General features: G+C 41.0%; 7 protein-coding genes and 2 long non-coding RNA genes across 14 annotated transcripts in view; 4 read left to right on the top strand and 5 right to left on the bottom strand.

Annotated features, from left to right (window-relative positions):
* Window positions 1-28,493: 28,493 nt before the first annotated feature.
* On the bottom strand, window positions 28,494-76,006 carry LOC306977861 (MLX-interacting protein-like). The gene is given in 19 exon segments (XM_079576300.1): window positions 28,494-28,633; window positions 30,108-30,237; window positions 33,800-33,923; window positions 33,991-34,118; window positions 34,206-34,313; window positions 35,242-35,333; window positions 37,397-37,484; window positions 38,912-38,980; window positions 38,982-39,019; window positions 39,123-39,147; window positions 39,149-39,544; window positions 49,793-49,887; window positions 50,013-50,102; window positions 53,681-53,924; window positions 55,207-55,248; window positions 55,314-55,400; window positions 55,468-55,553; window positions 57,828-57,934; window positions 75,449-76,006. Coding segments are annotated over 19 exon segments (2,364 nt in total). The 5' UTR covers window positions 75,757-76,006; the 3' UTR covers window positions 28,494-28,526.
* An 8,560-nt stretch (window positions 76,007-84,566) lies between these two features.
* On the top strand, window positions 84,567-102,135 carry LOC306977964 (rab5 GDP/GTP exchange factor-like; the record flags this gene model as incomplete). Its single annotated transcript, XM_079576408.1, has 9 exons — window positions 84,567-84,613; window positions 88,187-88,361; window positions 88,436-88,560; window positions 95,017-95,168; window positions 95,239-95,308; window positions 97,455-97,590; window positions 97,708-97,802; window positions 99,455-99,711; window positions 101,785-102,135. The coding sequence occupies exons 2-9, from the start codon at window positions 88,204-88,206 to the stop codon at window positions 102,133-102,135; spliced, it is 1,344 nt and encodes a 447-aa protein (XP_079432534.1). The 5' UTR covers window positions 84,567-84,613; window positions 88,187-88,203.
* A 5,225-nt stretch (window positions 102,136-107,360) lies between these two features.
* psmd9 (proteasome 26S subunit, non-ATPase 9) lies at window positions 107,361-111,892 on the top strand. The gene is made up of 6 exons (XM_079553054.1): window positions 107,361-107,545; window positions 107,648-107,747; window positions 108,733-108,920; window positions 111,366-111,467; window positions 111,544-111,632; window positions 111,717-111,892. Exons 1-6 carry the CDS (start codon window positions 107,420-107,422, stop codon window positions 111,742-111,744), a joined length of 633 nt encoding a protein of 210 aa, XP_079409180.1. The 5' UTR covers window positions 107,361-107,419; the 3' UTR covers window positions 111,745-111,892.
* Window positions 111,893-112,793: 901 nt separating this feature from the next.
* On the bottom strand, window positions 112,794-125,479 carry gtf2h3 (general transcription factor IIH, polypeptide 3). Its single transcript, XM_079552931.1, has 12 exons — window positions 125,350-125,479; window positions 125,190-125,269; window positions 123,474-123,580; window positions 122,415-122,557; window positions 120,641-120,703; window positions 120,505-120,563; window positions 120,369-120,443; window positions 120,254-120,307; window positions 116,321-116,389; window positions 114,946-115,081; window positions 113,018-113,054; window positions 112,794-112,937 (listed from the first exon to the last, which is right to left on the bottom strand). Exons 1-12 carry the CDS (start codon window positions 125,357-125,359, stop codon window positions 112,871-112,873), a joined length of 900 nt encoding a protein of 299 aa, XP_079409057.1. The 5' UTR covers window positions 125,360-125,479; the 3' UTR covers window positions 112,794-112,870.
* Window positions 125,480-127,908: 2,429 nt separating this feature from the next.
* LOC306978065 (Rieske domain-containing protein-like) lies at window positions 127,909-129,846 on the bottom strand (the record flags this gene model as incomplete). Its single annotated transcript, XM_079576523.1, has 3 exons — window positions 127,909-128,175; window positions 128,260-128,294; window positions 129,642-129,846. The coding sequence occupies 3 exons, from the start codon at window positions 129,844-129,846 to the stop codon at window positions 127,909-127,911; spliced, it is 507 nt and encodes a 168-aa protein (XP_079432649.1).
* A 17,321-nt stretch (window positions 129,847-147,167) lies between these two features.
* On the bottom strand, window positions 147,168-148,570 carry LOC306960752. Its single transcript, XR_013792704.1, has 3 exons — window positions 148,310-148,570; window positions 148,142-148,225; window positions 147,168-147,197 (listed from the first exon to the last, which is right to left on the bottom strand). It is a non-coding gene; the product is annotated as an uncharacterized lncRNA (long non-coding RNA).
* A 5,607-nt stretch (window positions 148,571-154,177) lies between these two features.
* On the bottom strand, window positions 154,178-155,505 carry LOC306960741. 2 transcript variants are annotated; one of them, XR_013792698.1, is made up of 3 exons: window positions 155,359-155,505; window positions 154,645-155,077; window positions 154,178-154,381 (listed from the first exon to the last, which is right to left on the bottom strand). It is a non-coding gene; the product is annotated as an uncharacterized lncRNA (long non-coding RNA). The 2 variants fall into 2 exon arrangements; XR_013792699.1 differs by lacking the exon at window positions 155,359-155,505 and having other exon boundaries at window positions 154,645-155,119.
* Window positions 155,506-176,715: 21,210 nt separating this feature from the next.
* On the top strand, window positions 176,716-210,707 carry LOC306959693 (ubiquitin-associated protein 2-like). 4 transcript variants are annotated; one of them, XM_079551869.1, is made up of 30 exons: window positions 176,716-176,790; window positions 178,087-178,222; window positions 178,298-178,375; window positions 178,451-178,561; window positions 178,859-179,009; window positions 179,089-179,169; window positions 180,722-180,791; window positions 180,867-180,946; window positions 181,025-181,074; window positions 183,315-183,376; window positions 183,473-183,692; window positions 185,784-186,003; window positions 186,506-186,646; window positions 186,721-186,851; window positions 186,977-187,143; window positions 187,180-187,296; window positions 187,369-187,612; window positions 189,672-189,711; window positions 189,799-189,919; window positions 190,103-190,157; window positions 193,770-193,989; window positions 194,069-194,160; window positions 195,016-195,066; window positions 195,139-195,220; window positions 196,511-196,711; window positions 200,423-200,593; window positions 203,904-204,008; window positions 206,041-206,114; window positions 207,958-208,149; window positions 210,579-210,707. In XM_079551869.1, the coding sequence occupies exons 2-30, from the start codon at window positions 178,127-178,129 to the stop codon at window positions 210,672-210,674; spliced, it is 3,519 nt and encodes a 1,172-aa protein (XP_079407995.1). In that variant the 5' UTR covers window positions 176,716-176,790; window positions 178,087-178,126; the 3' UTR covers window positions 210,675-210,707. The 4 variants fall into 4 exon arrangements, with proteins under 4 accessions (XP_079407995.1, XP_079407993.1, XP_079407994.1 ...); XM_079551867.1 differs by having other exon boundaries at window positions 186,977-187,296; XM_079551868.1 differs by having other exon boundaries at window positions 178,862-179,009; window positions 186,977-187,296.
* A 24,025-nt stretch (window positions 210,708-234,732) lies between these two features.
* pcsk5b (proprotein convertase subtilisin/kexin type 5b) overlaps window positions 234,733-288,358 on the top strand; it is a 104,940-nt gene continuing 51,314 nt past the window's right edge. For both annotated transcript variants that reach the window (XM_079552085.1, XM_079552086.1), the window contains exons 1-5: window positions 234,733-234,924; window positions 255,823-255,927; window positions 269,587-269,724; window positions 280,619-280,762; window positions 284,790-284,866. In XM_079552085.1, coding sequence (XP_079408211.1) covers window positions 234,757-234,924; window positions 255,823-255,927; window positions 269,587-269,724; window positions 280,619-280,762; window positions 284,790-284,866 — 632 coding nt within the window. In that variant the 5' untranslated portion in view covers window positions 234,733-234,756. The remainder of the gene's footprint in view (window positions 234,925-255,822; window positions 255,928-269,586; window positions 269,725-280,618; window positions 280,763-284,789; window positions 284,867-288,358) is intronic.

Below are 288,358 nucleotides of genomic sequence, written 5' to 3' on the forward strand. Positions count from 1 at the left end.
AAGTTTCCAAAGTGCCCCTGTGCCATTGGCCTCCGGTGGTGGCTTGATGAAAATGTCTCTGGACAGCTCCATGCCTTGTAAAAAGGCAGATTTTATATCCATTGAGTGAAGTTCCCATTGTCTTTGACACAACACTGCCACTAGGAGTCTCAGTGACTCTGAGGCACCAGTTGGTGAGTCCTTTTGCAGCTCTGAAACTTGTAGCTCCTCAAATCCTCGCGCAACAAGTCTTGCTTTAGGTATCAATCCATTTTCAGTCTCTTTCAGAGTGCACACCCAACGAGTGGAGACACACTTTTGTCCTTTGTCCTCAACTTCTTCAAACACCTCGTTCTGTCTCCAATTTTGTATTTCCTTTTCCTTTGCTTCCTCAAATGACACGTCCTTGGTCACAAAAACATCCTCGTTTGTATCCATATTGAGAACCTCTTCCTGGACACGAAGATCCTCCAACTGCGACAGATCTGCTGATTCATTGTTACCTGCTACCTCCGCAGGCTCAAGTAGCTCCAAGTTATACCAGTTCTTATATTTTCCAGTGGCTTTTCCAGCACGTCCTAACACCTTTGCTGTTTGTGAAACACCACTTTCTTGGTTTCTGAATGTCACAATTTGTCCAGTCTTCATGTTCATGTTTCCAGTGTCCAGTCTCTCTGCTTCTGCATTTTCAAGAGCAGGTAAAGGATCATTCTCTGCATTTTCCACATTTGTCTCTTCCTCTTCACTGGTGTCCACTGGACGTTGTCCTTGATCATTTTCCCCACAGGCAATCTGAGGCTCTCCATGTTCATGAGCAACTTTTCTTAACCTTAGTTGGTGCACTCTGACACAGGTGCCTCCGTGTCTGACAAAAACAACTGCACCATCCTGTCCAATGACCACTCCAGGGCCTTTCCATTCTGGACAGTCCACTCGTTTGTAATAGACCTTATCTCCAGGTTCATATCGCTCATCAGTTGGCCGTAGCTGTTTCTTTAGTGCTCTGCGTATCCTCTCTGAACACTCGGCTTCAGTAAAAGCCTTTCTTGCAGCATGCAGGGCTGAAATGTGCTTAGCAACCCATTCACTCTTAGTAGTCCCCTCTAGAGCCGGTGCTTTGTCAACTAACACAGAGGGCAGATTAGGATTCTGCCCGAACACCAGCTGATGTGGGCTATATCCATGGACACTTTGCATACAGTTCTTTGACATCAGGGCCCAGTCCATTGCAGTGCTCCAGCCACATCCAGTACTAGCTTTCACTTTCATTATGATCTCAGTTAGGGTTTGATTATGGCGCTCCAACAGTCCATTGCTCCAGGGGCTGTAGGCAGGTGTCGTCTTGACTTCAATATTAAAGTTCTCGACAAAATTTACCCCCAATATACTTTTTTTTGTGCATAAATCCTATTTATTAACCTCTTAACTCCCGCCTGAACCGAGAGCATTTTCTCCAGTTCAGCTTTACCCAAATCCTGTAGGCCAGTGTAACGCCTCATTTGAAAGACCTACAAAACTAAATTGATCTTTTTCCTCACATCAGATTTTTTTTCATCACTTTTTTTGTTGGGCAGTCGTCTCATTTTTGTCAAATTTCCGTGACTTTTTGGTCACTTTTTCGTCAAATTATTCAAATTTTTTGTCAAATTCTTCTCACTTTTTCATCCATTTTTTCTAAATTTTTTGTCTAAATTAGTCTTAATTTTAGGCGACAAAATTGACGTGCAATTTTAGTCGACTAAAACTAGACTAAAATTGAAACGTTTTTTTGGACTAAATCTTGACTAAAATTAAATTAAATTTTAGTCAAAAGACTAAAACTAAAATAAAATATGTTGTCAAAATTAACACTGGCTCAGTTAGTATTATAAGTAAATATTTTGGCTACTCCACCCCTTTCCCAGAAGCTGCTAAACACAGCCCGCTCACCTGCACCAGGGCGGGGCATGAGGCCGCCCGGGGGAGGAGTCGCTGGAGGACGGGCTCTCGGACAGGGACGAGATGGAGCCGCACTGAGGGCCGCTCTTCCTGGGGCGCGGAGGGGGGGGGCGTGCCCGGGTACCTCTCACACAGGTACACGGGGCGCCGCGAGTGGAACAGCGACTCCTTCCGCCTGGTGTTGGGACGCTCGTAAAGCCCGCCCACACCGGACGCTCTGCCCTCCCTCTGACACGGGTCCGGGCGGTCGGGGCGGAGGAGGAGGAACGTCGGGATGGTTTTATCGCAGAGTCGCGGAGGCAAGCAGAACTCGGGGATTTTCTCTGGAGTGAGGACGTTGTGATGGAGACGCTGAGCAGGATGGACGTCGGAGAAGTCCAAAGACACGGTGTCCCTCAGCTTCTCCAGGATCCACATGTTGAGGTTGTAAAGACGGCAGGAAGCTCTGGAAAAAACAGGACAGAGTGAGATAAGCACAGCATGGTCTTTTGGGCGGGGCACCGTAACATCGTTTTTCAATACTAGTACTTTAACGATACTTTTTCCGATGCCTATAGTAAATCAGCAAATTTACAATATTGGGTTAATCTCCAATGTCAAAATAGGGAATAATTTGGGAGAAATGAGAGGAAAGATACTTTCGGTCTGTCGTGGTGAAGAGGGAGCTGAGTCGGGGCAAAGCTCTCGATTCACTGATCGATCTACGTTCCCGCTCTCACCTGTGGTCATGAGATTTGGGTCATGACCGAAAGGACAAGATCGTGAATACAAGCGGCTGAAATGAGTTTCCTTCGCAGGGTGGCTGGGCGCACCCTTCGAGATCGGGTGAGGAGCTCAGTTACCCGGGAGGAGCTCGGAGTAGAGTCGCTGCTCCTTCACGTCGAAAGGAGCAGCTGAGGTGGCTCGGGCATCTGTTCCGGATGCCTCCTGGTCGCCTCCCGCGGGAGGTGTTCCAGGCATGTCCTAGTGGGACAAGGCCTCGTGGAAGACCCAGGACACGGTGGTGGGACTATGTCTCCGAGCTGGCCTGGTGTCGCCTCGGGGTCAGAACAGCTGGAGGAGGTGTGTGTGGATCGGGAAGTTTGGGCATCTCTGCTGAGACTGCTGCCCTCGCGACCCGGCCCCGGATAAAGCGGAAGAAAATGGATGGATGGGAGGAAAGATAACGATAATTTTTTTAAAAAAAGAACGGGGAATAAATGGTGGGAAATAGGGGAATACTACAATAAAAAATATCAACATAGAAAAACGGAAGAAAAAAAATGAGACAAACATGAAAAAATAGGGGGAACTAAGTTACTTCCTAGATGCAAGTTGGTCATTTTATACTCACTACTGCCACCTCAGGTCTTATGCGTAACTGCAGCTTCTATATATTTGATTCTATATTGTGCATGACGGCACTTCAGACCCGAATCAACACCTTTCTGAGTGACAGTGCAGGATTTTAGAGGCAGTTGTGGTGAACAGGTCTGAGCTCATTCTACACATGAGGACATTGTTGGAACACGTAAGGGAGGAAAATTTAAACTCAGTATAGTCCCTTTAATACTGTCCCAGGACCAACAGCGCCATAACTTGGATCTAAAGGTTTACGAATGTATTTCAAATTCAACCAACATAAGTACAGCTGGTGTTGTATATGGTCCAAACGTGGCAGAGAGGTCCATAGAATAGAATAGAAAAACTTTATTGTCGACCATGCACAATGACGGCAGAGATGTGCGTTTGGCTCACACATTCGATACATTTGATTGTAATAAAAATACATAATACATAAAAGTCCATCCCCTCCTGCCGTGATGGAAGCAGCTCGAGGTGATGGGACAGTGGCTCGTCGTCTGTGATCTTATGACAGACACAATGCACTGCTTTACTGTGAGGCTGAGATAAAGTGGTTTGTTGCAGAATGATCAATCCAAGAGACTATGTTAAACGTCAGAACACTCTCAATTATTGAAAAAAGAAACAATAACTGAACAAAGACTGAGCTTCTACAGGTATAAAGACAGTATTCCATCATTCAAACGTCAGCATAATCAATGGGCTGCTGGTCTTACCTGCAGAGGCCGCGTCCTGTCTGTCTCCTCTGGGATCTGAGAGGGTCTGGGGGGGTTTGTGGGTTTTTTATAGAGCGCCTGGTCCACCGCCCACGCCTGTGCACCTCCAAACATCATCCGCTCCAGCTGCGCTTCAGTCCATGCGACGAGAGCGGAAGCACCCACGGCTCAGTGATGTAAGGATGAGACACAGTTGTGCAAATCAAGTTCGTGAGCTCAGCGTGAAAGTCAGTGAATGTTTAAGTGAATTAACCCCTTAACTCCCACCTGAACCGAGCACATTTTCTCCAGTTTGTTTTTACCCTAGTTCAAAAGCTTCTGGAAAAAAGCTGTGAAAATAGCAACAAAACTGAGACGAAAACAATGATGGAAATGTGACAAAAAAGTGAGAAAACATTGACAAAAAAGTGACGGAAAATTGATGAAAAAGTGGCAAAAATGTGACAAAAAAATGACAAAAATGTGACAAAAAATGAAAAAAATAAAGACAAAAATGTGGAGGAAAAAAATGACAAAAAAAAATTGACAAAAATGTGACAAAAAATTACAAAAAAATTACAAAAATGAGTTGAATACCCAACAAAAAAATGATGGAAAAAAAAATCTGATGACGTGAGGAAAAAGATCCTCTCGGTTCAGGCGGGAGTTAAGAGGTTAAGGTCACCACCAAAACCAAACCAGGACTAAATGTATTTGTTTATCACATAATAATAGCCAAACAAGAATAAAATCACACATAAAATTCGCACATGAAAATAGAGGGCAGTTGCTCGATATTAAAAGCCTTTCTGTCATTACATACATTTTGTTTTATGTTTCGTAACCGAATAAACCTTCATTCATTCATTCATTGATCAGAAAGGTCAAAGACAAAGCTTTTTCGTCCAAATCTGATGAGAAAGGGAAAATATAAAGGTTAGTAGAACTCATTTGCATCCTTTGTTCAGCATTCGCACTCCCAAGCGCTCTCATTCATCCTGGCCTATTGTACATGTTTTTATTGGAAGTCAAAAACAGAACATCTATACAGGGGTCTGAGCTAACATCACACTGTGAAACCGTAACGCTGACCGCTCCAGAGTCCAAACTACTGTTGGTCTTTATCTCCACATGAGGCTGTGGTGACGTCCATCCGCTCCCTGTTATCAGACCGTGACCTCTGCAGTTCAAAGTCTGACCACAGGGGGGCCTCACTTCTCAGGGGCCTCACCTTTACAGTCCCAGGGCCCCACACGGAAACAGGACTTCTCTCTGATCGTCAAACTGGGTCAAACTCTCCGATGATAATATAATGGTCACACCGTCACGTCGCCGCTCCGCCACTAGAGGGTTTTTTTCTCAATGTTTCGGCACATTTGTCCAAACCAAACAATAACAAAGCTGCATAAATTCCTGAACTGCTTTGGCACATTTCAGAACTGACATGTTAAAACTATATCAATCAATCAATCAAACTTTATTTATATCGCTTTTCATACGTTCACCATGCAGTGCAAAGTGCTTCAGAACAAAACAATAAGAAACAAAAGAACAATCCCCCCGTTGTCCAAAAAAGTGAGAAAACATTGACAAAAAAGTGATGGTATTACGTTCGAACGAGAAAGCGCAGTCAAAAAAGTTTCACTCACATTGGCAGCAATGAGTTTCCGTACCTTTTTTATTTGTCTATGATTTTTTCGCATTTGGCCTCTCGACATCAGTTTTTGACCATTGAAAATATGGCACAGTGAAGTTTTAAGTTGTAAACAAACAGGAAATAGACGCAGCTTTCCGGAGGCGAAGGTGACGCTCTGCAGGTGCCACTCCTCAGGTGACGCTCTGCAGGTGCCACTCGATCCGCAGGTGAGTCCGACAGACACATTAAGCCTCTAATCTGGCGTCTTCATTCATGTCATTTTCCAATTTAAAGATATTTCAAGGGGAAAATTCACTTGCGAGTGAAACTAATTCTAATTTAGACAGACAAACGAAAGTGAAAGTACTCTCTCGCAGTGACGCAGTTTTTAATTCATTCGTTTTTTGTTTTTTTTAATAGTATAGAGTATCCACATATTTACTCAAGTAACACTAAGATAACTTTACTCTAAGTAGTAAGTAGTAGAAGTAAACAAATAAGTAAACAAACCCAAATATTTACTCGAATACGTGTAGACATTTTTACTTGAGTACTGCTGCGTTTGGTTTGATTCATGTTTCAGTCGTGACAAAAAAACAAAAACATGAAATAATGTGAAAATATTTTCAAAGATAGAGGAGAACGGGGTAATGTGAGACACCCCCTATATCTAGTCAACGGAACACAAATGTGGTCATGTGACCATGGCCGTATCTACCATTGAGGTCACCGAGGTCCGGACCTCGGTAAAATTGTAGCTTTTTTTTTTTTACACATTGAATCCTGCGCAAATGAATGTTGTAAACACGCGCTTCTACAGGCGGAAGAGCCTCTAGTTCAGACGTGGATGAGCTTGTTCTGAACCTAAACGTGTCCATTCTGAAACCGGACCTCATGAGCCGCTTTGGACCCGAGTGCGTAAAACTCCGCGGAGGCGCGGCTGTGCGTCAGCCTCACTACAACAGCAGCGCATGAACCGCGCCAAAGTTTGATTGAGATGCAATTTCTATGCTCTCTGTCATAAAGAGAGAGGAGCCAGGGCGCGCGCCGTCACGGTGACCTCGATTTACAACAGAAGTTTTCCTCATTCTGATCTGAGGAGCGAGAGGAGAAGCGTCTGTGCCTCATCATTGCTCCTCCTCTGCTGCTCACTTTGTTTCTGTCTCATGCAAAGAATGTCCTGCGTATAAATGATCTTTGCTTTAATGAGAGCTTAAACCAGCGCATTCACCTTTGTAGCTCCAGTGGTTTGACAGTGAGGGCGACGCAGAGGGGGCGGGGCCAGAGCGCAGAGGGGGCGGGGCCAGAGCGCAGTGTCCAAACCAGAGTCTGATGTTCAGAATGAGCCAAAGCAAAACACTCAGCTTTACCCATTCACACCCACAGCCTCGTTTTCAAAACAATTTTCATTTAATATTTCAGTATTTATTTAGGACAAGACCTTCTTATTGCCTCTCACTCAGGCGAGTAAAACTGTTTGGAAAACCTGCTTCACAGTAATAATGGATGAAATAGATGTTAAATAGATATTTTGTTTTGTGATATTCATCATGTCAAAGTATGGGGTACGTGACTCGTCACCTAACACTTCAGGGGGTTCACGGCTGCACCCACAGCCCATGGGTCGACTGATGGAAGCGAGGCCAGTCTGCTCCATGTCCGACCACCGTCCACTCACTCACACATTCACTCAGGCCTCCTGGTCCCAAACGGTGCAACAAAAAGACATTTTTGAAAATGGCTCAAGGATGAGACAAAGGTGTTTTGGATCACTTAAAATACAGGAAATTATATCTGAATCTTTAAAAAATTCCTGGGGGAGGAGCCCCAGACCCCCGGTTTAAAGAATTATCCGGACCTCACTGTTTTTTAAATCCTGGCTACGGCCCTGCATGTGACCATTATATTTTCAAGCCCCTCCCATTCCACACTTGCCAGGTAGGAGAGGTTGGTGCTGATGCTGTGGTAAGTATGTTTTTTTCCCCACAAAAATGTAAATGTATCACATGTAAATGATGAGAACGTTATCAAGTGTTGTGTCAAAACAAATTGCTTCAGGTAGAAAAACTTATATCACACATGTTGATGAACTTTCAACATGTAAACCCATGTGCTTGATGCTGGTTAAAGATTAGCCTGAATTGCTAGAGATGTTAGGTGTGTTCGAGATGAGCCAGACGGACGCAGTTTTACAGCCGACTGCAGACTCTCGGTGCCGGTTAGATTTCTGTCCGACGGAAAGATCGTGAGACCCCAACGAGAGCAGCCGACTTGATCAGCCGCTGCATCTCTCCAGAGGCAACAGCAGGGGCACCACGGCCCCGTGCATGATGGGAAAACGCCCACCTGTCCTCACGCTCAGGTGATTGGATACGAGTCTGCTGTGATCACAAACGTGCTCCTCGACCCCTCTCCTCTCCTCTTTAGATCTAAACAAATAAACTATGACTGAAACTATTAAAGTTATGCATCGCCCCTAAAATAGAGCTCATGTTTGATGCTTTTCAGAACAAACTAATGATTTAAAAGGACGTGTTTTATCTCACAAACTTGAACAACAAACAAATGGGAAAGTTTCCTCTGATGAAGAATGATGTCTCTGGAGTAAAGGAAACAGAGCAGGAGGTGAATGACTTTTATTTAGGATAAACTTTAAATGAACGCGATATCTGAACGAGACGCTGCGTGATCTGAGGCCGCTCTCGCTGTTCTCTGCATGTGGAGCGGTCGGATTGGCTTCAGACTTTTTTCTCCGCCCCCGTTTCGTCGGCTACTCTCGCCGATCATCCAGGCGAGCCGCAACGGCATCTTAAACACACCTGTTGTTCTCTCTAAAATGGTGGCTGTGGGGTAAAGTGAGACAAATGCTAGGGGGTAAAGTGAGACAATAATCCAGGTGGGTCCAGCCTGTGTCCTGAGTCCAGGCTCTGCTAACTGGTTTTGATGGTCCTGTGTTCTGGGCCCCAGACTGTGGACTGGCTAGTTCTGATGATGGGTCCATGTTCTGATCCCGAGGCTGTGTCTGTCGGCTACTCGCTGGTTTGGATCACCCTTCGTGCTGACCCCCAGACTCCAGCTGTTCTGACACTCACACTGTGAATGTTCATTAATACAATTTGAGTCATATTATGTTGTACTTCATTTACTTTTAAAGGGGCCTACTTTGGATCACTTTTAAGTGTTTAAAAAATTGCTTATTTGACCCAGAGACTGTGTACGAGCTTCAATAGCTACTCCTTTTGTCCTGTCCTGACCCCCAGACACTAACTGTTCTGACCCCCACACTGTAACTTTCAAACATTTAAAAAACATGCTTATTTGACCAATCCCCATGATTCTGTTACTCGTCCAACATTAGTTTGTGAATGTGTGGTTGTCAGTGTAGTTTTTATTGTTATAACATGTGTCATTATGGTGTTTCTAATTCGGTTCACTTTACCCCGGTGATTTCTCTGGTCCGTCTCAGTTTACCCCGTGGGTAAAGTGAGACACATGACCACTTTATTAAGAAGAATCATATTTTCATCCTTTGTCCTGAAGACATGCTGATCATTTCCAAAGCTGGGAAACATCCTGAATTAATGGGAAATGTGTTTATGCAAATGTAAAAACTGCACCACATCACCCCGCTCTCCTCTACCACAAAAAGACATGTTTATTATTAATTAACAAAACACAAAATACATTTTCCACTTAAAGATTTACTCACACTTACTATTTATTATTTCAAACAGATACTTCATTTTAATTTATAACTCAAGTAAAAGCAAAAAGTAGACCTACTGAAAAACTACCTGCAAAATTAATTACAATACTTCAAAAAGTTACTTGAGTAGGCCTACATGTACTTGAGTAAATGCAATGAGTACTACCCACCTCTGACATGAATCTGATTTTAGTCAGCAAAAAGATGACTTTGACAAAAAGTAAATATTTTAGTTAGGGATGCACCGATACCAGTATCGGGCCGATACCACATGCTTGTACTCATACTCGTACTCATTCATGAGGTCCCGATACCAGAAACCGATACCATTTGACGTGCGGCCAGCGCAGCTACGAGGCGCAGCTACGAGGCGCAGCTACGAGGCGCAGCTCTCAGCTGAGGAGAGAAGAAGCAACAAACTGGAGAATTCTTTAGTGTAAATCCAATAATCCACATAGAGCTGACTTTATTACAGACTGCACTCTCTAAATCAGAGTCTGAGCTGGATTTAACCAGAGCTTAATGTTGTTAGCGCTGCAGCGTCTGCAGTGTTTACAACATACAGGCTAACGTTGCTAACTCGCGGCTAACAGTTTTGGCCATTCTGACGCCGTTTTATGCCCGGGGTTTATTCATCTGAAAAACTAACCCAGTGACTAAAATGTCCTCAGAAAATCCAAATTAAAGACATACAGCATGTTTATATTGAGGAAAATGAGCTGCAGCAGAACATTGAAAACGCTGTAGCTTCTCGCTAAGTTACTACAAACACACGAGAAAATCTACAGGAGCTGAAGTAAAGACGAAAAGAGACCATTTAAGTAACATCTCAATACTATTGTTAAATAAAAACACATAAATGAATAAAGCTCAGGCATTGGGAGCTTTTGGACATGGACTTTTCTGTCTATGATTGACAGAGCAATAAAAATAAATTATATTGAATGAAAATAAAAACAAATAAATAAATGGCTTCAGCACAATTCTAATATAACTGCTCTTAAATGTGTCGCCGACTTTACTTAAAGGAATAGGCCACCGTTTTTACATACTAAAATATGTTCTTACCTCACTTTAGACGTGTTAATATATCCCCGTCTGGTCTTTGTCCGTGCGCTCTGTCACGCAAACGGAGCACATACGCAGCCTCTCCCACATGTCACATAGCTCCGAAAAAGCTCACGATAGAAGCTACCAAGCTCTTCCACGTGTTCCCTATTTAAATAAAGTTACGTGAAGTGTTTTCATGCAAAGTATATTTACACAGAAATGTAACATGTCGATTTTATAAGCAAATAAAAAGGGGGACTATATTGTGAGGCGTAATGATACAAGGAGCAAAACGTCCGCGCAGTAACTCCTAAAGGTTATTGACGGAAGTGAGCGGGGGAAGTCTTTAGGAGTTACTGCGCGGACATTTTACTCCTCGTATCATTACGCCTCACAATATAGTCCCCCTTTTTATTTGCTTATAAAATCGACATTACATTTACATTACGTTACATTTCTGTGTAAATATACTTCGCATGAAAACACTTCACGTAACTTTATTTAAATAGGGAACACGTGGAAGACCTTGGTAGCTTCTATCGTGAGCTTTTTCGGAGCTATATGACATGTGGGAGAGGCTGCGTATGTGCTCCGTTTGCGTGACAGAGCGCACGGACAAAGACCAGACGGGGATATATTAACACGTCTAAAGTGAGGTAAGAACATATTTTAGTATGTAAAAACGGTGGCCTATTCCTTTAAGGAAATGTACATGAGTAAATTTACTAATTACAAACCAATCTGCTGTGAAAAAAGTAAGAATGTTGAAGAAAATGCCTTGTACTCGTATCGGTATTCGGTATCAGCGAGTACTTAAATCAAAGTACTCGTATCGGTTTTAGACAAAGTGGTATCGGTGCATCCCTAATTTTAGTCTACAAAAGTGACACTGACGCTCCACAGCAGCAGAGGACTGAGGTGTCCAGATCATTCTAGTTTAGCTTCTGTTTGTCATTAGAGTATTCATTTTAATCTTTGTTTATGTATTTAATTTCACATTTCCATTGAAGATGGACAACTCCTGTACGACTGAGAGCTTACACAGACATTTCCATTGTTTGGTTAACCAGTTAAAGTGCCATTATTTTAATTTGCATATTAATAATATAAATTAACCCAGTTTCAGAAATGTATATTGATTGAGATGCATTCACCCATATGAAATGACCAGTATCAGTATCGATGACAAAAATGAACCAAAAGTATCGGTATTGTATCAATTCCAAAAAATGTGGTATCGCCCATCACTCGCAGGATTCATTATAACAATCCTGGAGATTCACTGGTTTAAAAACATCACATAATCTCCAAATGTTTCCCTGATCATTATTTGTGAGGATTAAGTTCCAACCTCCATCCTTGAGCTGAAAGTCCCTCCACGCACCCACACACGTGTATAAATAAAGACTTCTCATATGATTTGTTATATATAATATATGTCATATCATGTCCCAGGTTTAGTTTGACGCTGTGAGGATGGAGCAGGACACAGAGGAAGAGGAGGTCAGCGGGACGAAGGACGACCGAGCGCCGCCCTCAGACCAGGTGAAACTGCAAGTGTTATTCTTTACTTTGGACTGATGCATTATGGAACTTTAATGCAAACAAATAACTTTATATGAATGTGTGTTTGACCTTTGAGTGACCCCTGCGGCTGCATGTGCGGTTATGGCGCCTTTACCTCCATCATCTCTATAACACTCCAGCATTGATGGTCTTTTTAGGTTTCTTGCAAGATCTTTAATAAAACTCCAGATCAGACATGACGCTCGTTGATGTAGCAAACGGGGCGGCCATCTTTGATCGTCTACTGAAGCTAATGCTAATAAAGTCATATAAAAATGGGAACATTGTTTTTGATTTGTTGTATCTCAGGTCAGACATATTTACTATGTTGTGTATCTGTTAAGAAGCGATTGGGACCCTGCGAGGGAGAAAAATTTGGGGCTTGATCACTATAGCCTATATTTTTATTCTTCTATTGTAGCATGTGTGTGCTGTTTTACCAGAGTATGCTTGTTTGTTCTTCCTTTGACTTATTTTATGAAGCTATTTGTTTTTTCCCTTTATTTTTAATAATTATTAAACTGTAAGGACCCTGTCATGACCTCCATCTCCGTCTGTCTCAGGCCTCAGGTCTGAGCTGTGTGTCTCCTAAGAGTGACCGCTCTAAAAGACAACCTCTACACTTCAGTCCTGAACAAGGACCAGATTCACAGTAAGACCTGCACAGGTTCATATGTTTATGATAAAAACTATTCAGTCACTATAAACATAATCATAATCAGATAATCTGTGTTTTAGGAATGAAAATGAACTTTGTCTGATTTCATATACACCTGCGATATAATACAAAGGATATACGGGGATCTGAAAACCCCAATTATTCTATATGCGCTGATATAACGAGCTGCCGGATCTAACCAGAATTTGTAGTGGACATTCGGTTATACCTGCGCATCATGGAGACGACAGCACTGCTGAAAACATGCTGAACCCACTACATTACACAATAAACATGAGAAAATACAGATCAAAACACTACAGCTTTCTGCTGCAGGAGCATTGTGACTGAACAAAGTGAGCAGGATTTCACTGTGATTAAAGCAAAGTAATGATCCAGATCTGTTTTATACAAGGGCATGTTCGTCAATACGAGCGCGATGTCGTCACATCCTTTGGCCGTGGTCGACATTTTACGTTTTCATATTTGATAAACATTTTATTAAAATCCTTTGATTGGCAAAAACAATGTCCATAAACAGGGCGTTGCTTCTCTTGCTCTGTAACAGATCGATCATTTTATAAAACCGAGTTAGAGGCCTGGATGCATCAGCTGAGCCGACCATTCACCAAAACATCCGGCGAAAATTGCGGAAGTAACAATAACAGCGATCGCTCGTGTTAAAAGCTCTTATAAGGACACGTCACTTTTCAAAAGACAAGGGAACAGACCTGAGTCCAGGTTATAAAGGCCTCTCTGTTCCTCAGGTCTCAGTCTGGAGTCAGCCATGTGTCTCTGAAGAGTGACCAATCCAAAGGAAACCCTCCAGTCTTCAGTCCTGAACCAGGACCAGCCTCACAGTAAGAGTGCACTTTCATTGTGATTTTCAGTTTGCTCCTGTTAGTTCTTCGTCTAATTCAGAAGTGCTGGTTCAGAGTCAGGTGTGACGTTCAGGAGCTGCACAAACACAACAGACAGTCCTTTCAACCAGGGATGAGCCATTAATCGCATTTGCAACTTTATCACATTTACCGAATCACAGAGGCACGTGATGATGGCTCCTGCTTTCGTTTACTTCTCAGTGTCATTAAGGTGCACATCAGATCATTGATGTACAGGGAAAATATCCTCGTTTATAATACGGCCACCACAAAGGACTATTTCTTATCTCTGTTAGCGTAGCACTGCCCTCGGCGCTGGCCCCTCGCTGCGACACGCTCTGATGATCACAGGAACTCCCTCACCTCTCACTGGATTCACATGTTTCTGCCTTCACAGAGATGAAGGAGAACCGAGAGTAAAGAGACCTTTAGAACCTGAAGGAGTTTGGGAATGTTTTGGATAAATATAAGAAGCACTGACTAAAACACAATTAGGATGAAAATAGCAAGAATTCATTTAGGCTCTTTCCAAAAAAATAACTCAGTATGAGCGGCCATGTGGACTTAAAAGTAATAGTTTCATAAATCAGTTGTAAATATTTCATGAGTAATAACTTTGTCTCAGTTTAGGCTATATTTTAGTTATTTACAAAAAAATGTTTGAACGGTAAAAGGGGAAAAAACATCTAAATAAAATAGAAATCGCAAAATTGATCAAAAAAAATCACAAGTAAGACAGTAAGACCTGCACAGGTTTATAATAAACACAATTCTGTCACTGTAACAAACTATTAGATTATAAACTTGATTGAAGGAATGAAAAGGTTTTAGGAATGAACATTTACATTGCCCGATTTCACCTACACCTGCACCATAATACGGGGATCTGAAAACCCCAATCATCCCACTGGTAAAATGATCAAACGAGCTGCCGGATCTAACCAGAATTTGTAGTGGACATTCTGTTATGTTTTGGCCATGGATGCATGTTTTTGTCTCCCTCTTGTGGCTCTTTTGTTTTTGTTTTTAGGCTTGGTCCTGGTGGGGCGTGGACTCTGAGCAGGCACACCTGACTCCATTTGCTCATCAGTGCAATACAAAGACCTCAGACTCGCCTCCACTCATCGTGGGATTGTTCCGTCTATGTTGCGTTCTCGAGCCTGCTCCGGAGCCACCCCCAGGATCAAGCCACTGGGATAATTTTTGTTCATAAATTTAGTTCGAACCACGCTTGGGGTTGTTGTGTCTGTTTATGGGTCCAATTTAGCAAACCCTAACACATTCGGTTATACCTGCGCATCATGGAGACGACAGCACTGCTGAAAACATGCTGAACCCACTACCTTACACAATAAACATGAGAAAATACAGATCAGGTGGTTTCCCCTCTTCAGGTCGGTGGGGAGTCCTTACCTCAAGTGGAGGAGTTCAAGTATCTCGGGGTCTTGTTCTCAGTGAGGGACGGATGGAGCTTGAGATCGACAGACGGATCGGTGCGGCGTCAGCAGTGATGCGGTCGCTGTATCGGTCTGTCGTGGTGAAGAGGGAGCTGAGTCGGGGCAAAGCTCTCGATTTACCGATCGATCTACGTTCCCGCCCTCACCTATGGTCATGAGATTTGGGTAATGACCGAAAGGACAAGATCACGAATACAAGCGGCCGAAATGAGTTTCCTTCGCAGGGTGGCTGGGCGCACCCTTCGAGATCGGGTGAGGAGCTCAGTTACCCGGGAGGAGCTCGGAGTAGAGTCGCTGCTCCTTCACGTCGAAAGGCGCAGCTGAGGTGGCTCGGGCATCTGTTCCGGATGCCTCCTGGTCGCCTCCCTCAGGAGGTGTTCCAGGCATGTCCTAGTGGGACAAGGCCTCGTGGAAGACCCAGGACACGGTGGTGGGACTATGTCTCCGAGCTGGCCTGGTGTCGCCTCGGGGTCAGAACAGCTGGGGGAGGTGTGTGTGGATCGGGAAGTTTGGGCATCTCTGCTGAGACTGCTGCCCCCGCGACCCGGCCCCGGATAAAGCGGAAGAAAATGGATGGATGGATGGAAATACAGATCAAAACACTACAGCTTTCTGCTGCAGGAGCATTGTGACTGAACAAAGTGAGCAGGATTTTACTGTGATTAAAGTAAAGTAATGATCCAGATCTGTTTTATACAAGGGCATGTTCGTCAATACGAGCGATCGCGATGTCGTCACATCCGGTGGTCATGGTAGGCTTTTTACATTTTCATATTTGACAAACATTTTATTAAAATCCTTTGATCGGCAAAAACAATGTCCATAAACAGGGCGTTGCTTCTCTTGCTCTGTAACAGATCGATCATTTTATAAAACCGAGTTAGAGGCCAGGATGCATCAGCTGAACCGACCATTCACCAAAACATCCGGCGAAAATTGCGGAAGTAACAATAACAGCGATCGCTCGTGTTAAAAGCTCTTATAAGGACACGTCACTTTTCAAAAGACAAGGGAACAGACCTGAGTCCAGGTTATAAAGGCCTCTCTGTTCCTCAGGTCTCAGTCTGGAGTCAGCCATGTGTCTCTGAAGAGTGACCAATCCAAAGGAAACCCTCCAGTCTTCAGTCCTGAACCAGGACCAGCCTCACAGTAAGAGTGCACTTTCATTGTGATTTTCAGTTTGCTCCTGTTAGTTCTTCGTCTAATTCAGAAGTGCTGGTTCAGAGTCAGGTGTGACTTTCAGGAGCTGCACAAACACAACAGACAGTCCTTTCAACCAGGGATGAGCCATTAATCGCATTTGCAACTTTATCACATTTACCGAATCACAGAGGCACGTGATGATGGCTCCTGCAGCTGATGGCCACGACTATTTATTATCTCTGTTAGGGTCGAAATAAAATCAAAATCGCAATAACATTTTAGCAAAATTGTTCCGCCCTATTTTCGTGGCAGGAGTGTGAACACGGCAGACTCTAAACATGTATCTATGTAGAACATTAAAGGAATAGGCCACCGTTTCTACATACTGAGATATGTTCTTACCTGAGCTTTGACGAGTTCTTTAGGACCTGTCTGATCTTCACCCGTGCCTTCAGTCACGTAAACACAGCGCAGACGGCGTTAGCATTTAGCCTCTCCCTCTCTCCACTATAGCTCCAAAACAGGTCAAGATAGAAGCTACCAAGCTCTTCCACGTTTTCCCTATTTAAATATGGTTACGTGAAGTGTTCCACTACAAAGTATAATTACACAAAATTAAACAATGTGGATTTTCTAAGCGGATAAAAGGGGGGACTATATTGTAAGGCGTAATAATACCAGGAGTAGTTCGAAACCCGTGCAGAAATCTTACTTTACTGCGCAGTAATCTTCACTTTACTGTGCGGATGCCAAACTACTCCTGGTATTATTTCGCCTTACAATATAGTCCCCCCTTTTATCCGCTTAGAAAATCCACATTGTTTAATTTTGTGTAATTATACTTTGTAGTGGAACACTTCACGTAACCATATTTAAATAGGAAAAACGTGGAAGAGCTTGGTAGCTTCTATCTTGACCTGTTTTGGAGCTATAGAGGAGAGAGGGAGAGGCTAAATGCTAACACCGTCTGTGCTGTGTTTACGGGATTGAAGGCACGGGGAAGATCAGACAGGTCCTAAAGAACTCGTCAAAGCTAAGGTAAGAACATATCTCAGTATGTAAACACGGTGGCCTATTCCTTTAATGTTCTGAATGTATTTTGCAGATACACATTAAACTGTTTTTACAGAGTCCAGGACCCAAAGGATCTCAGCGCTCAGACTCTCGATGCCACTTTCACGGTTTGTCTCCTCCACTCAGACCAACTCCTCCGTTTGTCTGTCCCTCTGTTCTTCTTCTTGAGGGTTGACTCTGTGTCTGTCTCTGTGTTTCCAGCGTCTGGAGGAGGACATCCTGACGTTTGTCAAAGAGCAGCTGAGGAGCTTCCACAGCCTGCTGTCATCAGAGCACCCAGCTCAGAGCTCAGAGAGAGGCTCAGAGCGAGAGGAGCGCAGCAAAGAGGCTGTGCTGAACGTCACGCTGGACTTCCTGAGCAGGATGGACCAGGACCCTCTGGCCGAGCGTCTGAGGAACCGTAAGAACTTTCTCCAGTCGCTCTGGGTCCAACTCGCTCTGACTCTCGTTTGCTTTTATAGAGTTTTGCAGCCATGAACTGAAGACTCACCTGCAGCAGAGGTTCAGCAAGGTGTTTGAGGGCGTGGCTAAAGCAGGAAGCCCCACCCCCCTGCGGCAGATCTACACAGAGCTCTACATCACACAGGGCGGGGCCTCAGAGGTCAACCAGGAACATGAAGTCAGATACATCGAGAACGCGTCCAGGAAACAAACAGAGCGAACTATAACCTGCGAGGAGATGTTTAAACAGCAGCCAATCAGAGCGAAGGGCGTGAAGTTTGAACAGCCAATCAGGACAGTGCTGACGAAGGGCGTGGCCGGCGTTGGGAAGACGTGGCTGACTCAGAAGTTTAGTCTGGACTGGGCTGAAGACGAAGCCCACCAGGGCGTCCACCTGCTGCTCCCCTTCACCTTCAGAGAGCTCAATGTGCTGAAGGACAAAAGGTTCAGCCTGGTGCAGCTGGTTCATCACTTCTTCAGTCAAGCCAAAGGTCTCCACAGCATTAAAGAGCTGCAGCTGCTCTTCATCTTTGACGGTCTGGACGAGTGCAGACTTCCTCTGGACTTCAGCCGGACCCGGGTCCTGACGGAGCCCACAGAGAGCGCCTCGGTGGAAGAGCTGCTGGTGAACCTCATCAGGGGGAGCCTGCTTCCCTCCGCTCGCCTCTGGATAACCACACGCCCCGCGGCGGCCAATCAGATCCCGGCTGAGTGCGTCTCCATGGTGACAGAGGTGCGAGGGTTCACTGACCCACAGAAGGAGCAGTACTTCATGAACAGGTTCACAGACGAGCAGCAGGCCACAGACATCATCTCCCACATCAAGAGCGTCCGCAGCCTGTTTATAATGAGCTACATCCCCATCTTCTGCTGGATCCTCTCTGTCGTTTTACAGAAGCTTCTGGAGCAACCAGAGAAACCAGAGCTGCCCAAGACTCTGACTCAGATGTACGCCCAATTCCTGGTGGTGCAGGCCAAAGTAAAGAACATCAAGTATCATGAGGGAACAGGAGCAGACCGTCACTGGTCTCCAGAGACCAGGGAGATAGTGCGGTCTCTGGGAAAACTGGCCTTTGAGCAGCTGCAGAAAGGAAACCTGATCTTCTACGAGAGTGACCTGAGCGAGTGTGGGCTGGACGCTGCAGAGATCGCTCGTTACTCCGGAGTCTTCACACAGGTCTTTAGAGAGGAGCCAGGCCTGTACCAGGACAAGGTCTACTGCTTCATCCATCTGACTGTGCAGGAGTTTCTGGCTGCGCTTCACGTCCATCAGACCTTCTTCAGCTCTGGGGAGAACCTGCTGTCACAGGCAGGCTCCTCTGAGAGTTCTGGATCAACTACCACAACCGCAACTGTGCAGTCTCCTAAGAAGTCCACATTCAAAAGGAGAAAACATCAGTCGGCCTTCACCCGCTCTGCTGGAGGCCGTCAGGCCCTCGACCGCTCTGCTGGAGGCCGTCAGGCCCTCGACCGCTCTGCTAGAGGCCGTCAGGCCCACGACTGCTCTGCTAGAGGCCGTCAGGCCCACGACCGCTCTGCTGGAGGCCGTCAGGCCCATGACTGCTCTGCTGGAGGCCGTGAGGCCTTCTACCGCTCTGCTGTGGACCAGGCCTTGCAGAGTCCAAACGGACACCTGGACCTGTTCCTGCGCTTCCTGCTGGGGCTGTCTTTGGCGAACAACCAGAGGCTGCTGAAGGGTCTGCTGACTCCTACAGAAAGTGACTTGACCGATCAGGAGACGGTAAACTACATCAAACAGAAGCTGAATAATGTGGGTCAGTCTGCAGAGAGGAGGCTGAACCTTCTCTTTTGTCTGAACGAACTGAACGACCGCAGCCTGGTGGAGCAGGTCCAGAACCTCATGAGAGAAGGAGGTCTTTCTGGTAGAGAAATGTCTTCTGCTCAGTGGTCTGCTATGTCCTACATCCTTCTGTCCTCAAACTCGGACCTGGAGCACTTTGACCTCAGAAAATACTGTCCCACAGAGAAAGGCCTTCTGGGGTTGCTGCCTGTCGTCAAAGCCTCCACCAAAGCCACGTGAGTCCATTCGTCAGAGCTATGCACTAGCCCAGTGATCACTAAGACTCCCCCTGAACTATTGCCGTATTTATGTTGAGCTGCTGGTCCTTAATGTGTCATTTTCTCCTCAGTCTGAGCGCCTGTGGCCTGTCCACTCTCAGCTGTGCTTCTCTGGCCTCAGTCCTCAGCTCCTCCAGTCTGACTCACCTGGATCTCAGTAACAATGACCTCCAGGACTCAGGAGTGGAGCTGCTGTGTAAAGGACTGCAGAGCGCCGCCTGCACATTACAGACACTCAGGTGAGACACTCCGCTCACTCTGGGTCCACATCAGAGATTAATACGGTGTGTCTTTAGGCTGTCTGGATGTCTGATCTCAGAGAGGAGCGGAGCTTCTCTGGCCTCAGTCCTCATCTCCTCCAGTCTGACTCACCTGGATCTCAGTCACAATGACCTCCAGGACTCAGGAGTGGAGCAGCTGTGTGAGGGACTGCAGAGCGCCGCCTGCACATTACAGACACTCAGGTGAGACACTCCCTTCACTCTGGGTCCACATCAGAGGCTAATGCTGTGTGTCTTTAGGTTGTCTGGATGTATGGTTTCAGAGAGGGGTGGAGCTTCTCTGGCCTCTGTTCTAAGCCCCTTTACGCACCTGAGAGAGTTTGACCTGAGCTGCAATCACCCAGGCCCCTCTGCTGAGCTCCTGACGGCTCGGTGGGAACAGCTCGGCTGTCCGTTGGACTCTCTCAGGTCAGGCACAATAAACCTTTATCAAATCAAAATTGAGGTTTGAGCTACTGTGGTAACGTAAGGGGCTGAGGGTTTTTTGTCCCGCCCCTGCACTTCACTCTGTTCATTTAAAAAAAAGACACAGAGTACGGGAGGAATGAGAGCTTGTATCTGTTGCTCTTGAAACTGTGTGCTCTGGAACATCTGCCGGATGGGGGAATTTCATATTCCCCGAAAATGTGATGTATTCTCACTGATTTTCTGACTGTTTCAGACTGAAGCCTGCTGGAGTCCGGTGGATGGCCCCTGGTCTGCAGAAGTGTAAGTGACAGATTTGTAACTTTAAATGAACTGTTGACTTCCACAGTCAGTGCCATATGTCATGTCTGTCCTCAGTTTACTCTGCACTGACCCTGGACGAGAACACGGTGAATGAGTGTCTGCAGCTGTCAGACAATGGAAGGACCGTGATCTCAGTAGGAGAGAAGCATCCAGATCTGCTTGAGTGGCCTCAGGTCCTGAGCTCCTCTGCTCTCACCAGCCCCTGTTACTATGAGGTGCAGTGGAGCGGAGGGTTTGTGGATATAGCCGTGAGTTACAGAGGAATCCGCCGCACAGGAGATAGGAGTGAGTGCGAGTTCGGGACAGATCTTCAGTCTTGGTGCCTCCGGGCCTCTGTGGACGGTTTCTCTGTTCGCCACAACAGCGAAGAAACATCAGTGTTTTCTAACGCCTTCTCTAGTCCCTCTCAGTCTTTACCCACCCAACGATCTCAGCCTTCTCCTCAAATGTTCTCCTCGGGACGGGTCGGGGTGTACTTGGACGCTGACTCGCTCTCCTTCTTTGATGTCTCCTCTGGCAGCAGAGTTCGCCTCTACACTTTCAACACAGTTTTTATGGAGACTGTGTTTGCCGGCTTCTGGCTCTGGAACTCCGGCTCCTCTGTGACTTTGGTGGATATGACATAAGACCTCCCGGCACAGTCAACCGGCACTGTTGGGGCTAACGCATCACAAAAGTAACAAGTTACAGAAATATAACACTTTTTTTTTTCACATATTGCTATATAAGGTGACGGTCATATATTAGTTTTTACATTTTAAGTAACTTGTTACAAGTGCATTTAAAGGAATAGGCCACCGTTTTTACATACTAATATATGTTCTTACCTAACCTTAGTCGAGTTAATATATCCCCGTCTGGTCTTTGTCCGTGCGCTCTGTAAGGCAAACGGAGCACATACGCAGCCTCTCCCACATGTCACATAGCTCCAAAAAAGCTCACGATAGAAGCTACCAAGCTCTTCCACGTGTTCCCTATTTAAATAAAGTTACGTGAAGTGTTTTCATGCGAAGTATATTTACACAGAAATGTAACATGTCGATTTTATAAGCAAATAAAAAGGGGGACTATATCGTGAGGCGTAATGATACGAGGAGTAAAGCGTCCGCGCAGTAACTCCTAAAGACTTCCCCCGCTCACTTCCGTCAATAGAAGCTGCGTGACTTGTAGAGAGCTAGCAGAGAACAGTTGAAGAAGCGTCGATAACTTGTGAACGATGCCTTTTACGTGCATCGTGCCGGGCTGTGATAACAAGCAGAAAGTATATAGTGTAGTAATGTTTCACAGATTTCCAACTCACCCCGGACGACGACACAGGACTCAGGACCTCGACCATGAGGTAGGAATGCGCGAGCACTTTCCCAAAATATATTTTCTGCTTGTTGTAAAAGGCTCTGTACAAGTCACGCAGCTTCTATTGACGGAAGTGAGCGGGGAAGTCTTTAGGAGTTACTGCGCGGACGTTGTGCTCCTGTATCATTACGCCTCACAATATAGTCCCCCTTTTTATCTGCTTATAAAATCGACATGCTACATTTCTGTGTAAATATACTTCGCATGAAAACACTTCATGTAACTTTATTTAAATAGGGAACACGTGGAAGAGCTTGGTAGCTTCTATCGTGAGCTTTTTTGGAGCTACATGACATGTGGGAGAGGCTGCGTATGTGCTCCGTTTGCGTGACAGAGCGCACGGACAAAGACCAGACTGGGATATATTAACTCGGCTAAGGTTAGGTAAGAACATATCTTAGTATGTAAAAACGGTGGCCTATTCCTTTAAATGTAGGAACAAAAAAATGCCAAACTCTTCTAAATAAAATGCAGCACCAGATTGTGGAAATATGTGTCTTGTCTTCAGTTTTCTAAATATAATATGTTCTTAGCTTAAAGAGAAATAACAGTTGTTTCTTTGCCATCTCCTGTGACCTCCTGTTGACCTAAGTGACCATGAAATAAAGCTAGATTGTAGTTGTTCACTTGTTGTATTTATGGCATCTGTTTAAAGACATCTATTTTAGTGTCCTGGTAAAGAATGCTTTGTTGTAAACCAGTCTCTGTGGTATAAAAGCTGGCTGCTTTGTTAAACCTGCAGACTCTCTGCGACTGTCATCACGCTGTCCTCTTGTGCTAATAAAGGCTCTAAGAACTACTTTGCTTTCAGCATTTTTGTTAGCCACAACATCCACAAGATAAAGCTGGACACTGGTGAAAAAAGATCTGCATTTGAGTGTAGTTAACGTCGCCAAAACAAAACATGAGAGAATTAAAGGAATAGGCCACTGTTTTTACATACTGAGATATGTTCTTACCTTAGCTTTGACGAGTTCCTTAGGACCTGTCTGGTCTTCACCCGTGCCTTCAGTCACATAAACACAGTGCAGAAATCCGCGCAGTAAAGTGAAGATTACTGCGCAGATGCCAAATTACTCCTGGTATAATTACGCCTTACAATATAGTTCCCCCTTTTATCCGCTTAGAAAATCCAAATTTTTTACTTTTGTGTAATTATACTTTGTAGTGGAACACTTCTCGTAACCATATTTAAATAGGGAAAACGTGGAAGAGCTTGGTAGCTTCTATCTCGACCTGTTTTGGAGCTATAGAGGAGAGAGGGAGAGGCTAAATGCTAACACCGTCTGTGCTGTGTTTACGTGACTGAAGGCACGGGTGAAGATCAGACAGGTCTTAAAGAACTCGTCAAAGCTAAGGTAAGAACATATCTCAGTATGTAAAAACGGTGGCCTATTCCTTTAAGCTGCGTACAGACGCTTTTCGGGCGTCAAAAACGCGGCTAAAGGTGCGTTCACACCAAACGCGGCAAAGCGTCAGGTTTACATTGAAAACACATGGAGGACGCGGCTCAGGGAGCGTCAAAATATCGCGCCTCCTGTGCGGCGCGTTTTGAAGCTTTTGATGCTCCTCCAGGGCGTCCAGAGCGGCCCACGCTAGAGTTGGGAAATGTTGAACTTTTTGGAGACATTTGTGAGCGTCGACCAATCAGGAGCTTTCTCCAACAGTGACGTTGTAGCTGAGCCACCGGGGCAGATTCTATACAGGTGTACAATCGAAACAGACGGCTTGTCGAGTTGCACTACTTCTCGTTGCTGCGCATGTGCAGAACTATCGAGTCATTTTACATTCAGCCATCGAGTTCCGCTTTTTCAGCAAATAACATGATTTCATAAATTTTACTGTCGAATTAGGCAGTTTATTCTACATGTAATTAGTAAATGACGTAGCTGCTAAAACAATTTGCCTTTAAATATCTGTCGGTTGAAAATATAGGCTTTAAAAACAAAACAAAAAAGTAGGAAATCATAAAGCATGACCGTCTAAATGTAATAAAAGTTGCTGAGGAAAGAGTTGACTGCACATGCGCCTTGATACTGTCAGTGCAGCTTGACAAAGAAGTGCATCTCGACGTTACACCGGCCAAGAAAGAAAAAAAGAAATGAAAACAAGTCACGGAGGATTAGCTTCATTGTGAACCGGAGCTACAGCAGCTCTGGGACTTTTACAAAGACACACTTCAGTGTTTCTTTACCTAAACACCCAGGTTTAAAGGCGACAAGAAAACTTATTTCAGTGGCTGAATCTGCGCTGGGAATGTTTTTTGGGCCTCGAGGATGAATGTTGTCGCTACGAACACACGCTGACGTGCGGCCAGAGCGTCGGTGTGACAAGCGTCTGACTTCAGTAAGCACAAGTGTCTAACTACGGGCTTTAGGCGCGTTTTTGACACCCGAAAAGCATTTGGTGTGTACGCACCTTAAAGAGGGGGTATTCTGCTTTTTTCAACCACATAGCACCAGTCTATATCACACTACAATGATGACCAAACCTTCTGTTGGTCTGTAAATGCAGTAAATTAGAATAACTGCCTTGTATAAAATGGCTGTAGTGAATGTCTTGAAATAGGCCTCTGTCTCTTTAAGAACCTCTGAGCCTTTCCGACACGCCCCCTCCACACGCTGTCTGTGGCATCAGTGGGGAGGGGGTTCTGCTGAGGAGCAGTGGTTGGTTACTCGGCTGGTGACGAAAGCTCGGAGGCGTCTCCAGGAGGTGGGGGCGTTCCTAGGAGGACTCAGGCAAACCTATCCCTAAAATGGCCGCCATCAGAGTTTTTACAGATGACTCAAAAATACGTGAATGTGCCAAGGCAACACTTCAGGCATGTTTTTTAATGAGGGAATGACATAACATGATGTAAAGCTTGAAAAAGTCCATTTTGGATAATACCCCCCCTTTAAGGTTGCAAAAGTGGGCGGGGCAGAATAAGGTGAATAAAGTAAAACACCTTGAGCCACATTAGAACGATTGTTTTTTTATTTTTTTTCATGAACATTCCCAGTTAAAACATTTATATTATAACTTTAGCCCCAAAATGTAGCAGGTCACAAATATTCCGACACATGAATGGAGCTTAAGAAAATATTCTTTAATTCTCATGACAGGCATCAATCTGCTCTGACGAACTGAACATTTTTTTTTTTTTTTTTTTTTTACACAATCAAATACGCACAAACAGAAAACACAGAATGACAGAGAAAGAAGCTGCATTTATAGAATCCCCTGATTTACAGATTCCATTCTAGTGTAGTTTTACCATCGATGGATCAGAAAACTGTACATTGAACCAAACATTCGTGGGAAGTCGGATGTAAACATACAACAGTGAAGTGCTACTCGACAACAGAACACTCCAAAGAGAGGAAGGACACGGACGAGGCCGGGCTCCAGGGCTCTGACACGGCTGAGGGTTTACCAAAACGTCCTGTCCCAACACAACAGAGCTCAATGCTTCTGCCGACTTTCAATCTTTGGTTTTGGAGCAGGGCTGGACTGGCCATCGGGAGTTTAGACCAGACCAGATGAGTGACCGCGAAAATATTTATCCTCGGACAGTTTGTAGATCAACCAGTGACAAGTCATGAGAGTGAAGCGTCAAACATAAATCAACCCTTCAGCTTAAAGGGATGTTTGACATAGGGCCTCATTTCCTAGTTATCCAGAGTGTTGCTGATTTCTGGAGCTATTTTTTTTTGTAACTCGTGGCGCTAGGCTAGTGCAAGGCTAGTGCATGTCTATGGTATCAGCTAGCCTGCATTAAAAACAGTGGGACCCGCTCCACAGAGCACCTGAGGCAAATCACTTATAACACCAGACTAACCATATAAATGTCTGTGTTTATATAGAATCATGTTTGGAACATAACTGACCTGCATCACATGAATGATCGCAGTTTGAGGGACTATTTTCTAGCAGATCACTCCGCCGCCGCGTAGCTTATACCCGTGGTTCTCAACCTTTTGGAGCCGCGACCCCCATTATAACAGGTAAAGGGGTTCGTGACCCCCCGCCAAAGGAAAAAAAAAACAAATGGCTGAAATAAATTCAATAAATCAATCAAATTATGAACAAATAATGTCTCTCTGGTAAAATAGTAAACACGTGCTACAATAAAATATTACATTATATGCTAATAAAAATATGCATATTTTATCTAAATGATCTGGCGACCCCCCAAATTTGTCTCGCGACCCCCCCAAGCTTACACAACCACGAAGCTGATGCTGCTCAAATATAAGGTATTTTAAATGATTCTATGGACACAGACATTTATATGGTTAGTCTGGTGTTATAAGTGATTTGCCCCAGGTGCTCTGTGGGGCGGGTCACACTGTTTTTAACGCAGGCTAGCTGATACCATAGACTTGCACTAGCCTAGCACTAGCCTAGCACCACGAAACTCTTCAAATATAAGAACTGCATGAATTACAAAAAAGAAATATCTCCAGAAATCAGCAACACTCTGGATAACTAGGAAATGAGGCCCTATGTCAAAAATCCTGAAACATCCCTTTAACCCTGCCCTAGCCACTAACCTTAAAGGGATATTTCAGGATTTTTGACATAGAGCCTCATTTCCTCCAGTGTTGCGGATTCCTGGAGACATTTTTTTTTTGTAATTCATACAGTTCTTTTATTTGAAGAGTTTCGTGGCGCTTTAGAGGCCGGTCTTGACCCAAAGGTCCCGGCCATTTTTTTTTCTGCCAGTCCAGCCCTGTTAGGGAGATAAAAGTCCCATTAGTTGTTTCCAAATAGTAAGTAATTAATAAATAAAAAAAACTCTGAAAGAATGCTGGACGCCATGTGATATCTCATAACCATAAAACACTTCAATCATGACACAAAACGTACAACATTTGGGTTTGTTGATTAGCTAATAACTATTGGCTAATAATGGCTAAATCAGCAGAAACCCCTCTTCACAAACTGTCCGGGTTTTACTGATAGTATTGCTGTCTGACGCGGGACAGTCGAGCTCCATAAGACTGAATACGCAGCTTCTTACATCAACATGAAAACATCTCAGCTGTGACCTTAAAGGGCAATTTTGCAGCATTTCCTTGGACACAAACAGTAACTATTTCTTTTCAAAGTGATAAAAGGGAAGGAACATCAGCGCCTGGACTTCACACAGCACTCGTTAAATGTGTCAGACTTTCTTTGACAGTTGTTAATGGACGGATCGAGTCTCTCCTTTATCAGGCTCTTGCTCTCTGTATTGCTGTGGAAAAGCTCATGTACCGTTAGAGAAGTCCTGACTTGTTCTTTCGTCGCCGCGAGAAGGTCAAGCTTTAGCCCTGAGTGATCGTGGCGTGTGACTCTGTGCGACTGCTATAAGAGGGCTGTACACTGCATTTTAAAACAGAAGAAAATAACAAAACACTACCAGGGCTGAGCACCGGTACTTTTGTTTGACACCCGTTCTTTAACGATACTTGGTTTTTGATGCCTGTGCTAGATTATTTGTCATGTAGAATCAGAAAACAGAACAATAATGTTACAAAAGGGCAGAAGAACACTTTCCACTCATTTTTTCCTCAATTTTTCGATATTTTTTCCCAAATCTTTCAACATTTTTTGTTTAATTTTTTTTAGCAATTTCTCTTCAAATTTCCCATTTTTCCCCCACTTTTTTAACCAAAATTTAACTTTGAAAAATTCCCAAGTTCTTTTCAAATTTCCCCCAATTTTTTTACGCGTCCCCCCCCCCAAAAAAAAACAATCCCAATTTTTCCCCCAATTTTGCCTCAAATTTTCCCACTTTTAAAATTGTTTTCTGTCCAAATCTTTCCACTTATTTTTCCTCATTCTTTTCCTGAATTTTTAAATATTTTTCCCCAAATCTTTCACCATTTTTAAAATGTTTTTTTCTCAATTTCCCCCCAAATTTTCAAATTTTTTTTAACCAAAATTTTATTTTAAAAAATTCCCTTTTTTTTTTTTTTTACCATTTCCCCCCTAAATTTCCTACAGAAAATTCCCAATGTTTTTAAACTTATTTTTCCCCCAATTTTTGATTCCCCCCCCCATTTTTTCCCATTTTATTTTCACATTTTCCCCCCAGTTTTCCCCCCCAAATTTACCCAGTTTTGTTTTCAAGCTTTCATGTTTCTTTTCGGTTCCTGCCTGGTTTAACGGTGCTCAGCCCTAAAGTCTAACATCACAGATTCCCCTGAGCAAATACGGGAGCGATTTCACAATAAAACTCATGTCTTTGCATCAAGTCAAACTTTACAAACAAGTAGAAAACTTTTTGGTTGGAAAATATCTTCTCGTAAACCATAGAAATCCACGCGCGCCGTCACAAAGACACTGTGATAAAAACTTCCCTTTTCAACACGAGGCGTTTATTCTTCTCCAACTCAGCGGAACTTTCCCTCGAAACTCGAAGAGAAGTTAAATAGAAGAAGCATCAGAGCGGAAGAGCCGGCTGACAGGCCGCAGTTCAGCTGAGGATGGAGGAAGACTGGTGTACTTGTACTTGTACTTGTACTTGTACTTGCACTTGCACAGAGTCTAGGGGTCTGTCTGAGAGACGGCCTTGAGGGCTTCGTCGGGCAGCAGGGACGGCTCGTTCAGGATGGAGGTCCTGGTGCAGAGGTGGCGAAGAGTCGTCAAAACCACTGCAACAAAGATCACATGTTTTAGTCTCTCATCGGACTTTACTTTAGCCTCTTAAAGGGGGGGTATTATGCAAAATCGACTTTTTCAAGCTTTACATCATGTTATTGTGTCATTCCCTCATTAAAAACATGCCTGAAGTGTTGCCTTGGCACATTCACGTGTTTTTGAGTCATCTGTAAAAACTCTGATGGCGGCCATTTTAGGGATAGGTTTGCCTGAGTCCTCCTAGGAACGCCCCCACCTCCTGGAGACGCCTCCGAGCTTTCCTCACCAGCCGAGTAACCAACCACTGCTCCTCAGCAGAACCCCCTCCCCACTGATGCCACAGACAGCGTGTGGAGGGGGCGTGTCCGAAAGGGTCAGAGGTTCTTAAAGAGACAGAGGCCTATTTCAAGACATTCACTACAGCCATTTTGAGAGGGACATTTTATACAAGGCAGTTATTCTAATTTACTGCATTTACAGACCAACAGAAGGTTTGGTCATCATTGTAGTGAGATATAGACTGGTGCTATGTGATTGAAAAAAGCAGAATACCCCCTCTTTAAACATTTTCTCTAGTTTGGCATTACCCAAATCTAACAGCGTCTTAAAAAAACGCAAAGAAAAAAATAAAACAAAAGAGTGACAAAAATTTGCCGGAAAAGCAACGATAATATATTAAACAAGCGACAAAACACAACTAAAAAGTAACAAGACAGCTACGAAAAAAAAAAAAAAAATAGCAAAAATGTGACATAGAAGCGTAAAAAAAACAGGGAAAAAAGGGCGGGGGGGACGCAAAAAAGAGGGACAAAAACGTGGTGAAAACATGAAAAAAAAAATCTATGAAGAAAAGCCAGGAAAACGTGACAAAACTATGATAAAAAAACGCCTCAAATATGTGACAAAAAACGCATTTGGGTAAAGCCGAACAGGAGATAATGCAGATAAAGAGGTTTAAACAAATTGCACTCATGACCTGGCGACGCTGTGGGCCTCCCTGTGATCCCATGAACCACCGCCCCAGGACTTTAATCTAGTCTTGTTTTTGTGAAGCACTTTGGGTTTAAATGTGCTTAAACAGATAAACTCATACTGCTGATAAAGGAAACACAGTCATTATTCAAAGGGACTATACAGAGTTTAAAAATGTTAAAACCAAGTATTTTCCCCCTACATGTTCCTCCATGTCCTAATGTGTAGAATGAGCTCAGACCTGTTCACCACAACTGCCTCTAAAATCCTGCACTGTCACTCAGAAAGGTGTTAATATAGAAGCTGCAGTTACGCGTATGACCTGAGGTGGCAGTAGTGAGTATAACATGGCTAACTTGTATCCAGCCCCTTTAAATGATGAACAGCAGGTTTGAGGGGAGTCACAATGTCCTGAGTTCCTGTGTGTTTGTTTGTGTGTTTGTGTGTTTGTGTGTTTGTGTGTTTGTTTGTTTGTTTGTGTGTTTGTGTGTTTGTTTGTGTGTAACGGTCACTCACTGGGCCTCAGAGCGGGGAGGGAACAATGGCGGTCCAGCCACTGCAGGGTGGACTGGCACAGCTCGGCTCGGCTCGTGGTCAGCACCGTGCCGTTGAAGGACTCGAACAGAGGCTTGATGATGATGCTGAACTGCGGGGAACGGGGTCAAGGGTCAAACACGACACTTTCAACACAAACACTGCTCTGCTGCCGGATACCCGGGCTCAGATCAGGGCCGTGAGGGGCGGGGCCTGACCAGGACCAGGGCGGAGGATCATGTGGGATGTAGGGCTGCTCCATTATTGAAAAAATAATAATCACGATCATTTTAGTCATAACTGAAATCACGCTTATTCAAACGACTATTTGTTGCCTTTAGAAAAGTCTATCTTTATTATATTTATTTGTTTATTAACCTCTTAACTCCCGCCTGAACCGAGAGGATCTTTTTCCTCACGTCATCAGATTTTTTTTTCCATCATTTTTTTTGTTTTGTATTTTGTATTGTATTGTATTTTTTTTTTTTTTCCTTCAATTTTTTAGCACATTATTTATCACATTTTTGTCACATTTTTTTTTTTTTTTTTGTCACATTTTGTCGCATTTTTGTCCATTTTTTTGTGATATTTTTGCCACTTTTTCATAAATTTTTCGTCACATTTTTGTCATTTTTTTGGTCATATTTGGTCACATTTTTGTCGATTTTTTCGTCATTTTTTTAAATCAAATTTTTGTCATTTTTTTGTCGCATTTTAGTCAATTTCTTGTGACATTTTTGCCACTTTTTCATAAATTTTCGTCACTTTTTTGCCAATGTTTTCTCACTTTTTTGTCACATTTCCATCATTGTTTTCGTCTCAGTTTTGTCGCTATTTTCACAGCTTTTTTCCAGAAGCTTTTGGATTGGGGTAAAGCCAAACTGGAGAAAATGTGCTTGGTTCAGGTGGGAGTTAACGATGCTGAATATTTTCCGTTTTCTGAACAGTCATAAAAAGTACAAATGATTTCAAGTTTGCCTCGATTAAGGAGAGGTCTCTGTTTCCCACCTGCCCCCTGCTGGCCAGCCCTCACACCTGCGCAAGCAAACTGAGCAGCGCGGCCTGATGATCACACAGCGCCGTTTGTTTTTATCTCAGGCAAAAGCACGAGAAATGCACGAGAAATGCGAAGGGAAAATAATCCCAGCGCCGTGAAGTAATGCAAGAAATAAAAAGGTAACACTTTATTCTATACTACCCCTGATACATTGTACCTAACTATATTTAGTACAATGTAATGAGCTCTGTAACAATGTGTAATAACCTGTACCTATGGGATAGATACAAGATGGAATAATATGTATTTGTATTAATCCTAACGGCCTCGTGTCAAAAAGATAAATAATAATAATATATATATTTTTAGATTATGCAAATGATGTAAAAGCTTAGTGTAATAATCAAATTTGACGTGCAATTCATCGAAATTCAAAGTGCAGCGTCTGAATCCAGATTTGAATAGAAGTCATTCATTGTGTTCTTGGGCCTGAATGTATGAACTAAAGGTTCATTCAGACTTTGTAAGACAAAGTATGAATGAGCCTGAGTGTGAGAGGTTTTCTCCAGGGCAGCTCGGCGACATAGAGGGTTCCAAGAACGCACTGGTTTTTATGAATTACGTGAAGATTTAAACTTTAGGATTCAGAAACACAGCTCAACTTTGAAAAGCTTCAGCCCATCCATCCATCCATCCATCCATTTTCTTCCGCTTTATCCGGGACCGGGTCGCGGGGGCAGCAGTCTCAGCAGAGATGCCCAAACTTCCCGATCCACACACACCTCCTCCAGCTGTTCTGGGGGGACCCCGAGGCGACACCAGGCCAGCTCAGAGACATAGTCCCACCACCGTGTCCTGGGTCTTCCACGAGGCCTTGTCCCACTAGGACATGCCTGGAACTCCTCCCGCGGGAGGCGACCAGGAGGCATCCGGAACAGATGCCCGAGCCATCTCAGATGCTCCTTTTGATGTGAAGGAGCAGCGACTCTACTCCGAGCTCCTCCCGGGTAACTGAGCTCCTCACCCGATCTCGGAGGGTGCGCCCAGCCACCCTGCGAAGGAAACTCGTTTCGGCCGCTTGTATTCGCGATCTTGTCCTTTCGGTCATGACCCAAATCTCATGACCATAGGTGAGGGTGGGAACGTAGATCGATCGGTAAATCGAGAGCTTTGCCCCGACTCAGCTCCCTCTTCACCACGACAGACCGATACAGCGACCGCATCACTGCTGACGCCGCACCGATCCGTCTGTCCATCTCACGCTCCATCCGTCCCTCACTCGTGAACAAGACCCCGAGATACTTGAACTCCTCCACTTGAGGCAAGGACTCCCCACGGACCTGAGGAGGGGAAGCACCTTTTTCCGGTGGAGAACCATGGCCTCGGATTTGGAGGTGCTGATCCTCATCCCGGCCGCTACACACTCGGCCGCAAACCGCCCCAGTGCGTGCTGAAGGTCCTGGTTCGTTGAAGCCATCAGAACAACATCGTCCGCAAACAGCAGAGATGAGACTCTGAGGCTCCCAAACCGGACGCCCTCCGGCCCCTGGCTGCGCCTAGAAATTCTGTCCATAAAAGTAATGAACAGAACCGGTGACAAAGGGCAGCCCTGGCGGAGACCAACACGCACCGGGAAAAGCTTCAGCCCTACAATTAAAGCTGTGCAAATGTTGAATAATTTGGAGATGGAAATGAAACAATGCCCAAACATCAACCTGTTCAAATATAAATACAAACAAAAGACTTTTGAAAAGTACAGAAAAGAAGAAATGAGTTGCCACTAGAGGGAGCAATAGAATCAATTTACATTGATTAATTAAGGCAGAGTGTTTGGAACTGTTTGGAACGGTTGTCATTTCTATTGCTCAAAACAAAATAAAGAATGAGCCCCTCCCAACGGGCTCATGAACCTCATCGTTTAATGCACTTTACAGCAGAGGAACATCATCTACAAAATCAGCTGTTAGGGCGGCTGGTGCAGGTTTGTTGATGTGGAGCCACTGCCCTCTTAACTGGCCCGCTCTACACCCGGCTTTTTAACACCGCTCGATGTAAGGGTTACATCATACACTGTACATAATAAAATATATATACAGTAAATAAGAATAATGCAATAAAATGCACATAGATTAACATTGTGTGTGAGTATAATGCGTGTATTAATGTGCCCTTTTGTCATAAAAACAAGTGAGTATGGCTGATATTTGGCATTGGAAACTGAAAGAAATATATGATTGGTCGCTTTGTTACTTGCTTTGTCGGGATCTTGCAGGAAACAAGACCGTTCTTGTAATAGTGTTTGGTTCTGTTATTATGTGAACAGTTCAAACAGTGGTTGTGAGTTTGGTTAGCGTCAAAAAGCTGTTCTGAAAGGAAACGAGTTCTTCATTTTGTTGCTATTGTTCCTTGTTGTTGTTTTGTTTACATTGATTGTACTATGAGAAATTAAAAGTTTTATCATTTTGAGCTTTTGCTTCAGCCCACTCCTTTTGAGCAAAATGTGTGCTCAAAAAGATAAATAAATCATCACAGATTGTAGAGAGAATAAATCACCTTTTATTCTCTTTGTGACCAAGTCTGTGACAAACACTACACACTGAAATCCCCTTTGCTGTTCCGTGTTTTGATTGAAAATAGTGTAAAACATGGACACACGGGTCAGGCAGGAGAAGGATACGACCCAGAACTTCCAGTTCTGCAGCGTGCGCATCTTGACGTACTCGTTGAACTTCTCCTGCATGTGGTCGTATCGGTTCCGTGTCACTGGGACTCCTGTGGCCGGGAGCTGCTCCTGACACAGGCTGTGAGGAACACAAACATCAGCGCTGTGGCCTGAGGGATCATGTGATGTTAGAGTCAGAGATGAACCTGATGGAGGTGTTGAGCTCCTCGATCTCCTCCTTTAGCCTGCGCACCTCCTCCTGCATCTGCTGCCGCTCCTGCTGCAGCTTCCCGATGTGGTCCACGGTCTTCTGCAGTGTCACCGCGTTACTGATCTGCACCAGGAAATCACCATGAACCACGTGAGAAAAGGATTCTGATTCAGCTGAAACATGAGGGACTAAACCAAGAGCAGGAGTTACGTTGGACTGGGACTTGAGAGTCGGGACCAGACTGCAGAGGGTTTTGAAGCCGTTGTTGATGTTGCAGCGTCTCTTCTGTTCTGCAGAGATGTGTGTGGACCTCCGGCTCTGTCAGCAGGACACACACCACATTAAACCAAGAACACTGAAGAAAACTAAGAAGTTAAAGAGGGGGTGTTCTGCTTTTTTCAATCACATAGCACCAGTCTATATCACACTACAATGATGAGCAAACCTTCTGTTGGTCTGTAAATGCAGTAAATTAGAATAACTGCCTTGTATAAAATGGCTGTAGTGAATGTCTTGAAATAGGCCTCTGTCTCTTTAAGAACCTCTGAGCCTTTCAGACACGCCCCCTCCACACGCTGTCTGTGGCATCAATCAATCAATCAATCAAAGTTTATTTATATAGCACTTTACAGCAACACCAGGAGGACCAAAGTGCTTCACAGAAAGATAAAACACATTTAAAAACACCAAATAATTGCAACCTAGACACAATTCAGTGCTCAAGTATTAAAAGCAAGTTTGAAGAGATGTGTCTTTAATCTTGATTTAAAAAGGGACAGGAACCGGTGGAGTGACGACTGTGGGAGGCCAGAGCATCAGTGGGGAGGGGGTTCTGCTGAGGAGCAGTGGTTGGTTACTCGGCTGGTGACGAAAGCTCGGAGGCGTCTCCAGGAGGTGGGGGCGTTCCTAGGAGGACTCAGGCAAACCTATCCCTAAAATGGCCGCCATCAGAGTTTTGACAGATTACTCAAAAATACGTGAATGTGCCAAGGCAACACTTCAGGCATGTTTTTAATGAGGGAATGACAGAATAACATGATGTAAAGCTTGAAAAAGTCAATTTTGCATAATACCCCCCCTTTAACAAAAGACATCTGCTTGTAACTCCACTCTGAATCAGACTGATTTAGGCAGATAGAACTCCACAATCTGCTTGGTTTGCGATGGCAATAAACAGGTTACAGTAAACCGCTGCTGGATGCTGTAATAAACCATATAATGGCTTATAGCAGATTATTACACCAACCTGGTGCTCGTTCTTCACGAGCGGTGAGCCGCTGCTGGACTGAGGACTGGGCACCTGGTCTAAGGCACAGGGAGAGCTCGACTGACTGTGACCTGCAGGGCGGAGACACCATGTTTAAACATATGTTTAATGTTAAAAACAAATGATTCAGTGTCTCAATGACAAACCATGTAGACATTAAGGCTGTGCAATGTGGCCAAGTCTACATTCTTACACAAATAAATATTACTTTTGCTATAATGATTCCTGAATAGAAAACCTGCCCAGCCCCTCCCGTGTTCTACAGGAGAGTCTGGGCATTTACAGCCAATCCCAAAACAGATGTTCTCCAGTCACAGAGGCCAAAAAATGCAGAAGGCTCAGGTTTCAGAGTGAACTTTAAGAAAACTCTTACCCCCTATGCAAGTGTCGTTGAAAGGACTTGCATTTAGTAGTTTTGTTTTAAGGGTTAATATTTTTTGTTGAAATTTATGATGACTCACGTTGTGAATTTATGTTACATTTTTATAAATAAGATACGTTAATTTGCCAAAGGAGTATTTTTATTTTTGTACCGCAACTATTGCGAGATTTTTGGTTTAGTGTAAGAGGCTGCGAGACTTGCATTCGCCCAGACATGCAAAAGACTTTGACCGAGCCAACCGCAGCAGCGAGGCCAATTGGCTTGTTGCGCGGTGCGGCTATGCTAGTTCCTCTGACCTGAAGGTGTGAGCGCCTGGACTTCCTGTCTGTTTTCTTTTCCTGGAATAATAATCATATTTTCTAAAGATTATGTTGTGGGCGGTGAGTTCCCGGTAGATGATCATTTACTGTGTTCAAATCATGAAGTTCAGATCGGAGACGCCTGTGATCATGAAGGATTGAGAGTTTGTCTTGAAGCTAAAGGCTAACATGCTATAAAAATATATATAAAGGCACTATTTCAAGTTGTGTAATGTATTAACCGCTTAACTCCCACCTGAACCGAGCACATTTTCTCGACGAAAACAATGATGGAAAAGTGGCAAAAATGTCACAAAAAATTGACGAAAAAGGGACAAAAAATTGATGAAAAAGTGGCAAAAATGTCATAAAAATATCACAAGAAATTGACAAAAAAATGGCAAAAATGTGACAAAAAAATGACAAAAAAGTGACAAAAATGAAAAAAATCTGATGACGTGAGGAGAAAAGATCCTCTCGGTTCAGGCGGGAGTTAAGAGGTTAAATTAGCCTTTAGCTTCAAGACAAACTCACTGATCCTCACAAACATAAACGTCTCCTCTATGGAAATATTTCTACCAGGAACTCACTGGTCTGAGCTCATCTTAATGGAAATGAATACGAACAGGAAGTACTAGCGCCCACAGCTTCAGCTCAGAGGAACTAGCGTAGCCACATTGTGCAACAAGCTAATTAGCTGCACAAGGTATTTTTGTTATATTGTGTTCAATTATTTTGTATATTTGTGAAGTACATTGGTCTAATTATTGTATGTGTGTTTGTTTAGTATGCACAAGACTGAAATATTTGCTGCCCAAGAAACTCCGAAGTGGCAGGCGGCCACGAGGCAGCCATTTTGTTTAATATATTATTTTCCCTGTGACTGGACTATGTCTAAAGAATTGTATTTCATGTCCCGTCCTATAGTTTTCACGGCATAAACTCAAGTAAAGCGCCCGTCTTTAAGAAGCCGTGCCTGTGTTGTCATTACGGAGCACACCCTACATTAACTGAGTGCATTTTCTCAGTTCGGCTTTACCCAAATCTAAAAGCTTCTGGACTGGAGTTTTACAGCCTATAGGCCAGTGTAAGGCCTCATTTGAAAGCTCAGACCTGCAAAACTGAGTAGCTTTTTTGTTGCGTTGTCGCCACATTTTTGTCGTTTCTTCATCGCTTTTTGAAACTTTTTGTTGTGTTTTTGTTGCTTTTTTTGTCACATTTTTTGTAGTATTTTCATCCTTGTTTTTGCTGCTATTTTGAGGCTTTGTTCAAGAAGCTTTTAGATTTGGGTAAGCCAAAGATGGGGGGTTGAGGTTAAGCACGTGTTCATTTGGCAGAAGACGGGACAGACCTTTGAATAAAAATAGAAGAATGTGTTTTAACTCCAGATAAAAACCTTCCACCATCTCCTCGTACCTGTTACAGTAAATATTATATTTTGGTTAAATCTTACCGGCCCTGGAGCTTTTGGAACTCTTGCCGTTGTCGTTCGGTAAAACAGAAGATTTCGGGGTTTGTGACACGACGTTAAAGCCCGGAGACTAAAACAGAAAAAGATCAGATGAACCTAAACGTTTACAGAGCAGATCCTGAAACACGTCATAAAGAAAGTATTAAAGCGCAAAGACAGACAGACAAAAAAAAGTATCGAAAGCAGGAAATGAGAGAAACAGTAAATATTTATATTTTTGATGCTGTTGTTCATCAAAAAGTGAAACACAACTTGGAAAAAAAGTACAAAAAAAAGGGGGAAATTTAAGAAAAAATAAATGTAAAAAATGTGAAAAACAAGTGAATAAATTGGAGTAAATTTGGGGAAAAAGTTGGGGAAAACATTTTAATTTTGGGGGAAAAACGTGGAAAAAAATATGGAAAAATTGGGGGGAAAAAATAAAAAAATTGAAGAAATTTAAGGAAAAAAACGGGGAAAACAAGTGAAGAAATTGGAGTAACTTTGGGGAAAAAGTTGGGGAAAACATTTTAATTTGGGGGGAAAAACGTGGAAAAAATTTGGAAAAATTAGGGGAAATTTGGGGGGGAAAAAATTAAAATTGGGAGAAATTTAAGGAAAAAAACTGGGAAAAACAAGTGAATAAATTACGGTAAATTTGATACAAATTTTTGGGGAAAAAAATGATTTTTTGGGGGGAAAACATGGAAAAAATATGGAAAAATTGGGGCGAATTTGGGAAAATAAAAAATGAAAAATGTGGGAAATTTAAGGAAAAAAATGGGAAAAACAAGTGAATAAATTGGAGTAAATTTGGGAAAAATGTTGGGGGAAACATTTTAATTTGGGGAGGAAAAACGTAAAAAAAATATGGAAAAATTGGGGGAAATAAAATTAAAATTGGGAGAAATTTAAGGAAAAAAACGGGGAAAACAAGTGAAATAAATTAGGGTAAATTTGGTAAAAAGTTTGGGGGAAAAATTATTTTTTGGGGGGGAAAAACATGGAAAAAATATGGAAAAATTGGGGCGAATTTGGGATAATAAAAAAATGAAAAATTTGGGAAATTTAAGGAAAAAATGGGAAAAAAAATTTGGGGGGGTAATTTTGAAATGGAATGTGGAAAAAAATGGGAAAATGGGGAAAAAACAAGGAAAATTGGGGGAAATTTAGGGGAAAAAAATCAAGAAAAAAATCCCCCCAAATTGAAAAAAAAAAAAAAAAAAAAAAAAGGTCAACAAATGGGGAGAAAAAATAAGACAAACTTGGAAAGGTGTTTTTTTTCCTGCCCTTTTGTCGAAGTTTCTTGGTTGTTTCACCTCAAATGCAAAAGAAATTAAATGGAATCAAAAGGAATGAATGAACATTATTAATCTGTTTTATGTTTCTATATGACAAATACTTTAGCACAGTATCGAAAAAGTATTATTCAGGTATCGGAATCGAAAACCAAGTATCATTAAAGTACAGATAACAAACAAAAGGGGTTTTTGGAGGTCATGCTCTAGTGGCACTTACCCCAGAGAGAGGAGAGGAGGCGATGACCACCCCAGTGTTCGGGACCACCTCTGCCTTCAGATGTGTGGGGGGTAACGATCACAGCATTACCGTGACTGGAGAACGGCCCTGAAACACAGACCACACAACCTCACCTTAGTGGCACACACGTGGTTCTGGGGGGGGGGGGGGCGCGTAAACAAAGCACCAAAGCCAGAGAGCCGGGCAGTACCTGTGAGGATGAGGTGCTGGGCGGGGGAGAGCGTTAGCCGGGGCGATCCTCTTCACCGGGCGGATCTTGTTGGCACTGACCGGGACGTAAGGCTGGGGGAGGGCAAAAGTCTGCGCCACAGGAGGGGAGGGCATGGGGGCGAGAGCAGGGAGCGGAGAAGACGTCTGCTGTACGGACACAGAACTATAGTCCGACGCCGGGACAGTGGGCGGGGCTTCGTCCAGCGAGGGGGGAGGCGGGGCCAGGGAGGACAGGTCGTGGGTTAAAGGCGGGGCCACCTGCTCAGGATACAGAGGCAGGTAGCTGGGCTGGAAGTCCGCGGTGGCGTCGCCTCTGTTTGGGACACCGGGGGGGGACAGGAGCAGGGCGTTTGCAGACGGCAGGTGGTCGGGGGGGAGCTGGATGGAGGACAGCAGCTCAGCCTGGAGAACGGAAGCCATGAGGAGCAAAAATCATGTTAACGTCGATGAATTATAAAAACAAAACCTTTTCTTACACACCAGATTACAAATATACCAGGGCTGGGACTTCAACGTGTTCATTTTTTCCCAAGCTGGACTAATTTAGTCTTTAATAATCGTGTTCCTCTGCTTCATGGAGCTGCTCCACATGAACAAAGCTCAGAGCTGCTCCTTTGGCAGTGATTGTAAATGATCTGAGGCTCTTTCAGACGCTCAATAGAAGTTTGGATGATTTTAGTCTCTCCTTTTCATTTTTATTTAGTCTTATTTTAGTCGACTAAAATATCTGGACATTTTAGTCACAGTTTTAGTCTCATGAAAAACTTTTAATTTAGTTTTAGTCCAATTTTAGTCGTAAAAAATATCACTTTGACTAAAATTAAAACTAAATATTTTAGTCGATGAATTAAATGTTTTCATTTTTTTCATTTTTTTCATTTATTTCATTCATTTAAAAATGCAGCATTTAGCATGAATGAAAAGGAGCGGAAAGAAGTAAAAACTTATAATGTCCGCCCCTTATCAACACAAAATCATTTACAGTGTCATATTTTTGTAACATTGATAATTTTACATATTTCTTAAACACATCGATGTGTTTCAAACAGTCGATGAATTTAATACTGGCTGGAACTCCCGAGCCGGAACCTTTCTATTTGCATGTTTCTGGTACGCCCGTATATCTGACGCACATCCGCCCACAACAGCGATGGACGGAGCCGCTTCACGCTAATGTTAGCGTTAGCCTCAAACAAAGGCTCCAGCCACGCCCACTCTGAGCCACAATGACCCTCGTCAGGATAAGAGATGACACTTTTTATGGACCTTTAGCTTTATTTATTCTTTACTTGTATATAAATGTGACATTATTATAACTATTATAACAGATTAACAATAATAAATACATTTGTTGTTGAACTCATGTTTCTCTAATTATTCAATCATTTGATTTGATTTGAGCAATTATTTACATTATTTACATTAATATATTTACATTCATGTCACATGAAGCCAAAGAAAAAAGAATAACTCAAAGGGAGTCGGCCGAAGCAAGAAAGCTTAGATGTGCCGACCCCATATTCAAGATACTATTATGCGCTTCAGGATTTTTTGTAAGAGAAAACAAACAGTAGAAATATAAGATAAATATATAACTCATAAAATATAAATAACTCACACTACTCTGCAGTGGTGGGAAAGTTCATTTTCTACATGAACTAGTTCAAAGTTCAGTTCACAAATTTCAAAATGAACTAGTTCGTTCATAGTTCATAATTGTTTATAGTAAATAGTTTGTTCATAGTTCCAAAAATGAACTAGATCATAGTTCTTTATTTTATTTTTCAGGCCATTTTTGCCAACCTTGGGAGAGCTGGAGAAAGTTGACTTCGGCCATGAGTCAAACATATTATGGCCTCCTCACTTTCATGTCAGCCTGTCACTGTTTTCAAAGTGGATTTTGGATATCTTTGCTAATCATATTTTATTTTATTATTATTTTATTTATTATCTTTTTTTTTTTTAAGTTTAATTGGTAAATTATTAGTGGAAAATGAAGCTACAAATATTCAATTGCATTTGTGTTAATTTGGTAAATTAATCATGTGAATAAGATTGTTTTAGGAGCTAATTTGTAGTTTAAAAAACTCCACATTGTGTCTTTATGTAAATGAGCGGCACCGCGGAGGAGTGGCAGACGTTACACAAGGGAAACTCGCTTCGTGATCTCACTCTGTGGCTGCTGCGGGCACCGTGCGGACCCGCTGGTTACCCGTGTGCCAGGGCCTGTGCCAGGGCCTGTGCCAGGGCCATAAACAGCAGAGTTCACCCCCACAGACCTGGACACAGTCGGGCCGTGGGCGCAGGGGCGGAGCGAGCGCGAGCTACACCGTGGACCCGCCAGAGTTTAGACCCGCTGGTAAACTCACACGGCGGTTTTATATTCACTGATATAAGAAATCTGGCACCAAATTGAACGAACGTAAATAGAACGAGAAATGCCGTTCACGGACACCAGAATGAACGCGTTCAGGGTTTCGTTCATCAGGCAGTAACACTGTGCGTTCAGTTCACGTTCGCCCAAAATATGAACGCGTTCAGGTACATCACTGCTACTCTGAGTTTACCCATCAATGATTTACACATATGTTGTTGCAGATTTCAATAGTACAATTGTTGATTAGCAGTAATGATAATTCGAAGCATTTAGACGTCACAGGTTGAAAATCTGATGGGACTTACAAGACAACTTACAAGTGTGGAAATTATTATTATTATTTTTATCATTACCTATATAACAAACAGTCACCATTCGATTGATTTACTTAGTAAGTATTACATTTGTCTTAGTGTTTTTGATATACATATATAAATATATACACACATAAACATACAGATATATGTATACATATATATACACACACATACTGTACATCACTAGCACACATATTTATTATACATATTATCATCATTGCATTATTTAGGTGCAAAAAAGTGTTGTTTTTGGATTCCGATAAATTGTGATTGATTCATTAATTACAGACCTGTAATTAACACTAAAACACACAGTGGGGAAAAAAAGTATTTGGCCAAAATCCAATAGAATATCTATGTGAAACTGACCAAATACTTTTTTCCCCACTGTACATGTGTATTACACGAGTATGAACAGGCTAACCAGTAGGTATTTACCCTTTTGCCTGAACCGAGTGCATTTTCTCCAGTTCAGCTTTACCCAAATCTAAAAGCTCACGCCAATAAGCCAGAGCAACGTCTCATTTGAAAGCTAAGTCCTACAAAACTGATCTAAACGGATCCCTTTCCTCACGTTGTTGTCGTCACCTTGACTTTTTATTTTTATTTTTTAATCAAATCTTTGTCCTTTTTTAACAGAGAGAGCGATAAGTGCTGTCGGGCCCCGGGGGAGACAGTTCTGCAGGAGTCGGACAGCAGGGGGCGCCGTCACGTCACTGGTGTTGATAAATGATGTTTAAATCTGTTTGAATCAGTTTCCCCGACGTGTCACAACAACGTCTCTTCTGTTGCAGCGGTTTCAGGTCTGACGACAGGAATGTGAAACACTTTTCCTTCCTCGTTTTGTATCATTTGTCTCAGGAATAGTGCGACACGTGAGCGGGTTCTGCAGATTTGACTTGTTTACAGACAAAAGTGTGTCCTCGGGCGGGACGAGTCTCTGCCCGTCTGTGGCAAATGATTAGGAACAAACAGTGGTGAAAGTGGAGACTCAGATCTAGGGCTGTTCAATTAATCGAAATTTGATTACGATTTCGATTACAACAGTAAACGATTACAAAATTAGCATAATTGCAAAAAATCGATATTTTTAATTTTGGGATTTTTGCCATTTTTTTGCTGGATTTTTGTCTTTTTTGCTGGATTTTTGTCACTTTTTTGCTGGATTTTTGTCATTTTTTTGATGGATTTTTGTCATTTTTTTTGCTGTTTTTTTGTCACTTTTTTGCTGGATTTTTGTCATTTTTTTTGCTGGATTTTTGTAATTTTTTTGATGGATTTTTGTCACTTTTTTTCTGTTTTTTTGTCACTTTTTTGCTGGATTTTTGTCTTTTTTGCTGGATTTTTGTCACTTTTTTGCTGGATTTTTGTCATTTTTTTGCTGTTTTTTTGTCACTTTTTTGCTGGATTTTTGTAATTTTTTTGATGGATTTTTGTCACTTTTTTTGCTGTTTTTTTGTCACTTTTTTGCTGGATTTTTGTCACTTTTTTGCTGGATTTTTGTCATTTTTTTGCTGTTTTTTTGTCACTTTTTTTGCTGGATTTTTGTCATTTTTTTGCTGGATTTTTGTCACTTTTTTGCTGGATTTTTGTAATTTTTTTGCTGGATTTTTGTCATTTTTTTTGCTGTTTTTTTGTCACTTTTTTGCTGGATTTTTGTCTTTTTTTGCTGGATTTTTGTCACTTTTTTGCTGGATTTTTGTCACTTTTTTGCTGGATTTTTGTAATTTTTTTGATGGATTTTTGTCACTTTTTTGCTGGATTTTTGTCTTTTTTTGCTGGATTTTTGTCTTTTTTTTGATGGATTCTTTTTAAAGGCAACAAATAATCGTTTGAATAATCGTGATTTCAATTATGACAAAAATAATCGTGATTATTATTTTTTCAATAATCGAGCAGCCCTACTCAGATCCACATTAGGCCCATTTATGAAAGGCTGTGCATAGATTACATGTAACGTGTGTGTTATATGACTTAACTGTATGAAGTATAAACTGCTGACGTGTAGTGTTTACCTTTTTAAATATCTTACTGTGTTGTGTTGTGTGAAATGTGTCGCCTCCTGTGGACACGCGTTTTGCAATAACACTAAACAAGGTGTCTGGTTTGTCCATATCAAATAAACAAACAGAGCAATAAGAACAATTTCTAACGCTGGTTACCGAGACCACACCAATCCACTGTTTATTAAAGCCAAGATTCTAAAACTTCAAGACATGATAACTTTTAAAACTGCGCAATTAATGTACAAAGCTAAAAATAAGCAACTACCTCTAAAAATTCAGCGGTTGATTTCTGAAAGAGAAGGAAAATATAATTTAAGGGGCTTGGATCACTTTAAAATTGCCCACGCCCGGACATCCAGAAAAAGTTTCTGTGTGTCCGTTTGTGGTCCTAAAATATGGAATAAATTACACGTAGACCTCAAACCATGTCCAAATATCAGACAGTTTAAATATCAATACAAAGAATGGATATTCTCTAAGTATCGGAAGAAAATCTCTGACTTTTCATGTTCAGCTGTTGCAAACCTGATGTTGATTGGTAGTGTTCACACTGTATATGACAACTTGATTTAGATCACAGTGCTCAAATTACTGTTTTAAGGAAGCCTAAAAAGTATATAGAAAAAGAGACTGACAGTACTTAAAAGGGGTGGGACTAAATAAGTGTTTACTTCCCCCACTCCTTTTCGGACAGCCTAATCTCAAAGGTGCAAAAGGTAAAACAAAATTGTTTGTACTAAGATGTAAATGTATTGAGTTGCACGTCTGAAACTGAGCTCACAACGGCCACAATCATGGCATGTTGTATTTTGAGGTCGTACGAGTTTGTGTTTTTATGTTTTGTTTATGGTCCGAATAAAAGATTATTCATTCATCATTCATTCATTAAACAATATTAATTACTTTCATTACCATTTTACAGAATAACACTGCTCTATGTGTTAGAGCAACAGCCAGTTCTACCCAGGACAGTTTTAATTAAAAAGTTGGTGAATTTTAGGCAAAAATTTGCTGTTTCAAAAACTGTGATAATTACTTTCCACCCCCCCGAAAAAGCAACACATGTTTTTATAGTTGTAATTAGACTACTTTTATTATTTATTCTATTTCTTTATTGTTTTTTTATGTACTGTCAAAATCCTCTAAGTGTTTCCCAGTCAAAAAAGCCCTAAATGTGGGATAACCTCAGATGCTCTGTGGTTAGTGCTAGATCGTCTGCCCCGGAGGGACAGTCTGCTGGGAAAACGTGAGATATCATGACACAAATTAAGGTTAGGGCCAGGGAAATGGTTAACCTCTTAACTCCCGCCTGAACCAAGAGGATGTTTTTCCTCACGTCATCAGATTTTTGTTCCAACATTTTTTGTTGGGTGTTCAACTCATTTTTTTGTCACATTTTTGTAATTTTTTCGTCCATTTTTTTGTCACATTTTTATCACATTTTTGTCATTTTTTCGTCAATTTTGAATCCATTTTTTGTCACATTTTTGTCATTTTTTTGTCGTTTTTTTAAAATCAATTTTTGTCCTTTTTTTGTCACATTTTTGACATTTTTTCATCAATTTTTTGGTCATTTTTTTGTCATTTATTTATCAATTTTTTGTGACATTTTTGCCACTTTTTCATCAATTTTTCGTCACTTTTTTGTCACATTTCCATCATTGTTTTCGTCTCAGTTTTGTTGCTATTTTCACAGCTTTTTTCCAGAAGCTTTTGGATTGGGGTAAAGCCAAACTGGAGAAAATGTGCTCGGTTCAGGTGGGAGTTAAGGGGTTAACCTTAAGGATTAGGATTAGGATTATTTGTATTTTTAGACAAACCAACTCATAGATCTATACAAAATCACAGCAGACCGTCCCTCCGGAGCATACGATCTAGCACTAACCATGCTCTGTCCCCTCAGCAGAGCTTTGGTCTCGCTCTGATCTGGAGTCAGACTGAGCCTCTGTGTTCATGTAGGTGTAACAGAAGGAGAGACTGACCCTGGATCAGCTCCACAGCTCCTTCTATCACATCATCCTCCTGCCGCGGCTGCAGTCAGACGTGGTCATTTGCTTCTTTATTATTAGCTGATTATTTTTCCTAAATCTGATCAAACCGAATCCAGCGGCTCATGTCATACGTGTGCGTGATGTGATAAATGAGACAGAGCGAGAGCCTGTGTTGTAGTTATGGGAGGTGATGAGATGAGCCATATTATAGCTTGGTACGATATGCTGGCTTTGAGAATCTGGCAACCCTGGACACAGACTCCAGACTAAGCTTCAGGCAGGACTCGTGACTTTTCTGTTGCTTTTATACCGGGCAGCAGGGGCGCAGCACCAAACTCTGGGCCCTGGGTACAAACTATCTTGGTGGCCGTCATGTCACTGCGGTGCTGAACGCGGTGTGTGGGCTGAACCATTTGGCACATTTTTAAAAGGGGTGTCAGGTAGGGCTGCTCGATTATTGAAAAAATAATAATCACGATTATTTTTGTCATAATTGAAATCACGATTATTCAAACGATTATTTGTTGCCTTTAAAAAAATCCATCAAAAAAAGTGACAAAAATCCAGCAAAAAAGTGATAAAAATCCAGCAAAAAAGTGACAAAAATCCAGCAAAAAAGTGACAAAAATCCAGCAAAAAAAGACAAAAATCCAGCAGAAAAAAGACAAAAATCCATCAAAAAAATTACAAAAATCCATCAAAAAAAGTGACAAAAATCCATCAAAAAAAAGACAAAAATCCAGCAGAAAAAAGACAAAAATCCATCAAAAAAATTACAAAAATCCATAAAAAAAAGACAAAAATCCAGCAGAAAAAAGACAAAAATCCATCAAAAAAATTACAAAAATCCATCAAAAAAATTACAAAAATCCATCAAAAAAAGTGACAAAAATCCATAAAAAAAAGACAAAAATCCAGCAAAAAAAAGACAAAAATCCAGCAGAAAAAAGACAAAAATCCATCCAAAAAATTACAAAAACCAAAAAATTAAACAAAAAAAAAAAATAGAAAAAAAAAATTATAATAATATCGTAATCGAATTTCGATTAATTGCACAGCCCTAGTGTCAGGGCCCTGAGATATTATCCATCATTATTGTTTGTGCAAAATTCTGTGTAGAACAGGGGCGGACTGGGACTGAAAAACAGCCCTGGACTCTGACCAGCCTGGCCCAAATTAGTGTAACTGTGCACTTCCACAAATACATATTTCAACCTCTTACCCTTAACATTAACGAGTGCATTTTCCCCAGTTCGGCTTTTTATTATTATTTTTTTTATTGGTATCATTAGGGCTGTGCAATTAATCGAAATTCGATTACGATTTCGATTACAACAATAAACGATTACAAAATTAGCATAATCGCAAAAAATCGATTATATATATTTTTTTCCATTTTTTTAAATTATTTTTTTCAAAAAAAAAAAAATAATAATTTATTTTTCACGTTTTTTTTTTCTAATTTTTAATTTTTGTCTTTTTTTGCTGGATTTTTGTCAATTTTTTGCTGGATTTTTGTCTTTTTTGCTGGATTTTTGTCACTTTTTTTTGCTGGATTTTTGTCACTTTTTTTTGCTGGATTTTTGTCTTTTTTTTAATGTTTTTTTGTCATTTTTTTGATGGATTTTTGTCTTTTTTTGCTGGATTTTTGTCACTTTTTTGCTGGATTTTTGTCACTTTTTTTTGCTGGATTTTTGTCTTTTTTTTAATGTTTTTTTGTCATTTTTTTGATGGATTTTTGTCTTTTTTTGCTGGATTTTTGTCACTTTTTTGATGGATTTTTGTCATTTTTTTGATGTTTTTTTTGTCATTTTTTTGATGGATTTTTGTTATTTTTTTAATGTTTTTTTGTTATTTTTTTAATGTTTTTTTGTCATTTTTTTGATGTTTTTTTGTCACTTTTTTGATGGATTTTTTTTAAAGGCAACAAATAATCGTTTGAATAATCGTGATTTCAATTATGACTAAAATAATCGTGATTATTATTTTTTCAATAATCGAGCAGCCCTAGGTATCATCAGCAAAAAGAACGGGAAAGGTGGTCGTAGAAACAGAAGCAAAATCATTAATATAAATAATAAATAATAATGGTCCCAAAATTGACCCTTGTGGTGCACCATACTCCACGGATTTCCTTTTAGATTCATGTTTTTTTTATACTGGGCTTTACCCAAATCTAAAAGCTTCTCGACTGGAGAGCAACAATGTAAACACCTCATTTGAAAGCTAAGACCTACAAAAGTGATGGAAACTTTTCGTCACGTCGCCACATTTTTGTCATATTTTTGTTGTTTTATTAATGATTTTTTTCCGTCATTTTTTGTCCGTGTTTTTCTCATGTTTTTGTTGACTTTTCATCCTCTTTTTCTCGCTATTTTGATGCTTTTCTTTTTAGCCTTTAGATTTGGGTAAAGCTCGGTTGAGGCGGGACTGGTGGCCCTTCTGTGCTCTTCCAGAATGGACATATGGCCAGTCCGCCCCTGGTGTAGAACCATTGTATTTCAGCCCGGTTGTTCAGTTCTTATAGTATCAATTATGAGGAAACTTAGAAAGTACAATACAGAACGCTTTTTGCAGTATTTTTGAGGGCCCCTAACCTGCTCTGGGCCCTGGGTACTCAGCACCCTTTAGTTTATGTCCGTAAACTTTAGGATCTCATGATAAACGCCGTTAGATTGAGGGGGTTTCTGGTGACATCACAGCGTTCTAAAGGCCTATACTGTTATATAGAGGAAACATTATTTTGTCTTTGAGGAAATTTTTGGTCTTGTACAGAGAGATCATGGACCAGTGACTGATATTAACCCCTTAACTCCCACCGGAACCGAGCACATTTTCTCCAGTTTGGCTTTTTACCCCAGTCCAAAAGCTTCTGGAAAAAAGCTGTGAAAATAGCAACAAAACTGAGACGAAAAACAATGATGGAAATGTGCCAAAATAAGTGACGAAAAATTGATGAAAAAGTGGCAAAAATGTCTCAAAAATGTCACAAGAAATTGACAAAAATTGACGAAAAAATGACAAAAAAGTGACAGAAATGTGACAAAAAATGACAAAAAAAATGTCAAAAATGTGATAAAAATGTTATAAAAAAAATGACAAAAATGTGATAAAAAATGACCAAAAAAATGACAGAAATGTGACAAAAAATGACAAAAAAATGTCAAAAATGTGGTAAAAATGTTATAAAAAAATGACAAAAAAATTGACAAAAAAATTGACAAAAATGTGATAAAAAATTGACAAAAAAATGACAAAAAAATGACAAAAAATTGACAAAAAATGACAAAAATGTGACAAAAAATGACAGAAATGTGACAAAAATGTGACAAAAATGTGATAAAAATGTGATCAAAAAATGACAAAAATGTGACCAAAAAAAGACAAAAAAATGACAAAAAAATGACAAAAATGTGACAAAAATGTGACAAAAATGTGACAAAAATGACAAAAATGTGACAAATAAATGACAAAAATGTGACAAAAAATTGACCAAAAAATTGACCAAAAAATGACAAAGAAATTGACAAAAATGTGACAAAAAATGACAATAAAATGAGTTGAATACCCAACAAAAAAATGATGGAAAAAAAATCTGATGACGTGAGGAAAAAGATCCTCTCGGTTCAGGCGGGAGTTAAGAGGTTAATAATTTTTCTAATCCATACATTTTGTTTATAGCTACGACTGTGAAAATCTAATCTGTTAATAGGAAAAACTGACTCCTGCCCCCCCCTGCTGGGTCCAGTGACATCACATTCTAGAACCTGCAACCCAGCAATTCCTCCAGCTTCTCTCTGAAGAGTGGACTCCAGCGCAGCTTCAGTAAATCAATAACCCTCCCCCCCCGTACACTGGGATTCTATTCTACAGTTAAAGATTAATACTTTTAGACGTGATGTTAATGATGTGTCTCTACATTAACCCCCCCTCAGCCTCGTGTGGGACAGAGTGTTTACCTGTGACGGGGAGATGCTGCTGGGCAGAGAGGGGACGGATGAGGCGGTGGGGGGGGCGGAGGGGTAGGCGGGCGGGCGGAGGCTGTGAAATAAGTCTGGAACAAGAGTGTCTATGTTAGCGTCAGGTTAGTGGGACCGCACGACCTCGGGGTTAGCAGAGGCGTGAGCTCCGGTGCGGCACTACAGCGCCCTCTACGGGAGAGAGGGGGGGGACGGTCACCTTGGAGGGGGTCGAAGGTCTCCATGAAGCCCAGGTTCGGCTGCAGGGGGATGAGGCCCGGCTGGATCATGTCGGCGTTGCCCGCGTGAGCTGTGGGAGGAGAAAGATGATTATGAGATGAATGATAAATGATAAACAGTCACATTTAGAGTCGCTTTTCTCCTTCACGGCGCAGATATCTCACGAGGCTGTGCATGAAGTGACTGATATTAACCCCTTAGCACATTTTCTCCAGTTTGGCTTTACCCCAGTCCAAAAGCTTCTGGAAAAAAGCTGTGAAAATAGCAACAAAACTGAGAAGAAAACAATGATGGAAATGTGCCAAAATAAGTGACGAAAAATTGATGAAAAAGTGGCAAAAATGTGATAAAAATGTGACAAAAAATGACAAAAATGTGACAAATAAAAAAAATGACCAAAAATTGACCAAAAAATGACAGAAAAATGACAGAAATGTGACAAAAAATGGACAAAAAAAATGACAAAAATGTGACAAAAATGTGATAAAAAAAAATGGACAAAAAAAATGACAAAAATATGACAAAAATGTGACAAATGAGAAAAATATGACAAAAAATGACAGAAATGTGACAAAAAATGACAAAAAACGACAAAAATGTGACAAAAATGTGATAAAAATTTGACCAAAAAATTACAAAAAATGGACCAAAAAATGACAAAAAATTTGACATAAATGTGATTAAAAAAAAAATGGCTGTGCATGAAGTGACTGATATTAACCCCTTAACTCCCACCGGAACCGAGCACATTTTCTCCAGTTTGGCTTTACCCCAGTCCAAAAGCTTCTGGAAAAAAGCTGTGAAAATAGCAACAAAACTGAGAAGAAAACAATGATGGAAATGTGCCAAAATAAGTGACGAAAAATTGATGAAAAAGTGGCAAAAATGTGATAAAAATGTGACAAAAATGTGACAAATAAATGACAAAAATGTGATAAAAAATTGACCAAAAAATGACCAAAAAATGACAAAAAATGACAAAAAATGACAAAAATGTGACAAAAATGTGACCAAAAAATGACACGAGGCTGTGCATGAAGTGACACATTTTTACAAGGTGGGATTTGGAAAGTCAAATACTGTGTTTTATGAGGTGGGACTTGGTGTGAAATGTGTGAGAACCAGTAATTTGATACCACGTTATGACAGATGTGCGTCTGCTGAATGTACATCGCTCCTGATATACGTGATATTTCCCATTAACCTGTTAACCCCCCCTGCACACGCACAACAGTTATTATCCAGGTGTCCAGGCATTACCCAAATCTTAAATGAGTAAATGAGGATGTAAAGGCAACAAGGTGCTCCGAAAAAAGCATTCAAAAAAGTTACAAAAAGGCAACAAAAACGTGACAAAGGTGACCACTGTACATTTTTTCTTCACTTTTTCATTGTCTTTTGGTCACTTTTTCCATTGCCTTTTTCTGTTTCTCTTTTGTGACTTTTTTGTCATTTTTTGTGACTTTTTCAGCCTCATTCAAGTCTCGTTTTTGTCACTATTTTGGTTAGTGATGCACGATAATGCCAGTTTGACCCGATAATTACCATAAATCAATGTAACAGCTCACAGTTGTGCCCAAAATGTATGAACTCTATCAATAAATACACAAGTGAATAAATATAGATCAAATAATGAGTTTTACTTTTTACACTCAGGAATTGTTAGTGAAATACTGTCTATATTCCAGTATCGTAGCTGAGTCTAGACATCCTCTCTCTCTGACATAAGTGATGCCAAATCCGTGCCTGAGACAGATTCAAGTTTGATTAATAACACGATACGATACGATCGCACCAGAGCAAGACTTCTCTCGTTCACAGCTTCGATCGCTGGGCTGTCGTCTTTATTTTAACAGGAATACGAAGTTAAACATCGGTTTAGGACCCGCTCTCCGCGCTTCGCAAACTCCTCGTCTTTTCCTTTTTTTGTTGCAGTGAAAATGTTGAAGTGACTTCGATGTAAAAAGTAAAAACCTCTTCCCTCACAGAGAGTAATACTGTAATACTCTGTGTGTTTCAGCTCCGGCTGCAGGAGGAGCGGGACGGTGGAGCTGCTGGAGCTGCAGATTCATTTTAATTTGAGCTTATAATTATGGGGCAAATTATCGGCAAAACATTTTATTGGCTTATCAGGGACGGCGTCAAAAAATCAGATAATTGTTGAAAATGATCAGCGGACGATTCTGTCGCGCATCAGCTTTTCGATCTGGGTAAAGGCAAACTGGAGAAAATGTGCTCGGTTAAGGAGGGAGTGAGTCATTGTAAGGACATTTTCTCATCAGTAAAATCAATATTGGATTTGAACATCTGTTTGACAATTGAAGAACTACATTGGTGTTGACAGTGTTGGGAAAGTTCATTTTCTACATGAACGAGTTCAAAGTTCAGTTCACAAATGTCAATATAAACTAGCTCGTTCATAGTTCATTATTGTTTATAGTTAATAGTTCGTTCATAGTTCCAAAAATGAACTAGTTCATAGTTCTTTTTTTTTTTTTTTTTTGCTGCGAGCTGTTATTCAGGCATGAGAACAGATCAGGTGAATCAGTGAAAAGGGTGAGAAGTATATTATATTCCATATCTTAAAGCAACAATCTGATGTATTTTGAGATGCATTTTTGCCAACCTTGGGAGAGCTGGAGAAATGAGTCAAACATATTATGGCCTCCTCACTTAGTGTTTTGCAGCTCTGTCATGTCACTGTGTTAGGAGTGGATTTTGGATATCTTTGCTAATCATATTTCATAATATTATTATTATAATTGTTTTTGAGTTTAATTGGTAAATTCTTAGTGGAAAATGAAGCTACAAATATTCAATTGCATTTGTGTTAATTTGGTAAATTAATCATGTGAATAAGATTGTTTTAGGAGCTAATTTGTAGTTAAAAAACTCCACATTGTGGCTTTATGTAAATGAGTGGCACCGCGGAGGAGTTTGGAGCGACAGACGTTACACAAGGGAAACTCGCTTCGTAACCTCACACTGTGGCTGCTGCGGCACCGTGCGGACCCGCTGGTTACCGGTGTGCCAGGGCCTGTGCCAGGGCCTGTGCCAGGGCCTGTGCCAGGGCCTGTGCCAGGGCCTGTGCCAGGGCCATAAACAGCAGAGACACCGCCACAGGACTGGACACAGTCGGGCCGTGGGCGCGGAGCCGAGCGAGCGCGAGCTCCACCGTGGACCCGCCAGAGTTTAGAACCGCTGGTGAACTCTGACGGCGCGGCGAGGGTTTATAATTACATTCACTGATCCACGGTCTTAAATCACAAAAAAAAGAAATCTGGCACCATGTTGAACGAACGTAAATAGAACGGGAATGCCGTTCACAGAGAACGTGTTCATGGTTTCGTTCATCAGGCAGTAACACTCATGAACTTTTGTTCACAGAGCGTGTTCAGGTTCATCACTGGGTGTTGATTATCTTTGAGGATGGAGAATGTTCTCAAGTTTACATTGGACTTGTTGTATTTTCTTTTTAGAATGTATTTTATATGTATGCTTTTAACAAAGACCTCAGGAAGACGAGCTGGCTGTAAAGCTAATGGGGATCCTAATAATAAACTGAACTAAACATGAATGCACAATCCTTCATAAAACCAGAACATATAAGATGACGCCCCCCCGTCACAGGACAGCCCCTCCTCTCACCGATCTCGCGGGGGTTGGGCCAGGCGATGTGCTGGTGTGAGGCCAGCGTAGAGAAGAGCGTGTCGCTGAACTCGGACATGAGCACGTCCATGTCGAACAGCGGGTCCATCTCCATGGGGGCGGGGGCGCTCTCCAGGCTCCTCCGGGGGACGCGCCGCATGACCATGTCTTCATCCTGGTAAAGGGGCAAACGAAGCATGTCTGGAGACACTTCCCCGAACAGACACAACTGCTCCTCTGGGTCCTTCCATGGTGCAACGACACACACAAACACAGACACACACAGACACACAGACACACACATGCAGGGGTGAGTCCAGGCCAATGGGCAGCACAACATCTCCAGATGCCATGCACACATTAAAGATGGATCAAATAGTATCTAACCATATAAATGTCTGAGTCCATAGAGTCATTTGAACCATTTTGCATTTAAAATAACTTACATTTGAGCAGCATCAGCTTCGTGGTTGTATAAGCTACACAGCGGCGGAGTGATCTGCTAGAAAATAGTCCCTCAAAATGAGATCATTCATGTGATGCAGGTCAGTTATATTCCAAACATGATTCTATGGACACAGACATTTACATGGTTAGTCTGGTGTTATAAGTGATTAGCCTCAGGTGCTCTGTGGAGCGGGTCACACTGTTTTTAATGCAGGCTAGCTGATACCATAGACATGCACTAGCCTTACATTAGCCTAGCACCACGAAACTCTTCAAATATAAGAACTGCATGAAATACAAAAAAAAATAGATCCATAAATCAGCAACACTCTGGATAACTAGGAGATGAGGCCCTATGTCAGGGGTAGGCAACGTCAGGCCCGGGGGCCAAATCCGGCCCTCCAGCACAGCACCTCTGGCCCTCAAGATGATTTTGAGTAACATTATTACACAAATCAGAGAGTACTTTTAACATTATTAGAGTTAAATGGGAGAAAAAAAGGTGGAAACACTGTCTATACACCCAATTAGGTCATATATTATGTAGTTATTCTCTTTTTTATTGTTGTTCCATTACAGAGGCCTATTTCAAGACATTCACTACAGCCATTTTGAGAGACATTTTATACAAGGCAGTTATTCTAATTTACTGCATTTACAGACCAACAGAAGGTTTGGTCATCATTGTAGTGTGATATAGACTGGTGCTGTGTGATTGAAAAAAGCAGAATACCCCCTCTTTAAAAACAGTGTGACCCGCTCCACAGAGCACCTGAGGCAAATCACTTATAACACCATATAACACACCTTATAACTAACACTAACCATATATCCAATATCCCTTAAAATATGACGTATAACAAAGTAAAAGCAGCGAAAAAGTCCACTTTGCCGACCACAGGTCCATTAACCTGTAACTGAATACAACTCCAAGCTCATTTCTTTTGGGATGGAAGCAGCATGAATATTGTTAAAAGCCAATATCTCCCAGTTAGTAAGTCTCCTTTAATATCAGTGTTGTAGGTGGTGAGCTGTGGGTTAGTGAATGACTTTAGTAACTGTGGGACACGTTCATTTACCTTGAGTAAACTTGAGAGGTCGTCATCCTTGTGCTGTTGTAACTAAAATGCAAAATCGAGGTTAGATTCACCAATAAGTAATAAAACACAGTCATATAAATGCTTACCCTTTTCTTAAAATACGTCCTCCATTTGTGATACTCTCGAATGACTATTTCTATTCGTCGCTTCCAGCATCGGCCCTCGGTGATGGCCTGCAGGACACACGGAGCAGACGTGTTCAGCCGAGGAGCCAAACCCGGCTCATTAAACACACCATACCTCTGCGGGGCGATGGACGTCCAGCTCTATGTTCCCGTCCAGGGGAGTCACAAAGTGGCACACGGGGTTCTGCCTCTTCTCCACATCTGTGCAAAGAAAACACTCCTCTTAAACAAAGCTGTGGCCGCGTTCAGGAAGGTCAGAACATTCTAGAGCTTAAACTGTGGAGGAGACGACAGGGCTGAATGCAAACAGAAACATTAACAATTAAAGCCATATATTAACGAAACACATGCAAATATCTGCAAACAGATCATTGGTGGAACATCTCTGAACGTGTTTCGTTGCCAACTGTGTCTCAGACCAAATGGCTTTGGGGCCAGATCTTCCAAGGACAGAGCAAGTCCAAACTCTTATCTTGCATATCACATATCTCACAGCTTTAGCCGCTGGTGAGAGGGCGTCGCTTATCAAAGAAAGAGGTGGACTCAGAGCACTGACAGCGCTGCTCTTTATGGAGGCCTTCACATTACTTTCCTCTTTACATTGCGCTGCCTTGTATTACAGGTCTGTTTACAGCCTTTGGTCGAACTATAAAAAAGGAGCTTTGCAAAGGCTGCAGGCGGCCTATGATGACGCTCTGTGTGAGCTTCTCAGGAGGCCGAGATGGACCAGTGTGAGTGAGACTAGAGATGCACCGATACCAGTATCGGGTATCGGGCCGATACCACATGCTTGTACTCATACTCGTACTCATTCATGAGGTCCCGATACCAGAAACCGATACCATTTGACGTGCGGCCAGCGCACCTACGAGGCGCAGCTACGAGGCGCAGCTACGAGGCGCAGCTCTCAGCTGAGGAGAGAAGAAGCAACAAACTGGAGAATTGTTTAGTGTAAATACAATAATCCACATAGAGCTGACTTTATTACAGACTGCGCTCTCTAAACCAGAGTCTGTGCTTTAACCAGAGCTTAATGTTGTTCGCGCTGCAGCGTCTGCAGTGTTTACAACATACAGGCTAACGTTGCTAACTCGCAGCTAGCAGTTTTGGCCATTCTGCGCCGTTTTAAGCCCAGGGGTTTATTCATCTGAAAAACTAACCCAGCGACTAAAAAGTCCACAGAAAATCCAAATTAAAGACATACAGCATGTTTATATTGAGCGAAAATGAGCTGCAGCAGAACAATGAAAACGCTGTAGCTACTCGCTAAGTTACTACAAACACTCGAGAAAATCCACACAGAGCTGAAGTAAAGACGAAAAGAGACCATTTAAGTAACATCTCAACACTATTGTTAAATAAAAATACATAAATGAATAAAGCACAGGCATTGGGAGCTTTTGGACATGGGCTTTTCTGTCTATGATGGACAGAGACATAAAAATAAAAATTATATTGAATGAAAATAAAAACAAATAAATAAATGGCATCAGCACAATTCTAATATAGCTGCTCTTAAATGTGTCGCCGACTTTACTTAAGGAAATGTAAATGAGTAAATTAACTAACTACAAACCAATCTGCTGTGAGAAAAGTAAGAACGTTGAAGAAAATGCCTTGTACTCGTATCGGTATTCGGTATCGGCGAGTACTTAAATCAAAGTACTCGTACTCGTATCGGTTTTAGAAAAAGTGCCAAAAACCATATAAATGTCTGTGTCCATAGAATCATGATTGGATTATAACTGACCTGCATCACATGAATGATCGCATTTTGAGGGACCATTTTCTAGCAGATCACTCCGCCGCCGCGTAGCTTATACAACCACGGAGCTGATGCTGCTCAAATATAAGGTATTTTAAATGATTCTATGGACACAGACATGTATATGGTTAGTCTGGTGTCATCAGTGATTTGCCTCAGGTGCTCTGTGGAGCGGGCCACACTGTTTTTAATGCAGGCTAGCTGATACCATAGACATGCACTAGCCTAGCACTAGCCTAGCGCCACGAAACTCTTCAAATATAAGAACTGCTTAACACTCTGGATAACTAGGAAATTAGACCCTATGTCAAAAATCCTGAAATCTCCCTTTAAATGCAGGTTTTTATACAGAACACAGAGCTTTACACGTGTCCTATTAGATCATCAACTGTGGAAAACCCACTGAAGACTATGAGGAAAATCAAAACACAAAACGGGAAAATTAAATAATGGTAAAAACCCTTTACTTCCCCGGCAGTGGGAAAACCGACCGTACCAGCCAAACCAGTAAACCACACACGGCAACATGACTTCCCGTTTACGACAGCGCTCACACAGGCTCCAGGTATTTCCCACATCACCATCTCTCCTGTTTGTGTAACACTGAGCCTCCCCCTCCCTGTGTAAAGCCGTCAGCGCCGCCGCCGTCAGCGCCACCGCCTGTGCTGGTTCTGGATACGTTTGTAAACAGAAGGTGGGGGTTTCCTTACACTGCATGTACCAGGCCCTCCATATGGCGTTGTTCAGGCGGATCTTGTCTCTCCACAGCAGCTTCAGCCCCTTGAAGTTCTTCCACTTGGGAGACACCAGCTTCCCACTGACGGAGAGAAGAGAAGAGCGAAAACAGAGGCTTTAGGAAACATTTCAGACTCCTCACGTCTGTCTGGTATTATCTGACACTACAGAGGCTTTGTGTCGCGTATCATGGGAGATGAACAGGATTTAAAGCAGTACTAAACAACTCTTCCCCCTAGAGGCCATTTTTTCACTTATTAATTGTCTTGGAGAGTAAATACTACGCTGACAGGAAAGGCGAAGGGAGAGAGGGTTACTGTGCATCCAATTATATAATGGATTTTTTTTTTTTTCACAAAAACTTTGCCGTAAATACTGTTTAAAGTGACGTTAGCCCGCAGTTAGCTTTGCCCGTTAGCCTGTTAGCTTCTTCTTCATGATTAGGGCTGCAGCTAACGATTATTTTGGTAATCGATTAATCTACCGATTATTTTTTACGATTAATCGATTAATCGCTTGGCTGTGAAAGGTGCATGGAAATTGTATTTTTTCCATTTTTTTTATCACATAGAGCTAAAGTGACGCCGCTTGAGGACATGTTGATGGAGTAAACTTAAAGTAAACGTTTGTACAAGGCTATTTGTGCTAATTCTGCTTTCTGATTGGACGAGACAAAGACAGATATTCATGAAATTTACAATGTACAAAACACTGCAGACCCTAACTTTAAAAACAAAGTAGGTTTTCATCCAAAATACATAATTTTCATGTCTTTTTTGCTCTACTTTAGTCTGTGTTTACTAGAAAACGATTAATCGATTACTGAAATAGTTGACAACTATTTTAGTAATCGATTAATTGTTTCAGCCCTATTCGTGATTTCATTAGTGTGTATTGGTGACTCCGCACCGGTGGCAGTCAAGTTGCAAACATGGTTTTCTGGCCAGAGACACCAGGGGGAGATGAAAGACCCTCCAATCATCCCATAAACACTTGTATTACCCCCACAGGGACTACGGAGAGGATTTATTAAGGTAAACACGTTACTTAGTACTGCTTTAATACACACGACTTTTGTGAATCATAACCTCTTAACCCCCGCCTGAACCGAGCACAAATCCTCCAAAAAGCCTCTTGGAAAGAGCGTCAAAAGAGCCACGAAAATGAGGATGAAAACGCAACAAAACATGACAAAAAACCCTAGAAAAACACGCTAAAAAAAAGAGATTAAAAAAAAAAAAAAAAAAAGACTTCAAAAATGTGATAAACGCAGCAACAACACAACCACAAAGTCAGTTTTGTAGCTCACATTGTCACTTTTCTTTTGCTCATTTTTGGCTTTATTGTTGTGTTTTTGTCACACATTTTTTGGCACTTTTTCATTGCTTTTTTGTCACATTTTTGTTACATTTTCATAATTTCACCGCAGAGAGGATCAAAACTATACATTTTTAAAACTTTATTATAAACAAACAGAAAAAACAATGTTTCCATTTGCTCTGATGTGTAAAAAAAAAAAAAAGGTGTGATAATATAAGAGCTATACTAACATTCATATGGGGAGTAAAAAACTTAGTTTGGCGAATATTTACAAAATTTGGCAGAAAATTCCATTTGGTCGTTCCAATCAAAAAAGTCAATGTGTTTAATTTTATTTGAGCCGTTTACATTTACATTTTGAAATATTCATATATTTAACAGAAATGAACTTTACTTTACATTATTTATACCATAAGGCAAGGGGAGGCAAGCTTTCTTGGCGGAGGCCGATTTTCTTCATTGTAAACAGACCGAGGGCCGAAGCCGCTGATTATTAGCCCAAAGTAAAGCCCAACACTGGAAACATCCATCCATCCATCCACCCATCCATTTTCTTCCGCTTTATCCGGGGCCGGGTCGCGGGGGCAGCAGTCTCAGCAGAGATGCCCAAACTTCCCGATCCACACACACCTCCTCCAGCTGTTCTGACCCTGAGGCGACACCAGGCCAGCTCGGAGACATAGTCCCACCACCGTGTCCTGGGTCCACGAGGCCTTGTCCCACTAGGACATGCCTGGAACACCGACCAGGAGGCATCCGGAACAGATGCCCGAGCCACCTCAGCTGCTCCTTTCGACGTGAAGGAGCAGCGACTCTACTCCGAGCTCCTCCCGGGTAACTGAGCTCCTCACCCGATCTCGGAGGGTGCGCCCAGCCACCCTGCGAAGGAAACTCATTTCGGCCGCTTGTATTCGCGATCTTGTCCTTTCGGTCATGACCCAAATCTCATGACCATAGGTGAGGGTGGGAACGTAGATCGATCGGTGAATCGAGAGCTTTGCCCCCCGACTCAGCTCCCTCTTCACCACGACAGACCGATACAGCGACCGCATCACTGCTGACGCCGCACCGATCCGTCTGTCGATCTCACGCTCCATCCGTCCCTCACTCGTGGACAAGACGCCGAGATACTTGAACTCCTCCACTTGAGGAAAGGACTCCCCACCGACCCGAAGAGGGGAAACCACCTTTTTCCGGTGGAAACTGGAAACATGACCATCTTAAATGAGATCAACGACTTAAAATTGCTTGAATTAAAGTTCTTCTATGTTGAATTTGAGTCGGTTTGAATTAATCCAAAATACAAATGCTATAGCGCCAATGGAACAAGAATCAAACCCACTTGAAATCAGACAAATCCTTGATTTTAACGTGAAATGACACAAAATTATCTGAATTAAAAGAATAAATACTACTAGAGGTTTTATCTCGTCTAAGACCAGACCAAATCTACTCAAACCTTAGATTTAGTCTCTTAATTTAAGTAGATTTATGCCATTTCTTCCTTGAAACGATGATTCTTTTTCCAGTGCTTCTTTTAAATGCCAGTGTTGTACATAATATATGACCTAACTGGGGGCAATGACAGTAGGGCTGCACGATATTGAAGTGACTTGCGATATGCGATACGGTTGTGCAATATCTCGATAACAATATTATTGCAATATTTCACCAAACACACTATGTTCCATTTTTTTCAGCAAATTGTGTCAAAAGAAGACTTAAAAATCAGGACCAAAACAAGAGTAGAATTTAACAAAGCTGGTAAATGTTCAATTAAAACTGAACTTTTACACATGATTTCAATGCATGAGTTTGAGTTTGCAAAAAAAATGGGTGGATCTCAGTCAAATGAAGGCTATGGTGATGTTGCGATATATTGTGGCTTCTCGCGATACGGATATTGCATCAGCTAATATCGCGATACGATATTTTTCGCGATATATTGTGCAGCCCTAATTGACAGTATTTCTACCTTTGTTTCTCCCATTTAACCCTAATAGTGTTAAAAGTACTCTCTGATTTGTGTGATAATGTTTCTCAAAATCATCTTGAGGGCCAGAGGTTCTGTGCTGGAGGGCCGGATTTGGCCCCCGGGCCTGACGTTGCCTACCCCTGCCATAAGGTTTCCAAAAATATATAGTTTAATTACACAACAATGGAAATCTAAACACAGTGAACCGGATCATAAAGGCGAACTGGAGGAAATGTGCTCGGTTCAGGTGGGGGTTAAGAGGTTTGAACTCAAATACATTTTATTCATTTTCTCAAATTCAGCATTACCCAAATCTAAACGCTTAAAGAAAAACCTCAAAAACACCATTCAACAAAAATGTGACAAAATTTCAACAAAAATGCGACAAAAATTCAACAAAAATGTGACAAAAATTCAACAAAAATGTGACAAAAATTCAACAAAAATGTGACAAAAATGTGACAAAAATGTGACAAAAATGTGACAAAAATTCAACAAAAATGTGACAAAAATTCAACAAAAATGTGACAAAAATGTGACAAAAATGTGACAAAAATGTGACAAAAATTCAACAAAATGTGACAAAAATTCAACAAAAATGTGACAAAAATTCAACAAAAATGTGACAAAAATGCGACAAAAATGTGACAAAAATTCAACAAAAATGTGACAAAAATGTGACAAAAATGTGACAAAAATGTGACAAAAATTCAACAAAATGTGACAAAAATTCAACAAAAATGTGACAAAAATTCAACAAAAATGTGACAAAAATGCGACAAAAATGTGACAAAAATTCAACAAAAATGTGACAAAAATTCAACAAAAATGTGACAAAAATGCGACAAAAATGTGACAAAAATTCAACAAAAATGTGACAAAAATTCAACAAAAATGTGACAAAATTTCAACAAAAATGCAACAAAAATGTGACAAAAATGTGACAAAAATGTGACAAAAATGTGACAATGTAACAGAAATTCAGTATATTTGAAAAGCTGTGGTCTGAGGTTTGGCAACTTCTTCAGTCATTACATTCTGACAGTTTCAGTTTGGAGAAGCAGCCACGACTCGAGGGTTTGTTTGTTTTTGTTATGGCTGCGAAGAGCGTCAGCCGCTGAAAAATCTAAACGCTTAAAGAAAAACCTCAAAAACACCAGAAGGAGGAAGTTGAGGCGGGGGGTTAAGAGGTGAAAGGCAGGAAGTGCTCGGCTCTGAGCTTCGTGCCTGAGCAGGACGCCGTACGGTTACGTAAACTGAAATGTGTCGACTTGGCGGAAAAACGGGGACATGTTTTAAAAACTGGGTCATGCAGTAAAATCAACAAACTCTGACGTGGTGTTTTCGATTCTTTTGTAAAATGTCTCTCACCGGCGGATCTCGCCTTTAAGCACCAGGAATGTCTGGTCGATAAACCAAAGGTGAGACGAGCAGTGTTTATGTCGAAGGCGAGAGGTTAATCTGTAACCGAGCACATCCTCACTTCGACATTAACCAAATTGAAAAAAAAGTCTGGAAAAGCAACAAAAGGCGACAAAAAAGTGAAGAAAACGCTAGGAAAAATCTTACATGAGTTTTGTAGGACTTGAACGAAGAGTTAAACTGGCCTATAGGCTGTGAGCTCCAGGCCAGAAGCTTTTAGATTTGGCTAAAGCTGCTCGGTTAAAGTTAAGAGGAGACGTTTTCACAGGGAATTGCTGCATTTGGGGAATCTCAGCCTTGGAAACCGGTGTCGCTCCGGCTGAAATGATTAGCAGGCACTTTCCCTCTTCCTGTTGGCCAGTATTTTACAAAACAATGGCCGCGCAGCTCTTATAGCTAAAGACGAGGCAGCAGGGCGCGCACACACACACACACACACACACACACACACACACACACACACACACAGGTTTATTATTAGTGCTCCGGTCTGTCCAGTTTGGTGTCATTTGCAGGGGAGCCAGGGGGGGGAATCCTCCACAACAACTGGCTCCTTATGCTGCTCCCTTGTAAACAGATGAGCCCTTTAACCTGCTTTTCAGTCATGTGATTTTTTTTTTTTTTTTTGGGTTATGCCGGCCATTTTGAATATTTTGAATACCGAAGACCTACAAAACTCCTCTAAGAAGATTATCAGCACTCTTTTGTTGCAAATGTGCTCGGTTCAGGCGGGGGTTAAGAGGTTAAACAAAATGGTGCAGCTCGAATCTGTGCTAAACCAGCACTGTTTTCAATATTGATCTGACAGTCGTGACCTTTATCAAATCAATAAAACCTACAGTAAAATCGCAGTCACAAGCCTCCTCTTAACCGCTTAACTCCCATCTGAACAAAAATGTGACAAAAAATCAACAAAAATTCAAACAAAAATGTGAAAACATTTCAACAAAAATGTGACAAAAATGCAACAAAAATGTGACAAAAATTCCAACAAAAATGTGACAAAAATGTGACAAAATTTCAACAAAAATGTGACAAAAATGTGACAAAAATGTGACAAAAAATCAAAGATGTGACAAAAATTCAACAAAGATGTGACAAAAATGTGACAAAAACGCAACTAAAATGTGACAAAAACTCAACTAAAAAGTGACAAAAATGCAACAAAAATGCAACAAAAATGCAACAAAAATTCAACAAATATGTGACAAAAATGTGACAAAAATGTGACAAAAATTCAACAAAATTTCAACAAAAATTCAACAAAAATGCAACAAAAATTCAAACAAAAATGTGAAAACATTTCAACAAAAATGTGACAAAAATTCCAACAAAAATGTGACAAAATTTCAACAAAAATGTGACAAAATTTCAACAAAAATGTGACAAAATTTCAACAAAAATGTGACAAAAATGTGACAAAAATGTTACAAAAATGTGACAAAAAATCAACAAAAATTCAAACAAAAATGTGAAAACATTTCAACAAAAATGTGACAAAAATGCAACAAAAATGTGACAAAAATTCCAACAAAAATGTGACAAAAATGTGACAAAATTTCAACAAAAATGTGACAAAATTTCAACAAAAATGTGACAAAAATGTGACAAAAATGTGACAAAAAATCAAAGATGTGACAAAAATTCAACAAAGATGTGACAAAAATGTGACAAAAACGCAACTAAAATGTGACAAAAACTCAACTAAAAAGTGACAAAAATGCAACAAAAATGCAACAAAAATGCAACAAAAATTCAACAAATATGTGACAAAAATGTGACAAAAATGTGACAAAAATTCAACAAAATTTCAACAAAAATTCAACAAAAATGCAACAAAAATTCAAACAAAAATGTGAAAACATTTCAACAAAAATGTGACAAAAATTCCAACAAAAATGTGACAAAATTTCAACAAAAATGTGACAAAATTTCAACAAAAATGTGACAAAATTTCAACAAAAATGTGACAAAAATGTGACAAAAATGTTACAAAAATGTGACAAAAAATCAACAAAAATTCAAACAAAAATGTGAAAAAATTTCAACAAAAATGCAACAAAAATGTGACAAAAATGCGACAAAGATGTGACAAAAATGTGACAAAAACTCAACTAAAAAGTGACAAAAATGCAACAAAAATGCAACAAAAATGCAACAAAAATGCAACAAAAATTCAACAAAAATTCAACAAAGATGTGACAAAAACTTCAACCAACAAGTGACCAAAAAAAAAGAAAGTGACAAAAACTCAACAATAAAATGACAAAAACGCGAGGAAAAAGATCAGTTTTGTGGGTCTTAGCTTTCAAATGAGGTGTTGCTCAGGCCTATAGCCAAAGAGGACAACATGCATTCGGTTTAGGCGGGTGTTAAGAGGTTAATATAACTTCCTTCTTCAAAACCACGCGGTCGGCCCTTTCCTCGCTCTCTGTGGACCCTTTGTTCACCATCAGGACGCACGTTGACTCTGCAAGAATCTCAAACTGCAGATTTTATTATCGTCTCTCCGTCCAGTGCTTTTTCGCAGGGCCTTGTTGTTATCACACACACACACACACACCAGGCGCTTTGTTTTTATTGTGCTGCGACACAACTGGCAACCGTCCCACCCCCGCGTTCCTTTCTAATAAGAGAACACAGCGGATACGAGAGGCCTTTAGAGCTGCATTAGGTCAGCTGTCGGGAGAATCACTGGACGGGGCAACTCCGGCCACTGCCAGGGCATATTTATACTGCGGCCAGGTGGGTGAGAGGACGCGACCCCTGTACACACTCGTGCTTTAAAGGGACAGTCACCTCCGGGAGCGAGATCCACACACTTTTCGGTGTCGAAATGTAACAGGAATTCAGTATATTTGAAAAGCTGTGGTCTGAGGTTTGGCAACTTCTTCAGTCATTACATTGTGACAGTTTCAGTTTGGAGAAGCAGCCACGACTTGAGGGTTTGTTTGTTTTTGTTATGGCTGCAAAGAGTGTCAGCTGCTGCCAAGTTAATGCAACTAAAAAGTGACAAAAAAGTGACAAAAATGTGACAAAAACGCAATTAAAAAAGTGACAAAAACTTGACAAAAATGTGACAAAAATTCAACAAAAAAGTGACAAAAATGCATCAAAAATGTGACAAAAATGTGACAAAAATGCAACAAAAAAGTGACAAAAATGCAACAAAAAAGTGACAAAAATGCATCAAAAATGTGACAAAATTTCAACAAAAAAGTGACAAAAATGCATCAAAAATGTGACATAAATTTAAACAAAAATGTGACAAAAAGTCAACCAAGTGACTAAAAAAAGTGACAAAATTCAACAAAAAAAGTGACAAAAATGCAACAAAAATGTGACAAAATTTCAACAAAAATGTGACAAAAATGCAACAAAAATGTGACAAAATTTCAACAAAAATATAACAAAAATATGACAAAAATGTGACAAAAATGTGACAAAAATTCAACAAAAATCTGACAATAATGCAACAAAAATGTGACAAAAATGTGACAAAAATTCAACAAAAATCTGACAAAAATTCAACAAAAAAGTGACAAAAATTCAACAAAAAAGTGACAAAAATGCAACAAAAATGTGACAAAAATGCAACAAAAATGTGACAAAATTTCAACAAAAATGTGACAAAATTTCAACAAAAATGTGATCTGAGGTTTGGCAACTTCTTCTTCAGTCATTACATTGTGACAGTTTCAGTCACAATGTGTCACAAACCCTCAACTTGAGGGTTTGTTTGTTTTTGTTATGGCTGCAAAGAGTGTCAGCCGCTGCCAAGTTAATGCAACTAAAAAGTGACAAAAACGTGACAAAAATGTGACAAAAATGTGACAAAAATTCAACAAAAAAGTGACAAAAATTCAACAAAAAAGTGACAAAAATTCAGCAAAAAAGTGACAATAATTCAACAAAAAAGTGACAAAAATTCAACAAAAAAGTGACAAAAATTCAACAAAGATGTGACAAAAATGTGACAAAAACGCAATTAAAAAAGTGACAAATATGCAACAAAAATGTGACAAAAATGTGACAAAAATTCAACAAAAAAGTGACAAAAATGCAACAAAAAAGTGACAAAAATTCATCAAAAAAGTGACAAAAATTCAACAAAAAAGTGACAAAAATGCAACAAAAAAGTGACAAAAATTCAACAAAAAAGTGACAAAAATTCAACAAAGATGTGACAAAAATGTGACAAAAACGCAATTAAAAAAGTGACAAATATGCAACAAAAATGTGCCAAAAATGTGACAATGTAACAGAAATTCAGCATATTTGAAAAGCTGTGGTCTGAGGTTTGGCAACTTCTTCAGTCATTACATTGTGACAGCTTCAGTTTGGAGAAGCAGCCACGACTTGAGGGTTGGTTTGTTTTTGTTATGGCTGCGAAGAGCGTCAGCTGCTGCCAAGTTAATGCAACTAAAAAGTGACAAAAATGTGACAAAAATGTGACAATGTAACAGAAATTCAGTATATTTGAAAAGCTGTGGTCTGAGGTTTAGCAACTTATTCTTCAGTCATTACATTGTGACAGCTTCAGTTTGGAGAAGCAGCCACGACTTGAGGGTTTGTTTGTTTTTGTTACGGCTGCGCAGAGTGTCGGCCGCTGCCAAGTTAAACAGGTCAGTTTTACAAAGACAATGACACAAGTTAAATCAGGACCAGGTTAAATTGAAATAAAATGTAGAAAATCACGACTCAAACGGCTCTTTTGTCCGTTTTAGTGACGATGCATTTGAAAGAGTTTGAGTTTTTTTTGTTACATTGTCTCTATAGTCTATATCGAGGTAGGCAACGTCAGGCCCGAGGGCCAAATCCGGCCCTTCTGGTTAGAACCTGTGGCCCCTCAGGATGTTTTTAATGATTTTGAAGATGATATTATGACACAAATGAGAGATCAAATGCCTGTGAATACAATAATAACTATAGTAATAACAATAATTTGGGGGGAAATGTGGCTCAAAATAAGGACAAAATGTGTGAAGAAATGGGGCAAAAATAATAACACAATATTGCAATAAAAAATGTGTTAAAAAATAAATAAATAAAAAATAAATTAAAAAAAAAGGGGGAAAATGGGGCAGACTTGGACAAGAAATTGAAAAAAAAGAAAAAATGGGGAAAACAAATCATTTTATTTGAGCTGAAACAACCAAGTCACTTCCTTTAATGCTGTCCCTTGACCAACAACATAAAAACTGTATTTTTCCTCGAGGTAACTTAACTTCGATACCAGTAGAACCTAAACTTTTTTCCCCCAATACCAGCAGACAGGTGTCATTTAACGGTAGCCCTAATCGTGTACATACAACGCTGGCATTTGTAGAAAATGGTGCTTTACTTTGGGCTAAAATTGGTCTTTTTACAATGAAGAAAATCGGCCCTTCACCAATCCCTGGTCTATATTGTGTTTTAACCCCCGCCTAAACTGAGCGCATTTTCTCTAGTTCGGCTTTACCCAAATCTAAAAGCTTCTCAACAGGAGCTTACAGCCTATACAGACGGCATCTCGTCATAGAAGGGGGCGTGGCTTCTCCGAGGGGGAAAATCTTTAGAGAAACACAATCCACGTTTTTTGCCATTTTCTGGTGGAATATGAACTTATTTATCACATAAATAAAGTCAAGTGTAAATCAGGCCCATATGGATATTTTCTCACAGCAGATCGTTCAGTAGAAGTGACAAAACGGCAGTTGTAGCTAGTCATTCGCTGTTATTTATGTATTTATGGGCTGTTGAACCACTTTGCTCCTCTCCATGTCTTTGTATCTTTACTATATTCATAATTCAGCGTTTGTTGAAGTCGTTTTTGAATAATTAGAGAAAGTTTACATTTTTCTCCAAATTGTTTTCCCCCTTAACTGTTTTTAAAGTTGACTTGTCAGGTGGTTTTGATTCAAAAAGGAAAAAACCACAGACCCCCCCCTACGCTCACATGCGCCGGTGAAAACACTGATCTGTGTCAGTGAAACTTCACTTGTGGTGATGCAGGTGATGTGGTGTCGCTGGTTAACCATCACTGAGACGTTCTGCTGCATAATCCTAACTTCAGTCACTCTTTGCCATAACTTTGCGCGTTTGTTGGGCAAAAGTTAAATAATTAACCTCGTAAACACATTTTCTCCTGTTCAGCTTCATGGGGCTGTCACACACTGATGATCGAGCCAAACGCTGCAAACACTGAACTTTAGTATTCATAACGAGTCTACAACTTATGCCCAACGACAGCCTAACATATGCATAAGTTATGTATAACTATAACTTATGCATAAGTTATGTATAACTATAACTTATGCATAAGTTATGTATAACTATAACTTATGCATAAGTTATGTATAACTATAACTTATGCATAAGTTAAGTTAGGGACGTGCACAGTAGAGATTAGATCGGGCCCAAAAAATCAAGCCCGACCCGACCCGACCCGAGCAATTAACGTGAATTGTCAGCCCGAACCCGAAACAAACCCGACGTAAATAATTATTTATTTAGGCTCAGATCGGTGCATCTGCACAGCAGCACCATGTTTGCGAGGTACGCGGCTACGCGCACGGCATACGTGCACGCAGCAGTAGCGCACATACCTGGGGGGGCAGAGACGTATGCGGCGCGGAGCAGCTCAATGTGTCTTGTCTCCTCTTTTCCGTATCTCTCTCTCCTCCTCCTTCATGTTTCATAAACATCGCGCTCTACAAAAGCTACTTTTTACGCAGTAACAGGAACCAAACTGCTTATTTATCCACTGTTAATGAAACGCTGTCCTGAGAGAAAGAGCTTAGAGTGATGTTCTCTGTGTGGCGCCGGTATCACAGCCTGACCACGCTGCTTAAACGTAACAACACAGCAGCACGTGCGCCCCCCCCGCACCTGCACCACCTCCCTCCCGGACTCCTCTATTTTATATTGCGTATTGCCACATTTTGTATCCAATAGACTCCGCCTATTGCATAGATTTTTATTAGAGATTATAATGACATTAATTTAAAAAAAAAAAAAAAAAAAAAAATTGAGCCCGACCCGACATTCGGGCCGGGCCGGCCCGAGATTTCCCGCATGAGAGTCGGGCTCGGGTCGGGCTCAATTTTTTTTTTTTTTTTTTTTTTAAATTAATGTCATTATAATCTCTAATAAAAATCTATGCAATCTATGCGGGAAATCTCGGGCCGGCCCGGCCCGAATGTCGGGTCGGGCTCGGGCCGGGCTCGGGCCTAAAATCTAACCTCTAGTGCACAGGTAGAGCCCCTTTTCCCTGTGCCCTTTAAGTGCCCTTCTCAAGACCTGTTTTTTTTTCCCTACCCAATATTAAGTATTGTTTATTTTATTGTAAATAAAAAAAATTGTTAATACAGTTTTAATGTTCAGCAACTTCATATCCGCCTCTCGAGCCGCGGCGGCGCTGACGCTCCTGATCAGTAAAGGGCAGCTGTGATGTCCCTGTGTCTCCCCCGTTTGAGGAGATGGTACAGCCCATCTCTGAGAGACGCGGGAGTAAAGTAAACAAAGTAAATTCGAGAACTTTATGAACGAGCCAGCGCGACATGACGGGATTATTAAAGGGAAAGGAAACAAAAGGGCCGTCAGTGCGAGGACGTCAGCGCATGTCGAGATCAGGACAAAGACAGCGGTGAGGAGGAGAGAGAAGGGTGAGGAGGAGAGAGAAGGGAGAGGAGGAGAGAGGAGGGAGAGGAGGAGAGAGGAGGGAGAGGAGGAGAGAGGAGGGAGAGGAGGAGAGAGGAGGGAGAGGAGGAGAGAGGAGGGAGAGGAGGAGAGAGAAGGGAGAGGAGGAGAGAGGAGGGTGAGGAGGAGAGAGGAGGGTGAGGAGGAGAGAGGAGGGAGAGGAGGAGAGAGAAGGGAGAGGAGGAGACAGAAGGGAGAGGAGGAGAGAGAAGGGAGAGGAGGAGAGAGAAGGGAGAGGAGGAGACAGAAGGGAGAGGAGGAGAGAGAAGGGAGAGGAGGAGACAGAAGGGAGAGGAGGAGAGAGAAGGGAGAGGAGGAGACAGAAGGGAGAGGAGGAGAGAGAAGGGAGAGGAGGAAACAGAAGGGAGAGGAGGAGAGAGAAGGGAGAGGAGGAGAGAGAAGGGAGAGGAGGAGAGAGAAGGGAGAGGAGGAGAGAGAAGGGAGAGGAGGAGAGAGAAGGGAGAGGAGGAGACAGAAGGGAGAGGAGGAGAGAGAAGGGAGAGGAGGAGAGAGAAGGGAGAGGAGGAGAGAGGAGGGAGAGGAGGAGAGAGAAGGGAGAGGAGGAGAGAGAAGGGAGAGGAGGAGAGAGAAGGGAGAGGAGGAGAGAGGAGGGAGAGGAGGAGAGAGAAGGGAGAGGAGGAGAGAGAAGGGAGAGGAGGAGAGAGAAGGGAGAGGAGGAGAGAGAAGGGAGAGGAGGAGAGAGAAGGGAGAGGAGGAGACAGAAGGGAGAGGAGGAGAGAGAAGGGAGAGGAGGAGAGAGAAGGGAGAGGAGGAGACAGAAGGGAGAGGAGGAGAGAGAAGGGAGAGGAGGAGAGAGAAGGGAGAGGAGGAGAGAGGAGGGAGAGGAGGAGAGAGAAGGGAGAGGAGGAGACAGAAGGGAGAGGAGGAGAGAGGAGGGTGAGGAGGAGAGAGAAGGGAGAGGAGGAGAGAGGAGGGAGAGGAGGAGAGAGAAGGGAGAGGAGGAGAGAGGAGGGAGAGGAGGAGAGAGAAGGGAGAGGAGGAGACAGAAGGGAGAGGAGGAGACAGAAGGGAGAGGAGGAGAGAGAAGGGAGAGGAGGAGACAGAAGGGAGAGGAGGAGAGAGAAGGGAGAGGAGGAGAGAGGAGGGAGAGGAGGAGAGAGGAGGGTGAGGAGGAGAGAGAAGGGAGAGGAGGAGAGAGGAGGGAGAGGAGGAGAGAGAAGGGAGAGGAGGAGACAGAAGGGAGAGGAGGAGACAGAAGGGAGAGGAGGAGAGAGAAGGGAGAGGAGGAGACAGAAGGGAGAGGAGGAGAGAGAAGGGAGAGGAGGAGACAGAAGGGAGAGGAGGAGAGAGAAGGGAGAGGAGGAGAGAGAAGGGAGAGGAGGAGAGAGAAGGGAGAGGAGGAGACAGAAGGGAGAGGAGGAGACAGAAGGGAGAGGAGGAGAGAGAAGGGAGAGGAGGAGACAGAAGGGAGAGGAGGAGACAGAAGGGAGAGGAGGAGAGAGAAGGGAGAGGAGGAGAGAGGAGGGAGAGGAGGAGACAGAAGGGAGAGGAGGAGACAGAAGGGAGAGGAGGAGACAGAAGGGAGAGGAGGAGACAGAAGGGAGAGGAGGAGAGAGAAGGGAGAGGAGGAGAGAGGAGGGAGAGGAGGAGAGAGAAGGGAGAGGAGGAGAGAGAAGGGAGAGGAGGAGAGAGAAGGGAGAGGAGGAGAGAGAGGAGGAGAGGAGGAGAGAGAAGGGAGAGGAGGAGACAGAAGGGAGAGGAGGAGACAGAAGGGAGAGGAGGAGACAGAAGGGAGAGGAGGAGACAGAAGGGAGAGGAGGAGAGAGAAGGGAGAGGAGGAGAGAGGAGGGAGAGGAGGAGACAGAAGGGAGAGGAGGAGACAGAAGGGAGAGGAGGAGACAGAAGGGAGAGGAGGAGAGAGAAGGGAGAGGAGGAGGAGAGAGAAGGGAGAGGAGGAGACAGAAGGGTGAGGAGGAGAGAGAAGGGAGAGGAGGAGAGAGGAGGGAGAGGAGGAGAGAGAAGGGAGAGGAGGAGACAGAAGGGTGAGGAGGAGAGAGAAGGGAGAGGAGGAGAGAGAAGGGAGAGGAGGGAGAGGTGGTGAGGACGTGCCTGGGTTCTGGACACTGTTGTCTGTGGGAGGAGCACAGGAACATGAACAGCCCAGTGGATTATTGTTATTTAAGATATTTTTGACAGATATTGTAAGTGTCGGCTATAGCACCTTTGCTTACTTATCTGTATTTGTGCTAATCTTGAGCGCAGAGCAATGTGATAGTACGTCGTCCTCTAAAGTCTAGTTTATTATTAGGTCAACATAACAGGACACGTTAATCAATGGCCTGTTAGTGTCAGTAGTTACAGAAAAATCACTTTTTTTTTGCGTGAGCGAGGCAGGTTGTTAAAATAGAACCTGCGGGGCGAGTAGAACCTGCTCCAGATGTGGCTGAAAAAAGAAAACCCTGACCTACTATTAGACATCACGACTGATGAGAAACTTACAGCTAACGTGTGTAAACGTAGGGCTGTGCAATTAATCGAAATTCGATTACGATTTCGATAACAATAAACGATTACAAAATTAGCATAATCGCAAAAAATCGATTATAATTTTATTTTTCAAAATTGTTTTTTTTTTTCAAAATTGTTTTTTTTCAAATAGTTTTTCACGTTTTTTATTTTTTTTAATTTTTGATTTTTGGATTTTTGTCTTTTTTTGCTGGATTTGTGTCAATTTTTTGATGGATTTTTGTCATTTTTTTGTCATTTTTTAATGTTTTTTTGTCATTTTTTGCTGGATTTTCGTCACTTTTTTGCTGGATTTTTGTATTTTTTTGCTGGATTTTTGTCACTTATTTGATGGATTCTTGTCATTTTTTTTGATGGATTCTTGTCATTTTTTTGATGTTTTTTTGTCCTTTTTTTGATGGATTTTTGTCATTTTTTTGATGTTTTTTTGTCATTTTTTTTGATGGATTTTTGTCATTTTTTTTGATGGATTTTTGTCATTTTTTTTTGATGGATTTTTGTCATTTTTTTGATGTTTTTTTGTCTTTTTTTTGATGGATTTTTGTCATTTTTTTGATGTTTTTTTGTCATTTTTTTGATGGATTTTTGTCTTTTTTTTTTGATGGATTTTTGTCATTTTTTTTGATGGATTTTTGTCATTTTTTTTGATGGATTTTTGTCATTTTTTTGATGGATTTTTGTCATTTTTTTGATGGATTTTTGTCATTTTTTTGATGGATTTTTGTCATTTTTTTAATGTTTTTTTGTCATTTTTTTGATGGATTTTTGTCATTTTTTTGATGGATTTTTGTCATTTTTTTTGATGGATTTTTGTCATTTTTTTTGATGGATTCTTGTCATTTTTTTTGATGGATTTTTGTCATTTTTTTGAGGGATTTTTGTCATTTTTTTGATGGATTTTTGTCATTTTTTTGATGGATTTTTGTCATTTTTTTGATGTTTTTTTGTCATTTTTTTGATGGATTTTTGTCATTTTTTGATGGATTTTGTCATTTTTTTTGATGGATTTTTGTCATTTTTTTTGATGGATTTTTGTCATTTTTTTGATGGATTTTTGTCATTTTTTTGATGGATTTTTGTCATTTTTTTGATGGATTTTTGTCATTTTTTTTGATGGATTTTTGTCATTTTTTTGATGGATTTTTGTCATTTTTTTGATGTTTTTTTGTCACTTTTTTGATGGATTTTTTTAAAGGCAACAAATAATCGTTTGAATAATCGTGATTTCAACTATGACAAAAATAATCGTGATTATTATTTTTTCAATAATCGAGCAGCCCTATGTAAACGGTCACATGACTTACTGTGACCTATGACCCACATATGTCATATTTATCACAGCTAAACTTTTCTACAGCCTACAGGCCAGTGTAACGCTTCATTTGAAAGCTAAGACCTACAAAACTCACCTGAACAGATATTTTTCCTCAGGCTGTTCTCACTTTTTAGACTTTTTTCCCCCATTGCTTCTTTGTCACATTTTTCCCATGTGACATCACCACATTCTAAAGATCCTATAGTTTATATAGTCCCCTTAACTCCTGAACCGAGCACTTTTCTCCAGCTTTACCCCAATCTAAAAGCTTCTGGAAAAAAGGTGTGAAAATAGCAACAAAACAGACGAAAACAATGATGGAAATTAGGGATGTCACGGTTACCGGTGTAGCGGTAAACCCCGGTAAAAATGTTGACAATAATAATTACCGTCTTGTTTTTGAAAAAATATGTTACCGCGGTGGATTACGGCGGCCCGCGGTGTCGGCAAAGTGAGCCTCATGAGGCGCCGTCTCATCTGCTGAAGCTGCCGCAGGCGCCTCTGTAGCTACAACCAAAACTAAACTTTCTCTGAGCTGGAATCATGTCCGACACGACAGCGCAGGATCAGCCTCAGAGACCGAGCCTGAAGTCTGGACATGTTTTGTGTATTTTAAGAAGCTGAAGGTAGGGCTGTGCAATTAATCGAAATTCGATTACGATTTCGATTACAACAGTAAACGATACAAAATTAGCATGATCGCAAAAAAACGATTATAATTTATTTTTTAATTTTTAGAAAAAAAAATTAAATGTTTTTTTAAATGTTTTTTTCAAATTTTTAATTTTTGTCACTTTTTTGCTGGATTTTTGTCTTTTTTTATGGATTTTTGTCTTTTTTTAATGGATTTTTGTCACTTTTTTTATGGATTTTTGTCTTTTTTTTATGGATTTTTTTCTTTTTTTATGGATTTTTGTCACTTTTTTATGGATTTTTGTCTTTTTTTATTTATTTTTGTCACTTTTTTGCTGGATTTTTGTCATTTTTTTGATGGATTTTTGTCATTTTTTGATGGATTTTTGTCATTTTTTTTTGATGGATTTTTGTCCCTTTTTTGCTGGATTTTGTCTTTTTTTGATGGATTTTTGTATTTTTTTGATGGATTTTTGTCACTTTTTTGCTGGATTTTTGTCACTTTTTTGATTGATTTTTGTCACTTTTTGATGGATTTTTTAAGAGGCAACAAATAATCGTTTGAATAATCGTGATTTCAATTATGACAAAATAATCGTGATTATTATTTTTTCAATAATCGAGCAGCCCTAACAGGATCAATAGTGATGTTTTTTTATTCTACTACTCTTGAAAAGTGGGTAAAAAGGGCTGAAAGAGGCAGATAAACTGAAAGTAAAAGTGTGCAGGCTCCTGGGGAACCCCTGGAACCCGCCTCCTGTTACCTGTACGCCAGGGTCATGCACTCGAACAGCTTGGTGAGCGAGGCGTCTATGGAGAAGTGGGACATGCTGGCTTTCCCGAAGTGGTACGTCTGGCACGTCTGTTTGTTGACAGTGTCGAAGTCGTAGCCCTTCTTCGGCGGGTGCTCGATGTGGGGCGACGAGACCATGAAGTGTCCGCTGTGGATGATCTGCCTGTCCGCGCTCCGCAGGGCCAGCTGAGGCTCCTCCGAGTCCGAGTCCTCATCCTGCTCCTGCTTGACGGGAGGACGGCGGTACCGGAGCCGCAAAGACGCCTCTCTAGTGTCCATGGTGCGCGCGACTCATCAGACAAATAGCTAACGTTAGCCCGCGAGCTACAACAATAAAACTCTCGCTTTCAGGAGTCGCGACAGCTGCGGCGCGCGAGTTACAGCCGCGCGGTTCTGTCCCGGGCGCGCGCGGGTCCGCGGGGGGGCATTCTGCAGCCGCGCTCGGTGTTTGTGCCCGGGGTAAAGTTGTTGGAAAGTTGAGGCTGCGGGGAGACCATGGGTATAAGTGAGGACCATAGATATGTAAGGGACGGCCATGGGGCGGCCCAGCTGCGAGACGGGACCAGGAAGTGCTCCCGGGAGCGCGGCTGTGATTGGTCAGAGTCAGAGCCCCACCTCCCTGGCCCCGCCCACCCACGGACTCAAAATAAAACTGTCTTTGGAGCGGAGTGCGGAGCCCCGAAAGTACCTTAACCTCTTCACTCCCGCCTGAACCGAGAGGAGCTTTTTCCTCACGTCATTAGATTTTTATTCCATCATTTTTTTGTTGGGTATTCAACTCATTTTTGTAATTTTTTTAATCACATTTTTGTCTTTTTTTTTGTCATTTTTTTGTAATTTTTTTCTAAATTTTTGTCTTTTTTTTGTCACATTTTTGTCATTTTTTGGTCATTTTTTTGTCCAATTTTTGTCATTTTTTTGTCACATTTTTGTCATTTTTTGTCATTTTTTTGTCCAATTTTTGTCTTTTTTGGTCATTTTTTGTCACATTTTTGTCATTTTTTTGTCATTTTTTGTCATTTTTTTGTCACATTTTTGTCATTTTTTGTCATTTTTTTATCATTTTTTGTCACTTTTTTTGACATTCTTTCGTCCATTTTTTATCAAATTTTTGTCATTTTTTTGTCACATTTTTGTCATTTTTTTGTCATTTTTTTGTCACATTTTTGTCATTTTCTTGTCATTTTTTTGTTACATTTTTGTCATTTTTTTATTGGTCATTTTTTGTCATATTTCTGTCATTCTTTCGTCCATTTTTCTATCAATTCTTTGTCATTTTTTTGTCACATTTTTGTTATTTTTTTGTCACATTTCTGTCATTTTTTCGTCAAATTTTTCGTCAATTTTTGGTCATTTTTTGTCACATTTTTGTCATTTTTTTTGTCACATTTTTGTCATTTTTTTGTCATTTTTTTGTCATTTTTTTCGAAATTTTTGTCATTTTTTGTCACATTTTTGTCATTTTTTTGTCATTTTTTTGTCACATTTCTGTCATTTTTTCGTCAAATTTTTCGTCAAATTTTTGTCATTTTTTTGTCACATTTTTGTAATTTTTTTGGTCAAATTTTTATCACATTTTTGTATTTTTTTTTGTCACATTTTGTTACATTTTTGTCATTTTTTTGTCAAATTTTTGTCATTTTTCCGTCAATTTCTTGTGACATTTTTGTGACATTTTTGCCACTTTTTCCATCAATTTTTCGTCACTCTTCTGTCACATTTCCATCATTGTTTTCGTCTCAGTCGCTATTTTCCCACCTTTTTTCCAGAAGCCTTTGGACTGGGGTAAAGCCAAACTGGAGAAAATGTGCTCGGTTCAGGTGGGAGTTAAGGGGTTAAAGAGCGGAGGGAAAATATCAGGCGCTCAAACTGCTTTTGTAAGAAATTTCTAGAACGAAAATGAACAATTGATTTTCCTCATCAGTGTCTGACAGTGAGTGGATTCACGAAACAGATACATTATTTATATCTCCAGGAGGTGGGGGCGTTCCTAGGAGGACTCAGGCAAACCTATCCCTAAAATGGCCGCCATCAGAGTTTTTACAGATTACTCAAAAATACGTGAATGTGCCAAGGCAACACTTCAGGCATGTTTTTAATGAGGGAATGACATAATAACATGATGTAAAGCTTGAAAAGGTCCATTTTGCATAATACCCCCCCTTTGTCAAACCAATAGGTGCATATTTTTACCCAGTGTCAACTCATTAAAAATGGCTCAGACCTTGTTTAGAACTGGTTTAGTCCTGGTTTAGTCCTGGTTTAGTCCTGGTTTAGTCCTGGTTTAGTCTCACGGGGAGGGCACACAGCTGAAGTTCTTTTGTTGTGTCTGAGAATTTCAAGAGATATGACACATGAGCTTCTCAAATTGAAGATCTTCACAAACCCTGGGTCAAATTCTTCAAGCCGTGACCTTTGACCCGTGCTTCGTTTGTAAATGAGTATTTTCAGGAACACTTTTGGGTCTGATGTGATGGATTCGGGTCTCATCGTCGTCACAAGTCTCTAACAGGGTAATCCGAATATTAAAATGCTGTAAAGGAAACAAAAAAAAGATGTGGAAATATATCTTTATGTTTTCTGAAATTGCCAAGTTTTCTATCTTACAGCATCTTATTGTAAGTATATTATAAGTGCTTCAGACCTAATGACCGATCATAAAATCCCGAAACCTCTGCTCTGCTGGCGCGAGGGGAGTGAAGAGTTGAATCAGGCTTAAAAACAGATCCCGAATGCGAGGGGAGTGAATGTTTTCCTCTGAATCCGTCAGGCTCAGGTCGCCGCCTTCAGAAAAGGGCCATTTCTGTCCGACCTGACCTTTGACCCCAACATTCCAAGGCTCTGGTTGGTCTGAAACCTCGTGCATTTGGAGAAGAGGAGGGTAATCATTTACATTTAGCCTGGTCAAGAGCCAGTACTTGGAAAAGAGTTGTTGTTGTTTTTTTACTCTTAATTGATTCTCCCACAGTGGAAATCTGTTTGTCAAAAACTTCATGTTGTTTTCATCAGAGTGAAGAGCGATTTAGTTTATCTCTGTGCATTAATATCACTGATGCTTAGTGTTTGGACTGAACATTGTGAAACTCAACTGCTCAAAATGAAACACTGACTGACAACTTTACCACCATTGAAGCGAAACATGTTTTTGCATTAATAGTTTTGAAGCCTTTAGAGAAATTTAAGACAAGGCAAGATTAACCTCTTGACTCCCGCCTGAACCAAGAGGATCTTTTTCCTCACGTCATCAGATTTTTTTCCCATCATTTTTTTGTTGGGTATTCAACTCATTTTTGTAACCTTTTCGTCATTTTTTGTCACATTTTTGGCACATTTTTGTCACATTTTTTGTAATTTTTTGTCATTTTTTAAATCAAATTCTTGTCATTTTTTGTGACATTTTTGCCATTTTTTCAAACACTTTTCGTCATTTTTTTGTCAATGTTTTCTCACTTTTTTGTCACATTTCCATCATTGTTTTCATCTCAGTTTTGTTGCTATTTTCACAGCTTTTTTCTGGTGGGAGTTAAGGGGTTAAGCACAAATACACACGGCAGTTCAAAGTGCTTCACAGTTTCATAAAATTACAAGAAAACAAGTTTTCAAGAGAACTGTTTTCAGCCTGGATTATGACAGAGTTTAGGCCTGTCTCACATCCTCGTGAAGACTGTTCAGATTTTAGCTGCATGAAACTGAAACCGCAGCCTCACCATGTTTAGTCCTGACCAGAGCTTAATTTGTAAATGTGTATTTTCAGGAACACTTTTGGTCTGATGTGATGGATTTGGGGAACAGGCCAAAACATTTGCTGGAACACTGTCATTAACCCCTTAACTCCCACCTGAACCGAGCACATTTTCTCCAGTTTGGCTTTACCCCAGTCCAAAAGCTTCTGGAAAAAAAGCTGTGAAAATAGCAACAAAACTGAGACGAAAACAATGATGGAAATGTGACAAAGAAGTGAGAAAACATTGACAAAAAAGTGAGAAAACGTTGACAAAAAAGTGACGAAAAATTGATGAAAAAGTGTCAAAAATGTCACAAGAAATTGACCCAAAATTGACCAAAAATGTGACAAAAATGTGACAAAAAAACAACAAAAATGTGACAAAGAAACAACAAAAATGTGACAAAAATGACAAAAAAAATGAAGAAAAAATGACAAAAATGTGACAAAAAATGACAAAAAAGTTACAAAAATGAGTTGAACACCCAACAAAAAAATGATGGAAAAAAAATCTGATGACGTGAGGAAAAAGATCCTCTCGGTTCAGGCGGGAGTTAAGAGGTTAAACACCATTATATCAGATCAAATCTTTACCGGATCTTCCTAAACATTTCCCGGATCTTCTACCCTGAAAAACTGAAAATGGGGGAATGCGCTCCTCCAAACAGGGGATCAAATGAAGCACTGATCCTGACCCTAGAAACCACCAGGAGCCCCCTCCCTGAGATGGTTCATGCGGCTGTCACATGTCAGAGACTTTGAGGCTAAACCATGACTTGTAACAAGCAGAGCTGTTTTAAATTCTACTCTCTGAGTGACAGGAAGAATCTGTTAAACATTTAACAGTTTAATGGTTTAAGGACCTCAGTAAACCAGCAAAAACAGCTACGGAGCCCGACAGGGGACACGGATGAGATAAAAAATAATAATAAAAAGGGGGTCATTATGTCGGGGTCCTGATTTTCTAAGTCAGGGGGGGAACGAGACAGTAACTCATGGCCTGAGATAACCCCACTTTTTAACCTCATCCATGCAGGGGCGGACTGGCCATATGTCCATTCTGTAAGAGCACAGAAGGGCCACCAGTCCCGCCTCAACCGAGCTTTACCCAAATCTAAAAGCTAAAAAGAAAAGCATCAAAATAGCGAGAAAAAGCGGATGAAAAGTCAACAAAAACATGAGAGAAACACGGACAAAAAACCCTACAAAAACGTAAGAAAAACACAACAAAAAATTATAGAAAAAATGATTAAAAAAACAACAAAAATATGACAAAAATGTGGCGACGTGACGAAAAGTTTCCCTCACTTTTGTAGGTCTTAGCTTTCAAATGAGGCGTTGCATTGTTGCTCTCCAGTGGAGGACCTTTTAGATTTGAGTAAAGCCCAGTATAAAAACACATGAATCTAAAAGGAAATCCGTGGAGTATGGTGCACCACAAGGGTCAATTTTGGGACCTTTATTATTTATCATTTATATTAATAATTTTGCTTCTGTTTCTACGACCACCTTTCCCGTTCTTTTTGCTGATGATGCCAATAAAAAAATAATAATAAAAAGCCGAACTGGGGAAAATGCACTCGTTAGTGTTAAGGCGGGGGGTAAGAGGTTAAAATATATATTTGTGGAAGTGCACAATTACGCTAATTTGGGCCAGGCTGGTCAGAATCCAGGGCTGTTTTTCAGTCCCAGTCCGCCCCTGCATCCATGTCCCCTGGCCCGTAGTTCTTATATAAGGAAGTGGTGGAAAATGTCACCTACGGTAAATGTACTTTCTTTTATGAGCAGCTGTGCTGATTCATACTTTACTAATAAGGTGACCAGTTGCCAGGTAAGGGAGTGTCAGTACATTATTGCTTCCTCTTCCCTGTGCTATTTTAATTACAGTCTGACAGGCTGGAACAACAAATACATCTTAAATCATCCAGAAAGATACAACACAAAATAAATAATCTTCAACTGGACATTTATTGTGCAGAGTTGTTGACGTTTCGAGAATCATCCAATTCTCTTCTTAAAGGGCCAAAGACACTCCTTTATGAGCTTCTTATGTCTGATGAACGTCACATGTAGCAAATCTATAGCTTCATGGTGTAAGAAACTATCCTACTACTTATTTTGGATCCAGCACGCAGGTTCCTTTGGATGTTGGTGCCGATTTGTTTTTAGCCAAAGGCGATACTTCCCGTCAGATCTTAAACTGGGAAGTGGTGACAGTCACACCAGGCAAAACCTGCTTGTTTGGCAAGTTTTACAAGTACATTTTTCAAGTACATGTAAGTGGTTAAAACAGGTCGTGCTGCTTTAGAGATAGACAATACACAGATGTGGATATACATTTATAATGCATATGATCAAATACTTGATCAAGTGTAGGATAAAACAACAATAAAACAGTCGTCCATCTGGGCATAGAGTTCCCCACGAGTCGAGTATTGCATCGGTGACCATTCCTATTTGCAACAAAGTTATTAAAAAACAACTGTCCTACTTTGGACTGTTTTAATTAACCTCTTACCACCCGCCAAAACCAAATGCATTCTCTCCTCTTTGCCGTTGTCGTCACTTTTTATTTCCCTTATGTGTTTTTATTTTGTCTCTTTTTTATGGCACTTTTGTGCTGTTTTATCACATTTTTTGCTGCTCTTTTGTCACTTTTTTGCTGAATTTTTGTCACTTTTTTGCTGGATTTTTGTCACTTTTTTGCTGGATTTTTGTCACTTTTTTGCTGGATTTTTGTCGCTTTTTTGATGGATTTTTGTCACTTTTTTGCTGGATTTTTGTCGCTTTTTTGATGGATTTTTGTCACTTTTTTGCTGGATTTTTGTCACTTTTTTGCTGGATTTTTGTCACTTTTTTGCTGGATTTTTGTCGCTTTCTTGCTGGATTTTTGTCGCTTTTTTGATTGATTTTTGTCACTTTTTTGATTGATTTTTGTCACTTTTTTGCTGGATTTTTGTCACTTTTTTGCTGGATTTTTGTCGCTTTTTTGCTGGATTTTTGTCACTTTTTTGCTGGATTTTTGTCACTTTTTTGCTGGATTTTTGTCACTTTTTTGCTGGATTTTTGTCGCTTTTTTGCTGGATTTTTGTCACTTTTTTGCTGGATTTTTGTCACTTTTTTGCTGGATTTTTGTCACTTTTTTGCTGGATTTTTGTCACTTTTTTGCTGGATTTTTGTCACTTTTTTGCTGGATTTTTGTCGCTTTTTTGATGGATTTTTGTCACTTTTTTGCTGGATTTTTGTCACTTTTTTACTAAATTTTTGTCACTTTTTTGCTGGATTTTTGTCGCTTTTTTGCTGGATTTTTGTCTTTTTTTGCTGGATTTTTGTCACTTTTTTGCTGGATTTTTGTCGCTTTTTTGCTGGATTTTTGTCACTTTTTTGCTGGATTTTTGTCACTTTTTTGCTGGATTTTTGTCGCTTTTTTGCTGGATTTTTGTCACTTTTTTGCTGGATTTTTGTTGCTTTTTTGCTGGATTTTTGTCACTTTTTTACAAAATTTTTGTCACTTTTTTGCTGGATTTTTGTTGCTTTTTTGCTGGATTTTTGTCACTTTTTTGCTGGATTTTTGTTGCTTTTTTGCTGGATTTTTGTCATTTTTTTGCTGGATTTTTGTCACTTTTTTGCTGGATTTTTGTCTCTTTTTTGCTGGATTTTTGTCACTTTTTTGCTGGATTTTTGTCACTTTTTTGCTGGATTTTTGTCACTTTTTTACTAATTTTTTGTCACTTTTTTGCTGGATTTTTGTCTCTTTTTTGCTGGATTTTTGTCTCTTTTTTGCTGAATTTTTGTCACTTTTTTACTAAATTTTTGTCACTTTTTTGCTGGATTTTTGTCACTTTTGTACTAAATTTTTGTCACTTTTTTGCTGGATTTTTGTTGCTTTTTTGCTGGATTTTTGTCACTTTTTTGCTGAATTTTTGTCATTTTTTTCAATTTACATCCTCATTGTCTTCTCGTTTTTTGTCGATATTTTGAAGAAGCTTTTAGAATTGGAGAATTTGGAGAACAGGAGAAAACAGGTTCAGGTGGGAGTTAAGAGGTTAAAAACAAATGACGGGACATTGAGCAGAGGCTGATCTTTGATACTATGTTTTAATATTCAAGAAACAGCCGTCCTTTGGGCCATAGATACAATATAATAACTTTGGGCACGACGTTTCTACTTAGAAGTTGTAATAAAAAATAAATAAATAAATAAAAAAAATAAAAAAACTGGCATCTATTTTTTGTCACAACTATAGATATAATAATTAAGCAAATTCCTTCATCTCCCTGGAAATATGATATTAGTTCTTCTTAATTCATCCAGGCCCCTCACGTTCAAATCTAGTATTTCCCTGAATATTATTAGTATTTTTAAACCGTTGTTTAACCTCTTACCACCCGCCTAAACCGAATGCATGCTGTCCTCTTTGGCTATAGGCCTGTGAAACACCTCATTTGAAAGCTAAGTCCCGCAAAACGTATCTTTTTCCTCGCGTTGTTGCTGTGTTGTGTCACCTTTTATGTTTTTTTTTTCTTTCTTTTTTTCACATTTTTGTCAAATTTTTGTTCAGTTTTTGTCAATTTTTTTGTTGATGTTTTCTCACATTTTTTTTCAATTTTTTTTTCACTTGTTGGTTGAACTTTTGTCATCAGATTTTTTAAGTGAGTATTCAACTCATTTTTGTAACTTTTTTGTCATGTTTTGGTCAATTTTTTACCACATTTTTTGTAAAAAATTTTGTCGTTTTTTTTGTCATATTTTTATCACATTTTTGTAATTTTTTTGTCACATTTTTGTCATTTTTTCGTCATTTTTTTCAATTTTTTGTCATTTTTTTGTCCATTTTTTGTTCACTCTTTGGCATTTTTTTGTTGCGTTTACATCCTTGTTTTCTTCTCATTTCTTTGTGGCTGCTTTGGTGCTTTTTTCCCAAGAAGCTTTTTGATTAGGGTAAAGCCAAACTGGAGAAAATGAGCTCGGTTCAGGTGGGAGTTAAGAGGTTAATGAACTCAGAGCACGTTTCCTGCGCGGACCTTCACAATAAAAGCACGTCATGGTTTAAGTTCCTCAGTGTTATGATTAAAGCTAAATCCACCGACACAATAAAACATATCGAGTCTGAATCAAAGTCTCTGATGAATAAACCGTGTCTTTCTCATGTTTGTCGTTAAAAAAAACATGAAGTCCGTCTGAATCCACTTCCGGTTCCCTGAAGCAGCTGCTACACTTTCGGCTAAACCGCCTCCGACTTCCCTCGTCTCCTCCAAACTTTGCCTTTTTATCCGTTTTTACCGTAACTACATCTCTGTCTCTGTGGTCTGGGATCAGGAAAACCGTAACAAACTCGCTTCGAAAAGTTAACTGAAGCTACAAAAGTCTCCTTTTCGAGTGAAGTGCCTCATGTTTTTGTCGGATAGCAGGTGAGTTCCGTGTGTTTGACATTAGCATACATGTGTAACTCGGCGTTTCAGTGGAATAGCGCTTATATAAATGTACTTGTGTGTGCTAACATTAGCCTGTTGCTCTAATCTCATCCCTCAGCTGACTGTCAGGCTGCGAGGCTTTACCCTTAGTCTCAAAAGACCCTTATGCTGTGCTAGCTTTGGTGTTTGTGTCTGTGAACTCCATCCCCAAGTCTCCATAAGTGGCAAATACTTTGATACAGAGCTGCTAGATTAAATATCTCGTCTCCATGTTGTCTTATTATGTGTAAACTCTGCTAACTTTGCAACATAAACCTCTCTCTGCTGCTCTGAAAGGTCATTCTGGTGTGACTGAAGCTGTTCATGTTTCACTGTGGCCTCAATAGATTCCTTTTCCTGGGTGTGTTTTGGAAAATCTGAATGACAATCCCAGGGCTGCACTGGCTAGAACTATTCTGAGTTTAGTTTGTCTTTCAGTGAACATTACAACCTTTTACCCGAGCATATGTTCAGTTTCACCCAAATCTAAAAGCTTCTCGACTGGAGCCCACAGCCTCGGCCGGTGTGACGCCTCATTTGAAAGCTAAGATCCACAGAACTGATCTGGGCCTGATCCCGTCAGATCTCAGTAGAGGAAGGGCCTGGCTGAACTCGGATAAAAAGCTGGAGGCCTGTGCTACTGTAATGCCCTGCTTTCTGGTCTTCTCAGAAAGAGGATCTCAGGTTTTACAACTTTTACAAACTTCAGCAGCTTGTGTCCTGACGAAGACCAGGAGGCGGGACCACGTTACACCGGTTTGAGAATCGCTGCATTGGCCCCGTGTGTCTCAGGATCGATTTTAAAGTTATTTTAATGGCTTTTAAACGTCTTAATGGTCTTGGTCTTTCAGAACTGCTTTTACCTTACGAACCTTCACGACCCCTTCGCTCCTCCGGCAGGGTCTCCTAGTTATTCCTAAAGTCAACAAAAAGACTCAGTATCACGGCCCTCGCCTCTGGAACCACCTGAGGAGGAGCTCAGACCTGAGGAAGAAGAAGAAGATCTTTATTTATATAGCGCCTTTCACAGACATATAGTCACAAATCGCTTCACATGAGACAATGTACATTCATTCCACACTCGGTGGTGGTAAACTACGTTTGTAGCTTCAGTTTCCCCTGGGGGAGACTGTCAGAGGCGGTTTCGCGACTACACACGTCTGCGCCAACGGACCCTCTGACACCACCATACATTCACTCACATACATCATTCATCCTGGCCTATTGTGCATGTTTTTAGTGGTAGGGGAAACCGGAGTACCCGGAGGAAACCTACGCAGACACGGGGAGAACATGCAAACTCCACACAGAAAGGCCCCGTCCCTGGTGGGAATCGAACCCGGACCTTCTAGCTGTGAAGCGAGAGCACTAAACGCTGCGCTACTGTGCCGCCCGGAGGAGGAGCTCAGGGCTGAGGAGGAGCTCAGACCTGAGGAGGAGCTCAGACCTGAGGAGGAGCTCAGACCGGAGGAGGAGCTCAGACCTGAGGAGGAGCTCAGACCTGAGGAGGAGCTCAGACCTGAGGAGGAGCTCAGACCTGAGGAGGAGCTCAGGCCTGAGGAGGAGCTCAGGCCTGAGGAGGAGCTCAGGCCTGAGGAGGAGCTCAGGGCTGAGGAGGAGCACAGGGCTGAGGAGGAGCTCAGGGCTGAGGAGGAGCTCAGGCCTGAGGAGGAGCTCAGACCTGAGGAGGAGCTCAGACCTGAGGAGGAGCTCAGACCTGAGGAGGAGCTCAGACCTGAGGAGGAGCTCAGACCTGAGGAGGAGCTCAGACCTGAGGAGGAGCTCAGACCTGAGGAGGAGCTCAGGGCTGAGGAGGAGCTCAGGGCTGAGGAGGAGCTCAGACCTGAGGAGGAGCTCAGACCTGAGGAGGAGCTCAGACCTGAGGAGGAGCTCAGGGCTGAGGAGGAGCTCAGACCTGAGGAGGAGCTCAGACCTGAGGAGGAGCTCAGGCCTGAGGAGGAGCTCAGACCTGAGGAGGAGCTCAGGGCTGCAGAGAACGTTCAGGTTTTTAAGAGCAGCTCAAGACCCACTTATTTAGCTTAGCTTTTAACTGACATCTATTTATTTAGTCCTAATATATAAAATATATGGGAGGTTGTGCCAGGCGTATTGTTGTAAATGTAATCTGTAACGGAGGGACTGGCAGCCTCACTTCCGTCAGTCTACACTAGGGCAGCTATGGCTACAACAGCAGCTTACCACCACCGAGTATGGCGTGAATGAAAAATGGCAGTGCTTTGAGAAACTTGGTAGCACAGGCTTGTAAAGAGCAATACAAGTGTAAGCCATTATTATTATCATTATGATCTAAACGGAGCTTTTTCCTTAAAATTTCCGATCAAATTTTTGCCACTTTTTCATTTCTTTTTTGTCATTTGTCATTTTTCGTGGAGAAAATGCGCTTGGTTAAATTTGATTAAGATAAATTCGACCGCCCTCATCAAAACACTGATTGTTACTTTTGCTTATCGTTATTGACGGGCATTTGTTCTTTCACAGTCGACTGAATGTTCTTCCTCACAGCTGACTGAATGTTCTTCTTCCTCACAGCTGACTGAATGTTCCTCTTCCTCACAGCTGATTGAATGTTCTTCTTCCTCACAGCTGACTGAATGTTCTTCTTCCTTCACAGCTGACTGAATGTTCTTCTTCCTTCACAGCTGACTGAATGTTCTTCTTCTTCACAGCTGACTGAATGTTCTTCTTCTTCACAGCTGACTGAATGTTCTTCTTCTTCACAGCTGACCAAATGTTCTCCCTTCACAGCTGACTGAATGTTCTTCTTCCTCACAGCTGACTGAATGTTCTTCCTCATCACAGCTGACTGAATGTTCTTCCTTCACAGCTGACTGAATGTTCTTCTTCCTTCACAGCTGACTGAATGTTCTTCTTCCTCACAGCTGACTGAATGTTCTTCCTCCTCACAGCTGACTGAATGTTCTTCTTCCTTCACAGCTGACTTAATGTTCTTCTTCCTTCACAGCTGATTGAATGTTCTTCTTCCTCACAGCTGACTGAATGTTCTTCTTCCTTCACAGCTGACTGAATGTTCTTCTTCCTTCACAGCTGATTGAATGTTCTTCTTCCTTCACAGCTGACTGAATGTTCTTCTTCATCATCACAGCTGACTTAATGTTCTTCTTCCTTCACAGCTGATTGAATGTTCTTCTTCCTTCACAGCTGACTGAATGTTCTTCTTCCTTCACAGCTGACTGAATGTTCTTCCTCACAGCTGACTGAATGTTCTTCTTCCTCACAGCTGACTGAATGTTCTTCTTCCTCACAGCTGACTGAATGTTCTTCTTCATCACAGCTGACTGAATGTTCTTCACAGCTGACTGAATGTTCTTCTTCCTCACAGCTGACTGAATGTTCTTCTTCCTCATCACAGCTGACTGAATGTTCTTCTTCCTTCACAGCTGACTGAATGTTCTTCTTCCTCATCACAGCTGACTGAATGTTCTTCTTCCTTCACAGCTGACTGAATGTTCTTCTCCCTCACAGCTGACTGAATGTTCTTCTTCTTCACAGCTGACTGAAGCCTAACGATGTGGACGGACAAGCAAAGAGGGATCCGAATGTCCCAGCAGGAGCTTCTGTGTAAGAACTCCTGTGGGTTTTACGGGAACCCGGCGTGGCAAGGCTATTGTTCCAAATGCTGGAGAGAGCGCGCCCGCTCGACAGACGCTCACCGGCAGGACCTCAGGTACTGCCCCCCAACCCCCCGAAACACTGTAAAGAGTCACAATAACTAAACGTGTGCGTCTGTTTAACACTCAGACCCAACAATGATCGAGCGCCCGTCGACTTCTCCAAGTTTGAGGAGAAGAAGAACACGGAGAAGGCTCGGCGCATTGACACGGTGCGGAGGCTCTTCTGGGGCGGCTCCACTTCGCCCAAACAAGGTACGGATGATCTCCTCAGCAGTGTTCATTTTGACAACATATTTCAATTTAGTTTTAGTCTTTTGACGAAAATGTAGTTCAATTTTAGTCTAGTTTTAGTCAAAAAAAATCTTAAATTTGAGTTTAGTTTTAGTCGACTAAAATTGCAAGTAAATTTAGTCGACTAAATTTAAGACGAATTTAGTCGACTTTGCATTGATAATATTCATTATAATCATATTTAATCTTGTTCCTCTGCTTCATGGAGCTGCTCCACATGAACAAAGCTCAGAGCTGATCCTTTGGCTGAGAATTTACATGATCTGAGGCTCTTTCAGACGGTCAATAGAAGTTTGGATGATTTTAGTCTCTCCTTTTCATTTTTATTTAGTCTTATTTTAGTCGACTAAAATATCTGGACATTTTAGTCATAGTTTTAGTCTCGTATAAAACTTTTAATATAGTTTTAGTCCAATTTTAGTCGGAAAAAATATCACTTTGACTAAAATTAAGAGGTGTCTCAGCTTAAAGGGGCGAGATGCAAGTTTGTCATTTTATACTCGCTACTGCCACCTCAGGTCATATGTGTAACTGCAGCTTCTATATTAAAGAGGGGGTATTCTGCTTTTTTCAATCACATAGCACCAGTCTATATCACACTACAATGATGACCAAACCTTCTGTTGGTCTGTAAATGCAGTAAATTAGAATAACTGTCTTGTATAAAATTGCTCTCTCAAAATGGCTGTAGTGAATGTCTTGAAATAGGCCTCTGTCTCTTTAAGAACCTCTGAGCCTTTCAGACACGCCCCCTCCACACGCTGTCTGTGGCATCAGTGGGGAGGGGGTTCTGCTGAGGAGCAGTGGTTGGTTACTCGGCTGGTGACGAAAGCTCGGAGGCGTCTCCAGGAGGTGGGGGCGTTCCTAGGAGGACTCGGGCAAACCTATCCCTAAAATGGCCGCCATCAGAGTTTTTACAGATTACTCAAAAATACGTGAATGTGCCAAGGCAACACTTCAGGCATGTTTTTAATGAGGGAATGACATAATAACATGATGGAAAGCTTGAAAAAGTCCATTTTGCATAACACCCCCCCTTTAAGCTCGTGTATGACGGCACTTGGGACCTGATTTAACACCTTTTTGTGTGAAAGTGCAGTTGTGGTGAACTGGTCTGAGCTCATTCTACACATTAGGACACATTAAGGCCTCTTTCTGTTTGGTCTGTTCACTTAACAAACAGCCTCTGGCACTAAGGAGCTCAGCCTCACGTTAGGACAGTAAACAAGGGCAGGGCTGCACAATGTGTCGCCAAACTGTCCTTGTCACAGAATTATGACGATCTGACGACATCTGACTTTTTTTTTGTTGTAAACTCAGCCAAAAACAAACAATGCATTGAACTTATAAATGTTTAAAAGTTCAGTTTCAGTTAAACATTTACTAACTTAGTTCTTGTTTTGGTCCTGATGTAGGCTTTTTTTCAAGTCTTCTTTTGACACAATCTGCTGAAAAACAAGTTAATTACGGTTAATTAATGGTGAATTGAATTATCGCAATAATATTATCGTGATATTGGTCAGTGACTTCATATTTACTTGGTTGTCTCACTGACACTTCTCATTCATTCTCATTCATTTGCTTCTATTCAAAGATTCAAAGATTATATTTGTCAATTCATTTCACAGTTCTCTCGTCCTTGGTGGTGGAGCAGGGGGTGGGGGGAGAGGGGTGGAAGCACAGGGAGGGCAGGGAAGGGAGGGAGTTCAGCTTCCCGATGGCCTTGTGTATGAAACTGTTCTTAGACTATCTATAGTCCCTCTGTAGAAGAACCTCACAGTGATGGAGCTGGTCAGGATGCTCTCTATAGTCCCTCTGTAGAAGAAACACACAGTGATGGTCAGGATGCTCTCTATAGTCCCTCTGTAGGAGAACCTCACAGTGATAGAGCTGGTCAGGACGCTCTCTATAGTCCCTCTGTAGGAGAACCACACAGTGATGGAGCTGGTCAGGACGCTCTCTATTAGGGATGGGTACCGTTCGTTTTTTTTCGATACCAAGTACTTTAACGATACCTGCTTTTCGGTTCCGGTGCCTTAACGGTACTTTTTTCGATATCTATGTTATTTTAATTCAATAAAAATAACGTGTATTAAAAGTATAGTTCAGGAAAAAATCCTAAAACGGCACCGCAGAAGCTACACAGGAGCAGCAGCGTCGCCTGTGACTTCATGTTTTGAGCACAATTTCCACTTTAGCAGTAATAAAAAGAAAGAAAGGACGTTTTTACCTCTTAAGCTGCAGAGACAGGACAGATCCACATCAGGACATGGTTTTCTTTCAGCTAAACTTTTCTAAACACACTGCGCTGTTCGACGAAGCAAAAGCAACTTCACAGTCAAAGATCCTTACATGGTGTGAGCCTCACTCTGCCACTAACAATTTACCAAAACTGGACCAACAATGTCTAATACAGAGTGAGCGCTCACTTTCAACAAACAACAAACAATCTTTGATATTCCTGTCGCTGCAGCTGCTGGAAAGTTGTAAACAAGAGCACGTAAGCTCAGCCTCCGGGTCTGTCGCTAAAGGTAAAGACGTATTTCTTGTTGTCACTGCTCTTTTTTGCTTTTCAGTTTGACTAAAAGCTCAAGTTTCTTATTCAGTCCTGGTCTAGTCCTGGTTTATAACTGGTTTTGTTTAGCTCTGGGTTTTACCCGGTGTAGTCCACGTCCTGGCTCAGTCCTGCTCAGTCCTGACGCAGACCACGGCTCTGTCATCTCTATTACAGAAGTTTAGCAAGTTTTGCTTCGCTATAAGTTACATCTATAAAATATGTCTTTGCTTCGCTCCATTTGCGCTGAAGCGGGTCAGTATCTGCGCACACGTTCATGTAGCTTTTTTGAGACTCACTGAGGGTCACATATTGACGTCTGGAGAGAAAAAGAACCGAAAGTTGGCACCGAAAGAATTAAAATTTTTCGATACCGCCCCCGACCGGAGCTTTTCGGTCGGTTCCAAGTAGGAACCGTTTAACGGTGCCCATCCCTACTCTCTATAGTCTCTCTGTAGAAGAACCTCACAGTGATGGAGCTGGTCCCTCTATAGTCCCTCTGTAGGAGAACCACACAGTGATGGAGCTGGTCAGGATGCTCTCTATAGTCCCTCTGTAGAAGAACCACACAGTGATAGAGCTGGTCAGGATGCTCTTTATAGTCCCTCTGTAGAAGAACCACACAGTGATGGAGCTGGTCAGGATGCTCTCTATAGTCCCTCTGTAGAAGAACCACACAGTGATGGAGCTGGTCCCTCTATAGTTCCTCTGTAGAAGAACCTCACAGTGATGGAGATGGTCAGGATGCTCTCTATAGTCCCTCTGTAGAAGAACCACACAGTGATGGAGCTGGTCCCTCTATAGTCCCTCTGTAGAAGAACCTCACAGTGATGGAGCTGGTCCGGACGCTCTCTATAGTCCCTCTGTAGAAGAACCTCACAGTGATGGAGCTGGTCAGGATGCTCTCTATCGTCCCTCTGTAGAAGAACCACACAGTGATAGAGCTGGTCAGGATGCTCTCTATGGTCCCTCTGTAGAAGAACCTCACAGTGATGGTCAGGATGCTCTCTATAGTCCCTCTGTAGAAGAACCTCACAGTGATGGAGCTGGTCAGGATGCTCTCTATAGTCCCTCTGTAGAAGAACCTCACAGTGATGGTCAGGATGCTCTCTATAGTCCCTCTGTAGAAGAACCACACAGTGATAGAGCTGGTCAGGATGCTCTCTATAGTCCCTCTGTGGAAGAACCTCACAGTGATGGAGCTGGTCAGGATGCTCTCTATAGTCCCTCCTGTAGAAGAACCTCACAGTGATAGAGCTGGTCAGGATGCTCTCTATAGTCCCTCTGTGGAAGAACCTCACAGTGATGGAGCTGGTCAGGATGCTCTCTATTGTCCCTCCTGTAGAAGAACCTCACAGTGATAGAGCTGGTCAGGATGCTCTCTATAGTCCCTCCTGTAGAAGAACCTCACAGTGATAGAGCTGGTCAGGATGCTCTCTATAGTCCCTCTGTAGAAGAACCACACAGTGATAGAGCTGGTCAGGATGCTCTCTATCGTCCCTCTGTAGAAGAACCTCACAGTGATGGAGCTGGTCAGGATGCTCTCTATAGTCCCTCTGTGGAAGAACCTCACAGTGATAGAGCTGGTCAGGATGCTCTCTATAGTCCCTCTGTAGAAGAACCACACAGTGATAGAGCTGGTCAGGATGCTCTCTATAGTCCCTCTGTAGAAGAACCACACAGTGATAGAGCTGGTCAGGATGCTCTCTATAGTCCCTCTGTAGAAGAACCTCACAGTGATAGAGCTGGTCAGGATGCTCTCTATAGTCCCTCTGTAGAAGAACCACACAGTGATAGAGCTGGTCAGGATGCTCTCTATCGTCCCTCTGTAGAAGAACCTCACAGTGATGGAGCTGGTCAGGATGCTCTCTATAGTCCCTCTGTAGAAGAACCACACAGTGATAGAGCTGGTCAGGATGCTCTCTATCGTCCCTCTGTAGAAGAACCTCACAGTGATGGAGCTGGTCAGGATGCTCTCTATAGTCCCTCTGTAGAAGAACCACACAGTGATGGAGGTGGTCAGGATGCTCTCTATAGTCCCTCTGTAGAAGAACCTCACAGTGATGGAGCTGGTCAGGATGCTCTCTATAGTCCCTCTGTAGAAGAACCACACAGTGATGGAGCTGGTCAGGATGCTCTCTATAGTCTCTCTGTAGAAGAACCACACAGTGATGGAGCTGGTCAGGATGCTCTCTATAGTCCATCTGTAGAAGAACCACACAGTGATGGAGCTGGTCAGGATGCTCTCTATAGTCCCTCTGTAGAAGAACCACACAGTGATGGAGCTGGTCAGGATGCTCTCTATAGTCCCTCTGTAGAAGAACCTCACAGTGATGGAGCTGGTCAGGACGCTCTCTATAGTCCCTCTGTAGAAGAACCTCACAGTGATGGAGCTGGTCAGGACGCTCTCTATAGTCCCTCTGTAGAAGAACCTCACAGTGATGGAGCTGGTCAGGATGCTCTCTATCGTCCCTCTGTAGAAGAACCTCACAGTGATGGAGCTGGTCAGGATGCTCTCTATAGTCTCTCTGTAGAAGAACCTCACAGTGATGGAGCTGGTCAGGATGCTCTCTATAGTCTCTCTGTAGAAGAACCACACAGTGATAGAGCTGGTCAGGATGCTCTCTATCGTCCCTCTGTAGAAGAACCTCACAGTGATAGAGCTGGTCAGGATGCTCTCTATCGTCCCTCTGTAGAAGAACCTCACAGTGATGGAGCTGGTCAGGATGCTCTCTATAGTCTCTCTGTAGAAGAACCACACAGTGATAGAGCTGGTCAGGATGCTCTCTATCGTCCCTCTGTAGAAGAACCTCACAGTGATGGAGCTGGTCAGGATGCTCTCTATCGTCCCTCTGTAGAAGAACCTCACAGTGATGGAGCTGGTCAGGATGCTCTTTATAGTCCCTCTGTAGAAGAACCACACAGTGATGGAGCTGGTCAGGATGCTCTCTATAGTCTCTCTGTAGAAGAACCTCACAGTGATGGAGCTGGTCAGGATGCTCTCTATAGTCTCTCTGTAGAAGAACCACACAGTGATAGAGCTGGTCAGGATGCTCTCTATCGTCCCTCTGTAGAAGAACCTCACAGTGATGGAGCTGGTCAGGGTGCTCTCTATAGTCCCTCTGTAGAAGAACCTCACAGTGATGGTCAGGATGCTCTCTATAGTCCCTCTGTAGAAGAACCACACAGTGATGCTGGTCAGGATGCTCTCTATAGTCCCTCTGTAGAAGAACCTCACAGTGATGGAGCTGGTCAGGATGCTCTCTATAGTCCCTCTGTAGAAGAACCTCACAGTGATGGAGCTGGTCAGGATGCTCTCTATAGTCCCTCTGTAGAAGAACCTCACAGTGATGGAGCTGGTCAGGATGCTCTCTATAGTCCCTCTGTAGAAGAACCTCACAGTGATGGTCAGGATGCTCTCTATAGTCCCTCTGTAGAAGAACCACACAGTGATGCTGGTCAGGATGCTCTCTATAGTCCCTCTGTAGAGGAACCTCACAGTGATGGTCAGGGTGCTCTCTATAGTCCCTCTGTAGAAGAACCTCACAGTGATGGAGCTGGTCAGGATGCTCTCTATAGTCCCTCTGTAGAAGTTGCACATAACGGAGGCTGGGACTTTGGCTCTTCTCAACTTGCGGAGAAAGTTTGTGTATTAGCTCCTGTGGGATTATAGTGCTGAATGTTGGGCTAATTCTCATTATCTGGAGCAGTTTTCCTCTTTCTTAATGATCACTCTCAGCTTTTAAACAGCTCAATCGTGTTGAATTTGCTTTTTCACCATCAGTTGGCGCCTCTAAGCCTAGCGACACAGTGTGATGCAGTTTATATGAATATAATACAACCTATGTGTGATGTACTTCCAGAGTCGACAGAGCTTCAGGGCAGCGCGTTGAAAGCCTACCAGAGCCTGGAGCCCGGAGACTTCCCCAGTTTCCTGAAGATTCTCCGCAGCGCCCCCTCCCAGCGCCTGCAGTCCCGCTGCACCGCCTTCCTCAACACCATGGAAGCCTATCACGTAATGAGTGTAGTACTGACTGTGATTATTTACGACGTCACTTTCTGAAATACTGCGTTCTCCTGCGCAGGACTTGCCAGTGCAGAAGCAGTCGGATCTAGTCCAGGATTTCTACCAGTCCTTTGCAGAATATTTTACTGGTGAGTTTGTTCATCCACAAGATTGTAAATACAGGGGAGTTTGAATGCAGGATTGCGGGTGTAAATTAGTCAATGGCTACAATCCTTTCACGTTTTAACCTCTTAACCGAGGACATTTTCGGCTTTACCCAGATCTGAAAGCTCCTTGAAAAAAAACCTTAAAATAGTAACAATAGCACAAAACCCCCCCGACAAAAATACGACTTAAGAGTGATGAAAAAGCAGGAAAAAGCGCCAAAAAGTGAGGAAAAAAGCGATTAAAGCATGATAGAAACTTGTTAAAAATGTGATAAGAACGCAGTCACAATTAGGGATGTACCGATCCGATCTGTGGTCCTGGATCTGCAGCGGCTCCAGGTTTACCACCAGATTCCACGTTCTCCGTGCTCGCCCGCTCCACTCCGCCCCCCGCAGCAAATGCGTTGCTATGTTGAACGTTTAGAAACATTCCACATCGTCCACTCCGAGGGGCCTACGTCGCCTCTCCGCCTCGCCATGATAAAAATACGGATCAACCCTATTTCCGGGTCCGTCTGCGTCCCGTCAGCTCCGGCCGGATCAAGCTCCACAGTTCAGACGCACCAAACGGGAGAGAGAACGACAACAATATCCGCATTTTCAGCGGACTTTATTTTAAAGAAAATGTCACTATTTCACACAAAGTGACCTCGATAATTCCCTCTGGGGAGTTTGTTATCACAAAAACAATCACACGACCCGATTAAGCTTCTGTTGCTTTCGTTCACGTAACTTTTTTTTCTGCCTCTCTCTCCCTCGCGCATGAGGGGGGCCACATGAGGGGGGGCACAGGCTTCATGCTTTAACGCGCCATAGCTCGCATGCTTATGAATAGTTGTTTATTATTTTATTGGGAGTTTTATTTCTCAAAGTCGTTGCTTTGTGCGCGTGCTCCTCGTGGAGCTGGAGCACTGGCGGAGAGGACCGGGGCGGACTGAAGCGGAGACAGTGGGCGTTGATGTCGCAGCCGTTCGGGGTCGGGGGGAGCTGAATGGAGCTGAGCGCACAGGCGGATGATGTGGAATCCCGGGGTTATCGCAGCACAGCAGTAAACCTGCGACTGGAGCCGCTGCAGATCCAGGACCACAGATTCACGGCCTTCATGCTATCGCTAAGCTGGATACTGATTTATTTGATTTGATTTATTCTTTTTATTGTGTCTTGCACATAAGAGCCCAGCCCTCATTGGCTCACAAGACACATTTCAAAACAGAATTCAGATGGAGCTGCCAAAACAAATTCACAGAAACTGTAGATCACAACAGAACAACGTCTACTATTGTTAACCTGCCGCTAACACCTGCTTCTGAAAAACTTTCTAATTTAAAGCAGTACTAAGGAACGTGTTTACCTTAATAAATCCTCTCCGTAGTCCCTGTGGGGGTAACACAAGTGTTTATGGGATGATTGGAGGGTCTTTCATCTCCCCCTGGTGTCTCTGGCCAGAAAACCATGTTTGCAACTTGACTGCCACCGGTCCGGAGAAAGCAATACACACTAATGTAATCACGAAGAAGAAGCTAACATGCTAACGGGCAAAGCTAACTGCGGGCTAACGTCACTTTAAACAGTATTTACAGCCAAGTTTGAGTGAAAAAAAATATTTCCATTGTATAATTGGATGCACAGTATCCCTCTCTCCCTTCGCCTTTCCTGTCAGCGTAGTATTTACTCTCCAAGACAATTAATAAGTTAAAAAATCATAACTTGCTACTACACCTGCAGTTGCGCTTACGGCCTCTAGGGGGAAGAGTTACTTAGTACTGCTTTAAAATTCAAAAGTATAATATACACAAAAATATAATTATCCAAAAAGACTGTATCGGATCGGTATCGGCCAGATGAAGTGTCTAAATATCGGATCAGATCGGTGCATCCCTAGTGACAACGTGACCAAAAAGTTACAATCTGTTATGCAGGTCTTAGCTTTCAAATGAGACGTTGCACTGGCCTATCGGCATCGAGAAGCTTTCAGATCTGGTACCTGGAGAAAATGCACTTGTTTAAAGTGGTAGTTCAGAGGTTAATTTATTTATTTTTATTTATTATTATTATTATTATTATTATTATTATTATTATTATTATTATTATTAATCTCGTGGCTGTTTGTTCCTCTGACCGTTTTCAGGTTTGTCCGAGGCTCAGGTGAACCAGATAATGGAGCACATGGAGAAGCTGGTCATGACCCGTTTGCACAAGTGGGTTTTCTGCCATGACTCCTGTGATGATGAACAAAAGGACCTGGCTCTGCAGAGGAGGATAAGGTCAGTATGAAGCACCTCCACCTGACCCTAAACCCAGGCTCCTCCAGCTGATCATGAGATTTGAGCTAAAACTGACAGTACGTAAGGAGTAAGTAAGGAATCGTCGTGCATTTGCAGGTCCTTAAACTGGGTCACTCCTGAGATGTTGGAAGTGCCCTTTCCTGACACAAAGGCGGGCGTCACGGGAGACCCCTTTCTGCCTGCCATCACTGGTAACTAACACACACATGACTCTTTTCTGTTTGTCACCATCGCAATTTCCCGACACAGCACGTCTGATCAACACAGCGCGAAAAGGCAGGAGGAAATGTGTGTTTCTTTGGATGCATTAAAAGTTTTCTACGGTGAGCCAATTCTGGTAGAGGGCGCTCTGGGAGTGGCGCTACCCAAAGGTTAAAGCAGGGGTGCCCAAACTTTTTGTCTCCGAGGGCCAAAATTAAAAAGTGCCTGTGAGTCGCGGGCCAAACACTTCAATGTCGAGCACAAAACACACATAAAACTGCAAATTATACTAGCTACTTTTTTACTACTACTTTTTTTCATTGCCTTTATTTTCCGATAGCCAACATTTGCATTTGATTCTATCCATGCAAATGACATGCTATATTAAAACAAATGGTAACTATGGCAAAAGCCTAATTTTAGTAGAATAAAATCAACAATTCAGTTGCAAAAAAAACAAAACACTTGTATCTACAGCACCTACAGTAACTTTACCTCATTCGTTCCCCTTAAAGAAAATGCCACATTAGATTATTTTGAAAGTGTCAGTTCAGCATCAATTCTTTTAAGTCAATTTTTAACATATACTGATGTTGATGTAACAACCTTTGCAATAAAAGTTGGAAAACTGTGAAAGTTTTGGGGCCAGTTCGGTGTTTAAAGCGTTAAAGTTACAGCATTTCGACTATTTTCCACATCCACACAGAGCCCAGTGACAGCAGGACTGAAGGCTGTGCAGAATCTATTTTTTTTATATTTTTATATTTACCTTTCAGACTGCAGGAAAATTACAATTTTTTGTAATTTTTTTGTAATTTTTTTGTCCATTTTTTTCATCACATTTTTGTCTTTTTTTTGGTCACATTTTAGTCATTTTTTTGTCACATTTTTTGTCACATTTTTGTAATTTTTTTGTCAAATTTTTGTCATTTTTTGTCACATTTTTGTAAATTTTTTTATACATTTTTTATCATTTTTTAATCAATTTTTTGTCACATTTTTGCAATTTTTTGGTCAAATTTTTGTCATTTTTTCATACATTTTTTGTCAATTTCTTGTGACATTTTTGTGACAATTTTGCCACTATTTCATCAATTTTTCGTCACTATTTTGTCAAATTTTTATCAGATTTTTGTCATTTTTTTTGTCATTTTTCCTTCAATTTTTTTGTCATTTTTTTGTCACATTTTAGTAATTTTTTGGTCAAATTCTTTTAATTTTTTGTCACATTTTTGTAAAAAAAATTATCCATTTTTTTATCATTTTTTAATCAATTTTTTGTCACATTTTTGCAATTTTTTGGTCAAATTTTTATCACATTTTTGTCATTTTTTCATACATTTTTTGTCAATTTCTTGTGACATTTTTGCCACTTTTTCATCAATTTTTCGTCACTATTTTGTCACATTTTCATCATTGTTTTTGTCTCAGTTTTGCCAAACTAGAGAAAATGTGCTCGGTTCAGGTGGGAGTTAAGGGGTTAAAATGCTGTCCCAGTGATTTTGTGCGTAGACTGAACAATCAAAATATTTTACATTTTGTGACGATTAAATATTAATTAGACTTCAAATCCAAACCTGACTTGACTTGGGACTTTAGTGACTTACTCCCACCTGTTGCTAAACGGTCCTGTTTCCGACAGCCATCATCGAGGTGGATGCGAAGCGCGCCCCCCAGGACAAACTGACGTGCGTGTCCAAATGCTGCCACCACATCTTCGAGGCCCTGGCCATCTCCAACAGCGAACCGGCCAACGCCGACGACTTCCTGTCCGGCCTGGTGTACGTGCTGCTCAAGGCCAACCCACCGCGGCTCCACTCCAACATGCAGTACGTCATCCGCTTCGGCCTCCCCCACAGCCTGATGGCCGGCGAGAGCGGGTACTTCTTCACCAACCTGGTGGGTGATGTCTGATTACATTTCTCCAATCCAACTGTATTTATATAGAACATTTCAACAGGAAAGGATGAGGGAGGAGGGGGTCCACATCATGAGTTTCTCTCCTTTTATGCCCATAGCAGCCAGTGATGCAGAGGTATTCTTTACAGCAGGACATGGTGCGTTGTCATGATGAAGATGATGTTGTTCGGGAAAACACGGCTCTTCTTTTTGTACCATAGAAGACAGTGGTCAGTCAGAAAGAGGTCATTTTCACACCTTCAGGGATCCTAAAGGGACTGACCAGCTCTCTCCCCATGATTCTGGCCCAAAACATGACTCCGCCCCCCCTTACTGACATCACAGCCTTGTTGGGACATGGTGGCCATTCACCAACCATCCACTACTCCATCCATCTGACCATCCAGGGTCACACGGCCTCATCAGTAGGGATGGGCACCGTTAAACGGTACCTACTTGGAACCGACCGAAAAGCTCCGGTCGGGGGTGGTATCGAAAAAATAAAATTCTTTCGTGCCAGTTTTCGGTTCTTTTTCTCTCCAGACCCGCATTGAGTCTAAAAAATGCAGGTATGTGCAGATAATGAGCCGCTTCAGCGCAAATGGAGCGAAGAAAAGCCATATTATAACTATAACTTACAGACTTCACAGGCGCGAGAACTGGAGTAGCCTATGAACTGGCGAAGCTACAACGTACTAAACTTTTGTAATAGAGATGGCAGAGCCGCGTCAGGACTGAGCCAGGTCTAAACCAGGACTTACTCCGGTCGTAAAACCCAGAGCTAAACTAAACCAGGACTAAACCAGGACTGAATAAGAAACTTTAGTTTTTAGGCAAATTGAAAGCAGTGACAAAGACGTCTTTACCTTTAGCGACAGGAGGAGGCGGAGCTTACGTGCTGTTGGGCGGAGCTAACGTGCTGTGGTTTACACTTTACATCAGCTGCAGAGACGGGAATATCCAGGCTGGTTTATAGAAAAGTGAGCGCTCACTCTGTATTAGACATTGTTGGTCCAGTTTTGGTAAATGATCAGTGACAGAGTGAGGCTCACACCATGTGAAGATCTTTGACGTGTGGAGCTTTCGCTTCGTCAAAGTGCAGTGAGTTTAGAAAACTGTGGATCTGACTCTGCAGCTCAGGAGGGAATAATGTCCTTTCTCTCTCTTATCTCGGCTTAAGTGGAAATTGTGCTGAAAACACGCAGTTACAGGCGACGCTGCTGCTCCTGTGGAGCCTTTGTTGTGCTGTTTTCGGTCTTTTTCCTGAATGATACTTTTTATACACGTTAATTTTATTGAACTAAAATAACATTGGTATCGAAAAAAGTACCGTTAAGGCACCGGAACCGAAAAGCAGGTATCGTTAAAGTACTTGGTATCGAAAAAAAATTAACGGTACCCATCCCTACTCATCAGTGAACGAGACTGTTTGAAAATGAGTCCTCATGTATTTCTGAGCCACTGCAGCCGTTTCTGCTTCAGCTTCAGTGAACAGTTTAGGGGAGGCCGGAGAGAAGGTTTATGCACAACTGCAGCCTCTGGAGGGTCCTACACCTTCATGTTCAGGAGACTCCAGAGGCACCAGCAGCTTCAGATACCTGTCTGCTGCTTTGTAGCATCTGTTCTCTTAATCTGATGTGTTTGTCTGGCAGAAACCGTCCTCATTGTGCCTTTATCTGCACAAACCCGCGTGTGTCTGAATCATCCACAAATCTCTTATCTGTACGATGATTAAGCTAAATCTTTAGTGAAATATCGAAGGTTTTCATACCTAGACCAAGTGTACCGTTATTTTTTGTAAAAATATACTGGTACTAAATTATGTGTCATATAGAACCATTAAACAGAAAAATAATGTTCATTTATTTATGTTCCTTCCATTTCATTTCTTTTGCATTTCTATTATTTGAGGTGAAACAACCAAGAAACTTCCTTTTTACAAAAGGGCGGGAAAATGTCCAAATTTTCCATATTTTTTCCCAATTTTGCCCCAAATTTCCCCAGTTTTAATTTTCCAACTTGGCTTTCACTTCGTTTCCCCTGAGCTTGACCACATTTCTCCCTCTGTTCCAGTCGTGCGCCGTGGCCTTCATTGAAAAACTGGACGGCCCTTCTCTCAACCTGAGCCCTGAAGAGTTCGAGGGCTACATGCTGCGTCAGAGAGCGCCCTCCGCTGGACACCGGCGGGACCAGGTGTGTAAAAGCACGCAGCACCTACTGGAGGAGCTGAGAGTCCGGCAGGAGAACCTGGACCAGGGCATGGGCGCGCTGAGCACACAGCTGCACACGTGGATGGAAACGGTCACCGCGCAGTTAGACGAGACCACGGCCAAGTTCGCTCTGGTCCAGAAGGAGTTAACGTCCCAGCAGTCGACCGGCCCGTCCCCTCAGGCGGAGGGGCCGTCCCGGCAAACTGACTGTTAAACTACACATGTTACAAAACAGCGGGGGTTCGGTTTCTGCTGCAGACTCTCAGAATGTCACGGGATGTTCAGCTGCTCCCATTTTGTGATTCAGTGTCTCAAATGTTGTAAAAATGTCCATGTGTTCATTGGTTCAGGGACCAAATCATCCTTAAGGGGGTGTGTCTGTGGGGTCGCTTCTACTTACTCCTGGAGCCCTCGTTTTTATGTGGTACTTGAGCACCAGAAACCAACAGGGCCGCACGACAGAAGGAAGTCAATTATGCAATAACTTTGTATTATCACCTGCTCTCAGTATAATGTATAGGATCTAATGATGAGGTTCATGTGGTGCTCAGTGACCGTCTCGCCTCCACATCCTTTTTACACTCATTTGTTCCACAGACTTTTGAATATGAAGACTAGAGACGCACCGATCCCATATTGGTGTCAGATATTGGAGCCGATATCCGGTATCGGCTACAAATATCTGATGCTGAACCAGTTTTGGCTTTCACCGCTTAAAAGGAACAGGCCTCCGTTTTTAACATACTGAGATATGTTCTTACCTTAGACGAGTTCATGTGTACCTGTCTGGTGTTCATGCGTGTCCTCAGTCACGTTAGCACAGACGGCGTTAGCATTTAGCCTCTGCTCCTCTATAGCTCCAAACCAGGTGAAGATAGAAGCTACCAAGCTCTTCCACGTTTTCCCTATTTAAATATGGTTACGTGAAGTGTTCCACTACAAAGTATTAAACAATGTGGATTTTCTAAGCGGATAAAAGGGGAACTATATTGTATGGCGTAATAATATTATAATATAATAATACCAGGAGTAGTTCGACATCCGTGCAGTAAAGTTAAGATATTACTGTGCGGATGTTGAAGTACTTCACGTAACCATATTTAAATAGTGAAAACGTGGAAGAGCTTGGCTTCTGCTTGGAGCTATAGAGCTCCTCAGTCCCGCCTCCTCTCCGGTCCGGAAGTAAAACTCCCCTTGCTTTGAGACCGTGTTGATTTGGAATAAAGTCTTTAACTCCGTAACTCCGTCAGCTTGGGCTGAATCCAGCTCTGTGGTTATAAAGCGACCGCAAAGTCAGACGCAGGTGAAAAAAAGCACGTATGAGATCGGTCTAGTTTAACTGCGAGCCTTCGTCCTAGAACTACATTACCCAGGATGCTCGGGAGTCCCATGATCTACTACGAGGCTTTTGATTGGTGGAGCTTCACGTTCCCACACGTGTTTATTTATTGTAATGTAGAAAACATATTATAAACAATGTATTCAAACATAATGCAGGCAGAGAGTTGACGTTTTATCCATGTCTAACACTGAGAGTAAGAAAAACGTCAAAAAAATGTTCCCAACGATCCAATTAAACGAACCACCGATCATTTTTATTCCAATTAGCCTGATTCAGATTGTTTAATAGTAAAATAATATAGAACTTTTGTCTGCAAAGTAAAAGAAACTGGCCGTGTTTGCTGAAAACCTGGTTGCCTTGACCAGCGGGCGCGATGTCGCAATGGTTCTTGGGATACGGAGTTTCTATAGTCAGGAAGTGAATGATGTCACAGCCTTGTACCTTTGCCTTTTCTTCAACATTATGTCTTCTTTTTGGATTGAAATGAAACATTTTATGGTCACAAATTGCTACATAGCTGATTAGCTTTTGCGGTGACGTTAAACTCGTTATATTTGAACTTTTGGAAAATCGACGGTCGTGTAGACGGGGATTTTTTGCTTCCGGAGCAACAAGACCGCGAGGGGCGGGACTGTGGAGCTCTATAGAGGAGGAGAGGCTAAATGCTAACGCCGTCTGTGCTAACGTGACTGAGGACACGCGTGAACACCAGACAGGTACACATGAACTCGTCTAAGCTAAGAACATATCTCAGTATGTAAAAACGGTGGCCTGTTCCTTTAAAAACACAACTTTCACCAACTGCAAGTGAATATGGACATGCTGTGCTGCCATTTTGAAGGGCAGAACCTGGAGAATTCAATCGCTATTATAACCTTTTGGATCACCGTGCAAAATGCCATGGCTAGCAACAATATGCTAAAGCTAGCGGCAACTAATCAAATATAATCGGCCACTGCTGTATTTTAGTTTATGAAATGCTGTTCAAGAATAACTGATATGAAATATTTATAATACTCAGGCTGTAATGATCAGATCACTCTATGTGAGGTGTTTATTCATCTAAAATAGCCGGTTCCAAGGATATCGTGTGATGTTTTTCCATTGGTTTATTAATAGATATCATTAATAATTGCTCTGTAATATAATAACAAGAAGAGACTTTATTGATCTCACAATGGAGATCAGAGATGAACTTTTTCATTCAGAGGAAAACACTTTTAAGAAAGTCTCTTGGTATCGGTTAATATCGGATATTAGCAGATACTCAAACCCCCAGTATCGATATCGGAAGCAAAAGAAGCTGGATCGGTGCATCTCTATGACATCGATCAACTGTGGTCATTCAGGACCATAAAACACACAAAAAAGTTATCTTAACCCCTTAACTCCCACCTGAACCGAGCACATTTTCTCCAGTTTTTGGCTTTACCCCAATCCGAAATGTGAAAATAGCAACAGAACTGAGACGAAAACAATGAGGAAGATGTGACAAAAAAGTTAGAAAACTTTGACAAAAAAAGTGATGAAAAAATGATAAAAAAAAGACAAAAAATGGACGAAAAATGTGACAAAAAATGTGACAAAAATGACAAAAAAATGATTAAAAAATGACAAAAAATGTGACAAAAATGTGACAAAAAATTGATTAAAAAAAGACCAAAAAAAATGACAAAAATAGTGACAAAAATGACCAAAAAAATATTGAAAAAAATGACCAAAAAGCTACAAAATGAGTTGAAATCTGATGACGTGAGGAAAAAGATCCATTTAGATGAGTTTTGTAGATCTTGGCTTTCAAATGAGGCGTTACACTGGCCTACAGGATTTGGGTAAAGCCAAAACTGGAGAAAATGCTCTCGGTTCAGGCGGGAGTTAAGAGGTTAAAGAGCATTTCTTTGTATTTTCAGGTATTTGTCGTTCTCTTTCATGTACTATACTCGTGCTTTGTTTGGCTCCAGACTTCCTTTCTCTGATGGATTTTCCTTTTATGCCAATCTTTAAGTCATTACTTTCATTTTCACCCGTTCTCAATAATGGAGCCGGCTCCGAAAACTGCCAAACTGCTAGCATGAGCGAGCTTCGGTTAGCCCGTGCTGAAACGCTGACTTAGTCCATTCTTAACTCAGCCTGTGGTCTGAACCTGAGCCAGTTCCTGCTCCATATTAGACGATACGATACTTAAATAGGAAGAACACCTTTGTGCAATGAGGATTTACTATATTACTTTCTTATGGACAAAATATTTTTTCCTAAACAGAGATTTGCACTTTACTGCTTGGAGAAGATGAAGGTCTTTCCTGTGTCTGTGATTCTAATGTGAATGATCTTGAATTTAACTGTGGTATAATGATGATGATGAAGCCTTTCTGTGCCTTAATGTTTCTGACCAGTTTAGCTCAGAGTTTGTGCAAATAAAGAAATGTTTTAATGTTCTCAGCACTATTATTCTTACATGAAGTTTATGAAAACCTTTTATGAAGACATCGTAGCCTACTGACTTTGGTAACGTTTTCCCTTTTTGTTGTTATTTTACAACTGTCTGTTATAAAATGTATATTAATAAAAGAAAATACAGCTGTGGATTTTACTATTTGAAGAGTCTGTTGTTGAACACTTTTACAGTTTGTTTAACCCCTTAACTAACTAAGCTTCTGGAAAAAAGCTGTAAAAATAGCAACAAAACTGAGACGAAAACAATGATGGAAATATGGCAAAAAAAGTGAGAAAACATTGACAAAAAAGTGACGAAAAATTGATGAAAAAGTGGCAAAAATGTCACAAGAAATTGACCAAAAATTGACGAACAAATGACAAAAATGTGACAAAAATGTGACAAAAAAATTACAAAAATTGACAAAAAATGATAAAAAAAAATTGATAAAAGAAATGTGACAAAAAATGACAAAAGAAACTTACAAAAACGAGTTGAATACGCAACAAAAAAATGATGGAAAAAAAATGTGATTAAAGAATGTGAAAAAGATCCTCTCGGTTCAGGCGGGAGTTAAGAGGTTACATAAAAAATAATAATAAATAAATTAGAAATAAAAAAAAAACATCAACAATAACATTTGAAAGGTCTAGTTTTCAAACATGTATATGTAAGTAAATTTGCTGGGGTAAATTTGGGAAACATTGGAAAAATTTAGGAAATAATGTGAAAATTTGGGGCAGATTGGCGGGGAAATTGGGGAATGAAACGTGAGAAAATGTGAAGATATTTAGGGGGGAAAATAAATAAATAAAATTAAAAAAGAAAATATGAAAAATTTGTACGATTTTTCTTTTTTTTTTTTTATTAATAAAAGGTAACCGCTCACTTAGATTAACCTCTTAACTCCCGCCTGAACCGAGAGCATTTTCTCCAGTTCAGCTTTACCCAAATCCTGTTGGCCAGTGTAACAACTCATTTGAAAGCTAAGACCTGCAAAACTCATCTAAATGGATCTTTTTCCACACGTCATCAATTTTTTTTTCCATCTTTTTTTAGGGGGGGGGGGGGCTTTTCAACTCATTTTGGAACTTTTTTGTCATTTTTTTTTGTCATTTTTTTGTCACATTTTTGTCATTTTTTCGTCACTTTTTCGTCAATGTTTTCTCACTTTTTTGTCACATCTTCATTGTTTTTGTCTCAGTTCTGTCGCTATTTTCACACCTTTTTTCCAGATGCTTTTGGATTGGGGTAAAGCCAAGCTGGAGAAAATGTGCTCGGTTCAGGCGGGAGTTAAGGGGTTAAGCATCGGGAAAAAATAAATAAATAAATAAAATAAAAATAAAACTCTGTTCAGGCATCGGCACCGGAGACTGAGCATTGCCATCGAACTGGCATCGAAGAAAAATATGTAAATAAAAAAATAAAAAAATCATAATTTAAAAAATATATATATATAAATAAAAATAACAATGTTTGTTTTTTTCAAATTGTAACACAGTGAGGATTTAAATTATTTTTTTGAATCATAAAATAATGTAAAACCTGCCAGTGAAAGCCGGATATATGGAGAAAAGGCCATCAGCGTGTGGTTTGTTCTGTCACCGTTAGGGGTCAGTATACCGCGTAAGAGCTGTTTCCACTGTGATGAAGTGAAAACCCCCGAAGAAGAGCGTTGTTTCGGAAGTACCTGAAGCCCGTGGTCACTGCGGTCACAACAACATGAGACTGATCGAAGAAGCTGCTTCTGAACACGAGGATCTAACGATGGAAGACGTTCAGGATCTGGTCAGAAAGAAAGACGAGATAGAAGAGCAGATAAAGGCGTACTATGACGTGCTGGAGGACGTAAGTGTCGCAGCCTGACGTACGCCACAGCTAGCTGAGATGCTAAGCTAATGCTAACGTGTATTTCCACGGGTTTAAAGCGGTCATTTCCCTTATATCCAGCAGGGCGTAGGCATCGAGGGGCCGCTGGTGGACGCGGAGGGTTTCCCCCGGGCGGACGTGAACCTGTATCAGATCAGGACGGCCCGAAACCAGATCGCATGTGAGTCGCTTTATTTTCTTCAACAAACTGATCATCACAAATCTGTTTATTCTGATTAACCTCTTAACTCCCGCCTGAACCGAGAGGATCTTTTTCCTCACGTCATCACTTTTTTTCTCCATCATTTTTTTGTTGGGTATTCAACTAATTTTTGTATTTTTTTTTGTCAAATTTTTGTAATTTTTGTCAATTTTTTGTAATTTTTTTGGTCAATTTTTTATCACATTTTTGTAATTTTTTTTATCACATTTTTGTCATTTTTTCATCCATTTTTTATCAAACCTTTGTCATTTTTTTGTCACATTTTTGTAAATTTTTTATAATATTTTGTAAAAAAAATTGTCACATTTTTTGTCACATTTTTGTCATTTTTTCATCCATTTTTGTCATTTTTTTGTCAAATTTTATCACATTTTTTGTCACATTTTTTGGTCACAGTTTTGTCATTTTTTCATCCATTTCTTTATCAAATTTTTGTCATTTTTTGTCACATTTGTCATTTTTTGGTCAATTTTTTATCATATTTTTGTAAAAAAAATTGTCACATTTTTTTCATTTTTTGTCACATTTTTGTCATTTTTTCATCCATTTTTGTAATTTTTTTGTCAAATTTTATCACATTTTTTGTCATATTTTTTGGTCACATTTTTGTCATTTTTTCATCCATTTTTTATCAAATTTTTGTCAAATTTTTGTCATTTTTTTGTCACATTTTTGTCATTTGTTCGTCCATTTTATGTCAATTTCTTGTGACATTTTTGCCACTTTTTCATCCATTTTTCGTCACTTTTTTGTCAATGTTTTCTCACTTTTTTGTCACATTTCCATCATTGTTTTCGTCTCAGTTTTGTGCTATTATCAAACCTTTTATCCAGAAGCTTTTGGACTGGGGTAAAGCCAAACTGGAGAAAATGTGCTCGGGTTAACTCATAACACATCAGGCAGTTACTAAAATGTTTCACGCCATTATTACTGTTATTCCCAGGCCTGCAGAATGACCACAAGGCGATCATGGCGGAGATCGAGGAGGCGCTCCACAGGCTGCACGCCCAGGAGAAGGCGAAGAGAGGCGAGGCTGTTGCCCACGACGATCCCATGGAGGCGGAGCTCAGTCTGCCCTCGCCGTTCGCTCGGGTGGACGCGGTCACGGCAGGATCCCCCGCCCACAACGCCGTCAGTAACACACACGTTACAGCAACACACGCCATTACAGCAACTAGGGCTGGGTACCGTTCGTTTTTTCGATACCACTACTTTAACGATACCTGCTTTTCGGTACCGGTGCCTTAACGGTACTTCTTTCGATACCTATGTTATTTTAATTGAGTTAAAATAATGTGCAGGAAAAGTATCGTTCAGGAGGAAGTCCAAACACGGCACATCAGAAAACAGGAGCAGCAACGTCACCTGTAACTTCATTTTTTGAGCAGAATTCCCACTAAAGCCGTGATAAAAAGAGAGAAAGGACATTTTTTACCTTCTGAGCTGCAGGAACAGACCAGATCCACATCAGGACCGTTTACTGAAGATAAACTTTTCAGTGAAAGACAGTGAAGGCTTCTCACACGTCACAGATCTGTTAAATAGTGAGAGCGCTCACTCTGTCACTGAAAATGCACCAGAACTGTTCCAAACATGGCTGATGCAGAGTGAGCCTCACCTTTTCCAGAGACAATCTTTGATCCAAATGCTCCGGTGCAGCTGGAGTTTAAACAACAGCAGTAACTTCAGGCTCTGGGGCTAAAGCTAAAGCCCATGTGTTTCTTGTTGTCACTACCGTGTTGTCACTGCTTTTCTATTTGTCTAAGAGTCTAGTTTCTTATTCAGTCCAGGTTTAGGCCTGGTTTTTAACCAGTTTACTGTAAGTCCTGGTTTAGTCCTGGTTTAGTCCTGGCTCAGACCGCATTGCATTTGTGCTGAAGCTGCTCATGAGTTCAGGCTTTTTTAGACTCACTGAGGATCATTTATTGACGTTTGGAGAGAAAAAGTACTGAAAATTGGTACAAAAAAAATGTTTTTGGATTACCGATACAGCTTTTCGGTCGGTACCAAGTAGGTACCCAGCCCTAACATCGACGCACGCCGCTGTCTATACTTTTCAAAAAGGAGCATTTTATTTCCTCTACAAATCTGTACATTAACCTCTTAACTCCCGCCTTTTCTCCAGTTCGGCTTTACCCAAATATAAAAGTTTCTTGACTGGCGACCAAGGACGACTGAGAAACAGCCTGTTAAAGTCTTCAATTCGAGAACCAGGCTGTGTAAACGCACACGCCATAAAAAGAGATCGAGAACACGCGGTGTTTGAAACGTGTCAACAATGAATGTTGTCGTTGAAAATTGACTTGAAACGCAGATATTTAGGCATTTGCCTCTTCACTAGGGATGTCACGGTAACCGGTGTAGCGGTAAACCCCGGTAAAAATTTTGACGGTGAAAATGACCGTCTTGTTTTGTATTTTTATTATTATCTCGGTGAATGACCGCCCCCGCGGTGTAGGCACGGTGAGCCTCACCAGCCACCGTCTCATCTGCTGCAGTTTCCGCGCATGCGCACTTTGTTGTTTGCCCAAACAAAACTTCCTCCAAGCTGGAATCATGTCCGACACGACAGCGCAGGATCTATCAGCCTCAGAGCTCAGTTTGCGGAGCGTGCAGGAAAAAGTGTCTCCAAATGCAGCAACACTTCGAACCTCTGACTCTCCTGCGTGACCGTCTCCCTCTATAGCAGGAAGCTAACGTTAGCGCTTTAGCTGAAATGCTGATGTGGGACTTTGGGTTGAGGGAGAATGTAACGAGTCGCCTCATAGTGCGGCTGCAGCGCCACCACCAGTACATAAACATGTCCGGATACCTCCGCACAATGGCACAATGCGTTACGGGGCTCCCGGTGGCAGATTGCAATATTTTCACTCTCGCCGCAGTTTTATGAATTTAATAATGATGGCATTTTCCCAAATCTGCAAAGCGAAAGCTCACTGGAAGGACAACAACAGTTTTCCTGATAGAGACGGTTTATCTTCGTTTCTGACGCTATAAATAGTACATGTAACACCCTCGAAACGATCATCAACACATCGTTATAGTTCCTTTACTGTGATGTGAACATATTAACACACATTTAAAAAAAATACCGCGATAATACCGAAAACCGTGATAATTTTGGTCACAATAACCGTGAGGTAAAATTTTCATACCGTGACAGCCCAACTCTTCACATAACGTTAGTGTCCGACCAGAGAGGACAGAGGAGTTACTCAGAAAGGAGAGTTTCATAAAACAGGCATAATCTCTGAATGAAGAAAAAAAACTGTGATTTTGATGAAAACTAGCCTCTGTTTAGCTTAGATTTTTCAGGAACCGAGGCACGTAGAATTAAACTGTTTTTTAACCTACGGAGAGCTCAGAGTCTCGTCTTTCAAACGAGCCACACCATGTGTCCATAGCCATAACATAGAATACGCTGTGGTGCTACAAATATCGTGTAAAAAGGTCTGGATTGCGCTCTACAGCTAAATCCCCAAAACAGGATGTGTCACCGCACATGTTTCTATTACTATTAAACTAAACTATTGAGAAGTTTTAATTGTTCATTTTATTTTTGTTTTTTGTTCCCAGGGGCTCCGAGTGGGAGATGAAGTCATTGAGTTTGGTTCCGTGAATTCCAATAATTTCCAGACTCTGCAGAACGTGGCCTCAGTGGTGCAGCACAGTGAAGGGGTGAGGAGGACTTTAAAAAGGTTTATAAACATCATAATTGTGACCAAAGTATAAAACATTCACGCGTTTGCAACAGAAAGCGTTACGTGTGGTCGTGGTCCGCGGTGGACAAAGATCTCCGATGACTCTGACCCCCCAGAGGTGGTCTGGGCGGGGGCTCTTGGGGTGAGTAAAGCATCAGCACAGAATACTGTATGAATACTACAGAATACTACAGAGAAAGTGATTCTCCTTCTCCTCTTGTTTCAGGTGTAATATTGTTCCGAACCCTCGGTAACTGAAGAAATCACGTGTTAAATAAATAAACTGTTTTTGTGTTTCAGAAAAGTATTTTTACAGCACTTCCCAATTAAACAAAGAACTGATAGTGCGAGATTCCTTTTGCGGAATTGTGAATAAAGACAAATAAACAGCCTTTGCTTTTGTCAGAGTCCTTGGAACATGGATAAAAACTAGGACTGGGCACCGTTCATTTATTTTTTCATACCATTCTTTTCCAATACCTGTATTCAAATATTTATCATATAGAACCAAAAAACCAATTAATGTTAATTTATTTTTACTTTTCCTTCCATTTAATTTCTTTTACATTTGTATCATTTGAGGTGAAACAACCAAGAAATTTCCTTTAATGACAAAAGGGCGGAAAAAAACACTTTCCAAGTTTTTCTTATTCATCCCATTTTAATCATTATCATTTAATCAAACCACGTTTTTCCATAAATTTTGCCACATTTTTCCCCAATCTATTTTTTTTTTTACATGTTTTTTCCCAAATTTCTTATTTTTGCCCCACATTTTTCAATTTTTTTACCCCATTTTCTACTCTCCCTCCCATTTCCCTCAAATTTTCCAATTGTTTAACAGATTTTTTTTCCCACTTTTTCTAAATGTTTCCATATTTTTTCAATTTTCCATTTTTTTTTCCAACTTTGCCTAAAAAAATGTCCCAATTTTTCAGCTTATTTTTCAGTTTGTCTCAATTTTCCCCCTTTTTAAGTTTTTTTTCACGTTTTTTTTTTTTTTACTAAATTTGTCATTTTTAACCAATTTTATTCCCCTCCCAATTAATTTTTTTTTTTTTTCTCCCAATTTAGCCAAATTTGCCTCTTTTTCCTCCATGTTTTTCCCAAAACTTTGGAACTTTTCCCAATTTAGCTTTTTTAAATTTTTTTATTGACCAAGACCATACAATTTTGAATATAAAGATTTCATTTTTCTTTTCGGTTTCTGCTTTTGCTACTTTTATTTTTTCAATACCAGTAAAGTTTTTTTCTCGGTATCAGACTGGTATCGTTTAACGGCGCCTTAATAAAAACGCATCACACTTTTGCTGCTTTTTGTATTTTAATGAAAAACTTGTTAAATATCAAAATAAAAATGGAAGAAAACGAGAGCAACCATCACGACGGCTTCAGCTTTTTCTTCTTTGGCTTCACCATCTGTGGCAGCTGGATCTTAAACACAGTCCTGAAACATAAACACATCGTGTGGTTACGTTTATTTCACCTGAACAGAGTCGAGGTGGATGTTTGTGGATCTGGACTTACTCGCAGGTTGTGCAGATGGGGCTGAAGTTGCAGAAAACTGAAACAAACAGAAAGTCATTAAACGTAACACAGGTCGAAGTAAGGGCTGGGGACCAGAAAATAACAGTCAGTATCAAAAGCAGATACTGAGAGGAAATATGAAATCTTAATATTCAAGTTTTTATGCTGTTGGTCATCAAAATATAAAGGGAAAAAAAGTGAATCACAAGTTGAAAAAATAAATAAAATGGGAAAATTAAGGAAAAAAATGGAAAAAAACAAACAAAAAAAAATATGGAAAAAACTTTGAAACTGGGAAAAAGTGGTAAAAACAATAGATACGGGCGGAGAAGGGGGCGTGGCCTCACCGACAGGGAAAACAATCTTTTGGGAAACACAATTTTTCACTCTTTCTAGCCACTTTATGGCGAAACATAAACTTATTTATCACATACAAATAAAGTCAAGTCTAAATCGGGTCCATGTGGATGTTTATTCAGTAGAAGCGGAAAAAATGGCAGTCGTAGCTAGCGCTAGCACGATGCTAACATGAAGCATCATGTTAGCATTCTCCGCTATTTATGGGCAGTTGAACCACTTTGCTCCTCTCCATAATCTCTCTATATCCATAATTCAGCATTTGTTAAAGGAGCTTTACCTGATTGTACAAAGAAACAGGGTAACTCAAATGTCTATTTTCTGGTCCAAACTCATCCCAAACTTTCCTAATGCATTTACAACATCAACATTCGTCACAGGGACTGAGTTTAAACAAGGTTTCACAACATTCAGGAGGAAAACTGTCACTTCACTGTAAAAAATGCCTACTAGCCTGACATTTTATGACTGTTTAAAAGGCTTTAAAACCAGTGTTTTTTGGATAAATGTCTGCTTTTACCATATACTAAAGCAGTGGTTCTCAACCTGGGGGTCGGGACCCCCATAGGGGTCACAAGACAAATTTGGGGGGTCGCCAGATTATTTAGATAAAGTATACATATTTTAATTAGCATATAATCTAATGTTTTATTGTAGCATGTGTTGTTGTTGTACCAAAGTGCCATTATTTGTTCGTAGTTTCATGAATTTTATTTCAGCTATTTGTTTTTTCTCTTTGTTTTTTTTTTGTTTTTTTTACTTTTTGTTTATTGACAAGTCAGAACAACAAGTTACAACAAAGGTCTATGATTTTTTTCCCCTCCTCCCCAACAAAACAAACAAAAAACAAAAAAAACATTAATATTTTTTTATTTTTATTAATTAATTAAAAAAATAATAATTAAAAGACATGGAAAAATAAATAAAAATAATAATTATAATAATAGTAATAATAATAATTTAAAAAACTAAATAAATAAAATAAAATGCGGTCCTATAAACAACATTATGAGAACTTATCTCTACTATTTAACAATAGCCCGGGTGGGGGGTCACGAACCCCTTTACCTGCTATAATGGGGGTCGCGGCTCCAAAAGGTTGAGAACCACTGTACTAAAGGACAAAACTAATTTTATTCCACTACAGAGAATTTAAAAAATCCCCTTTTCCCCTTAAATGTTTACTCCTCTGTCAGCACATATGAACTAATGTCCAATTATTTCCTCATAAAGGCGTCCAAAAGTGGAGACAATATTCAAAAACATGAGTGTGATGCTGGCCAATAGATAGCACTTTCATATAGAATAATATGTCATGTTTCTGAATGAGTTTAGTGTAGTTTATTTATTCAGGACCCTGTGCAGTTACATTAAAAAGATATTTAGCACTATGCTAATTTCCATCTGTAGTCCTACACAATTGAACGCAACCTATTGGGGTAAATTCGGAGGGGAAAAATGAAAAATTTGGGAACATTGGGGAAAAAACACAACAAAAAAAAATGGGCGAAACAACAACTCAAACAAATGATGCAAAGGAGTGAATGAAGATTATTGGCTGAGAGACTCACTGGACAGGCAGACGGAGCACACGTATCCGATCTCGATGAGGTTTCGATGGCAGAAACAGGCGGCTCTGTAATCCACGTGAGCGGGCGGAGGCAACACCAGCTGACCTCGCTGCTCCGAGTCCGGCAGGAACACCCACTGAGGCGACAACGCGCTCGTCACTCACATACAACGCTTTCAAAATGTCTGCCTCCATCTATGTCACTTCCTGTCGGTGTCCAGGAAGAACTAAAGATCACAAAACTGGGCACAATCTTTAGCAGAATCTTAAATATAATAAATGTTTTAGAAAAAAATCATGTCTAATGTGTCATATGTACTTTAAAGGTGCATTATGCAACATTTACGTGGAAAAAATATATATATTTGTGCATATATATCGGGTCCGTCAGGAGTGAAAACCTACAAAATAGCTTAACCTGGAGCCTCCTAGAGACCACTGTGATGGAAAGAAAAGGCTCCCATGCAGCCACTGGGTCACTACAAGCTCAAACAGGCACAAATATAAACTTTTTTTTCCATATAAAAAGTTGCATAATGCACCTTTAAGCCAGATGTTTATTGAAGCATGAACTTAACCTCTTAACTCCCGCCTGAACCAAGAGGATCTTTTTCCTCACGTCGTCAGATTTTTTTCCCCATCATTTTTTTGTTGGGTATTCAACTCATTTTTGTAACTTTTTTGTCATTTTTTGTCACATTTTTGCATTTTTTTTGGTCACATTTTAATCAATTTTTATCACATTTTTGGCACATTTTTGTCTTTTTTTTTGGTAATTTTTTTGTCACATTTTTATCATTTTTTGTCACATTTTTTGTCAATTTCTTGTGACATTTTTGTGAAATTTCTGCCACTTTTTCATCAATTTTTCGTCACTTTTTTGTCACATTTCTGTCATTTTTTCGTCCATTTTTTTAAATCAAATTTGTCATTTTTTTGTCACATTTTTTGTCATTTTTTTGTCACATTTTATCATTTTTTTGTCACATTTCTGTCACATTTTTATCATATTTTTGTCATATTTTTGTCATTTTTTCGTCAATTTTTGTCAATTTCTTGTGACATTTTTGCCACTTTTTCATCAATTTTTCGTCACTTTTTTGTCACATTTCCATCATTGTTTTCGTTTCAGTTTTGTTACTATTTTCACAGCTTTTTTCCAGAAGCTTTTGGACTGGGGTAAAGCCAAACTGGAGAAAATGTGCTCGGTTCAGGTGGGAGTTAAGGGGTTACAAGTGGGATTTTAGGAAAAACGATAATTTTACTGGTTCCCAAGATATTTTTTTTTTAGAAAACCTGTTAGAACTGGGAAAGTCCAGAACAATAATACTGAATTATCTGTAGTTTGGACAAAGGAATGAAGAGACGACATTTACCAGGAGATACTGAGCCAGGGCCATTTTCTGTGGGATCTTCAGGTACAAGCCTCCGGTGATGTCACAGGCCTGAAACACAAGGTTAAACAAAGGGTTTTGTATTCGCAAACAGAAAACAGTCCGTGAACAAACACCAAGATGTAAAAGATGCCTAAAATGTGTTTCCAGATTTTATACCATCACAGTTACAAGACGACACGAGCACCATGATCGAGCACTGGTGCAAATGGAGGAGGAACCCGTCTAAACTGAGACATACAGAGGAATAATAATGAATAATATCTAAAAATGGAGAATTTGTTTCCTCCTCGGCCCCGTTGTTGGGGTACCACAAGGATCTATTCTTGGACCTTTGCTCTATATGCTCCCTCTCGGCCCCATCCTTATGAAACACGGCAAACCCCTCTTAGATTACATTAATGACATAAAGTCTTGGATGTCATTGAATTTTCTTAATCTGAACCAAAACAGAAGTCATGATTTTTGGACCCAGTGTTCGTTGCAATTATAAAATTATTTGGATATTAAAATGGACCTTGGTGTTAAATTTCACCGACATATTTCTGGTGTGGTCCAGATGAGTTTTTATCACTTAAAGCTTTTGGAGCCGCGACCCCCATTAAAACAGTAAAAGGGGTTCGTGACCCCCCCGCCCGGGTCACACCGGGGGGAATCGGAACATTAGCCTACATAACTCTTAAAAAACAAAAAATATAACAAATGGCTAAAATAAAATTCATCAAACATATAATGGCACTCATCATAATCTTTAGTTTTTTGGTTTCTTTTTGAAAGACACTAGGTAGAAACAAACAAAGCTGTTCAAATACCTTACGCGTTTCGACGGACAAGGACAAGTTTGTTTCTACCTAGTGTCTTTCAAAAAGAAACCAAAAAACTAAAGATTATTACTCAAGAAGACATAATGAATGTAATAAAAGAGGCACTCATCATAGCACACACAAGCGACAACAAAATATTATAATATATGCTAAAAAAGTATGTGTATTTTATCTACATGATCTGGCGACCCCCAGCTTGAGAACCACTGACTTAAAGAAACAGGCCACTGTTTTTACATGCTGAGATTAGGGCTGTCACGGTATGAACGTTTGACCTTACGGTTATTGTGACCAAAATTAGCACGGTTTTCGGTATTACCGCGGTATTTTTTTATTTATTTTTTTTAAATATATTTTTATTATTTTTCTTTTAACTTCATTAGTTGTACATGGGAAATGATATTGGTTAAAACATAGAACAGATACAAAAAAAGGAAGAGCAAACAAATGGAAAGAAAAAAACAAAAACTAAATAATAAGAAATATGAAAAAATAAAATAAAAATAAAAATACTAACGCAGTCACACACGTTCTCTCACATACAGGTACAGACAAAGGCTAATTCATGGGCTATGGATACGATTCGTTGTACATATGTATTAGAAAGATTAAGTTGGAGGTTGCAGAACACATTGTTTTAAGGCAGACAGATATGGATACGGTATTTTTTTTAATGTGTGTTAATATGTTCAGAAAGTCCTACACAAACTGAAATAGTTTCAAAAAAGTTTAACAGTGCTTATTATATAAAAAAAAAAAAATACAGACAAAGCCTTATCAAAAGTGCAACTTTTCACATCAAAGTAAAGGAACTAAAACGATATGTTGTTGATGTTTTGAGGGTATTACATGTACTATTTATAGCGCCAGAAACGAAGAAGAATATTTTTGAGCAAGATAAACCGTCTATATCGCGACACGGCTTATGCTGGCGGTGGCGCTGCAGCCGCACTATGGGGCGACTCGTTACATTCTCCCTCAACCCAAAGTCCCACCTCAGCATTTCAGCTAAAACGCTAACGTTAGCTTCCTGCTATAGAGCTGTGGGGACGGTCACGCAGGAGAGTCAGAGGTTCGAAGTATTGCTGCCTTTAACCTAATAGATCCATGCCTTTAGAGACACTTTTTCCTGCACGTTCCGCAAACAGGAAAACTGTCTCTAACAGCTGTCCTTCAGCTTTCTTTATCTATTATAGAAAACGCTATCTCAATGGCCGCCGCCTGGGCGCCGCCATGTTTATTTCCCATACCGACTTTGAAGCTAAGCAGGAAAGTGCCTGGTTAGAACTGGGATGGGAGACCGTTCCTCCGATGCTAAGCAGGGAAAGGCCTGGTTAGGACTGGGATGGGAGACCGTTTGGGAACACCAGGAAGCCTGGCGACAGTACTGAGTGTGTGCGTGGTTGGTGTTAGTACATCCGCGGCCGGCCCCCACGTGACGAGTCCCACAGCTCGCGGGCATTGGCCACGGGTCCATATGGACCGCGGTGCTGCTGTCCGAGGACAACCCGCTGTCACACAAACGCGAGTGCACGAGATCTGACTGCCGTGCGTGTGCGCGCATCCAAACAGGGCGATGTGTGTGTGCGCGCGTGTGTGTATGTATGTGTGCGTGTGCGTGTGCGTATGTGTGTGCGTGTGCGTGCGTGCCCAAAACCTCCTCAAACACGAGCCTCTAATCACACGCGCTGCTCCGACTGATTTATCCTCCGTGTGCGTAAAAGCGAAAATGACACTACAACTTAACGAGCGCATGGCCTGCACTGCGTAGTTTTTTTTCTTTTTATCTTTCTTTTTACTTTGCTGCTGTACCATTTGTTTACTATTTTGCTTTCACGTATTGAGCCCAGAGGTACATTTTATTCTAAAGCAGCTTTGAAAGCATTGCCAATTTTATTGTAAGGTTATAAATACTGTCTAACAACGATAATTAGGCTATTTCATTTCAAAACCTACTCATTATTTTTTGGATTGTAAACTACCGTGATGCACCAAACCACGGGTCCTGCACCGTGAACCAAACCGTTAGAGCTGAACCCCTAATATTTATCCATAATTATTCCACTGTCTCTTGAATTCTATTCCCTGAGTTTAGCGAAAATATTGTCGTTGTAGTTTATAAGAAAGGAGCACGGGTGCATCAAACACTCCAATTGCAGTTTGTTTGACTTTTTTTTTTGCATTCATTCTTTTACTCATTTGTAGTGGCCATAGTTTTTGGCATGGGTTGGGAACCACTGGTCTACAGCTGCACTGTGTGACGGGTTGGACATTTCTTTGTAATCACTCACAATCTCAGAATATCAAATGTGGAGACTAGCGAGGCCCGGCCGAAGGCCGGGTCTCAGCTAGTAATAATATAATTTACAATAACATGTCCAGACTTCAGGCTCGGCCTCTGAGGCTGATCCTGCGCTGTCGTGTCGGACATGATTCCAGCTTTGATAAAGTTTTGTTTTGGTTGTAGCTCCAGAGGCGCCTGCGGCAGCTTCAGCTGATGAGACGGCGCCTCATGAGGCTCACTCTGCCTAAACCGCGGGCGCCGTAATCCACCGCGGTAAAATATTTTTTCAAAAACAAGACGGTAATTATTATTGTCAACATTTTAACCGGGGTTTACCGCCACACCGGTAACCGTGACATCCCTAGCTGAGATATGTACCTGAGCTTAGACGAGTTCATGTGTACCTGTCTGGTCTTCACGCGTGCCCTCAGTCACGTTAGCACAGACGGCGTTAGCATTTAGCCTCTGCTCCTCTATAGCTCCAAACCAAGTGAAGATAGAAGCTACCAAGCTCTTCCACGTTTTCACTATTTAAATATGGTTACGTGAAGTGTTACACGATAATGTTTAATTACACAAAGTACTCCTGGTATTATTACGCCGTACAATATAGTTCCCCTTTTTATCTGCTTAGAAAATCCACATTGTTTAATTCTGTTGAGTTTTTGTTACATTTTTGTCACTTTTTCATCACATTTTTGTCACTTTTTCATCACATTTTTGTTGCCTTTTTGTCCTTGTTTTCTTTCGGCTTGTTTCAGGTGGTGAGTAAGAGGTTAAAAATGTCAGAAGAAAAACAATAATGACCTGCTGTAGGAGCCCAGAGTCTGAGTCCAGCACACAGGCGTCGATCAGAATGTTCTGCAGTGACACATAAAGCATTAGTGAATGAATCAAGAGTGAGTGATGTGATGGTGAATACCTGCTTCTGAGCTGCGAAGATGACATTCATGAAGTTCATGTACTGCAGAGCGCAGTCGTCCGCCGCTTTGATCACCTTCACAAACAAAAGTACAAGTTAGAGACGACCATTCAGCTAAATATCACTGTGAACTCACCAATATCCTGGACTTCATCTCCTGCCCTCCCTCCAGTGCTTTGGACATGCGGTGGACGTCTGGACATCCAAGGTTAAGGAAAGACGTGACATCATAGAGTCACAAAGACCACATTGTCCTGAATCTTAAAGGATACAACAAAGTGCTTTGGCGAGGGATCCGGCCAGTAAGGTGTCCGTCGAAGTCCCTTTGATTTCAGCTGCAAATCAAAGCATTCAGTGTTTTAATGTTGGAGCAAAAACTCACTCAAGGCTGTGATGTAGAAGCTTTCGAACAGCGGTTTTTAAAAGGTTCATGTGATGTCAAAACGTTCTACTAAAAACAGCCAATCTTCCTTATTCCTGGGGCTCGAGTAGAAACGAGAATGGGAGTTACTTCCGGTGAGATGCTGGAAGTCGGTGGTTTCCAGGGCGAGTTTTCGTTTCACATAGAGGTTTATTTCAACATTTCCAGATGATTTTCTCATCGATCAGCCTCAGTAACATTTGAAAACATGTCCTCGTGCAGCTCAGGAACAGGTTTTTTTGTTCACGGTTGAATTAAAACACAGAGAGATTTGTGGCTCTGGAACAGGCCGTGTTTGGAACCTGCTCCTGGACTGAAGCTGGGCTTAAACTGTGACATGTTCGGGGCGATTTTGAACAAACTAAATGTGACCGACTCCGACATGAGGAGAACCTGAGCCTCACGGAGGAGTTTTACTGTAAAGAGCAAAAACAGCAAGCTGAGGGTCTGAACACACTGCATTTTACATGTCTTAGGTTTATTTTCTGATGGTTTTTGAGGAAAACCGTTGACCTGATTAAACTCCAGACATGTTGTGTTTCTGTAAATGCGGCGCATGAAATAAGGCTCATAAACTGTAGCTTAGTTTAATCTGAAAATGTGAAGATCTCTGCGGATATTTAACCAATCCAGTGTCTTTGCCCTTTAATTTTAGATTTAATAGAGATATAGTCAAATAATCTTCTCCAATTTCAGTCTAGTTTTTGTCGACTAAAATTGCATGTAAATGAAGTCGACTTTACATTTATAATATTTATTATAATCACATATAATTAAGGTCCACTACCGTATGGAGTAGGGCTGGGCGATATTGATGAAAATCAATATCTCAATATTTTTGGGGACTTTCTTGATAATGATGACGCAGCGATATTTTGGCAAACCGTCAGAAATATATAAAACGGTGCTACAAATATCTTCATTTGTATTGCTTTGTCGCTCAAAAACTACAAAAGGGCAGAAAAAAACATTTGTTTCCCCTTTTGTCCATTTCTAATCCCCCCATTTCCCATTTTTTAAATAGTTCAGTTCAGTTCAATTCAGTTCAAGTTTTTTTATTCAGCCATGGTGTTATTACAGACACAATAATAACAACAGCAAAAGCAAAATATTCAATGCTGAATAGGAGCATGAGGAAGACATTGTCTTAAAAATTTCATGCCCCTTTGTTTTTTTGTTTTTTTCTCCAAAATCTGAGCTGGCTAGATTAGTTAGTTAGTTAGGCTATTAATAGATTTTTCCCTTTTTCCCCCCAATTCTACCAATATCTTACCTGTTTTTCCCCCATATCATTTCCCATTATTTGCCCCCCTTTTTATATAATTTCCCACATATTTCCCAATTTCTTAAAATTGGAGACAAACTCAATATTGGACATTTGCAAATCTTCCAAACTGCTATTTCCATATTATGTTGTATATCTCTCCCCCTTCCCTATTATGGAGCTTCTCTCACATGAAAACTGCCTTGTTGTATGGACATTATGACATCATCACAGTCTAAAACATGATTTACCTCGACAGACACCACGAGGTCCAGCAGCTCTCAAGACATTATGACAATGTGACTTTATTTAATGATTATTTTTTCACTAGTCATGAGAACATTTGCGGTGTTGCTCTTACATTTGAGGATGACGCTCCGGATTTCCTCAGCCATCAGATTGTTGGCCACAGACAGCAGTTCGTATTTGCCGTCTCCACTTGACGAGGTGTCCTCATCCCGGCCGTCCCCCCCTCTCCAGGTCTTACTGGGGTACAGGAAGTGGCTGAAACACAGAAGTGACAATGACGAGATCTGCTGCTGCCGTCGGTCTGGATGATCTTGTGCTACAGAAGGACAGTATTATAGAAACACGTGTCGCTGAGTCACGACAAACCACTTCCTGCAAGGCTCCACTTCATTTAGCATCAGCTTGACACTTTTTATGTAACTGGAAATACATTCAGGCGACACCAGTTTGGTACTGAAAAGAAATATCTTTGTCTTCAAGTTTTGATGGGGCCGGGACTTATTCCCAAAAAAAAAGATAATTTCAGGGGGGGTTAAAAAACTTGAAAAAAATTGGTAAAAATGAGAAAAATTGGTTAAAAAAGAACACAAAAATACACTTTTTTTAAGTATAAAAAAAACCCATGACATTGTTTTTTATTTTTATTTATTTGTTAAAAATGTTTAAAAAAAGGTTAAAAAACATGAAAGAAAAATAGTTAATTAATTAGAAAAAATTTGCAAAAATATGAAAAAAAAAGTTAAATTTGAAAAAATGTCTTTAAAAAAAGGTGAAAAAAATTGTTTAAAAAAAGGTGAAAAAATTTGTTTCAAAAAAGGTGAAAAAAATTGTTTAAAAAAAGGTGAAAAAAATTGTTTAAAAAAAAGGTGAAAAAAATTGTTTAAAAAAACATGAAAAAGTTTTTTTTTTAAAAAGGTTCAAAAAGTGTTTGTTTTTTAATGGGGGCCAAATAAGAGAAACTTGTAAAGTGTTTTTTTTCTGCCCTTTTGTCGTTTAAGGAAGTTTCTCTGTTGTTTCACCTCAAACAAATGATAAAAATGTAAAAAAAAAAATGAAATGGAAAGAAAAAGAATAAACGAACATTATCAATCTGTTTCACTGTAAGACAAATATCTCGGTATTGAAACAGATTTAACGGCCCTGGTGATCGTTACTGCAGCCGTGGTTTTACCTGTCCTGACAGTGACTCGCGATCACAGCCAGTTTGTTGGTCCTGCCCATGGACATGTGGGAGTTTCCCATCACCATCACAGCGTCCATGCACTTGGACAGCGTGAACTGAAAGACAGAAAAGAATGTCCTCACATGTAACTGGACCCGCGAGTGTCAGCGTGTCAGTGCAATGAAGCTGCCAAATATACAGGTCCTTCTCAACAAATTAGCATATTGTGATAAAGTTCATTCTTTTCCATAATGTAATGATAAAAATTAAACGTTCATATATTTTAGATTCATTGCAAACCAACTGAAATATTTCTGGTCTTTTATTGTTTTAAAACTGATGATCTTGGCATACAGCTCATGAAAACCTAAAAAAAATAGCATATTTCATCCGACCAATAAAAGAAAAGTGTTTTTAATACAAAAAAAGTCAACCTTCAAATAATTATGTTCAGTTATGCACTCAATACTTGGTCGGGAATCCTTTTGCAGAAATAACTGCTTCAATGCGGCGTGGCATGGAGGTAATCAGCCTGTGGCACTGCTGAGGTGTTCTGGAGGCCCAGGATGCTTCGATAGCCGCCTCATCCAGAGTGTTGGGTCTCTCAACTTTCTCTTCACAATATCCCACAGATTCTCTATGGGGTTAGGCTTGAGGGTGTCAATGATGGCCTTCTGGACAGCAGTCAGGTCGGCAGTCTTACCCATGATTGCGGTTTTGAGTAATGAACCAGGCTGGGAGTTTTTAAAAGCCTTAGGAATCTTTTGCAGGTGTTTCGAGTTAATGAGTTGATTCAGATGATTAGGTTAATAGCTTGTTTTGAGAACTTTTTAATGATATGCTATTTTTTTTTAGATAGGAATTTGGGGTTTTCATGAGCTGTTTGCCAAAATCATCAGTTTTAAAACAATAAAAGACCAGAAATATTTCAGTTGGTGTGCAATGAATCTAAAATACATGAAAGTTTTTCAATTTTTATCATTACATTATGGAAAAGAATGAACTTTATCACAATATGCTAATTTTTTGAGAAGGACCTGTATGTAAGGGGTAATTGTTCTTTTGTTACATTGTTTTGTTGTACATTTTTTATTCAAGTCTTATCATAATTACATTTACATTTTTAGCACTTTCAGGCTTATGGCTCATGGTCTATTTTTAAAACATTCTAATTTTATGAGATTTTTAAATTTGGGGCGATGGTGGTGCAGGTGGTAGAGCGGGTCGTCTCGTGATCGGAAGGTCGTGGGTTCGAATCCCAGCTCCCGCAAATGCACGCTGTCGTTGTGTCCTTGGGCAAGACACTTCACCCTCCTTGTCTCCAGTGTCTGTGTACACTGGTGTATGAATGAGAGAGTGAATGTGTGACTGGTTCCTTTACTGTAAAGCGCTTTGAGCCTGATAAAAGTAAAAAAGCGCTTTATAAGTTGAGTCCATTCAACATTTTACCATTTATTTGGGTTTTTACAAGCTGAGCCGTAATAATCAAAATGATAACAAATAAAGACTATTCAAATCTCACTTTGCATGTAATGAGTCATATATCAAATATTAGTTTCACAGTTTAAGTTGAAGAATAGAAGTGAATGCGCAGGGACTTGGCAGTGTGAGAGAAAAGTGACCATAACAAACCCTCACTGTTGTCCAGCGTTATAACATTTCATTTTAAACACGTGGGCCAATAAACTAATAAATAAACTAATAAATAAACTAATGTATAAGTACCTGAGGCTCCCGTTGTGCTTGTTGTCCCCACCATATCGGATTCACATCCACAACTATAACCAGCAAATTCACCTCATCCTCTGTGGACACATTAGTACAGTTACAAATATGAACAACAAAAGTATTTAAATACACAGACACTCATACCGAAGTTACGCACCTGACGCCATGACGATAGTTGATCATTTAACAATATTTCCGTGAAATTGGACAATGTATTGTTCAATAAAACTACAAAAGCCTATGAAGAAATGTAATTTACAGAAACATCCGCGCAGCCGGCCGCCATGTTGGAATTCTTCTTCTTCTTCTTCTTCTGGTGTTTACGCGGCAACATTCCACAGTGCTGCCCCCTCCTGGAGGACTTTAGAATGGGATCCTGTGACGCAAGTTGGCTTCGGTGAGGGCCGATTTTCTTCATCAAATGCCAGTCGTACGTCATGTATGGCTTAAGTGGCTGTTCTGCAAAGAAATGTAAAGGAACTGACTGTATGTTTCACATTTTTGATAAACCCCCGCCTTAAAGGGACTATAAAGAGTTTTAAAATGTTAAAATTAAGTATTTTCCTCCCCCTACATGTTCCAGCCATGTCCTAATGTGTAGAATGAGCTCAGACCTGTTCACCACAACTGCCTCTAAAATCCTGTACGGTCACTCAAAAATGTGTCACTTCGGCCCGAATTGCCGTCATGCACGAGCTTGATATAGAAGGTGCAGTTACACATATGGCCTGAGGTGGCAGTAGTGAGTATAAAATGGCGAACTTGCTTCCAGCCCCTTTAACCGAGCACATTTTCTCCAGTTCGGCTTTACCTAAATCAGAAAGTTTCTGGAGCTTATAAAAAGCTGAGACCTACAGAACTGATTGTAACTTTTTTTGTAATTGTCGCTGCTTATTTACGCATTTATTTATGTTTTTTATGAATTCTGTTGTTTTGTCGTCCATTTGTTGCTTTTTTTATCTTGCGTTTTTTTTGCGACTTTTTCATTGCTTTCTGTTTTTGTTGCCTTTTCATTGTTTTTTTCCGTTGCTTTTTTGGCATGTTTTTGTCGTCCATTTGTTGCCTTTTTTTAAAATTACTTCTTGTGTTTTGCCACATTTTTGTCACTTTTTTCATTGCTTTCTTTTTTGTGTGTGTGTTTTCATCCTCATTTCGTTGCAATATTGACACTTTTTTCAAGAAGCTTTGGGTAAATTTGGGTAAAGCCAAACTGGAGAAAATGTGCTTGGTTCAGGCGGGGGTTAAGAGACTAACAGGCCTTTGATTTCTGATCTGTGTTAAGGTATTTCTCAAAATCATCATGAGGGCCAGAGCTTCTATGCTGGAGGGCCGGATATAGCCCCCGGGCCTGACGTTGCCTGACCCCTGCTGTAATGTTATTAATGTGATCAAGGCTTAACTTAAAACCTCTTAACCTCTTTACACCCGACTTAACCGAGCACATTTTCTCCAGTTTGGCTTTACCCAAATCTAAAATCTTCTTGAAAAAAGCGTCAAAATATCGAGAAATGGAAAAGAAAATGAGGAACAGAAATGTGACCAAAAAAAGATGAAAATGTGTTGGAAAAGAGACGAGAAAAAAGACAAGGTGTAAACATGTAAACTCTCCAGTCAAGAAGCTTTTAGATTTAGGTAATGCCGAACTGGAGAAAATGAGCTTCAGGCGAGAGGGGGGTAAGAGGTTAAGTCAAATTGGGGGAATTTCTTCTTTTCAAATGAGGTTTGTACAGATTATAACTCAGTAACTGCTGCTGTCTCCTTGAGCAGACACTCCACTCTCCGTGTAAGTGTGTAACTATCAGTTGAATGATGGGTGTTGGTCATAAGTGCTGAAGGGCAGCCACGTTACTATCAATTTGTCTCAGGGCAGCTGTGGCAAAGAAAGTAGTTCTAACTAACCAGGGGCGGACTGGGACTGAAAAACGGCCCTGGACTCTGACCAGCCTGGCCCAAATTAGCGTAAATGCGACACTTCTTGACCGAAGAGCAACAGTGTAATGTCTGATTTGAAAGCTAAGACCTACAAAAGATCGAAACTTTTTGTCACATTTGTCACTTTTTGTGTTTTTTGTGTGTTTTTTTGTTGTGTATTTGTCACTGTCTTGTGTTTTTGTTATGTTATTATGGCTATTTTGTTGTTTTTTTACATTGCTTTTCTTCATTGCTATGTTGTGTTTTCGTCTCTTTTTTGTCATGTTTTTATTGGTTTTTCATTGGGTTTTTTCATTCCTTGGTCATGTTTTTGTCATGGGTTTTTATCTTCCACTTTTTGTCTTTTTTTGCTGCTTTGTAGTTGTGTTTTCGTCACATTTTTGTTGTGTTTTTGTGGATTTTTTCTTGATTTTTCATAGCTTTTTATCGTTGCTTTTTTGTCAGTTTTTTTTTTTCTTTTCCGGCACATTTTTGTTCCGTTTTCATCCTCGCCACTATTTTGATGCTTTTCTTTGAAGCTTTTAGATTTAGGTAAAGCTTGGTTAAGGCGGGTCGATAAGAGGAGAAAATTGAGAGGCCGGACTGGCCCTAGAGCCGGTGGCCCTTCTGTGCTCTTCCAGAATGAACACATGGCCAGTCCGCCCCTGTAACTAACACTAACAAAAATTAGTAAGTGAATAAAAATTCAACCTGAACCAAAAAAAAGAAAAAAGTCATGAAGAAACGGCAAAAATACAAGCAGTATAAAATCGTTTATTGTAAGTGAAGCTGTAATTGTTCTGCGTTATCTGGTGTTGGGTTTTGTCCTGTATTGCTCGGTCTGATATCGGTCTGACTCTACGTCCTCAGGGCTCGTGTTTAGAGTCACGTACACGTCTCCGCTGAGCTCTGTGACCCGGTGCACTCGCTGTTTCACACCTTTCGAGCGCCACTGGGTCTTCACAGGTCGCTCCGTCGGGTTGTCCACGGCCTGGTACATTCCCTCTCCCTCTGCCAGGGTGATCTTATACTTGTGCCACGGACACACGATGCATAACCGGCCATTAAACTCCTGCTTAAAAACAACACAGAGAAATGGAGTAGAATGTTATACAGTAAATAAAGCTCACATAAAGATGACAGGAAACGCACTGACTTCAATGTCTCCGTGTTGTAGCCCCCCGCCAGCATCTGCGAGGACGATACAGGGAAGTGTTTGTAATTGTGGCAACATGATTTTAATAATCATGCGCACTCTCAAACACACTCTCATTCATCCTGGCCTATTGTACATGTTTTTACAGGGAGAACATGCAAACTCCACACAGAAAGGCCCCGTCCAGGTGGGAATCCAACCCGGGACCCTCTTGCTGTGAAGCACGAGCGCTAACTGCTGCACCACCGTGAAGTTGTAAAAAAAATCCATCGTGAAAGGAGCCTTTTTGGACTGGTTTCAAAACAGTTACTGGAACACTTCCTTTGAACAGCATTACCATAATCTCAAATCTTTGCATAATTCTCGAAAACAGTTCCCCGATCCTTTACTTAAAAGAGGGGGTGTTCTGCTTTTTTCAGTCACATAGCACCAGTCTATATCACACTACAATGATGACCAAACCTTCTGTTGGTCTGTAACTGCAGTAAATTAGAATAACTGCCTTGTATAAAATGTCTCTCTCAAAATGGCTGTAGTGAATGTCTTGAAATAGGCCTCTGTCTCTTTAAGAACCTCTGAGCCTTTCCGACACGCCCCCTCCACACGCTGTCTGTGGCATCAGTGGGGAGGGGGTTCTGCTGAGGAGCAGTGGTCGGTTACTCGGCTGGTGACGAAAGCTCGGAGGCGTCTCCAGGAGGTGGGGGCGTTCCTAGGAGGACTCAGGCAAACCTGTCCCTAAAATGGCCGCCATCAGAGTTTTTACAGATTACTCAAAAATACGTGAATGTGCCAAGGCAACACTTCAGGCATGTTTTTGATGAGGGAATGACATAATAACATGATGTAAAGCTTGAAAAAGTCCATTTTGCAGAATACCCCCCCTTTAAAAAAAACAGAGAAATGGGGGAATGCGTTCCCCAAAAGCGAGATCTGCATACGACCCTCGTGAAGCTCTTTAGGTGACTTTAGGTGACCCTTAAATTATAAGATTATAAAGGGACAAAAACAGAGCTAAATTTATTCTAACATAACTTCATAATCCAGAAATAAGAACACAACTGAAGGGTATTAAAATGTATTGCTGGCCTTTAAACTTGCTACAACAAACACATTCCTCTTGTTAAGTTTAGACAACAAAAGGCCCCAGGTTCAATTCCCTGGACTATGTGGGCACTTCTCTGTGGAATTTAAAGGTTCTCTTCTTGTCTGAGTGGTTTTCTTTTGGGAGTTCTGGTTCTCAGCATCAAGATCCAGAGATTGTGCCCAGGCCCATTGCTCATGACAGGTTGTCCCGGGGCATTGAAGGACGGGGTCAGATGCCGAGGACATATTTCTCTACTGGGACAATGAAGTGAACCTGAAGCTGAACCTCGGGGGCTTACGGTAGCAGCGCATGTCCATGGCGTAGATCCGTCCCTGGTGGTGCAGAACCAGGACGTCTCTGCAGCCGTTCAGCTGTCTGGTCACTCGACCCGCTCGCACTATGTCCTCCCTCCTCCCGATGTAGTGAGAGTCCAGAGGAGCCGAGGAGGCAGAGGAGGAAGAGGAGGAAGAGGAGGGCTGTGGGGTCTCTTCATCAGATGACATTCCTGCCGATTAAAAACGAAAAGAAAATTGACTTTGTATGATGATTAATATTCCGCTTAGCATCGTATAGTTAAGGGGGGGTTTTCTGAGCACATTTTCTCAACAGTGGTGGGCTTCATCAGCAACACAGACGAGTAAAACTACAGGAGTTAGGTGAGCAGTCTGACCATGTGGTGCACACAGAACAATCTCTCTCTAAATGTGGAGAAGACAAAAGAGATTGCTGTGGAACTCCTCTAACAATCAGTGGAGCTGCAGTGGAGAGGGTGACCAGCACTATGTTCCTGGGTGTCACTGGTCAAGAAAAGTAATCCGTTTTTCTCTGCAAGTTAAGAAGAGCCAGAGTCCCAGCCTCTGTTATGTGCAACTTCTACAGAGGGACTATAGAGAGCATCCTGACCAGCTCCATCACTGTGTGGTTCTTCTACAGAGGGACTGTATAGAGAGCACCCTGACCATCACTGTGAGGTTCTTCTACAGAGGGACAATAGAGAGCGTCCTGACCAGCTCCATCAATGTGGTTCTTCTACAGAGGGACTATAAAAAGCATCCTGACCAGCTCCATCACTGTGTGGTTCTTCTACAGAGGGACTATAGAGAGCATCCTGACCAGCTCCATCACTGTGAGGTTCTTCTACAGAGGGACTATAGAGAGCATCCTGACCAGCTCCATCACTGTGTGGTTCTTCTACAGAGGGACTATAGAGAGCATCCTGACCAGCTCCATCACTGTGAGGTTCTTCTACAGAGGGACGATAGAGAGCATCCTGACCAGCTCTATCACTGTGAGGTTCTTCTACAGAGGGACTATAAAGAGCATCCTGACCATCACTGTGAGGTTCTTCTACAGAGGGACTATAGAGAGCGTCCTGACCAGCTCCATCACTGTGTGGTTCTTCTACAGAGGGACTATAGAGAACATCAACAACAGCCCCTCTCCCCTCTATTAAAGACATGTACTCCACCCGTGGTTTGACAAATAAAAGATTTTAATTTTTTATTTTAAAGTGGGGGGTTTTGGAGCTATACCTGACCTCCTTTAGTAAAGACATTTGTGAGGAAAACACTGAAGATGTAATTATGAAGCTTTTGTATCAATTTCATGAACTTGCAGGCTATGTTTGTAGCATTTTTGTGAAAGTGACCCTGCAAGTTGTGAAATGTGCCTAAAAACATGTACCTGTGAAGAACTGGGACGATACAAACATGTTAGGAAAGTTAGGAATGAGTTTGTGCCTCAACCAAAATTACAATATATTAGGGCTGTGCAATTAATCGTAAACAGTAAACGAGTACAAAATTAGCATAATCGCAAAAAATCGATTATAATTTTTTTTTTTTCTTTCTAATTTTTTTTCTTCTAATTTTTAATTTTTGTCTTTTTTTCTGCTGGATTTTTGTCACTTTTTTGATGGATTTTTGTCACTTTTTTGCTGGATTTTTGTCACTTTTTTGATGGATTTTTGTCTTTTTTAAATGGATTTTTGTCATTTTTTTTGCTGGATTTTTGTCTTTTTTTGCTGGATTTTTGTCTTTTTTTTTGCTGGATTTTTTTAACTTTTGCTGGATTTTTGTCTTTTTTTGATGGATTTTTGTCTTTTTTTCTGCTGGATTTTTGTCACGTTTTTGATGGATTTTTGTCACTTTTTTGATGGATTTTTGTCACTTTTTTGATGGATTTTTGTCTTTTTTTGCTGGATTTTTGTCATTTTTTTTGATGGATTTTTGTCTTTTTTTAATGGATTTTTGTCTTTTTTTTTTGCTGGATTTTTGTCTTTTTTTGATGGATTTTTGTCTTTTTTTTTGCTGGATTTTTTTAACTTTTGCTGGATTTTTGTCTTTTTTTGATGGATTTTTGTCTTTTTTTCTGCTGGATTTTTGTCACGTTTTTGATGGATTTTTGTCACTTTTTTGATGGATTTTTGTCACTTTTTTGATGGATTTTTGTCTTTTTTTGCTGGATTTTTGTCATTTTTTTTGCTGGATTTTTGTCTTTTTTTGCTGGATTTTTGTCTTTTTTTTTGCTGGATTTTTTTTAACTTTTGCTGGATTTTTGTCACTTTTTTGATGGATTTTTCAAAGGCAACAAATAATCGTGATTTCAATTATGACAAAAATAATCGTGATTATTATTTTTTCAATAATCGAGCAGCCCTACAATATATCTAATATATTTCTGTAGTGTTTCTTCGAAATAGAGAGCAGGAAATGTGTTACTTATATAGCATTGGGCAGTAACTAAATACATGTATTAAGAATGTGTATTTAGAAAGCTCATTTTGAGTAACTGTATTCTGGTAAAGTTATACTTTCATTTGAGGCTATTTAGAATGGGCCTAAGTGAGTTTATAACAGCTGTTCCAACAATCGCAGTTTTTATTTTTGTAATTATACGCCATATTTATACATAAAGATAATGACAATCAATGTGAAAGTATCTAAACGTATTCAGAATACAGTACTTTAAATAGACAAAGTAACAGAATACATTACAAAATACATTTTAAGGCAAGTATTCTGTAACTAAATAGAATTTACAAGTATTTTCCCCAACCCTGTACTTGGTTGGATAAATATAATGTAAATGTAAATACACAAATATTCTTAAAAACATTATTAATACAGTCTGACAAACAGGACAACCGTTTGCTATAACTGTAACAAATCATGTACTTACCTCTACAGATGTGTAGTTTCAGGAACACATTCTCACAGAACTACATCTGAAACAAACGCTTAAATTATCCTCTTACATCAACAAAGCACATTTAACAAAATTCGGGGATGTAAACGTCGCCCTCGAAACGAAAAGAGGCTTAAAAGATAAACATTAAAACCGTTACAGTTCATTCAAGTCTAAAAAAAAAGAAAAACCAAAGCGCCGCCATTTTGTTTGTTTTGTGTCACTCTTAATACGCTCCCGCCGGAAACGCGCACTATGTTATTGCGTTCCACATAGACTTCTGCTCATGGATGAAATATACTAAACTGCTCCACAAATCAATAAATCCTCTTGTCGAACAACTTGGGGCTTTATTAATACGTAAGCTTTTGTTAAAACAGTAATATATTATACACATACCAATTAACCCCTTAGCACATTTTCTCCAGTTTGGCTTTACCCCAGTCCAAAAGCTTCTGGAAAAAAGCTGTGAAAATAGCGAAAACGAAAACAATGATGGAAATGTGACAAAAAAAGTGTGAAAACATTGACAAAAAAGTGATAAAAAAGTGGCAAAAATGACAAAAATGTGACAAAATATGACAAAAAAATGACAAAAATGTTACAAAAAAATGACAAAAAAATTATAAAAAAATGACAAAAAATTGATAAAAAATTGACGAAAAATGACAAAAATATGACAAAAAAATGACAAAAATTGATAAAAATGGACGAAAAAATGTGACAAAATATGACAAAAAAAATGACAAAAATGGGGCAAAAAAATGACAAAAAATCTATTAAAAAATGGATAAAAAATTGACGAAAAATGACAAAAATATGACAAAAAAATGCCAAAAAATAAAAAAAAAATTGACGAAAAATGACAAAAATATGACAAAAAAATGAGAAAAATGTGACAAAAAAATGACAAAAATGTGACAAAATGCTACAAAAAAAATACAAAAATTTGATAAAGATTTGACAAAAAAATGACAAAAATGTGACAAAAAATGACAAAAATGTGACAAAAACATGAAAAAAATGGACCAAAAAATGTGACAAAATATGACAAAAAAATGACAAAAAAATTATTAAAAAATGACAAAAAATGGATAAAAAATTGACGAAAAATGACAAAAATATGACAAAAAAAATGACAAAAATTGATAAAAAAAATTTCACGAAAAATGACAAAAAAATGACAAAAAAATGACAAAAATGTGACCAAAAAATGACAAAAATGTGACAAAAAAATGACAAAAGTTACAAAAATGAGTTGACTACCCAACAAAAAAATGATGGAAAAAAAATCTGATGACGTGAGGAAACAGATCCTCTCGGTTCAGGCGAGAGTTAAGAGGTTAAATGCAACTTGAAAACACAGTAAACACACTAACCGCAAGTGAAATGGTTTTTATCATGGACAAAATCATCTCTAATTTCTGCTCATGAAAATTGTGACCATGTTTGTGAATAACTGTATATTTATTCTGCATCTTGCTCCTGTATGGGCTTATGTCTGAAAGGATTGTTAGAAGGCATTAAGCCCCCCCAGAGGAAGGATTATCCGTGTCTTTACGCTGAACCGAACGCACCGGCTGCTGCAGAGGGTTTGTAGTGAGTTTGTTCCTCCACCTGGATCTGTTTTGGAGTCGGACGCTTTTGAAGTGAACAGCACGCGCACAACGAGCAGCGGAGCGGGAGAAACGAAACAGCACGCGCGCCTTCGCTCTGCTGGGCGTCGCTATGGAGACCTGACTGTGTACGGAAATAGTGATACTACCGTGAATATTTCATGCGCGTTAGGTTTGAGGTTAAAAGGGGCTTCATCCTCCTCCGTGCAGCAGGTGAGTGGGTGACTTAACTATTTAGAAGTAAGTCAGTGTCTGGATGAGCCTTTATTATCATTAAATTCAGCTTATAGTGAGTGGCCTCAGCTTTAATGTTCTGTTTCTGTATCTACTCAAAGTATGTCATGTCTCAATGTGCTGCACAGTCACAGTGGTGTGTGTGTTTGAGAGTCCGGTGTGGTGTGTTCATTAACCCCTTAACTCCCTCCTGAACCGAGCACATTTTCTCCAGTTTGGCTTTACCCCAGACGAAAACAATGATGGAAATGTGACAAAAAAGTGAGAAAACATTGACAAAAAAATGACAAAAAATGGATGAAAAAGTGACAAAAATGTCACAAAAATGTCACAAAAAAAGGACAAAAATTTGAAAAAAAAAAAAAAAAAAATTGATTCAAAAATGTACGAAAAAATTAAAAAAAATGTGACAAAAAATGACAAAAAATTTGACCAAAAAATACAAAAAATTGACAAAAAATTACAAAAAAATGACCAAAAAAATTACAAAAAATGTGACAAAAATGTGATAAAAATTGACGAAAAATTGACGAAAAAATATGACAAAAAATGACAAAAAAGTTACAAAATGAGTTGAAAACCCAACAAAAAAATGATGGAAAAAAAATCTGATATGACGTGAGGAAAAAGATCCTCTCGGTTCAGGCGGGAGTTAAGAGGTTAGTTAACATGCACTGTCCCAACCAAATAAATAAGTAAATAAAATGGCCCCCAATTTTGGATACTGCTCTGTAAAGTGTTGAATATTTGTTTGTTGCACCAAGGGTTTGACACTTTGTTTCACTCGGTCAACACGTAGGAATCACAGTAAAGCTGGACTGAAGATTTGAAGTGATGATTCTCAGCTGAGGTCAGGGCAGTTGTGGCTACAATAGCAGCTAACATCCACCGGGTATGGAATGAATAATAATAATGCATTTGTCTTATATAGTGCTGTTTCCAGACACTCAAGGCCACTTTGCAATTTCCTGCATTATTTATTGATGCCATACTTATGTTTGTAGCCACACCGATCCATGAGCCACACACACGCGCCATCTTGTACTTCTATCTTAGTGAGGACATACCCATAGACATAGTGTATATTACCCAGACCCTAACCCTGAACCCTAAGCCCAATCTTCACCCAATTCTAATCCTAACTAAAACCACATCTTGACCCTCAAACAGTCCTTCAAATAAGTGAGGACCACCCAAAAGGTCCTCACTATACAAAAATGTCCTCACTCTGTTAAAAACTCAAACTGGTCCTCACAATGTTGTAAGTACAAGAACACACACACACATGCACAATCTTGTACTGCTATCTTAATGAGGACACTCATAGACATAATGTATTACCCAGACCTAACCCTGAACCCTAAGCCCCTAATCCTAACCCTAACCCCAAAACCACATCTGGACCCTCAAACAGTCCTTCAAAAGAAGTGAGGACCACCCAAAGTACATTCACCCTGGCCTATTGTACATGTTTTTAGTGGTAGGGGAAACCGGAGTACCTTGGGAAACGTACGCAAACATGGGGAGAACGTGGATACTCCACACAGAACGGCCCCGTCCAGGTGGGAATCGAACTCGGGACCTTCTAGCTGTGAAGCGAGAGCGACTTTTGACCATTATCTTTTGAATTGTGAACGTTAACTATAATAATTTTTATCACGAGACCCATAGACAATCCACATTCCTAATATGTCTATCTAAAAGTGTTATTATTTGATTAAATTCCTGTATCTTATGCATGAGTTGAGTATATTACTAAGACCCTATAGTGTATATTACTAAGACCCTATAGTGTATATTACTAAGACCCTATAGTGTATATTAATAAGACCCTATAGTGTATATTACTAAGACCCTATAGTGTATATTACTAAGACCCTATAGTGTATATTACTAAGACCCTATAGTGTATATTACTAAGACCCTGTAGTGTATATTACTAAGACCCTGTAGTGTATATTACTAAGACCCTATAGTGTATATTACTAAGACCCTATAGTGTATATTACTAAGACCCTATAGTGTATATTACTAAGACCCTATAGTGTATATTACTAAGACCCTATAGTGTATATTACTAAGACCCTATAGTGTATATTACTAAGACCCTATAGTGTATATTACTAAGACCCTATAGTGTATATTACTAAGACCCTATAGTGTATATTACTAAGACCCTATAGTGTATATTACTAAGACCCCATAGTGTATATTACTAAGACCCTATAGTGTATATTACAAAGACCCTATAGTGTATATTACTAAGACCCTATAGTGTATATTACTAAGACCCTATAGTGTATATTACTAAGACCCTATAGTGTATATTACTAAGACCCTATAGTGTATATTACTAAGACCCTAGTGTATATTACTAAGACCCTATAGTGTATATTACTAAGACCCTATAATGTATATTACTAAGACCCTATAGTGTATATTACTAAGACCCTATAGTGTATATTACAAAGACCCTATAGTGTATATTACTAAGACCCTGTAGTGTATATTACTAAGACCCTGAACCCTGAACCCTAAGCCCCTAATCCTAACCCTAAAACCACATCTGGACCAGTGTTAATTTTGACAACATATTTTAATTTAGTTTTAGTCTTAGTCTTTTGACGTCTAGCCTAGTTTTAGTCAAAAAAATATCTTCAATTTTAGTCTAGTTTTAGTCGACTAAATTTAAGACTAATTTAGTCAACTTTTCCTTTATAATATTCATTCTAATCGTACTTAATCTTGTTCCTCTGCTTCATGTTTCTGCTCCACATGAACAAAGCTCAGAGCTGATCCTTTGGCAGAGAATTTACATGATCTGAGGCTCTTTCAGACGGTCAATACAAGTTTGGATGATTTTAGTCTCTCCCTTTCATTTTTATTTAGTCTCATTTTCGACGACTAAAATATCTGGACATTTTAGTCTTAGTTTTAGTCTCATGAAAAACTTTTAATTTAGTTTTAGTCCAATTTTAGTCATCAAAAATAACGCTTTGACTAAAATTAAGACTAAATATTTTAGTCGACGAAATTAACACTGATCTGGACCCTCAAACAGTCCTTCGAATATGTGAGGACCACCCAGAATGTCCTCAGTGTGTACAAGTACATTCGCCCTGGCCTATTGTACATGTTTTTAGTGAAAGGGGAATCTGGAGTACCTTGGGAAACGTAAGCAGACACGGGGAGAACATGCAAACTCCACACAGAACGGCCCCGTCCAGGTGGGAATCGAACTCGGGACATTCTAGCTGTGAAGCGAGAGTGACTTTTGAATAGTGAACGTGAACTATAATAATCCAAGTCTATCTGAAAGTGTTATTGTTTGATTAAATTCCTGTATCTTAAGCACGAGTTGAGCCACTGAATCGGATTTGTGCAGCTGCCGGTCCATTCATGTCCGAGCCCCAAAGAGCCAACTGCTGCTCCTCTGCCTCTGCTATATTTATCATATTTTCTGCTATAGAGTCATGTGTGTCATGGCTGCTCAGACCGCGCTGCCTCGGTGGTGGTGGTGGAGCTGCAGTATCAGGTTTCCCCAGAGCCTCCATGTCCTGCTCTCTGCTCACACACACCGCCACCACAACAGTAACAGCAGTAAGAGAACTGACCGGGCCGGTATCGCTGACTCTGCACATCCCTGATACAGCACGAAGAGTTTCTACATGTGTAAAGTCCAGCCTGGAGGAGACTGACTCTGCCTGGATGTTTCAGGGTGAAGAGGAGGAGGAGGAGGAGGAGGAAGCATGGCCCGCTGCCTGTACGAGAGTCTGAGGGCGGTGGGGCTCCAGCATCACTGTGACAGGTGAGAAAGAACACGTCTGAGACCAGAATCACACGCATGTCCATGTAAAGAGACGCCAACTCCCCATTTATCAGGTTTATTTATCAGACAAGGCGAGATGTTGAGTTGTTTTTGATTGATTTTCATGCTCGAATGGTGGTGGGATGAAGGAGCACTTATTTATCACAACCGCCATTTACAAAAAAATAAATTCAAATTCCTTCTTGCGTTCCTGAGTCTTTCCAATGAATCGAATAGACACTTCTGCACTGGTCGATATTTTGTTAAAATGTTTTCTTCGAACGCTTTTTGTCCCTTCTAGATGTCTGTTGTGTGTGTGTTGCAGCAGTGCTGACAATAAGGCTGAGCAAGTTTTATTTGTTGAGCACGATTCATACACAAGGCAATTCAAAGCATCCATAAAACATCAACATACAGCACCTCTGACTTAAATAAAGATCCTTTAATATTACTGGGACATCACTTGACTTCCTTTTTGTAAAGAGAGGTCCGGGTAATATTAAAATGTGTCACAATTTTGTCACATTTTTGACATTTTTTTTTATCACATTTTTGTTGTATTTTTGTCACTTTTTTATCACATTTTTGTCACGTTTTTGAAAATGTTTTGTCACTTTTTCATCACTTTTTCATTGCATTTTTGTCACTTTTTGTCACATTTTTTCAACCTTTTTTGTTGTTGTATTTGTGTCAGTTTTTTGTCACATTTTGTCACATTTTTGACTTTTTTTGTCACTTTGTCGTTGCATTTTTGTACATTTTTTGACATTTTTTCAGCACATTTTTGTTGGATTTTTGTAATTTTTTATCACATTATTGTCACATTTAAAAAAAAAAATTGTCATATTTTTTCATCACATTTTTGTTGTACTTTTGTCACTTTTTTGTCACATTTTTGACTTTTTTTTGTCACTTTTTCGTTGCATTTTTCTCCATTTTTTGACATTTTTCCATCACATTTTTGTTGTATTTTTGTCACTTTTTTGTGACATTTTTGAATTTTTTTGTCACTTTTCCGTTGCATTTTTGTCACTTTTTTGTATTTTGTCAATTTTCCATCACATTTTTGTCACATTTTTGACTCTTTTTTGTCACTTTTTCGTTGCATTTTTGTCACTTTTTGTCACATTTTTTCAACCTTTTTTGTTGTTGTATTTGTGTCAGTTTTTTGTCACATTTTGTCACATTTTTGACTTTTTTTGTCACTTTGTCGTTGCATTTTTGTACATTTTTTGACATTTTTTCATCACATTTTTGTTGTATTTTTGTCACTTTTTTGTCACATTTTTGACTCTTTTTTGTCACTTTTTCGTTGCATTTTTGTCACTTTGTCGTAGCATTTTTGTACATTTTTTGACATTTTTTCAGCACATTTTTGTTGGATTTTTGTATTTTTTATCACATTATTGTCACATTTAAAAAAAAAAAAAGTCATATTTTTTCATCACATTTTTGGTATATTTTTGACTCTTTTTTGTCACTTTTTCGTTGCATTTTTGTTGTTGTATTTGTGTCAGTTTTTTGTCACATTTTGTCACATTTTTGACTTTTTTTGTCACTTTGTCGTTGCATTTTTGTACATTTTTTGACATTTTTTCATCACATTTTTGTTGTATTTTTGTCACTTTTTTGTCACATTTTTAATTTTTTTTGTCACTTTTTCGTTGCATTTATGTCACATTTTTGCCATTTTTCCATCACATTTTTGTTGTATTTTTATCGCCCTTGTTGTATTTTCATCCTCCTTTTAATCTCACTTCTGTTGCCATTCTGACACGTTTTCCAAGAAGCTTTTAGATTTGGGTAAAGCCGAACTGTGCTGTGTTCAGATGGGGGTTAAGAGGTTAAACAGCGTTCACACATGACCTTCCTCTGATCTCCTTTCAGATTGACCTCCGTGGGCGTGCGGAGCTTGGCCCACCTCTCAGTCCTGACCCTGGAGGACTTCCCTCTGCTGGGGATCCAAACCATGCAGGACCGGACCAGACTGTTCCATCTGATCCAAGCGCTCAAAACGCTGGACCCGCTGACCCTCCGGCAGGCTGCGGCCGAGGGGGGGGACACCGGGACGGTTCACGGGACAGTGGATCACAGTAAAGGAGGGGGTGACATGTCCTCGGTCTGCAGGAAGCTGGACTTTAGTTCAGAAAACGATCCTCAATCTGCCAAGTCAATGAAGAGCCATAGCAAAGTTTTAACCAAAGCAAAACAACCGGGAGGAGATTCTGCGTTTTCTCCGAGCAAATCTGCCTCTAAACAAACAAACCAAACAGCCAAAACGGCATCGAGGAGTAAACCGGCTAAAGAAGAAGTGACGCCGCAGAGATTCTGGGCAGCTGGAAAAGAAGACAAGAGCTGTACTCAGAGTGTTCGGATCTACCAGTCAAATACAGCCCAATATAACTACGGACTGCCCCAAACGAGCGCCCCGGCTTCCCCCAGCAGGAGGTGAGAGGAGGCGAGAGGAGTCAAAACCATAAAGGCGTCCATTAACCTCTTAACTCCCACCTGAACGGATCCCATTTTCTCCAGTTTGGCTTTATCCTAATCAAAAAGCTTCTTGGGAAAAAACACCAAAATAACCACAAAAAAAAAGAAGAAAGCAAGGATGTAAACGCAAAACAAAAATGTGAAAAAAATTCAAGAAAAATGTGACAAAAATTCAAGAAAAATGTGACAAAAATTCAACAAAAATGTGATAAAAATTCAACAAAAATGTGACAAAAACTCAACAAAAATGTGACAAAAATGTAACAAAAATGTGACAAAAATGTGACAAAAATTCAACAAAAATTCAACAAAAATTCAACAAAAATTCAACAAAAATGGGCCAAAAATTCAACACAAATGTGACAAAAACTCAACAAAAATGTGACAAAAATGTGACAAAAATTCAACAAAAATTCAACAAAAATGTGACAAAAACTCAACAAAAATGTGACAAAAATTCAAGAAAAATGTGACAAAAAATCAACAAAAATGTGACAAAAAATCAACAAAAATGTGACAAAAATTCAACAAAAATGTGACAAAAATTCAACAAAAATGTGACAAAAATTCAACAAAAATGTGACAAAAACTCAACAAAAATGTGACAAAAATTTAACAAAAATTCAACAAAAATTCAACAAAAATTCAACAAAGATGTGACAAAAACTCAACAAAAATGTGACAAAAATTCAACAAAAATGTGACAAAAATTCAACAAAAATGTGACAAAAATTCAACAAAAATGTGACAAAAATTCAACAAAAATTCAACAAAAAATGAACAAAAACATGTCAAAAAGTCAACAAAAAAATGACACAAATTCAACAAAAAGTGAAAAAAAACTCAACCAAAAAGTGACAAAAATTCAACAAAAATGTCACAAAAATGAAAAAAAAAAGAAAACAAAAAAAACATACAAAAGGTGAAACAAAAATTCAACAAAAATTCAACAAAAATATGTCAAAAATTCAACAAAAAAATGACACAAATTCAACAAAAAGTAAAAAAAATCTCAACAAAAATGTGACAAAAATTCAACAAAAATGTGACAAAAATTCAACAAAAATGTGACGAAAATTCAACAAAAATGTGACAAAAATTCAACAAAAATGTGACGAAAATTCAACAAAAATGTGACAAAAATTCAACAAAAATGTGACAAAAATTCAACAAAAATGTGACAAAAACTCAACAAAAATGTGTCAAAAATTCAACAAAAAGTGACAAAAAACTCAACCAAAATGTCACAAAAATGGAAAAAAAAAACAAAAGAAAAAAAAAACATACAAAAGGTGAAACAACACAGCAACAATGCGAGGAAAAAGATCAGTTTTGTGGGTCTGAGCTTTCAAATGAGGTGTTACACAGGCCTATATAATAGCCAAAGAGGACAGAATGCATTTGGTTTAGGCGGGTGGTAAGAGGTTAACTTCTCTAGAAAGATCCTGTGGTCCACAGTGTCTAACGCAGCGCTCAGGTCCAGCAGAACTAAAACTGTGACCTCGCCTGCATCTGTATTTAGCCTCATGTCATTAGTCACCACTTACTTTACATAAACACATAAACTCCAGTAAATGTACTTACGCTCCTCTGTCCTCCTGCAGGGGTGACGCTGAGCCCCGGATCTGGGTGTGCGTGAGAAAGCGACCTCTGACCCCGGCTGAGGAGAGGAGGGACGAGGCCGACGTCGTGTCCACTCCAGACGACCAGAGTGTGATCGTGCACGAGAGCAAGGAGGCCGTGGACCTCACGCACTACGTCCTGCAGGTATGAAGCTCCTCTGCCGTCTCCTCACGGGGCAGGGCATGGTCATCATCATGGTCATCAGTCTCCTCACGGGGCAGGGCGTGGTCATCATCATGGTCATCAGTCTCCTCACGGGGCAGGGCATGGTCATCATCATGGTCATCAGTCTCCTCACGGGGCAGGGCATGGTCATCATCATGGTCATCAGTCTCCTCACGGGGCAGGGCATGGTCATCATCATGGTCATCAGTCTCCTCACGGGGCAGGGCATGGTCATCATCATGGTCATCAGTCTCCTCACGGGGCAGGGCATGGTCATCATCATGGTCATCAGTCTCCTCACGGGGCAGGGCATGGTCATCATCATGGTCATCAGTCTCCTCACGGGGCAGGGCATGGTCATCATCATGGTCATCAGTCTCCTCACGGGGCAGGGCATGGTCATCATCATGGTCATCAGTCTCCTCACGGGGCAGGGCATGGTCATCATCATGGTCATCAGTCTCCTCACGGGGCAGGGCGTGGTCATCATCATGGTCATCAGTCTCCTCACGGGGCAGGGCATAGTTTTTACATCACATTCTCTCGGGACACGGACATTGTGGAGCTCATGATGGGGCTAATAAAGTTTTTAGTTTGACCTGTGAGAGTGTGTAATGCTTAAGGAAGAACAAAGGCAGTGCGATATAAATGAAGAAATGAATGTGAGGCTGTTATCAGAGCATTGGTTTTCTTCACAGCTGTGCCTATTGAAGATAACCATAGCTCTTGAAGCTCGTGCTGTCCTTGCGCCATGAGCTAACGTCCAATAAAGCAGTGATAATAGTAACAGAAATAAACTAGTGTACGACAATTATGACAGCCTGACTAACTCAGCGAGGCTCAAAGTTCTCTCACCTGCTGATGTCACGAGGTGGTGCTCAGACTCCTGATTCAGACTCCTTCTGTTCACCTCAGATCTCTAATTGCCTCCACTACAAAAGCCTTGCTAGTAACTGGCAGATGATTTATCGAAACCTCATGTGTTTCCAGCACAGGTTTTACTTTGACCGTGTTTTCGGGGAGGACTGTTCTAATGAAGACGTGTACCTGCGGACCGCCCGCCCTCTGGTGCGGCACCTGCTCAGCGGGTACCACACACACACACTCGCACACGCACACGCACACGCACACGCACACGCACACGCACACACACACACACACACACACACACACACACACACGCAATCTTGTACTTCTATCTTAGTGAGGACACTCAGAGGCATAATGTATTACCCAGACCCTAAGGCTAGAGCCCCAAACCCTAACCCTAACCTTAATCCTAGCCCTAAACCTAGCCTAAACCCAATTCTAACCTGAACCCTAAAACCACATCTTGACCCTCAAACAGTTCTTCAAATAAGTGAGGACCACCCAAAATGTCCTCAAAATGTCCTCAAAAAGTCCCTCAAACAAGTGAGGACCACCCAAAATGTCCTCACTCTGTTGGTTAAAAACGCAAACGGGTCCTCACAAATTATTAAGTACAAGAACACACACACACACAATCTTGTACTTCTATCTTGGTGAGGACACTCAAAGCCACAATGTATTACCAAGACCCTAATCCTAAGGCTAGAGCCCCGAACCCCAAACCTAACCTTAATCCTAGCCCTAAACCAAACCTAAACCCAATTCTAACCCTAACCCTAAAACCACATCTTGACCCTCAAAAAGTCCCTTAAACAAGTGAGGACCACCCAAAATGTCCTCACTTCACAAAAATGTCCTCACTCTGTTGGTTAAAAACGCAAACGGGTCCTCACAAATTATGAAGTACAAGAACACACACGCAATCTTGTATTTTTATCTTGGTGAAGACACTCAAAGGCATAATGTATTACCCAGACCCTAATCCTAAGGCTAGAGCCCCGAACCCCAAACCTAACCTTTATCCTAGCCCTAAACCCAATTCTAACCCTAACCCTAAAACCACATCTTGACCCTCAAAAAGTCCCTCAAACAAGAGAGGACCACCCAAAATGTCCTCACTTCACAAAAATGTCCTCACTCTGTTGGTTAAAAACGCAAACGGGTCCTCACAAATTATTAAGTACAAGAACACACACACACACACACACACACACACACACACATACTTGTAAATCAGTACAAATGGGGACCTCAAGGCAAACTGCTCCATATGGGGACCCCATTTTTTTTAAGGGAATAGAGCCACCAAAACCACTCTCAAAATTTTTTCTTGAGCCTTGGGCTCCAGATGCAAATTTTGAACCAAAATCTCCTAAGTTTTCTTTTTTATTTTTTGTCCGGTAATTGGTGACTTTTGGGGACCTGTCTATTATGTAGTACCTGAAACAACCACCAGATGGCAATAGTGGGGAAAATGGTATTTCTTGTATTTTTTGTTATTTTTGAATGTTGGTAGATAGGTTAACAGGTTAACAGGAAAAAGGAGGAGGTTTAAAACAAAAAAATCAATGCCCAACAAATGTTCATTAACAATGAAATATTTATTTACAAAAAAGTGAACATGGGTCTGTCGCCCAACGGTTTGCCATTTATCATGCATGTTCTTCAACACGAGTAAGTTGGAGGGAAAGTTTAATTCTTGACTAGAGACCTGCAACGGGCGGGAATTCTCACGAGACTTGCAGGACTCGACACTAATTTTGTAGGATCGGTCAGGATTCATAAAGCCTTAGGCGGGAACGGGCGGTCAGACCAAAACATAATCCACAAAATCCATTCCTGTACAGGTCTCTACTTTAGACTCTTGCATAACTTTACGATTGCACAACAGTATGAAAACTCTACCTCTAGCTGTTACTTCCTGTATTTAAAGGAACAGGCCACCGGTTTTCCATACTGACATATGTTCTTACCTGAGCTTAGACGAGTTAATGTGCACCTGTCTGGTCTTTGTGCGTGCACTCAGTCAAAAAGACCAAAGATGTTGTTTGCATTTAGCCTCATCTCCACTCCTCTATGGGGCTAAATGGGGTTAAGTTAGAAGCCACCAAGCTCTTCCACGTTTCCCATATTTAAATACAGTTACATGAGTAGTTGCACCTCGACATCTGCGTAGTAAGACGCCAAAGTGCTTCTTAAGTGTTATTACGCCTTACAATATAGTTCCCCTTTTCATCCACTTAGAAAATTGACATGTTTAATTTTGTGTAACTATACTTGGATCTCACATAACCATATAGGGGGAACGTGGAGGAGCTTGGTCGCTTCTAACTTCACCCCCATTTGGCCACATAGAGGAGAGGAGGAGAGGCTAAATGCTAATGTCTATGGTTTCACACATCAAATCACAATCAGGCTCAGGCAAGAACATATCTCAGACTGAAAAAACAGTTGCCTGTTCCTTTAAAGGAATAGGCAACTGTTTGTACATACTGAGATATGTTTCTTACCTGAGCTGTGACGAGTTCTTTAGGACCTGTCTGATCTTCAGTCACGAAAAAACACAGCGCAGACGGCGTTAGCATTTAGCCTCTCCCTCTCTCCTCTATAGCTCCAAAACAGGTCAAGATAGAAGCTACCAAGCTCTTCCACGTTTTCCCGATTTAAATATGGTTACGTGAAGTGTTCCACTACAAAGTATAATTACACACAATTAAACAATGTGGATTTTCTAAGCGGATAAAAAGGGGAACTATATTGTAAGGCGTAATAATACCAGGAGTAGTTCGAAATCCGCGCAGTAATCTTCACTTTACTGCACAGTAATCTTCACTTTACTGTGCGGATGCCAAATTACTCCTGGTATTATTACGCCTTACAATATAGTCCCCCCTTTTATCCGCTTAGAAAATCCACATTGTTTAATTGTGTGTAATTATACTTTGTAGTGTAACACTTCACGTAACCATATTTAAATAGAGAAAACGTGGAAGAGCTCGGTAGCTTCTATCTTGACCTGTTTTGGAGCTATAGAGGAGAGAGGGAGAGGCTAAATGCTAACGCCGTCGGCGCTGTGTTTACGTGACTGAAGCCACGGGGGAAGATCAGACAGGTCCTAAAGAACTCGTCAAAGCTAAGATAAGAACATATCTCAGTATGGAAACACGGTGGCCTGTTCCTTTAAGGATCAATAAAAGCCAAAAAAAATATATACAACAGGACAACGTTTTCTTTAGCCAACTCTTACAAAAACGGTTTCTGTCATCGTACCTAATGTGTCATAAGCACTTACTTACTTACTTATTACTTTCTTTTACAACTTTGTCGTCTCCCAGCCTCAATCCGGTTTTTGACGTAAAATTTGACACCCTCCCATGTCCTTGTTTGAAGTGCCCCAGCAGACTCTTCAATACATTGGATGCACTGCGCCTTACCAGGGACCTTTCCAGACTGAATGTTGTCCATGAGGGTTTCTTCTACTGCATTCACTTCCTGCACTGTCCACGGTCTCTTTTTTCCTTTAGATCCTGGAAGATATGCAAAAACTAGAATCAGAACACTTTTTATTGCCATTGTTTGAGAACAGGTTCACAAACTAGCAATGTTTCTCAGTACAATCGTGCAACAAACATAGAATTCAGGTAAAAATAAGCTATACAAACTTTAAATCTACAAGGCCATAAGGGCATGCAGAAAAAAAAAAAAAGTAAAATATAACAAGACGACAACAAAGACATGACTTACTATGACTTTACAGACAATAACCAATTGTATTGCAAGTAGTTGGAATGAGCTTTACCAGTGGAAGTAGACATTTCTTCTGTTGGCGTCGGTGTCTGCAGTCCCTTTCCTCCCGTCTGTCCTGAGTGTTCAAGACAAGTTATTAGTAAACTAAACTAGTATATAGCTAAAAATTCTCTTTTCCTTGGTTCTATGGGCATAAAGAAATCATTGATTTCACTCACCAACATGAAATTGTTTTTTTTTATGTTTTTTTTTTTTTTTTTTTTGTAATTACAGCTTCAGCTTTATTTCTGTCCCTTTTAAATTAAATGTATGAATTGTGAGAGCAATATATATATGATTCACACAGTAACTAATGCCAACGTCAACACGTGTTTGAAGACCCACAGAATAATAGAGACGCAATGCTGAGCGGGGACTTAGCACAAGTTCCTGGATGTTTCTCCCATAAAATGTATCATCACTTCATTCTGCAACACTATCAGACATTTCTGACCAGTACCAATCCTTCCACTTCTGTTGCTCTTGTGTTGCTCGCTCCAGTCTCCCTCTCTTTACTCCTCCATCCCTGTCTTGTATCCGTTTCTCCTTCGTCTTCTCTCCCCCTTCCTCTCCCATTTCTACTCCTCTCACTCCCCTCCTCCCTCTCATCCGTTTGCCTCTCTCCCCTCCGTCTGTCCTGTATTTCTCTCATCAGTCTCCTCCTCTCTCCCCTATGTCTGTCCTGTATCTCTCTCACCCGTCTCCTCTCCCCGGTCACACTCTCTCTTCTTTCCTGAATCTCTTCTTCCCGAATCAAACAGCCAAACTCTCTCCTTCATTGATTGTTTAAAATACCTAGAGACTTCGAAGAAAACCTAGGGATATGATCTTCACTTCCTGGTTGAAGGTTTTGGAGTGCAGGCTCTCCCCTCTTCCTGGTTCCTGTGGACATAATGAGATTAATCTAAGCAAAATACAGGAAATAATTGGCTTGTTTTCTTGTCCTTGGTCTCCTCCCTTTGTGTCCTTCGCCTCCTCTCCCTCTCCCCCACATGTGTCAAGTGTTACTTGTTCAAATACCTGGAGATTTTGAAGATGACGAATCTGGGGCTGAGATTGGATCAGTTTCATCATCTGATGCTTCTGTGTCTTCCATGACCCCCTCTAAAAACAAAAATGAAATGGTTACCAGGACACTTAATAGATAACAGGAAGTAACAGTACATGGCATTGTGAAACTTAACTTACCTTGTGGATCTATATTTATTTGATCCAGATTCTTTCTATGTGGTTGTTTCTGGTGGGCAGATGAATCGTCGTCTTCACTGTCTGTGCTGCTCTTTGTGTGATCTGGGACATACTCATCTTGGCTGCATTCAGATGTGGACATGTCATCCTTTCTGGGGTTTGACTGAAAAAGACAAGACTCAATTATGGATTTGGGCATGCAGTCATTTAACAGGACACAACCTGGACGCAACTAGACCTGGACGTGAACAGGTCTGGACAGGAGACCAGACCTGGCTTGTGTCCGAATGTCCACCCTAGTCCCTAACCCCTCATTCACTATATAGGCCTGCATTACGTATAGTCCACTCAGTTGGCGATTTGGACAGAAGCCACAACTTTGTCCGAGCTGCGCGACGTCTCATGCACTGCGGCTGCAGATTTCTTTATTTCTTTTTTCTCAGAACTTATTCATTATACAGAGAGACCTTTTTTTGACGGGTTGACCTTGCTAAAGTTTCTCCATGAGTTGAGTGGCTGAGCTAAACCTCAGCAAAATAAAAAAAAATGCAAAGTCAAACTTATTTGCTATATTAAAAAAAAGTGTTGGGAAAATATATAACTTTCGTGGGATAGAGTAATCTGTTTTGCGCATAATCTGTCATGTGGACAGAGATATTTGTTTATATTGCTGTAGAAAACTCTTTATTAAAATATCCGGTTAACTATGGGGCGTTATTTTTTTCCTTATAGGCTATATGCACAGTTTCCCCACGTGATGTCTTCCTGGACAGTCAGCCAGACGCTGGACTTCTTGTCGCTGGTCGTTTACGTTCACAATTAGCAGGTTCCCACACAAATGTAGAGAAGCTCAGGATCTGGTTAAGGACAACGAGTTACTGATGGAGTCACAGCAACGTGTTACAAACATCATGTTCACTGTGAATCTGTCCCAAAGGAAACGCCAGCTGTCGTAAGGGACGGAGCTTTTATCTTAGAGCTAAAGGCTAGTGTTGAAAAATGATAATATAACATGTAAACAAGTAAATATAATTTAAACTAACAGGACGATTCTTTTTTGCGCAGGCTCGTTCCAAACGCCTCGCTAGTTTTATTTTTTATTTTGCGTTAGCCGCGTTAGCCTCAAGACAAAAACATCCACGTTATGAACACGGAGTTTCCTCCAGTGAAGTCGTTACGTCTCATGTAATATTTTCTAACCTGCTCCAGTCACATCTGAACTTTTACTCGCTGTCCTTTACCAAATCTTAAGCTATTGCTTCATTTCTGTGGGACCTGCTAATTCGGACAGGAAGGACAGCGTCTGGCTGACTGTCCAGGCGGAAATCACGTGGGGTCACTGTGCATATAGCCCATTACCCTGCAGTGTCTTGCCTTAAACAATATTGTATGCACAGACTTACAATTTGAGGTAGTGATGTAATTTCAAAGTTCTTGTGTGTTTCCTTTGTGAGCCATTCTTCTTGTCGGGTCACACAGGCATCGTGGTGATTTCTCAATGTCTGCAGACAACAAAAATATCTTACTTGTGACTACAAAACAAAACAAAAAAAATCACTCGCTGTGTTTACATGTATCTGCCCTATGAACAGCATGAGACTTAAGGTTAAAACGTTGGATAAAACATTATGGCCATGTAGTGGTATTCCTTTTATACATGTATTAAAAAATGAATGAATAAATAAAGCCTTTTCTATACAGTACAGTGGTTCACAAGAAGAAGAAAAAACATCTCACCTCAGATTTCCCATGTCCCTCTTTATCCTTCGACTCATTCATTGTTGCTGAAAAAATAAAGTTGAGTTAACTATGGTAGCTGTGAACAATCTTTGCTTAACGTCCTGAGATCTCAGACATAGTCTATTGTCCCATTGTTAGATGAGTTATTTATGTTTAATGCCTCTGTGGCAGTCTCAGCTCCACTTCCCACAGCACATGGTGCTACAGCAGCTTCTTACCACGATGCTAAACATGTTCAATGTTATGGTTATTCTCAAAGCTAAGACTGGGTCAGACAGAAAAGTTATGGACGACCCAATGCAAAAAAATGCCCACCAGTATTGTGGAGCTCAAGATAAATGTCTAATTACTTTACTCCAACGTTTTAACTGTATAATGTATTCCTTGTTAAAGAAAAGTGAGGCCACGTGAGTCTGGTTTTGCTAATGTACAACTAGCATGATAGCTAACCACCATGCAGCTAGCTAATCAAGCTAATATCCACTAAACTTTTCAACAATCTAATCTAAAAAAAAAAAAGAGCCTCATATACCTTCCTTCAAGTAGACAGTTGAGCAAAAAATAAGTCTGTCTCTTTATGTATTGTGGTAGAAATGAACAGAAAAGCTAGCACATTGCCACAGTACTTAGCACTGTTTTTGAAACGTTTTTGAGCACATATCTTAGAACATGAACATTGCAAACTAATTTGTCATCTCTAACTTAGTTAACTCTCAAAAAAAGACTTACCAGTTTGTTGACTGTAGGCTACGTGACATCTGTCGTGGACGCAGATGCAGAGAGATGCAGAGCACGGGTAGTGGCACCACTAGCTCCTCCCCCGCAATACAAAATGGCGGCCAGGGATTTTGCAAACCAAAACAAACCAATGCTAATTTTTTAAAGAATATCAAAAGACAAAGGGTTAAATAAATTAGGCAAAGGAGGAATGGCATTTTCACATATGCCTACAGTGAAAATTGTGCCTGTGTCCACAGGCTACTTAAAGCCTTAATATCCAATTTATTTTTAGCATTGATTTCAAAAGAAGAATTAAATATTAAGAGTTTTAAAGCATGATGTCTGCTAATCAGCTATGCTCCAACTTTTGGACACAGAATAAAAAAATTTAAATTGAAGATTTGTCTAAAACTTTATAAACTGAAACGTTTTTCAATGTAGTATTGAATGTTTTCTTTCTTGTAAAATATTGTGCAATGGTCGGTAGTTAGCACATAGCTGATACCTGTGTGTCACGATGTAGTCAAGCCACCATTTTGTATAATGAGACAGTTTAGAGATGGACATTATGAGTACCTGTTTATCCTGGTTTGTGTGTCACGATGTAGTCAAGCCACCATTTTGTATAATGAGACAGTTTAGAGATGGACATTATGAGTACCTGTTAACCCAGGTTTGTGTATCACGATGTAGTCAAGCCACCATTTTGTATAATGAGACAGTTTAGAGATGGACATTATGAGTACCTGTTAACCCAGGTTTGTGTATCACGATGTAGTCAAGCCACCATTTTGTATAATGAGACAGTTTAGAGATGGACATTATGAGGACCCGTTAATCCTGGTTTGTGTATCACGATGTAGTCAAGCCACCATTTTGTATAATGAGACAGTTTAGAGATGGACATTATGAGTACCTGTTTATCCTGGTTTGTGTATCACGATGTAGTCAAGCCACCATTTTGTATAATGAGACAGTTTAGAGATGGACATTATGAGTACCTGTTTATCCTGGTTTGTGTATCACGATGTAGTCAAGCCACCATTTTGTATAATGAGACAGTTTAGAGATGAACATTATGAGGACCCGTTAATCCTGGTTTGTGTATCACGATGTAGTCAAGCCACCATTTTGTATAATGAGACAGTTTAGAGATGAACATTATGAGGACCTGTTAATCCCAGTTTGTGTCATGATGGAGCATCACCACCAGTCTGTTGTTATTGTTGATAGGGATGCACCGATACTACTTTTTTCTGAAACTGTTATGAGTACTTTGACTTGAGTAGCCTACTTGTCAACACCGAATACCAAAACGAGTACCATGCATTTTTCTCAAACATTCTTGTGTATAGATGGTTTATAGACTATATCATAGCAGACTAGTTAGTAGTTACCCATTTACCTGAGAAACGTAGATTTAGTTATATGAGAATCTTACATATGCTATTTTATTCTTTTTTTTTTTATTGAATATAATTTTCATTATTATTAATCATTTTTCCAAGGCTTAATTTGTCATTTGTTTCCTGGGTCCTGGATACCTGATACTATCGGTGCATCCCTAAATGTTTGTTTTCTAGTTCGTTTTAATGGACCTCTCAGTGTTAATTGTTCTTTAAACGTCACTATTGTAAACAAAACAACAATATTAACAGCTTTAATATAGCTCCTTTTTCACAAATTGTCCCGACCGGCTCAATGAGGAAAGCAACCAGAAGGGCGGTTAAATACCAATTTTATTACAAAGTTTTACTACAAAAATGGCAAAGGTGGCTGGAGACCAGGCTGGGACTGAGCTGAGCCACCAGGCCAGATGCAGCCAATCTTAGGGGACAGCTGAGAAGCCACACCCAGTAGCCATGGGGGAGGGTGGAGCACCTGCATACAAAGAGGTGAGAGGGAGGAGCAGAAGCAGGACACAAGTCCCTCCCCAACACTCAGACAAGCCAATTTATAATTCTATTTGTCAATCCATCAACTGTATTTGAAGAGAACCATTCATACAAAATAACTCAAAGTGCTTTACAAATATTCACGCAATGGTTAATGACATAGATTTAATGACTGATTTAGACTTGATTCAAAGCAGACAGCGCTGTTAATAAACGCTCTTGTAGTGAAGATTAAGAGATAGAGGTCGCTATGAAAGTACATGGGAGGCAAATGATGTGGTGCACATTGAAGTTGGTTTCACGTTGGATGTTGGATATTCACTTCCAACACTTAGGTAGGCTACTGCTCTGGAGACACCTACAGCATGTTCCACACAGCCCACAGCTCTAGACTGGTGAAATCCTGTTCATGTGAAGCCTACATTAAATGATAATCACATTTATGGCGCTTTTCTACCTTCATCTGGTGAAAATCGTGAGGCAAACAATAACAGTGATCGCTCCTAGGACAGGCTATAGATAGACTCAGGGCAGATAAAAGTCCCTCTGCAGATAGGGCTGAAGGCTGAAGAGAACATTTATTTTAGTTTTTATGATTTTCTTTTGGGTTGTCTGTGTTAACAAATCATGTTAACATTACGCTTATATTGAATTAAGTTGAAATAATAATCATTAAACGATAATGGTGGTGACTGTGGCACAGTTGGTAGAGCGGGTCGTCTCATGATCAGAAGGTCGGGGGTTCAAATTTGCGTACTGACCTTGTGTCCTTGGGCCAGACACTTCACCCTCCATGCCTCAAGTGTCTGCGTACACTGTTGTATGAACAGAGAGTGAATGGTTCCTTGCTGTGTGCCTACAGTATGTAGGTGGAAAAGCGCAATATAAGTTGAGACCATTTACCAATAAAATATATCCATTTTAGTTTTAGCAATGGTAGCTAGTAACTTAAGAAAACCAGTTACCGTCAAGCCCTAAATATTTCTCATATCCTGCTTATTTGCTTTTTTTTAATTGCATGTTACATTAAGAACAACTAATATTTTCATGTATTTATAATGTAAAAGGTTACAAAGGTTGAAGTTGTAATAAGTGCAGTGCAACAGCAAACACATGGTGGTGGTGTTTTGTGGGGACTTGATGATACACACTACCAGAACATGGTGTCATATGAGGACTGATGCAGTACCAGCAGCCACCTTGTGGGGGCGCTGTTTTGTGGGGACCTGTGATACACAGAACCAGAACATGGTGTCATATGGGGACTGCAGTACCTCAGTGTGTCCACTAGGGTCGCATACACTCACACTAATTCAGGTTTTGGACATTCTGGGGACTTCTCAGGAAAAGTACATGGGGCCCATCTTGAGGCCATTTCTAGCCGTTTAAAAGCATTGTGCCTCTGGGGACCTCGAATGAGGTCCTCATAAGGTTTTAGGTCCCCACATGGCTGGTGTGTATACAGGTGGACGTCCCCACATGTGATGCTTTACAAGAACACACACACACACACACACACACACACACACACACACACACACACACACACACACACACACACACACACACACACACACACACACACACACACACACACACACACACACACACACACAATCTTGTACTTCTATCTTGGTGAGGACACTCATAGGCATAATGTATTACCCAGACCCTAACCCTAAGGCTAGAGCCCCAAACCCTAACCCTAACCTTAATCCTAGCCCTAAACCCAATTCTAACCCGAACCCTAAAACCACGTCTGGACCGTCAAACAGTCTTTAAATAAGTGAGGACCACCCAAAATGTCCTCACTTTACAAAAATGTCCTCACTCTGTTGGTTAAAAACGCAACGGGTCCTCACAAATTATTAAGTACAAGAACACACACGCAATCTTGTATTTTTATCTTGGTGAAGACACTCAAAGGCATAATGTATTACCCAGACCCTAATCCTAAGGCTAGAGCCCCGAACCCCAAACCTAACCTTTATCCTAGCCCTAAACCCAATTCTAACCCTAACCCTAAAACCACATCTTGACCCTCAAAAAGTCCCTCAAACAAGAGAGGACCACCCAAAATGTCCTCACTTCACAAAAATGTCCTCACTCTGTTGGTTAAAAACGCAAACGGGTCCTCACAAATTATTAAGTACAAGAACACACACACACACACACACACACACACACACACACACACACACACACACACACACACACACACACACACACACACACACACACACACACACACACACACACACACACACACACACACACACACACACACACACACAATCTTGTACTTCTATCTTGGTGAGGACACTCATAGGCATAATGTATTACCCAGACCCTAACCCTAAGGCTAGAGCCCCAAACCCTAACCCTAACCTTAATCCTAGCCCTAAACCCAATTCTAACCCGAACCCTAAAACCACGTCTGGACCGTCAAACAGTCTTTAAATAAGTGAGGACCACCCAAAATGTCCTCACTTTACAAAAATGTCCTCACTCTGTTGGTTAAAAACGCAACGGGTCCTCACAAATTATTAAGTACAAGAACACACACGCAATCTTGTACTTTTATCTTGGTGAAGACACTCAAAGGCATAATGTATTACCCAGACCCTAACCTAAGGGTTCGGGGTTAGAGCTCCGAACCCTAACCCTAACCTTAATCCTCGCTCTAAACCAAACCTAAACCCAATTCTAACCCGAACCCTAAAACCACATCTTGACCCTCAAACAGTTCTTCAAATATGTGAGGACCACCCAAAATGTCCTCACTCTGTTGGTTAAAAACGCAAACGGGTCCTCACAAATTATTAAGTACAAGAACACACACATACAATCTTGTACTATCTTGGTGAGGACACTCAAAGCCACAACGTATTACCCAGACCCTAATCCTAAGGCTAGAGCCCCGAACCCCAAACCTAACCTTTATCCTAGCCCTAAACCCAATTCTAACCCGAACCCTAAAACCACATCTTGACCCTCAAAAAGTCCCTCAAACAAGTGAGGACCACCCAAAATGTCCTCACTTCACAACAATGTCCTCACTCTGTTGATTAAAAACGCAAACGGGTCCTCACAAAGTAGTAAGTACAGGAACACACACATTGTGATTGTGGTTGTGTGTGGACAGGGGCAGCTCCACCTGCTTCGCGTACGGGCAGACGGGTGCGGGGAAGACCCACACCATGCTGGGCTGCTCCCCGGGGGGGGCAGGACTCTACGCTCTGGCCGTGCGGGACATTTTCACCCACCTCGCCACCTCGGCCGCGCTGGCACGCCTCGGGGTGTTCGTCAGCTTCTTCGAGATCTACTGCGGGCAACTGTACGACCTGCTGGACCACAGGAAGAGGTCAGGACCGCTCACTCTGACGGAGGGCTGGGCACCGCTAAACAAGACCAGTCACAAAATATGTATTAAAATATCAAAAGCAGGAACTGAAAAGACATATAAATAAAAAATTAAAAGAAGAAAAAGACAAGTTGGTAGCACACAGTTAGCGCTCGTGCTTCACAGCTAGAAGGTTTCCTCTACCACTAAAAACATGTACAATAGGCCAGGGTGAATGTGAGTGTGTGTGAGAGTGCACATGGGGGACGACGGATGGAAATTACCCCAAGGCTACAATCCAGTGTGGCTTGTTTACATGTATGAGACCCACGTATGTTCATTAACATGCACTGTCCCGACCAAATAACATTGTTTTTTTTTTCTATATAAAAGTAAAAAAAAAAAAAAAAGGGTCAATTTGGGAGAAAATTTTAAAAAATTGGGTAAAAAATATAAGAAAAAAAAGGAAAAAAAAAAGGGAAAATATTTAAATAATGGGGGGAGGGGGGAGTGTGAAAAACATGTAGAAAAATTGGGAGAAATTAAGGGAAAAAATTGTTGTTAAAGGGGGGGTATTCTGCAAAATGGACTTTTTAAAGCTTTCCATCATGTTATTCTGTCATTCCCTCATTAAAAACATGCCTGAAGTGTTGCCTTGGCACATTCACGTATTTTTGAGTAATCTGTAAAAACTCTGATGGCGGCCATTTTAGGGATAGGTTTGCCTGAGTCCTCCTAGGAACGCCCCCACCTCCTGGAGACGCCTCCGAGCTTTCGTCACCAGCCGAGTAACCAACCACTGCTCCTCAGCAGAGGTTGAAAGGGTCAGAGGTTCTTAAAGAGACAGAGGCCTATTTCAAGACATTCACCACAGCCATTTTGAGAGAGCAATTTTATACAAGGCAGTTATTGTAATTTACTGCATTTACAGACCAACAGAATGTTTTCTCATCATTGTAGTGTGATATAGACTGGTGCTATGTGACTGAAAAAAGCATAATACCCCCTCTTTAAAGGAAGTTTCTTTGTTGTTTCACCTCAATCATTTTATTTATTTATTCAACAGTTATTTAACCTTATTTAACTCGGTAAAACTCATTGACATTTACAATCATAAAACAATTCACAACAAATATAAGACGAAATATAAACACATCTTAGGTGAAACGACTGCAACCACCACGGCTTTGACCAATTTCATCAATTTAAATGTAAAAGAGTTTGACGAGACCAATCGTTAAAGGAACAGGCCACCGTTTTTTTCCATACTGAGATCTGTTCTTACCTGAGCTTAGACGAGTTGATGTGTACCTGTCTGGTTTTTGTGCGTGCGCTCAGTCACGCACACAGACTAAAGATGTTGTTAGCATTTAGCCTCTCCCTGTATATTCCTATGGCTCCAAACATGGGGGTGAAGTTAGAAGCGACCGAGCCCTTCCGGTATCGGATCAAATGCCTGTTTGTGACGGTGGGCGTGTGCAGGTTGTTTGCCAGAGAGGACGGGCAGAGGACGGTCCACATCGCCGGGCTGCGCCAGGTCAGAGCAGACTCCGTCAAGTCGCTGCTGGAGGTTTGTTTCCTTTTTTCTTTCATTTCTTCTTTCGGATTGTAATGAACGCCAACAACCGAGCGCACTTTCTCCAGTTCGGCTTTACCCAAGTCTAAAAGTTTACAGCCTATAGGCCAGAGTAACTGATCGTACCTTTTTGTGTCACATTTTTAGTTGTGTTCGCTGTTTTATTGTGCGTTAGTTGCACATTTTTGTCACTTTTTTGTCACTTTCTTGTGGCTCTTTTCATCACTTTTTAATCGTGTTTTTGTTGCTCTTTTCTCGCGTCTTCATCCTCGCTGTTTTGACGCTTTGTTCATGAACCTCTTCGATTTAGGTAAAGCCAAACTGGAGAAAATGCTCGGTTCAGGTGGGACTTTCCTCATTTAAAAGCTAAGAATCTTTAGAGTTCAGTCACTGAGTGTGGAGGCTGGACTAGCACAAGGGAAGTGTTCATTCTGGAAGAGCACAGAAGGGCCACTGGCTCTCGGGCCAGTCCGGCCTCTCAATTTTCTCCTCTTGTCCCCCGCCTTAACCAAGCTTTACCTGAATCTAAAAGCTTAACCACTTAACTCCCACCTGAACGGATCCCATTTTCTCCAGTTTGGCTTTACCCTAATCAAAAAGCTTCTGGGGAAAAAAAGCGCCAAAATAGCAACAAAAAATGAGAAGAAAACAAGGATGTAAACGCAACAAAAATGTGACAAAAACTCAACCAAAGAGTGACAAAAATTCAACAAAAATTCAACAAAACTCAACAAAAAAATGACAAAAAATCAATAAAAAGTGACAAAAAAACTCAACAAAAATGTGACAAAAAAATTCAACAAAAAAGTGACAAAAATTCAATAAAAATGTGACAAAAAATTCAACAAAAAAGTGACAAAAATTCTATAAAAAGTGACAAAAAACTCAACCAAAGAGTGACAAAAATTCAACAAAAATTCAACAAAAACTCAACAAAAATGTGACAAAAACTCAACAAAAAAATGACAAAAAATCAATAAAAAGTGACAAAAAACTCAACAAAAATGTGACAAAAATTCAACAAAAATGTGACAAAAAAATTCAACAAAAAAGTGACAAAAATTCAATAAAAATTTGACAAAAAATTCAACAAAAAAGTGACATAAATTCTATAAAAAGTGACAAAAACTCAACCAAAGAGTGACAAAAATTCAACAAAAATGTGACAAAAACAACCACAAAATGTGACAAAAACTCAACAAAAATGTGACACAACACAGCAACAACGCGAGGAAAAAGATCAGTATTGTGGGTCTTAGCTTTCAAATGAGGTGTTACACAGGCCTATATAATGGCCAAAGAGGACAGAATGCATTCGGTTTAGGCGGGTGGTAAGAGGTTAAAAGAAAAGCATCAAAATAGCGACGAGGATGAAAACGGAACAAAAATGTGCCCGAAAAGCAAAAAAAACGTGACAAAAAAGCAACGATAAAAAGCTATGAAAAACCAACAAAAAAATCCACAAAAACACAACAAAAATGTGACGAAAACACAACTACAAAGCAACAAAAAAACACAAAAAGTGAAAAAAAGAACATGACGAAAACACAACAAAGCAATGAAGAAAAGCAATGAAAAACCAACAAAAAATCCACAAAAACACAACAAAAATGTGACCAAAACACAACTACAAAGCAACAACAACAAAAACATAACCAAGCAACGAAAAAAAGCTATGAAAAACCAATAAAAACATGACAAAAAAGAGACGAAAAAAAACAACAAAGCAATGAAGAAAAGCAATGAAAAACCGACAAAATAGCCATAATAACACAAGACAGTGACGAATACACAACAAAAAAACACACACGAAAAAAAAAACACAAAAAGTGACAAAAAATGGGACAAAAAAGCAACGATAAAAAGCTATGAAAAACCAACAAAAACACAACAAAAATGTGACTACAAAGCAACAAAAAAACACAAAAAGTGAAAAAAAACCATGACAAAAACACAACAAAGCAATGAAGAAAAGCTATGAAAAACCAACAAAAAATCCACAAAAACACAACAAAAATGTGACTACAAAGCAACAAAAAAACACAAAAAGTGAAAAAAAACATGACAAAAACACAACAAAGCAATGAAGAAAAGCTATGAAAAACCAACAAAAACATGACAAAAAAGAGATGAAAACAGAACAAAGCAATGAAGAAAAGCAATGAAAAACCAACAAAATAGCCATAATAACATAACAAAAACACAAGACAGTGACTAATACACAACAAAAAAACGCACACAAAAAACACACAAAAAGTGACAAACAATGTGACAAAAAAGCAACGATAAAAAGCTATGAAAAACCAACAAAAAAATCCACAAAAACACAACAAAAATGTGACTACAAAGCAACAAAAAAAACACAAAAAGTGAAAAAAAAAACTTGACAAAAACACAACAAAGCAATGAAGAAAAGCAATGAAAAACCAACAAAATAGCCATAATAACATAACAAAAACACAAGACAGTGACGAATACACAACAAAAAAACACACAAAAAGTGACAAAAAATGTTTCAATCACTTTTGTAGGTCTTAGCTTTCAAATCAGGCATTACACTGTTGCTCTTCGGTCAAGAAGTGTCGCATTTACGCTAATTTGGGCCGTTTTTCAGTCCCAGTCCGCCCCTAACCAGCACTTGGGACAGGTGGGTTTGTGTAAATTTGAAATATTCCCATTTCCAAACTGGTTTTAGCGATAAGATCTGGCAACCCAAAGTGTCCTTCTTCAAATCAGCAGAATAATGACCAGTTATACCTCGTTTTTTGTGACTGTGTTATGTGTGTAATCTCCATGAGGTTCTCCAAACTCTGACTAACCCTCAAGCCTCTGCTGCAGGTGATCTGTCGGGGCACGGAGGGGCGGAGCCAGGGCAGCAGTGGGGTCAACCCGCAGTCGTCTCGCTCCCACGCCCTGCTCCAGATCCAGCTGAGGGAGCCTGACCAGAACATCCACGGCCGGTCAGTGACTGGAACCCTGTGGAGATAAAAAACCAACGTCCTGCTGATGATGTGTTGTCCTGTGTTAGGATGTGGTTTGTGGACCTGGCCGGGAGTGAACGGGCGTCCGACGCCAGAGATCCCGACAGACGGAGCTGCTTAGAGGGAGCGGAGATCAACCAGAGCTTACTCGCGGTACGGGGGTTTTCAAAAGTAACTTCACTGACACGCAGATTTATCAGTAACAGAGGGAAGAGGCAGAGACGTCCAACCGACAGTCTCCATGTACTCCGTATATTTATACAGAGCGAGATTTAATGTGTATGTGCACAACCAGGGCTGGGTTAAACGACATCAGTCTGGTATAGAAATAATAAAAGTGTTTCGAAAGCAGGAACCAAAAAGAAATATAAAATCTTTAAAGGAATAGGCCACCGTTTTTACATACCGAGATATGCTCTTACCTCACTTTAGTCGAGTTAATATATCCCCGTCTGGTCTTTGTCCGTGCGCTCTGTCACGCAAACGGAGCACATACGCAGCCTCTCCCACATGTCACATAGCTCCAAAAAAGCTCACGATAGAAGCTACCAAGCTCTTCCACGTGTTCCCTATTTAAATAAAGTTACGTGAAGTGTTTTCATGCGAAGTATATTTACACAGAAATGTAGCATGTCGATTTTATAAGCAAATAAAAAGGGGGACTATATTGTGAGGCGTAATGATACAAGGAGCAAAACGTCCGCGCAGTAACTCCTAAAGACTTCCCCGCTCACTTCCGTCAATAACATATCTCAGTATGTAAAAACGGTGGCCTATTCCTTTAAGTTCTTGCGTTTTTAAGTGAAAACTGAAAATTTGGGAACATTTTTCAAAAAAATTTTGAAAAATGACTCATGTTAAAAATAAATAAATGAATAAATGTTGAAAAAAATCTTGGGAACATTTTTTTTTAAATTGTTGCAAAATTTGAAGAAACAAAATGTGAAAAATACAATATAAAATTTAGATTTTTTTTTAAAAGAACATTTTTTAAAAGGGGAGAAAAAGCTGTAAAGTGTTTTTTCTGCCCTTTTGTCATTAAAGGAAGTTTCTTGGTTGTTTCATCTCAAACAAATGAAACAAATGTAAAAGAAATAAAATGAAAAGGAATAAATTAACATTATTAATCTGTTTTATGGTTCTATATGACAAATATCTTAGTATCGATATCGAAAACCAAGTATCGTTAAAGTACTGTATTAAACAACTTTTCTATACACAGTAGCAGAGTGAGGGAAGGGGAGAGTTCAGCTTCCTAACAGCGTGTGTAGAACTTACCATTTTACAGCCATAAAGTAACTTAAAGTGATTTACATGGATGATCCTTATGGGCCGGTGAACATGTAGTTTAACCTCTTAACTCCCGCCTGAACCGAGAGGATCTTTTTCCTCACGTTATCAGATTATTTTTCCATCATTTTTTTGTCTTTTTTTTGGTCATTTTTTGTCACATTTTTGTCATTTTTTCCTCAATTTTTGGTTATTTTTTTTTCTTCATTTTTTGACAAAAAAAGGTTGGTTTTTTTGTCATTTTTTCCTCAATTTTTCATCAATTTTTTGTCATTTTTTGCTACATTTTGGTCATTTTTTTGTCACATTTATGTAATTTGTTTGTAAAATTTTTATCACATTTTTGTAATTTGTTTGTCACATTTTGTCACATTTTTGTCGTTTTTCCGTCAATTTTCTGTCAATTTCTTGTGACATTTTTGTGACATTTTTGCCACTTTTTCATCAATTTTTCGTCACTTTTTTCTCAATGTTTTCTCACATTTTTGTCACATTTCCATCATTGTTTTCGTCTCAGTTCTGTTGCTATTTTCACAGCTTTTTTCCAGAAGCTTTTGGACTGGGGTAAAGCCAAACTGGAGAAAATGTGCTCGGTTCAGGCGGTAGTTAAGGGGTTAACTGTGTGTTTTGTAGTTAAAGGAGTGTATCCTTATGGGCCGGTGAACATGTAGTTTAACTGTGTGTTTTGTAGTTAAAGGAGTGTATCCGCTCTCTGGACCAGGAACAGTCCCACACTCCGTTCCGACAGAGCAAACTCACTCAGGTGTGGACTCTTCACTCACAGTTTGGATGGCTCTCAGCTCTCAGCTCTCAGCTCTCGGCTCACGGCGTTTTGTGCTGCAGGTTCTCAGAGACTCGTTTGTCGGTGATTCTATGACGTGCATGATCGCCAACATCTCCCCTGTGGACTCTGCGGCCGAGCACACGCTCAACACGCTCCGATACGCAGACCGGTAAGACCTCAGTATTTACCGTCACATTTACCCTACCCTGTAAATGTTCAAATCAAGCCTACTGAGATTCATTTTACAGAATCCCATTGGAAATACCCTCCTAACCTATGCATTTTCTCCAGTTTGGCTTTACCTGAATCTAAAAGCTTCTTGTAAAGGAGGTCCCTCACCTCCTTCACAGAGTCCAGGGGCCCAGGACGGAGCTGGCCCTCCTGTTCTTGTCCCACTTTGTGCTGCCCGAGGTCCAGCACACGGCAGCGTAGTGGAGAGCAGAGGCCACCACAGAGTCATAAAGAGTCCTGAGCAGAGGCAGCTCACTCAGAAGGACCTCAGTCTCTTCAGAAGGACCTCAGTCTCTTCAGAAGGACCTCAGTCTCCTCCAAAGGACCTCAGTCTCCTCCAAAGGACCTCAGTCTCCTCAGAAGGAAGGACCTCAGTCTCTTCAGAAGGACCTCAGTCTCCTCAGAAGGACCTCAGTCTCTTCTAAAGGACCTCAGTCTCCTCCAAAGGACCTCAGTCTCCGCAGAAGGACCTCAGTCTCCTCCAAAGGACCTCAGTCTCTTCCAAAGGACCTCAGTCTCCTCCGAAGGATCTCAGTCTCCTCAGAAGGACCTCAGTCTCCTCCAAAGGACCTCAGTCTCCGCAGAAGGACCTCAGTCTCCTCCGAAGGATCTCAGTCTCCTCAGAAGGACCTCAGTCTCCTCCAAAGGACCTCAGTCTCCTCAGAAGGACCTCAGTCTCTTCAGAAGGACCTCAGTCTCCTCCAAAGGACCTCAGTCTCCTCAGAAGGACCTCAGTCTCCTCCAAAGGACCTCAGTCTCTTCTAAAGGACCTCAGTCTCTTCCAAAGGACCTCAGTCTCTTCCAAAGGACCTCAGTCTCTTCTAAAGGACCTCAGTCTCTTCAGAAGGACCTCAGTCTCTTCAGAAGGACCTCAGTCTCTTCCAAAGGACCTCAGTCTCTTCAGAAGGACCTCAGTCTCTTCAGAAGGACCTCAGTCTCTTCAGAAGGACCTCAGTCTCTTCCAAAGGACCTCAGTCTCTTCCAAAGGACCTCAGTCTCTTCTAAAGGACCTCAGTCTCTTCTAAAGGACCTCAGTCTCTTCTAAAGGACCTCAGTCTCTTCCAAAGGACCTCAGTCTCTTCTAAAGGACCTCAGTCTCTTCAGAAGGACCTCAGTCTCTTCTAAAGGACCTCAGTCTCCTCAGAAGGACCTCAGTCTCCTCCAAAGGACCTCAGTCTCTTCTAAAGGACCTCAGTCTCTTCAGAAGGACCTCAGTCTCCTCAGAAGGACCTCAGTCTCTTCCAAAGGACCTCAGTCTCTTCAGAAGGACCTCAGTCTCTTCTAAAGGACCTCAGTCTCTTCTAAAGGACCTCAGTCTCTTCAGAAGGACCTCAGTCTCTTCTAAAGGACCTCAGTCTCTTCTAAAGGACCTCAGTCTCCTCAGAAGGACCTCAGTCTCTTCTAAAGGACCTCAGTCTCTTCAGAAGGACCTCAGTCTCTTCTAAAGGACCTCAGTCTCTTCTAAAGGACCTCAGTCTCTTCTAAAGGACCTCAGTCTCTTCAGAAGGACCTCAGTCTCTTCTAAAGGACCTCAGTCTCCTCAGAAGGACCTCAGTCTCTTCTAAAGGACCTCAGTCTCTTCTAAAGGACCTCAGTCTCCTCAGAAGGACCTCAGTCTCTTCAGAAGGACCTCAGTCTCTTCTAAAGGACCTCAGTCTCTTCTAAAGGACCTCAGTCTCTTCTAAAGGACCTCAGTCTCTTCTAAAGGACCTCAGTCTCCTCTAAAGAACCTCAGTCTCCTCTAAAGGACCTCAGTCTCCTCTAAAGAACCTCAGTCTCTTCTAAAGGACCTCAGTCTCCTCCAAAGGACCTCAGTCTCTTCTAAAGGACCTCAGTCTCCTCTAAAGAACCTCAGTCTCCTCTAAAGGACCTCAGTCTCCTCTAAAGAACCTCAGTCTCTTCTAAAGGACCTCAGTCTCCTCCAAAGAACCTCAGTCTCTTCTAAAGGACCTCAGTCTCTTCTAAAGGACCTCAGTCTCCTCTAAAGAACCTCAGTCTCCTCTAAAGGACCTCAGTCTCCTCTAAAGAACCTCAGTCTCCTCCAAAGGACCTCAGTCTCCTCCAAAGGACCTCAGTCTCCTCCAAAGGACCTCAGTCTCTTCTAAAGGACCTCAGTCTCCTCCAAAAGACCTCAGTCTCCTCCAAAGGACCTCAGTCTCTTCTAAAGGACCTCAGTCTCCGCAGAAGGACCTCAGTCTCTTCCAAAGGACCTCAGTCTCTTCCAAAGGACCTCAGTCTCTTCTAAAGGACCTCAGTCTCCTCAGAAGGACCTCAGTCTCCGCAGAAGGACCTCAGTCTCTTCCAAAGGACCTCAGTCTCTTCTAAAGGACCTCAGTCTCCGCAGAAGGACCTCAGTCTCTTCCAAAGGACCTCAGTCTCTTCTAAAGGACCTCAGTCTCCTCCAAAGGACCTCAGTCTCCTCTAAAGAACCTCAGTCTCTTCTAAAGGACCTCAGTCTCCTCCAAAGGACCTCAGTCTCTTCTAAAGGACCTCAGTCTCCTCCAAAGGACCTCAGTCTCCTCCAAAGGACCTCAGTCTCCGCAAAAGGACCTCAGTCTCCGCAAAAGGACCTCAGTCTCTTCCAAAGGACCTCAGTCTCTTCCAAAGGACCTCAGTCTCCTCCAAAGGACCTCAGTCTCTTCTAAAGGACCTCAGTCTCCGCAGAAGGACCTCAGTCTCTTCCAAAGGACCTCAGTCTCTTCCAAAGGACCTCAGTCTCTTCTAAAGGACCTCAGTCTCCTCAGAAGGACCTCAGTCTCCGCAGAAGGACCTCAGTCATGAAGTAGTGAAGAAACTCGCACTCTCAAACACACTCTCATTCATTTGTTTAGTTAGAGACGCTTTTAGATTTGGGTAAAGCCAAACTGGAGAAAATGTGCTCAGTTCAGGTTGAGGTTAAGAGGTTAAAGTAAATGTTTTCACAGCACAATCCAGATGTGCTCGTCATGCTAACTGACCTTCTGTTGTCCTCCTCTGGACAGAGTCAAAGAGCTGAGAGCCCAGGGGCAGCAGCGGCGCAGAAGACGAAGCAAGAACCCCCCCTCTCCGAAACAAAGCCCGCCCCAGAGCCTCAACACCAGGGGGGGCCTCAGAGGGAAGAGCCCCCCTAAGAAACCGAAGAGAACCGGCCCCGTCCCGACCCCGCTTTCTCCCGACTGCACCTTTCTGAGCTCCACCCCCAAACGCAGCACATCCAGGGAGGACAGGGGGGTCAGGAGGCTGCTCCACCTCATCTCACCCGTTACACGCCCCCCGGCACAACGGGAAACTGAAACCGTGATCCAGGGAGCGAGGCCACGCCGGGAGAACACGGAAGACCACGAGAGGAGGCGACACCTGAAGCTCTACCACCAGCAGCTGCAGCAGTTTGCCCCGGAGAACGCGATGGGAGACATTTTGGGTCAGATGGAGCCGGGTTTGCCCGATGCCGAAGCAAATCCGGGGTTCGGAAGTCGCGACGAGAGAGATTTGAGTCAAAGAACCGGAGTTTTGTTTCGTAAAAATGTGGCTACACGTGACAGGAAGTGTTCGCGTGAAGGAGAAAGGAGCCAAGATGGCGGCGCAAAGTGGGCTTGGGTGTCGGAGAAGGCGCAGAGCTCGGAAGAAGAAGAAGATGCTTTCAGGTTTGGGGGGTCGTGCGAGAGTGTGCGGGCGCCGGCAGAGCGCCCCCTGTCTCCCGTCCCCGAGCGTAGCAACTCGATTCTGACGCTTTCGGCTTTGGACTGTCCATCCTCGCAGAAAACCAGCCCCAAACACACGGAGACACCCGGTCCGTCTGCGCCAGAGTCGTTTCTCCGAGTAGAAGGAGAGGCCGCTGTGATACCTGTGTGTGTGGGCTGGGAGGCAGAGGAGAACCTGGAGGAGGCTTACCTGGAGGTGCCACAAGCTATAGGTGAGTAAATGATACCTCAATTAAAAGTGTAGAATTATAGGGATATGAAAAAAACATGATGACGCCTTAACCCTCGCCTGAACCGGGCACATTTTCTCCAGATGTAAAAAGCTTTACCCAGATCTCAAAGCGGCTTGAAAAACATGTCAAAGCAGCGACAACAATGACAGCCATAAAAGCATCTTAAAGGGATATTTCAGGATTTTTGACACAGGGTCTCATTAGTCATCCAGAGTGTTGCTGATTTCTGGAGATATTTTTTTTGTAATTCATGCAGTTCTTATATTTGAAGAGTTTCGAGGTGCTAGGCTAATGCAAGGCTAGTTTAAGTTTAAGTTTAATGGTTTTGTATAGCCCAATATCACAACAGAAGTTTCCTCACAGCTGCACCAAACATTAAGGCAATAAAACAGAGCAATAAATATGACAATTTAAAGTTCAGGTGAATCCAGGCAAATATCATGTCCAGTAAGCGGGGTAGGCAGGTAGCGACGAGCGGCGTGGGCGTCCCCCGTCCAGCACGGCAAGGAAAAACTCAAATACCCGGCAGGAGAAAAGAGAAACCTTGGGGAGAACCACAGAAGGAGAGATCCACTCCCATGGACGGACAGGCTATAGAGACCCAGGGCCGAAGGATCCCTCAGCAGACGGGCCGAGATCACAGACCGTCCAGTCCTCAGATTCCAGAATGTAGAGTTCCTCCGTTCACCCGGGTTCCTATAGTGCATGTCTATGGTATCAGCTAGCCTGCATTAAAAACAGTGTGACCCGCTCCACAGAGCACCTGAGGCAAATCACTTATAACGCCAGACTAACCATATAAATGTCTGTGTCCATAGAATCATGTTTGGAACATAACTGACCTTGCATCACATGAATGATCGCATTTTGAGGGACTATTTTCTAGCAGATCACTCCGCCGCCGCGTAGCTTATACAACCACGAAGCTGATGCTGCTCAAATATAAGGTATTTTAAATGATTCTATGGACACAGACATTTATATGGTTAGTCTGGTGTTATGAGTGATTTGCCTCAGGTGCTCTGTGGAGCGGGTCACACTGTTTTTAATGCAGGCTAGCTGATACCATAGACATGCATTAGCCTAGCACTAGCCTAGCGCCCCGAAACTCTTCAAATATAAGAACTGCATGAATTACACACAAAAAATATCTCCAGAAATCAGCAACACTCTGGATAACTAGGAAATGAGGCCCTATGTCAAACATCCTGAAATATCCCTTTAAGAGCGACAAAAACACAGCAAAACGGGCGACACAATAAGTGATGAAAAAGAAACAAAACAGTTGCAAAAAAGTGACAAAAATATGACACAAAAACTGAAGACAACGCAAGGAAAATCTTAAGTTAGTTTTTCAAATGAGGCGTTACACTGGCCTATTGGCTGTAAGCTTTAGATTTGGGTAATGCGGGGGTTAAAAGTAGTAGGCTACAAAGTCAGGTTAGGTTTATGGTATCACCTTGCTAAATATAACCTACTGTGCATGTTTTGGGTTGATAGGGGAAACCAGAGACACGAGAGATGGAGAGAGATGTTTATTTATACAGCGCCTTTCACAAAGCGCTTTACATGGGAGAACTGTACATCCCTCTGACCTCCATCATTCACACAGGCACACACATCATTCATCTTGGCCTATTGTGCATGTTTTTTTTAGTGGTAGGGGAAACCGGACACGGGGAGAGAACAGGCAAACTGCACACACAAAAAATATGTTAAAAAAACTAATAAATTGGGAAAATTTGGGGCAAAATGTAAAAAAAGAAAAGAAAAATTGGAGAGCATTCAGGGAAAAAAATAGAAAAAAAAAAAAAAATGAAAAAATGGATTAAAGAAAAAAAAGGGGGGGGGGGGAAATTTGAAATTTTGGGGAAATCTGAGAGAAAATATGTAAAAAAAAAAAAAAGAACATTCAGGGAGAAAAATAGAACAGTTTCGGAAAAAAAAACATGAAATATTAGAAATTGTGGAAAAAATAAGGAAAACTTGGAGAGTGTTTTTTCCCCGCCCTTTTGTACTTAAAGAGACTAGATGCAGGTTGGCCATTTTACGCTCACTACTGCCACCTCAGGTCATACACATAACTGCAGCTCCTATAATGAGCTTGTGCTTTCTGAGCGACGGTGCAGGATTATAGAGGCAGTTGTGGTGAACAGGTCTGAGCTCATTCTCCACATTAGGACATGGAGGAACATGTAGGGGGAGGGGTCGGTAAGTGGAGCCGTTTTTCTTCAAGGGCCGGACCCTCCAACTGAAGCAATTGAAGTAAATCATCACTTTCTACATAAGCCAGTGTTGTCCATCATATACTGGAAAAATGTTTATCGTAAATTAGATAAAACTTGTGCTTGTTCCATTGGCAAGAACAGGTTTTATCTGCTTTAAGGCCAGACCAAATCCACTCAATCTTTAGATTTTATGTCTTAATTCAAGTAGATTTAAGTCATTTCTTAGTATTCTTAGGGTATTCTTTTAGGATTATGGCCTAAAAGGGTGCTCTGCTAAGACATTTTAAGGAATTGACAGTATTTTTCACATTTCTAGAGTACTTTAACAGGCATTTGAGCTCTGATTTGGGTCATAATATTTCTCAAAATCATCTCGAGGGCCAGAGTTTGATGATGGAGGGCCGGTTTTGGCCCCCTCGCCAACCCCTGATGCGCGTCTTGACTATTGTAACTCGCTCTATTGTGGGCTGGACAAATCCTCACTCAACCGCCTACAACAAGTCCAGAACGCTGCTGCACGCTTACTGACAGGGACGAGGAGGCGGGAACATATCACTCCTGTGCTGGCCTCCCTACATTGGCTGCCTGTCAGCTATAGAATTGACTTTAAGATCTTGATGCTTGTGTTTAAATGTCTTCATGGATCTGCTCCTGAGTATCTCTCTGAGCTTTTGTCTGTTTATGCCCCAGTCAGATCAGTAAGGTCTGCGAACCAGCTGTCTTTAAACGTGCCCGGATCCCGTTTAAAGACGCGAGGAGATCGAGCGTTTAGTGTGGCTGCTCCAAAACTCTGGAACAGTCTCCCCCTAAATGTCAGAGCTGCTCCAACCATAGAAACCTTTAAGACTGCCCTTAAAACACATCTGTTTGCGTTGGCGTTTAATTCAAGTTGAGCTGTATTATGACTCTATTGTGTGTGCTTCTCTTGTTGCTTTGTACTGTTATTTTATATTGTGTACCTGTATGTGAAGCACTTTGGGCACCTAGTGTTGTTGTAAACGTGCTATACAAATAAAGTTAACATTGACATTGATGTAGGGGGAGGAAAATACTTAGTTTTACCATTTTTAAACTCTGTATAGTCCCTTTAAAGGAAGTTTCTTTGTTGTTTCACCTCAAATAAATGATACAAAAAAGTATCGTTCAGTTAATGGTATCACATGTTTTTTACCCAGCCCTAACCTCCATGTTGTTGCTCATACATAGAACATCTGTTTTCTCCAGGCGTCTCCTTGGTTCCTGTGGTGATGCGACTCCACTCACAGATGGCAGAACGTCAGACCCTGCGAGCCGCGGAGTCACACTGTGCCTACACCTCCACGCAGAACATCCCACAGGACAGTCTCAACAGCAGAGCGCCACCTCCTGGTCACTCTGGGAACAGCTGCAGGTCAAACCGGAGCGAGAGCAGCAGCAGTTTGCATCTGAAGAACCACGGGGAAGCCCAGTGAGTAAAACTACTTTCACATCGAATACTCTGTCACTGTGTCGCCTTAACCCAGCATTTTCTCCAGTTCGACTTCACACAAATCTAAAGGGTTACAGCCTCATTTGAAAGCTAAGACCTACAAAACTCAGGGCCCGACCGATATGGATTTTCTGGGTCCGATACCGATATGAAGGGGGTTGGCATGGCCGATAGCCAATAAAAAGGCAGATATTTCAAGTAATTTATTTTGATGTTGTTGTTTTTTTGGAATCTCTCAAATAGCTTTAATTTAAGCATTTATTATTATAGTAAAAGTTTCAATCATAGAAATATATAGAAATATCGGTCGACCGATGTGAGGATTACAGATGGAAATGATCATAGTGCGAGGCGGATCTCGCTCTCCTGCTCAGAGGACAGGCTCAGGAAACCTTTCTTGCCCGGAGCGATCAGGCTGTATAACAAATCCTCGGGTGGGAGGGGTTAAATGGGAACAATGGCAGTACTTTTATATCTATTCTCTGCCCGCCCCTATGTATTCAATGTTTTTTTTCTAGTTTTTAATCTGTTCAATTTATGTGTGCAGCTGAAAAACTGAATTTCCTTCGGGATTAATAAAGTTGAGTAAAGTCATTGTTTTGATCCAAGTAATATCACATAAAAATGAACAGGGGGGAGAAATGTCCTCAAATGCGCAGATTTACCTTTCAAGGAGCAGCTCCCTGAAGCTCCATGGACTGAAATTAGCACAGATTAAAGCAGTACTAAGTAACTCTTCCCCCTAGAGGCCATAAGCGCAACTGCAGGTGTAGTAGCAAGTTACGATTTTTTAATGTATTAATTGTCTTGGAGAGTAAATACGCGCCTGACAGGAAAGGCGAAGGGAGGGAGGGTTACTGTGCATCCAATTATACAACGGAAATATTTTTTTTCACTCAAACCTGGCTGTAAATACTGTTTAAAGTGACGTTAGCCCGCAGTTAGCTTTGCCCGTTAGCATGTTAGCTTCTTCTTCGTGATTCCATTAGTGTGTATTGCTTTCTCCGGACCGGTGTCAGTCAAGTTGCAAACATGGTTTTCTGGCCAGAGACACCAGGGGGAGATGAAAGACCCTCCAATCATCCCATAAACACTTGTATTACCCCCACAGGGACTACGGAAAGGATTTATTAAGGTAAATAAGTTACTTAGTACTGCTTTAACTCGACTAAATGTTCTCTTCTCGGGCCTGTGCTGTTGCGTGATATTGACGTCATCTCCACATCACTGAACTTCCTCTACTGTGTATATTCTTCAGTTGGCACATTGTCCAGGCCCATCTGGAAACTCTGAAAGAAATGGAGGTTCTATCCCACAAAGAGGGGACGCTTTTGACCCGACAGCCGGATATGGTATGAGCCAGGGGGAGTCTCTAACAAATACTAAAAAACAATAGATGAGTAAAAAGAAAACAAACTTACAAAAGTCCTTGTATTGTCCCCTACAGGCCTTTGTAGAGTATGTGCAGCAGCTGGAGGACATCATGAGAAGAAAGGCCGTGTGTGTCCGCAGTATGATGGCCCAACTGCAGCCGTACCTGAAGTCCAACCATCCCTCGGCTCAGTGAGAGAAGAGGAAACAACTATACGCATCAGGATGTAGCGATGACCAAATGTACTTCAATTATCATGGACCTGGGATAATATTGTTTAAAGGGCATCGTTTACTTTGTGTTCTCTACTTGGAAATAAAGCAAAGTCCAACAGCTGCAAGTGCATCGACCGAAGAGCTCTGAACTTCTTACACCCCGCCTTAAAGGAATAGGCCACCGTTTTTACATACTGAGATATGCTCTTACCTCACTTTAGCCGAGTTAATATATTCCCGTCTGGTCTTTGTCCGTGCGCTCTGTCACACAAACGGAGCACATACGCAGCCTCTCCCACATGTCACATAGCTCCGAAAAAGCTCACGATAGAAGCTACCAAGCTCTTCCACGTGTTCCCTATTTAAAGGGACTATAAGGAGTTTAAAAATGTTAAAATTAAGTATTTTCTTCCCCCTACATGTTCCAGCCATGTCCTAATGTGTAGAATGAGCCCAGACCTGTTCACCACAACTGCCTCTAAAATCCTGCACTGTTACTCAAAAATGTATCACTTCGGCCCGAATTGCCGTCATGCACGAGCTTAATATAGAAGGTGCAGTTACACATATGGCCTGAGGTGGCAGTAGTGAGTATAAAATGGCGAACTTGCTTCCAGCCCCTTTAAATAAAGTTACGTGAAGTGTTTTCATGCGAAGTATATTTACACAGAAATGTAACGTGTCGATTTTATAAGCAGATAAAAAGGGGGACTATATTGTGAGGCGTAATGATACGAGGAGTAAAACGTCCGCGCAGTAACTCCTAAAGACTTCCCCCCGCTCACTTCCGTCAATAACCTTTAGGAGCATATCTCAGTATGTAAAAACGGTGGCCTATTCCTTTAAAGCCACACCGTGTAGAATTTTACCGAACAAATAAAATTGAAATACAAGCATTTATTTTATTATAATTTAAAAAAAATACCTCATAAATGTACAAACAAACATTTACGAGGCTCACCCCTCTTAAGATATGACTGCAAACTTTACCAGGAGTGGGTACGTCTCCAGCTCGTCTCCATGGAGATGTGACGAAAGCCGGTAGAATTTGAGATTCAAACAGATTAGTTTCTCATCCAAATCCATTCTTTTATTACACACTGCCGTTACAGCATTTTCTGTGTTGAGCTGGTCATTGGGGGCATGTTTTGTTTTGCCGCAACAGTATAGGCCAAAATGTTACGCAGTGTACCTTTAACCGAGTGCATTTTTACTCAAATCTAAAAGCTTCTCGACTGGAGCTTACAGTAAAGTAACGCCTCTTTTGAAAGACCTACAAAACTGATCTTTTTCCTTGTGTCGTTGCCGTGTTGTTGTCATTTTTTCCACTTTCTTTTTCCATCTCATTTTTGCCACTATTTTGTTGAGTTTATGTCACATTTTTGTGGCTTTTTTGTAGATTTTTTTGTGTCTTTTTTGTTGCGTTTTCATCACATTTTGTTGCACCTTCATCATTTTTTCAAGTTCTTGTTGCTTTTTTTTAATACTTTTTTGTTGTGTTTTCATCCTCGTTTTCATCGCTATTTTGACGCTTGTTTCAAGAAGCTTTTAGATTCGGGTAAAGCCAAACCGGTGAACTCGGATCAAGTGGGGGTTAAGAGGTTAAGTTGCTATATCTATGATTGTGAGAGATATTGTGATGCCGTATTATTACTTCTCACTCAACTTGTCTTCCAGTGATGCATTTTTGGGCAGTGATTAAAAGGACTATTTATTTAAATCTATGCAAGCGAGTTTGTTTTTGTTCGAGTGACTGATAACGAAGTAATTTATACATGAGTACTTTTAAAATGTATGTATTTTATAATGATATGTATTATGTATCACCCATGTGTGGCCCTATATGATTAAACAGATATAACTAAAGAGTATTAGTGACTGAACTCACACTGGCCTCAGCATAAAGCCTAATGTGTTTAATTATAATGATAAGTTTCAGCAGATACTGTGACGCCTGAAAGACTTTGTTTATTTTAATTTGTTAGTAATGTGCAAGTTATGTGTTTTTTCCTGTTTGGACGTGGTTTGCACCAGTTTAGACACAAACTACATTATTTTAACTCCATTTTAGACCCAGTTTTGTCCAGATTTTATTTTTTCACGGTACTTGTGGTCAAACATTTTTAAGGTGCATGGTCTATAAGGTGGTAATTGGTGTGAAAAGTTTGAAAAAGTCCGTCCATTTGTCTCCACTGTGTCAAAAAGGCTATTTGACAGTCAAAAATCAATCAATCAAAACTTTATTTAAAAAGCGTTGGTAACACTTTACATTACGGGCCGGTAAGTCCGTGGTACTTACAGTGGTAATTACTAGTAATGACAGTGGTACTTATTGTGGCACTAAAAGTGGTAATTACTAGTAATTGGGGTTAGGGTTAGAGAGTCACAGAGTTACCACTGTATCTCATTACTAAGAGATACAGGGGTAACTCTTAGTAATGAAGATTGTACTTCTATCTACTATGGTACTTACTGGTAATTCAAGGATACTACAGGAGCAATTCATAGGTAGTAAATGAGGTACTTCTACAAACAGAAGTAATTTCTAGGATTGTGTAACTATAAAACAACATAAAACAGCATTAGGGAAAACAAGAAGTACAACCTTCATTACTAAGAGTTACCACTGTTTCTAGAAGTACATACCTTGTAATTCTCACTATAGTCTCCTTTAAGTACCGCAATAAGTACCTAGAATTACCACTGTAAGTACCACAATAAGTGCCGATAAGTACCACTATAATTACTAGTATTTACCACTGTAAGTACCACCATAAGCACCACTGTAAGTACCACCATAAGTATCTAGAATTACCACTGTTTTACCACTGTAAGTACCACCATAAGTATCTAAAATTACCACTGTAAGTACCAAGGAGTTACCGGCCCGTAATGTAAAGTGTTACCAAAGCGTTTTCATACAAAGTTATAACACAAAGTGCTTTACAAATTAAAAGCAGTTCCCGCCCACCCACACACTCCTCCAAACAGAAAGAGAAGGGGAAAGCTGCAGACCCCAATAATGGAAAGCTGCAGACCCGGAGCCGAGATAGAAACACCGTGAAGCGAATCCACCGTGATAGTGCGCCCCCTGCTGGTAAAGACGGATATACGACGGTATTGGCTTGTTGCACAATGTGGCTACGCTAGTTCCTCTGAGCTGAAGTTGTGGGCGCTAGTACTTCCTGTTCGTATTAACTTCCATTAAGATTAGCTTCGACCCGTTCGAATCATCGTGTTTCCTGCAGATTCTGTGGTGGACAGTGAGTTCCTGGTAGATGATCACTTCCTGCAGGTTAACGAGTTGCTGTGCAGTGTAAATATTTCCGTAGAGGAGACGTCTATGTTTATAGAGTTCGGGAATTCCAGTTACCATGGAGATCCGCCATCTCTGCAGCTGTTAGAATACATTTCCATAGACTAACATTAGCTAAAAACAGAATAAAAAGTGGAGAGAAAAAAACCCATGGAACAACTCCATTAGCTGCTGAGTTATTGCTGGAAAATATATCTAACACAATGTGGTGTCCAAGTGTTTTAATGTGAACGATAACTCCAGTATTTTAACTTTTGAAATCTCCATTAGTTTACAATTGCTGCTAATCCCATAATGCTTAGCGATATGACATCACATTCCCGAACTCTATAAGGATCAGTGAGTTTGTCTTGAAGCTAAAGGCCAACATTCATTTCATGCATTATACAATTTGAAATAGTGCCTCTTAATCCATTTCTTTTATAGCATGTTAGCCTTTAGCTTCAAGACAAACCATCAATCCTTTATGATCACAGGCGTCTCGGATCTGAACTCGCTACATCCTACATTAAGGTTTGAACTGGGAACTCACTGCCCACCATGTAATCTTTAGAAAACATGATTATTATTCCAGGAAAAGAATGCAGACAGGAAGTACTGGCGCTCACAACTTCAGGTCAGAGGAACTAGCATAGCCGCACCGTGCAACAAGCCAATTAGGTCTTGGGAAGACTGATTTTGATCACGTGAACGTGAGACGTTAACCGAGTATATTTTTTGATTTCTTATGAACCAATTTTGAAATCGTAGATTTGTAGTTGTAAATTAGGAAACAGGGAAGACCCTGACGGTACAAATGTTATTTTTTACTTTGTCATTGCATCTGCAAGCTAACATTATAAACCCAATGATTTCTCTCCTTTCTTTAATGATAACAGCAATAAAAATGTTATTTTGTTCCAAAATATTGTCTCTGTCCCTTGCTGAACAAATGAAGGCACTGTTCTACAAAATACAATGAAATACTGGAGTAAAACATACAGTTTTAATTTCATAAAATAACCCAAATAATAGTACATGTAAACCAAATTACATGTCAGCACATTGTAAATTACACAAAATAATCCCAACAATACAACTGTAAAACATGAGCTTAATACCGTCGTATATCCGTCTTTCCCAGCAGGGGGCGCACTATCACGGTGGATTCACTTTTCACGGTAGATCTGTCTCGGCTCCGGGTCTGCAGTTTTCCATTATTGGAGAGAAACAAAAAATAACGCTCCTAATAAAAATGACAAGGGCGCGCACTGAGCAGGGATCGCGCACGCAAACTGACGGCGCTGCTCTGAGGGACCACGTGACCGTGTCTGCGGGCTGTGATTGGCGCAGACCGCCTCTAGTGTAGAACAACGGAGCGGTGGATCACGTGACATTACTGCTGCTGGCTGAGCGAAGCGTGTTAGCAGGTAAAAACCAAACAATAAACATTTATATCACCGTGTACGTTTGTTACAACCCCGCTGTTTTAATCGATGTCGGTGAAACGACATTTGAAGTAAAATAAATTTGAGCGCGTGTCGTTGATTTTGGTTGTTAGCCAAATTAGCTTTTGTAGCTTTACTTTGTGCTGGGCCGTTCACATGCCGGGGCTAGTGGCATGCGCTTAACCCGTATCGCACCGGGACAAAGGGAACTGATATTTTTGACAATTATTTATATAAGTGAACATCAATATGCAAAATACACCGTTTTGGTTGTCACAGATGTCCTCAGTGCGGATGCTATTGTACCACTTTTTTTAAGTACCAATTGCGTTACATTGCGGTGGCTGTCGGCTAATGTGTGTCAAGCGTTAGCATATTTATGTATTGCACCTAAAACATCAAATAACACCGTGTATGTTTCCTCTGGTCGGTTTCCCGTGGGTTGCGCGGGGCGGTAAAGTGCAATAGAGACCATTATTTCTGCTAACGTCAACATGATGGGCTGAAACAAAGAGAAATGTCATGGTCGAGTCTCACTGGAAACAAAGGCGCTGTGCTAGCCGTGCTAAAGCTAACTAGCCGTTCCAAACTGAGCGTTGGAACTGGTTATCGCAGCTAGCATCAGCTTTCCAACGACTATCAACGACTATGTTTCATTGTCGCCACCGATTTTCAGTTAAAGAACATGTTTAGTTGTTTTTATTTCGGCCACGCACATGTGAGCACTGTCATAATTCCAATTGTCTGCAGTATTAGCCTGTTGGATAACAAATGCTAACATCAACAAAGAGCCTACGAGCCTTTTAGCCGTTGCCATGAAAGGGTAAAGCTAGGACTACAGACAACAACAAGCACTCGATTTGTAACATAATCCACCATGAAGTATGCGCTTGCATAACATTTCCATGGTTTCGGTTTAGACAACTGACCCACTTCGGCTTAATTACTGTGTGTTTATCACCAGTTTTTGTGTTTTTCTGATGGTATATGTGCAAGGTTATGTGTTTAATCTGCGAGGACTTGCTTTTAGAATCATTTGAGTATTTTTGTGTGGGAGTCTTGAGGGGCTTGTAAACTGACACCCGGTTAGTCCCCTCTTGGCTAAATATAAACTGAGAGATGGGGGCGACAGATGGGGTTAGAGTCTTACATGGCCTGTCTACAACAGCCTGGGTCTGCTCCCAAAACTCATGTATGTTTACCACAGAACTGGTCACTGTTAACAAAGTACAACTGCAAAATATGTGACCATTCTTTTTGTTGTTGTCTCCTTTGTAGATTTTTCTACTTTGTACATACATTTTTGTATATACTGTATATGATGACTTCAGTGGTCAGTAGTCAGACCCGAGGGACTCGGGACAGAACACTGCCCACCAACACACACACAACACAGCCACAGAAACAGATACAGGTGAGGCTTTTTTAACTTTTACATGTTGAAATGCTATTTGTTAAGTATTCTAATGGACTTCTTGTTTTTTTCCAGCCCACAGCAGAACAGATTCGTCTAGCTCAGATGATCTATGACAAAAATGACCCAGACTTTGAAGCCAAAGTCCAGCAGGTAATTTTTGAATATTTAAATTAAATTTACTTGATACTCGTTTCTTAACTTCACTTAATCTGTGTTTGACCTCAGCTGATTGAGGTAACAGGGAAAACCCAGGATGAGTGCATGGTCGCCCTTCACGACTGCAATGGAGATGTAAACAGAGCCATTCTCTTTCTCCTCGAGAGCCCCGCTGACACAGTATGGCTCTATTTTTTCCCCTCCACATATTAATAGATAATCATTATGTAAATTAAATACTTTGATTAGAAATAGGCATTGACTTCTAAATGAACTGTATTTAATTAGAATTAGTTGAAGGGTTCTGGTTTTATCATAGCAAAACAATAAAGAGGAATAAATAATAATAATGTAAACACGTCCAATCCTGATGAAAGATGCTTTGTTTTGGTGTCTTAGTTAGGAGGTGTTTGTCCATTTTGTACTGTCGTTTTGCCTCTGGCTCTTTTATAAGATTTTCTCTCTGTGAACCTGTAGCAGAACTCTTGGGAGACTGTGGGGAAGAAGAAAAGCCCAGGGAAAGAAGGGGCAGCGTCAGAAACAAAGGAGAAGAAGGGCGACAGAGAGCCGAGCCGTGGCCGAGGGACATCCAACCGCAGAGGTCGCGGGGTCAGCCGCGGCAGAGAAGGCAAGTCCACGTTCTCCCTCCAATACTCAGATTTGGTTATATACAGGTGTTTATACTGATGGATTTGTGTTGGTTCTAGGTCGAGTGGAGGAGAATGGGTTTGATGTGGCTCCTGGAGAGAGGTTAGGAGGAGACCGTGGGCGCAGAGGGCGGGGCAGAGGTAAGCAAAGGCCGGAGTCCTGACTAGAGATTCCCACATTTCTGTACAGACACTTTTGGTAAATTCAGTGGCGTCGGGGCAAACGGGACTGAATAAAAAGTACGTTTACCTGTGAAGTTTATTCCGATTAGGTTTAAGATTTGACTCTGACTCCCAGCCACAGATCCGAATGGTCTTTGGGAGAAGCAGAGCAGCCCGACCGTTGGTTTCCGATGCAAGGGCCGGCATGCACAGTTCATTTGTGCTAATCCAATGAGCTTTAATTCGACTGTGCAGTTACATGCTGCTTCAGTCTGACTGTAACCGGCATTGGCAGGTCGCTGATTACCTCAGAGGAATAGTCGGATCCTCCCTTGATCAAATTTCTCGGGTTTACTTGAGTTTGGGCAATCTTTTTCTAGTCCGAATAGGTGAAAGACTCAACTTTCCCTTTGTCATGTAGCTCGCACCATTAGCATGGAGGTTAGCATTAACATGAGCAGTTATGTTTGACGTGAGGTTGTCGCAGCAGCCTCGTTGTTTAATCCGCTTATACCAGGGTCCCACAAACGTAACATATATAATAAATGTTTTTTTCATTTACTAAACTCACTAAATATGCCAGACCACCGGGACTATTTTCTGTGGGTTATTAGCCGGTCACTGAAGGCTCGTCTCAGAGCGAGTCATTCTCCGCAGCTATTACGAGGATCTCAGTCAGGCTCAACGACACAACATCAGCACAGAATCACAACACAACAGGACTAACCCGGAAACACTTTTCCGGGGAAGTAAACACCGATATGCGGCACTCGTGGGCAGGAGTTATTTCACTTTTACGCTGTTTAACCTGAAGCTAGCTAGCTAGCTAGCTCAACCAGCTCAACTGTTTATGGAAACAGCTGCGGTGGAGTCGCTCACACCTGGGCCCAACTGAAACTTTTATGTTTCACTTTACTAATCCAGACAAATATGCTCAAGTGCTGAGATCATTTTATGTACGCCTGAAAATGATGAATAGCCTTAACCGTTTTCAATAGAAATGTAAAGCTCATATTTTATTAACAGTAGCTAACCTAGCTGCTCACTCTCCTCTACAAACATTTATCAAACGTTTTGTTTTGGCCAAAAACGTTGAAATTAACACAAAATCCATCATACATTCCTGTCAGTCACTAATTACGCCTTTATCTGATTCAGCTGTGTCATGCGTTGCTATGGCGACGCCACAGCGGAGTGATATCCCAGTGATTTAACTACCGGACTACGTGTGCGGTTATACCAAAATAATGCACCAGCCAATAAGAATCCAGTATTCACCCAGACCATGGTATAAAGGAAGTTATTTCAGCTTATGGACAGGCCTCAGTGGCTCGTGCCAATAAAACGGCCATAATGACCAGCTTGTCGTGCATTGATTTATGGCCGTTTACTTCTATGAAACATGAGTTGAACGGACGGATGTTACAGGTTGTTTTGGTACATGAAACGTAATGCAATGCCTTCTCAAGTAAACAGGTTGCAGTTCCGGTACGGGTCAGCAGATGTCAGACTTTGTTTGTGTGCATTGCAGGAGCAGGACCAGGGGTTCGTGGACGAGGACGACCAGCTGTCGGCAACAGGTTTTCCACCCAGGGAATGGGGTAAGACTCGACTCGACTTCACCAGGTCTCCTGTGTCTGTCTAATCCTAATGCGCTGTTTAACACCACTCTTTAGAACGTTCAATCCTGCTGATTACACCGCTAACTCTGGAGGCCGTGGGGAATCTTGGGAAGATGGAAATGGACCTGCAGAAGGTACTGTTAAAATATTTCCTCAGAAATTACATGACATTTGGTATATTACGTTCAAACATGGCGGTTTTTGTTGTTTAGGACCTTGGGGAGGCAACTTGGACGACTGGACGGAGGATTGGTCTGAAGATGTAAGAGCTGTTTTTTTTTTCTTCTTAATATTTGATAGTAGAGCTGTCACGATAATTACTATATCCACTTATCGTTTAACCCCTTAACTCCCACCTGAACCGAGCACATTTTCTCCAGTTTGGCTTTACCCCAGTCCAAAAGCGTCTGGGAAAAAAGCAACAAAACTGAGACTAAAACAATGATGGAAATGTGACAAAAATTTAGAAAACATTGACAAAAAAGTGACGAAAAATTTATGAAAAAGTGGCAAAAATGTCACAAGAAATTGACAAAAAATTAACGAAAAAAGTGACAAAAAAGTGACAAAAAATTGATGAAAAATTGACGAAAAATTGACAAAAATGTGACAAATTTTTTTAACAAAAATGTGATAAAAAATGACAAAGTGACAAAAAAGTTACAAAAATGACGTGAGGAAAAAGATCCTCTCGGTTCAGGCGGGAGTTAAGAGGTTAATAAATAACAGATAAACAATATATTTTGGGTTCAATATTTATGGTCTGTTAGAAATCATTGTATTTCATGTTGATTGCAGTTTGTTTACTGTCATTTTTTTGCCTGAGAGTTGACCGTATCCAGTATCGTTTATCGTGATACAATCAACTCAAGATATCGACCATAAATGTATTATCATGACAGGCCTGTTTGTAAAATGTTGCAATTTTCAAGACGGGTATCTTGAAAATTGCAAGTCGATGCCAGTCTGGTAAAAATAAGTTTCATGTTGTTGGTCATCAAAATTTTAAAGTATAGAAAAAGTGAAAGACAAAAAGTGGAAAAAAATAGGAAAAACAAGTTGGAAAAAAATGGATGGGAAATGAGAACATTTTGGGGGAAAAACGTGTATTAAAATTTCGGAAGTTATTGGAAAAATTGGAGATTTAGAGAACAAATGTTGGGGAAACAAACGTGAAAAAATGTTTTTAAAATGGGGAAAAAAGAGAAGAAAAACGTGGAAAGTTTTTTCTGCCGTTTTGTCGTTTAAAGGAAGTTTCTTGGTTTCACCTCAAACAAATGATACAAATGTAAAAGAAGTTAAATGGAAGGAAAAGGAACAAATTAACATTATTATTCTGTTTTATGGTTCTATATGGCAAATAATTTAGAATAGGCATAAATACAAGTGTCAAACCAAGTATTGATAAAGAACCAGTTTAAAATAACTGAGGAAAGTCTTGGCTAGAACTGAAAAAGTGCCAATCTCAGTGAGCTGGAAAACATCAGTGATTTTACAATAATTGTAGCCTGGCATAAAGCCAGACTGACTTTATTTATGTATTTATAACTACATATATTTGGGTACTGGGACACAGTTTCCAAATCGAGGCTGGAGGCGGGGCTAAGGACAGTTTGAACGAGAGCGACCCAATCAAACGCTTTGCGTTCACATTCTCCGCCATGATTGTTTGTAGTAAATGTTCCGGTGAAAGTCCAGCTCATTTAAAACAGAAGAAAGGGCGCTGGTAAAAGATTGTTTCGCGGCCGCCATCTTCACTGTTTTGGTGACGGCCCGGAGGAGCACTGGTTGACGGGAAATTAGACACGCCATTAACTCTCGCCTCCCGAGCTGTGATTGGCTCGTCTTGGTTTTGCCGGAGTCAGTGAGATTCAAATCACACAATTCCAGACTGTGTCCTCATTAGGGCTGAAACGATTAATCGATTATTGAAATAGTTGACGACTATTTTTGTAATCGATTAATTGTTTTCTGGTTCACACAGACTCAAATAGAGATAATATGATATGAAAATGTAGTATTTTTGATGAAAACCTACTTTGTTTTTGATAGTAAGGGGTCTGTAGTGTTTTTTACATTGTAAATTTCATAAATATCCGTCTGTGTCTCATCCAATCAGAAGCAGAATTAGCGCTAAGAGCCTGCAACAAACATTTACTTTAAGCTTCCTCCATCAACATGTCCTCAAGCGGCGCCACTTTAGCTTTATGTGATGATTTTTTTTTTTTTAAATCCAATTTTCCTACACCATTCACAGCCAAGCGATTAATCGTAAAAATATTCAATACATTAATTGATGTCAAAATAATCGTTAGTTGCAGCCCTAGTCCTCGTGTGTCTTTAACATGGAGGATCAGTCTCGCTCGTGCCAGGCTACGATAATTGTGGCTTTTGCAAGAAAAACCTAATATTGCAATGACGATACACTTATTCTGCGGCCTCTAATCATTTGTAGCACTTTTTATGTGGGAGACAATAATTTCTTTTTGTTTTTTCTTTCAGCTGTCGGAGACCAAAGTATTTACAGCCTCTGCACCTGTGAATCACATGACTCCTGGGCAAAAGTAAGTCCCTGAAATGCTTCAACTGCGCCACTTTTCTTTCTGCGTTTTTCTTTTTGAATGAATTTGGACTCATCCGGCTTCTCTGCCTGTGCTCAGTATGGACCTGGCTCAGCTCCTGCCTAAGACCGGAGCTGCCGCGGACTCCGATTTAGGGGCCATAGTGGACGGCCCTTCAGCCGAAGAGTTGGGCCAAAGCCTGGTTTTTACCAATTCCCACCACAACGGACGCACTGCAACACACAGCTACGCACACGCCACCGCCAACAGCTATGCCCATGCTGCATCTGCAAGCACCACCTATGCACACGCCGCACTGGTACGCCGCGCCCTCCCCCCTGTTCTGACCCGCATTCTGACTCTTTAAGGCTTTAGTCAGTAATGATACATGTGTAAGGCCAATGTTAGAGAGTTTGTCCTTGTATACCTTTCCTCTCTTGATGTACTACTGTCTCATCTACTAAAGAGAACACACCTTAGCCATAACATCATAATAAACCACTACTGTAGATTCTGGACTGTTAAGCGCACCTGAAAATAAACCGCATCATCTAAATTCAGAAGGAAAAAGTGCATATATAGGCTGCACGTGTCTAGGAGCCGCAGGTTTCTGTTCGTGTTGTAACATGAGAGCTCACACACACGCTGAGCCAGGGCGTGGCCGAGCGATGAGCGCGCTGTGGTACAGGTTATGCACACGGCGTTCGAGCAGCAACACAGGAAAGTGTTCATCCTTTTTCCCCCCTCCCTTCTCATCTCCTCCTCGTTCGGTTTCCCACAAACATGGCGCTGCATTTTTCATACTTTTCCGCACTAAATGGACGCCATCAAACTACTTTTTCAGCCCAGTGAGTTACTGTTCTGAGTGAAGGAGCATAAAGCGATGGTCTCAGTGAAGCGCCGGTGTTTGGACAATGCGACGAGCTTCTTCTTCTCTCTGTGTGGAGCCCCCCATTCTCCACAAAGTCTCTTAAAGAGGGGGTGTTCTGCTTTTTTCAGTCCCATAGCACCAGTCTATATCACACTACAATGATGACCAAACCATTCTGTTGGTCTGTAAATGCAGTAAATTAGAATAACTGCCTTGTATAAAATTGCTCTCTCAAAATGGCTGTAGTGAATGTCTTGAAATAGGCCTCTGTCTCTTTAAGAACCTCTGAGCCTTTCCGACACGCCCCCTCCACACGCTGTCTGTGGCATCAGTGGGGAGGGGGTTCTGCTGAGGAGCAGTGGTCGGTTACTCGGCTGGTGACGAAAGCTCGGAGGCGTCTCCAGGAGGTGGGGGCGTTCCTAGGAGGACTCAGGCAAACCTATCCCTAAAATGGCCGCCATCAGAGTTTTTACAGATTACTCAAAAATACGTGAATGTGTCAAGGCAACACTTCAGGCATGTTTTTAATGAGGGAACGACAGAATAACATGATGTAAAGCTTGAAAAAGTCAATTTTGCATAATACCCCCCCTTTAAGACTGTGTGCTCAGATAAAAGCTTATGGCTTCACTGAGACGGTATCAGGCCAAGAGAGGATCGGTGTGCAAGTTACGGACAAATTGTCTTAACAGATGAGGCCGTGACCCTGAAGCGCCCTCTGTAGACAATAGTGAGAATTACTTGGTGAAAACAAACCTGTAGTTTCTTTTCTGTGTGGTTGGCACCTTCATGGAGCTGTGATCTTGCCTTTCACAAACAGTGCACACAGTTTATCTGTGGCTTTTGTAGGCTGCTGTTCTCCTTATGATGTTCACACGCAGTCACAATGTTGACTTCTATTTAAGAGGAAAAACCCTCCAGATGAACTCTCCTTTTATAGGGGAATCATGTCTAGAAAAAAAAACAATGTATTTTGCATAGGGAGGAGGAGAGGGAGGAGGAGAGGGAGGAGGAGAGGGAGGAGGAGAGGGAGGAGGAGAGGGAGGAGGAGAGGGAGGAGGAGAGGGAGGAGGAGAGGGAGGAGGAGAGGGAGGAGGAGAGGGAGGAGGAGAGGGAGGAGGAGAGGGAGGAGGAGAGGGAGGAGGAGAGGGAGGAGGAAGAGAGGGAGGAAGAGAGGGAGGAAGAGAGGGAGGAAGAGAGGGAGGAAGAGAGGGAGGAAGAGAGGGAGGAAGAGAGGGAGGAAGAGAGGGAGGAAGAGAGGGAGGAAGAGAGGGAGGAAGAGAGGGAGTAGAGGAGCTTTAACAGTGCAGCGGCAATGAGAAAAGTTCTTCACAATCACGGCAATATACAGTATATAGTGATATTTTCACCAAACAATCCAGCATAAGAGACAATTGAATCTCGAACACCAAGATGTAAGGGAGATGGTGTTTCCTGGTCGCTCAGGGCCGCGTGAGGACCATGGGGTTAGATCGACTGGACCATTGTATGACGTCCTGTTTTAGCTCCTCCTAATTGTTGTATTCTTTCCTTTTCCAGTCGTCGGTGCTTGGTTCTGGCTTTGGGTCTTTGAGCACGTCCAAGCCTAGCCCTGACATCAGGGCCTCTGAGCCGCTCCCCGGTCCCAGGCAGAGGAGCAGTCAGGCTCCTGTGGTCTCTCATGTCAACGGACCGGCGGCCATCTCCAGCCCCGCCCCTGCTCCTCCTCTGGAGAGCAAAGCGCCGCGACTGGAGAACGGCCCTGTGTCTGCGCCTCATTGTAAGTTTGATCCAACCTAACCCCCCGTCATTGCATTGTGCATAGTTAATGACTGTATCTATTTCTTAAGTACGAAAGGGGGTAGGCTCTAACAAGCTGAAGCTTCTGCCTACTCCTTTTGAGCATCATATCCACGTTATTTATTTATCTATTTATCTATTTGGCTATTCACCTACGCATGTATCTTTCTTTTGCTTGATTACTGTGCTGAACTCTGCTCCTATGAAGAACTTTGTGGAGCTCAGATGCTCAAATAAAGATGAATTGAATTGAATTGCCTCAAGAAACAAATTGAAACTTTAACATTAAAATAACATTAGCAAAGTATTTCAGTACATGACTGTTTAAATTACCTACTGCCATAACCCGATCTACTGCAGTACTTTGTGTGGCTTTGGCTTTACTTCCCTTCAAGCAAAGTCACTGAAAACTGTTGTTTCTTGTATGCAAAGACGATCATTGATTGCAGATGTTTGTGATTAATCCGTGGTGTTCTTTGCAGTGGAGATGAAGCCGCAGCCGGAGCCGTCGGCCGTGCTCAGCCAGCTCGCTCAGAGGCAGCAGCAGCAGCACTCGCTCCTCGCCACCGCAGACTCGTTAGGCCTGGCCCAGCCTCACGCGCCGCAGGTCCCCACACCACCAGGTACGACGGCTCAGTCACAAATCGAGCTTGGTGCTGCTCAGGGTTTTATAAATCCCATTATTTCATTCTTGCAGGTCACGAGGTCTCGTCTGGGCGCGACGGGGCTTCTCCCGGAGTGAAGCTGCCGGGTTTGGACTCTGCTGTCTCGGAACCTCCTCAGAGACAGATGAGGACCCAGAGACGCAGAGTCCCTCCACCCTCAAAGGTACGCCATGTTGTTCAGCTCCTGTTATAACTACCCTCCTTCACAGCAAGTCTTAGCAAAAACCTGATGGAAAGTTTGTTCTGTTCCTGAGACGATTCAGAACCACGCTGAATGTTTGTGCTCAGATCCCGTCGTCCGCTGTGGAGATGCCCGGTTCCACAGACGTGTCGGGTCTGAATTTCCAGTTCGGAGCTCTGGACTTCGCCTCTGACTCCGCGGCCGCAGTCGATACAACGCAGCCGGAGATGACCAGAGAGCAGCCTTCAGCGGCCCTGTCTGTTAACATGTCTGCGCCCATGTCTGTGCCCATGTCTGCGCCCATGTCTGTGCCCATGTCTGTGCCCCTCTCTGCCCCCATATCTGTCCCCCACTCTGCCCCCATGTCCGCCCCCACTCCGGTCCAGCCTCAGCAGAGCAGCTTGTTCTCTAAAGCGAGCTCAGTCAGGTAAGCGGTTCTGCACTAAACCCCGCTCCTCTTCTTGACTGTAGTATTGACCTTCTGTCCCCGTGTCTGCAGTGACCACATGAGCAGCCTGTCCAGCCTGCAGTCGTCCGTGTCCGACGCGGCGTTCGCCTCGCCCTCTCTGGGCTTACCCAACGCGACGCCGTCCCCCTCCATGGGCCTCCCCAGCGGCCTGGTCCAGCCCTCCTCCAGTGTAAACACGGCCGTCAGCAGAGGCGAGAGCACCCGGACCCTCCCCCCACACCTGGGCTACTCTCAGAACAAGGATATCCCCTCTTCAGCTGCTGGACCGATTACAGTAAGTGTCGTCCCTGTGAGGTCGACAGATCCCTCAAACAGACATCACATTTAAAGGACTACACTCAGCTCTGTAGAGGAATGCACTGAGGTCTGTCATGCAGTACATTATAAAAGCCGGACTGGTAGTGGTTCATGATTGTTTGGGCTCGGGTTGCCTCTAATCCAGGAGTGGGCAGTTAATTTTCATAAGGCTGAGTCAGAGCCTAACCAGCTAACTAATAACTCAATTATTCTGCTCCACTTCAGCCCATTGTACATTGCACTAAATTGTGTATTTTGAATAGCTGATGCTGTTATTCTGTAGGACTATAATTTTCTGTAAATGAGCCATATCAAGCTATGAACTAAACCACGTGTAAACCAGGCCAAAAACAGGTCTATGACTGAACTAAACAAGACCAGGGCTACAGGGGAGGCAGGTCTTCATTAAGACCCCAGTGATCCTCAAACATGGCTCTCCCTCAGTGCTGCAGACAGAGGCTGATCAGGCTCATGTCTGTTAGAACGACACTATGGCGGGGCTAACTTCACTCAGTTCAGGTGAACTACTGTGCTCTAAGTCAATGGTTCTCAACCTTTTGGAGCCGCCACCCCCATTATAACAGCAAAAGGGGTTTGTGACCCCCCGCCCGGGTCATACCGTGAGAAATCGGAACATTAACCTACATAATTCTTAAAAAACAAATGGTTAAAATAAAATTCATCAAATTACGAACATATGATGGCACTCATGTAATATAACATATAATGGTAAAATAGCACACACATGCGACAATAAAATATTATAATATATGCAACAACAAAAAAAAATCGTCTCGTGACCCCCAGGTTGAGAACCACTGCTCTAAGTCCAGACTATAAAAAAAACAAATCACTGATCCCTGGCAGATCAGAGGCCAGCAGAGTCTTAGCATCAGCATCAGCATCGTATCACTTTGGCCCAGAGGAACGCCTGGGGACCATGGCCGAAATCTTCGCATGGATTTGGGGACCAATCACAGAACGAGGAGGGACGGCAAGATGATGACGCACTATTCGACATACGGAAGCTTGTTTGTTTACGGCTATAAAAAAAAAAAAAAAAAAAAAGTTTATTTATGGATCCAACATGACAGCAGCAGACGCGACGCCATTTTTTTGATCAAGCTTTAGACCAGGGTTCTCCAGTAGCCAAGTGTATATTTCAGCAAAATTGGAGAAAATTACGTTAATTTTGTCCTTTATGCTTTAGATTCTGTTGAAAATGACTGAACCGAGAGCATTTTCTCCAGTTCAGCTTTCCACAAGTCCTGTAGGCCAGTGTAACACCTCATTTGAAAGCTAAGACCTGCAAAACTAAATTGATCTTTTTCCTCACATCAGATTTTTCAGCACTTTTTTTGTTGGGCAGTCTCATTTTTGTCAAATTTTTCGATTTTTTTTTTTTTTGTCCATTTTTTTTCACTTTCGCATTTTTTTGTCAAATTCTTATCACTTTTTCGTCCATTTTTTCCTCAAAAAAGTGAGAAAAATTTGACGAAAAATTGTCAATTTTTTTTCACTTTTTTGTCTTTTTTTTGTAATTTTTTTGTCACTTTTTTGTCCGTTTTTTCTCGATTTTTCGTCAAATTTTTCTCACTTTTTTGTCAAATTTTTGTCCATTTTTGTCATTTTTTTTTTAATTTTTTGTCACTTTTTCATCATTTGATCAAGCTTTAGACCAGGGTTCTCCAGTAGCCAAGTGTATATTTCAGCAAAATTGGAGAAAATTACGTAAATTTTGTCCTTTATGCTTTAGATTCTGTTGAAAATGTTAGTAACAAAATGTATCTAAAATGTGACTCATCAAGTGTGTGTAGAAATCTTGAAAGCCTTTGGTGAGCTACAAAGAAAGGGCTGGAGAACTACTGGTAGCTCCCCACCTACTGGTTGGAGATCTCCGCTTTAGACTGTGTTCGAAATAGTTTAGCTCGAAAGTTTAGTAACAGATAGACAAAACAAAACAAAACAAATGTTAGTCTGGCATTTGGACTGCAAATAAAAATCTTAAATTCACGCTCTGCCTCTTTGTTTTTCAGAATGGCTACAGCAGCATGAAGTCACAAAGCACAACTGACAGTGAGAACTTTTTTTTAATAATATTACTGTGTCTAAATCAATTTACCTTATTGACAATACACATATTTCTGCTCGTTCCTTTCCCAGCGGTGTCCAGAACTGCCAAAACGGAGTCTCCGGTCCTGTGCAGCGACAGCGGGCCGCCCCACCACACCCCCTCCCCTGCAGTCACCCCCTCGCACTCCGCCGCACTCTCGTCCCTCAGCAAGTAAGTGCCTGTGAGCGCTGTGAGGTTTTCTCTGAGCCTGAGGTTATGATGGTTTACAAGCACATGTCTCAATACTAAAGTGTGGAAAGAAATACGACTGAATCTCTTCATGGACCGTTTAGAGGAGTGTCTGTTGTACGTGAAGAAGGTGGTAATAACCGATCTATTGTTTGGTTTCTGCAGTCACGTGACCAGCTCTCACTCGTCTGGATCAGCGCTCAACACCAACTCTGTTACGGTACGTGCGTCTTATTCAGTTCAGTTCAAGTTTTTTATTCAGCCATGGTGTTATTACAGACACAATAATAACAACAACAGCAAAAGCAAAATATTCAATGCTGAATAGGAGCATGAGGAAGACTGTCTTATAAATTTCATGCCCCTTTTTTTTTTTTTTTTTTTTTCTCCAAAATCTGAGCTGGCTCTGAATAGATGGCTCACCGGTTTTTGATGTGTTTTAGCCTATATCAAGGTACAAATAATACTTTACATCTAAATCAATGACTGTTTCAAATTCAACATTGGTTCTTATGTTTCGTTGCCTTCGTATTTTCCAAGTACTTTTTTTTTATACATTTGATTGAATTGAGTGATTGTGTTACATGATTTTTGAACAATGTCCAAAGAATTCCATGAACTGATCCCTTTTACAAGAAACCCCTTTTGTTTTTGTGAAGCGTGTGAAAATGGAACCCAGAAATTGCCCTTTCTTCTGTTGTTACTATCTGTAATTTACACAAATTTGTTTTGAATATGTATTGGCACCAACTTATTTTTTACTCTCCACATAATTTGTAGTATTTTAAATTTGACCAATTCATTAAATTTCAAGGTCTGCAGTTTTATAAACAGTTTGTTTGTGTGATCCCGTGGACCTTTGAGAGTCACAATTCTTATAGCTTTCTTCTGGAGTAAGAACAACCTTTCTGTATAACTGGTGCATGCATTTCCCCACACTTCAATACAGTATGTTATATAAGGAACTATTAAGGCTGAGTATAAAAGCTGTAATGAAGCCTCATCCAACGTGTGTTTAACCTTATATAGGATACCAATATTTTTACTAACTTTACCTTTGATGTGGTCAATATGAGGCTTCTTATTTAAAGGTCCGATCTGACTGAGCTTATTTTCTTCTTGGCTTTGTATTAATGTGTATCCACCTTATTCCTCCGCCTCATGAGCCTTTGTGTGAAGGATGGGGGGGATTCCAGTTTAACCAGGACCGCTGTTAGTTCATTAAAGTGGACCGTCTATATTCAAACTATGTGGGAACACGAGCTGAAACCAAACTACAAGCCGTGATTAGCTGCTCACAATAAACGTATGACTGAAAATGGCTCCGTCAAAGAGTTTTCTGACCCACGGCCAAGTCTCCACTTAACCTCTGTGGATATTTCTAGTTCTTACACAAAGACTTTACTCAGACGTGGTACTTTAGGCTTGGAGAGAGGATTGGCAGAATAAACTGATAAAATATCTGCAGAGATCTTCATTCATTTTTTAAACTGAGCTACTGTTTGTTTATGAGCCTCATTACTAGGGCTGTGTACTGTTTTTTTCCCCCCACTTTAGCTATACCTGCTTTTCGGTACCAGTGCCTTAACTGTACTTTTTTCGATACCTGTTTTTTTAATAGAGTTAAAATAATGTGGATAAAAAGTATTGTTCAGGAGAAAATCCTAAAACGTTACAGCAGAAAGAACACAGGCCGCAGCAGCGTCACCTGTAACTTCAGTTTTTGTGCAGAATTCCCACTAAAGCAGCGATAAAAAGAGAGAAAGGACATTATTCCCTCCTGAGCTGCAGAGACAGACCAGATTTACTTCAGATAAAGTTTCCTTAAACTCACTGAGCTGTTCAACAAAGTGAAAGCTCCACATGATCTGTTACACAGTGAGAGCGCTCACTCTGTCACTGATCGTTTACCAAAACTGTTCCAAAAATGGCTAATGCAGAGTGAGCGCTCACTTTATCCAGAATAATCTTTGATCCTAAAAGGCTCTGGTGCAGCTGGAGTTTAGTAACAACAGCAGTAACTTCAGGCTCTGGTAAATAACCCATGTGTTTCTTGTTGTCACTGCTTTTCTCTTTGTCCAAGAGTCTAGTTTCTTATTCAGTCCTGGTTTTGTCCTGGGTTGTCACCAGTTTAGTGGTTTAGTCCTGGTTTAGTCCTGGCTCAGACGCCGCTCTGTCATCTCTGATAATAACTAAAGTGTTAGTAAGTTATAGCTTTGCTTCGCTTTAAGAAAACATCTGCATTTGCGCTGAAGCTGCTCATGAGTTCAGGCTTTTTTTAGACTCACTGTGAATCATTTATTGACGTTTGGAGAGAAAAAGTACCGAAAATTAGCAAAGAAAAAAAAAACGTTTGACTGGTTGACTATTGTCTTTCATCGCCCTAGTTTTCTAACCTGGCTAACACCAGGCTGCTGTGTGCGCTCGAATTATTTCGAACTGCACAACAGCCTGGGGACCATGGCCAAATCTCCGGTGGATTTGGGAACCAATCACAGAGCGAGGAGGAACGGCAAGACGATGACGCACTATTCGATATATGGAAGCTTGTAGTTTATTTACGGATAATTAAAAAAAAAAGTTTATTTACGGATCCAACATGACAGCAGCAGACACGATGGTATTTTTTGATCAAGCTTTAGACCTTGTTCTAAATAATTTAGCTCAAAAGTTTACAGCGGGTACGTCATACGTCATCTCATACGATGATATGATTGGCTGGGGCTACGTGCAGACGCATGAGACTTTTTTTTTTTTTTTTCGTATCGCCCAATAAACGACTATGGACGCTCGTAAACCACACCTCTCCTACGAGAAAATGAATTGGTGGTCCCCAGACTAAATATCACTTGTGATTTTAGTCTGGTGTTAGCCAGGCTACTAGTTTTCATCAATAAAGAATATTGATCTTATTTAGTTAACTTATTTAGTTTAGTAGAATATTACCCTACTAAACTAAATAAGTTAAATCATAAAATTGTGGAGACTGTGCGGTTTTAATGACTGGTACTGATACGTCTGTGCCTAACGTACTGTCTATGGGTGGATTTATCAGTCTGGTCCCTGTATGAATACTGCTGTAGAGTTAAACACTGTTTTCAACATGAACACTAACTACAGATCAGTGTTTCAGCAGAGATGGTCCTCGGCGATACAAGGATCTCTGTAAAGCAGGGGTAGGCAACGTCAGGCCCGAGGGCCAAATCCGGCCCTTCAGCACAGAACCTCTGGCCCTCAAGATGATTTTGAGAAACATTATCACACAAATCAGAGTACTTTTAACATTATTAGAGTTAAATGGGAGAAAAAAAGATTGAAATACTGCCAAAACACTCATTAGGTCATATAATCTGTACAACACTGGCACTTGAAGGAAGCGCACTGGAAAAAGAATAATCGTTTTAAGGAAGAAATGATGAATCTCCTTGAATTAACAGATTAAATCTAAGGTTTGCGTAGATTTGGTCTGGTCTTAGATGAGATAAAACCTCTAGTAGTCGTTATTCTCTTAATTCAGATAATTTTGTGTCATTTCAAGTGAAAAACAATTGTCTGATTTCAAGCTTTATTCTTGTTCCATTGGCGCTATAGCATTTGTATCTTGGATTAGTTCAAACCGACTCAAATTCAACATAGAAGAACTTTTACTCAAGCAATTTTAAGTCATTTATCTCATTTTAAGATGGTCATTTTTCAAGTGTTGGGCTTTACTTTGGGCTAATACTCAGCGGCTTTGGCCCTCGGTCGATTTACAATAAAGAAAATCGTCCCTCAGCCAAGAAAACTTTCCTACCCCTGCTCTGAAGTAACCGTGTGCCCTCGTCTCTTGCAGATGAGCTGCGACGAGAGCAGCAGCAGCCTCCACACATTTCCCTCGTCTTCCAGCCAGGTCAGCAACCCCAGCTCGTCCGCTCCTCTGGCAGTGAGCAGCTCCAGCTCCAACGGCCTGCACCCGTCTGCAGCTCCAGGACTCATCCCCAACATGGCCCCGCTGAACGCCTCCCTGTCCGCTGCCGGCAGCCGCACCGCCCCCCTGCTCGCCGCCTCCTCCGGTACGCCCACGCTCGTCATCAGCAGCTTTACTTTCACACTTCAGCCATTCAAGAGCTTTGTGTTTTCTTTTCTCTGTAGGTAAAGCTCCTCCCAACTTGGCCCAGGGAGTTCCACCTCTTTTGGCCAACCAGTACATTATGGGCCCTGGAGGATTGCTGCCTGCTTACCCGGTAACTGGAAAATACCGAGTAAATTGTTACAAATGGCTGATCGCAAGGACTGGAATTAATTTGGCTTTACAATTTCCTTCTCAAACAATAAAATATCCTGTCTAGATCCAATTCTAAGATGTATATGGATTACCCAGTCTGATATTTATGTTTTGCAGCCTTTAACCTCTTAACTCCCGACTGAACCGAGAGCATTTTCTCCAGTTCAGCTTTACCCAAGTCCTGTAGGCCAGTGTAACGCCTCATTTGAAAGCTAAGACATGCAAAACTAAATTGATCTTTTTCCTCACATCAGATTTTTCAGTACTTTTTTTGTTGGGCAGTCTCATTTTTTGTGTCAATTTTTTTTCACTTTCGCATTTTTTTGTCAAATTCTTATCACTTTTTCGTCCATTTTTTTCCTCAAAAAAAGTGAAAAAAATTTGACGAAAAATTGTCAATTTTTTTTCACTTTTTTGTCTTTTTTTTTGTAATTTTTTTGTCACTTTTTGGTCCGTTTTTTCTCGATTTTTCGTCAAATTTTTCTCACTTTTTTGTCAAATTTTTGTCCATTTTTGTAATTTTTATTGTAATTTTTTTGTCACTTTTTCATCAATCTTTTCGTCTAATTTTTGTCAATTTTTGTCATTTTTTTTTGAATTTTTTTGTAAATTTTTTCTCACTTTTTTCACATTTCCATCCTGGTTTTCGTCTCAATTTTGTTGCTATTTTCACACCTTTTTTCCAGAAGCTTTTGGATTGGGGTCAAGCTGGAGAAAATGTGCTCGGTTAAGGGGTTAAGTTGTATTAGCAGTAGCAAAATACTGGAATGTTCAGCTTAATTTGGACATTGATCTAATTGTGTTTGTCCAACAGCAGATCTATGGATACGAGGACCTGCAGATGCTTCAGTCTCGTCTTCCCATGGTAATCTCTCCCTCTCTTTTCCTCTTAAACACTTTCTGACCTGGATGATTCACTGATCTCGTGTTTCTCCAGGACTACTATGGTGTAACGACATTCCCTGGTACAACAGCCGCCATGCCCGGAAGAGAGAGCTTGGCCAACAACCCTTACTCGGGTAAATCGAATCCTCCGTGTGATCCTGCCATTTCATACACAATGCAATATGATGTAGCTTTTATTAGTTTGCCGTCATCTATGTCACTTCCTGTCAGTGTCATTATAAACGTCCGAACAATTTGTCACTTTTTTCCCATCCTGAGATATGTTCTTACCTGAGCTTAGACGAGTTGATCCGTACCTGTCTGGTCTTTGTATCCGTGGAAGAGCTTGGTAGCTTCCAACTTTACCCCCGTTTGGAGCTATAGGAATATGCAGGGAGATTCCAAATGCTAACAACATCTTTGTGTGTGCCCTCAGTCACACAAAACAACCAAAGACCAGACAGGTACACATCAACTCGTCTAAGCTCAGGTAAGAACATATCTCATTATGGTAAAAACGGTGGCCTGTTCCTTTAAAAATTAAACATTTTTATCTGCCCAACATTTCTCCACTAAATTTGCTGATTCACTGAAATAAAATGATACTAAAGTCATATGCACTTTAAAGCCTCACCGCGGAGAATTTTACCCAATAAAAATTGCATAAGCACTTGTTATATGACAAATATTTTCATCATTGAAAAATACCTCATGTGTACAAACCCTGTCCCGTCTCCGTGGAGCTGTGGACTAAAGTCAGTGGAATCTGAGATTTAAATAGGTTTGGTCCTTGTCAGGGGTGCGGGCACCGTTCAACAACACCAGTCTGGTATAGAAAAAATACTACTGGTATTGAAAATATAAGAGTACAGAAAAGAAATATTGAATCTTTATATTAAAGTTTTGATGCTGTTGGTTATTGAAATGTATAAGAAATTAGAGAAAATGACAAGTTGAAAACACAAATATAAAAAAGGGGGGAAATTTAGAAAAATTGGGAAAAGGTTTGGGAAAAATCAGGGAACATATGAGGCAAAAGTGAGAGAAAAAAACACGTGGAAACTTTGGAAAAAATATGAAAAGTGTAAAAAAAATAATAATTGGAAAACAAGTGGAGAAGTTTGGGTAAGTTTGTGAAAAATGGGGGAAAGTTGGGGTATAAACACAACAATTGGTGGCAATTTAGGGAAAAAAAAACTTTGTTCATGTAGAAAAGGACAGAAAAACACCCTCAAAGTATCATTAAAGTACTGATATAAAAGAAATGTAGCCCGGCCCCAGTCCTCAAATCCATTCTTACCCACAGTGAAAATATAATTCCTGTGTTGAGTTATTGGGAGCATGTTTTGTATTGGTGGCAACAGAACAGTCCAAAATGTTACACGGTGTGCCTTTAAGTCCCTTTTTATGTTTTATTGTTACAGGTGAAGCAACCAAGTTTGGTCGAAACGACTCGTCTTCCCCCGCCCCCGCCACCAGCCTGTCATCAGGGGGGGTGCAGCCCCAGCCCCAGCAGCCCCAGCAGGCGGCCTCACAGAACCAAGGCCAGAACCAGGGCCAGAACCAACAAACACAGAACCAGGCCTTCCTCAACCCGCCTCTGCCCCCCGGCTACGGATACACCGGTACGACTTTATGCACCTCCAAACTACAAATACATGTTATCCCATCGTGCATGTCACCCAGAGGGACACATTACTTTGTACCTGCCAAATAGTACAGTGTAATGTATCAGGGACAGTGTAAAATAAAGTGTCCCAGCACCATCTGTGTGTAAGTAATGAGAGTACCACATGTTTTATCATGTTATTCCCACTGCTGCCTGCAGAGGGGGCTCAGGCCGAGCTCTTGCTGTAACTGTTTATACAAAGAAGCAACGTAAACGCGCATTTATGTGTAAAAAGTCACATTAATCTCACCTTTAATCCCAGACTCCAGCTCCTGCCTCACTCATGTGCTGTCCCTACACCCATATAATCCAAATAATCATCGTCCCTGTTCTCAAATGTCCTCCGCGTCCGACACTTGTCTCTTTTTCGTTTCATTTCTTCTTCTTTTGTGCTATGTAGTGATTTATCGGTTCACGTTACGCGGAGCTCCTCGTCTTATTTATGTCGGGAAAAGCCAGAATGAAGTGGAGAAAGACACAGCAGGTCAATGAGCTGCGGAGCCTCACGTTTCAGCTACTTTCGGTTTTGTTTCTCTGGTATTTTTCAGTAGAGCCGCAAACAGAGGAGGCGTCAGACTCACATATCGGATATTTCACTGTAGAACCAGGGTATTTGAGGTTTAAACAACTGTAGAACCAGGGTATTTGAGGTTTAAACAACTGTAGAACCAGGGTGTTTGAGGTTTAAACAACTGTAGAACCAGGGTGTTTGAGGTTTAAACAACTGTAGAACCAGGGTGTTTGAGGTTTAAACAACTGTAGAACCAGGGTGTTTGAGGTTTAAACAACTGTAGAACCAGGGTGTTTGAGGTTTAAACAACTGTAGAACCAGGGTGTTTGAGGTTTAAACAACTGTAGAACCAGGGTGTTTGAGGTTTAAACAACTGTAGAACCAGGGTGTTTGAGGTTTAAACAACTGTAGAATCAGGGTGTTTGAGGTTTAAACAACTGTAGAACCAGGGTGTTTGAGGTTTAAACAACTGTAGAACCAGGGTATTTGAGGTTTAAACAACTGTAGAACCAGGGTATTTGAGGTTTAAACAACTGTCGAACCAGGGTGTTTGAGGTTTAAACAACTGTAGAACCAGGGTATTTGAGGTTTAAACAACTGTAGAACCAGGTTATTTGAGATTTAAACAACTGTAGAACCAGGGTGTTTGAGGTTTAAACAACTGTAGAAGTCAGGCCTATTGAAGGAAACATCTCACCGAGACACAGACAATCTCAGCTGCTTATGCTCACACAGGAGAGGCCTGTCCCGTCCTCGTTTCTCTTCTCAAAGTTCTTTTTCTTAGTCGCCTAAAGACCAGTAGGGGGCAGCCCAACGTATTTCCCATTTAAATATTAAAGCAGCACTAAGTAACGTGTTTACCTTGATAAATCCTCTCCGTAGTCCCTGTGGGGGTAATACAAGTGTTTATGGGATGATTGGAGGGTCTTTCATCTCCCCCTGGTGTCTCTGGCCAGAAAACCATGTTTGCAACTTGTCTGCCCCCGGACCGGAGAAAGCAATACACACTAATGTAATCACGAAGAAGAAGCTAACAGGCTAACGGGCAAAGCTAACTGCGGGCTAGCGTCACTTTAAACAGTATTTATAGCCAAGTTTGAGTGAAAAAAAATATTTCCGTTTTATAATTGGATGCACAGTAACCCTCTCTCCCTTCACCTTTCCTGTCAGTGTAGTATTTACTCTCCAAGACAATTAATACGTAAAAAAAAAATCGTCATTTGCTACGACACCTGCAGTTGCGCTTATCGCCTCTAGGGGGAAGAGTTACTTAGTACTGCTTTAAAATGGGAAATTAACCAAGTGCATTCTCTCCAGTTCAGCATTACCCAAATCAATAAGTTTGACTGGAGAGCTATAGGTCAGTGCAACGTCTCATTTGAAAGCTAAGACCAACAAAACGGATCTTTCATTACCGCGTTGCCACTTTTTCATCACTTCTCTTTTGGGGCTTTTTTGTTGCTTTTTTGCCACATTTTCCCATTGCTTTTTGTGTCACTTTTTTATCACTTTTGTCGCTCTTTGGTCACTTTGTTTTTTTTGTCACATTTTTGCCCGTTTTTCCGTCGCTTTGTGTTTTTTGCTGCGTTTTCGTCTCGTTTTTTTGTCGTGTTTTAGGTTTGGGTGATCGCAAACTGGAGAAAATGTGCTCAGTTCAGGGTTTTAAACCAAATATATGGAAATCCGACTATTAGATTAGGTGTATTTTAACCTCTTAACCCCCGCCTGAACTGAGTACATTTTCTCCTTTTGACTTTAACCAAATCCAAACACGAAAATGTGTCAAAATAGCGAGGAAAACGAGGATGAAAAAGTCACAAACAACCAACAAAAAAAGTGACAAAAAAGCAATGAAACAAAAGTGACAACTGTTAAGATCAGTTTTGTAGGTCGTAGCTTTCAAATGGGCCATTACTCTGGCCTGTAGGCTTTAACCTTTTAGATTCGGGTAAAGCTGAACTGGAGAAAATGCCCTTGGTTAAGTACTGAGGGCATTTTCTCCAGTTGTGCATTACAGAGTAACCTCTCATTTGAAAGCTAGGACCTACAAAAGACCTATAACGAAGCTTTGTCCTCGTTTTCGTCCTTTTTGGATGTGTTTTCCTCACGTTTTTCTCTTGCTTTTTTTTGACATGTTTTGGTCACATTTTTGTGGCTTGATTACAGTTACATTACACACACACACACACACAAATGAAAAGCGACCTGAACGCAACAGAAACCGTGACAAAAACATGATAAAATGCAAAAAACAAAACGACTAAAACGTGATTTCAAAAACAAGAAAGAAGCTTCGATGAGTTTTGTAAGTCTAGGCTTTCAAATGAGGTGTTAGTCGAGAAGCTTTTAGATTTGGGTAAAACTGGAGACAATGTGCTTGGTTAAGGCGGGGGGGTAAGGGGTTAATTGTTAAGGAAAAAATTTATATTTACAGATATCAATTTGAAACTTTTGCTGTCGATCACTGGCATAAATGTGAGGAAAAAAATGCATTGCAAGTTTTCTGTCATTTTATCTTTTCATATAAGAACAAGGTGTTTTATGCCTAAAAATGCCCCAAATTTCCCATCTTTTCGGCGACGAAATCTGAATAATGGATAGACGTTTTCAGAGGGGATTTTGGATTTCTTGTTTTTAAAATAAGCTGTTTTTTAGTGGAAAATTTTGTAAAAATGTAATTTTCGCCTTATTTTTTGACATTCAAAACTCAATAAATGGGGCTAGGGATTAGATAATAAAAAATCCCTCTGAAAAAATCTTCCAAATATTGATCAGTCCAAGGCTGGAAAATGTGAAGTCTTTAGGTCCGACTGATGTGGACATAGTGTCGCCACAATGACAGAAAAATGTGTTTTGAGAAAAAGGCCCTTGAAATTGCATTCTCCCATATAAGTCTATGGGGGAACATTGAATCAGCGCAATATTTAAACATGTTATTGTGAAGATTAGGCATATTTTCTGTTTCCGGGTGAAAGCTTGTATGTTCAGAGACCAATGTGGCCCAAAACCTGAAAACTGAAAAAATTGAGTTTTGCCTGTAGTGTCTCCCCTTTAGTGTCTTTTGTGCCTAACCCATTACTCTTACTGTGTAGCTCCTGCAGTGGCGGACATGTTTGTTTTTTGAGTTTACATCTGTTTCTGCTCCCCTTGTGGCAGGTCTGCCGTACTACGCCGGCATGCCCGGGGTCCCCTCTGCGTTCCAGTATGGCCCCACAGTCTTTGTGCCTCCGGCCTCAGCCAAACAGCCTGCCATGGGCCTGGCCAACCCCTCCAACCAGTACCACACCCAGCACCAGGCCAGCTACGGGCAGCACGCGTACGGCGCCGGTAAGACCCCCGCACTGACCACGGCACATGTGTTTATATCAGGACATGAGCTTGTTACTCGTGTGGAACGTGGGGTTCACAGTTTCAACGCTAAACTAATATGGCCGTTAGCAGCTGGTCTGGTCTTGCTTTGAAGTGACGTTCCTTAAAACTGGCCGTGTCTGAAATCACTCTTTAGTTCAGATCAATCAGTGGTAATGCCCAATATCAGATTCCTCACAGCTGCACCGAACATTAAGGCAATAAAACAGAGCAGTGAATAAGACGACGTAAAGTTCAGGCGAGTGTCCGGGTGAACATAAAGTCCAATAAGCATCGGCAGCAGGCGGCGACTCAAAAACCCAGGGGGAGAAACGAGAAACCTCCGGGAGAACCACAGGAGGAGAGATCCACTCCCATGGACGGACAGGCTATTCACCTTATTCCGCCCCGCCCACTTTTGCCACTTTTTGCGTTGTCTCGGCACCTCGTTTTCCCAGACACTTCCGGTCGAGCGCGAAGCCCGTTCATTTTAACGGAGAACGAGGGAAAATATTCTCCGCTCAAATCTGATGTTTAGTCGATCGATTTGTGTAAAATGTCCGATGTTCATTTGCACCGACATGTCGACACTGCAGCGTTTCTCTGCGCGGCCTGAAAACGGCTTTGTTTTCCTGTAGTGACTGATTTTATGTGGACTCCTCCAGTCCCATGTTAACACATAGGAGAAAAGGGGCGGGCACAGTTAATGGCGGCGCCCACGCGAGGCTCCGGAATAAGGGGAACAGACCCAGGGCTGATGGGAGTCCCTCAGTAGATGGGCCAAGACTGCAGAACGTCCAATCCCTGTAGGCGGGGTTCCTCTGTTCAATCTAGAATGTGAATGTGAGTAGTCTGCAGTAAGAAGAAGAGGATAGCGCTCAGTGGACCGTCCTTCCCACAGCAGTGTTCCTCCTGAGGCAGCTTTACTTCAGGCTGTGGGTCAGAGCTTTACCAAACTGACCTGATCATGAGCTCATTCTCAGAGGGACGTTTTGAGCCTAGTCTTAAATGTAGGGACTGTGTCTGCTTCTTTAACGTGGGCTGGGAGTTTCTTCCATAAAACCAGAGCTCGGAGCTAAAGGCTCAGCTTCCTACAGTGATTTTGGAGACTCGAGGTAGGATGTTTTGTATCATGCAGTAATGAAACAGCTGATGAAGAAGCCAACGGTTAACGGGCTGATAGTTGTACCTTTTTAACCTCTTATCCCCCACCTAAGCTTCTGGAGCAAAGGGTCAAAATAGTGACGAAAGTTGGAACGATAATGCAAACAAAAAAGTCACAACACGACAAAAAAGGGCTAAAAACACTTCCAAAATGTGGTGACAACACGACAACGAAAAAGTTATCAATTGTGAGGGTCTTAGCTTTCAAATGAGGCGTTAGTCTGGCCTATTGGCTGTTAACTCTCCAGCCGAGAAGCTTTTAGATTTGGGTTGAATGCGCTCGGTCAGAGGTTAAACTCTGTGGAGCAGTTCTGTGTAGCCGCTTTGCTCTGGTTTAGAATGACTGTAAATCTGTTCCAATACAAAAACATTTGCCAACTTCTGATTAGAAAATGTTCATAAAGTCAGAGTTGCCAGATCCTACGGCTAAAGGCGGCTCCTCACACGTTCGGTCTCCTCGTTTCCTCTTGATCCTCGCGTTTCCTCTGTTTAGAAACTCCTCTTTACAGCAGATCCAACACAAGCACAAGGTTCCGCACAGGGTCAGATTTACACGTCTGGACCAGACTTTAGTAAACGGATAAAACAGTCTGGATTATTGCAGCTGTTTGACATTTTTGTTTTCATCTCCGCACGCAAGAAACGAGGTGAGCTGACGGCAGCGCAGATACAGGAAACACACAATTTACTACAAAACTTACACCAGTATTACCTTCAAACTTTATTCTTTATCAGACAGGTGTTCAGCAACAAAACAAAAACGTGACAAAAGCACCAAAAATATGACTATAGAAGTGACGACGATGTGAGGAAAAAGCTTTAGGTCTTAGCTTTCAAATGAGGCCTGTAGAGAGGATGTGCTCGGTTAAGATGGAGGATCTTTTAAACCGTTTAAAGTTTAAACCATAGACTTATATAAAGGCTAGATGTCATAAGGCAGAGTCACTTCCGGCATAACGGGCGGCCGTCTTGCCACAGGGAAGCAAATCCTCTGATCTCGCTCAAATCTTCACGGATTTACAAACGGTTTGGTTTCTTACAAACGTTATAAATGTGGCTATAGTTCTGAATGCTGGAACCAGTGTTAATTTTGACATATTTTAGTTTTAGTCTTAGTCTTTTGACTAAAATGTAATTTAATTTTAATCGAGATTTAGTCAAAAAAAACTTTTCAATTTTTGTCTAGTTTTAGTCGACTAAAATTGCATGTCAATTTAGTCGACTAAATTTAAGACTAATTTAGTGGACTTTGCATTTTTAATATTAATTATAATCATATTTAATGTTGTTGCTCTGCTTCATGGAGCTGCTCCACATGAACAAAGCTCAGAGCTGATCCTTTGGCAGAGAATTTACATGATCTGAGGCTCTTTCAGACGGTCAATAGAAGTTTGGATGATTTTAGTCTCTCCTTTTCATTTTTATCTAGTCTTATTTTAATCGACTAAAATATCTGGACATTTTAGTCACAGTTTTAGTCTCACGAAAAACGTTTAATTTAGTTTTAGTCCAATTTTAATCGTCAAAAATAACACTTTGACTAAAATTAAGACTAAATATTATACTCGACGAAATTAACACTGGCTGGAACATGTTGAAATAAAGATTTTCTTTAAAACAAACCAAACCGTTTGAAAATCGGTAGAAAATTGAGCAAGTTATGGTTATTTAAAAGTACCTGCCCATAAAACACAATGTGAGCGAGCTCCCTGTGGCAAGATGGCCGCCGTGAGACATCTACCCTTTATTATATCTATGGTTTAAACCCCTCGGTGCATCTTCCAAACAGTACCTTTAACAGTGATTTCAGACTGATATTTGTGACCCCGGTTGAGGTTTGGGAGGGGGGAGATGGGGGGGGGGGGGGGGGGTATGACCTTTGCACACGTGTTGCATGTGGATTTGGGCTTGTGCGTGTGCGTGTTTTCGGGCTTGTGCTGCTTCTCAGGCTCCGATCCCCCGCTGCTGTTGGGTCACGATCATTGTGTAGAGCCGTCCTGCCATCATGTTAGTCAGGTGACCTTACTGCCTCTTCCTCTCCTCCTCCTCCTCCTCCTCCTCCACCCCTTCTTCTCTGCTGGCTCTGCCCGTCTCACCCCCCCTCCTCGCCCCTGCCTTCCTTCAGCCTTTGACGACCTGTCCCAAGCCCACGGTGGGGAGTACAGTAAGGGAGGGTACGGAGGCTCGGCCCAGGCTCAGGCCAAGTCAGCAGGCGGAGGCCCGGGCAAAGGTACACACACACCCTACACACCCGCACCCTGGCTAGGGCTGGGCACCGTGAAGCCAGGCTGGCACCGGGTAAACCGTGAAACCAGGCTGGCACCGGGTAAACCAGGCTGGCACCGGGTAAACATTCAAACCAGGCTGGCAGCGGGTAAACCAGGCTGTCACCGGGTAAACCAGGCTGGCACTGGGTAAACCAGGCTGGCACCGGAGTAAAGGGTTCGGCTCCACTGGTATCGAGCAAATAAAAGTAGAGCAGGTACTGAAAAACATATGAAATCTTTATATTTAAGTTTTGATGCTGTTGGCATCAGGGCAAAAAAAAATAAAGACAAGGTGAAAAGCAAATGGGGGGGGGAAATTGAGAAGAAAGTTGAAAAAATTGAGGTAAATTTGGGGGGAAATGTAAAATTTCTGGCGGGGAAAATTAAGGAAATAATTTGGAAAGTCAAAATGAAAGAAGTGGGACAAATATGAAATGAGGAAAAAAAATTGAGGAAAAAAGTAGAAACATTTTGGGGGGGAAAAAATAAAAAAATTCGAAGGGGGGAAATGAGAGTTTGGGCCAAAATTGGGAGAAAAAAATTCAAAATTCTGGGACAACAAAAAAATGGAAAGAACTTGGAAAATTTGGGGCAAAATTGAGGAAAAAAATTGTGGAGCAAATATGGAAAAAATTAGGGGGAAAATTGTGGTAAATTCGGGGGGGAAAGAAAAATGGGGGGAAGTATGTGGGGGGGGACTGACAATTTGGGCCAAGATTGGGAGAATTTTTTTCTGGGGCAAAATTGAGAAGAAAAAAAAAATATCTGTAAAGATTTAGGGAAAAAAAAGTCCAAAAGTTTGTGAGGGAAAAAGTGAGAATTTGGGCCAAAATGGGGAGAAAAAAATAAAAACCCCAAATTAAAATGCTGGGACTATTTTGGGAAAAACACTTAAAAAAAAAAAAAATGGTGGGAAAATATGAAAAAAGAATTTGGGCCAAAATTGGGAGAAAAATGATTCTTAATTTTGGGACAATTGAGGAAAAATGGTGGGAAATTGAGGAAAAAACTTGAAAAAAAACCTGAAACAAATATGGAAAAAATGAGGAAAAGAGAACAAAAAAAACAAACAAACAAAATTATGTATATATATATGTATATTTTATTTTTAAGACAATTGGGGAAAAAAACACGGAAAAAAATGTAGGAGGAAAAATATGGAAACTTCTGGGGGAAAATCTGTTCCTGTCCTTTTATCGTGAAAGGAAGTTTCTTGGTTGTTTCACCTCAATCGAATGATACAAAACCAAAAGAAATGAAATGGAAAGAAAATGAATAAATGAACATTATTATTCTGTTTTATGGTTCCATTAGACAAACATTTGAGTATAGGTATTGTTTATCAGTATGGACATAAATGTAACGGTGCCCAGCCCTACACCTCGCACACCCCCCCCCAACGACACTCTCCCCGAGTCACCATGCGCTCCCGATTTTCAGATGAGCCCCCGGTCCACACTGTCCCGGACGGCGGTGTGTATCTGCATGCGTGTGGTTGGGGACGTGACCGATATTAGCTCTGCATCCCCTCACTTTAATGTGCTTCTACTGGCTGCACATGTTACTAACTGGAAATGTTCCCTTTTGTGCTCGAATATACAGTGGCTTCAGGAAGTGCTCATGCTCCTATACTTAAGCCTTTTGTTATGTAGAAGGTGGTACCACACGGGACCACAGCAGTGGATACAGCACGATGAGAGCAATGGAATGCAGTCTGTCACAGCTCTTAACCTCTTAACCCCCAAACATGCTCCTGCTCAGGTGGGGGTTAAGAGGTTAAATGTTTTTTGTTGTAGAATCTTATCGATAGTTAATGAATGTACAGTTTTAGGATGACGTTATAAACTAGAGTTAACTCAAAGTTGTATGAAAACTTTCTGAACCCGTGTATGTTGACTCTACTTTCAAAGCGCTCGAGTTGGGCAGTTTTTAATGATGTTTTGTTGTTGTTGTGGCCTGTCCTGGTCTGTCCTGGTCTCTCCCGGTCTCTCCCAGCTCCAGGCCTGTCCGCCTCAGGGTCCAGTGGTGGAGTGCCCGACATGGGAGGATCCATCTATGGCAAGACGCAGGTAAGAGACTTTGCATTTATAATATTCATTATAGCGACTTCATGTTTCTGCTCCACATGAACAAAGCTCAGAGCTGATCCTTTAACAGAGGATTTACATCATCTGAGGCTCTTTCAGACGCTCAATAGAAGTTTGGATGATTTTAGTTTCTCCCTTTCATTTTTATTTAGTCTTATTTTAGTCGACTAAAATATCTGGACATTTTAGTCATAGTTTGAGTCTCATGAGAAACTTTTAATTTAGTTTTAGTCTAATTTTAGGCGTCAAAAATATCACTTTGACTAAAATTGAGACTAAATATTTTAGTCGACGAAATTAATACTGTCCACAATATGCGATATTTACAATATTCCCACCAGCACCACAGACCTGTGAGTAGCATAGAAAGCCTACACACAATACTCTGCTCAGTGATGTAAACGTTCGTCCCATGTAAGACGCAGCAGAGGTCAATGCAGTCTGTCATTTAAAGGTCACAAATCAAATTCTTCATTTCATCAATAATAACTGCATAGTTCCTCACCGCAAGACTTCATTTGGTCAGTCTGCCTTTACATATAAAAGTGCAAAGTTATGGAACTCATTACCCACTGAACTTGAAACCATGACTGAGTTTAAAATGTTCACCTCTCGAGTTAAGTCTTGGCTGAAATCGAAACAGAATTGCACCCATTTGTAAATTTGTAAATAGAGTTTGTTGATGATTTATTGAATGATTTATATAGTGTGTATAGTGTGTATAGTTTTTTAGATAAAATTGAAATTTTTAATTTTGTGTAGAAAGGCCCAACCAGGGACTGGAGTTGAAAATTAGCACTAGCTATAAACTCTTTTTGCATCGCATCAGTAACGAGCTTGTTTTGTACTATGTCGACTTGCAATGTCCCTGTGAAATAAATCAATCAATAAATAAAATTAATAAATACATTTAGTCCCTTTGGAGCTATAGTTTCCAGGGTTTGCCCTCTCTTTTAAGTAATAATGTGTTTGTCTCCCCCACGGGGGAAGCTTCCCTTGTTCGATTCCCACATATCTCAAGGAGCTGACTTTGTTTCAGAGTGAAACGTTCAGGCTCCTTGTGTCGTCATTACAAATGTTGGATCAATGTTCAGCAATCCTGGTTTTCAAAGCTCTGGTCTCTTAAATACGTACAAGCCACATGTACCATTTACAATAGGAGAGAATCTCAGCAAAATACGGTTACAAGAAGAGTTACACGATGTCGATTTTCCAAGCGGGTGAATAGGGGAACTATATTGTAAGGCGTAATATTGCCTTGAAGGGACTATAGGGAGTTTAAAAATTTAAAAATTAAGTATTTTCCTCCCCCTACATGTTCCTCCATGTCCTAATGTGTAGAATGAGCTCAGACCGGTTCACCACAACTGCCTCTAAAATCCTGCACTGTCACTCAGATAGAAGTTAAATCGGGTCTGAAGTGCCGTCATGAGCTTAATATAGAGACTACAGTTACACATGTGACCTGAGGTGGCAGTAGTGAGTATAAAATGACCAAGTTGTATCTAGTCTCTTTAAGTACAGGTGAAGCATTGTTTGGGTTTATTTCTTTATATCTTTATTACTTTTAGTTAACGTCTGGCTATGAAGCTGCAGTTTGGTGATGAATAAGTTCTGTTTTTTCTCTTACGTAACCGCCGGCAGGAAGTTGCAACAGACGTTTTACTGCTGATGAGCAAATGTACAAAGTACACGGGGTTACTCAAACTTGCGTTTTGTTAAAAAAAAGCTGAGAAAGTACAAAAGAGCTGTAAAAGTACACGCCTGTGCATCATCCATGTGTTTGCTGTCGGTCTGTTGTCTGACCCCTGTTGTCTCTGTGCAGTCTTTTGATAAGCAGGGCTTCCACACTGGCACACCCCCTCCCTTCAGCCTGCCCTCGGCGCTCGGTGGGACGGGACCCCTGAACCCGGGAGGAGCTCCTGGATACGCCCCTGCTCCGTTCCTGCACATCCTGCCCCCACATCAGCAGCCCCACTCCCAGCTGCTGCACCACCACCTGGCACAGGACGGACAGGTGTGGTTCCCCCCCCCCCTCTGACCCAGGATCAGACAGGCTCTGGTGTTTAGGAAAAGAAATCACCTTTTTTCAATCTGATCTAACACTGATACATGGGCTCGATTTAGGTACTAATATTTAGCTCTAGTCTTAAAGAGGGGTCACATAGCACCAGTCTATATCACACTACAATCATGATCAAACCTTCTGTTGGTCTGTAAATGCAGTAAATTAGAATAACTGCCTTGTATAAAATTGCTCTCTCAAAATGGCTGTAGGAATGTCTTGAAATAGGCCTCTGTCTCTTTAAGAACCTCTGACTCTTTCCGACACCTTTCCTAGGAGGACTCAGGCAAACCTATCCCTAAAATGGCCGCCATCAGAGTTTGTACAGATTACTCAAAAATACGTGAATGTGCCAAGGCAACACTTCAGGCATGTTTTTAATGAGGGAATGACATAATAACATGATGTAAAGCTTGAAAAAGTCCATTTTGCATAACACCCCCCCTTTAAAAGCCTTTAGTCTGAAGCCTCGGATTGAAAACTCATGAAAAGCAAACGTGTTTTACATTTATTGATATTCGCCAATGATGTTGCTAACCCTTAACCTCTTCCACCGCCTTAACCAAGTGATTCTCCATCTCATCTTTACCCAAATCTAAAAGCTTGCAGTCTATAGGCCAGTGTAATGCCTCATTGTCACTTTTTTGAAATGTCTTTCATTGTGTTTTTTGTTTTTCACTTTGTTGCCACATTTTTGTAAAAAAAAATTGCCACTTTTTTGTCACATTTTGTCATATTTTTGTTTCATTTCTGTTAAATTTTTGACACATTTTCTTACACTTTTTTTTGTCAATTTTTTATTACATTTTTAATACATTTTTGTTTAATTTCTGTCAAATTTAGTTTCATTTTTTGTCACTTTTTTGTTTAATTTTGTCGCTATTATGTCGCTCGTTGTTTCAAGAAGCTTTTAGATTTGGGTAAAGCCAAACTGGAGAATGTGCTCAGTTCAGGTGGGGGTTAAGAGGTTAAACTCTGGTCCCACGTCGGTACCACCTCGCCTTTTTACTGTGTTTCTTTCATAGCAGTTCTAGCCTCTCCCTCTGTGGTCCCAGGGTCTTTTATATCAGTTCTAACCTCTCCCTCTGTGGTCCCAGGGTCTTTTATATCAGTTCTAGCCTCTCTCTCTGTGGTCCCAGGGTCTTTTATCAGTTCTAGCCTCTCCCTCTGTGGTCCCAGGGTCTTTTATATCAGTTCTAGCCTCTCCCTCTGTGGTCCCAGGGTCTTTTATATCAGTTCTAGCCTCTCCCTCTGTGGTCCCAGGGTCTTTTATTTCAGTTCTAACCTCTCTCTCTGTGGTCCCAGGGTCTTTTATATCAGTTCTAGCCTCTCCCTCTGTGGTCCCAGGGTCTTTTATATCAGTTCTAGCCTCTCCCTCTGTGGTCCCAGGGTCTTTTATATCAGTTCTAGCCTCTCCCTCTGTGGTCCCAGGGTCTTTTATATCAGTTCTAGCCTCTCCCTCTGTGGTCCCAGGGTCTTTTATATCAGTTCTAACCTCTCTCTCTGTGGTCCCAGGGTCTTTTATATCAGTTCTAGCCTCTCCCTCTGTGGTCCCAGGGTCTTTTATATCAGTTCTAGCCTCTCCCTCTGTGGTCCCAGGGTCTTTTATATCAGTTCTAGCCTCTCCCTCTGTGGTCCCAGGGTCTTTTATATCAGTTCTAGCCTCTCCCTCTGTGGTCCCAGGGTCTTTTATATCAGTTCTAGCCTCTCCCTCTGTGGTCCCAGGGTCTTTTATATCAGTTCTAACATCTCCCTCTGTGGTCCCAGGGCGGTCCCACCTCACCCTTTACTGTCTCTAAATCATGTTTCTTTTATATCAGTTCTAGCCTCTCCCTCTGTGGTCCCAGGGTCTTTTATATCAGTTCTAACCTCTCTCTCTGTGGTCCCTGGGTCTTTTATATCAGTTTTAGCCTCTCCCTCTGTGGTCCCAGGGTCTTTTATATCAGTTCTAACCTCTCTCTCTGTGGTCCCTGGGTCTTTTATATCAGTTTTAGCCTCTCCCTCTGTGGTCCCAGGGTCTTTTATATCAGTTCTAGCCTCTCCCTCTGTGGTCCCAGGGCGGTCCCACCTCACCCTTTACTGTCTCTATATCATGTTTCTTTTATATTAGTTCTAGCCTCTCTCTCTGTGGTCCCAGGTTCTTTTATATCAGTTCTAGCCTCTCCCTCTGTGGTCCCAGGGTCTTTTATATCAGTTCTAGCCTCTCCCTCTGTGGTCCCAGGGCGGTCCCACCTCACCTTTTACTGTCTCTATATCATGTTTCTCTTGTATCAGTTCTAACCTCTCCCTGTGTGGTCCCAGGGCGGTCCCACCTCACCCTTTACTGTCTCTATATCATGTTTCTCTTGTATCAGTTCTAACCTCTCCCTGTGTGGTCCCAGGGCGGTCCCGGTCAGCGCAGTCAGTCCGGCGGGATGCAGCAGAAGTCCCAGGGCAGCAAGTCCAGCTACGCTAACTCCCCCTACTGGACCAACTGAGCCACCGCGGCCCCCCCCGCCCCCCCCGCCCGCCCGCCGTGTAAACTACAGAGCAGCCCCACAAACCCACCCCCAGGTCCTCATAAGTCTTTCGGGTCCTCACTTTGCCCCCTTTTTTGAAATTGGTTGTACATGTAAGATATTTATGTATTTATATATATATACTGTATATGTAATAGTAGAATATTAAATGTGGTTGCGACATTTTATTTTTGAAGGACTTTTGTTTACTTTTTCAAAAAAACTGCAGGAAAAGTTGTTACAGTACGGCAGACGGCGGCGCTCGCGTGTGTAGAGAAATTAGCCCAAACGTCCGGGAGGAAAAGGGAAGCGAGAAGATCCAGCACTGAATTCATATGAGGACGTTTCAGACGGGGGTGGGTTTTCTAAAAAAAAAAACTAAAACTAACTGCATCCTTTTTTTTTTCTTTTCTTTTTTTATATATATATATATACATATACAACCCGAGTGACAGCCCTGACTTCATTTTGTAGTACCATTCTCCTGTACCCTCTTTTAAAGACAAGTCTATCAATTTGAATTTTATATTTTAATTTAATTTTAACGTTTCCCTCTAAATAAAAGTTCTGAGCAGTTGGAACCATGACTTGTCTTTGGTCTTTTGTGTTTCTGATGTTTTGAATGTTTTAAGTGTTTGTAAATGTTTGAGTAAATGTAACGGCCGCTCTGGTTCAACATCATGTAGAAATGAAATCTTCTATAATAAAGCTGAAAGATCCCATTTATTTGATGCTCGAGCCGATATGAGGTGTTTTACAATATCGGCCGATACAGAGGCCGATATCTCCGAAACTGAAAGTGATGAAAACTTCCAGAAAGAGCTTTAAAACGAGGCCTCGTGGTCAGAGAAATATCGCCGTGAAAATCGGGCACAGGTTTTTTTAATACATTTTGTGTTGTAGACCAGTGGCAATGTCAGGCCCTGAGGCCAAATCCGGCCCACCATCATCAAACTTCTGGCCCTCCAGATGATATTGAGAAATAACATTATAGAAATCAGAGATCAAATGCTTAAAGCAGTACTATGTAACTTATTTAGCTTAATAAATCCTCTCCGTAGTCCCTGTGGGGGTAATACAAGTGTTTATGGGATGATTGGAGGGTCTTTCATCGCCCCCTGGTGTCTCTGGCCAGAAAACCATGTTTGCAACTTGACTGCCACCGGACCGGAGAAAGCAATACACACTAATGTAATCACGAAGAAGAAGCTAACATGCTAACGGGCAAAGCTAACTGCGGGCTAACGTCACTTTAAACAGTATTTACAGCCAAGTTTGAGTGAAAAAAAATATTTCCGTTGTATAATTGGATGCACAGTAACCCTCTCTCCCTTCGCCTTTCCTGTCAGCGTAGTATTTACTCTCCAAGACAATTAATAAATTAAAAAATCGTAACTTGCTACTACACCTGCAGTTGCGCTTATGGCCTCTAGGGGGAAGAGTTAGTACTGCTTTAAGGACTGAAAAATGTGAAAAATACTGTCAATTCCTTTAAAATGTCTCAGTAAACACCAAATTAAGCCTTGTATGATGTACGACGCTGGCATTTGTTTAAAGTAGTGCTTTACTTTGGGATACAATGGGGGGCTCGGCCCTTAGTCTTTTGATAATGAAGAAAAACACCCGTTCACCAAGAAAACTTGCCTGTTCTACACCGCTGTGTGTAATTTTGGAACAATAAGAGACTTTCCGTTTTTTTGTTTTGGAATCTACTGATTTTTGTCTTTCAAACGAGCTTCGTCAGTAGCAGTGGTTCCCAAAGCGGGGGTCGGGCCCCTCGGGGGTTCTCGATCTTTAGGTGGGGGGGGTCTCCAAATGACTTCAAGATGAAACAAAAAGAAAAATGCTACTGTTTAGTGTAAACCAGTCTATAATTAGTGAAATCTAATTATTCAGAATAAACTGTTCAGAAACAAATTAAACTTGATATAACATGTTTTTCTTAAAGTAGCGTAAGAGGAAATAACTTTATACAATGGGGGTCCCCAGTTTTGTGTCAATTTTGGGGTCTCAGCCAAAAAAGTTTGGGAACCACTGGTCTATAGTACCTACTTAACATGAATATACAGCGCCCCCTGCTGCTGTTCATACATGGATTACAGTTTAGTTTAGTTCTTATTTGGTGCCCCGCCCACATGGGCTTATAAGATACAAATGCAGGCAGACGTCAGAAAAACATTAAAGAGTGTCCTCTTCCGTGTAAGCGCTTAACCAAAACTTAGACAAAGGAAATGGCTGATACTTGAACAAGAACTGAAGCCTTTCCTCATCGGACATTTCAAACAAATGCACAACAACATCAGACAGTTTACAAAATAACTGCCTTCTCGGTTCATGATACAAAGGACAATAAAACACAAAATGTGATTCATTTTCAATATCATTTAACTGACACAACATGTCCGCTCCTCCTCTGGGACCGAGTGGAATCGTCCCGTCTCCAGTGCCGGGGGCAGAGTCCCGGACCTCAGCCGAGCACAGACTGACCTCTGACCTCTAGACAGGTTCAGGGTCACATAGGGCTCAGGACCAAAATGATCTTTAATCAAAAAATAAGTTCTCAACTTTGGCTTACACAAGACATCATTTAACCATTTAAGTTTCTGCTTTACTATACAGGTATAGACCACACATTTCCCCAGAATATCAGCGGTGCAGATCAGTATTGGCCGATTAAAATCCCCAATAATCTGTATCGGCCTCTCGATACATCTCTATACTGAGTGTGTGAAATGTGCTGTATAAATGAAGTTTCCTTTCCTGTTTATGATTGAAGCCTTTACTACATCAATAAATGTTTATCTGGTCATCGCCATTGAGCCCGCCCCTTTTCTCCTAAAATCAGTCACCTTGAAAAAAACGCATCGAAATGGAGACAAAAACAGGAAGAAAACAAGGATTAAAACACAATAAAAACGGGGGAAAAGTGATGAAAATGCAACAAAAAAGTAAAAACAAAAGCAACAAAAATGTGACAAAACTCTTCGAGAAAGTGGCAAAAATGTTACAAAAACATAATTAAAAAAAGTGACCAAAATAGCAATGAAAATGTGAGAGAAAAGCAAAGAAAGTGCAGCCAAAAAATGTGAAAAAGAACATGAAAAAAGTGGCAAGAACACGGCATCATCTAGCAGGTCTTAGCTTTACAAATTAACTTTACCTATTGACTATAAGCTCCAGACGAGAAGCTTTTAGATTTGGGTAAAGCCGGACTGGAGGAAATGCACTCGGTTAAGGCGGGGGTTAAGGGGTTAAATGACCGGAAGTGTCAGGACAACGGAAGTGCCGATAGTTTTTTATTGCAAAGTCAATTGACAATGTATCTTCATCAAAAAAAGGCAATACAAATGACTGCTGTGCATGAAAATCTAAGCAGCATCAAAAAATAAACCAAAAAATAAATAAACGTTTGTTACAAAAACATCAGGGCGTTAGCTCATATATACAGATCATTTTTCACATAGTTTTACGGCACTTTTACATTCTAGAATTTTAAGAGACTTAAACAAGGACATCAGTTCATTTTCAAAAGGAACAAAATTGAGATTTACATTCAGAAATCTACATAAAATTTACTCAGAATTATCAAATTATTCTACATATATTCTATCTTTTTGTCTTTCATAAATACTCCAAATTTGACACAATTATAATCCAACATGGGGACATTGTTCTTTACCTTCAACCAATTGTATAAATCAACCCAACATTTCTTCACATCGCTAGATTAATAAAATAAATGTTCTTGAGATTCGATATCAATTTGACAAAATCTACATATGTTATCTTGAAATTGGTATCTAATTCGTGGCAAAAATGTCACAAAAATGACCAAAAAATGACAAAAATGTGACAAAATGTGATAAAAATGTGACAAAAAATGACCAAAATTTGATTTAAAAAAAATTGACGAAAAAATGAAAAAAAGTGAGACAAAAAATGACCAAAATGTGACAAAAAAATTACAAAAATGTGACAAAAATGTGATGAAAAAATGACCAAAAAGTTACAAAAATGAGTTGAATACCCAACAAAAAAATGATGTAAAAAAAATCTGATGATGTGAGGTTCAGGCGGGAGTTAAGAGGGTTAAACTACATATGACATATCATTTTCTTTCAGTGAAGCAGCAATTTCATGAAGGAACTTTGGCCTTTATTAGAATTCTTAAGTCGCTGACAGGAAGTGACGTAGGTAAAGGTAAAGTTCCAGACAGGGTTGCCAGGTCCAAGAAAAATATCCAGCCCAATGAACTCTCAAAAATCGAACAAAACGTGTGAAAACTAGCCCAATAATTAAGTTGTGTGTGTGTGTGTGTGTGTGTGTGTTCTTGTACGTACGACATTGTGAGGACCAGTTTGAGATCTGAACCTTCAACCAATCGTATAAATCAACCCAACATTTCTTCACATTGCTACATTCATAAAATAAATGTTCTTGAGATTCGATATCAATTTGACAAAATTTACATATGTTATCTTGAAATTGGTATCTAATTCTTACAAATTCTTTACGAGGGTTTACATCATTCATGGTTTTAAAGTGCACTTCTTTCATCTTAGGTATTATATTAGGTAGGAGCGGAAATGATAAATATCTGGATCTTATTATGCAATTTTCATTTTTTGACCAATTTGGAGACTTTCCTTTTCACGGGGAGGGGGAAATAAGTATTTGTTAAAGCAGTACTAAGTAACTCTTCCCCCTAGAGGCCATAAGCGCAACTGCAGGTGTAGTAGCAAGTTACGATTTTTTAATTTATTAATTGTCTTGGAGAGTAAATCCGACGCTGACAGGAAAGGTGAAGGGAGAGAGGGTTACTGTGCATCCAATTATACAACGGAAATATTTTTTTTCACTCAAACTTGGCTGTAAATACTGTTTAAAGTGACGCTAAAGTGACGTTAGCTTTGCCCGTTAGCCTGTTAGCTTCTTCTTCGTGATTACATTAGTGTGTATTGGTGACTCCGGTCCGGTGGCAGACAAGTTGCAAACATGGTTTTCTGTCCAGAGACACCAGGGGGAGATGAAAGACCCTCCAATCATCCCATAAACACTTGTATCACCCCCACAGGGACTACGGGGAGGATTTATTTAGGCAAACACGTTACTTAGTATTATTATTACTTTTTTTTTTTTTTTTTTTTTCTCGAACAATTTAAAAACAATGATAATACAAGTAATGGATACCAATACAGCAATTGTTCAAAAAGGAGTGGGTTGAAGTGTGACCTTATTTAGTCCCACCCCCTTTTTCTACTTGATATTTTTACAGAAGCAAAAGAAGCTCATATCGTTCTTCTTTTACAACAACCTGCACAACTCAATATTTACAACAGTTGTTTTACAAACTATGAATGTCTTTCCACAATATACACATCACGGCCATAGACATACATTTTACATCTAAGAAATGATCATCTTCAATAAATAAAGCAGGAGAGGCAGGTGTTACAGTTGAATATTGTAGATGTGATTTGATCATGTTAGTAGAGCAGAAGGAATCGCTTTAAGTACATTGATACAGACGGCATCTCATCATAGAAGGGGGCGTGGCTTCGCCGATTTTTTCCCCATCATTTTTTTGTTGGGTATTCAACTCATTTTTGTCACTTTTTTGTCATTTTTTGGTCCATTTTTTTGTCCATTTTTATCACATTTTTGTCACATTTTTGTCTCTTTTTTTTTAATTTCTCGTCAATTTTTTGTAATTTTCTTGTCAATTTTTTATCAAATTTTAGTCATTTTTTTTGTCATTTTTCGTCAAATTTTAGTCATTTTCTTGTCAAATTATTATCAGATTTTAGTCACATTTTTGTCATTTTTTTTGTCATTTTTTCGTCAAATTTTAGTCATTTTCTTGTCAAATTATTATCAGATTTTAGTCACATTTTTGTCATTTTTTTTGTCATTTTTTCGTCAAATTTTAGTCATTTTCTTGTCAAATTTGTATCACATTTTAGTCACATTTTTGTAATTTTTTTGGTCACATTTTGTCACATTTTTGTCATTTTTTCGTCACATTTTTGTCAATTTCTTGTCACATTTCCATCATTGTTTTCGTCTCAGTTTTGTCGCTATTTTCACACCTTTTTTCCCAGAAGCTTTTGGATTGGGGTAAAGCCAACCTGGAAAACGTTTACAGCCGTGATTACACAGCTGTAAACATCTGAAAAACCAGTGAGCTGAAAACATCAAGTTCAGCGTCTCACATTCTCCCCTTCGCCGCTAGGTGTCGCAAAAGACGAGCTCTGAAGCCCCGCAGGTTTAATAAAAAAAAAAGCCCATCGGAAGTGATTCTCCAAACTCTGACGCTGTAAACCCGCAGGACGAGAGAGGGGGGGGGGGACCGACCGTGCTGGGGCAGAGTGAGAGTGAAGAGCAGAGAAAGACCCCCCCCCGGAATGTGGCGTGAACAAAAGCAGCGCAGAGCACGTGAGGACTGGGGAGGGTGGGGCCGTGTGAGTGGCAGGTGCTTTATCGCTCAAAATGCAGCAACTACGCAACATGTCAGAGGTCAAAGTGAAGTTAGGAGGTCAGGCCTCGCCCTGGAGCCCACCCAGGCGGGCCCATGACCGGCCTGTGAGGAGATGTTCTTCTCTGGTGAAGGTCAGGTCGTCCATTGATAAAGGGTGGTGTGGTAGTAATCGTGGGTGTTGATAACAGTGGCGTCTTCATGCTTCATGTGGGAGTTTAACAGTTGATTATTTTGGCTGAAGATTCTGTGTGAGTCTGATAAATGTCTTACTTCCTCAGTTCACTTTGGAAACTCGACTTCCCAGGAGCCGAGAATCCCAACATTATTATTGTTCCAGAAGGAGAAGCCATTATATTTACGTTATATTTACATACTTAACCCCTTAACTCCCACCTGAACCAAGCACATTTTCTCCAGTTTGGCTTTACCCCAGTCCAAAAGCTTCTGGAAAAAAAGCGGTGAAAATAGCAACAAAACTGAGACGAAAACAATGATGGAAATGTGACAAAAAAGTGAGAAAACATTGACGAAAAAGTGACGAAAAATTGATGAAAAAGTGGCAAAAATGTCACAAAAATGACCAAAAATGTGACAAAAAAATTACAAAAATGTGATACAAATTCGACAAAAAATGACAAAAATGTGATAAAAATTTGACAAAAAATTGACAAAAATTTGACAAAAATGTGATACAAATTCGACAAAAAATGACAAAAATTTGATTTAAAAAAAATGACAAAAAAAAACCAGACAAAAAATGTGATAAAAATTTGACAAAAAATTTGACAAAAATGTGATACAAATTCGACAAAAAATGACAAAAATTTGATTTAAAAAAAAATGACAAAAAAAAAAACAGACAAAAAATGTGATACAAATTCGACAAAAAAATGACAAAAATTTGATTTAAAAAAAAAAATGGACTAAAAAAGGACAAAAATGTGACAAAATGTGACAAAAAAATTAAAAAATTTGAAAAAACATGACCAAAACATGACCAAAAAATGACCAAAAAATGACCAAAAAAAGACAAAAAAAGACAAAAGAATGACAAAAAATGTGATAAAAAATTGACGAAAAAATGACAAAAAAGTGACAAAAATAAGTTGAATACCCAACAAAAAAATGATTGAAAAAAAATCTGATGATGTGAGGAAAAAGATCCTCTCGGTTCAGGCGGGAGTTAAGAGGTTAAAGTACACGTGACAGGTTTTAATGCTTTTGAAAATACGACTTATTTGCGTAATTATTATTTTATTTCAGTGAAGCAGCAATTTCATGAAGGAACTTTGGCCTTTATTAGAATTCTTAAGTCGCTGACAGGAAGTGACGTAGGTAAAGGTAAAGTTCCAGACAGGGTTGCCAGGTCCAAGAAAAATATCCAGCCCAATGAACTCTCAAAAATCGAACAAAACGTATGAAAACTAGCCCAATAATTAAGTTATGTGTTTGTGTGTGTGTGTGTGTGTGTGTGTGTGTGTGTGTGTGTGTGTGTGTGTGTTCTTGTACGTACGACATTGTGAGGACCAGTTTGCGATTTGAACCAACAGAGTGAGGACATTGTGGGTGGTCCTCAATTATTTGAAGGACTGTTGTGGTTTTGGGGTTAGGATTAAGGTTAGGGTCCCGAGGGGGTGGGGTCGAGGGGGGTGGGGGGATTGGTGCAGTGGCTTATGGGATGGCACATAGCTCTGAATCACCGGTTAGTTAGCACCAGAGGTCCCTATGCTAAAGTGGCTATGATAGTTAGCACCAGAGGTCCCTATGCTAAAGTGGCTATGATAGTTAGCACCAGAGGTCCCTATGCTAAAGTGGCTATGATAGTTAGCACCAGAGGTCCCTATGCTAAAGTGGCTATGATAGTTAGCATCAGAGGTCCCTATGCTAAAGTGGCTATGATAGTTAGCACCAGAGGTCCCTATGCTAAAGTGGCTATGATAGTTAGCATCAGAGGTCCCTATTCTAAAGTGGCTATGATAGTTAGCATCAGAGGGCCCTATGCTAAAGTGGCTATGATAGTTAGCATCAGAGGTCCCTATGCTAAAGTGGCTATGATAGTTAGCATCAGAGGTCCCTATGCTAAAGTGGCTATGATAGTTAGCATCAGAGGTCCCTATGCTAAAGTGGCTATGATAGTTAGCATCAGAGGTCCCTATGCTAAAGTGGCTATGATAGTTAGCATCAGAGGTCCCTATGCTAAAGTGGCTATGATAGTTAGCACCAGAGGTCCCTATGCTAAAGTGGCTATGATAGCTAGCACCAGAGGTCCCTATGCTAAAGTGGCTATGATAGTTAGCATCAGAGGTCCCTATGCTAAAGTGGCTATGATAGTTAGCACCAGAGGTCCCTATGCTAAAGTGGCTATGATTGTTAGCATCAGAGGTCCCTATTCTAAAGTGGCTATGATTGTTAGCATCAGAGGTCCCTATGCTAAAGTGGCTATGATTGTTAGCATCAGAGGTCCCTATGCTAAAGTGGCTATGATAGTTAGCATCAGATGTCCCTATGCTAAAGTGGCTATGATAGTCAGCATCAGAGGTCCCTATGCTAAAGTGGCTATGATAGTTAGCATCAGAGGTCCCTATGCTAAAGTGGCTATGATAGTTAGCATAAGAGGTCCATATGCTAAAGTGGCTATGATAGTTAGCATCAGAGGTCCCTATGCTAAAGTGGCTATGATTGTTAGCATCAGAGGTCCCTATGCTAAAGTGGCTATGATTGTTAGCATCAGAGGTCCCTATGCTAAAGTGGCTATGATAGTTAGCATAAGAGGTCCCTATGCTAAAGTGGCTATGATAGTTAGCATCAGAGGTCCCTATGCTAAAGTGGCTATGATTGTTAGCATCAGAGGTCCCTATGCTAAAGTGGCTATGATAGTTAGCATAAGAGGTCCATATGCTAAAGTGGCTATGATTGTTAGCATCAGAGGTCCCTATTCTATAGTGGCTATGATTGTTAGCATCAGAGGTCCCTATGCTAAAGTGGCTATGATAGTTAGCATCAGAGGTCCCTATGCTAAAGTGGCTATGATAGTTAGCATCAGAGGTCCCTATGCTAAAGTGGCTATGATAGTTAGCATCAGAGGTCCCTATGCTAAAGTGGCTATGATAGTTAGCACCAGAGGTCCCTATTCTAAAGTGGCTATGATAGTTAGCATCAGAGGTCCCTATGCTAAAGTGGCTATGATAGTTAGCATCAGAGGTCCCTATGCTAAAGTGGCTATGATAGTTAGCACCAGAGGTCCCTATTCTATAGTGGCTATGATTGTTAGCATCAGAGGTCCCTATGCTAAAGTGGCTATGATAGTTAGCATCAGAGGTCCCTATGCTAAAGTGGCTATGATAGTTAGCATCAGAGGTCCCTATGCTAAAGTGGCTATGATAGTTAGCACCAGAGGTCCCTATGCTAAAGTGGCTATGATAGTTAGCATCAGAGGTCCCTATGCTAAAGTGGCTATGATAGTTAGCATCAGAGGTCCCTATGCTAAAGTGGCTATGATAGTTAGCATCAGAGGTCCCTATGCTAAAGTGGCTATGATAGTTAGCATTGAGGCTCCTTCCCCTAACTCCTTCCTAACTGACAGCCCAATTCGGAAGCTTCTTGTCATGGCGGACGCTGACGCACATGCGGTTTGGCGTAAGAGCTCTTGCCAATGTTTCGTTTTTGTTTTCACTTTATTGTGTCATGAGTTCCATGTTGCCAGTGCATCACATTATTAGCAGGTCAGAAATCACACAATATTCTTTTTTTTCACATCCAGTGAAAAAAATAAAAAATAAAAATCATAATAATTAAAAAAGCTTGAATGTTTCTGATAGATTAAAAAGTAACAAAAAAAAAAAATCAATCAATAACATTAAATAAATAAATAAGACAATTCATGAATTATTAACAAAAATAATAATAAAAAAGAAAATTGTGAAAATCTGAATTGATTACATCTGGTCTGGTCGGGTCTATTGATAAGATTTTTGGACGAGATCAATGCAATTCCCTTATTTCTTGCCTTGTGACATGATGCAGCCACATGGATGTATATCTGTGTGTAAACATATATGTATAAGTATGTACGTACGCGTGTACATATATAATTTTCAAATTCATTTTCTTACCGATGTGCTCGTTTCAGAGGTGGCCCAGGTCTGAGTCCATGATCACTCCTAGAATTCAAACCTGATTTTTTGGTTTCAGAGAGAAAGACTGAAAACACTTTGTCTTTGTGTCTGTGGGACAAAAACAATGATCTTCGATGAGTTTTACAGGTCTTAGCTTTCAAATAGGCTGTCAGGCCCAGAAGCCTTTAGATTTGGGTCAAACTGAGCTGGAGAAAATGTACTCGGATAAGGCGGGGGGAGAGGTTATGTCTTAAAGAGGGGGTATTATGCTTTTTTCAGTCCCATAGCACCAGTCTATATCACACTACAATGAATACAAACCTTCTGTTAGTCTGTAACAGCAGTAAATTAGAATAACTGCCTTGTATAAAATGTCTCTCTCAAAATGGCTGTAGTGAATGTCTTGAAATAGGCCTCTGTCTCTTTAAGAACCTCTGAGCCTTTCCGACACGCCCCCTCCACACGCTGTCTGTGGCATCAGTGGGGAGGGGGCTCTGCTGAGGAGCAGTGGTTGGTTACTCGGCTGGTGACGAAAGCTCGGAGGCGTCTCCAGGAGGTGGGGGCGTTCCTAGGAGGACTCAGGCAAGGTTAGTGCTAGATCGTATGCTCCGGGGGGACGGTCTGCTGTGAGTTTGTATAGATTTATGAGTTGGTTTGTCTAAAAATGCAAATAATCCTAATCCTAACCCTAATCCTTAAAGTTAACCCCTTAACTCCCACTTGAACCGAGCACATTTTCTCCAGTTTGGCTTTACCCCAGTCCAAAAGCTTCTGGAAAAAAGCTGTGAAAATAGCAACAAAACAATGATGGATATGTGACAAAAAAGTGAGAAAACATTGACAAAAAGTGATGAAAAATTTATGAAAAAGTGGCAAAAATGTCACAAGAAATTGACAAAAATGTGACAAAAAATTGATTAAAAATGGACGAAAAAATTGACGAAAAAAAATGACAAAAATGTGATAAATTACAAAAAAGTTACAAAAATGAGTTGAACACCCAACAAAAAAATGTTGGAAAAAAAATCTGATGACGTGAGGAAAGAGATCCTCTTGGTTCAGGTGGGAGTTAAGAGGTTAACCATTTCCCTGGCCCTATCCTTAATTTGTGTCATGATATCTCACGTTTTCACAGCATACGATCTAGCACTAACCCTCAGGCAAACCTATCCCTAAAATGGCCGCCATCAGAGTTTTGACAGATTACTCAAAAATACGTGAATGTGCCAAGGCAACACTTCAGGCATGTTTTTAATGAGGGAATGACACAATAACATGATGGAAAGCTGGAAAAAGTCCATTTTGCATAATACCCCCTTTATAAAGTAAATGTGATGTAAAATGTGCCGTAATCCGAGCGGTGTGTTGCCTCCCTGTGAACCTCGCTGTGAACCTCGTTGTGAACCTCGTTGTGAATCCTCGTTGTGAACCTCGTTGTGAATCCTCGTTGTGAACCTCGTTGTGAACCTCGTTGTGAACCTCGTCGTGAACCTCGTTGTGACGGCTTGTTGTGGCCGCTTGTTGCTCCGTCCTGTTGCTCCGTCCTGACGCCCCACATGACGGGCCGCTCTGAGCTGGAATGGCCCTCACACTTAGCGGCGCCTGTTGTTGCACTGACAAAGACGTTTTGTTGGGGTTCACTCGGTTCATCCCCTGGAGACCCTGGGCATCTGCGAGGCAGGATATGGCAAACCCGCTCCTGAATAGAGAGCGGGGGCCCTGCAGCTCCCAAGGGCCACCGTGACCTGTGTGCAGGATTTCGCCTCTAAATCAATTTCTCCTGTGTTTCATCTCCGCACTGTTTCCCTTCATTACAAGCCTCTCCTCCGCGGGCTGAATGCCGTGCGCTCTGTGTGCGGCTTTTCATGTGCGTCTGCGGCGCCGTGAGACGGGCCCCCCCCGCTCGCTGTGAGGTGTGACAGCGGGGTCTTTCAGGGGAGAAATTGGCCTCAATTAGTGCAATTATGCTGATTTTGAGTATGTCCCATGCAGAACAGAGTGTTGGCTGTGCAGCGGGACGTCGTGGGGAAGCTGCCACAACACGGAGCCATCCATCATCAACAAAAGGCTGAGAGCTGAGGAGAATGCGGCACACATTCCACCAGCTGGAGCTCAGTCAGCTGAGGAGCTCCGAGCAGCTCTGAGAGGCTCCGAGCGGCTCCGAGAGGCTCTGAGCAGCTCCGAGCGGCTTCGAGCGGCTTCGAGCGGCTTCAGGCGGCTCCGAGAGGCTCCGAGAGGCTCCGAGCAGCTCTGAGCAGCTCCGAGCGGCTTCGAGCGGCTTCAGGCGGCTCCGAGAGGCTCTGAGAGGCTCCGAGCGGCTCCAAGCGGCTTCAGGCGGCTCTGAGAGGCTTCAGGCGGCTCTGAGAGGCTCCGAGAGGCTCCGAGAGGCTCCGGGCGGCTCTGAGAGGCTCCGAGAGGCTCCGAGAGGCTCCGGGCGGCTCTGAGAGGCTCCGAGAGGCTCCGAGAGGCTCCGAGAGGCTCCGAGAGGCTCCGAGCAGCTCTGAGCAGCTCCGAGCGGCTTCGAGCGGCTTCAGGCGGCTCCGAGAGGCTCTGAGAGGCTCCGAGCGGCTCCAAGCGGCTTCAGGCGGCTCTGAGAGGCTTCAGGCGGCTCTGAGAGGCTCCGAGAGGCTCCGAGAGGCTCCGGGCGGCTCTGAGAGGCTCCGAGAGGCTCCGAGAGGCTCCGAGAGGCTCCGAGCAGCTCTGAGCAGCTCCGAGCGGCTTCGAGCGGCTTCAGGCGGCTCCGAGAGGCTCTGAGAGGCTCCGAGCGGCTCCAAGCGGCTTCAGGCGGCTCTGAGAGGCTTCAGGTGGCTCCGAGAGGCTCCGGGCGGCTCCGAGAGGCTCCGAGCAGCTCCGAGTGGCTCCGAGAGGCTCTGGGCGGCTCTGAGCGGCCGAGGAGAGACTGGAGGAGGGTAAGAGAAGGTGTGGAGGTTCACTTGTGTGCTACATCCACATACATGTTCACCTGCAGGGCTTTTACTGAAGCTAATGAGCTCTCCCTGAATTCACAAGTAAAACGATGAGTAGAATACGTTAAACGTTTAGTTATTATTTAACCAGCGGTGGTGCTTGTTACTTTCGACACGTCACCTCCACCACCAGGGGGCGCTTCTGAGGAAGATCAGAGGAAGTGAGCGAAACTAGTCAAGCAGGTAAACTAAACCTTCTGTCTTACTAAAAGAACAAAACTGTAATAGGCCTAACCTAAGAAGACAGTATGAACCTTCTACAAAGACTCATCTAAGCTTCTTCCCCTTTTTTTTTTTTTTTCAAGTTTTAGGCATAGTTTATTTGTAGAAAACAATTCCTTACACAAGGCAATTCAAAGTGCTTCACAGAGGCAGGAAATTACAAGAAAACAGATCAAATCAATAAAACATAAAAGTGTATCAATCACAGTAAAAGGCAAGAGCGCAGATCAAATACTTTCAGTGTCAAATGCACGAGTAAAAAGAACTGTCGTTTTTGCTTTTTCTCCATTTTTTGCCACATTTTTTTATTTGTGTTTTTTTTTGCCACATTTGTATCACATTTGAGTTGCTTTTTTGTCCTATTTTTGTCATGTTTTGTTGCCTTTTTGCAGTGTTTTGGCCACATTTGTTTATTATTTATTGTAAATCAGGTCCATGTGGATGTTATTGACAGCAGGTCAGCGCCTCCTCCTCAGGATTTACATTTCTATGGTCTAATTATGAGCGTGACATTCCTCAGTCAGTGCAGTATAGTTTATATTCGCCGAGGCCACGTGCTGTAGTAAAAAGTGTATCTGATTTCTGAGTTAAAAGGAGGTAAAATGAGGATTATGTGAGAGTTTACCCAACTTTACATCGGTATGTCTGAGTCAATACCAGCAGGAGAACCACAGGGCCTGCATTCAGCAGAACGCTTTAGGTCGCGAGGGGCGGAGACTCTCTAAGTGCAAAACTTCCGCTTGTTGACTGAGAAAAACACCACCAGCCGCAGCTCACGGGAAAACTGTGCCATGTCCGTCTGAAACACTTCCATAATCTGTGTGATAAATCATAAGAACATGTGTAATAATATGTAGGCCTTTATTAGCCGAGCTCATGTACTCATAACTTTTGGTTGGTATAATAGGCGGCGTTCACATACAGACGGCATCTCTGGAATCGCCCATATATGGTCATGTTGCGACAGTGGCGCAGATGGTAGAGTGGGTCGTCTCATGATCGGAAGGTCGGGGGTTCGAATCCCACCTCCTGAAAGTGCACACTGTCGTTGTGTCCTTGGGCAAGACACTTCACCCACATTGCCCCCAGTGTCTGCGTACATTGGTGTATGAATGAGTGAGTGGATCCTTGCTGTAAAGCGCTTTGAGTGCCTAATGTAGGTGGAAAAGCGCTATATAAGTTGAGACCATTTACCATTTACCATGTTTGAAAACATTTAAGGGGGAAACAATTTTGAAAAAATCTAAACTTTGTCTAATTATTCAAAAACTACTTCAACAAATGCAGAATTGTGAATATAGTTTCTATTAAATAAAGATACAAAGACATGGAGAGGAGCAAAGTGGTTCAACAGCCCATAAATACATAAAAAACGGAGAATGCTAACATGATGCTACAGGTTGGCATTGTGCTAATGCTATTGCTAGCTAGCGCTTGCTATGACTACTTCTACTGAACAATCTACTGAGAAAATATCCATATGGGCCCGATTTACACTTGACTTTATTTGTGTGATAAATAAGTTGATATTCCACCAGAAAATGGCTAAAAAAGAGTGAAAATTGTGTTTCTCTAAAGATTCTATTTTCCCCCTCTGCGAGGCCACGCCCCCTTCTATGACGAGATAGATACAGACGGCAACTCGTCATAGAAGGGGGCGTGGCCTCGCCGAGGGGGAAAATAGAATCTTTAGAGAAACACAATTTTCACTCTTTTTTAGCCATTTTCTGGTGGAATATCAACTTATTTATCACACAAATAAAGTCAAGTGTAAATCGGGCCCATATGGATATTTTCTCACAGTAGATTGTTCAGTAGAAGCGAAAAAAACGGCAGTTGTAGCTAGCGCTAGCTAACAGTTAGCATTAGCCCGATGCTAACATGTAGCATCAAGTTAGCATTCTCCGTTATTCATGTATTTATGGGCTGTTGAACCACTTTGCTCCTCCCCATGTCTTTGTATCTTTATTTAGTAGAAAACTATATTCATATTTCAGAGTTTGTTACAGTAGTTTTAGAATAATTAGAGAAAATTTACATTGTTTTTCCCCCTTAACTGTTTTCAAACATGACCATATATGGGCAATTCCAGAGATGGTTATTTTTGATTATTAATAGTCGGCTTGAAGGGCCAGAACCGATTGGTGTTGGAGAAAGGTCGTTAATTTGACATGATTGTGCTTGAAAAGAGTCATTTAATCACTGTTGTAGTTACTGGACAACAACACTCACGCTACATTGTTCAGTGGGAGGAATAAGTATGTGAACCCTTTGGAATTTCTCACATTTATGCATGAATTGGTCCTAAAATGTGGTTTAATCTCTAATTAAATCAAAGGAATGAGTAACAGTGTCTGCTTTAACTAATACCACCCAAACAATGATCATATATTTATTGGCCATAACGTGTAAACATTCACAGGATAAGGATAAGGCATGAGGAGCATCTGTGGGCTGAGGAAAACCCTCTCCTCACGGTGAAGTCTGGAGCAGGACATTCCTGGTGTTGGGGCTTTACCTCCTCAGGGCCTGGACAATCTGCTTCACCAATAGAAAAAAAAAAATTAACAAGTTTATCAAGATATTTAGCAGAAAAGCTTGAGACCATCTGTTGGAGCTGCAACAAGAGAACGAGGCAAATCTCAAATCAGATCCACTTCAGACTGGATTCAGAAAGATAAAGTAAAGAGGAAAGATCCCAGATTCATCCTGATCGTCGTGAGCGTCTAAAACGTCTGGATAAAGGAGGGCCACCCAGATGTTCAAGTGCACATGACACATCAGCCAGAACATATTAAAGATTGTGCTCAGCTTTCTTCGCTGTGGCCGTTTTTCTGATGTTTGTAGTTTCACTTCCTTCTTGGACACCGACAGGAAGTGACATGGTTTGTCAACAATTTTCGACTGTTGCGGTGCCAAACATGCCGAGTCAAGAGTTTGTTAAGTGATGATGTCGTCACTCTACTTCCTGGCCCAACGGAACTTTAGCCTTAGCCACTTTATGGTGAACTTATTTATTGTCTTAGGTAAATTCCATATTCATAAAGTAAAATTTAGTGAAAACTGTAGTTATCCCCTCCTTAGAATATTCCTAAATGAAATTGAAATGTATATAAGATCTCTAAACAAAGGTTGGAATAAGAACTCGATCAAAATACTAAATATATATAACGAACTTTTTACATAATATGTGCAGCAGCTCATGTGTCGTATGGGTTGGAGTTCTGCCCTAGAAGCACTCAGGTTAGGCTCACCCCCTCTATTTGTGCCCAAGGTACACTCACTCTATGGGACACATCCTTAGTTACTTATTGTTATCTATATTCTTAAAACTACTTAATGCCTCTCTCTTCTGTTTGTCATTGTCTGTGCTATCTCTTCGAAACAAGAGGCAAAAAATGAGGATGGAAACGCAACAAAGAAAGGTAAAAAGTGACCCAAAAAAAGGGCGAAAATTTTCAAAAACTCAACAAAAAAAGGGGCAAAAATCCAGCAAAAAAAAATTCAGCAAAAAATGACAAAAATCCAGCAAAAAAAAAGACAAAAAATCCAGCAGAAAAAAGACAAAAATCCAGCAGAAAAAAGACAAAAATCCAGCAAAAAAAGAGACAAAAATCCAGCAAAAAAGTGACAAAAATCCAGCAAAAAAAGAGACAAAATCCAGGAAAAAATTGACAAAAATCCAGCAAAAAAGTGACAAAAAACCAGCAAAAAAGTGACAAAAATCCAGCAAAAAAGTGACAAAAATCCAGCAAAAAAGTGACAAAAATCCAGCAAAAAATAGACAAAAATCCAGCAGAAAAAAGACAAAAATCCAGCAAAAAAGAGACAAAAATCCAGCAAAAAAGTGACAAAAATCCAGCAAAAAAACAAAGGTTGGAATAAGAACTCGATCAAAATACTAAATATACATAACGAACTTTTTACATAATCTGTGCAGCAGCTCATATGTCGTATGGGTTGGAGTTCTGCCCTAGAAGCACTCAGGTTAGGCTCACCCCCTCTATTTGTGCCCAAGGTACACTCACTCTATGTGAAACATCCTTAGTTACTCATTGTTATCTATATTCTTAAAACTACTTAATGCCTCTCTCTTCTGTTTGTCATTGTCTGTGCTATCAGTTTGTATTTACTTAATCTTTTGTTTTGTTTTGTTCGTCTTATTATTGTCTTGTCTTCTTCTGTTGAATTGTTTGCCGTGAGTTTGTCTGGCTCGGTGTGCGACAGCAATGTGCTATGCTGAAAGGCCTCGTGCCATGTATCACCTCTGGCTGTTTTAAAATGAAATCAATAATAAAAAAAAATTAAAAAAGAACTTTAGCCTTATTCACTCTGATGGATTTAGATGATTTTAACCTGGGGTAGAGCCGACCACAAGGTTCTTTTTAAACACAAAGAAATATTACATTTACTCTGGATCGTCATTAGTAATGCTTCTCTGGCATTACTTATCAAATTAAGTTTTCCAAATGCAACGAAAGCTTATGTTAAATATAAAAATATCTTCATTTTACCTGGAAAAATGGTGAGCTGTATTGTTCGAATTAGGTATAAAACAGTTGTTTGGATTTTATCTGTTGTTTTTTCAGCAGGAGATTCAGATGAAGTTGTGTTTTTTTTTTTCTGTGTTAATCGATGGAGCCCCTTCTATGACTAACCCGGCTAACAGGCGCGTTGAGTTGCCTTGTGTACGAAATGCGCGGTATAAATAAAGTTGCCTTGCCTTGCTTTGCCTAAAGCCATGCTGCTGTGTGCGCGCGAATCATTTCAGCCTGGGGACCATGACCGAAATTTTCACATGGATTTGGGAACCAATCACAGAACGAGGAGGGACGGCGAGACGAGGACGAGCTATTCGACATATGGAAGCTTGTAGTTTATTTACGGATCAGACACGACAGCAGCCGACGCGACGCCATTTTTCGATCAAGCTTTAGGCCGTGTTCTAAATAGTTTAGCTCCTCAGTTTACAGCGGGTCCGTCATACGTCATCGGATACGACGATACGATCGGCTGTGGCCTCGTGCAGACGCATGAGAGACATTCAGCACAATAAACGACTATGGACGATCGTAAACCACAGACCCCGGGCTAAATATCACTTGTGATTTTAGTCTGGCCAGGCTTTTCTATGACGACAAGCCGTCTGTATCTAAATGTTACCTTTATCTGTCACTTCCTGTCTAGTAAAAATATATTATCTGCAAAACATTTCTTCATTAAGTTGATGCTTCACTGAAATAAAATGATAATTATGCGTCTGATGTTTTTCTTCTAAATTAGGCATTTTCAAAAGCATTCAAACACTTTAAATCTAAGATAAGATACGAGAGCCTTTGTTAGGAGTGGGACAATACATCGATTTTCCGATATATCGCCATGTTTTGAGGGATGATATATATATATTTTTTCATATATGATACCGATATCATACTTTTGCTGACGTCATGCATATTAATGATGCAGCAATGCTCCACTGTTTTAATAGAGGCCAATAATGATCGAGAATTCAGTCAGACCAGCAGGGGGCAGCACTACAGTTTTAAGCACTTGGACCAAACACTGTCACAAAAATAATTTACTTTTAATGATAGTTTTTATATATATAATGATAAATATTATAATTTCTATAAGATACTTTATTGATCTGTGAGATCAATAAAGTATCATCTTATAAAGATTAATTTGGGGTTGATTCATTCCTTTATAAACAGGACTGTGGTTTCTTGTTTATTTAAATGTAAATGAAGTCACTGACAGATCTATGGCACATTTTCAGTTTGTAAGTCCGGGATCATTTATAAAAGTGGTGCAAAGCAAAAGAAAATAAATGTAAACAATGAATAATTTGTGGTTTGTTAAAATTAAGATTAAAAGTAACATGTTTTAAACCATGATGTATCGTAGGTTGTATTTCTGCAGTATATCGATTATCGTAGTATCGGCGTATCGTGAGATAATCATTATCATAAGCCAGGGGTAGGCAACGTCAGGCCCGGGGGCCAAATCTGGCCCTCCAGCACAGAACCTCTGGCCCTCGAGATGATTTTGAGAAACATTATTACACAAATCAGAGAGTATTTTTAACATTATTAGAGATATAAGAATAATCGTTGTAAGGAAGAAATGATGTAAATTTACTTTAATGAACAGATTAAAGCAAAGGTTTGAGTAGATTTGGTCTGGTCTTAGACGAGATAAAACCTCTAGTAATAGTTTTTCTCTTAATTCAGATAATTTTGTGTCATTTCAACTGAAAAACTATTATTTGTCTAATTTCAAGTGGGTTTGATTCTTGTTCAATTTGTATCTTCAACATAGAAGAACTTTTATTCAAGCAATTTTAAGTCATTGATCTCATTTAAATGGTCATTTTTCCAGTGTTGTGCTTTACTTTGGGCTAATGATCAGCGGCTTCGGCCCTCGGTCTGTTTACAATAAAGAAAATCGGCCTCCGCCAAGAAAACTTGCCTCCCCCTGTCATGAGCCATGTATCGCGTATCGAATCGTGAGAGACCCAGGATCCACCCCTCACCTTTATTGATCTCACAATGGAGACTTGTTTAGAAACACTCAGGGAGTGCAAATATTCAGGAAATGTGGGTGTACTCACTCATTCCATGCTGTCCTGTGAATGGTCACATGTTATTCCAATAAAAAGACACCGTTTACTCATTCCTGTGTATTTAACCCCTTAACTCCCACCTGAACCGAGCACATTTTCTCCAGTTTGGCTTTACCCCAATCCAAAAGCTTCTGGAAAAAAGCTGTGAAAATAGCAACAAAACTGAGACGAAAAGAATGATGGAAATGTGACAAAAAAGTGAGAAAACATTGACAAAAAAGTGACGAAAAATGGATGAAAAAGTGGCAAAAATGTCACAAGAAATTGACAAAAAATTGACAAAAAAATTGACGAACAATTGACAAAATGTGACAAAAAAACGACAAAAATTTGATTAAAAAATGTGACCAAAAAAATGACAAAAATGTGATAAAAATGTGACAAAAAAATGACAAAAATGTGTCAAAAAAACCGACAAAAATTTGATGAAAAAATTGATGAAAAAATGACAAAAATGTGACAAAAATGTGACAAAAATGTGATAAAAATGTGACCAAAAAATGACAAAAATGTGACAAAAAAATGACAAAAATGTGACCAAATGTGACAAAAAAATGACAAAAATGTGATAAAAAATTGATGAAAAAATGACAAAAATGTGACAAAAAAACGACAAAAATGTGATAAAAATATGACAAAAAAAACAACAAAAATTTGATTAAATAATTGATGCAAAAATGACAAAAATGTGACAAAAATGTGACAAAAAAATGACAAAAATGTGACAAAAAATGACAAAAATGTGACAAAATGTGACAAAATGTGACAAAAAATGTGATAAAAATGTGACCAAAAAATAACAAAAATTTGATTAAAAAATGTGACAAAAAAAATTGCAAAAATGTGACAAAAAATGACCAAAAAAATTACAAAAAATTGACGAACTTACACATACTTTCCCCTCCCTCTGTATCTGCAGCTCATCATCCGGGCCCTACAAAGCCAAGATCCTCCTGTTAATTTCGTCTCCCGGTTTGACCCCCCTTCCGCGTCCCTGTCCTGTGCGCCGTTCCCGAGTCCTCAAACCCGGGCGTCTCTAAGACCCGGCGGAGCTCGGAGGGGAAGCACCCGCGGCTATCGAATCGAAAAAGTGGCAAAAATGTCACAAAAATGTCACAAGAAATTGACAAAAAATTGACAAACAAATGACAAAATGTGACAAAATGTGACAAAAAATGACAAAAATATGATAAAAATGTGACAAAAAATGACAAAAATGTGACAAAAAAATGACAAAAATGTGATCAAAATGTGACAAAAAAATGACCAAAATGTGACAAAATGTGATAAAAATGTGACAAAAAAATGACAAAAATTTGATAAAAAAATTGATGAGAAAATGACAAAAATGTGACAAAAAAAACGACAAAAATGTGATAAAAATGTGACAAAAAAAACGACAAAAATGTGATAAAAATGTGTCAAAAAAACCGACAAAAATTTGATGAAAAAATTGATGAAAAAATGACACAAATGTGACACAAATGTGACAAAAATGTGATAAAAATGTGACAAAAAAATGACAAAAATTTGACAAAAAAATGACAAAAAATTGATAAAAAATGACAAAAATGTGACAAAATGTGACTAAAAATATGACAAAAATTTAATAAAAAATGGATGAAAAAATGACAAAAATGTGACAAAAAAATGACCAAAATGTGACAAAATGTGACAAAAAATGTGATAAAAATGTGACCAAAAAATGACAAAAATTTGATTAAAAAATGTGACAAAAAAATTACAAAAAATTGACGAACATACACATACTTTCCCCTCCCTCTGTATCTGCAGCTCATCATCCGGGCCCTACAAAGCCAAGATCCTCCTGTTAATTTCGTCTCCCGGTTTGACCCCCCTTCCGCGTCCCTGTCCTGTGCGCCGTTCCCGAGTCCTCAAACCCGGGCGTCTCTAAGACCCGGCGGAGCTCGGAGGGGGAAGCACCCGCGGCTATCGAATCGAAAAAGTGGCAAAAATGTCACAAAAATGTCACAAGAAATTGACAAAAAATTGACAAACAAATGACAAAATGTGACAAAAATGTGATAAAAATGTGACAAAAAATGACAAAAATGTGACAAAAAAATGACAAAAAATTGATAAAAAATTGATGAAAAAATGACAAAAATGTGACAAAATGTGATAAAAATGTGACAAAAAAATGACAAAAATTTGATAAAAAATTGATGAAAAAATGACAAAAATGTGACAAAAAAATGACAAAAATGTGACAAAAATGTGACAAAAAAATGACAAAAATGTGACAAAATGTGACTAAAAATGTGACAAAAAAATGACAAAAATGTGATTAAAAAATTGATGAAAAAATGACAAAAATGTGACAAAAAATGACAAAAATGTGACAAAAAAATGACAAAAATGTGACAAAAAAATGACAAAAATGTGACAAAAAAATGACAAAAATGTGACAAAATGTGACTAAAAATGTGACAAAAAAATGACAAAAATTTGATAAAAAATGGATGAAAAAATGACAAAAATGTGATAAAATGTGACAAAAAAATTACCAAAATGTGTCAAAAAAAACGATAAAAATTTGATGAAAAAATTGTTGAAAAAATGACACAAATGTGACAAAAATGTGATAAAAATTTGACGAAAAAATGACAAAAAATGTGACAAAAAATGACAAAAAATGTGATAAAAATGTGACAAAAATGTGATAAAAATGTGACAGAAAAATGACAAAAAATTGATAAAAAATGGATGAAAAAATGACAAAAATGTGACAAAAAATGTGACAAAAATGTGACAAAAAATGACAAAAAATGTGACAGAAAAATGACAAAAAATTGATAAAAAATGGATGAAAAAATGACAAAAATGTGACCAAAAAAGGACAAAAATTTGATTAAAAAATGACCAAAAAAATTACAAAAAATTGACGAACATACATATACTTTCCCCTCCCTCTGTATCTGCAGCTCATCATCCGGGCACTACAAAGCCAAGATCCTCCTGTTAATTTCGTCTCCCGGTTTGACCCCCTTCCGCGTCCCTGTCCTGTGCGCCGTTCCCGAGTCCTCAAACCCGGGCGTCTCTAAGACCCGGCGGAGCTCGGAGGGGAAGCACCCGCGGCTTCCCTTCGGTTGTCTCCCCTCACTCGGAGCGTCAGCCAGTTATTTGTGTGTGGAGGCGCCGCCGGAGCCATTTCGCCAGTCACCAGTAGAGGCTGGTCTCCACATCTCCCGCTGAACGTGTGGCCACGGGGAGAAGAGGAAAGGAAAAAAAAGAAAAAAAAAAAACACGGGGGGGGGAAAAGCGGCTTTGACGACAGCGCGGGCGACTCCGATTACGCACCGGAACGCCGCGTAAAAACAGCGCCGCGTCCTGGGGGGGGGGGAAACCAGAGGACACAAACTTCAGGCTCCCCATGTGGAAGGGCTGCGCTTTTGACGGAGACGCGACAGACCGCCCGTGGTTCTTCTTTTTTTTCCTCGCGGGGCTCCTCCACTCGTCCCCCCTTTCCGCTCGGTCTGGCTCTTTTTGTCGGACGCTCTTCTATGGTAGCCCCTCGATCTGTTTTGGGACAAGTTTTGCGCGTTTGCCTGTGGCGGCGGAGGAGCAGAAGGGTCGGCGTCCAAAAAAACAACAAAACAAAACAAAAAAAAACCAACAAAAGTAGCGGGGAAAGATGGTTCGCAGAAGGAGCTTACTGTGCGTCCTGGCTATTTGTCTGGGCTTCGTTTCCCCGCCATGCAAAGCCCGGATTTACACAAACCATTGGGCTGTCAGGATAGCCGGAGGGGACGACATGGCAGACTGGATAGCGGAGAAGTACGGCTATAGGAACATGGGACAGGTAAGAGTTTGCGTCGTTGAACTCTACGTGCACCGTTCGGGGGGGGTCTTTAAACTCCTCTTTGTCTTTTTTCCCTCTTAAATCTCACGTGAACCTGTCAGCACTCACAGATGTTATCAATAGGAGAAGTCCGGCACAACAGGTGTCACGCTTTAAATACCAATGGGCAGCTTTTAATGGGGGGGGAACCCGGGGCTATTTGTCACACTTTTTTTTTTGGAGAGTTCAGAAAAGCCCACGCGAGCCAGAGCCGCTTTATTAACCTCTTAACTCCCACCTGAACGTGTTTGTGTAAAAGTGTAAAAGTGTAAAAGCTTTTTCGAAACAAGAGGCAAAAAATGAGGATGGAAACGCAACAAAGAAAGGTAAAAAGTGACCAAAAACAGGGAGAACATTTTCAAAAACTCAACAAAAAAGGGGCAAAAATCCAGCAAAAAAAAAATCCAGCAAAAAATGACAAAAATCCAGCAAAAAAGTGACAAAAATCCAGCAAAAAAAAGACAAAAATCCAGCAAAAAAGTGACAAAAATCCAGCAAAAAAGTGACAAAAATCCAGCTGAAAAAAGACAAAAATCCAGCAAAAAAAAGACAAAAATCCAGCTAAAAAAATGACAAAAATCCAGCAAAAAAAGACAAAAATCCACCAAAAAAAAGACAAAAATCCAGCAAAAAAAGTGACAAAAATCCAGCAAAAAAAGACAAAAATCCAGCAAAAAAAGACAAAAATCCAGCAAAAAAAGTGATAAAAATCCAGCAAAAAAAGTGACAAAAATCCAGCAAAAAAGTGACAAAAATCCAGCAAAAAAGTGACAAAAATCCAGCAAAAAAAAGTGACAAAAATCCAGCAAAAAAAGACAAAAATCCAGCAGAAAAAATGACAGAAGAGCAGCAAAAAAGTGACAAAAACGCACAAGGGAAATAAAAAGTGACGACAATGGCAAAGAGGAGAGAATGGATTTGCTTTTGGCGGGTGGTAAGAGGTTAAATCAAAGCTTTAACCTTTGACTTGTTTTCTATCATAGATTAAGTTATCAACCGTCAAACAAAATCGACAATGTGCCGCATATGTGGGGCAAGTTGTCACAAAGCGTGGGGTTGGTTGTCACTATTGTTTTTAATGGATTTTTCTTTTTTAATTTTAACTTGAAATTTGATAAACCCCTTGTAACTTTTTTGTTTTTTTGAGATAAAAGCACACAATATATTTTAAAACGGTCGCAAAGCCACATGTGTCATATTTTTTAAAGTGTAAAAGTACAAATTTACTAAACGACCCAAACATACGGCCTCTATGAAAGCTAATGTTGAGATAAAGTGAACATAAAAACATATTAGGCAAATAAGCCCTCAGTTTTTGTAACAAATAACCCCGAGTGTCCATTTTACCAACAATGTAAGCTTGCTAACAAACAGCTTTAGCATGTTAGCTTTGAAACGGCTCAAATTGAAGCTAACGTTTTCTGTTTATGACACTAAGTGAGGGCAGGGGTCGGCAGGTTTGCTTGGTACTGCTTGGTACTGTTTGCTTGGTGTATGTAAAATGTAAAAATCGACTGTATGTTTCACATTTTTGAGTGCTTTAACCTTTGCCCCCGCCTTAACGGAAATCTACAGTTGACTTTGTACAGCCTATAGGCCAGGCCAGCCTCATCTGAAAGCTTCACATTTTTGTCGCTCTTTTGTTGCCTCTTTGTTGCTTTTTTTGTCACTTACTTGTTGCGTTTTGTCACTTTTTTTGTGTTTTTTTGTGTTTGTTTTTTAATCCTGCTTTCGTTGCTATATTGGCACGTTTTTCAAGCTTTTAGATATGAGTTAAAGCAGTACTAAGTAACGTGTTTACCTTAAAGGAATAGGCCACCGTTTTTACATACTGTGATATGTTCTTACCTCACTTTAGACGTGTTAATATATCCCCGTCTGGTCTTTGTCCGTGCGCTCTGCCAGGCAAACGGAGCACATACGCAGCCTCTCCCACATGTCACATAGCTCCAAAAAAGCTCACGATAGAAGCTACCAAGCTCTTCCACGTGTTCCCTATTTAAATAAAGTTACGTGAAGTGTTTTCATGCGAAGTATATTTACACAGAAATGTAACATGTCGATTTTATAAGCAAATAAAAAGGGGGACTATATTGTGAGGCGTAATGATACGAGGAGCAAAACGTCCGCGCAGTAACTCCTAAAGACTTCCCCCGCTCACTTCCGTCAATAACCTTTAGGAGTTACTGCGCGGACATTTTACTCCTCGTATCATTACGCCTCACAATATAGCCCCCCTTTTTATCTGCTTATAAAATCGACATGTTACATTTCTGTGTAAATATACTTCGCATGAAAACACTTCACATAACTTTATTTAAATAGGGAACACGTGGAAGAGCTTGGTAACTTCTATCGTGAGCTTTTTCGGAGCTATGTGACATGTGGGAGAGGCTGCGTATGTGCTCCGTTTGCCTGACAGAGCGCACGGACAAAGACCAGACGGGGATATATTAACACGTCTAAAGTGAGGTAAGAACATATCACAGTATGTAAAAACGGTGGCCTATTCCTTTAATAAATCCTTCCCATAGTCCTTGTGGGGGTAATACAAGAGTTTATGGGATGATTGGAGGGTCTTTCATCTCCCCACACTAATGGAATCACGAAGAAGAAGCTAACAGGCTAACGGGCAAAGCTAACTGCGGGCTAGCGTCACTTTAAACAGTATTTACAGCCAAGTTTGAGTGAAAAAAAGATATTTCCATTGTATAATTGGACGTACAATATCCCTCTCTCCCTTCACCTTTCCTGTCAGCGTAGTATTTACTCTCCAAGACAAAAATCGTAACTTGCTACGACACCTGCAGTTGCGCTTATGGCCTCTAGGGGGAAGAGCTACTTAGTACTGCTTTAAAGCCAAACTGGAGAAACTGTGCTCGGTTCAGGTGGGGGTTTTGAGATGAACAGGCCTGATGTTTCTGATTTGTGTAAAGTTATTTCTCAGAATCATCTTGTGGGCCAAATCTTCTATGCTGGAGGGCCGGATCTGGCCCCTGGGCCTGACGTTGCCTACCCCTGGGTTGCCTACCCTAACCCATAACAAGACGTAACAACAATTCACATGTGTTCTGTCCTCGTGTGTTCCGTCCAAATGAGAAAATTATTATTAGAAGAGAAGAGGAATACCAGTACACATGTTATACATCGGTACCAGTGTACAGCGCCCTCTAGTCCTCTGGCTATAAAAAAGTAACAAAAATCCAGCAAAAAAAGACAAAAATCCACCAAAAAAGAGCCAAAAAAGTGGCAAAAATCCAGCAGAAAAAAAGACAAAAATCCAGCAAAAAAGTGACAAAAATCCAGCAAAAAAAATCCAGCAAAAAAGTGACAAAAATCCAGCAAAAAAGTGACAAAAATCCAGCAGAAAAAAGACAAAAATCCAGCAGAAAAAATGTCTAAAATCCAGCAGAAAAAAGACAAAAATCCAGCAAAAAAGTGACAAAAATCCAGCAGAAAAAATAACAAAAATCCAGCAAAAAAAGACAAAAATCCAGCAGAAAAAAGACAAAAATCCAGCAAAAAAGTGACAAAAATCCAGCAGAAAAAATGACAGAAGAGCAGCAAAAAAGTAATAAAAAAAGTGACAAAAACGCATAAGGGAAATAAAAAGTGACGACAATGGCGAAGAGGAGAGAATGGATTTGCTTTTGGCGGGTGGTAAGAGGTTAAATCAAAGCTTTAACCTTTGACAATGTGATGAATGACCCCAGGTGACAAATAGCCCTGGTCTCCCCGACACTGTTGGTTTTTTAATTAAAATGTGCATCTATACCTTCACACGTCCACGGCCTTGACTCGGTTTTTGTTTTTGCCGGTTCCTAAAGCCCGTCAGAGCCGGTCGTGTCTGGAATTAAAGTCAAATATGAGCGTTCAAAAGCCACACCTGCCCCCTTTATGAGCTCCCGTCCCGTAAGGAGTTGTAAATTCATTGATTTTTATCTTTTGTCCGGGCCTTGCATGTGGTGGCGCTCACATCAAAGTGAAGCCACAACAAGGGCACCGAGTCTGGACTTTCAGTCTAAAGGCCGACCACATGAGAGGCCGCCTGTGCGGGCGGGAAACCAGCGCGGACAATAAAAGGCTAATGATGGCGGCGAATACACGAGAGTCACAGTCGCAGCCCGTGTGATGCGCAATGATGATTTAAAAAACGTAAATAAACAAATAGTAGTAGTGCTTATGACAGGTTTTAATGCTTTTGAAAATATCACTTATTTAGACGGAAAACATCTGTTGCATAATTGACTCTGGGGGTGGGAACCTCTGGGTACCTCACGATACGATACATAGATGACGATTTTCTCACGATACGCTGATACTGCGATAATCGATATATTGCACAAAAATAATCTACGATACATCATGATTAAAAAAACATGCTACGTTTAACCTTTAATTTTAACATACTGCAGATCATAGATACAGACGGCATCTCGTCATAGAAGGGGGCGTGGCTTCACCGAGGGGGAAAATAGAATCTTAAGAGAAAGATAATTTTCCCTCTTTTTAGCCATTTTCGGGTGGAAAATCAACTTATTTATCACATATACGTAAAGTCCAGTGTAAATCAGGTCATATGGATATTTTCTCACAGCAGATTGTTCAGTAGAAGTGAAAAAACGCCAGTTGTAGCAGCGCTAGCTAACCGCTAGCATTAGCCCGATGCTAACCTGTAGCATCATGTTAGCATACTCCGTTATTCATGTATTTATGGGCTGTTGAACCACTTTGCTCCTCCCCATGTCTTTGTATCATTATTTAGTATAAACTATATTCATATTTCAGCATTCGTTAAAGTCGTTTTTGAATAATTAAAGAAAGTTTAGACTTTTCTCCAAATTGTTTTCCCCCTTAACTGTTTTTAAGCATGACCATATATGGGCGATTCCAGAGATGCCGTCTGTATCTATTGCTCCTCTATTGCTGGGTTGCAGGTGACATCACAGCGTTCTAAAGGCCAATGCTATTGTATGGAGGAAAAATTATTTTGTTTTTGAGGAAATTTTTGGTCTTGTACAGAGAGATCATGGACCCAGTGATTGATATTAATGATCATTTTTCTAATTCATACATTTTCTTTTGAGCTACGACTTGTGAAAGTGTAATGCTGTTAATAGGAAAAACTGGCTCCTGCCCCCCGCTGGGCCCGATGACATCATCATATTCTAGAACCTGCAACCCAGCAATAGATTCAGACGGCATCTCTGGAATCGCCCATATATGGTCATTTTTGAAAACAGTTAAGGGGGAAAACAATTTTGAAAAAATGTAAATTTTCTCTAATTATTCAAAAACTACTGTAACAAATGCTGAAGTATGAACATAGTTTCTACTAAATAATGATACAAAGACATGGGGAGGAGCAAAGTGGTTCAACAGCCCATAAATACATGAATAACGGAGAATGCTAACTTGATGCTACATGTTAGCATCGGGCTAATGCTAACGGTTAGCTAGCGCTAGCTACAACTGCCGTTTTTTCACTTCTACTGAACAATCTGCTGTGAGAAAATATCCATATGGGCCCGATTTACACTTGACTTTATTTATGTGATAAATAAGTTGATATTCCACCAGAAAATGGCTAAAAAGAGTGAAAATTGTGTTTCTCTAAAGATTCCATTTTCCCCCTCGGCGAAGCCACGCCCCCTTCTATGACGAGATGCCGTCTGTATCTATTGACTTCTGCCTCATTAATATGCATGATGTCATCAAAAGCATCGATATCGTAATAAAAAGTATCGGTACCGTCCCGTAAAATATCGCGATACATCGGGAAATCGATATATTGTCACACAAAACTTTCACTTCCTTATTGGGTCGACAGGAAGTGACAAAGATGGAGGCGCTTTGTCTTTATCTATGTCACTTCCTGTCATTAACCTAAACATTCTAATAAAATAACCTTTCTGCCCAACATTACATTTGCTGCTTCACTGAAATAAAATGATAATCGACTCAAAACTTCAAATCATAACAACCCCGCCCAATAAGTGACTTCCTGTTTCGATCCAGCACGCCAAAATAAAAGCACCGTCTTATTCATTAGTTCAGCTTTCTCAGACAAAACACTTATAATGTGTGTATTTAATTATATTCTTGTAATGTTGCATCTGCTGAACTAATCAATGAGACGAGCTGTGCTTTTATTTTGGCGTGCTGGGTCGAAACAGGAAGTCACAGGATTCGATTATCATTTTATTTCAGTGAAGCAGCACATTTAAATTGGACATGTTGGGCAGAAAAGTTATTTCATTAGAAGTTTTAGGTTAATGACAGGAAGTGACATCGATAAAGCTAAAGCGCCGTCATCTTTGTCACTTCCTGTCGACCCAGTAAGGAAGTGAAACTATAAAAATCACCAAAATGGCCAAACTAAAGGAAGCTGAGCACAATCTTTCACAGAATCTTTAATATATTTGTGTTGACTAGCAGGAGTGTCTGGAACTTTGCTAAGAATCCATTCTCACAGACCACGTTTAACGGCAGGAACTGAATTAACTTAAAGGTGCACGATGCAACTTTTTATGTGAAAAAGAGAAGAAGATATTTGTAGTGAGTGACCCAGTGGCCGTATGAGTGTTTGTGCCTTTTCTCCAATTCTCCAGGATCAATTCTGTAGGTTTTCTGTTGAGACCAAGGCATTATCTTCGTACATGACATTTTGGATATAAACGGTGAATTTCTACAGATACAAGAATTAAAAAACAAATTTAATTTTCAAGGTTCTCTCAAAGAATATAGGAAAATTTGTAAATCTATACCAGTGGCTTTGAAACAGCTGATAAAAAACATAATATTTTTTTCTAATGTCCAAATCAAACTTCCAAATTTAAAAATAGGTGAATTAAGCATTACAGACAAAAAATGTGACAACAAATATCTAAATAAAGCTTTCAAAGAACATATCTATCATGATTATGATAGGAAGATAAAACTTAAAATATTACAAAATCCAACAATCTCAGAAAATCATTGGGCATTTATAAAATGGCCAATCACACCCAAAGTAAAAGAAATGCAATTTAAAATTCTTAATAATTATTATCCATCTGCGGAGACATTAAGGGGTAGATTTGGTTTTGAAGTCGACCCTTGTGATTTTTGTCATGAAAATCCAGAACAAACAGAACATCTATTCTTCTCTTGCCCAGTGAGTGGAAAGTTCTGGCAGGATGTCCATAGCTGGTTAAATAATAAAATTAATGATCTTGAACAATTTACAATTGAAGATATTCTTATCTATAACTCCAAACTGACAAGGGACATTTCACTTTTAATTAACCTTATCATCATTATTGGTAAATACCACATTCACAAAAATAAATGGAAAAAGCAACTGCCAAATGTTAGTTGTTTTAAAAATGAATTTTGTATGTTTTTATCCTCCTTGAATTTTCTGAAAAGATCCAACCAAACTGAGGAAGAAATTTGTAATGCTGCTGAAATGTCTTTGAACCTGTAACATATGGGAACAACGCCTTTTTTTTTTTTTTTTTTTACTTTATTTTACTTGCCTTGCCTGTTTTTTATTCGATGTCTCCATGAGAGTTTGTAATAAACGTTAAAAAATAAATAAAAAAAAGGTTTTCTGTTGAGAAGTGAAATCCTACCAAGCAGTTTATCCTGGAGCGTCATAAGAGCCACCGTGATGGAAAATAAAGGTGCCGCGCTGACCACCCATACATACCTTTAAGGATGTACCTGCACAGATGTTAAAGGAACGGGCCACCGCTTTTCCATACTGAGATATATGTTCTTACCTGAGCTTAGACGAGTTCATGTGTATAGGAATAGGAATTCTAACAACATCTTTGGGCGGAACACACAAAGACCAGACAGGTACGCATCAACTCGTCTAAGCTCAGGTAAGAACATATCTCAGTACGGAAAAACGGTGGCCTGTTCCTTTAAGTTTCTGTTGCAAAATTCACATCGATCGTAAACATTTGTCGATGTATCGTGAAACCATGTAACTTCATTGTTTACAAAATACGCCGCATAAAACATAAAAAAGTCTTAAAAACAACCATCAATATTTCGGAAACTCAGCAGAGAGTTACTGAACCTTCTTATTTCTCAGGCCCATTAGCCAAAAATGCTGCACCTACTGCTAAAAAAGTAATATTTACTAAAGTCACTACTTCCGGGGTTCAGTGTTAATTTCGTCGACTAAAATATTTAGTCTTAATTTTAGTCAAAGTGATATTTTTTCTGACTAAAATTAGACTAAAACTAAATTAAAAGTTTCTCATGAGACTAAAACTAAGACTAAAATGTCCAGATATTTTAGTCGACTAAAATAAGACTAAATAAAAATGAAAAGGAGAGACTAAAATCATCCAAACTTCTGTTGACCGTCTGAAAGAGCCTCAGATCATGTAAATCCTCTGCCAAAGGATCAGCTCTGAGCTTTGTTCATGTGGAGCAGCTCCATGAAGCAGAGGAACAAGATTAAATATGATTATAATGAATATTATCAATGCAAAGTCCACTAAATTGACAGTTTTTTTTGACTAAATCTCGGCTAAAATTAAATTACATTTTAGTCAAAAGACTAAAACTAAAACTAAAATAAAACATTTTAAAATTAAAATTAACACTGCCGGGGGTAGCGTAGCTGCTGCACCGTTAGCATTTATCTCCACTAACCCGGATGTAGCGATTTTGGTAAATATTACTTTTATAGCAGCAGGTTCAGCATGTTTGGCTCATGGTTCTGATAAATAAGTCTGTTCAGTAACTCTCTGTGGAGTTTCACAAATATAGATTGTGGTATTAAAGAGTTTTCAGTAGTTTCTCGCACATCTGCGAACCAGGAAGTGGAGCTGTGACGTCACCACTTCACAAACGTATAACCTCTATGTCCTAACCCGAGCTCCTGACCCTTAACCTTTCATGGGGTCGACTGTTAGATCTCTATGCAGTTAGTGAGCTTTTGCTTCAGCAGCATTTTCCCAATTCGACCGTCCTTACCCAGGGGAAGGGGAAGTGACATCACCAACAGCTGTTCTTCTTCTTTAAGGTTATTGGCAGACTGCATAGTGTCCAAATAAAGAAGTTTAAGGAGAAAAAAAAAAAGAAAGATCCAGATCACATTTCCCTTTAGCCTTATTTTATCTCAACAGCTCATTCATAAAGCTACAGTAGCAAATGATCCATGTGGCTTAAGTTTCTACTAAATGAAAAAAAAACACTGTGGCTGGTGCAGAATTTTATTCCGTATTTTTGATTGCGCATGAACTACTGGAGGGTGCAGTGGCTTATGGGACGGCACATCGCTCCTGATCACTGGTTAGTTAGCACCAGAGGTCCCTATGCTAAAGTGGCTATGATAGTTAGCATCGAGGCTCCTTCCCCTAACTCCTTCCTAACTGACAGACCAATTCGGAGGCTTCTTATCATGGCGGACGCTGACGCACATCCGGTTTGACCTTACACCTCTTACTAATCTTTAACTGTAACACCTCATTTGAAAGCTAAGACCTACAAAACTAAATTGATCTTTTTCCTCACATCATCAGATTTTTTTTCATCACTTTTTTTTGTTGGGCAGTCATCTCATTTTTGTCAAATTTTCGTGACTTTTTTGTCACTTTTTCGTCCATTTTTTTCTAAATTTTTCGTCAAATTTTTCTCATTTTTTTGTCAAATTTTTGTCCATTTTTGTTGTTTTTTTGTACATTTTTTGCAAATTTTCCGTCACTTTTTTTGTTCATTTTTTGCGAATTTTTTGGCACTTTTTCGTCAATTTTTTCTCACTTTTTCGTCCATTTTTTTGGTCATTTTTTGCGAATTTTTTGGCACTTTTTCGTCAATTTTTTCTCACTTTTTTCACATTTTCATCCTTGTTTCCGTCTCAGTTTTGTCGCTATTTTCACACCTTTTTTTCCCAGAAGCTTTTGGATTGGTGCTAAAGCTGGAGAAAATGTGTTCGGTTCAGGTGGGAGTTAAGTGGTTAAACTAAACCTAAACCATAGTGTCCTATAATCTGAAATGAGACCTTGTGACCATAGCAATGTCAGTGGAGGTTTGGGTTGAACAGTGCTTGGTTCTTGTCTGTAAGAAATTGAAAGAAGAAGGTCTTTATCCCGGGCCCATATGTTCCAAGTCAAAATAGAACTGGTATTTTCACACTGCATAAAACACTTAATCAGTCTAGTATCGAGAAAAAAAACAACGTGTTTGCAAACAGAAGCTCCTCCCCCTTCTCAAGGAGTTCTGTCTGACCCACTTCAGACACTTACAAAAGTCTTGTACTTTGTGTAATTGTCGCTTTTTAAAGAAAATATTCCGTGACTTCCATGATGACGAGCGGCAGTGACGTCAGACCCCACACACTCGCCCTCGCCTGGATCTGCGCACACACTTGCCCCTGTGTTGTGAGGACCGGTGGGGGGGGGGGGTGGGGGGGTATTCTGACAGGTTGTTGTGGGGTAGCTTTGTCAACAGCTATTGGGACCCCCTCTGTCCGGCCTGGTTCTGCCCGCCCACCCACTACACTCCCCAGAGAGCGGCTCTAATGGCCTCGTTTATCCCCTTCTCTTTGACGGGAACTAATGTGCGGAGTACCCCAGCCCCCCAGAGGAATTCCCCTGCCCCCAACCCCACCGCCGCCCTCATTACCATTTCAATATGTGGAGCTCGTTGGACTTTGACACCTCACAGACAAGAGTTTTGCTTCACTTCCTGGTTGCGGGGTCAGCTCCGAGCCGCTCTCATGGGAGCGATAACGGCGCGGTCTGGTTTCCCAATATGAACTTTGACACGGCTCCATAAACCGCCGGCGCGCCCGTCCTGGAGTTTATTAAAATGATGGATGAGGATTTGAGCATTGCTAAAGTCTGGAAGCACGTCTCCGGGTCGATCTGTCAGTCTTCTGCGAGGAATGAGACGAGTTAGTGGGGGGGGGGGATGGGTGAGTGGGGAATGCTACAAAGGGACAATATGTTCGCAAAGATGGAACAGACAGGGAAATGAGAGGAAAAAATCTGAGGGAGATAGATGGCTGAGAAAGACTTGGCGTGGAGTGGAGTGGAGAGAGCTCCTCATTGGGGAGTTCTGACTAATCCTCTTAACCGTGAAGCCCCCTTCTCAGACGCAGACACTGGCCTAAATTGAGTCTACATCAGCTGACAAGTCCCAGACGTGAAGCGACCGACAGAGGCTGGGAAAACACGGCGAAAATTGTTCATTTAGATGAGCCGCCAGAGGAGGGAAGGCGGGTGTTAGTTGAGGGATGGCGGCTCTGACAGGTGCTCAGGAGAGGCCGGTCGGGTTATTAAAGGGAGACGGTCAGAGTGTTTTCATGTCCAGCACTAGGGCCGGTTTGTGGGGCTTTCCATTTGTACTCGGAGGTCGTCCGAGTGGGTCATTTCAACTGGAAGGTCCCCCGAAATCCATCCATCCATCCAAACCCATCCATCCATCCATCCAAACCCATCCAACCATCCAAACCCATCCATCCATCCATCCATCCAAACCCATCCATCCATGCATCCATGCATCCACACCCATCCATCCATCCATCCAAACCCATCCATCCATCCAAACCCATCCATCCATCCAAACCCATCCATCCATCCATCCATCCATCCATCCATCCATCCATCCATGCATCCATGCATCCACACCCATCCATCCATCCATCCAAACCCATCCATCCATCCAAACCCATCCATCCATCCAAACCCATCCATCCATCCATCCATCCATCCATCCATCCAAACCCATCCATCCATCCATCCATCCATCCATCCATCCATCCATCCATCCATCCATCCAAACCCATCCATCCATCCATCCATCCATCCATCCATCCATCCAAACCCATCCATCCATCCATCCATCCATCCATCCAAACCCATCCATCCATCCATCCAAACCCATCCATCCATCCATCCATCCATCCATCCATCCATCCATCCATCCATCCATCCATCCATCCATCCATCCATCCATCCATCCATCCAAACCCATCCAACCATCCAAATCCATCCATCCATCCATCCATCCATCCATCCATCCATCCATCCATCCATCCATCCATCCATCCATCCATCCATCCATCCATCCATCCATCCATCCATCCATCCATCCATCCATCCATCCATCCATCCATCCATCCATCCATCCATCCATCCAAACCCATCCATCCATCCATCCATCCAAACCCATCCATCCATCCATCCATCCAAACCCATCCATCCATCCGTCCGTCCGTCCGTCCGTCCGTCCGTCCGTCCATCCATCCATCCATCCATCCATCCATCCATCCATCCACCCACCCACATTGCACAGCCCCTTGTGTTCTTAGCTCTTTAGTTGTCTTCTGCTGGCCTCTCGCTGTCTGTCACTGAGCTCATGCGAAGGAGTTAAGCCGGTTATGAAATTTACTGTTTGCTTTGCGATGCTAATATTGCTAACGTCCACCAACTACGCTCTCTAAATTATTTGTAACATTATAAATACAACCACACTGATTGGGTTTTTGAAATTCCTCAATTATATTTTTTTGTTTTTGATTTTTTATCAGCTTCGTAGCTTTGATTATTTGTATATGTTAGACTGTCTTTAAAGGAACAGGCCACCGCTTTTCCATACTGAGATATGTTCTTACCTGAGCTTAGACGAGTTGATGTGTACCTGTCTGGTCTTTGCGTGACTGAGCGCACGCACAAAGACCAGACAGGTACACATCAACCCGTCTAAGCTCAGGTAAGAACATATCTCAGTATGGAAAAGCGGTGGCCTGTTCCTTTAACATTTCCGACAACTGAAACTCAGAAACTCAGGAAAAACGGCTCCAAGTTCCGATCTCCGAGTGCAAATGGAACGCTACCATTTTGCTCCAGCGACACATCCTGGCAGTCGTGAGGTGGACTGCATGATTGGTTGATCCAGGAACTCTGTGAATCTAGGTGTTAGAGATGCTTTGGTGTTTGCAGAGCTCTGAAAAGAATCAACAGGCCTTAAAGGAATAGGAATAGGAATAAGGCGTAATAATACCAAGAGTAGTTTGGCATCCGCACAGTAAAGTGAAGATTACTGCGCGGATTTCGAACTACTCCTGGTATTATTACGCCTTACAATATAGTTCCACCTTTTATCCGCTTAGAAAATCCACATTGTTTAATTTTGTGTAATTATACCTTGTAGTGGAACACTTCACGTAACCATATTTAAATAGGGAAAACGTGGAAGAGCTTGGTAGCTTCTATCTTGACCTGTTTTGGAGCTATAGTGGAGAGAGGGAGAGGCTAAATGCTAACGCCGTCTGCACTGTGTTTACGTGACTGAAGGCACGGGGGAAGATCAGACAGGTCCTAAAGAACTCGTCAAAGCTAAGGTAAGAACATATCTCAGTATGTAAAAACGGTGGCCTATTCCTTTAAGATTGGTTAGCGCTGGAGCTTCACAAGGTCCCTCAGAAAAACTAAGACGAGTCACAGTTAACATCGCTTCGTCACTTTTATACTTCCTTTGTACTTTTGGAGGCAGTTGTGACTCAGTCTGAAAAATGCATATTCAAAAGCACAACAGGCCAGTTGTTGTTGTTGTACTAGGATCCCCATTAGCTGCCCGTTTAATGGCAGCTAGTCTTCCTACATTTGCACAACATGCTTGAAAGTGTCTGCAGAAACAGCAGATGCTCGTGGGCAGTGGCACAATCGAGCATCCGGTTTCCTCCATGATGATACATCTGTGGCTACATCGTTAGCATCTGGCGGCGCGGCTCGTGTTAGTTCTAGATTGTCAGAGGTTGGTGCTTCATGAGGCGACTCTGTGAGGTGGACGGACTGACTGACTGAAGTGCGGTCGTGTTTTTGGTGATGCTCTGCTGCGGCAAAGACTTGTTCTGTGTTTCCACCAGAGCAGGACCGTTCTGACAATGACGGCTAACTTTAGTGAGCGCAGTAGAAAGGTGAACTGTTTAATTCCATCATCGTCATCGTTTAACAGATACATTTTCCATGATTCCTCCTGCGTGATGGTGAAACAGCTGAATGTTTGGTGGCCGTCGCTGACTCCTCCGTTGAAAATGCCTGAGGAGGAACGCTCTGGGACCAGCCTTTAGAACAAAGATCATCTGTTTGCAAACCTAACGCTCTATTAGAGAAAACATGTCAAACACTGATCTGTACCGGCATAAGTCTGACCTTCACACGGGTTAAACATGTAGAAGGTCATAGACTGAGGCTTTACCAGCAAACTGCTTGTGTCTGATAGATATGCAGATATATAGATATATACAGATATATAGATATACAGATATACAGATATACAGATATATACAGATATTTACAGATATATACACAGATACACACATATACAGATATACAGATATGCAGATATACAGATATATAGATATATAGATATATACAGATATACACACAGATACACACATATACAGATATACAGATATACAGATATACAGATATACAGATATATAGATATACAGATATATACAGATATATACAGTTATATACAGTTATATACAGTTATATACAGATATTGAGATATTGAGATATTGAGATATTGAGATATACAGATATACAGATATACAGATATACAGATATTGAGATACATAGATATACAGATATTGAGATACACAGATATACAGATATTGAGATATTCAGATATTGAGATATTGAGATATTCAGATATACAGATATACAGATATTGAGATATATAGATATACAGATATTGAGATACATAGATATACAGATATTGAGATACATAGATATACAGATATTGAGATATTGAGATATACAGATATTGAGATATTGAGATATACAGATATTGAGATACATAGATATACAGATATACAGATATTGAGATATTGAGATATACAGATATACAGATATACAGATATTGAGATATTGAGATATTGAGATATACAGATATACAGATATTGAGATATACAGATATTGAGATACACAGATATACAGATATACAGATATTGAGATATTGAGATATTGAGATATACAGATATACAGATATTGAGATACACAGATATACAGATATACAGATATTGAGATATTGAGATATACAGATATACAGATATTGAGATATTGAGATATTGAGATATACAGATATTGAGATACACAGATATACAGATATACAGATATTGAGATATTGAGATATTGAGATATACAGATATACAGATATTGAGATACACAGATATACAGATATACAGATATTGAGATATTGAGATATTGAGATATACAGATATACAGATATTGAGATACATAGATATACAGATATTGAGATATTCAGATATTGAGATATTCAGATATACAGATATACAGATATTGAGATATTGAGATATTGAGATATACAGATATTGAGATATACAGATATTGAGATATTGAGATATACAGATATACAGATATACAGATATTGAGATGTTGAGATATACAGATATACAGATATACAGATATTGAGATATACAGATATATAGATATACAGATATTCAGATATTCAGATATTCAGATATTCAGATATTCAGATATATAGATATATATATATATAGATATATAGATATACAGATATACAGATATACAGATATTGAGATATACAGATATATAGATATACAGATATTCAGATATTCAGATATATAGATATATAGATATATAGATATATAGATATACAGATATACAGATATACAGATATTGAGATATACAGATATATAGATATACAGATATTCAGATATTCAGATATATAGATATATAGATATATAGTTATATAGATATATAGATATATAGATATATAGATACACAGATACACAGATACACAGATACACAGATATATAGCTGTAGTTTTCTGGGTTATGTGACGCCAGTGTTATATTTGTGCTTTCCCCTGAACTCTTCATGATGATGATGATGATGATGATGGTGTGTAATCATCCAGGTGATTTGTTGTAACATAAATCAGTGCCTCCTGGTTGTGAGTCATTGTGTAACAAAAGTGGCTGAAGCTGTTTATTCTAAATGTCAAAAGCTGATAATAGATTTAGCAAAGGAGATGATTTATTTAGTGTTTCTCTCTGGGGTGTGAAGCTCTCCCCGTGGGTGCCTGGCTGAGAGCAGGGGAGCTCCGGTGCCTATGGGCTGCACGAGTTACCGAGGCCAGGCAGGTGATGTGTTCAGACCTGCCGGGGAGTGAAAGGCATTTGTTTATGAATGCAGGCTTTATGATGCCAGAGGACGTGTGCTAATTCAGCAGCTGCGGCTCCGACAGTGAACTGAGGCTAATCTAACAAGCTCCTCTGAGCGCGAGCGGCGGCAGGTCACATGACCCGCGGCAGCCATGGCCCTTCTGTCATGTGAACAGGCTTTATCAATTATTCAAGCAGCTGCTTTTTAACCTCTTAACTCCTGCCTGAACCGAGACCATTTTCTCCAGTGCAGCTTTACCCAAATCCTGTAGGCCAGTGTAACGCCTCATTTGAAAGCTAAGACCTACAAAACTAAATTGATCTTTTTCCTCACATCTTCAGATTTTTTTTTCATTTTTGTCAAATTCTTCGATTTTTTTTTTGGCCAATTTTTTGGTCACTTTTTCGTCAACTTATTCACATTTTTTTGTCAAATTTTTATCCATTTTTGTCATTTTTTTGTCATTTTTTTGGTCAATTTTTATTCCAATTTTTCACATTTTTTCGTCAAATTTTTCAAATTTTTTTTTGTCCATTTTTTGGCACTTTTTTGTTACTTTTTCGTCAAATTATTCGCATTTTTTGTCAAATTTTTCTCACTTTTTTGTCAATTTTTTGTCCATTTGTGTCTCTTTTTTTTTTTTTTTCCTTTTTCGTCAATTTTTTCTCACTTTTTTCACATTTCCATCCTTGTTTTCGTCTCAGTTTTGTTGCTATTTTCACACCTTTTTTCCAGAAGCTTTTGGACTGGGGTAAAGCTGGAGAAAATGTGCTCGGTTCAGGTGGGAGTTAAGAGGTTGTTGCTCAGTGACTTTTCAGTTAGAGAAAGGGTTTGCAATTTTGTTTATGTTGATGCACTTTAATTAAATACAATATATATGCGAGCAGGAGGAGCGTCTGGCTGGACAGGCAACACTGTCGTCAGTCTACCGCAGGGCAGCTGTGGCTACAATAGTAGTATGGAGTGAATGAATAATGTAAAGTATCTTTGAGTGTCCAGAAAGCCCTGTATAAAACCAATGCATTACTATTATCGTCACGGACGTCTCGGCTGGTGTGTAAAACTCACACAGCTGCCAAAGAACACGGGGCAGATACTGTAAAAATTATTGTACTTTACGAAACATTTAGGTGCGGATGCTGTTTTTCAATAATGTGGACTGAAGTTTTTTTATATATAAAGTAAACACTGCTGCAACTTTCACTACAACAGTATTTAGCAGTTTGTGTAAAGAAACACTTTTCGTTTCTAAATATTCTTCAACTGCAAAACCCATATTTGAACATTTGTTTGTGTAAATGTTTCTGAAATATTTAAAATGCCAGATCAATCAACTCCCACCTGAACCGAGCACATTTTCTCCAGTTTGGCTTTACCCCCAGTCCAAAAGCTTCTGGAAAAAAGCTGTGAAAATATCAACAAAACTGAGACGAAAACAATGATGGAAATGTGACAAAAAAGTGACAAGAAATTGACAAAAAATGACAAAAATGTGACAAAAATGACAAAAAAAACAAAACAAAAATGTGACAAAATGTGCCAAAAAAATGACAAAAATGTGATAAAAAATTGACCAAAAAATGATGAAAAAATGACGAAAAATTATTTATAATTATTTATACTGTATATGGATAGAACATTAAAACAACTAAAAATCCTGAGGAAACTGAGGCACATTTGTACAGCAGGACCTTCTTCTTCTAAACAGAGTTAAAAAAAAACAAAAAAACAAGCCGGTAGTCTGGCAGGCAAAGGAAAGTGAGGCTCCCAGACCAGGCTGCACCACTGACCCCTCTGACCACTGACCCCTCTGACCACAGACCCCACTGACCCCTCACTCACTACATCCAGCCCTGAACAGGCATGAAAACACACACACCGCTTTGAGGCGTCCGTGCTGTTTCCGACGTAAACACGGGTTGTGCGTGTGATGTCAGAGCAGACTTTGTCGCTGACGTTAGGCCGAGTCTAACTCTGGTTATCTCTGTCCACACTCAGAGTCCACTCAAAGTCCAGACGCTCAGCCGTGTGTTCCAAAACCTTCACTTTGGTCGGAGGGTTTTGGAAACATATCTTTGTTTTGTGATAATACGCTGCTCCGTGTGGACAAATTATCGACTGGACTGGGTTTGGTTGAGTTAAAGGGATGTTTCAGGATGTTTGACATAGGGCCTCATTTCCTTGTTATCCAGAGCAGATTTCTGGAGATATTTTTTGTAATTCATGCAGTTCTTATATTTGAAGAGTTTCGTGGCGCTAGGCTAGTGCAAGGCTAGTGCATGTCTATGGTATCAGCTAGCCTGCATTAAAAACCGTCTGACCCACAGTGCACCTGAGACAAATCACTTATAACACCAGACTAACCATATAAATGTCTGTGTCCATCAGTGTTAATTTCGTCGACTAAAATATTTAGTCTTAATTTTAGTCAAAGTGATATTTTTGACGACTAAAGTTGGACTAAAACTAAATTAAAAGTTTTTCATGAGACTAAAACTTTGACTAAAATGTCCAGATATTTTTTCGACTAAAATAAGACTAAACAAAAATGAAAAGGAGAGACTAAAATCATCCAAACTTCTATTGAGCGTCTGAAAGAGCCTCAGATCATGTAAATTCTCTGCCAAAGGATCAGCTCTGAGCTTTGTTCATGTGGAGCAGAAACATGAAGCAGAGGAACAAGATTAAATATGATTATAATGAATATTATCAATGCAAAGTCGACTAAATTCGTCTTAAATTTAGTCGACTAAAACTAGACTAAAATTGAAGATATTTTTTTGACTAAAACTAGACTAAAATCGAATTACATTTTCATCAAAAGACTAAGACTAAAACTAAATTAAAATAAGCCGTCAAAATTAACACTGGTGTCGATAGAATCATGTTTGGAATATAACTGACCTGCATCACATGAACGATCGCATTTTGAGGGACTATTTTCTAGCAGATCACTCCGCCGCCGCGTAGCTTATACCAGTGTTTTTCAACCTTTTTTGAGCCAAGGCACATTTTTTTCATTGAAAAAATCACGAGGCACACCACCGGCAGAAAATATTTAAAAAAAACGTCACTCTGTAGCCTATATTCGGTCGTTCTTGAATAGGAACACTGTATAGTCTCGCCACAGTCACCGCCACCTGCCCCATCCATGCATCACTAATTCTCTTGTCTCAAAGAAATGAGCGACCTGATGTGGAGTATTTATTACATGCTTGCTCTACTCTAGACAGCACAGACACTCAAACGGTACACTATTTGCGGAAAATAATGAATTTGTTTGATAAAAAAAAAAAACTAGGTGAAATTGGATAATTTTCCTCTAGGAAATGACGCCCTATGTCAAAAATCCTTTAAGGACATCTTATTTCTAGCTTCTTCTTGGCTCTTTTGGTCAGAATAAGACACTATATACCCAATGTGACACTATATACCCAGCTAGAGTGGCCTTTTATAAGACCCGTCCCAGGAGGAGGGAACCAAACCTGCCCAAACCTGCTCTTCAATTCATTTACAGTATTTACAGTGTTCCTCACGCCTGAAATATGAATGAGACAGATTAGAACCTGGTGGCCTGTTCCTTTAACCTCTTAACTCCCACCTGAACATGTTTTCTCCAAATTCTCCAAATCTAAAAGCTTCTTCAAAATGGCGACAAAACACGAGAAGAAAATGAGGATGTGAATTGACAAATAAGTGACAAAAATCCAGCAAAAAAGTGACAAAAATCCAGCAAAAAAAGTGACAAAAATCCAGCAAAAAAGTGACAAAAATCCAGCAAAAAAGTGACAAAAATCCAGCAAAAAAAGTGTCAAAAATCCAGCAAAAAAGTGAAAAAAATCCATCAAAAAAGTGACAACAATCCAGCAAAAAAGTGACAAAAATCCATCAAAAAAAGACAAAAATCCAGCAAAAAAGTGACAAAAGAGCGGCAGAAAATGTGACAAAACGGCAACAAAAAAAGTGACAAAAATCCAGCAAAAAAGTGACAAAAAATCCATCAAAAAAAGACAAAAATCCATCAACCACGAAGCTGATGCTGCTCAAATATAAGGTATTTTAAATGCAAAATGGTAAAAATGACTCTATGGACACAGACATTTATATGGTTAGTCTGGCGTTATAAGTGATTTGCCTCAGGTGCTCTGTGGAGCGGGTCACACTGTTTTTAACGCAGGCTAGCTGATACCATAGACATGCACTAGCCTTGCACTAGCCTAGCTCCATGTTACTCTTCAAATATAAGAACTGCATGAATTAAATTAAATAAAAATAAAAAAAATCTCCAGAAATCTGCTCTGGATAACTAGGAAATGAGGCCCTATGTCAAAAATCCTTTAAGGACATCTTATTTAATGTGACACTATATACCCAGCTAGAGTGGCCTTTTATAAGACCCGTCCCAGGAGGAGGGAACCAAACCTGCCCAAACCTGCTCTTCAAGTCATTTACAGTATTTACAGTGTTCCTCACGCCTGAAATACGAATGAGACAGATTAGAACCTGAGTTAAATACTCCCTTCCCAGTCCCCATCATACTTCTGTCCTGACTCCTGACCTCACGTGTGGGGGGTTTGTGTGGCTGAGTGTGAGGGCGAGGCGCTGATGAGGCTCTTCCGATCATTACTGTGCTCGTGAATGCAGAGCGTGTTCAGTCAGACGTTGTAAGCCTTGCTGTGTGTGTGTTTTTCAGATTGGGGATCTCAAAGACCATTATCATTTCTTCCACAGTCGAACCATCAAGAGGTCAACACTGTCCAGCCGGGGTCACCACAGCTTTATCTCCATGGAGCCAAAGGTACGTCCACCTCAGTGCTGTGGTTTTTCCTGAAACTCAAACCCCACTGGTCTGTAAAGTGTAAAGCAACTGGAAAAAATAGCCCTTGTATTGGATGCATTGAAAGACGCATATCTCCTTATCCATCCAGCATTTTATTCTTTCAGCCCTGAAGGTTTGTGTCGTTTTTTCTCTGCTCAGTCAGACTGGGGCTCGTGGTGGATCCGACCGTCTGACCGTGAGGTTGGTTCAGCTCCTTGAGGAAATCAAGGGAGTGAAATGCAGTATTTGAAGAATGTCAGAAGCGACGGCGAGCGCATGTTTAACCTCAAAAGTGCAACAACTTAAAGGGATATTTCAGGATGTTTGACATAGGGCCTCATTTCCTAGTTATCCAGAGCAGATTTCTGGTGATTTCTGTTTTTTTTTTGTAATTCATGCACTTATAACACCAGACTAACCATCAGTGTTAATTTTGTCGACTAAAATATTCAGTCTTAATTTTAGTCAAAGTGTTATTTTTGACGACTAAAATTGGACTAAAACTAAATTAAAAGTTTCTCATGAGACTAAAACTGTGACTAAAATGTCCAGATATTTTAGTCGACTAAAATAAGACTAAACAAAAAGAAAAGGAGAGACTAAAATCATCCAAACTTCTATTGACCGTCTGAAAGAGCCTCAGATCATGTAAATTCACTGCCAAATGAACAGGTTTGAGCTTTATTCATGTGGGAGAAGCTCCATTAAGTCGAGGACCTGGATTAAATATGATTATAATTAATATTATCAATGGCAAAGTCGACTAAATTAGTCTTAAATTTAGTCGACTAAATTGACATGCAATTTTAGTCGACTAAAACTAGACTAAAATTGAAAAGCTTTTTTTTGACTAAATCTCGACTAAAATTAAATTACATTTTAGTCAAAAGACTAAGACTAAAACTAAAATAAAATATGTTGTCAAAATTAACACTGCTAACCATATAAATGTCTGTGTCGATAGAATCATGTTTGGAATATAACTGACCTTGCATCACATGAATGATCACATTTTGAGGGACTATTTTCTAGCAGATCACTCCGCCGCTGCGTAGCTTATACAACCACGAAGCTGATGTTGCTCAAATATAAATGATTTAAAATGCAAAATGGTTAGAATGATTCTATATAAACACAGACATTTATATGGTTAGTCTGTTGTTAGAAGTGATTTACCTCAGGTTCTCTGTGGAGCGGGTCACACTGTTTTTAACGCAGGCTAGCTGATACCATAGACATGCACTAGCCTAGCACTAGCCTAGCGCCACGAAACTCTTCAAATATAAGAACTGCATGAATTACAAAAAATATATAAATCTCCGGATAACTAGGAAATGAGGCCCTATGTCAAAAATCCCGAAATATCCCTTTAATATGTACATAAAGAAATGAGTAAACCGTGCATTTGTTTGTAAAAAAAAAGACGATCAAACTTCACGGTGTAAACTCTTCATCCTCGTGTGTCCTCTTCCTCTGAGGCTCCTCACGTATTTCCCTTTAGACGGGTTTGTAGCTGATTTTACAGTAGAATCTCCAGGTCCTCCTCCTCTTGGTGCCGCATGTGTCGTCCTGTGCTTCCTGTTAGTTTGGGCCGAGTGTTTCCCTGGGATTGACCTGACAGGCGCTGCAGCTGTGCCATCCATGTCTGGCCAGTTCTCCTCGATTTAAAAAGCTCCACGCGATTATCGGGGTCGACCTTTAAAATTCGATTGATTGTCCAGCCCTAGAACAAATACTACACCAGGTCAGGTCAAAGGCGGATCTTCTTGTTAAAAGTAGAGACTCGTAACTTCATTAACAAAACTTTGTGCTGGAGTTTTGGGGTGATTTTTGCCGTTTGTTTTGTTTTTGTCTGGTGTGTGTGGCTCTGGGTTTGACCTCTGTACTTACGTATTATTACTACGTTGATACATTTTGACTCTTGTTCAACGTCTGTAAAACAATCCTGACTCTTTAAAGGAATCAGGTAAGAACATATCTCAGTATGGAAAAAACGGTGGCCTGTTCCTTTAACCTCTTAACTCCCACCTAAACATGTTTTCTCCAAATTCTCCAAATCTAAAAGCTTCTTCAAAATAGCGACAAAACACGAGAAGAAAATGAGGATGTAAATTGACAAAAAAGTGACAAAAATCCAGCAAAAAAGTGACAAAAATCCAGTAAAAAAGTGACAAAAATCCAGTAAAAAAGTGACAAAAATCCAGCAAAAAAAGGACAAAAATCCAGCAAAAAAGTGAAAAAAATCCAGCAAAAAAGTGACAAAAATCCAGCAAAAAAAAGACAAAAATCCAGCAAAAAAGTGAAAAAAATCCTGCAAAAAAATGACAAAAATCCAGCAAAAAAGCGACAAAAATCCAGCAAAGAAAGTGACAAAAATCCATCAAAAAAGTGACAAAAGAGCGGCAGAAAATGTGACAAAACAGCAACGAAAAAGTGACAAAATTTCAGCAAAAAAAGACAAAAATCCATCAAAAAGACAAAAATCCATCAAAAAGACAAAAATCCATCAAAAAAGTGACAAAAATTCAGCAAAAAAGTGACAAAAATCCAGCACAAAAGCGACAAAGATCCAGCAAAAAAAGTGACAAAAATCCAGCAAAAAAGTGACAAAAATCTAGCAAAAAAGTGACTAAAATCCAGCAAAAAAGCGACAAAAATCCAGCAAAAAAGTGACAAAAATCCAGCAAAAAAGTGACAAAAATCTAGCAAAAAAGTGACAAAAATCCAGCACAAAAGCGACAAAAATCCAGCAAAAAAACAACAAAAATCCAGCAAAAAAAGACAAAAATCCAACAAAAAAAGCGACAAAAATCCAGCAAAAAAAGACAAAAATCCAGCAAAAAAAGACAAAAATCCAGCACAAAAGCGACAAAAATCCAGCAAAAAAGTGACAAAAATCCAGCAAAAAAGTGACAAAAATCCAGCAAAAAAGTGACAAAAATCCAGCAAAAAAGACAAAAATCCAGCAAAAAATGACAAAAATCCAGCAAAAAAGTGACAAAAATCCTGCAAAAAAAGACAAAAATCCAGCAAAAATAGACAAAAATCCAGCAAAAAAGTGACAAAAATCCAGCAAAAAAGACAAAAATCCAGCAAAAAAGTGACAAAAATCCAGCAAAAAAGACAAAAATCCAGCAAAAAAGTGACAAAAATCCAGCAAAAAAGACAAAAATCCAGCAAAAAAGTGACACAAATCCAGCAAAAAAGACAAAAATCCAGCAAAAAAGTGACAAAAGAGCGGCAGAAAATGTGACAAAACAGCAACAAAATAGTGACAAAAATCCAGCAAAAAAGTGAAAAAAAAAAATCCAGCCAAAAAGACAAAAATCCAGCCAAAAAAAAGACAAAAATCCAGCAAAAAAGTGAAAAAGAACCAGCAAAAAAATGACAAAAATCCAGCAAAAAAGTGACAAAAATCCAGCAAAAAAGTGACAAAAATCCAGCAAAAAAGTGACAAAAGAGCGGCAGAAAATGTGACAAAACAGCAATGAAAAAAGTGACAAAAATCCAGCAAAAAAGTGACAAAAATCCAGCAAAAAAGACAAAAATCCAGCAAAAAATGGGACAAAACAGTAACAAAAAAGTGACAAAAATCCAGCAAAAAAATGACAAAAATTCAGCTAAAAAAGTGACAAAAATCCAGCAAAAAGTGACAAAAATCCAGCAAAAAAGTGACAAAAATCCAGCAAAAAAGTGACAAAAATCCAGCAAAAAAGTAACAAAAATCCAGCAAAAAAAGTGACAAAAATCCAGCAAAAAAGTGACAAAAATCCTGCAAAAAAAAAAGAAGACAAAAATACAGCAAAAAAAGACAAAAATACAGCAAAAAAAAAGAAGACAAAAATCCATGACACTTTTTATGACAAAAGTGCCATAAAAAAAGTGACAAAAACACATAAGGGAAACAAAAAATGACGACAATGGCAAAGAGGAGAGAATGCATTTGGTTTTGGGTGGTAAGAGGTTAAGAAAACTCAATATTAATATATAGAATAAAAAGAATGATTATTTTGAGCTCGAGGAAGTGATGTTTTACCTTTAACTGGGCACATGTAAATATTCTGCACAAACGTGAGGCTCGTTCCTGCTGAAGATGGTGCAGTTGTGGATATGATGTTTGTGGAGTTTGACCTGAGGTAACCCCCCCCCCCCGTTCTCCAAACTCGGGGTGCATTATTAACAGTCATTGTCCCGGCGGCTCAGAGATGCTGCTCAGGGAGGGGTTTCCGAGCTCCTCATGACAAAAGGCTACGCGCTCCCATCCCACTGACGCTAAAGGGATTTCCACTTCAGAGTCTGGGAAGAAGATGTTTCCACTTGTGCCAAGAGCCCACGCATGTTTGTCCATTAGCGCCGCCTATACCAGCGCAACACGTGACCCTGGGAAACGGGAGCTTCTGCTGCTCAAACTTCTTAAAGGGAAGTTTTGTCTGATCCAGGTTGGAAAAGTCTCAATGGGGGACTACAAAGTGACGAATACTGGAGCTGGTGGAGCTGGTGGAGCTGGTGGAGCTGAGAACCGATACACGATACCAGTGCGGTGTCGAAATAAAGAGTCAGGTGCGACTGGTGTCAAGATATAAAAGTACAAAATACCGAAATAATATAACATCTTTAGAGACGATTTGTGTTTCTGTCGGTCTGTGGTGCAGGTCGGCACTGGCTCGACCAAAACAAAAGCACATGTTCACCCCCACAACCCCTCCCCCCCCCCTCGCCACACAGTCTGGATAGGGGAAAATGCTGTTGTACTTAACATCACCATTGGCCATGTTTCTTTCTCCACCAACACACTTCCCACTTACTGGATCTGGATCATGTCATTTTAGCCAAACCAAAGTAAAGTATAGGCATTTATATGATGTATTGTACCTCTACCACTATGGAGCACTCATTTTTGTGAGAAATGTAAGTATTTTCTGGAGGAATTTTGCAAACCCGGAAGACGAGACGCTTGGATTCACTTAACTCCGCCCCCTCTCTCCGCCCATGCAACTTTAGTAGTAGTAGAAATATAAATAAGTGAAGTTACTTCACCGAGTGTGTAGCGGCCGGGATGAGGATCAGCACCTCCAAATCTCTACAGGTCGGTGGAGGAGTTCAAGTATCTCGGGGTCTTGTTCACGAGTGAGGGACGGATGGAGCGTGAGATCGACAGACGGATCGGGGCGGCGTCAGAGTTTCGTGGCGCTAGGCTAGTGCATGTCTATGGTATCAGCTCGCCTGCATTAAAAACAGCGTGACCCGCTCCACAGAGCACCTGAGGCAAATCACTTAGACATTTATATGGTTAGTCTGGTGTTAAGAGTCCTAGGGTTGTGCCGATGGACAATATCATCGTCTGTCGTGATTAATGAGCAACATCACGATGTAGAGCCACCATCGTGATGCCACGCCCCCTCCTGTCAGAAACAGGCACTGATCTTCTGTGGGCCTTGTAAACCTTCAAACTGTGCAGGGATTGCTCTGTGAATTCAATCACGAATATAACTAATATGCACGCTAGTGTCAGTAGCCTGCCAGAAGCCATGATGTGTTAGCCGTAGTTATTAAAGTAAAGACTCAGCTGCTCTTTCTCTCTCTCTCTCTCTCTTTCTCTCTCTCTCTCTCGCTCTCTCGCTCTCTCTCTCTCTCTCTCTCTCTCTCTACAGCTCAGAGTTTAACAGCGCGTGGTTTTGCTTTGCTTTGCTGCGTACGGAAACTTTAACCGTTTTAAAATGACGAGATGGCTCTCACATCGGAGCTAGCTGAGCGCGCATGGGTTTAGATTATTCTCACGAAAGACCGAGAGAGGAAAGAGAGGAGAGAAAGAGGCGGTGCAGGAGGTACGAGGTTACGAGCTCACGGACCGGGCGGCGCGTGGAGCGGCTTCAAAAACGTGAGCTACGACGCAAACGTGGACATATTGTCCCGTTCACCCACTGTTTCTTAAACATTACGTTAAAATTGAGCAGATGCAAATAACAAGCTCCGATTTACATTCGTATTAGTGTGACAAGAGTCTTGGTATTGAGGAGGAGTTGACGCTCTTAAGTCGTTCTCCTCTCAGAATTTACGCACGAGTTTTAGCACATTTCTGTTGCAAAAGTCGTGCTCCATGACTGTGTTCAGATCATGTTTAGTTTAGATCCATTTATCCTGCAATCTCACATTTTCCTCTGCTGCTCAAATATAAGGTCTTTTAAATGCAAATTACTCTATGGACACAGACATTTATATGGTTAGTCTGGTGTTATAAGTGATTTGCCTCAGGTTCTCTGTGGAGCGGGTCACACTGTTTTTAATGCAGGCTAGCTGATACCATAGACATGCGCTAGCCTTGCATTAGCCTAGCGCCACGAAACTCTTCAAATAAAAGAAATGCATGAATTACAAAAAAAAATATCTCCAGAAATCAGCAACACTCTGGATAACTAGGAAATTAGGCAGATATGCGGTCCTGCTGTCGGGGGGGTTATGCACATGTGGTTCCGTGGTCAGAGCCGTGGTCAGAGCCGTGGTCAGAGCCGTGGTCAGAGCCGCCCGTGTGCCGGAGCCGCTCTGGTCACACGCAGGTACCAGGGATTTAAGTAATGATGTTTCTGTGAGGCTGACGGGCTGTTTGTGCGAGTGAGTCATGCGGGCGTAGTGATGCCGTCCACACGCCTCTCCGGCACGCAGGTTACTATGGCGATGGAGCAAAGATTACACCTATGGTCGGGGAAACGCTGCGGTCAAAGATCAGCGCGTAGCTCCAGGTTGGCAGCGCTGAGGTTTGTTTTAGAAACCAGGAGCTGCGTGTCATGGGGCTGCTGTAAAACAAACAGGATTAAACTGATCATTAAAGCTGCTCCACCTCATTCATGCTCCAAGTGAGGCTGTTCGGAGCGGACCTGGAGAGCACTGGGCTACTGTAGACTTCTGCATTTGTGATTAGTTAGAGAAAACAACTCACGTGGTCTGTTTGTCATTCATAAATATATTGTGTTTATAGTATAGGTCTGTGCCACAAGAAAAGAAACTGACCGAGTGTTTTTCTCCACTACTGTAACAAATGCTGAATTATAAATATAGTTTCTACTAAATAAAGATACATAGACTTGGAGAGGAGCAAAGTGGTTCAACAGCCCATAAATACATGAATAACGGAGAATGCTAACATGATGCTACAGGTTAGCATCGGGCTAATGCTAACGGTTAGCTAGCGCTTGCTACAACTGCCGTTTTTTCACTTCTACTGAACAATCTGCTGTGAGAAAATATCCATATGGGCCCGATTTACACTTGACTTTATTTATGTGATAAATAAGTTCATATTCCACCAGGAAATGGCTAAAAAGGGGGAAAATTGTGTTTCTCTAAAGATTCTATTTTCCCCCTCGGTGAAGCCACGCCCCCTTCTTTGACGAGATGCCGTCTGTATCTATGGTTGATTTTTCATCTCGTTTTTTGGAGGTAAAATCAAACTTGACATTAGATTTATTATTGTCAAATGTGCAGATAGAACGGGACATATTTTCAGAGAAACGGCGCGATGTGTGAACTGAAATTAAAGACAAATTAATATTAATGATCAGAGAAGAGCCCGAAGCTCCGGCACCTGGACAAGACCGAGCAGGTCCAGATCCTGCAGGAACAAGCTGAACATCTGCACAACTATTCGGTCAGTTTAAGATCTGAACCAGATTCTCCAGTTCGGCTTTACACAAATCTAAACCTTTCTTGAATAAAGCGTCAAACCGCAACAAAAAAAGCATTAACAAGAAACAAATGAAAAAGCAACAAAAATGTGATAAAAAGTGGTTAAAAAAAGCGTGAAATATATGACCAAAGTTGTCAGTTTCTGAGAGTCTTGGCTTTCAAATGAGCCGTTTCTCTGGGCTGTCAGCTTTATTCGAGAGGAAGCAGATTTGGAAGCTCGGAAAGGGAGGGCCTAACACGTACAGAATGTCGGTGAATTAAAGCAGTCGGCAAAAAGCAAACAAACACCCATTAAATTAAACTGAAATACAAGCAGTTATTTTATGGCAGATAATTTCATCATTGTAAAATTCCGCATAAATGTACAAACAAACACGTGCCTTTGCTGTGAGCGGCTCAATTCTCCGAAGAGAAGGCAGTAACTTTACCGGGAGTGGGGGCGTCTCCAGCTCGTCTCCACGGAGATGAGACTTAAGAAGAATATGAGATTTAAGTTGTTTGTCCATTATTTAATTACCCGATGCTGTAATAGCATTTTCTGTGTCGAGCTGGTCATTAGGAGCATGTTTTTTTTTACTGATGGTGACAATATAGTCCAAAATGTTACGCAGTGTGCCTTTAAGATTGATGTCTGTTAGAAATATAGATTTGTCTTTAACCTCTTAAAGGAGCTATATCATGCTATTTTAGCCATTCCAAAGTTAAGTATAGGCATTTATATGCATGATTGTACCTCTACCGCTATTGAGCACTCATTTTTGTGATAAATATAAGTGTTTTCTGGAGGTATTTTTCAAACCCGGAAGACGCAACGCTTCGATCCAGTTAACTCCGCCCCCTCTCTCCGCACATACTTTACCGTAATATAAATAAACAGCAATAAGTGGAGATACTTCACAATGCAGTTATAAGGAGTTGACATCTGCAACACAGCTTCACAAATGGCTAACACACATGCTAATATGCTAACACACAAGCTAATATGCTAACCCGCGTTTGGACTGACTCACCCTCTGCTCCATCGCTGTTTACATTATGGGACTCGCGTTGGTTATAAAAGTTAATCCACTTTGATTCAGGCGAAGGTTCACCAAACATCCATCAGAGACAGTCACAGAAAAACAACCAGAATAAGTTGCAACGAGCTCCATCTTCACAGCTGCAGCGCAAACATGACTGATCTGTTCAGACGCTCAGGGGTGTGTTTGTTTTGGCCACAGCTGACCTGGAAGCACCTCGGGCACATCCTTTTATTTTTTTTATTTTTTTCCTTTTCCTTCATTTATTTCTTTCTTACAACAGAAATAATGAAAAGGGTGGTTTACAAATTAAAATCAGGCTGTAAGCATAGAATTAAGACATTGCATTACAGACGTCGAGCTGTGACGACACAACTGAGCAGGTCAGTCGTTCACCAGGAGAGGGCGGAGCCTCAGAGAGCAGGATTCAGGAGGATTACTGAGAGCTGTGTGAATGAAGCCACAAACCACTCTGGGGGTGTTTTTGATAAGGAAATAGCATAACAACATGGCTAAAAGCTCTAAAAAGTCGATTTTGCATGATATAGGACCTTTAATCCCCACCTGTGCCTCATTTGAAAGCTAAGACCTGCGAAACTGATCTAAATGTGTCTTTTTCGTCCCGTTGTTGTCACTTTTTGTGGCTTTTTTTTGGTCATGTTTTTGTCCGTTTTTGTCTCTCGTTGCTATATCGAAGAAGAAGTGTTTGTTCATTAGACTCGCGCGTATTAGCATTTTAGCGAGCGACCTCTTTGTACCAACCGTTAGAGCGGTTTATCGGTGAATATCGGCCCGACCCAGTGGTTTGTGGTCGGAGGGTCCGTGGACATAGATGTGCAGAGATCCTGTAGTTTGTTCTGTGACCCCTCCCGTAGTGCTGGGTTTCTGTGACCGCTCCATTTCCACAGTCTGGCTTTACCCAAATCCAAAAGCTACTTGAAAAAAGTGTCAAAATAGCAAAACAATTAGATGAAAATGGGGATGAAAATGCAACAATGGGGCAACAAAAACATCACAAAGACGCAGAAAAAGTGCCAAAAAAAAGTGTTAAAAATGCCACAGAAAATGACAAAAATTAGTTAAAAAAAAAATTATAGACAAAAAGTACAAAAATGCAACAAAAAATGTCAAAAATTAATAAAAAAAATAAAAAAAGACAAAAATGCAAAAAAAAAAAAAAAACAAATGAATGAAAAAAATTATTAAAAAAAAAAGAAGACAAAATGCAACACAAAAAGTGACAACAACACGGCAACAATGCGAGGAAATCTATCAATTTAGATGAGTTTTGTAGCTTTCAGATGAGGCGCTGCACTGGCCTATGGGCTGTCAGCTCCAGCCGGGCAGCTTTAGATTTGGGTAAAGCCGAACTGGAGAAAATGCGCTCGGTGAAGGCGGGGCTTACGAGGTTCCGGTGAAGCCCTGAGACGGTCAGGTATGTGTCCAGTGAAACGCCTGCACTGTGAGTTCATGAGAAGGCCTGATTGTGCTGTAGTGAACTCTTCCCCAGTTCCCTCTGGAGACTGAGAGGCAGAGCCACCTGCAGCTTCAACAGAGATGCACTGACCGAGGAGGGGGGGGGCGGGGGCTGGGGGGGGGGGGGGGGACACACACACGCACTCACTCTCTGTCCACCAAAGGACGGCCTTCATCTGACTGAGAATGAAGTGCGACAATAATCCGAGAGCACCACTGAATCTCACCCTTTGGAATCTCTTACATTTCTGCCTAAATCGGTCCCTCAGTGTGGTCTGATCTTTATTAGAATCTTTCGGATGAGTAAACATTGTCTGCTTAAACCAATACCACCCAAACATTTACATTTAATCATATTTGTATTGGCCATAACCAGTGTTAATTTCGTCGACTAAAATATTTAGTCTTAATTTTAGTCAAAGTGATATTTTTGACGACTAAAATTGGACTAAAACTAAATTAAAACTTTCTCATGAGACTAAAGCTGTGACTAAAATGTCCAGATATTTTAGTCGACTAAAATAAGACTAAATAAAAATGAAAAGGAGAGACTAAAATCATCCAAACTTCTATTGAGCGTCTGAAAGAGCCTCATATCATGTAAATTCTCTGCCAAATGAACAGGTTTGAGCTTTGTTCATGTGGGAGCAGCTTCATGAAGTCGAGGACCTTGATTAAATATGATTATAATGAATATTATAAATATAAGTCGACTAAATTAATCTTCATTTTAGTCGACTAAATTGACATGCAATTTTAGTCGACTGAAACTAGACTAAAATTGAAACGTTTTTTTTGACTAAATCTTGACTAAAATTAAATTACATTTTAGTCAAAAGACTAAGACTAAAACTAAAATAAAATATGTTGTCAAAATTAACACTGGCCATAACATGTAAACATTCACAGGACAGCGTGGAATAAGTGAGTACACCCTTAGATTCAATAGCTGGTTGACCCTCCTTCATCCAGACATTTCCTGTAGCTGCAGATTAGACGCTCACAATGATGCTGCAGCTCAGTGAGATTCCTGGGATGGTTTTATTGAGGTCCTGCCCCAGCATCTCAAAGGGGTTCAGGTCAGGACTTCGACTGGGCCGTTCCAGAACACGTGTTTTATTCCAGTAGTGCTGTGTAGCGTCCAAGTTCTCCCATGAACCCCGTTCTTGTGCCAGTGATTTCTGTAAGTGTTTAGCTGACCCTCTAGGGTTCTTTTTTACCTCCTTAAGTGTTCTGCGCTGTGTTCTTGGAGGACGGCCAAACTGTCTCTACATGAAGACCTTTAGAGATGGTTCTGTAGCCATTTCCAACAGTTCTTGATGGCAGGTCTTCAGAGAGCTAGGTGCACATCAGTCAATGCTTCTCTCTTAACTAGTTTGTGTTTTTCAGCCGAATGGCTCTTTCACCCGCTTTGTCCAGCTTTTCCATAACAAAGGCCAGGGCCAAACCGGTCTGACCAGGTGTAGGTTTTAGGACCGACCTCTGGCTGTGGCCAAAGCGCTGACCCGTGTCTGATGTGACGTGAACAGACTCTGGCCTCTGATTGGCCACGAGAGAGCGAACAGCCCTCACTATTATTGACACGCAGGTCATACGGATTTACTATTTCACAACATCATACGACCTCCTGGAGCCGCCACCTTCATGTGGTGGGGGGGGGGGGGGGGGGTTGAGCACCTGAATGATCCTGGAGCTCTGTCATCGGAGGCTTCGTCTCCCAGGGCAAACAGGTCCTATAGGTGACGGGTCAGACACAGAGCGGTTCAGAAGCCCCTTATGGGAGACCAACAGGCCCGGTTAATCATGAGGCCGTCCTTCTGTGGACCCACCACCTGCAGGGGGCGCCATAGGGGCTGGTGCCATGTGATTTGGGCAACTCCAACAGCCACCCCCACGACCCGGAAACGGACAAGTGGAAGAAAATGGATGGATGGAGCATCATACGGCTGTTCTAAAAGGGGATTTTGCCAATATTAGCATTTAATCGCTGTTAGCGCAGCTTTTGCTGGTGTTAGCATAAAATTAGCATGTAGCTTACCTTCATAGTTGTATTTAGTATTTAGTTTCTTTTCTGTTTTAATACAGCTTGGCACCTCCTGAATGATTGCATACCTCCCAGTAGAAGACAGCATTTGTCCACATTTGTTCTCATCGCAGCCCTAGAAACTTTCAAAGCGTGCTCCTCTGTGGGGGCGCCGCCCACAACAAATGCGTGTGTGTGTGTGGTGGAAACAGAAGTGTGTGCGGGGTAGAGTTGATACATGCACTTAGATCGTGGCGTGTTGGGTCGTGCTATGTGGAACGACGGCTTTAATGTCTGCATGAATTAATCTAATTAGCTCTTGGAGCATCTTTAGCCGGGGGGTGTACTCACTTATTCCACACTGTCCGGGGAATGTTTACACGTTATGGCCCATAATAATATGACAACATGTAATTGTTTGGGTGGTATTAGTTTAAGCAGACACCGTTTACTCATTCTTGTGATTTGAATAAAGATCAGACCATATTTTAAGACAATTTAGGAAGAAATGTAAGAAACTCCACCCTCCCACTGTAGAAGAAGCACTTTTGGGGCATTTACAATCCTTTACAAACAAAAAGATGTTGTTATTAATATAAACTGAAACTCCACACGTGCCAAGAGGATGTCACACTTTGAAAACGCCGCAGCCCCTCGGAGTCAGGCTTTAAAAACACGATCTGAAGGGTTTTTAACGAGGCGGCGAGGGACAGGCCGCTCACGTCCAACTTGGAAATTGGAAAATTCCAGCTGAGAGTCCAGAGACCGCCTCCTCCTTTAAGCATCTAGATCAGCATAAGCATCTCAATTTGAGCATAATAATCCAAATGTTAGTTGTTTTGACTAGTGAAGAAGTTCTTAGGCATTTGTCCTAGATTATTTCACCTGTTCTGAGATGTTTCTGACTCGTTTCGATACATTTCGTCCTTATTTCAGGGCATTTTCTTTGCCAATGGGGTAAGAAAAATGGTCTTATCTCATTGGCAATTTTACTTTCTTATTTCAAAGCGAGATTTGCCCTAGAACTGGTGTGAAACGTCCTCAAACAAGCAAAGTAAACTCGGTCCGATCAGGAAAAGTGTCTAAATGAGTGAAAACCTCAATTCAAGTCATTTAAGCCAATGCTTTTTTTTGCAGTGTGAGCGATTGGAGGCCGTCCCGGGAGACATGTCTGTAGTTCTGTCGGCCCGTCAGAACTACAGCGGCCCGAGGGGGGGGGGGGGGGGCGGCGGCTCGCTCACGCTGCACCGACACGTCCGCGTAATTGACGACGCGGACGACGGAGATGAGTCGATGCATGTGGCGTGCGTCAGAGCGCTCGCCGGCTGCCTCCTCCTCCTCCTGTGTGTGTGTGTGTGTGTGTGTGTGTGTGTGTGTGTGTGTGTGTGTGTGTGTGTGTGTGTGTGCGTGTGCAAACCACTGACTGTGCCTCTGTTTCAGGTGGAGTGGATACAGCAGCAGGTGGTAAGGAGGAGGATCAAGAGGGATTACAAACCGGCCCCGCCTCTTTCACACTCCAGCCCCGCCCACAACAGCATATACTTCAACGACGCCAAGTGGAGCAATATGTGGTACATTGTAAGTACTTCTTCCACTTCCCTGAGCTCCGGGCGCTGTCGAGCGGAGGCCGAAGCGCCGTGTTCTGTGTTCCTGATGTATCTGTTATGTAGGTCAAAGGTCAGCCGGGGGGGGTCAGGGCACAGAGCTGATTACTGCCGGGTCAGCGGGTTTGACTAAAACTTCATCATTGATAAAGTGCGCCTGGTCTCTGGCCGCAGACGGAGGGTCAATGACAGTAAAAGCTTTGTGAGAGTCGTTCTATTTCAAATCAGCATTATCTTTCTGATGAATCGATCTGAGCCAGAATGATTCAGATCAACTGGACATAATTTAAACATGACTTTTTGTTCTTATTGAATGATTTGTGTCAGTGAATCTAGACTGAACTGAATCGATGCTTATTTTGCAAAAAACAGCTTTAACCCCTTAACTCCCACCTGAACCGAGCACATTTTCTCCAGTTTGGCTTCACCCCAGTCCAAAAGCTTCTGGAAAAAAAGCTGTGAAAATAGCAACAAAACTGAGACGAAAACAATGATGGAAATGTGACAAAGAATTGAGAAAACATTGACAAAAAAGTGACGAAAAATGGATGAAAAAGTGGCAAAACTGTCACAAAAATGACAAAAATGTGACAAAAAAATTACAAAAAATTGATTAAAAATCTACGAAAAAATGACCAAAAAAAAGACAAAAAATGACCAAAAAAAATGACAAAAATGTGACAAAAAAATTACAAAAAATGACCAAAAAATGACAAAAAAGTGACGAAAAATTGATGAAAAAGTGGCAAAAATGTGACAAAAAATGACAAAAACGTGATTAAAAAATGTCAAAAATTTGACAAAAATTTGACAAAAAAATGTGACAAAAAATGACAAAAAAATTACAAAAATGTGACAAAAATGTGACAAAAAATGACAAAAATTGCATTAAAAAATTTGACCAAAAAATGAAAAAACTTGCTTAAAAAAATGAAAAAAAAATGTGACAAAAAAATTGAAAGAAATTTGATTAAAAAAAAGACGAAAAAATGACACAAATGTGACAAAAAATGACCAAAAAATTACAAAAATGAGTTGAATACCCAACAAAAAAATGATGGAAAAAAAAATCTGATGACGTGAAGAAAAAGATCCTCTCGGTTCAGGCGGGAGTTAAGAGGTTAAAGGGAAAATGTTCATTTATCATATTTAACTAGGGATGAAGTGATACCGATACCAGTATCGGGTATCGGGCCGATACCACATGCTTGTCCTCATACTCCTGCTCATTATCGAGGTCCCGATACCAGAATCCGATACCACCTGCCGTGTGTCCGGCGCTCCTACAGGAGGAGAGAAAATAACAACAAACTGAAGAATAGTTTAGTGTAAATCCAATATTCCACATAGAGCTGACTTTATTACAGACTGCGCTCTCTAAATCAGAGTCTGTGCTGGATTTAACCAGAGCTAAATGTTGTTAGTGCTGCAGCGTCTGCAGTGTTTACAACATACAGGCAAATGATGCTAATGTTGCTAACTAGCCGCTAACTCACGGCTAACAGTTCTGGCGATTCTTACGCCGTTTTATACCCAGGGTTTTATTCATTTGAAAAACTAACCCAGCGACTAAAAAGTCGTCAGAAAATCCTAAATAAAGAGATACAGCATGTTTATATTGAGCCAAAATGCTGAAGCTACTGGATAAGTTACTATAAACACAGGAGAAAATCCACACGGAGCTGAAGTAAATGAGAAAAGAGACCATTTATCTGCAGTAATAAGTAACATCTCAATACTATTGTTAAACAAAAATACATAAATGAATAAAGCACAAGCATTGAGGAACATTAGGACATGAGCTGTTCTGTCTATGATGGACAGAGAGATACAAATTTGAAATAATATTGAATGAAAAATAAATAAATAAAATGGCAGCTGTTCAATTCTGATTTAACTTCTCTTAAAAGTGTCGTCGACTTTACTAAAGGAAATGTTAATGAGTAAATTAACTAAATACAAACTAATCTACTTTGAAGAAATCAGTCTATAAACCGTCTGTTCACTTCAGAAATTATGTTGAAAATGATGAAATTATGAGAAAATGCCTTTTACTCGTATCGGCAAGTACTCAAATCAAAGTACTCGTATCTGTATCGGCAAGTACTCAAATCAAAGTACTCGTATCAGTTTTAGAAAAAGTGGTATCGGTGCCTCCCTATATTTAACTGAACATTTTTCAACAAAAACAAAGCTTATTCGCAGCAGTTTCCACTGTTTATCTGCAAACATCCAGATTCCTAAAAAACGGATTATTTTTGGAGCCGATCGATTCATCACATCTGCAGTTTTATCGTGATGTTACACAACCTGGTCACAAATGGAAAACCAGAAGCAGCTCAAACGTAGCTGAAATCTCGACCTTTACATTATTGCCTCCGTGTTGGACTAACGTGTCCCGTGTCCCGTGTGAGGTGCGGGTGAACACGGGTGCGGGTGAAATGACCGGTTTCCAACAGAGCGTGGAGTCCAGGAGTCCAGCACTGGGGAAACAAAAGGACACAGATCCTCTGAATGTGGAGCAGCAGAACGACCTCTCCTGCGAAACGGAAACGTCCTGAAAAGGAGGAACCGTTTGTGACGACGCAGCAGCTGTGGTTTGAAACGCCTTTCCCGTCCCAGGCGTTCGGATCAGAGGAATCAAACACAGACGCGCAATAATGGTGCAATAACGAACGCACTGGAGATGCTATCATGACGTGAGGCTGGACCAGTGAAGTAAAAAGTACAAATTATAGGTACTTTTACTTTAAGTACATTATGTGCTGAATACTTTTTACTTCTACTTCACTACATTTCAAAGCCTGTATCTGTACTTTCTACTCCGCTACATTTTTAAAATGGGTTAAATGTAAAAGTATTTTGTTTTGAAAGCGATCTCTTTACGATGAACTGTTTAGTCCCAGTTTAAGGCTCATTCATGCTTCACAAGACGCAAGAACTTCTTGTTCTTGCACCCTGAAACAGACACTTTTGCCTTGTCGCCCTGGAGCTGTCGTCAGTTACAAAACGTTTCCAGGGCGACAAGGCAAAAGTGTCTGTTTCAGGGCGCAAGACCAAGAAGTTCTTGCGTCTTGTGAAGCATGAATGAGCCTTAAACTTGGTTTAGTGGTTTAGTCCTTGTTTAGACCTGGTTTAGTTCCTGTTTTTGAGTTAGTGGTTTACTCCTTTAGACCTGGTTTGATTCAAATGATTTGAAGAATCCTGCACATTAAACCCTGAAGTACTTTTACTTCTTATAAAGTACATTTTGCAATGCATACTTTTATACTTTTGCTTACAGGGATATTTCAGGGTTTTTGACATAGGGCCTCATTTCCTAGTTATCCAGAGTGTTGCTGATTTCTGGAGATATTTTTTCTGATATTTGAAGAGTTTCTTGGCGCTAGGCTAATGCTAGGCTAGTGCATGTCTATGGTATCAGCTAGCCTGCATTAAAAACAGTCTGACCGCTCCACAGAGCACCTGAGGCAAATCACTTATAACACCAGACTAACCATATAAATGTCTGTGTCCATAGAGTAATTTTAACCATTTTACATTTAAGGAATTTTTATTTGAGCAGCATCAGCTTTGTGGTTGTATAAGCTACCCGGCGGCGGAGTGATCTGCGAGAAAATAGTCCCTCAAAATACGATCATTCATGTGATGCAGGCAGTGTTAATTTTGACATATTTTAATTTAGTTTTAGTCTTAGTCTTTTGACGAAAATGTAATTCCATTTTAGTCAAGATTTAGTCGACTAAATTTAAGATAATTTTTGTCGACTTTTCCTTTATAATATTAATTATAATCATATTTAATCTTGTTCCTCTGCTTCATGTTTCTGCTCCACATGAACAAAGCTCAGAGCTGATCCTTTGGCAGAGAATTTACATGATCTGAGGCTCTTTCAGACGGTCAATAGAAGTTTGGATGATTTTAGTCTCTCCTTTTCATTTTTATTTAGTCTTATTTTAGTCAACTAAAATATCTGGACATTTTAGTCATAGTTTTAGTCTCATGAGAAACTTTTAATTTAGTTTTAGTCCAATTTTAGTCAGAAAAAATATCACTTTGACTAAAATTAAGACTAAATATTTTAGTTGACGAAATTAACACTGGATGCAGGTCAGTTATATTCCAAACATGATTCTGTGGACACAGACATTTATATGGTTAGTCTGGTGTTATAAGTGATTTGCCTCAGGTGCTCTGTTGGTCACACTGTTTATAATGCAGGCTAGCTGATACCTAAAAACCTAAAATATCTCCAGAAATCAACAACACTCTGGATAACTAGGAAATGAGGCCCTATGTCAAGTAAGTATGTCAACTTCAGTAAGAATATTGAGTACTTCTTCCACCACTGGGCTGGACGGACCAGATACTACAGACTCAAACATCCGGGTTAAGTGTGTCAAGTGTTCAGTCTCAGAACATTCACTTATCAGAGCTCAGCAGCAGAACTAGGTTTTTTCAGAATCTCGATGTGAGCGACTGAATCAAGCCTTTCAACGACCAAATAGAAGCGATAGTGCGATTCGTCCGGTTAAGTGTGTACTGTACGTGTTATTCTCCGTTGGCTTTGAGCAGCTGCGCTAATCCCTCCTTTCAGATTTCTGACCTGGGCCGACCACAGGTTCCCCTCATCCTCTCAGACGCACCTTTTGACGTGAGGTTTGGTTGAGCCACGTGTCTGTTTGTAAAGAGTGAAGAAAAACATGAACCTCTTCTTTAAAGGAGGCTCTTTGTTCGATGGCCAGAAGGGGTTTCCAAAAATATCCCATGTAGTAAATGAAAAAAATAAAAGATGAATGGCTTTTGCCTGTTTAAGCTGATAATAAGGAACGGGCTGCAGGGGTCAGGGGTCAGGGGTCAGACAGACGTGTGAGGGGTTAACACCGTCTGCACAGTAAAGTCAGGGCTGTTCTTTCCGTTCTGTCAGAGATTATGCAAATGAGCCGCGTGGTAAAGTTTTGCTTCTTGACAAAGTTGCCTTTATTTGGGCCGTGATGATAATTAAACGGAGAGACGTGTCCTGTGGGCGTTTACGTTTGTTTCTCTAAATGGACACAAAAATAAAACTGCCCAAATGACTGACTGACCTCACAGACGACACCGCCGGGTCTGAGATTCTGAAACGATTGTTTTTTTTATTTTCAACAAACGTCATGAATCTGTTACACAGAGTTTAAGCTGCTGATGTTGACAGATCAAAGTCTCAGAGCCTTATCAGCTCCAGTGCATGTGGTCCCGGCCCCGACCTCCTCTGTACCTCAGTGTCCTCTGCTGTACCTCAGTGTCTGCTGTACCTCAGTGTCTGCTGTACCTCAGTGTCTGCTGTACCTCAGTGTCCTCTGTACCTCAGTGTCCTCTGTACTTCAGTGTCTGCTGTACTTCAGTGTCCTCTGTACCTCAGTGTCCTCTGTACCTCAGTGTCCTCTGCTGTACCTCAGTGTCCTCTGTACTTCAGTGTCCTCTGTACCTCAGTGTCCTCCTCTGTACTTCAGTGTCCTCTGTTGTACCTCAGTGTCCTCTGTTGTACCTCAGTGTCCTCTGTTGTACCTCAGTGTCCTCTGTTGTACCTCAGTGTCCTCTGTTGTACCTCAGTGTCCTCTGTACCTCAGTGTCCTCTGCTGTACTTCAGTGTCCTCTGCTGTACCTCAGTGTCCTCTGTACCTCAGTGTCCTCTGTACCTCAGTGTCCTCTGTTGTACCTCAGTGTCCTCTGTACCTCAGTGTCCTCTGCTGTACCTCAGTGTCCTCTGTTGTACCTCAGTGTCCTCTGTACCTCAGTGTCCTCTGTACCTCAGTGTCCTCTGTTGTACCTCAGTGTCCTCTGTACCTCAGTGTCCTCTGTACCTCAGTGTCCTCTGTACCTCAGTGTCCTCTGCTGTACCTCAGTGTCCTCTGTTGTACCTCAGTGTCCTCTGTACCTCAGTGTCCTCTGTACCTCAGTGTCCTCTGCTGTACCTCAGTGTCCTCTGTTGTACCTCAGTGTCCTCTGTACCTCAGTGTCCTCTGTACTTCAGTGTCCTCTGTACCTCAGTGTCCTCTGCTGTACCTCAGTGTCCGCTGTACCTCAGTGTCCGCTGTACCTCAGTGTCCTCTGCTGTACCTCAGTGTCCTCTGTTGTACCTCAGTGTCCTCTGTACCTCAGTGTCCTCTGTACCTCAGTGTCCTCTGTACCTCAGTGTCCACTGTACCTCAGTGTCCTCTGTACCTCAGTGTCCTCTGTACCTCAGTGTCCTCTGTACCTCAGTGTCCTCTGTACCTCAGTGTCCTCTGTACTTCAGTGTCCTCTGTACCTCAGTGTCCTCTGTACCTCAGTGTCCTCTGTACCTCAGTGTCCTCTGTACTTCAGTGTCCTCTGTACCTCAGTGTCCTCTGTACCTCAGTGTCCTCTGTACCTCAGTGTCCTCTGTACCTCAGTGTCCTCTGTACCTCAGTGTCCTCTGTACCTCAGTGTCCTCTGTACCTCAGTGTCCTCTGTTGTACCTCAGTGTCCTCTGTTGTACCTCAGTGTCCTCTGTACCTCAGTGTCCTCTGCTGTACTTCAGTGTCCTCTGTACTTCAGTGTCTGCTGTACTTCAGTGTCCTCTGTACTTCAGTGTCTGCTGTACTTCAGTGTCCTCTGTACTTCAGTGTCTGCTGTACTTCAGTGTCCTCTGTACCTCAGTGTCCTCTGTACTTCAGTGTCCTCTGCTGTACCTCAGTGTCCTCTGTACTTCAGTGTCTGCTGTACCTCAGTGTCCTCTGTACCTCAGTGTCCTCTGTACTTCAGTGTCCTCTGCTGTACCTCTGTGTCCTCTGTACCTCAGTGTCCTCTGTTGTACCTCAGTGTCCTCTGTACCTCAGTGTCCTCTGTACCTCAGTGTCCTCTGTACCTCAGTGTCCTCTGCTGTACCTCTGTGTCCTCTGTACCTCAGTGTCCTCTGCTGTACCTCTGTGTCCTCTGCTGTACCTCAGTGTCCTCTGTACCTCAGTGTCCTCTGCTGTACCTCAGTGTCCTCTGTACCTCAGTGTCCTCTGCTGTACCTCAGTGTCCTCTGTACTTCAGTGTCCTCTGCTGTACCTCAGTGTCCTCTGCTGTACCTCAGTGTCCTCTGTACCTCAGTGTCCTCTGTACCTCAGTGTCCTCTGTACTTCAGTGTCCTCTGCTGTACCTCAGTGTCCTCTGCTGTACCTCAGTGTCCTCTGTACCTCAGTGTCCTCTGTACCTCAGTGTCCTCTGCTGTACCTCAGTGTCCTCTGTACCTCAGTGTCCTCTGCTGTACCTCAGTGTCCTCTGCTGTACCTCAGTGTCCTCTGTACCTCAGTGTCCTCTGCTGTACCTCAGTGTCCTCTGTTGTACCTCAGTGTCCTCTGTACCTCAGTGTCCTCTGTACCTCAGTGTCCTCTGCTGTACCTCAGTGTCCTCTGTTGTACCTCAGTGTCCTCTGTACCTCAGTGTCCTCTGTACCTCAGTGTCCTCTGTTGTACCTCAGTGTCCTCTGTTGTACCTCAGTGTCCTCTGTACCTCAGTGTCCTCTGTACTTCAGTGTCCTCTGCTGTACCTCAGTGTCCGCTGTACCTCAGTGTCCGCTGTACCTCAGTGTCCGCTGTACCTCAGTGTCCGCTGTACCTCAGTGTCCGCTGTACCTCAGTGTCCTCTGTACCTCAGTGTCCACTGTACCTCAGTGTCCTCTGTACCTCAGTGTCCTCTGTACCTCAGTGTCCTCTGTACCTCAGTGTCCTCTGTACCTCAGTGTCCTCTGTACTTCAGTGTCCTCTGTACCTCAGTGTCCTCTGTACTTCAGTGTCCTCTGTACTTCAGTGTCTGCTGTACTTCAGTGTCCTCTGTACTTCAGTGTCTGCTGTACTTCAGTGTCCTCTGTACTTCAGTGTCTGCTGTACTTCAGTGTCCTCTGTACCTCAGTGTCCTCTGTACTTCAGTGTCCTCTGCTGTACCTCAGTGTCCTCTGTACCTCAGTGTCCTCTGTACTTCAGTGTCCTCTGCTGTACTTCAGTGTCCTCTGCTGTACTTCAGTGTCCTCTGCTGTACCTCAGTGTCCTCTGTACTTCAGTGTCCTCTGCTGTACTTCAGTGTCCTCTGCTGTACTTCAGTGTCCTCTGTACCTCAGTGTCCTCTGTACCTCAGTGTCCTCTGTACCTCAGTGTCCTCTGTACCTCAGTGTCCTCTGTACCTCAGTGTCCTCTGCTGTACTTCAGTGTCCTCTGTACCTCAGTGTCCTCTGTACCTCAGTGTCCTCTGTACCTCAGTGTCCGCTGTACCTCAGTGTCCTCTGTACCTCAGTGTCCTCTGTACCTCAGTGTCCTCTGTACCTCAGTGTTCTCCGCTCTCATTAATGGATAACTCGCTGTCGATAAGTGCGAACACTTTGAACTCTGAGTTCTTTTACTGCCTCAGTTTACTTTTGCTACAGTGACTCTAAGACAAACACGGTGAGGTTTTTGACCCTCTGTCGACAGTAATATATTTGTATCGATATATTCATATATTCATATATTCATATACACCTGAAAATAAAGCAGGTGTTTTTTTTTTAAAGTCAAAGTCGCATCAACTCACCAGTGTCTAAAGACTTCACTGAGTCAAGTCATGAATATAAAGTCGAAGTCCAGCCTTTTAAGAAGAATGTTCTTATTCAATGCATTATATATTTTTAAACCATAGACTGTAAATATAATGGACGTCTCCTCCTCACTCCTCCCCGTTTACCATAATGACCACGCTCGTGGGGAATTCATGGCGGATTTACAGACTCCTGACGAAGCATGTTCCTAAAAAGGGCATAAGGGGCGGGATCTTCACTGTAGACTCCGCCCTTACGTGACGTGTAGCTCGTGCTGCTCCAATGCTAACAGTTCGACCCTCATTAAGTACGAGATTTCTAACGTTCTTCTCACGAAAACCAGCCTGGTTTCTTTAATTGTGACTAACCCAGCGTTCTCTCAGGAGGAAGATCCAGCCTAGTCTAGTGTCTAAAAAATTGAAACCAGACGTTAAAGTTGTTTTTAAGGTGTCTAAACTCCAATGCTTTTCAATGGGGGCCTAGTGGCGATATGAAGGTACTACAGCAATGGCAGCCCCCAGTGTCGTGGTCATAAAGCAGAGCAGCCAGCGGCCATTGCTTTAAACCTGTAATTGTTAGTGATGGATATGACATATCACTCTTTGTTTAGATCACGATGACACTAAGTAACTTGTTTACCTTTAATAAACCCTTCCCGTCGTCCCTCTGGGCGTAATACAAGTGTTTATGGGATGATTTGGGGGGTCTTTCATCTCCCCCTGGTGTCTCTGGCCAGAAAACCACACTTGTAACCGGGTTGGAGGCGCAATACACACTAATGGAATCACGAAGAAGAAGCTAACAGGCTACCGGGCAAAGCTAACTGTGGGCTAGCGCCACTTAAACAGTATTTACAGCCAAGTTTGAGTGAAAAAGATGATCTCCATTGTGTGATTAGATGAACAATATCCCTCTGTCCCTTTGTCTTTTCCGTCAGCGCAGTATTTACTCTCACGGACAATTAATGAGTAAAAAAACGCAACATGCTACGACACCTATAGTAGCGCTTATGGCCTCTAGGGGAAGGAGTCACTTAGTACTGCTTTAATGTGTTGCCAATCAAAGTACAATAAATATCTAAAGTGCTATAATATACATGTTTTAAAGTATCAACTAACAGAGCTCATGTGTGATGATGTCATGACACAATTGCGTGGCTAATGCCGCGTTCAGGGGCTCGTCGGAAACTGGGAAAGCGTCTGCACGTGAACGCTCGCTCAACAAGGGGAAAACGACCGGGGAACTCGGGTCAAGACGAGCTTCAACACTTCCACACCAGGCTGCAGAAATCAGCTCATTGGTTCTTTTTAGTTAACCTCTTAACTCCCGCCTGAACTGAAAGGATCTTTTTCCTCACGTCATCAGATTTTTTTTCCATCATTTTTTTGTTGGGTATTCAACTCATTTTTGTAACTTTATTTGTCATTATTTTGTCATTTTTTGTCAATTTTTTGTAATTTTTTTGTAATTTTTTGGTCATATTTTGTCACATTTTTGACACATTTTTGCCACTTTTTCATCCATTTTTCGTCCCTTTTTTGTTCATGTTCTCTCACTTTTTTGTCACATTTTTGTCATTTTTTCGTCCATTTTTTGTCAATTTCTTGTGACATTTTTGCCACTTTTCCATCCATTTTTCTTTCACTTTTTTGTCAATGTTTTCTCCCTTAGCACATTTTCTCCAGTTTGGCTTTACCCCAGTCCAAAAGCTTCTGGAAAAAAGCTGTGAAAATAGCAACAAAACTGAGACGAAAACAATGATGGAAATGTGACAAAAAAGTGAGAAGACACTGACAAGAAAGTAACGAAAAATTGATGAAAAAATTAGAAAAATGCGACAAAAAATGACAAAAAAATTGACAAAAATGTGACAAAAAATGACAAAAAATTTATTTAAAAAAATGACAAAAAATGACAAAAATGTGACAAAAAATGAGAAAAAAAAATGTGACAAAAATGTGATAAAAAAATGATGAAAAAATGACAAAAATGTGACAAAAAATGACAAAAAAATTGACACAAATGTTACAAAAATGAGTTGAATACCCAACAAAAAAATGATGAAAAAAAAAAATCTGACGTGAGGAAAAAGATCCTCTCGGTTCAGGCGGGAGTTAAGAGGTTAAGAAGCCGATCTTTAGTAAGTTTGGCTGCTTCAAATTTTTGGTCATAATTATTTTTAAATGGCTAATTCTAAAGTGTAAAGTAACGGTCAATTCATAATGTGGTGAAGAGACCCAGATGTTTGTAGGATGTGAATCAACGACTACAGTTTGTGATCGTCCATAACGCGGCTCTGCTTGTTTTGCAGCACTGTAACGACGACGTCCACAACTGCCAGTCCGACATGAACATCATGGGGGCGTGGAAGAGGGGCTACACGGGCCGAAACGTGGTGGTGACCATCCTGGACGACGGCATAGAGAGAAACCACCCGGATCTCTCTCAGAACTACGTGAGTGTGTATGTATGCCCCGCAGGGCAGCTCGGACGGTACAGAGCATGTGAGGGCACGTTCACAGCCCCTCCACCGCGGCTTTACCCAAATCTAACAGAGCAACAGGGTGACGCAGGAAGGCTAAGACCCGCAGAAGTGATCGGAAGTTGCGTTTTTGTATCTTTATTTGTGGCTTTTTGACACTTTTCTTAACCCCTTAACTCCCACCTGAACCAAGCACTTTTTCTCCAGCTTTACCCCAATCTAAAAGCTTCTGGAAAAAAGGTGTGAAAATAGCAACAAAAGTGAGACGAAAACAAGGATGAAAATGTGAAAAAAGTGAGAAAAAAGTGACGAAAAAGTGACAAAAAATTGACAAAAATTTGACAAATAAGTGAGAAAAATGTGATGAAAAAATGCGAATAATTTGACGTAAATGAGATGACTGCCCAACAAAAAAAGTGAAATCTGATGATGTGAGGAAAAAGATCAATTTAGTTTTGTAGGTCTCAGCTTTCAAATGAGGCGTTACACTGGCCTACAGGATTTGGGTAAAGCTGAACTGGAGAAAATGCTCTCGGTTCAGGCGGGAGTTAAGATGTTAAAGAAGCTTTTATATTTGGGTAAAGCCGACCTGCAGCTGATGTGCTTAGTTCAGGTGGGGGTTAAGAGGTTAAAGAAGCTTTTATATTTGGGTAAAGCCGACCTGCTGCTGACGTGCTTGGTTCAGGTGGGGGTTAAGAGGTTAATGGCCTCGTCTCACTCCTCTCTGCAGACACCGTTACTGCACTAGTTCTGCTCATTGTGTTTGTGTCAGGACTCCTGCTGTGGGGATTCACAGCCAAAAACAAAACTCCGATTTAGTCACGATTTTCCTCATTTTGCTCAACTGATGCACTGATGCCACTTTTTCTAAAACCAAGTACTTTGATTCAAGTTGTGTCCTGACACAAATGTGCAGCTGCCTTAAAGGAATAGGCCACCGTTTTTACATACTGAGATATGCTCTTACCTCACTTTAGCCGAGTTAACATATCCCCGTCTGGTCTTTGTCCGTGCGCTCTGTCACGCAAACGGAGCACATACGCAGCCTCTCCCACATGTCACAAAGCTCCAAAAAAGCTCACGATAGAAGCTACCAAGCTCTTCCACGTGTTCCCTATTTAAATAAAGTTACGTGAAGTGTTTTCATGCAAAGTATTTTTACACAGAAATGTAGCATGTCGATTTTATAAGCAAATAAAAAGGGGGACTATATTTTGAGGCGTAATGATACGAGGAGTAAAATGTCCGCGCAGTAACTCCTAAAGACTTCCCCCGCTCACTTCCGTCAATAACCTTTAGGAGTTACTGCGCGGACGTTTTACTCCTCGTATCATTACGCCTCACAATATAGTCCCCCTTTTTATCTGCTTATAAAATCGACACGCTACATTTCTGTGTAAATATACTTCGCATGAAAACACTTCACGTAACTTTATTTAAATAGGGAACACGTGGAAGAGCTTGGTAGCTTCTATCGTGAGCTTTTTTGGAGCTATGTGACATGTGGGAGAGGCTGCGTATGTGCTCCGTTTGCCTGGCAGAGCGCACGGACAAAGACCAGACGGGGATATATTAACTCGGCTAAAGTGAGGTAAGAGCATATCTCGGTATGTAAAAACGGTGGCCTATTCCTTTAAGGCCTCTTCATACTGCACAAGACGCAAGAACGAGAACAAAGTTGGTCTGGCATTTCATCCTCCACAAGACGTGCTGTTGCCGAACTGCCACGCCCCCTTTTTTCAGCAGCCAAAACAAACAAGGAATGACCGAAATAAAACAAGCTATTTGAGTTCAAACTATTATAAAATGTATCAGTCACGATATTGCAAACATGTTGAAGAGTGACTTCATGTTTAGCCACGTCTCCCGCTGGTTTATTATGTTAGAAAACGTTAGCGTTGAAAGCTCACCTCCGTGTCTCTCGGTAAAACCTGTTGTTTGACGTCTGTGCAGCTCAGTGCGGGTTTGTCCATCCAAGAACCTTCACTGAACATGTTGGTGACGTTTCCCGGTGTTTGATGAAGGGTCTAACATTGTAAACATTGGATTCTCGCTTCCTGCTTCTGCCAAAAATAACCCCGCCCACTAAAAATCCAGCCAATCACAGCCAGAGTTCAAAATGACGTCCTTTTGTTCTCGCGTCTTGTGGAGCATGAATTGGCTTGTTGCACGGTGTGGCTATGCTAGCTCCTCTGACCTGAAGTTGTGAGCGCCAGTACTTCCTGTCTGTTTTCTTTTCCTGGAATAATAATCATATTGTCTAAAGATTACGTTGTGGGCGATGAGTTCCCGGTCGATGATCATTTACTGTGTGTTCAAATCATGATGTAACGAGTTCAGAGGAGACGCCTGTGATCAGAAAGGATTGATAGTTTGTTTTGAAGCTAAAGGCTAACATGCTATCAAAAAATATACATAAAAAGGCATTATTTCAAATTGTGTAATGCATATTTTCTCCAGTTTGGCTTCACCCCAATCCAAAAGCTTCTGGGAAAAAGCTGTGAAAATAGCAACAAAACTGAGACGAAAGCAATGATGGAAATGGGACAAAAAAGTGAGAAAACATTGGCAAAAAGTGACGAAAAATTGATGAAAAAGAGAAGAAAGAAAAAAATGACAAAAATTGTATTAAAAAAATGACGAAAAAATGACCAAAATGCGATAAAACATTGACGAAAAAAAGGACAAAAATGTGATACAAATTTGACCCAAAAAAATGGACAGAAAAGGACAAAATTTTGACCAAAAAAAATGGCAAAAATGTGACTAAAAAAAGACAAAAATTTGATAATTTTTTTTTAACGAAAAAATAAAAACAAATGTGACAAGAAAATAACAAAAAAGTTACAAAAATGAGTTGAATACCCAACAAAAAAAATGATGGAAAAAAAAAAGTGATGACGTGAGGAAAAAGATCCTCTCAGTTCAGGCGGGAGTTAAGAGGTTAAATTAGCCTTTAGCTTCAAGACAAACTCACTGATCCTTATAAACATAAACGTCTCGTCTATGGAAATATTTCTATCAGGAACTCACTGGTCTGAGCTAATCTTAATGGAAATGAATACAAACAGGAAGTGCTAGCGCCCACAGCTTCATCTCAGAGGAACTAGCGTAGCCACATTGTGCAACAAGCCAATAGGCCTTTAACCTCCAGACTCTGCTCACGGACCCGATTCTTAAGTTGAACCTCTTACCCTCCCTTTAAAGGAACAGGCCACCGTCCTTCCAGACTGAGATATGTTCTTACCTGAGCTCAAGACGGGTTGATGAGTACCTGTCTGGTTGTTTTGCGTGACTGAGCGCACGCACAAAGACCAAAGATGTTGTTAGCAGGTAGGGAGGCTAAATGCTAACAATATTTAGCCTCCCGTCCTCTCCTCTGTGGGGCCAACCGGGGGTGAAGGAGGAGGAGAGGCTACAGGACTGACTGAGCGCACGCACAAAAACCAGGTACTCATCAACTCGTCTAAGCTCAGGTAAGAACATATGTCAGTGTGGCAAAACGGTGGCCTGTAACTTTAAGAATCAGGTACCTGCAGGAGGACGATCTCACAGACGTCCAGAGGGAGGAGCTCAGACAGTCACTCCCACAGACACTCCCACAGTCACTCCCACAGTCACTCCCACAGTCTCTCCCACAGCCTCTCCCACAGCCTCTCCCACAGCCTCTCCCACAGCCTCTCCCACAGCCTCTCCCACAGCCTCTCCCACAGCCTCTCCCACAGCCTCTCCCACAGCCTCTCCCACAGCCTCTCCCACAGCCTCTCACACAGTCACTCCCACAGTCACTCCCACAGCTTCTCCCACAGTCACTCTCACAGCCTCTCCCACAGCCTCTCCCACAGCCTCTCCCGCAGCCTCTCCCGCAGCCTCTCCCACAGCCTCTCCCACAGCCTCTCTCACAGTCACTCCCACAGCCCCTCCCACAGCCTCTCCCACAGTTTTCTGCTCTAACACTCGTTTCCTGCCTCGACTCACAGGTCTGTGCTGTTTCTTTCAGGACGCTCAGGCCAGCTTCGACGTGAACGGTAACGACGTGGACCCCATGCCCCGATACGACGCAACAAACGAGAACAAGTAAGCGGAGTCCTCTCGTGTTGACATGTGGCGGTTGGAAATACTACAGCGTGTGCGGGGACTGGAGAGGGCCGGGTTCTTATCTGCGCTCTGCGTCTTGTGCCAGTTTGGCTCAGCGAGGGCTTTTTTTTTTTTTTTTTGGTTTGTTGTGTGTGTTTGGCAGCCGCGTGTTGGCAGTCGCTCAGTCCCTGCTGGTGGAGCGTTGTCTTAAAGAGACACAACCCCACAGATGCTGCGAAATCTGACCGTTTAAAGCGTTCACTCGGACCGAAGTTTGGACTCCGGACGACTCCAGTTTGAGTCCAGACCATTTTCTGCTCCTTTAGAAACAGAGGGACGCAGTGTTACTCTCTGGAGACGTGCTGGTTCATCATTATGATAATCAGAATTCAGAAATGGGATACCGTAAATGCTCTAATATAGGCCGGGGCTTTTATTTACTCAAGGGCATCTAGGACCAGGCCTTTATTGGAACCAGGCCACAATTAGAGACAGGCCATTATTTCTATTTGAGCAAAACGGACGACCAGGAAAATGAAGAAAAACGAGATTTGTGTCCATTTGCACCTAAAATATTAGGTTCATTTATTAATTAACATTTCAGACCCTCTCTCAGCGGCTGGAACATTGACGCCTTTTATTTTGTCGGGACAACAGGAAGTGTTTCGTTGCTGTTAGCGGAGCATTGACATCAGTGTCACTGCAGGTTTCTGTTTCGTTTTTACCGCGGACCGGATTATTTGTTGTTATCTGGTGTAAAAGGCGAGTTTAGACGGAGCGTTTGTGTTTGTGATCGACCATGAGACTGACCCGAGAGAAGACGAGACGCTCGCGCTGATGGGAGGAGTTATTTTGAGGCGTGGGACTGACCTGCACACGGAGCAGCTGGACGTGCTTTGAAGACGCGATGGAGACTTTATAAAAACCCTGGAGGGTCACACAACTCTCCCCCTGTTTCCAAATATCGTCACAGGAGGTTTGAAAAGTGGCTAAATCTGTGTCAAAGTTACGCTCGGATCAGCTCCTCCAGCGTCCCCCTCGGCCCGGGTTCCCGTTTGTTACTTCCTGCACGTGAGTTTTCATTTACACCAGTATGAGACAAATTCCTAACATGGGGAATATTTCTACCGCTATAGTTTCTAATAAAAGCCCCGGCCTGTTTTAGAGACCCATTTTCAGTAAGTCAGGGATCATTTATTCACTTATTTAAAAGAAAAGCGAACGAAGTAACGCTGGGTTTAATTAATCGATGAATCGGTTTGAATTGATTTTCCTTTTCAATGCCCTGATGTTGATTTAAAAAACCCTTTTGACGCATGAACCATGTTTATTTCAAACAACAATAACTGAGGAACTACATGAGGCTGAAACTGACTTGTTTGTGTCTTTTCGCTCGTCCCTCTGACCCTCCGGGAGCAAAGTTACACTGTGGCAAAAGCGAGTGAGAAATGTCTCCCCTGGTTATAAAACGTTTGTCCTGCATTTCTTCCAAACAAAGATTAAGTGTTTTAATTCCAAAAATCTCGCCATGGACAGTTCGTCTTATTTCTATGGTGGCAGCCATGTTGTTTACTGTCAAAGGCCTGATTGGCTGAGCCAGTGCGTCATAACCACGGCAACAAAGGGAGGATCAATTCTTAAATAAATATAAATATTCATATTCTTACAAATGTACAAAGGTTGATTTAGTTTCTATTGTTTGCAGCATTAGTTATTCTGAGAATGTTTTCCACATCCGAGTAAAGTTTGTTCTGTGTGATCGAATCGCCCCAGCCCTCGTACAAATGAACAGAAATGCAAATGATGAATAATATGTAGAACTCGTATGTTAAAAAAGGTTAAAATGGCGTGTTTCTAAAACTTCATGAGGTGCCCAGAAGTTCCCCTTCCCAGTGATGGAGGGTGGTCACACCGAGAGGAGGCTGACTCTGACTGAGTGTTTACCTCACACACTTCCATCTCTTTATCTGAGAATCAGGGAGCGACGATATGAGATGTTTGAGTATGTAGGAGTCAGTCCTCCTTTCAAAGATCTTGTCTGCTGTGGTCCTTCCACCATTAAAGGGTCACAAAGTGCGAGAGCATCACCAAACATCTGTCTGTGGGTCACATGAGTTTGAATTGGTCGGGGCCTCCCCTATTTAACTATAACGGTGTCACAATAACACAATGTTGAGTTCGGGTTTGAGCAGATAAAGGCTTCTGCCAGACAAACACGTCAGATTAAGAGAACAGCTGCTACTATATCTGAAGCTGCTGGTGCCTCTGGAGTCTCCTGAACATCAGGGTGTAGGACCCTCCAGAGGCTGCAGTTGTGCATAAACCTTCTATCCGGCCTCCCCTAAACTGTTCATTGAAGCTGATGAACAGAAATACACGAGGACTCATTTTCAAACAGTCTTGTTCACTGATGAGGCCGTGTGACCCTGGATGGTCAGATGGATGGAGTAGTGAATGGTTGGTGAATGGCCACCATGTCCCAACAAGGCTATGACCTCAGTAAGGAGGGGGCGGGGTCATGTTTTGGGCCAGAATCATGGGGAGAGAGCTGCAGTCCCTTTAGGATCCCTGAAGGTGTGAAAATGACCTCTTTCTGACTGACCACGTTCTTCTATGCTACAAAAAGAAGAGCCGTGTTTTCCTGAACAACATCATCTTCATCATGACAACGCACCATGTCCTGCTGTAAAGAATACCTCTGCATCACTGGCTGCTATGGGCATAAAAGGAGAGAAACTCATGATGTGGACCCCCTCCTCCCCTGACTTCAACCCTATTGAGAACCTTTGGAGCCTCAAGCAAAACTTCTGTGAGGGTGGGAGGCAGTTTTCATCCAAACAGCAGCTCTGGGAGGTTATTCTAACATCCTGCAAAGAAATCCAAGCAGAAACTGTCCAAAAACTCACAAGTTTAATGGATTTAAGAATTTTGAAGCTGCTCAAATAAGGCTCCTATGTTAAAATACAACATTTTTGTTCCTTTTTTTTTACGCTTTTCTCAAGAAGCCTTTAGATCTGGAGAGACTCTGTTCATGCGGGGGTTAAGAGGTGAGACACAAATGCAAATGAGAGCTGGAGCCCCATAAACACGGCCGACATGAGGGCTGTTGTGAGAGTCGGAGCGGGGGGGCATTCCAGCGCCAGGTCAGGCCTCAGCGTGAACTAACACCAGAGCGTGAGCCAAACCTCCTCCTCCTCCACAACCTGACCACAGTCCAGCACGACCACGCACATGTCCAGCCGAGGCCACCTGCACGTCCCCGGAGAGCGGCGCCGGGTAGTGATCAGGAGAAACAAATCTTCATGTGAAGGTTTGAGATTGATCTGGCAAAGGGACTTACAATCGGTAATTGATGAAGAGGTGTGGGGGAATATTATTTCAAATTGGGCAACTAGGGACGCAAGGAGTAAATTTATTCATTACAAAACTGTACATCGATATTATTTTACACCATCAAAGTTATTGAAAATGGGCTTGTTACAAAGGGAGACT

This window comes from Gobius niger, assembly GCF_951799975.1.
Source record: "Gobius niger genome assembly, chromosome: 1".
Classification (NCBI taxonomy): Eukaryota; Metazoa; Chordata; class Actinopteri; order Gobiiformes; family Gobiidae; genus Gobius; species Gobius niger.

Coding starts and splice junctions, on each gene's coding strand:
- gtf2h3 (XM_079552931.1), bottom strand. Junction 120,704..122,414: donor CCGGAGCGTCATCCTCAAAT/GTAAGAGCAACA, acceptor TTTGATTTGCAG/CTGAAATCAAAGGGACTTCG. Junction 115,082..116,320: donor CCCTGGCTCAGTATCTCCTG/GTAAATGTCGTC, acceptor TTGTCGCCTCAG/TGGGTGTTCCTGCCGGACTC.
- LOC306959693 (XM_079551867.1), top strand. CDS start 178,127: ATGATGACTTCAGTGGTCAGTAGTCAGACCCGAGGGACTCGGGACAGA. Junction 178,562..178,858: donor TCGAGAGCCCCGCTGACACA/GTATGGCTCTAT, acceptor GTGAACCTGTAG/CAGAACTCTTGGGAGACTGT. Junction 183,377..183,472: donor CACATGACTCCTGGGCAAAA/GTAAGTCCCTGA, acceptor GCCTGTGCTCAG/TATGGACCTGGCTCAGCTCC.
- psmd9 (XM_079553054.1), top strand. CDS start 107,420: ATGAGACTGATCGAAGAAGCTGCTTCTGAACACGAGGATCTAACGATG. Junction 107,546..107,647: donor ACTATGACGTGCTGGAGGAC/GTAAGTGTCGCA, acceptor CCTTATATCCAG/CAGGGCGTAGGCATCGAGGG. Junction 107,748..108,732: donor GGCCCGAAACCAGATCGCAT/GTGAGTCGCTTT, acceptor TGTTATTCCCAG/GCCTGCAGAATGACCACAAG.